General features: G+C 41.8%; 1 protein-coding gene across 2 annotated transcripts; it reads left to right on the forward strand.

Moving 5' to 3' along the window:
• Positions 1-41,175: 41,175 nt before the first annotated feature.
• NRP1 (neuropilin 1) lies at positions 41,176-198,837 on the forward strand. 2 transcript variants are annotated; one of them, XM_030798131.1, is made up of 17 exons: positions 41,176-41,761; positions 45,184-45,358; positions 105,605-105,786; positions 112,556-112,783; positions 119,966-120,121; positions 122,157-122,323; positions 150,158-150,313; positions 154,590-154,734; positions 162,863-163,194; positions 168,840-168,984; positions 173,261-173,344; positions 178,571-178,630; positions 183,857-183,994; positions 189,827-190,098; positions 190,591-190,687; positions 193,584-193,634; positions 195,981-198,837. In XM_030798131.1, exons 1-17 carry the CDS (start codon positions 41,689-41,691, stop codon positions 196,268-196,270), a joined length of 2,751 nt encoding a protein of 916 aa, XP_030653991.1. In that variant the 5' UTR covers positions 41,176-41,688; the 3' UTR covers positions 196,271-198,837. The 2 variants fall into 2 exon arrangements, with proteins under 2 accessions (XP_030653991.1, XP_030653990.1); XM_030798130.1 differs by having other exon boundaries at positions 173,261-173,365; positions 195,981-198,835.
• The last annotated feature ends 89,521 nt before the right edge of the window (positions 198,838-288,358 follow it).

Raw genomic sequence — 288,358 nt, forward strand, 5'->3', positions numbered from 1 at the left:
TGCCATGACCCTCGCCCTACCTCTCAGCACCAAAAGCAGCAAAGCTAGGCCACCAGAAGGGCTACATCATCATCAACAGTAATTTAGACCCTTAGCAACAACCAATTTAGACCTTAATGACTGTCATTCTGCACTTTTTCACTCTGCAGAATATAGATAAAATAACAAGCACATCAGAAATGAGGTAAGTGAGAAATTGAAATTGTAAACTTGGACTTGAAGTCTGTACTTTAGTGCAACTTTTAAACTTCAGTCTTAGAGATTGTCTGTTCATAATATGAAACTAAGACCCAAGTAAACCTTTTAAAAATCTGGATCAGCCTGTAATCCCAGCACTTTGGGAGGCCAAGGTGGGCAGATCACGAGGTCAGGAAATCAAGACCATCCTGGCCAACATGGTGAAACCTCATCTCCATTAAGATACAAAAATTAGCCAGGCATGGTGTTATGTGCCTGTAATCCCAGCTACTTGAGAGGCTGAGGCAGAATTGCTTGAACATGGGAGACAGAGGTTGCAGTGAGCTGAGATCATGCCATTGCACTCCAGCCTGAGTGAAAGAGCAAGACTCCGTCTCAAAAAAAAAAAAAATCTGGATCAAAAAGAATTTTTTTTTTGTTCAGTAGAACTGGCAGATTTGAAACAGAATCTATGACAGTATTTACCTGAAAACCCTTGAATTACTTGAAAAAAGAATCTCACAGAACCACGGAAACTCAAATTGGAGAGAACTTGGAGAGTAATCTCCAAAACCAAGGAATAGATTTTCCAGGGAATTCTCTACTTGGAAGTACCCAAGGTATTGGAAGTTCTGTACTGGAAGCTACTAGGGTTTGAATGTTTGTCTCCTCCAAAACTCATGCTGAAACTTAATCCCTAATGTGTCAGTATTGAGAGGTGGGGCCTTCAAGACATGATTGGATCATGAGGGCTCTTCCCTCTTGAATGGATTAATCCATTCGTGGATTCACGGTTATCATGGGAGGGGAACTGGTGGCTTTACAGGAAGAGGAAGAGAGACCTGAGCTAGCCCATCAACACACTTAGCCCCCTTGCCATGCTATACCTTGAGCTGACATGGACCTCTGCAGAGTCCCTACCATGAAGAAGGCTCTCACCAGATGCAGCTCTTCGACCTTGAACTCTCGGCCTCCATAACTGTAAGAAATACCTTCCTTTTCTTGTAAATTACCGAGTTTCAGGTATTCTGTTATAAGCTACAGAAAACAGGCTAACACAGAAACTAAGGAATACTTACCCTTCAATATTCCTCCCACATCATCCTTGACAATGTCTGTCTATGTGAGAAGCTATGCTACTCACATTTCTGAAACTAATTGGTAAATAAGACTATATGCTTGCCTCCAAAAACAGGACAAAGTAATTTTAACAACTACAACAAAATAATTTGAACTAGGAAACACATAAGGGAATCTTGCCATTCAAAGCAGTAAAACGAGGCCAGGCATGGTGGCTCATGCCTGTAATTCCAGCACTTTGGGAGGCTGAGGTGGGTGGATCACCTGAGGTCAGGAGTTTGAGACCAGCCTGGCCAACATGGCAAAACTCCATCTCTACTAGAAATACAAGTTAGCCAGGCATGGTGGCAGGTGTCTATAATCCCAGCTACTCAGGAGTCTGAGGCAAGAGAATCGCTTGAACCTGGGTGGGGCAGAGGTTCCAGTAAGCCGAGATTGTGCCACTTCATTCCTGGCTGGGCAAAAGAGTGAAACTCCATCTCAAAAATAAATAAATAAATAAAATCAGCAGTAAAAAGAGTGAGGGAAAGGAAGACTTCTCATTCCCTCACTTTTTTTCTCAAAAACTCGAACTTCTAGAAGGACCTGTTCATTTTTTCATTTTTCAAAGTCCTTTTCCCTTGATGCCCTCATCTCCTTAGATAAAGCCAAACATGGAATTATTTTTAAGGCATAACTTTTAAAGAGAAATAAAATTTGAAGGGTAGTATACACAAAAATCCATCCTGCATTTTATAAATTATGAGGCATAAGGAACTTAATGACTTGCTGAAGGTCGTATAGTGAATATATCAAAAAACCAGGGCCCTAACTTCTAGGAAGATTAGAGTCAGATAAGCATTGACTCTAGGGACAAAATAATAATAAGGTAATGCTTATAAAGCACTTAGCTACAAACCTACAATATGGTAAACACCTAATAAAGGTCATCATAATAGGTTTCTGTCTTCAGCAATCTCTGGATGGTAAATATGATGAAGGAAATAGGTGGGGGAGGACGTGCTGAGTAATCAAGAACTGCTAATTTCATACAAGGGGAATCCTATTTAAATTTGTAGTAACCATACCTCCTGCCCCCTTGAGATAGCCTCCTTTTAGCCTGGCTCTTTGATTTAAGATAATTTTCAGCCTATTTCTTTTGCCTTCTCTACCTCTCTGAACACTAACCTTTGAGTGTCCATTAACATTAAAAATACCAGGCTGATACACATCAATTTGTATTGGAAAATAAAGAAAGCTTAAAAACAACAACCAAAAATACCAGCGGTGTACTCAATAAAGTGGGAAATGAATGACAGGACTACAAAAATTTACTTCAACAGACTTCAGAGAATGTAACTTAATTTTTGTCAAATGCAAAAGGCATGAATATTTTCAAGCTTCAACAAGAAAACCTAAGTATTCAAAATGCCTAAACTTTGTTGAAGATTCATAAACAAATGCTCACAGATCTTTCATTTGTCTGGGCAGACCTCTTGATGGTAAAATCTATCCAAACCAGCTATGGTCCTTCTATGATTTGGATATGGTTTGTATGACTCAGCCAAGTCTCATATTGAAATATGATCCCCAGTGTTGGAGGCAGGGCCTGGTGGGAGGTGTTTGGACCCTGGGGGAGATCTATTCATGGCCAAGGCTAAGGGGTGCCAGCATGTGCAGATCATATGTGCAACAGAGGAAACAAGAGAGGGGAGGGAGATGCCCTGCTCTTTTTAACAACCGGTTCACATGCTGGTTCCCCTTCCCCTTCCACCATGAGTGGAAGCAGCCTGAAACCCTTACCAGATGCACATGCTGGCTCCATGCTTCTTATACAGCTTGTAGAATGGTTAGCAAAATAAACCTCTATTCTTTATAAATTATGCAGCCTTAGGTATTCCTTTATAACAACACAAAAGGACTAAGACAGGTCCCTGCAACTATACTTTCAAAGAAGCAACTCCACCAAACCTAAAATGGCTTGACTGTGTTCCCACCCTAATCTCATCTTGAATTGTAGCTCCCATAATTCCCAAATGTCATGGGTGGGACCAGGTGGAGGTAACTGAATCATGAGGGTGGTTTCCCCCATGCTGTTTTCATGATAATGAGCAAGTCTCACAAGATCTGATGGTTTTATAAGCATCTGGCATTTCTCCTGCTGGCACTCATTTTCTCTCTATTGCCGCCCTGTGAAGGGGTGCCTTCACTATAATTGTAAGTTCCCTGAGGCTCTCCAGCTATGTGGAACTGTGAGTAAATTAAACTCTTTTCTTTATAAATTACCCAGTCTCAGGTATTTCTTCAAAACAGGGTGAGAACAGACGAATACAAAACCCTTCTGCCGGTGCCTCATCCCTCTATCTTATTCTGTTGAGTGTTTATCGAATGTGATCCTCCCCCCACAAAAAAATTAGAGTCAGAGTATCTAAATAACTTTCTCTGAAGTCTTAAAGCACTGGGCATTTATCATCAAACTAATTTCACCTGTTGGATGAAACGAATAAAGTGCAGTACCTCCCCCTCCTTCTCTCTCTCTCTCTTTTTTTTCAGATTAAAATTTTAATTTTATTTTTTATTTTATTTTTTTTTATTATTATACTTTAGGTTTTAGGGTACATGTGCACAATGTGCAGGTTTGTTACATATGTATCCATGTGCCATATTGCTTTGCTACACCCATTAACTCGTCATTTAGCATTAGGTATACCTCCTAATGCTGTCCCTCCCCCCTCCCCCCAACCCACAACAGTCCCCGGAGTGTGATGTTCCCCTTCCTGTGTCCATGAGTTCTCATTGTTCAATTCCCACCTATGAGTGAGAACATGAGGTGTTTGGTTGTTTGTCCTTGCGATAGTTTACTGAGAATGATGTTTTCCAGTTTCATCCATGTCCCTACAAAGGACATGAACTCATCATTTTTTATGGCTGCATAGTATTCCATGGTGTATATGTGCTACATTTTCTTAATCCAGTCTATCGTTGTTGGACATTTGGGTTGGTTCCAAGTCTTTGCTATTGTGAATAGTGCCGCAATAAACATACATGTGCATGTGTCTTTATAGCAGCATGATTTATAGTCCTTTGGGTATATACCCAGTAATGGGATGGCTGGGTCAAATGGTATTTCTAGTTCTAGATCCCTGAGGAATTGCCACACTGACTTCCACAATGGTTGAACTAGTTTACAGTCCCACCAACAGTGTAAAAGTGTTCCTATTTCTCCACATCCTCTCCAGCACCTGTTGTTTCCTGACTTTTTAATGATGGCCATTCTAGCTGGTGTGAGATGGTATCTCACTGTGGTTTTGATTTGCATTTCTCTGATGGCCAGTGATGATGAGCATTTTTTCATGTGTTTTTTGGCTGCATAAATGTCTTCTTTTGAGAAGTGTCTGTTCTTGCCCCTGCTTTCGCCATGTGAACTGCCTGCTACCACTTTGCCTTCTGCCATAAATAAAAGTTTCTTGAGGCCTCCCCAGAAGCAGATGCTGGCACCATGCTTCCTGTAAAGCCTGCAGAACCATGAGTCAATTAAGCCTGTTTTCTTATAAATTATCCAGTCCCAGTATTCCTTTATAGCAATGCAAAAATGGCCTAATAAAAGCCTTTTTTTTTTTTTTTTTTTGAGATGGAGTCTCGCTCTGTTGCCCAGGCTGGAGTGCAATGGTGCTATCTCAGCTCACTGCAAGCTCCGCCTCCCAGGTTCATGCCATTCTCCTGCCTCAGCCTCCAGAGTAGCTGAGACTACAGGCGCCTGCCACTGCGCCTGGCTAATTTTTTGTATTTTTAGTAGAGATGGGGTTTCACCGTGTTAGCCAGGATGGTCTCAATCTCCTGACCTCATGATCCGCCCACCTCAGCCTCCCAAAGTGCTGGGATTACAGAAAGTGTTTTTTAAAAAAGAAATTCCTTCATTTTCCCAGATCCCAATTTCTTTGTCTACAAAATGATGGGATTATGTCAGTTGCCCGGATTTTCAGCTTTAGAATTTTGTGAGGCATTGTCACTGATTTCATTTTCTAAATATGTCCACTATCTTCTATGTTGCACTCCACCCTGACCCAGCCAATGCGATCTCTCTCATAATAGAAACACCACTCACCAAGGTGGTCAGACAATAACCTAGAAGGCATCCTTCATGCCTTTCTCTTATAACCCACATTCAATCCGTTTTAAGTACCGTGAGCCCTGATTTCAAAACATATGCTGAGTTTGTCTCTTTCTCACCATCTGCGCTGTTATAATTGCATTCCAAGCCACCTCACTCTCTCTTTTCTCCTAACTTCTTTTCCTGCTTCCACTTTTGCTCTTATAAGGTTTATTCTCTACACAGAAGCCAGAGTGATCCTTTTAAAACATAAATCAAATTCTGCCCTTTTCTACAACAGAGCCATGTGCAGATTTCCTTCCATCTTAGAACACCTTGTGAAGTCCTTACCGTGGTCTGCAAGAGCCTACAAGGTTCCGCCACTATGATAACATTCTCCCTTGGCTTACTGCTCTCCAGCCACACTGGCCCCCTGTTGTTCCCACTCAGGGCATTTGCACATGCTAACCCTCTGGCTGGAACACTCTCTTGGTACCTCCACTTGACCCCCTACCCTACTTCACGGGTCTCTGTTTCAATGTTCTGTCCTCAAAGAGAGTCATCCTGATCTCCTTATCTAAAATAACTGCCCCATCACTCTCCATTGATTCCCTCATCCTTTAGTTTTCTTCCTGCCTCTTATTACCAATGTGTTAGATGTTTCTCTACTGGTCGGTAATGAGTCATGCGTTCTCATATCCATGCACCTAGCTTTGTGACTTTCTCTGGCCTAGGGGGAATTAGCAAACATGACACACACAGAAACTCAATAAGCACTTGCTCTTTGGTACTTGTTCCCATGGAACCCTAAGACCACCCAGAGACAAAACATCATGTGGTCAGAAGGGCCTGGCCACCCAGTGCACCCAGCCAAGCCCAGCCAAGCCCAGCCACCAACTGACCTTCCAGTTCAAAGGAGCCACAAGTGTGAGTCCAGGTGAGGGCAGCAGATCACCCACACTCTTGCCCACAAAATAGTGGGAAATCATGAACAACTGTCGCTTTAAGATACTTAGCTTGAGGGTTTTTTTTCAACAAACTAAAATATAACCAATGCAGCTCTCATGACTTATTATGTTTTCTTATTATTATATTATTATTCTTCTTCCATTGGAATGTAAACTCCATGAGTAAAGGGACTTGGTTTGCCATTATTGTTAATTCCACCACATAGAGCAACTCATTGAGTATATATTCAGTGGTGTTGAGGATACTCTTAATAAATATGTATCAACTGAATGACTGTATGGATGAATGAATGGGCAATTTCATAGTTTACAGACAAATATGCTACTTAGCCAAAGCAAATTTTCTCAGGACCATTCTGTATTTTTAGGTGATAAGAAGAGGCATAAAGGTGGCATTTCAGGTTGTTTCTCATAATTCACCCTGTTTGAAAATGGAAGTTTTCTTCCCAAAATCATTTGAAACCTGTAATTTAAACCTCCCAACCTCAGTCCTGATGTTTGCACTACACTCTGCTGTCCATCAGTGACTCCTGTAGGAGAAGTCACTTCAAAGTGTGTGGCTGCCAATATCTGGTTAACACCAAAGTGCAACAAGCACTTTGCTGGAAAACTCTTCACCATGCACCCTAAGTGATGGAGAAGTACCAGAGAGAATAGGAAAGGTATCTGACAAGATGAACCTAACCTGAACAAGTGCAGGGCAATTTGAAATGTCTTACAATGTTTCTGTTCCTTTACACAGTAGGTGCCCATGGCCCAAACCACTACAGTGCCTACCCCGTCTTTCTGGTAAATCTGAATCCCTGTGAGCTTGTGATGCATGAGCTGAATGTTTGGCTGACTACTTTATTGATTTGTAAATGTACCCATCGCTGAGCCTTCAGACCCATGTACAAAGAACAATACACCTTTTAAGTAACAGTTATTTTTTGGAGGGTATAATTATAGTTATAAACCTGCCATTCCTCCTACCATGTTAGAAAAAATGCCTCCCTGCTCACCAGCAGCCTCTGGCCCTGATGAATGAAGAAGGACCTGTACGTGCGGAAGCTCAATAAATTCTATGGGTGACAGAGGAATGCAGAGCAAGAGGCCAGATCTAACATCCCATCCCCTTCATGGTACACTGGCTCTGCTTCTTCCCAGTCAGACCAAGACTGGGAAACCAAATTGAAAAATGAGGCACCAAAAAATAGAACCTTAAATGGAGCCACGAAGCCAATTGAATATAAGCAGACTGTAGACTGCAGAGATCAAGTTGTCTAGGGCCATTAGCCTTAGGGACTGCCTGGTGTCACAGAAGGCAGACAGACCTATGAACTGAGTGCTGGCCTGCTTGGGACTGTGTCCCACTGGTTTCATAGCCTGGAGTCTCTTCAGCTGTCTGGAATGCAGTGTTTTTATCTGCAAAATGAGAAAATTGTACTAGATGAGCTCTAAGGCCTTTTAGGCTTAGAATGTTATGGACCTAAATCCGCAATATCAAAAACATGCTGTTTTACCCTATCTCAAGAGGTGAGCCATGAAATCAATATTTTTAGCAATTGCTAAGCACAAATTAATAACCCTACAAAGCAAATTGTTTTTATAAAGCTGCCTCCTTGATGTTGCATTATATTTGTCTCTAAAGCAAACAACACGAATTGATTTATTCTGCAAGTATGTATTGAATGCTACTGTTACAGAAGCAGCAAGTTCATATGCCCACTGTGCAGTAAGAGACCAATACAATGAAACAGCAGGACTTGCAGCAGAGAAAGAATTCAATGATCACAAGGCAGCAGAGTGAGGAGATGGGAGGAGCCCCTTCAAAACCATCTGCCCTAGGAATTCTGGGCTGGAGTTTTTAAGGGAGACATGGAGGGTGAGGGGCTGGAAAATTGGAGTTATTTTTCAGGGTAAGGGGGATGAAATCATCAGGATGTGGAAACTGTATTCTTTGGTGAATCACCTCCTGTGGGGTTCTTCAGACCAGCTGATTCAGTAGTAGTTTTATTGGTATGCAGGACCTGAGAGAATATCTCAAAGGGAAAACAATTCTTTGTAATGTTCAAGTTATCTGTAGATCAGTAAAGGGGAACTTTTATCTTGTAACAGGGTCTACATGATTCTGAGGCAACAGGCAGCAAACCACTATGAGGAAGCAGGCTGACCTCATGACTAATGCAGAGTGTGCTTCAAGCTTGGCTTATTTTCATTTCTCCCCCTTCCTTCTCCCCTGATTAACTCTACAGTTTATACACTTTATAGTTTTAATCAGGGGAGAAGGAAGGGGGATGGTTTCACTACTGTATTTTGGATTTTCTAGCACAGAGGACAAGATAGATGAGGACTCTGCCCTCAATACCCCACGGAAGGCTGTGGACATGTTTTAAAGGATCTTCCATTCCAGGCCAAAGAGTCTGGATCTGAATCTATAGGGAATGAGTTTCTGAAGACTTTAAAGGAGGGAGTTACAGATCAGTGTGGTTCAGAGTGGGATTATTCTGGCAGCAGAGCTTCTGAAAGGAGAAGGAGCAGGAGTTAGAGAGGCCAACAAGAAGGCTGCTCTCATAGTGTGAGTAAAAAATGATGGGGCCTCTCTGCTTCTGCTACTGAAGTCTAACTGTTATAACAAATAGACCCAATCATGTCATAGCTCAACACAAGAGGCATTTCTCTGGGCAGTCACTCAGGACTGTGGGGTAGCTGTCCTCTGGCATGTTCACTCAGAGACCCAGGCTCTGCCATGTGCAGCTCCACCTCCCACAGGGCCTTGCGACTGGCAACATTCAGCCAGTAGAAGATGAAATGGCAGGAAGAATGTGAATGGCAGCTTCCTAGGGGCCAAGCCTGCAAGGGGCATGTGCCATTTTATTTATCTTTCCATTGGCATGGCCAGGTAGATACCAGGGAGCCTTAGAAAACCATGTCCTCTCTTAAGTGCCCAGGACGACAAGGACAATGGATTGTGGATAACTTTTGGAAGTTTCTTCTATAAGACATGAAAGAAGAGAAACTGGCTGGAAGGATGAAGATGTGGGGATGAAATGAGGAGATCCTTTCCGCAGTATGATCACAGGATATGGTGACAATTTGGAAGGAAGCTAGAAAATGAAAGGGAGAGGGTTGGTGATGACCCAGAAGTTTCTAGCTTGGAAAACTGAAATGAAAAATATTGCAAATAAGATGTAATCTTTTTAGGAGGGCAATATGGTGTTATCCATCAAAATTTCAAATGGAGCATACCTTTCACACAAACATTCTACTTTAAGAACTTATCCTACGGAAAAATTAACACAATCTATATGCAAAGACATTCACTGAAGTATTACTTGAATTAGCCAAAAAAAGGAAAATTATGTAAATGTCCACAAAGAGGATGAGTTAAAATAAATTATAGGCATATAACTATGCAACTATTAAAAATAGCAAGATTAATCTATATGTATTGATATAAAAAGATGTCTGAATTGCACTGTCACATTTAAGAAGCAAGTTGCAGAACGACATATACAACTGTGTTTTGGGATAAAAATATATGTATGTATATTCATTGAAGAAAAACTCTAAGAATATACCAAAACCATTAGTGTTTATTTTGAGAGTGGTATATTGTTTAAATGTATTTTTTCTACAGACTGCCTGTTTTCACTTGCATAATAAAAAACATATATAATTTTGGTTTTCAAAGTTATTATTATCATTTTATAGATTAGATAAAGCCATGCATGCATAGGCTTAAAGAAAGGAGCAGGAGGTGAGTTCCGGGTATGTATGTGTGCACGTGTGGATATGTGTGCTGTTGTTTTTGTTGTTCCTCCAAAGCACTTTGTAACATCAGCAGTTTTCTTATTTTAGAAAAGAGAAAACAGAGGCTCAAAGAAACTAATGGCTTCCTGAAGATCACACACATCTGAAGGATCTTTACTCAGGCATCATGTAAAAGATTGTCAAGCCCTTCTCTGCCAGGGCTCTACTCTACACAAGCCCCCAGCAGGCAGACACGAGTGGTGGCCTGATGGGCCCACAAGGGTGAGCAGAGAGAGCAGAGAGACAAAGGCAATGAGCAAAATAACATGGGATATGCCTTTTATTGGAAGAACAAGTGAAATGCCAACTAATATAACCCCTTTGTCTATTTTCACCTTGCCCAATTCCTCTTATTTCTCTTTCCTCTTCTTGCTCCTTCCCTCTTTTTGGATTCTGCCACTTTTTCTTTTCTTTCCTCTCTCTACTAAAAAGAAAAAAAAACTGAGATGAGGAGACAGGGGAGGAAGAAGGGAGATACAGAGCTTTCCATTGTTTTCTGTATTGTCCACATGTAGCCATAGGGCTTTTCGTTTGTTTGTATTGTATATGTTCTTATTTTAGTTTGTAATCATAGGCACTTGAAAGACACGGGCAGTGTAGTTCGGGATATTTGGTATTCTGCCTTCTACAGGGAAACGGTCCTATCCATAAACCTCTATTATTAACCTCTTGATCATAGGTACCATTGAAGAAATAAGTGGCAATTGTTGATTTGCTAAAATTATACGTTGATCTTAGCAATTAAGTTCTGTGTGTCTATCCTTTCTTAATCGATCTAGTCATCTTTATCAAATGAGTTCCATGAAACAAACAACAAGGGCATACATTTAGTTTTAAATTCTTTGTGTTGTTTTTGATGAATCATAAATGAATGTATAGTAAAGATTATAAAAGAGATTTTATCTGTAAGACCTTTCATAGTGAACCTAACCATCACACATACTTGTATGAGCTCACGGAAGCCTATTTCCACATAATAAGACACTCCATAATCTACACTTGAAATCTGATTATTAGCTTTACAGTCACTACATACAGGGAGAGAGAGAGAGAGAGAGAGAGAAACTTGGCTTAGCAAATATCACTAATAGCCAATACTGTTGCAACTTCATCTCTATTGCTTTACTCATAAAAATGATAAGCAAAAGAGGGGTTCTTGCATTTAATGTAACAATGCGATTGTTATTGTATGGATAATCCTAAAATGCAGATGGTGATATCTAAATAAATTTAGTAACAATTACTGAAAATAGTTTGTTATATTCTTTTTCAATAAATGAAAATAATAAGCTTCACCATGAAGATTTGCTTTGAATATAAGAATTCAGACAACTTCAAAGTTATTGCAGTATATTCAGATGAAACAAAAGGTGCAATATTTTTATTTGTAATAAAAATTCACATAATATGCTTTTCAAAAAATATGATTGTGTGTGAATGTCTTAAATGGTTATCATTTCTAGAAATCTTCTTCAGCTTTCTCTGCTCTCAAGAAAATCAAATAAATTAGATGAGACTGAGCATTAATTGGTTGCCGAGATTCATTTTTGTCAAAATCATTTTGGAGTTGTAGATGTTCATAAAAAGACTAATTGCAAAGTGGTTTAACTTATTTTTATTACAATTTAATTGTTCAAAACAATTTTCCCTTAGGATTATTTTTTCCAAGTCATTTATTTCACTTTATCAAATGCCCTTTTAAGAAGTTCTATAATCAGCATACGTTGTCAAGACAAAATAGAAAATATGCAGATACACTGGCACTGTCAGCTTTCTTTTCTTCTCTTCTTTCCTCTCTCTTCTCTCTTTCTTTCTGAAAGCCAGGTATCTTCTTACTAAAATAATTCAAACAAGAAAGACACATATAAGTAAAAAATCAAAAAGCCCTGCCTAAATTTAATCAGCCTAATTTAGCTTTTGTGAAAAGTGAAAATATTTTAAAATAGTATACTCAATATTTAATATGAAAAAGAATATGAAAACATTCAAACAGATATTAATTATAATATTATATTAGTCCATTCTCACACCACTGTAAAGAAATACCTGAGATGGGGTAATTTATAAAGAAAAGAGGTTTAATTAGCTCATGGTTCTGCAGACTGTGCAAGAAGCATAGTGGCTTCTGCTTTTGGGGAGGCCTCAGGAAGCTTACAATCATGGCGGATGGTGAAGGGGAAGCAGGCATGTCTTATGTGGCTGGAACAGGAAGCCTAGAGAAAAGGGAGGTGCTACACACATTTAAACAACCAGGTCACATGAAAACTCACTCACTGTCATGAGAAGAGCACTGAGGGGATGGTGCTGACCCATTCATAATTAACCAGCCCCATGATCCAATCACCCCCTACCAGGCCCCACCTCCAAAACTGGGGATTACAATTCAACATGAGATTTGGTAGGGACACAGATCCAAACCATATCAAATATTAATGTATCATCTAGAATATATAATAAAAATATAATACAAATACATATATCTTTGTTTCTTTTTCACATATCTGAATTTTCAATTAAGTGTTGCATTTTGTCTTTAAAGCTTTTTGTATGGGAATCTTTGAAAACCCTAAAAGTTGTTTCTTTCCTGGAGTACAATCTTGTACATTTTCCTTTCTGTGTGCTGACCGATACCAAAGTGTGTCAGTCATCAAAATACATACAGATAAAGAAATACAACCTAGTGTATTTGCATTTGCCTAATATGAAAGCTATATTATTTGACATCTGTGTCCCCAAGATAGAGAGGAAGCTTGGAGACTGACAGTCTAACTGATGGTCCCCTTTCTATTCATACATTGAGCAAGTCTCCATGGGGTCGATATGAAGATTTGGACTGTCTGCCCTTCCAGTCTTGTGACGACACAAGGAAAGTAATAAAGGTGAAAAACAGTATGGGATTCATCTACAAATGATCAAACAAACACAACATTCTTTAATGGCTAAAAGCTGGGTGTATTTAATATATAATTTATTCTCAATAACAATGTCAGTCTCATCTATGTGTACTTTTCTATATGATGGCACTTGGAGATGGGGCATTTGGGAGGTAATTAGGTCACAGGGTGGAGGCTTCGTGATGGGATTAGTGACCTTATAAGAAGAGATAAGAAAGAGCTTGCTTTCTCTCTCTTCTCCCTCTACCAGGTAAAGTATACAATGAGAAAATGGTAGTCTGCAAACCAGGAAGAGGGCCTTCAACAAGAACCCAACCATGCTGCCACCCTGATCTCACAGTTCCAGCCTCCAGAACTGTGAAAAATAAGTATTTGTTGTTTAAGCTACTCAGTCTATAGAATTTATTGTATCAACACAAGCTGACTAAGACACATGCATTAATATGTGGCCATGGGGAGAATATGGAAAAAAACAAAAAGTGGAAACATACACAGATTAAAGAGTTTTGTTGTGGATTGAATTGTATACCCCTCAAATTCACATTTTGATGCTGTAACCCATAATGTGACTTTATTTGGAGACAGGGCCTTTAGGGAGATAATTAAGGTTAAATGATGCCGGGCCCAGTGGCTCACACTTGTTATCCCAGCACTTTGGGAGGCCAAGGCAAGCGGATCACCTAAGGTCAGGAGGTCCAGACCAGCCTGGCCAATATGATGAAACACCCTCTCTACTAAAAATACAAAAATTAGCCAGGTATGATGATGCACACCCATAATCCCAGCTACCAAGGAGGCTGAGGCAGGAGAATTGCTTGGACCTGGAAGGCGGAGGTTGCAGTGAGCCGAGATCGCTCCACTGCACTCCAGCCTGGGCAAGAGAGAGACTCTGACTCAAAAAAAAAAAAAAGGTTAAATGAGGTCTTAAGGGTGGGGCCCTAACATATCCTTATAAGAAGAGGAAAGGACATTGGCTATCTCTCTCATCTGGACCCTCACATGTGAGGCCATGTGAGGACTCAGCAAGAAGGCTTCAGTCTACAAGACAGGAAGTGAGGCCTTGCTAGACACAAACCCTAACGGCATCTTAATCTTAGCCTTCTAGTCCTCAGAATGGAGAGAAAATAAATGTATGTTATTGCAGCCACTCAGCCTATGATATTTTGTTACGGTTGCCTGAGCAAACCCATTTTAATAGGGGTTTAAAATGTGTGTTCATCCATTTGCTAATGAAAGGTGAATGGAAAAGGAAAGATGGAAGACATAGGAGAGGTGCAATAACTGGTGGAGCAATGTACCAGAGGAGACTTGAGGTGATGGCATCCAGAACACAGGCAACTTTCATTGAATAGAGCAATTGTTCCAGAATTTTCTAGATAGGGACTTTGAGAACTTCATGAACATTCTGACTTCTGGCACGTACAGTATTTTAAAAAACGTTTCAAAGTTGTACCCATTCCCCTTTAGCTCAGAGGAAATGATCCCTCTTCCCAAACTAAGCCTTCGCCTATGCCTAGGGTTTCAAAACTTCCCACAACCTGGAGTTCTCTTGGACTGGTTTCTTCCTCACCTTTCTGCAGTTCCTCTCCTTGACCTCTATCTCCTGATATGGTTTGGCTGTGTCCCCACCCAAATCTCATCTTGAATTGTAGCTCCATAATTCCCACATGCTGTGGGAGGGACCTGGTAGAAGATAATTGAATCATGGGGGCAGGTCTTTCCCATGCTGTTCTCATGATAGGGAATAAGTCTCAAGAGATCTGATGGTTTTATAAGGGGGAGTTCCCCCGCACAAGCTCTCTTCTCTTGTCTGCCACTATATGAGACATGTCTTTCACCTTCTGCCACGATTGTGAGGCCTCCCCAGCCATGTGGAACTGTGAGTCCGTTAAACCTCTTTTTCCTTATAAATTACTCATTCACAGGTATGTCTTTATCAGCAGCATGAAAACAGGCTGATACACTCCCCCACTACCCAGACCCAGGCACCCAGTGCACTAGTCCAGCATTTTCCTCTCTCTGTGACTCATGAACCCTTTTCATAATAATTTACCAACAATTTCCTTCAAAATTTTCCATGGTATGAAACAAAGTAATTTTAAGTTGAAAAAGCTTTTAAATTTCTTCAGATCAGTGCATTATTTAAGACCATATTACAAAATTCATTTAATAAAAATTTCTATAATATCTATTCCATGTGTTAAAAATCATAGCTTTTTCCCATTTATTATATGACACATACTGTTTGATTTACTTTAATTATGTAAGAAAAAAGGATGGTTGAGTTATAAATTTTAAAATGACACTGTACGTGATTTAATATACTATTGTATATTAAAAATGTAGATTAAAATTTAATTACATGTTACATCATCAAGATATGACTACTTTAGTAGCTGATATTTAGAATGTCTGCATTTTGTAATGTAAAAATCAACTGGCTCATTTTTATAATTGTTAAGTTCTAAAGATGATATGAAAGAAGTTTTTAGGCTATTTGCAGGCACTTTCCAAATAACACATTTTTATTAGATGAAAGCCAAACTAGATATTATTATTACTATATTTTTCTCTTTTTTCTGTTTATTTTTTAAGCATTTGAGCATCTTGATAAGCTTTATAAGAATTTTGCCATCTGACTTGTGGATCTGACTTGTGAAAATTATCTTGAGCTAAATTTGCAGAAATATAACTATCATTTGCTTCTCAATAGCTTATATTCTAACACTAGTTTTCCTTACATTGTGTTTTTAAAAATTCCCACTTTTCAGCCCCAATATGTAGCTGAAAAAAAAAATCAATTAAAAACTCCAGGAGTCTGAGACCAGCCTGGCTAACATGGTGAGATCCCACCTCTACAAAATAAGTAAAAAAGTTAGCCAGGCATGGTGGCTCTCATCTGTAGCCCCAGCTATTCAGAAAGCTGAGGTGGGAGGATTGCTTGAGCCCAGGGGTCCATGGCTGCAGTGAGCCATGATCGTGCCACTGCACTCCAACCTGAGTGACAGAGTGAAACCCTGTCTCAAAAAACCAAACCAAACCACAACAACAATAACAAAACAACAACAAAAAGCCAGCAAAATTCTATGAAGGTTGAAACCAGTGGTGTTCCACCAAGTCACAACAGCACTGACTCTGACCCCACACAAGGTTGCCCTTTCCTATTGGGTGAGGGGCAGTAGTGGGGGAGTTGACTCTTGACTTGCTCTGTCATTGTCACCACATGGATCCTTCTGCAACTCTCTGGAGGTATCTGGGTCCCCAGTGAAAACACAGTGCCCTAGCCCAGTGGTTCTCAAACTTGGGTGAGCAATAGAATCAACCAGAAGATTGTTAAGACAGAGATTACTAGGATTTTATGATTCAGTAAATCTGGTCAGGGGTCCAAAGATTTGCATCTCTAACAATCATCAGGTCAGATGCTGATGCTGCTGGGCCCATGACCATGCTTTGAGAACCACTGCTCCACCATCAGACGGTTCATGCTCTCCATTCATTTTCCTGGCTTCTTGCCTTTACTTGTTTCCTTCCTGGAATGCCTCCTACCTCTCCATTTCCTGAATTGTACCTGCTGAAATCCTACTGGCCCTTCAAGGCAAAATTCATTGCCACTTCCTCAGGCTGCTTTCTGTTCTCGCAAGTGTGCCCCTTCTTTCCTCTAGGAGACAGCTAGGCAGGTCACGGTTTGGCATGTACACATTGTGCACAAGCTATGGGGTAGGCTCTGTATTAGTTCATTTTCTCGCTGCTCATAGAGACATACCAAAGACCGGGTAATGGACTCACAGTTCCACGTGGCTTGGGAGGCCTCAAAATCATGGCAGAAGGCAAGGAAGAAAAAGTCACATCACTGGGCATGGTGGCTCATGCCTGTAATCCCGGCACTTTGGGAGCCTGAGGCAGGCAGATTGCCTGAGCTCAGGAGTTGGAGACCAGCCTGGGCAATATGGTGAAACCCTGTCTCTGCTAAAAATACAAAAAAAAATTAGCCAGACATAATGGGGCGCACCTATAATCCCAGCTACTCGGGAGGCTGAGGCACAAGAATCACTTAAACTGGGGAGCAGTGAGCCGAGATTGTGCCACTGCACTTCAGCCAGGGTGACACAGTGAGACTCTGTCAAAAAAAAAAACAACCCTCACATCTTACATGGCGACAGGGAGGAGAGAATGAGAACCAAGTGAAAGGGGTTTCCCCTTATAAAACCATCAGATCTCGTGAGACATTCTCTACCATGAGAACAGTATGGAGGAAACTGCCCCGATGATTCAATTATATCCCACCAGGTCCCTCCCACAACACGTGGAAATTATGGGAGCTACAATTCAAGATGAGATTTGGGTGGGGACACAGCCAAACCATATCAGGCTCCTAGGAAAATGCCCAGGGCACAAAGATGTGTAACTACACCATTTGAGGAGACCCCATTTATGTATCTCACTCTTATTCACTGAGTTAAAAACTCCTTGATTATGAAAACGATGTTTTATTAATTTTGATATCCCCTAGCCTAGCGTACATCTAGGCATTTAATAACGTTACTTCTAACTTTAATTGGCTCATGAAAAATATTGTTTGTGTATTCAACAAATACTTATTGGATGTGCCACGATGAATGAGACAGATGCAATCCCAGAGCTTATAAGAGTAATGACAATCATGATGATTTATTGAGTGTTTATTATTTGCCAGGCACTGTATTAGATGCTTTATGTTTATTAACTCATTTAAACCTCAAAACAAATCTATATGGTAGTTACCATAATTACCTTAATTTTACATCAAGAAAGCCTAAATAAGGTCATACAGCTATGTAAGAAAAAAGGAATCAGGGTTTAGAACCTGGGCAATCTGGTCCCAGCGCCATTAACCATGACATTACAGCTGATGAAACATTCTAGCGAGGAAGAGGGCATTAAAGATGAATGAATTAAATACCATCCTGAAATGTACTGTGAACGAGCAGTACAGAATGCTATGATGTTATGTGGCAGAAGGGGAAAATCCAGATGTTTTGAAGTGGTCAGGATGGGTTTCCTTGAGAAAATGATTCCTTAGCTGAGACTTGAAGGATGGGCATGAGTTAAGAAGACAAAAGGGAGCAGGTAAAGTGGTATTACCAGTTAAGGAAAAAGCATGTGCTTAGTTGAAATGGGCTGTGAATCATTTAAGGAACCGAACGAATGCTTATGTATTCTGGTGCAGCTAAAGAGAAACATCAGAGCCAGACCATTCAGAGAATTAGAGTCCTGTTAAGGATTCAAAAATTCACCCTAGGCCAGGTGCAGTGGCTCACACCTGTAATCCCAGCACTTTGGGAGGCCAAGGCGGGTAGATCATGAGGTCAAGAAATCGAGATCATCCTGGCTAACATGGTGAAACCTGTCACTACTAAAAATACAAAAATTAGCTGGGCTTGGTGGCACACGCCTGTAGAGCCAGCTACTCGGGAGGCTGAGGCAGGAGAATCACTTGAACCCAGGAGGAGGATGTTGCAGTGAGCCAAGTTCACGCCACTGCACTCCAGCCTGGCGACAGAGTGACAGTCCGTCTTGGAAAATAAAAATAAAAATAAAAATTCACCTTGAGAGCAATGAGAAGTCACAGCAGTCATCTAAGTAAGGCAGCTGTGTTACTAAGTGTCAGGTTAGGAGGGAACAAGTACAAATGTGGGGAGATGGCTGAGGGGCTACTACTACAGTCCAGACAAGTGAGGAAGGTGGCTTCTATTAGGGTGTTGGCAGTAGGAAAAGAGAGGAATGGAGAAAAAACAAAACTTGTTGACTAACTGAGTGAGCACTGAGGGAGAAGTGCCAACAAGAACTCTAATTGCTGTCACACAGAGGGATGTGACAGAGGGTGACTGCAGGGGTGACTTAATTCGAAACTTGAGTGCCAAAGGGGAACTAGTCTTGTAGAGATCTACGAGGGGGGAGGTAAGAGGAAGTTCCAAAGCCCTGAGGTGGCAATGCGCTTGGTCGGTATAAAGAAGAGGAAGAAGACAGCATGGCTGGGAGGTAGTGGGAGAGAGGATGCCAAGGAGGGCAGGAAAGGGAGACGGGGAGATGGGGTTTGGATCATGAGAGCCCTGTGAGCCAATACGAAGAGTCCAAAATTATCCTAAGTGAAATAGGACATAGAAGTACATGTGCATGATTAAATACAGTATTTGTTGTTATGTAGAGTCAATTATAAAAAATCAAGAGAGTACAGAGGAAGACGTGCAGGACGGTACCATAATAGTTCAGGTGGGAGATACTGGTGGCTTAAACTAGGAAAACAGAGAGAAAGGAATAAACTTAGGGTGTATTTTACACGTGGCAATGGTGAGACCTATTGCTGGATTATATGTGGCAGTTAAGGGAAGGAGGGAGTTAGATTCTTCCTTGAATGACTTGATGGTTGTGCTCACCAAGATGGAGGGTACTAGAGGGGGAACAGTTTAGGAGGTGAGTGTCAAGAGTTCTGTGTTTGGTGTGCTAAGTTTGAAGTGCCTACTAGTCTTTCAAGCGGAGAGTTACACTGGCAATTAGATAGATGAATCCACACTGGCAATTAGATATATGAATCCCCAGCTCAAGCCCAAGGCTGGGAGTGTGCTTTTGGAGCCTTACTTAGAGTCATGGCACTGAGTAAGATCACCTAGTGAAATAAGGAGTAGAAAGGGGTATAGCACTGAGCTTTGGGACACCCCAACTAATAAAGGTTGGACAGGCAGCAAAGGATGTGAGAAGGAGGTCAGGAAAAAAAAGCATCAGGAGATTGTGTTGTCACAGAAGCCAAGAGAAGAAAATGGTTCTAAAAGACAGAGGTCAAATGTGGGACAAATAAAGGGCTTGGATGAGGCCAGAGAAGTGACCACTGCCAATGGCCACCTGCCGGTCTCTGGGGACCTTAACAAGACTAACATCAGTGATAAGGTGGCAGCGATCACCTGATGGAACTGGGTAAGGAGAGAAAGTGGAGGGAGCAATGCTAACTTATTTCCTAAGTTGTATCGTGATAAAAACCAGAGAAAAACACGAGAGCTGGAGGGGATACAGAGAATACTACAGCATGTTTGTTTGTTTTAGAGACAGGGTCTCACTCTTGTCACCCAGGCTGGTGTGCAGTGGAACCATCATAGCTCACGGCAGCCTTGAACTCCTGGGCTCTAGAGATCCTTTCTCCTCAGCCTTCTGTGTAGCTGAGACTACAGGTATGCACCACTATACCCCGCTAACGTTGTTTTGTTTTGTTTTTAAAGATGAGGTCTCGCTATGTTGCCCAGGCTGGTCGCAAACTCCAGGCCTCCGGGAATCCTCCTGCCTCAGCCTTCCAAAGTGCTGGAATTGCAGGTATGAATCACTGCACCTGGCCACTACTGCCTATTTGGGTGCAGATAAAAAGGAGTCAGTGAGTAAACTGATAATGTGGGAAGGAAAGAGAGAGAGAGAAAGAAAAAATGTAGCACTGTAGTTCTTGAGAAAGGCAGAGGAGGTGACAAAAGTGGAGAGGCTGGCTTAGCTAGGACCAGGGATATTTTGTCTATTAAAATAAGAGAGAAGGAATACTATATGGGTACAGATGCAATTAGGTCGGTCGATTTGGTGAAAGAAAGATTAGTTAATTCATTTTCACTTTCTGCTTATATTTTTTCAGTGAAGTATGAGTTGAAAAACTCATGACTGGGCAAGATAGATCAGTCAATACAGACGTTTGAAAAGGTCATAAGAAGGTGTGACATTGTCACATAAGCATGCAACAACCCGGGAAATAAAGCAGGGCTGCACAACAACAGTGTCCAGTTCAGTTGTGGTTATGAATTTAAATGAGACCAGTCAGCAAAATTATGTGATTCTTCCCCATAACAATGTTCAGCTGCTTCAGTGACAGCACGGGATAGATGGATCATTGGTGGAAACAGAGATGGAGATATGCCAGGAGTGTGCAATGAAGAATAAGAGGGGTAAGAAAATGAAAGAAGCGATTGTAATGATGGGTGGAGAATAAGGAGGGAAGAAAGTGTGGACAATCAAGATGTTTAGATTTGAGATCTTGATAACAAGAATTGCTGCTGTGGCATACCAGAGTATATGAGTGGGGGAATATGATAGGGTATAAAGAGAGAGGGATGTTGAAAATCAAGATTCTGTTTTGATTTTGCCAGATTTTGTTTATCTTGCATTATAGGTCATAATCAGTTATTCAAAATCCCTTTGACCAGGCACATTCACCATTCAGAAATTTTCCAATGTCACAAAAAAATAGGATATACATGCCCTATGTTACATAACCCCTGTGAGATTCAAGGCAGCAACCTCTAATCAAACACATTAATATTTCTGTAGCAACACAGATTTTCACACTTACTGGGATAAGGAAAGGCTATTCATAGGCTTGCAATAAGTAAGGTCAAGTCATCTTGCCAAGGAAGTTCAGATCTCGTCAGGTTTGGTCTCCAAATGAGTGGCCAATAAATAAATAAATGCAGATGTCAGTTGTATTTGAATTTTAAGATTGCAGATAAGAGATTGTGGGCACAATAACCCTCTGTGCCCTGAGGCATTTGATTTTTTAAATATTTCTCTTCTTTCTCCTAGGAAAGTTCACACACCTCCACAGGAAGAGAGCCACACCACACAAACAACAGGTGTAATTCTAAGGTGCTATTTCTCCGAATGCCACATGTTTACCATTGCTCATCTCAAGGAATCAAAACCCAGTTTCAACTTTTATACACAACCCATGAAAGACTTAACCTTCTATAAAAATATGTGAACAAAAGTAGACTCGCTTCTGGGAGGATCGGGAGGGATGGAGGAAATTATCCCAGAGGGTGCCGGCTTGGGAGTCACTCTGAGGTCAGCCCCAGTCCTTTGGTTTGCATTTGTAGGGAGGATCCACCCAACAGCTGTGCTTTAGTCATCTTTAGAGACACTCTCTCCCACCCCCTACCCTAAAAAACACAGAGTTGAATGTGCTGAGAAGTATACATTATGCTGCATTGTGTGACTGTGTAATTACTGTCCTATACATGCTGGACCAGAGATTAACTGAAGACTGGAGAATTAAACAAAGTTGTGACTAATTCTGGACCAAATCCAATAGGCAGATGAATAGGGCAATCCTGATATTTTGCCAAAGCCAGGGCTGTAGATAACTGCAGTGGGCAGGAGGTAAGTGAAAGAATTAGTTGAGTGAAAGTTTTGATTAGGAGGTTGATGAGTCTGACACATTTGTTTAGAATGGTGTCTTAGGCTAGATTCTTTTATTAAAAAAAAAGCAAAACAACAACAAACTTTCTGTGTTCTTAAGTTTTAGCATTGTTTCCAAGGAATTAATGAAAGGTACTATACTTAAATTTTTTTAAAAAAAATTTACCAATATGAATATTTTTTCCTTTAAGAGAAATTTTTCTAGCCTGAGATTCCTGAACCACCAGAGAGCCATAGAGTTTGCAATGGTGGTCCACTTAGAATTTAATTTTTCCAAAAGCTTAAGAGAACCATGTATTTGATTATGATAAGGCTAAGTAAGCTAATTAATATTGCAAGTATATCCCTGACAAAGTGCATTCCAGGTGGGAGAAAGAGAGTGAGCAAAGGTAGAAAGGTAGAAAGGTAGAAAGCTGCAGATATCCAGAGAGTTCAGTCCAACTGGACAGAGCATCAAGTTAGAAGCAATGGGATTGAAGAACAGAAACGAATATCAAGGCTCTTAAGTGCCAGGCTGAAAAATTGGAATGTAGTTAGTTGGTTTGCAAAAACAATGCTCTTGAAGGGTTTTTGAATAAGAAAATGGCATTATCATATTTATATAGGTTTTTTCCATAGAAGTCAAACCACTTCATGTACTTCGGCGTCATTAAATATGTCTATGGCTTTAGGGTAACATCAAGTAAATTTGAGTCCTCCTTCTAGTTTTCATTGACTTTCAAGACCTGGAATTTATAAATTATACTCTGCAAGTGCCTCAAACTATCTGAACTTCATTTTACGCATATATAAGTGGGGATAATAATACTAATCTTATAAAGTCCCTGCAAAGATCAAATGAGATAATTTATAAACCACATTGAGTAGGATATGGCACCAAGTGGATGTTCATTAGAAATCAGTTCTCCTCCCAGACCCTCCATGTCTTCTAATAATTAGGATGATAACATCAGAAAGAAAATACACCCCCATGTGAACCTTTTCATTATTTCTTTTTTAAAAATTATTTCTTTATTCAGCTGAACAAATTTTATATGGCCACTTGCTGGGCCCTAGGATACAAAGATGAATAAGATAAAGCTCTTCTTCTCGAGTATTCTACAGCCCCATAAAGGAAGCAGAAGCTACATCAATAACCAAAATGCCAACTGAGAAGGAGAATTAAGAAAATGCTGGGGAGCAGAGAGAGGATAGGGGACAAATCCTGGCCAGGGGATCTGGGAAGACTTCACAGAAGAGAAGATATTTCAGCTGGGCTTTGAAAAATGAGGAGGTTGGTGTGTAAGTAACTTAGAAGAATAAATGTGAGAGTTCCTAAAGCAAGAGGGTGGCCAGGGTAGGCTGGCACAGTAAGACTCCAGGAGGAATATCAGACCAGGTTATTAAGGAATATATTTATCCTACTATAAGTGTGAATTTTATCCTCTACACAAGCAGAAGTCACAAAAAGTGGTCCAGGACATTGGATTATTTAGACACTGGTACAATAATGCGGGTTGGAGGTGGGAGGCCAGAGGGAAATCTACGTGGGCCTCCATGTTCTCAGCTTTGGTAGAGTTTTGATGGAAATCATAACCAAGATAAAGCGTCCAAGAAGAAGAACCTTAGGGGAAGCAGATGGAGGCTTGAGGTGAGATTAATTGGGACCCTTTAGATTTGAATGGACTGTGGCCCATCCAGATGAAAGTATAGACCTGAAGTTCAGTAGAGTGATCATGATGGATTCAAAGAACCACAGGGTATCAGTAAGCACTTAAGCCCAGGATGTGGCCACAATCAACCAGGAAAATATGGAGGGTGAAAGAAAGTGGGCTAAGGGTGGAATTATGGAGATCACAGTGTATAACACAGTATATAAAAAAAGGAAAGGAGTGATACCAGTCACACAGAGGGAAAAAGAACAAGGGAAAAGAGAGTCTGGGAAGACAATAAAGAAATCCAGAAAACATCAGCTGTACTTCAAGCAGAAAGAAAGCCAAAACATACTTAGGAGTTTAACAAATCTTTTTATAGCAATTTAAAAAACAAGGTGAGATGCTTTTCTGACTCTTTTTTTCTTCCTGTCTTATTATGTAATGGCCCCAAATAGAAAAAAAGAAAAAATCGTAAAGAGAATACTAGTCTTTCTCATTTTAGATGATTTCAGTAGCCCCATTTAGTCTTCTTGTATCTACTCATTTTATAACACAACAAACCTCATTTAATGACAAAAGATATATTTTCCTGAAGCTCTACCAAACGTGCTATTTTCCTCCTCAAAAAACCCTAGATTACTCCCCATTGCTTACAGGATAAAGTGTAACAGTCTATTACTCTCTTACGTGAATCTTTTTTCTCTTGTCTACTCACTGTCATCAAACATATTTTACACATTTATGCCTCTTATAGTTTGTTGATACTTCATATAATTCCCTCTACAAATATAAGCAAATATTAGGCTGGTGCAAGTAATCGCGGTTTTCAGCGTTAAAAGTAATTGGCGACAACCGCAATTACTTTTGGACCAACCTAGTAGAAAACTTGCTATGTCATTTCTAGACATCCTTGAATGCTCACCCCAAATCCTTTACTAACTAAAGTCTACTTTGCCTTTCTGCACCTTCCGTAGTTTTTGTTTGGCATTTATCAGGCCAGAGGCCATTAGACCCGAGCTGGACTCCTAAATGACCATGTGACCTCTGGAAACGTCTCTGGGCCCCAGGTTTTTCATCAATTAGTTAACTTCTCAGGTTCTCAAACTCCAAAATCCTTTTATCATATATGGTGCAGTAAGTGCATAGCTAAAGAGATGAGAATCTCTAAAACAGAGCAGAACAAAAGCATGATACTGTACACACGTGTACACATGTGCGTGCATGCACACACACGCACACACACGAACACTCTCCCAGCAAAGAACTAAACTGAATATCTGCCAAAGGAATTAATATAAAACACTAGGACTTCACCAATATCCATGGATTTGAGAAAGAACAACACACAGGACAGAATGACGGTAACATAGTCTTGGGTCAATTCAAGCATTTCGCACAATTGGAAGCTAAAGTCCGGAAAAAACTCAAGCTTCTGAAAAACACAATCAGTAAAATAGACTTAAGGCCTCCACTATCTGACTCGGGTGGCCTCCTGAGACTCATCTCCTGTCACTCCCTGTCTTGTGCACATTGCCCTGTCATGAGGCATGATATCTTCTCAAGCCTCTTGGAATATACCATAGTTTTCCCAGGAAGGCCACTTTTCCTCCTTGAATTACTGCTCTTTCCTTGAGAGTCAGTTTTCCTTTCTGGCATCTCTCTTTCATGCTGAAGGCTTTTCTCGAATGGCTCTTCACACTTAAATAAGGCAATAAGAAAATCATGTATGCACCTGCCTTTCCTACTGGACAGTTAGATCTTTGAGGGAGAGGGCTGTGTTTGGTTCACCTTTTTTGCTGAAACATTCTTGCAAGCTTGGGATGCAGTGTTAGTAGTATACTATTTAGAACATAATCATTGGCCCACTTTTTTTGCTGTTCATACCATATTTGTAGTAAGGGTGGCATTAAAAACCAACAAGGAGGACCGAGTCAGTTATGAAATCATATTCTGTGACCGCAGTAGAATAGTTTTATCGTTAATCACACAGATGAAGAGGTTTTACCTTTAAAAAAAAAAAAAGCAGCTAGATGGAGTGGGGAAAACAGAACATTAAAAGTTGAGTCAAATATTTGAATGACAGTTGTACAAATACCATTTAATGTGATGTGGACTTACCCTCTATCAGGGGCTATTCTGAAAATTCAACACCTAACTCTCCCAACGCTATGAGGAAGATACTAGCATTTTTCCCCACTTTACGAATATGAAATTGAAAGGCAAAAACATTAAGTAACTTGCCTGAGGCCACACTATTAATGATTGGTAAAGCCAAAATTTCTATCCAGGCTGACAATTTCTAGAACGGTCATTTAACTTCTATAGACCTGTCATGCATTAAAGCCTTTAGAAGTTAGAAGTGGATAGAATTTATTTGCAATTAAAATTTCCCAGTGATGAACTGATAGGATCAAATGGCAGGATGTCAAGAGTGCATATTTACAACAGTCGGAAAGTTAGATCTTCAAGACCTATTCCAAATTCAGAAGCTTTGATGGTGGTTTTTGTGTACATACAGGTATCTATTCTTTCCAAATGAAGTGCAAGATTCTTGGGGGTATGAATAATGTCTAATAGTTTTCCATATTCTTTTTTCCATACTGTTCCATGTACACAGTAAGCAAAAATACTCGTTGGCTGATTTTGAAATCCTTTCCACTGGCTAGCCTTTTAGAACAGGGTTGATCATCCCTCCTCTGTGATATTGAGCATGAAGGCAACAGAACAGATTTGTGACTTCTAAAGCTCCCTTCCAGGGCTGTGATTTGGTAGGGGACAAAAATAGACAGGAAAAAGCACCAACATCCTTATGTCCTTCTGTGGCACAGTTGGAGAGTGCTATGCCAGAGTTTCTGATTTTAAAGGTTGTTTGAGAAAAAAAAAAAAAGATAAAATGAAGTTCTGAGCAATTCTCAAAATCACTTATTGATCATGTCACCCAGCTCTTCTAAATTCCAACCTGGATATATAAGAAATATCAAATTGGTGTTGGGAAAAAGAGCTAGGCTTTCTGACGGTCTCAAGGATATATCAGCAATAACAGCAAGCAGTCTAAATAATTCCAGACTTACGACATTCAAAGACAAGAGGACCAATCAAGATTTTACAAAACAATTGTCAGCAATAGAAACATATCAGAAAAATTACACTAGAATTGTAGCTAATATTTCTAAATATTTCTCTAGATTGTTACAAGGATTTTGAAATGATCATTTTGCCTCTAGACAGTGGCAATTTGATATTATAAGTAGCACAATAAAATAGTTTTGAAGCAAAAACTACAGGGGTCACTTTGCAATTGACCTTATACTTGGATGCATTATTGTTCTATTTTTTAGGGCTAAATGAAAGTGCAAAAAATATTATTGAGTCTTGAAAGGAAGAGTATAGGATATTGAAAATAACCTTCCAAATCTACTCTTGACAATTTAAAAATAGCACATTGTACATAGCCATTTTCACCTAATAGCTAAAACATAAAAACATGATTTGAGAAACAAGAAATGCATGCACTTGTTGCAATTATTTTGTAAAATCTTTAAGATTGGTCTTCTTGCCTTATCTTTGAATGTTGTAGTCTGGAAATATTTAGACAGCTTGCTGTTATCTCTAATATATCCTCGAGGCCAACAGGAAGTCTAGCTCTTTATACCAAAACCACTTTGGTATTTCTTTATTTTTTTTGAGACAGTCTTGCTCTATTGCCAGGCTGGAGTGCAGTGGCACGATCTCGGCTTACTGCAATCTCCGCCTCCTGGATTCAAGCAATTCCCCTGCCTCAGCCTCCCGAGTAGCTAGGACTACATGTGTGTACCACCAAGCCTGGCTAATTTTTTGTATTTTCAGTAGAGATGAGGTTTCACCATATTGGCCAGGATGGTCTTGATCTCCTGACCTCGTGATCCGCCCAACTTAGCAATTTGATATTTCTTATGCATCCAGATTGGAATTTAGGAGAACTGGTGAGAAGATCAATAGGGTGCAAGCACATGGAGACTTTGAAAGCATCAAATAATGATACTCTAGTAGTGAAATATGGTTTGTTTTCAAGTCATAATTTTACCTTCATTAATAAGACGAGCTCCAACTCCCAAATAAGCTGTGTACAAATAGGAAGCAATTGCTGTCCACCTTTACCCCTCAATGCCATCCTGGTCCCATTAAGGACACCCAACTCTCTGTGAGCCTCTCCTTCAAATTGATGTGCTCAGCTCTTACAGCACCTCCTGCCAGGAGCCTCATGCATGGTCAGGACCTGAATCCATTCACCACTTTCAATTCCTGCTACCTGGAATATGGCCCCTTGTAATCCCGTGAGAGCAGCCCAGCTGCCAAAGCCTGGCTTTTTCTAGCCTACTTCTATCACCACCCTCTTGATTTACCTTTCTTGCCCCTCTTAAAAATAACCAGGGCCAGTGTCACAAGAGACCTCACAACTCAGAGCTGCCAATGATGAAAGTTCAGCTATGTGGGAGTTTAAAATGGCTTGGTGGATTTTCTTGTGGCCCATCTTTTATGACATTTTTCCTGTGGGGAACCAGGCAGAATTCTAACTAATTTAAAAACTGGTATCTACAGCAGAATTCATTCCTAGGCTAGGGACCACATATAATAATAATCACCCCAAATAAGCAGCAGGAGCTGAAATTACATAACTGAAAATATTCCACCAGGGAAAGAAGAGGAGCTAAAATATTGGGGATGCATATTTAATACAGTTGCAGCTATAGAAGGAGAAAGTCTACTGGCCGAAAAATAAAAAGACCTTTAGGTGAAACTGCTCACTAATAATCCTGTCATGGGAACCTCTATAAAATGCTTACATTGAAGTCTAACAGATCCCAGAATTCTCCAGTGCTTTAGGGAATCAAGTTATCGAAAGCGTCCTATCTTTTGTATTTAGAAGGTCCTCTCTCTGTTTTAGGCTAAAATGTGTGTCAACACAACATGTTGACAATAAACCAAAAAAAGAAAAGAAAAGTAAGCAAACAGTTAAAAAAAAAATCACTCTTATAGTTCTTCTTTTAAAGGAAAAGCACTGGAAAACAAAACAAAAAATATCAAGGCCAGAGCACAGGACTAATTTAGCTGGAACTGAAAGGGACATATTAAAGGTCACCAGTGTGTAGGGCACACGAACTCAACGCCAAGAGGATTTGGGAGGCATTCGGCTTTGACTTAATACAGTAAAAGTGTTTGTGCTTAATTATGGGAGCACTTGGGGGCCCTTCCTTGCCCCCTTCCCATGTGGGGCATCATCAGTAATGGAAATCACTTGGTTGTGAGATTAACAAAGACAACACTCGAGATGCCAACCAGGGGCCACCGTTGTTCTAACAAATGACAACCGAGCCTCTATTTCAGGGCAGCAGGATGTCACTCTGGGGGATTTTTCCATCAGCCAAAGTACACCTACCTGGACCTTTGTAGATGTGACCTTCAATTAAGGCAACGATTTCCTCATTACCCATTTTCCACAGGCTTGTTTTACAGAGATGCTCCCAGGGAGCATGAAATGGGAAAACTCAGAAGGAATAAGAAAAGAGATTTTAAAACCAGGATAGTCATTATAGCCTCAGGGAGAAAGGAAGAACGTTTGGGAGCCTTTATGAAACTTTATTTTATTTATATTGTTTTTCAAGTGCATCTTTTACTAAGGGATGTGGTTGTCAACACGGCAACAAATATATGCTTTTTTGATGGATGAAGAAGTTCCTCTCCAACTTCCCCCTCCTGCTTTGGGCCAGCGTGGAGCTGAAGAATATTTTTATGTTAGCGACAAAATCTACCTCCTGGGCTTCATGATATTGAGCATGTTTGCTGGAGCCACAGCTTAATCAGTATGAGCCTATCCAATACCTCTATGAAAAACCGAAAACTGCCCAGAAACCTTCTCTATCAAAAGCATGGTACACAGTAGGTAGAGCTTCCAACCTCACAAGCAAGTCAGCAATTAAGCTCAGAACTGATCTGAAAAAGACTCTGAAAAATAACATACCACTGGTCCAGAAGCTAGAGACGACATAAAAGAGAATCCACAACAAAAATGTGGCATCATTTGTCTTCCACTTGACCTAGCACCAGCGGTGCTCCGCTCCTGCTTCTGGAACTGGGGGAATGATGGAGCAGGAACCCAGGCTAGGCTTATCTGTTCCCATTTGCAAGAGTATCCAGAGAGGCAGAACATTTCCAGTAGCAAAATAGCACGAAATCGGAGAAACATAAGAAGGAACAGCCACATTTTGACCCATGTTTTCTTGATAAGCCTTTTTCCTTAAATTTTTAATTTAGTTAACTCTCAAAGATCTTCCATGAAGTAAACACTCTTGTTCTCAGCTGAACAGGAATATTGACTTGCCTTGTGTTTTAGAGCAATCAGGCAGAGAAGAGTTTTGGTGAGGGGTGTCTGTGTTTGCATTTTGCTGTTTCCTTGCTTTGTTTTCTTTGTGGTTTGGTCATCCCATGCCACTCCTCTGATAGAACTTCATTTTATCATCATATTTCTTATTGCAAGCTGACAATATGTACAGATAGACATAGGACATGGTATCTATGTCCACTGCAGAGATTCATGGCCCATGTTAGGAACACAAACAATTCAGAAAGAAAATATACCAAGAGCGTTTCAAATATCAGCTGTGCAAAGGAGTCAATGTCAGCATAAGTCACGTCATGTGCCATCCTAGTACAGCACTCCACACTTTCAAGGCCTCCCAAAGTATTGGGTAATGACAAGCCTGCACTAATGTTTTATCACAGCTGCTGAAATAAAAACAGTAGAATGATTCAGTTTGGCAACTGATAAGGTCCTGATGGATCACTTAATTCAATACTTGTCTCTTACAGATGGAAACACTGGAAACCCAGCTGCGTGAAGCATGTAGTGAGTTCTATAGTTTTACGTTGCTCTGGCATTGGTCTTGAATCTAGGCTTGACTTTCTCATGCCAGGAGCAGGGCTTAGTCACCTTTGACATAGTCTTCTGCTCTCTGCTTCCTCCCAGTAACTCAAGGTGGTTGACAACCACTTCCTGGTGACCACGTCCCTAAGGGAGAGCTGGATACAACTTACTTGACTGGCCCCACTGACTCCCCCAACAACTCCCCCACCAACATAGAACACACAGATATGCTGCAGTGACCCCCTCTCAGTCACAGTGTCCACAGAGTTCACCCACTGATTAAAACTTCCCACAGGAAGCCTCCTTGGGCAATGCCCTGGACCCCAGTAAAGGCTTTGGCCCACAGGTTCCCCCTACAACTCTCTCTCTTGCTCCCCACTCACTGGTTGCATGTGTGTGTCTCAGACAGTTCCCCACTTCCAGCTGGCCCTGTGAGTCCTGCTCCTCTCCTCTCTGGGACCTGTGAGTAATACACGTCCTCTGCTGTTTCATGTGCTTTGTTGAGTTGCTTCCTCTGTGTCTCCCCTGCCTGACACACCTGAACCCAACCTCCTTCCGGGGTCTCCTAGACAGGAAACCGATCAAGGCTTTCCTAGAGAGTAGCTATCTTGGTAGGAATAAACTGAACACAGATCAAACAAGAGCCACAAGAGTGTCTGCTCGTAGAAATGGATCCCTGTGAAAGAAACACCTGCTCACAGGTGGTCACTTAGACATTAGGCCTTCCCCCAGGATGAGGAAGTATCCCAAGAAAGTCACACTGTAGACAGCCATGCCCACTTACTCCACAGCCCCTTCAGGGCAGGGGTTGAGTTTGTAGCCGCTCTCCAGAGAGAGAACTTGGGAACAAATTAGCGGAAAATATGACAAAGTGCTGTGTTCAGAATTGCTCTGAGAGTTGTGGAGAGTGGAGACTGTACTCCCGGTGCAGTGCCCTGAAATTAAGCTGTGCTTTTTGCTTTCATAGGTGAGACTCTCCCTGACAGTGCTCCCATCCCCATTTAAGTGTGTATTTAAATTTTTTTTTAAAGGTAACATTTTGTAAAAGAATAAACTGGCACCACAGACGTGTGTGGGCCTGTTCCAAATACATCTCAATGTAGTCAAGTAATTCTTTTGTTCCAAGACTCTTAACATACCTCGAAAAAAACACACCACACAAGATATGCTTTGCAGAAGAACAGTCTGCTCCAAGCTTTTCCTTTTATGATGCTATTGCTGTTATACTGCACTCTTTTCACACCTGTAGTCCACCAATCATAGCCCCTTAAAAATGTTTCATTTGTTGAGGAAAACTTCGTATTTTAAAAGTGCTTCTCAGGCTCTGTCTTCATGGCAATCTCCCCAGAGTAAATATAATCTCATTTCCTTTACAAAGGCAGCTTTAAATGTCTGAACACAGCAGTACACTCCAACTCCAAGTATGCATAGGTTCCTTACATCCTTATGAAGATATTTTGGAAGGTTCCTTGCCTCCAGAAACCTTCCTCACTTGGCTAACAGTGGTGCCTGCAATCTCACCATTCTATGAGTTAAGTATTGTGTTCTGCCACTGCTCTATTTCTTTGGAAGTCCTTGTGAGAGGACAGGGAAGAGCGAATTAAATTAGGGACATACACCCAAAAGGAGATGGAGTTAAAAATGAACTCCTCTTGGCCGGGTACAGCAGTTCACGCCTGTAATCCTAGCACTGGGAGGCTAAGGCAGGCAGGTCACTTGAGGTCAGGAGTTCGAAACTAGCCTGGCCAACATGGTGAGCCTCCATCTCTACTAAAAATACAAAAATTAGCTGGGCATGGTGGCAGGAACCTGTAATCTCAGCTACTCTGGAGGCTGAGGCATGAGAATCGCTTGAACTCGGGAGGTGGAGGTTGCAGTGACCTGAGATTGCACCACTCCACTCCAGCTTGGGCGACAGACTGAGACTCTGTCTCAAAAAATGAACAAAATCTCTTCCTGCTTTATAATTTTACCGACAGCTGACCCTGCATAAAGTACTGGCCTCAGATTTTGAAGTAAAAACTATAGATTCATGCTGTCTGCCACAGCTGGATATTCAAATAAAAAACTGAAAGCAAAGTGAAATAAAACAAATACGACACTAACACCAATCAAAACAAAAACTAAGAACATGTACAGTTGACCCTTGAACAACACAGGTTAGAACTCTGCAAGTTCACTTCTGTACAGATTTTCTTCTGCCTCTGCCACTCCTGAGACAGCAAGACCAACCCCTCCTCTTCCTCCTCCTCCTCAATCTACTCCTCATGCAGATGATGAGGATGAAGACCTTTACGATAATCCACTTCCACTTCATGAATAGTAAACGTACTTTCTCCTCCGTCTGATTTTCTTAATAACATTTTCTTTTCTCTAGCTTACTTCATTGTAAGAACACAGCATATAATACATGTACACGATATGTGTTAGTTGACTATGAAGGCTTCTGGCCAACAGTAGGCTATTACTAGCTAAGTTTTAGGGGAGTCAAAAATTATATGTGAACTTTCAACTGTGCAGGGGAGAGGTCGGGACCCCTAGCCCCCACATTGTTCAAGAGTCAACTGTACTCTCACTTGAAAACAACTAACTGTAACCAAAAGAATGGGCTGCCGAGTGGTGGGCACCTGTTCCCACTGACTGCCTGGCGTCCTTTTCCCTTTATTTGTGTCACAGAATCCAGAGACTCCCTTTTCGTTTTGGAGATGGCCTGTCTGCATTCTGTCTACACGTGTTCTCATGCCCACAGCCAGGGTGGGCTTAAGAGTAACCCATCTCCCTTGACAACTAACTGGCCCAGGGTTGGGCACATCATCCAACTGGAGTGAATCGGAATTGTATTAATGATAATTACATACTCTGAGGGAGAAAGCACCCTCTCTGCCTGAACCCTTTCTCAATGATCATGACCTGAAAGACCCCTTAACTATGGAGCTGTCATTACTACCTTTGACACTGCCTGGAGAGTGCTTGCTTGAGAAAGAAGCCAGCTCAGATGAAAATACAGAAGACACCCTGCTGATTGACATCCACTGAACCGTTGGTTCCAGCTATGCCTGAAGCCAAGTTCACTCCAAAGTTTCCCTGTTATGACCACTAATCTCTTTTTTCATTAAGCTCATCCAGGTTGTGTTTCTTGACATGCAACTGAAAAACCAGGATCACCACTCACTCATGCACCCGGGACCTTAAGAGATGCTTCCTCTTTTATGTAACATGCAAGTTGTTGTCTTTTATCTACATAATAAAAGATACGCACTTGACATGATCAGAACTAGTATCAAATATGTAGATGTCAGAGTTGATCTATCTAAGACGGATAACTGTTTTGAAACCCAAAGCACACATTCTCAAACCAAGGTCCAGAGAATTTTAAAAATCAATGAGACAGAAGTTTGCTTTGGCAGACAACATTAAATTTGAATGTTTGAGTACATTTGAATGTGAGTCAAATCTGAGTATGTTTAGCTACATCCAGTCCACGCCCCAACATCCCAACATAATTACTAACTCTGTGAAATCACAAAGGGGTTTAAAAATTCAGAAAAAGAACTACAGTAGAGAAACGTGCCAGGCTAGACACAATAGCACAGTATGAATTTAAAGAAGCCATTTGACCTTGTAAAATACAAACTAATGGAAATTCCTGTTAATTTTCAAAAGGATACACCAATTGTGTATGACTTAGCCTTATTTTATTACAAAGTTTTACTTTCACTTTCTTTAAGATACAGACTCAATTTCAAAACATCCATTTCCCACGTTTTATTCTGTCACAGAATTGCTGCAGAGTTTTGCCAAATTTGAACTCTCAATATGCCTCATTTCTGCTACCTGTGGCTTGTTAGGGAGAGAAGCAAGAGAATGGTAATACTCAAGTTCCACTTTGAACTTTGTGAATGCAAATTATACTAGAGAGCCTCAATGTGTGCTTGCTTTATTGCTTTACATTTTGAGTACAAACTGATATGTTTTGTTGTATCACCTGTCACTTTATAATTTTGCTGTTTCAACTTTTACATTTCTGTTTTTTCCAGTTTCTGCATCTAAAACTTACAAGAGAAACATCAAAAAGGGAAAGTGCAGGAGTATCTTTTAGCAAATATTTTCCCTTGCTGTCTACATTGCTATTTATCGTCCCTGCTGGGGTGTTTATAGCATTGGAGCAGGAGGAAAATGTGCCTGCCAAAAGGTAACCTGTTGTACTAACAGGCTGAAGACTTCTTAAAATATAAAAGTTCCAGAAAGGCCTGTTCTGTTCTGCACGACTTCCTCATGTCATATAAGCTTTAGTGTGGATTAAAGCAAGTCCATCAAGGCAGTGCATTCTGTAGCTGAAAATCAATCCAAAAAGTATTAATGTACCACCCCTTATATAGAAGTCATGATTCTTTGGCAGTCTGATGCTTTAACAAAATAAATTGAAGGAAAAAGGCTTTGTTGAAAACAACGCCCTCTGATAACCTTCCCAATACATTTGACTGAAATATCAAGGCAGGAAATTGTATAACAATTCAAAAAACATCACATATATGTCTGAAAAATGTGTGCAATATTGATGTTGAGTCTAGACTTCGCAAAACTAAAGAAACATCTTGGTTGTATTTCACTTGAATTATCCAAATAAGCCAGTCTGTGGAGGTCTGGTACAGGATATAAATGATAACTTTAAATTCTTCTTTGGCTATCTCTAGGAGGATAAAGCACAAAGAAGAAAATAAGGGGCAGGGAGGAAGTGAAGACATTATTACAAAGAATTATTTGATTGGGGGGAAACTTTTCCTGCACATCAATAGACACTTTCCTTAATGTGCTGTAAATAATGGTTGGAAAATTTTCTTTTTAAAAAAGAACATTTATAGAACACCTACTTTGAGTCACTAAAGCTGAAATAATACCATTCATATTATATTACTACTTCCTTATGAGTTAAGCAGATTTTTTTGAGTTTCATGAAAAACTAGCCAATTTTTCTAGGAGAATGCTTTCTATAGAAAATGTGCTCCCAGCTCAAATTTTTAACTTATGAAATTATCAAAACAATAACAATGATAACAACAGCTTCTCTGGTCAGCTTGGTCGTCCTCTTCCATTTTTTTCTGCTCTCCAGGCACTTTCAGCTCCTCTCCTCCACTGTCATTCTTACTCAAAGGTACGACTTACTTCACAGAGAAAACCAGAGTGAGAGAAATTGCCCCCCACACCCACCCACTGAAATGACAAACCTTCTTGTAATCACACCCATCAGCTCCTCTTTCCCCACTGCTATAACAGAGGAGCTATCCCTCTTCCAACTTATGGTAAATCTGTCCATCTGGGCTGTAGATTGTATCCCTTCCTGCCTTCCCAGGCAATTAACACCCGGATTATCTTTTCAGTAGTTTAATCTCAACATATCCCCCAATACTGGATTCTATCCATTGGCATTCAAGAATGCTCATAAGTACCCTATCTTAAAAGCAAACATAAAATAAAATAAAAACTCAACCTCCCTCCACGCCTCTTCCTTCCAGAGCTATTGTCTGTCTCCTCCCCTTTAGTAGAAACTTCCAGAGAGAATTTTATCTTTACTTGTCTCTCTTTCTTTACCTTCTATTGACTCTTCAGCCCATTGCAATCTGACCTCTAGTCCTGTTGCTCCATCGCTCCACTGAATGATTCTTGGAAGAGTCAACTCTCAGTAACCATCATGCCACTAAGTCCAATTGCATTCCAGTCCTCATCGGAGTGGAACTCTTGATGGTGTTCCACTCTTGTCCAGAGCTACCTTTTAGAAATTCCCCCCTCCTTGGCTTTTATGACAATAGGCTCTCCTGGTGTTCCACCTACCACCCCAGCTGCTCATTCTCAAGGTCTTTTGTCAGCTCATTGTGACAATCCAGGCTTTCAAGGGTCCTTAACATCCTATCCTGGGTCTCCTGAAATTTCCTCAGCAATTTTACCCATTCCTTCCACTTTGATTGCCATCATCTACATGTCAGTGATTCACAAACTTAAAATCTCCAATCCAAACATCTCCTCTGAATTCCTAACTCATTTGATTGTCTCAAAGAGAGTGGAAACTGAACCTAACCCCAATCAAATTCTGATCTTTCATCCAAATTAGCCTTTTGCTAGAGTCCCTTTGCTTACATGAAGGCAATTTCACCCATCAGTGATGAGGGCCTGAATCTTTGGTAACACCCTCTCCTTCATTGGCTTATCCACCACCATCTGCCCTGTTAGACTTTCTCAGTACATCTGGAATGCATCCTTTTCCAATCTCCACTGCCAGGTCCTTGTTGAAGTTCTCCTTTAGATTCTACTATGGTTACTTCAAAACTGGTCTCTTCATTTCTTCCCTTGCTCCACCCATAACCCATTCTACAGGCAACTGCCAGAGTCATCTAATAAAAATACAAAATGAAATTACATTCTTTGAAAATAAATTCAACAATTCTTAACTGTTGTGGCCATTGTTTGATATTTTTAAAATTATTTTTTGTTGATTTCTTTTAAAATTTTAGCCATTTACATAAAACTGTGATTAAATATTAAGAGGCAGACACTTTTCTATGTTGGTTGTTCAAATTATATTTTAAAGATTGCCCTATTTAGAACAGTCCTTTCAAATTTTGAATATGTTCTCTCTAATGATGTCTCTCTTGATTTGATGAGTGTTTCTGTTGGTTATAATTATTTTAATTTTCCCAATTTAAAAGTAATCCAATGAAGGCAAAATCATTTAATATTATTATCTGAGACAAATAATATAGTTTTCAAATACGGCTGTAACCTCTACTCTAGCAAATGTTTTGAATCTAGTGTGATTCAAAATTTAGCATTATCTTTCTTCACCTTGTTGGTTAGTAAATATACTGTATTACAAAAACTTCACATTGTAACTTTAACATTTTAGTTGGTAGTCCTTTCTCCAATATTTGAGGAATTTTCGAAGTAATTTTTAAAAGGCTAAAAAGATGGAATCAGAAAGTGAAGATTCATTTGTTTATTTCCTTCCTTCTCTGTCAGTACAAATCAAGGAGATGGCCAAAAATGAGGCCCAGATGACACCTCTTGCATGACAGAGTCACTTGACAGAATAACCACTTTTAATAGGCTTATTTTAAACACCAGTTAATTAAAATTCCAACTTTTAATATTTTTCCAGTTTCACTTCATCTATTCATACATTTCAAAACTAGGTTAGCTCCTACTAAAAATATGGTGTTGTATTGCTTTTCTGAAATATATAGGTTTGATGTTTTCAAAAAACTTGACTAGATGTGATGCAGTTTTGAACTACCAACCCGAATCTCCATATTGCATGAATCTGAAGTACTTAGAGGGAGTTAGTGGCTCAAATGGCCTTCTGGGAGCAGTCGATTTCATCTATTTCTGACAAAGGGATGAGAGCTTAATGAAAGGAATCGAGCAGTTACCATCCAGTCTACTCTTACTAATGGGCTACGGTTCCAATCCGACTCAGGGAGCCCCAGCTGAAGGCCTTATTTCTGCAGCACCCCCTAAGTGGGAGTCCAGGAAACTGGGCATTGCCCACTCACAGCCTCTGCAGGGCGTTCTGGGAGTGCAGTAGAGGACTCTTCCCTTCCCTGGAACTGGGTCCTACCAAGTCCAGGGATTTGTTCTCTCAGGAAGAATAATGTGTTCAAGAGACCAAAATAAAATCAACCCGGGAACACTGCCAAATTCTTCCTCTGTCTATCACTTATTCTCGTATAGAGCCGGCCTGTCTCCACGCTGGGGAACTGCAAAAATCTAAAACTGACCCCTCTCACCACTTAGTGGAATCCAACAGCAAAGGAAAAAGGTTGTTAGCAAGGACAATTTGCTCTGTACCAACCCACTGGCCGGCAATTCTCAATCAGTGCGGTAGGGCTCCATTACCCAGCACTGTATGTGGAAACTAAGGAGTCTAGAAAAACCTCAGATCAGCTAAGAGCAGGGAAATCAGAAGCAGAACTTAAATATGACATTTCCTTCTGAGTCCATAGTGCATCCCTTATTCGCTGGTTGGAGAAAGCTGGCAAAAGCGCTCAGCTGGAGGCAGGCGTTTTCTGTGCGTTGAGGCGCCGGAGGAGCCATTCCCCTCGGGAAAGGCAGGAGGGAGCGGTGGGGACAAGGTCGGGGTGGGGGCAGTCGCTCCGGAGTGCACGATCCAGTGGCTTTATTTGCTGGCCTGGCGGGTCTAGGCTGGGAAATGCACACTCAGCAGGGAAAGGGGAAGAGAGATTGGCGGCAGTTTTCTAAAAACAACACAGCTCAAGTCTCCCGCGTGTGCCCCCTCGCTCACCCCGCCGAGGCGCAGAGCGATCCAAAGGGCGCCCCGGAGCAAGCGCGGAGGCCGGGTCCCCCCAGGACGCAGGCGGGCCTCGGAGACTCCAGGCCGCCCCGGGCCGCCGCTCCCTCCCTGTTCCCCTTCCCTGTCAACCTGCCAGGTCCTGAGAGGCGCCGCTCCCTCCGAGCCTGGACCGAGGTCGCTCCGGGTCACCCTAAATCTGATGATGCCGCTCGCCCGGCGCAGCTGGGGGCTGGGACTGGCGGGGGGCTGTACCTGGGGAGGCGGCGACGCGCGCAGGTAGTAGCCGAGAGCCAGGGCTGCCTCTGCAGCGCTCACTCCCCCGGGGTCTGCGCTGGGCGCGGTCGGCGCCCCCGCCTCGCCTCCCGCCTGCCCGCCTGCCGGGGCGCAGGGCTGTCCACGGCTTCGACACTGCTCCTTCCTCTCAACTTAGGCATTTAACTCCCAGCCCTTCAGTGCCCACTTCCCACCCCGCGCCTCCCAGGGGTCCGACAGCTGAGAAGAAGGAAGAAACTGGCAGAGGAAGGAGGCTCCCGGGGGGGCCGAGTCTCCAGCTTGGAGACCGGGAATCCCGGAGAGCGTGGGGAGGAGAAGACAGGCTTGACCCGGGGCGAGAGAGTGGCGAGTGAGTGGCGAGTGCGGGCTCCGTGGGTGCACCTCCGACTGGCCCGGGAATCTCCTGCACCCCGAGGGGCGCATGTCACTGCCCCCAGCCGGAGCCGCGAGCGCGCAGTCCTGGCCCAGGGCCCGCGCGCCTTGGGCTTTCTCCCTGCCCGCCCCTTTTTCTTCCGCCAAAACCTTTGACCAGAGTCTCCTTGCCAGCATTCCTACCTCCCTTTGGCCAGCTATTTGTGCCAGGTAGGAATCAGGCTGTACTTTGGCTGTGTGTGTGGACGCCAATCCCCAGGAGGCGTGTGACCTTTTCACCTTACCCACAAACTCCCTGGGAGGTGGCCCATGGGCACTGACCCTTCTCCGGGGCCTGATCAGTGACTGCAACCTGTTTGTTCCCAGAAATGTCCTTGCTTTTCGCGTCTGCATACGCTTCCTGCAGCAGTTCTCGGAAAACCCTCGGGGATGGGCCTGGGGGGCATCCAGCGGGCTGGGGGCACGCGCCGCTGTGGGAAGTGGGGGTGGCAGGAGCTCCAGGGCCGGCGTGCACGTTGCCTGTGGCCGGGAGCGGGCACTGTGAGGGCGCAGCCAAGAGCACCCCTCCCCCGCCACTCTTTCCCTCCCTCCGGATGCACAGAGAAACGGGGGCCGCCCGACCCCTGATTTCCACACCCCTCCCTAGCACCTGGGCTCTCAGACAAGGTTGGACGGGGTCGGGCGGCGATTGCCCCCCAGCTTGGAAGGCGCAGCACCTCCCACCCTCCGGTGTTCCCTCTGCCCCAGAGGAACGGGCACCAAATCTCGGGAAACAATGAAGCCTCCGCGGCGCGCAGAGGGCACCCGGCAGCTATCGGCACCCAGCCGCTCGCCCTGATGCGGGCCAAGGAGGCCGCGTGGGGCTGCAGCCCGGCCTCGCCCGCCCAGGCAGTCTGACTTAGCTTCACACCACAGCGACACTGCCGCCCCTCGCCCGGCTTCGCGATGCGGCTCCCACTCCAGCCCGGCTTTCCCCTCCTGGCCCTCCAGCTCTGGGCAGGGGCGTCCAGGGGTGCCCCGCTGGTCCCCGCCACAGGTCTCAGGCTGGCGCGATGAGGAGTGGCAGGGGGGTGACCCTGCGCTCCTCGCCGCCGCGGGTGCGGGCCCCGGGATTTGAAGTTGCGAGAAGCAGCCGCCACCTCCCGGGCGCTCCGCACTGCGCGGCGGCGGGATCTGCGCCTGCAGGAGCTGCCCAGCTCTCCCTCTAGGGGTGCAGAGCGAGCACGCGAGGTGGGCTGGCCAGACCCCGCGGCTGGCACGGACCTCCGCGCCCCTTCCTCCGACGCCCGCACCCACGAGCCCGGGGCGCAGACTCCCAGCGCCTTCCTTCCCCCGGAGATCCCTGCAGGGTCTCGGGGAAAGACACAGACGGACGGGGAGAGCACTCGGAGGGAAAGTTGTTCCTCCCAGTCTCCTGTCAGGCAATTACAGGCGAGCCCAAGCGGGGAGAGGGGCGGGAGGAAGCGAGGGAAGGGCTCCGGAGTGGGGGGAGGCCGCAGGAGGGGAGGCGGGGGTGCAGTTGGTGAAACTCCTCTGTCTCCCGCTCATCTTTTCATTGCTCGTTTCTCTCCTTCCCGCAGACACCCGGACCTCCCCTGGGCGCCAGCTCCGCGGCTCCAACGGGTCCAGAAACAAGCCGGATTTTTTTTTCTTCCTGGAAATTGGCTTTGGTGTGTGTTGCCCTACCTCCCTCCTCCCCCTCCCACCCTCAGCCCCCCCCCCTTTTTTTTTTTTTTTTTTTTGAGACATGGCCCGGGCAGTGGCTCCTGGAAGAGGAACAAGTGTGGGAAAAGGGAGAGGAAGCCGGAGCTAAATGACAGGATGCAGGCGACTTGAGACACAAAAAGAGAAGCGTTCCTCTCGGATCCAGGCATTGCCTCGCCGCTTTCCTTTCTCCAAGACGGGCTGAGGATTGTACAGCTCTAGGCGGAGTTGGGGCTCTTCGGATCGCTTAGATTCCCCTCTTTGCTGCATTTCGCCCCACGTCCTCGTTCTCCCGCGTCTGCCTGCGGACCCGGCGAAGGGAGAATGGAGAGGGGGCTGCCGCTCTTCTGCGCCGCGCTCGCCCTCGCCCTCGCCCCGGCCGGCGCTTTTCGCAACGGTAAGTGACAGGCGGAGGCGCGGGTGACAGCGGCGCCCCAGCTCCCAGCTGCCTGCTCCGGACCGGGGCTCAGGCAGGGCTTCCCGGGATCAGCCGGGAACAACCGACTCCAGGGCGAAGGAAAGTTTTATCTGGGAGGAGAGAAGAAGAAATGAGATCAGGCGGTTTAGAGCAGGAGGATTTCAGGTCTTTGGGCTCCCTCCTGACGTTGATCGTTGGGCTGTGGGGCTTTTCCTTACCTCTGTTACAAGACAGAGCTGCCTACCTTCCCAGATCAGCATGCCAATTATCTTAATAATGTTTCCTCCCAATGGCAATTAGAAGAGACTCCCTTTCAAAAATCTGATGGCTGTTGAAAGTTAATGAACACTTTACCAGGAGATCTTACTTCCTGGTTCCTTTGCTGCGCCCCTAAGCCGTTTTCTCTGGTGGGTGACGGCCAGAGATATCGGTTTGTGGGTTGATGAAACTCTCTCCCCCGCCTTTGCACATCTTCCGTAATCTGTCTGGAGTATGACTGAAAGTTACATAGTATCAATACAGGAATCTGATATATACAGTGTAAGGCACCAGGATTATCTGAAAATCCCTAAGCTAGTTGCAGCTTCCACTTAGCTTTTAAAACCACTCACTGTTAAGTAAATGAAAAACTATACTGGGGTCCAAACAGTACCATGTAACCTAAATAATGCGTTTTAAAATGGGATCTGGTTGTAGGCATGTTTGACTTCACACTGTAAAGTAAGTGCAGGCAAGGGTATGCCTTTACAGTAAGTCGTCAGCAATTGTTATTAACTAATGATCAAATATTTACTTTTGTCTGGCTTAGATTTCAATCACAGTAATTAGAAGAAAAGAACATCCACTACTTACTGTGGTATATTGTTTTAATAACAGACCGCAAGTGGAGGGCCTCATACCAACAGGAATTTAAATCACATCTTTATGATGGAAGTTAATCTCTCTAATATGCTTTTTCAAGGTTTTATGATTTCAGCAATGGATTTCCCTCAGCAGCTACCAAGCCGTATTCTTAAGAGATGCTTAAAGCAAAACACATGCAAAAAAAAAATTATGAACATGGAGTTCAACTTATTAATGAACCCAAGTTGACGGCATTTTTCTATAATCTGGCAGGAAAGCAAGACGCAAAAAATTATGAATGTAGAATTCAATTTATTAATGAACCTGAGCTGGTAGCATCTTTCTATACTCTGGCAGGGAATGAAATAGCATTCTCTTCCAACTGAAAGAGCTCAAATGGTTGGACTAGAAATTATAGTAACCCTGTCCTCCACAACTCTTGAGACTAAATCCATAGTGGGGGTGTTCACAAGACAGATTTGAAGCTCAATGCAAAGAGCTATCAGACTTTAGGTTGTGAACTACACAAATATATATGCAGTACACACACACACACACACACATTCTTAATTTTCTTAGCAGAAATCTGGGGAATGCTGAAAATCTGGCTTTAGTTGGTGAGCTTTACCAGCAAAAGCCATGTTGCTATGCTTGAAGTGACCAGAGCCAGAAAATGCCTCTGTAACTCAGCAGACCTCTTAAAGCCATGTCCACCTCCTCCGAGTAACCAGTGTCTGCTAAATTAATTCATTAACCTTATTTAGGACTAATGGTCCAGAGTCATTAGAAACTGCTCTTTCTTAATCAACTGCTAGAGAGATTGAACAGAGCCAGGGAGTCTAGCAGTCCACATTATCTTATTACACTGTCACTTTCTCAGAAGTCACAGATTAAAGAGCTCTGGTGTGGTACCAAGTCCACCTAAATGTCTTCTGAAGTGACTCTGTCGAGTGACTAGAACCAGTGCTGTTTTATTTCACTCCTGTAACAGATGCCAGACACTACCATGATGTTTGTCAAGAGCTGGAGGAAACTTAATGAGACGAGGTCACTTTCCAAGTTTTCTGCACATTCAAAATAATGCAAGAGTCTCAGTAGAATCACATAACAGAATCCAACATGATCATTAGCTGAGATTTTGAACTCCAGTTGCAACATCATTTCTTCCTGGCAAAGCTTAACGCTTTTACAAGCCAATGCAAAGGAAACCAGCGTAAGACTACCTCCAGTCTAAGGAACAAAGTCAGAAGCACCTAGCGATTGAGAAAAACAATATAACTTATATTGTCTTCTTTTTTTAATTTATGGGAAATGATTTCTGTAATGCATGTAGCTGTATGCATTTTTGATGTGCACTTCATCTTTCATTTCCATTTGACCTGGTTTTCTTGTAATAAAATTCTGTAGATTTATAAATTCATGCTGAGAGCAAAGAATGCTATTCTCTTTCCACAGGGAATCTATTAGATGCAGTGTTAAAATCTATATATACTATTACTGAAAATTTGTGATTGATAGGCTTATATATTTCACTGCTTTCATACTGTTTCTCTTATATAGTTTATGCACCGAATTTTTACTGCTCAAAATTAAGCATCAATAAATGTGGCAGCATTTCAGGCTGAGGTGCTCCATTATGAAATCCATCATAAAATGTGACAATGAGAATCTATGCTGAACAATATAGGCAGCCCAGAGACTGGTTTATTTGGTTTATTTGGCTTCACTTGAGCATTTTTGAAATGAAGGCTCGAAACTAGTTAGCTCCCTTTCCCAGAATGTGAGAATGTGGGTTACAATATGTGATACCCAGACCTGTGTGGTGGGTTATTTTTCACCCAACATTTAGGTAATTAGAATTAATGCCATGTGGCTATTTACTTTTCCTTCTGCCCTGTTGCTTTGATCTGATCTCCAAGCTTGAACAACTTTACTTGGAGAAGTAAAGCAGAATTATTTCTGCTTCACCAAATATACTTTGTTCTCTGTTGATTTGGATCTCAAGAGCAGAGATAACTCAAAATCACTTAGATTTATGGGCAGATAAAACAACAACAACAAAAGGTTTGGCTTTAAGCCAATCAAAGACAATCCCCACTGATCAATGACATAGACCAGGCTTATCATCAAAAAACAACACAAGGGGTCGAACAGCATCTTTCACTCACTTTCCACTTAGAACTTGCTACTTAATGTGATTACACTTCTTGGGGGATAATTAAGTCTAGCAGAAGCTCCCAGGGGACCATGTTAACATCAATTGAGGGGATTTAATGTTTTTAATGCTAGAAGACCTTTTCCTTAGGAAGAAACTTCGGGGCTGGGGGAAGAGTCCTCTCAGATCTCAGTTGGCTTTCTGCCTGAGTCAACCTTCCTGAGATCAAAGAGTGTTTTTTCCTGGAGTGTTGCACTCAGGGCCACACGAAGGACTTACGGGGACCTTTTAGAGTTCCCCTTAAAAAGTTAGGGAGTGCTTAATAACCAGTAATTTACATATAAAGCTAGATTACCTAACAGGTTGTCAGGAAAGATCTGCTAAAATCTTACTTTTATTGCAGATAAATGTGGCGATACTATAAAAATTGAAAGCCCCGGGTACCTTACATCTCCTGGTTATCCTCATTCTTATCACCCAAGTGAAAAATGTGAATGGCTGATTCAGGCTCCGGACCCATACCAGAGAATTATGATCAACTTCAACCCTCACTTCGATTTGGAGGACAGAGACTGCAAGTAAGTGGGAATGTTTTTGAACAGGGCACCACAGCACCATCTAGTGGTCACGCCTGTCTACGGGGGCGGGGAAGTCGGTGTGTACAATGTAGATTATAAATGGATCCAGGAGAGATTCCAATCTCAGCCAGATTATATGTCAATGGTATGGAAATTGAAGTACGTTAAGTGATTTCTGAGTTCCCCAAACCAGGAAGGTTATAGTTAAATGTGTAATCTCTTATACTCCTTCCTGTTAGCACTTTTGGTTTGGGAACTCTTTTGTTAAGAATGTATACAGTATGTATGTTTCTTTTTACTTTCTTTTTTTTTTTTCCTGGAGAGGGGAAGAACTAGAAACTCAAAAATCTCACTTGCATTTTTACGAAATACAGTTGATCACTAATATACATCCCATCCACAGATAGTGGGATTGAAGATCTCACTATTTGAGATATATTGAACATCTTACGATTTAAGAACTGCATTCATCTTACTAAGTTTGACATGGGAAAAGCAAATTGTCGTTGAATAAAAATAAGGCCTACAGGATAAGCCAGATGAGGGGTTTTGTAAATCGTGGGTTACTGATTAAAATACTTTTATGGAAAATGCTAGAAAATAATTGTTAAGACACGATGAATACAATGGGAACTCAAATACACATCAGTATTTCATCCATCGGCTTAGTCTTACTATCTTTTTCTGTTGTTAAGTTTCGAAACATCAACTTATGCCAGATTTTGTTATTATGAAGACATTCTCACTATAGAGAGAGTCGAAATTATATTTTCTCACTTTATGTGAAAGAACTGGTATGTGGATATTGCTTTCCACAGTATCGAAAGTATGTTTTTACCTTGCACATAGCAGTTCACTCAGATATGTGTTTGCTCATCTCTCTTGACACCCAACAGACCCCCTGTCTCTGTCTTGTCCACATTATCCCATTCTGACCCACTGAAAGTGGTGTAGTCTCCAGAGACTTGAACCTGAATATCCATCTTTTATTAAGTTTGTACATATATAGATAGTTTTATCAAAGAAAAATAATCGATTTAAATCTCAATTCTAAAGTGTTTCTCAAGGACTGAGAGGTTTTTGCAAGTTTTTAAGTGGGTCACTTAGGTGTAACCGTATATGATATCTATAGACTACTGCTATCGCTGGACCTAAATATTATTTTGCAAGTATATTCATTGTTAAAGACAGTCTATTTGAACACACATTTCTTTTGGGAAAAACAGAGTAATATCAAAATCTTCCTACCTGTAGGAAGTGCTCGACAACCTGTTCAGTTGGTGTAGTAAACTAGCTTTTCATGGTCAGAGAGATGAGGTCATCTGGTTCATTCAACATTTTGGTACCTAGAGAATTCGCATAAATCCACAGGCTGATGTTCAGTTTCCAAATGATCAGTGTATACTACAGTGCAATAAAATTATACCAACTCCAATTTAATCTTTGCTTTGTGATTCAGAAGTGCTTCAGGGCATTATATTGACTTTTTAATTGTGTATGGAAGTTACCATTAATAGTGTTCCACTGACTGCTTGGAAACAAGGAGTTCATTGTATTGATTTATTTATTTTTGCTAATATTCTTTATGGTGGTTTTTATAGTGTCAATCACTTAGACAATCTGGAGACTTGTTTTCTATTATATTTGATTCACTTCATTAGTAGTAGTAGTATTTGCTTTTTGACCACGTTTAAACTGCTATAGGAGAAACTCCGGTAAAACATACTCAAGTAATAACATCATTCCAAAAAATAAAGTGGTGTTAGAATTCAATAAACTGACGTTTACTAATTTCGAATCTGGAAATCATGACCATCAGTGCGTGTAATATAATACTTAAAGAATTCAGAATAATCACTAGTTATTGGCAGTGGTGTGGTGGTAAATGTTTAACAGCTGGCTCTTTGGAGAAGACGAGTCAAGTCCTGATTTGTATGTAGCACATGCCAATTTCTGTGGTGTAAATACTCTCATCATAGCCAATTTCAAACTAACCATGTGATGTCACTGTGCCCAGACTAGCAAAGAAATGTGCACAGTTGGTTCTTATGAGCTGGTGGGCGCCAGATCCAGCACACAACTGGAGCAGAAATTTAAGAAGGGAAGCCAGTTGAATCACTTAATATATGTAAAGGGCTTACAATTCTATTTGCACATACATTTCTTCTGGGAAAGAACAGAGTAATATAAAAAAATCTTCCTACCTGTAGAAAGCGCTCAACAACCTGTTGAGTTGGTGTAGTAAACTAGCTTTTCATGGTCGGGGAAATGAGGTCATCTGGTTCATTCAACATTTTGGTGCCTAGAGAATTAGCATAAATCCACAGGCTGATGACCAGTTTCCAAATAATCAGCGTATACTAATTATTACAACAGCATCTCACAGTATTACGATAGTGTCTAGCTTACAATCGTGTCTAGCTCACAGTAAACCTTAAATAATGATTTGTCATATCATGGTGTCAGGTGGGGTATAATGGGGTTAAAGGTGCACCTTTTTGGTTAGTTTTCTTTTTAAAAAGTACAATAAAGGATGATTGTAATTCAAAGAAAATGACAATTTTAGTGATATCAGCAAAGTATTTGAGAAACTGACATGACCAAGAAGATGTTACATAACAATCTTATGATGGTGACTTTGTTTTTTTAATGCTACAGAGTAAGGTGATTTCTTAATTGTCCCAACTGACATTTTGCTCTCTGTGAAGGTGCCATCTCCTGGTCAAAGTTGAAAGGCTGTTATATTTAGCCTGATGAAGTCAATGGAGATTAGATCCATGGAAAATATCTTCGCGTTATGTTTTGAAGTGTTGTAATGTGATCTTTTTATCAATGAGAAACTGCAGAAAGATATAGGAAGACCAGCATAAGGCATTCCTTTCACTATCTTTCTAAGCTGATTCATATGAATGACTAGTGCTCAGTGTTGAAGGGTGCATTTGTGATTCTACAAATGTGGCAAAATACTTACCTCCTTTTGTGAAGGCTTTGAGAAGAATCCACAGTTTTAAATTTTACAGGGGATTGGAATGCCCCAGGAAAAAAAAAAAAAAAACCTGGGAACACCAGAAATTCTTTGAAGAGCAAATTCATAGACTTCAAAGTTTAGATTAGAGTCCTACAAACATAGTTTTGTTATTAGGGTTTTTTTGTACTTTATATCAGGCTATTTACAAAAGTGGATTGGAGGTGGCACAAAACTAGGCACAGTTAAAACCACATTCAGAAAGCTGGTGAGCTTTTAGTTATCACTCTTGTTAAGAACAAACTATTCACCTTATTTAAGACATGTAATATTTTTCCTTGTTCCAGCTACATTATATGTCTATTGGCAGTAAAAAACATCTGCTATGCTGATGTCATAGGGTTACTAGTAGGATCAAGTAGTAGATGGCAAAGCCCTTTTAAAAGGTAAAAGTGACCCTCAAAATAAGTTATCATTATTATGATATCTTTAACAAGTTGGTGATTTTTAGAACATTTGGAAATACGAAACTAAACATACGTCAAACTAAATCTGTTGACCCAGTAATGAGATGATTTGCACATGATACACCCTGCATTTTCTCTTGAAATGGTCAGTATTTGTACAGTCAACTTTCACCCTGAGAAAGCTTAAGAAATTGATGTCTTAGCACATTTGCTTATTGTGAAACATCTTTGAAACCCAAGTAAACAGTTTTGTTTTGTAGAGTATACGGATGGTTAAGTCATTAGACCGGCCACATAGTCCTGGTAGGAAAAAAAAATATTTTTTATTTAGATTTTTATTGTTTTATATATAATTAGGTAAAAAAACATCATTTCATAATCTTAACAATACAGTATACAGTCACAACTTCTCATGTGAATAGCACCAAGACTGACCTAGTTCATGAGTAAATTCTGGACCATACTTTGCGAAATGGTTAAGTTTTTGCAGTGGCTGTCAAAGGTGGATATTTCGTTAGGAAAATTAAATGTGTAAGTTGTGCCCCCATAGTTTTAACATGCAACATTCTGTGTCTATGCCAGCACTGAATGAGGTTTCATTACAAATAAGCATTAGAACCATAATACTATAACCCCTTAATTCTTTTATTGAACAAGATGTGGTGTAAATCAGTCAATCAACAGACCAGTGGAGCGTCTGTCTGCAGGGCTAACACAGGCCTAGGATTTCTAGCTAGATATATGCATGATTTTATTATTAGATTAAGAGGATTCTAGAAAATGCTCTGACCGAAGAAGGTGTTGAGGGAGAGGAAGGAATGTTGATTTCTTTTTTGCCAGCAAAATCCTGCACACTTGTGAAGTGTCAAAGCATAATTACAAATAGAAAAGAAATAAAGAAGTGACCAGTGGAGAGTTTTCGGAAAGACATGTTCATTGCACATTGAAAATGGCTTTCAGTATTTACATGGAACTGGTTAGATCTTACTCCACTAAAGTTTTCTTCAGTGGTAAGGCAGACATCTTGAATCTCATAAAAGTTTATATCTGTATAATAAACAAGAATGTCATTGATACGGTAGTTAGAATTTATGAAACTTCTCCAGTTTCCCAGCAATGCACACAATCAGCATGATAATTTATAATGGTTTGTGACAAATACTGCTGAGCAAAGAGGTGTGTGGTTACATTCAGATCAGATGTCACCATCCAGGGAGCAATAAAAATTTCACAGACATTGGGTTAAAAACATTAAGGAAATGAATGCAAAGCTCTAACAAAGTCTAAAAAGGTGGTAGCATTGGGGGAATCAAACCCAGTAGTGCTTTTCCTACTGACAAGAAGAAAATCTTACTTACCGACTTCAGTGTCTGATTTGACAGTGCTGTTTCATATCATGGCACAGTTGCTTTTTTCATCTATGATTTAGATTTGTAATCTCTCCTATGTGTAACCAATAATAGGTATGTTTTTCCTAACTCAGTGCATTCAAAGGAAGATGGCATACTTGTAACTTCGTAAGAAGTTTAATCATAGTGAAATTATAAGCAAATAGAGATGATATTCATTTCAGAATTTTGTTGGGATAATTCACATATTGTTTCTTTAATGCTACTTTTTAAATTACCTAAATTATTAAAAACTTTGAAACAGTGCTAATGTCTTTTATTTTCAGAGAATATAAACCTATGGAATGTAAAATAATCTGCCCTTGGTTTCTCAAATCTGATTATTCCCACCCGTTTACATTTATTCCTGCACATTTACACTTATTGGCATTTTTTGGAGTATTAAGTTCCATTTTCTGTTTTCCTGAGTAATATTTTCTGTTTTAATCTTTCCTTATTATTATTAGCATGGATTTTTTAGGATTAATTTGGATTTTTTAAAAATGTTACATTAAAATACTATTTATCTCAGTCACTGAGTTGTTGGCTTTTTGTATCCAAGGGAAGTGCCTCACTCTAGTCTTGTATTTTAGAGCATCACTTAGACTAAAACAAAATCCTTGTTTTATGGGAAACTGAGTTTTTTAAGCCAAAATATCTCTATTTTCCATATGAAATAGAGAAGAATATATACCTTTAGTAAAGTATAATATATATTTAGAAAAATACACAACCCAAGTATAAGATTTGATAAAATTTTGCAAGGTGGATACATCCACAAAACCAATCTAGAGGCCAACATTTCCAGCGTCCTAGAAGCCCTCTCATGTCAGTTTTAGTGACCAACCTTTGCCCTCAAGGGCACCTGCTGTCCTAACTTACGTGACTTCATTTTCATACATTTCAAAATCAGGTAAAACTGAACTAGAGTCTTAGAAGTCTGCATGTACAGGCCAGGCACGGTGGCTCACTCCCAAACTTTGGGAGCCAGAGGCAGGTGCATCACTTGAGGTCAGGAGTTCGACTGAAACCAGCCTGGCCAACGTGGTGAAATCCCGTCTCTACTAAAAATACAAAAATTAGCCGGGCAATTTTTTAGTGGTGCACACCTGTAGTCCAAGCTACTCAGGAGGCTGAGGCAAGAGAATGGCTTGAACCCGGGAAGCGGAGGTTGCAGTGAGCCAAGATCCACACCATTGCACTCCAGCTTGGGCAACAGGAGCAAAACTCCGTCTCAAAAAAAAGAAGCCTGTGGGTACTATCCTTGAATATAGACAGTGAAAGTCTTTGGAGTGGATATAGAAAAAATAGGTACTATTTCTAATCAAAAAGCAGAATACTACTGATGCATTTTCTAATTTTTTTCAGTGGCTACTGAAGGAAATATCTTGTCTTTGTTTCAAAGTTTTCAATCTGGAGCCTGCTTTATTATGCAGATTTTATGTGCAAGCAAATTCAGAAACATTCTCCTTTGCCGTATTTTTCTTCATCTTTTTATTTCTGGTTTTGATCTCTGGTGACTTCTCAATGTGAGAGGCACCACCGCCAAGCTCAATTCAATTAAAAAACTATTGCTGGAAGAATGAACCCTCCTCAGAAGAACTGCTGGTCAAAGTTGTTACTACCACTTGCAGCATCCTTGGTTATTACTCAGGCAGATAATTATCTGCTTTCTTCCTTTTGATTTTTTTCCCCATTAGCACCAAACTTAATTTGAACAGAGCCTCGTGTGTTTAATAAAATTAATTTTCTTTATTATTCCTTAGTATCAGCAATCACATTTGCTCATAATGAATTTTGAGTATTACGAGGTTGTTTCGTGTTAGGCATTTCTGTAATTTAAAGGAAGCAACTTTTGCGAGCTAAAGGAGAAGGTTGGTTGAAATCTTATCAAACTGAATCAACATGTGCATGGCATTTCCAACGAGATTTCACTTTAGGGAGCAGGCACTTAACTGATCCAAGTAAGACATATGCCTTCAGCCGGCATGCACGTTCTCAGCTCCTTTCTTTCCAGCATAAAACTTGATACTCGCATGCCTGCTGACATGGCTCCGCAGAAGCACACACACAAACACATATATGTGTGTAAAGGAAGCTAAAAAATAAACGTAACTAATTGCAGTGGTAGTATTCATCCAGGCTGATCATTAAGCCTAAAGAAGAACAAGAAACAAAAATTTGTTTGGATCAGGTTCCAAATGCCTCTTGCCTGGGTGTTTGTCATCCACCCTGATTGTAAGAGGCAGTTTGTTGCACCTGGAGAGGAGGGTTCTCCTGCTCTTCTCTGGTTGATTGGCCTGTATCTGGTATCTAGGAGAGTTAGTAGTGTCTTATGGTTGAAACAATTCAGAACCTTCACAGATAGCTTAGGAAGTGAAGCACATTCATTCAGAGCTCTACTAAGTTCTGCAGAGGAGCAGAGGAAGAAAAAAAAAAAACCAATATTTTGGCTTCCGTCTACTCAATTCCTTTATAGAGTTCAAGTTCATGGAGAACTTTTGCCTTATAACATGGTCTTCCTCCTCATCAAGCCCAGGTCTTTATTGCTAGATCTTCTTTGGTCAATATGTTGTTTTTTTCTTCTTTAACTTAAATAATCATAGAGTGGGAAGGAATAATTATGACTGTTTTTTTTTTTGAAAAACATATTTATTTATTTAAAACATAGAAAGATGGGGGGGGATTCTCACTACGTTGCCCAGGCTGGTCTCGAACTCCTGAGCTAAGCCATTCTCTGCCTCAGCTTCCCAAAGTAATGAGATTACAGGCGTGAGCCACCGTGTCCAACCTATGCCTGGCTCTTGCTGTTGAGTCTTCAATATGTGCCCACTATGGGGATGAGCACTCACTTTTCTCTCATCCTCATTTGACAGCTGAGATCCCTGAAGCTGGGAAAAGTCATATGAACAGAACCCAAATAAACAGTTGCTGCATCACAAGCCTTTCTGTCTTTGTGATCAAAGTCACACATGGATGTGCCTTTTGAATGAGGAAATTCTTATGAAACGTTACCCGCTTATTTTTTCTTCAAGCAGCTCTTTTCTTTTATTAACAAGTTCTCAAGAAAGTTTAAGTATAAACCAAGTAATTCTAAGGAAGGACTTAATTTTTAAACTTCAAGTTCAGATTAAATAGGCACTTGTGAAAACTGTGCACAGAAGCTTTCAACCAATTGGTGGTTTTCCACTCAATTGAAACTTGGCTGGAGTGGTGGCTCAGATCTGTAATCCCAGCATTTTGGGAGACAGAGGTGGGAGGATTGCTTGAGGCCAGGAGTTCGAGGCTAGCCTGAGCAACATAGCAAGACCCTCTCTCTACAAAAAATAAAAAATTAGTGAAGTGTGGTGGTGCACACCTGTAATCCCAGTGCTTTTGGGGGCCAAGGCAGGAGGATCACTTAGGCCAGGAGTTTGGAGTTTGAGGTAACAGTGAGCTATGATCTTGCCACTGCACTCCAGCTTGGGCAATAGAGTAAGACTCTATCCTTAAATTTTTTAAAAAACAAATAAATAAATAAAAACTTGCCTTAACTTAAGAATGGAAATCCTGGGGAGTAAATATCTAAATTCTAGTCCTTTTGGTTGATGGAGTTTAAAAGCACAAAGCGCATATAAATACAATGTTTATTTAAAGCCTGACAACCAGGCCACACATGGGTTTGATCTGTTCAATTGGTAAAAGGGCATATTAGATACCACTGTGTCCCATGCTTGTTCTCAGGCCCAGAGGTAAGAAGGCCGCATTCCCTTCCAAGCGCTGGTCATCTACTTAATCTCAGGTAAATAGCAGGGAAGTGTTCTCCCACAGCGCCCTCATTCATACAATTTCGATCCTTACATTTGCCACGGTGGCTCTATAAGGGTTAAAGGGAGACTGTTTGCTCAGGCACTGGGTTCCTAGGAGAAATGAAAGAGTGTTTTCTGAGAAGAAACAGATGCTCTAGTGTATTTCGTTTTATCTGGGTGGATACTTTGTACAAGCAGCCAGCCAGGTTGGAGGTGATGGCCTGCTGCTTCTATGATAGACTGCTATGTCATGGAGAGGGCTTCCAGTCCCAGGCTGAAAGAGGATGCTAACTTTCTCTCAATTCAAGTTCTCATATTTCTCCAGAATAGCCGAAGATAGCAAAGGCCAGTCAGTATAGTCATGATTCCAAGTCCTTGGCTGACTCTCTAACTGTTGGACGCTACCAGCAGAGCAGCTATTATGCAAGATACAAGCAACCCAGGAAGTGGCATGGAAAGAATTAAGGCGGGGTCAAAATCATAATCTTACATAGATCACTTCAAAATATTTAAAGGCATACATTCTTACATTTAAAGAAAAAAGGAACACACTCTTGACTCAAAGATTAAAAAACAGACACAAGTCTCTACGAACCTGGAGGAGCTGAGGCTGACTTGGTCTGATAAGAGATTAGGTTGTTTTAGATGTGGTAACCCCTGGCTAACTAAGATCACTGTTTTATCTTTTAAAAAAAATCTCAGTTCATAGTTGTCTGTCCTTTTTATTCTCAAATAAAGTGAAAAAGTGGGCATTTGTTTGTGAACACATTTGGTCACAGAAAATGATGGTAAAAATAAAATAAAATGTAAATTTCTAGCCAGGCGTGGCGGCTCACCTATAATCCCAGCATTTTGCGAGGCCAAGGCAAGCGGATCACGTGAGGTCAGGAGTTCGAGACCAGCCTGGCCAATATGGTGAAACCCTGTCTCTACTAAAAATGCAAAAATTAGCCGGATGTGGTGGCACACACCTGTAATCCCAGCTACTCAGGAGGCTGAGGCAGGAGAATCGCTTGAACCCGGGAAGCAGAAATCGCAGTGAGCCAAGATCAGGCCATTGCACTCTAGCTGGGATGTCACAGTGAGACTCTGTCTCAAAAATAAATAAAATGTAAATTTCTAGATCAACTGTTTTGGAAAGATGGCAGCCAGTCAAATTGACAAATTCCAGTTAATGTGACAGTCTGACCGCAGCACTCTATTTTGCCTTCCAACACCCATCTCTGTAGAGTCCTCATTCTGACTATACAGGTGTTCATCTCCCGTTTGGGCGGCAGACTCCAGCAAGACAAAAACCATGTCTTACTTACATTTCTACCTTTCGCTGTCCCACAGAATGCTTTGCACATGTAAACACTAGTTTAAACAGCTGACACTTGTATTGAACTCAAAATGAGGTATATGAAGAGTCGAGGTGAAAAACCGCAATGTGTCCCTGAGAAGCGTCTGTGACCCACAGTAGGTCATATGGAGAAGAGATCAGCAAAAATTCAGCAAAGAGAGAGCAAAAGGGGCAATTTAAATAACTGCTGAAGTGGATGGTTTGTCTGGATGACAACCTTTCAGAAAGCACTTAAGACAGCCACTCCCTGGACGGTGTAGTGGGTGGCTGCATGTCCACATTCAGAGAATCTGGCCACATGCGCTCCTCCTCACTCCCTCTAGCTTCATCAGAAGCGTCTGATTTTGAATTTTGGGGCCTCTGGTTCCCAGCAGCACAGGTAAGAGCTACGGATCTTCTGAAGAGGGACTGGGTCCTGGTGCAGGCTTTTTTTTTTTTTTTTGAAGACAGAGTATTACTCCATCTCCAGGATGGAGTGCAGTGGCGCAATGTCGGCTGCAACCTCCGCCTCCTGGGTTCAAGCGATTTTCCTGCCTCAGCCTCCCGAGTAGCTGGGACCACAGGCACACGCCACCACGCCCAGCTAATTTTTTGTATTTTAGTAGAGATGGGGTTTCCCCATGTTGGTCAGGCTGGTCTCAAACTCCTGACCACAGGTGATCCGCCCATCTCGGCCTCCCAAAGTGCTGGGATTATAGGCGTTGAGCCACCGCGCCCGGCCCCAGAGCAGGCTTTTACGCATGCCCCGCGCGCCCCCTTGTGTCCGGAATTTGTTCCTTCTGGTGGGTTCGCGGTCTAGCTGATCAAGAACGGAGCTGCAGACTTTCGCAGTGAGAGTTACAGCTCTTAAAGATGGCTCTTAAATTAGCCGGGCGTCGTGGCGGGCACCTGTAGTCCCAGCTACTCGGGAGGCGGAGCCAGGAGAATGGCATGAACCCGGGAGGCAGAGCTTGCAGTGAGCGGAGATGGTGCCAATGCACTCCAGCCTGGGCAACAGAGGGAGACATTGTCTCAAAAAAAAAAAAAAAAGAAAAGAAAAAAAAAGAAAGAAAGAAAAGAAAAAAAAAGATGGCACCGACCCAAAGAGTGAGCAGCAGCAAGATTTATTGTGAGGAGCAAAAGAACAAAGCTTCCACAGCCTGGAAGGGGACCTGAATAGGGATGGGGGGGCCAGCTTTTATTCCCTTGTTTGTCCCCGCCCATGTCCTGTTCATTGGTCCATTTTACAAACCTCTAGCTAGCTACAGAGCACTGATTGGTGCATTTTTACAGAGCACTGATTGGTGCATTTTATAAACCTCTCGTAGAAAAGGTTTCTAAGTCTCAGGGCGAGGTGACTCACGCCTGTAATCCCAGCACTTTGGGAGGTTGAGGCAGGTGGATCACGAGGTCAGGAGATAAAGACCATCCTGACTAACGCAATGAAACCCCCGTCTCTACTAAAAATACAAAAAAATTAGCCTGGCGTGGTGGTGGGCACCTGTAGTCCCAGCTACTGGGGAGGCTGAGGCAGGAGAATGGCGTGAACCCGGGAGGCAGAGCTTGCAGTGAGCCGATATCGCGCCACTGCACTCCAGCTTGGGTGACAGAGCGAGACTCCGTCTCAAAAAAAAAAAGAAAAGAAAAGAAAAAAGAAAAGAAAAGAAAAAGAAAAGTTCTCTAAGTCCCCACTCGACCCCGGAAGTCCAGCTGGCTTCACCTCTCACTCTCTTCCGTGATCAGTTACACTGGGAACAGGCTGCCAAGCCTAACGCAGATGTTTGGAACATATTTCAGCCCTGGCTCTATTAGAGTTCCTTATATTACCAGAGCTGTGCTAGCACCTTCCTCACTGCTATTAGGTTGGCGCAGAAGTTATCGTGGTTTTGGCCATTGCAAGTAATGGCCAAAACCACGATAACTTTTGCGCCAACCTAATACAAAGGGTAGCCCATAATTTTATTTTTCAACGAGGAGTGGCACTAAGCTAAGGAAACAGTGAGGGATTTTGTTTGTGTGTGTGTTTACTACTGATTGGAATTGTCGTTTCTTTTTTCCTTAGGAAACAGCTTTGCATTCTTCTTCCCGTTTCTCCCAATGCCAATTTCTTTGTTCGTGTCTGGGGACACTACTGAGTAACTATTAGAATACATAGGTTCAGTCCTTCCAGACATCACCATTTCCCTCTTCAGCTGTTCTAGCAAACTGATGTGTGTGTTAGTTCATTCACGCAAGCTGGGGATTTTGGATTGTCAGGGGATCCTGTTAGCAGCTCCCTGTGAAAAAGAGTTCTGGTGAATTAGGGATGTGCGTTATAATTGCACCTCTGCCATTCATTCCTGTCTGTGAGACAGGAGATGGGTCATATGGGCTGGGTCCCGATACGTGAAGGGCTCACTATGGCACCATTAACACCACGGATTTGACAATGTTAACCAGTACAGCCCAGGAAGATGTGACAGTGACCAGGTTGCCTACATCAGAGTCTGCCTGAGTAATGCCACCTAGACACAGCTTTAATTCCGAAACAAACGTGCTTTCCTTCCTCTACCTATCTCAGTAACACAGTGTTGATGAGCTAATGTAGATGGAAGTGTCTTATGAATACAAGAGACACACACATATTTATAAATAATAAGACCTAGGTATTACTATAACAGGAAGTGCATCCGCAGGTTTTGTTCCTTAAATAAGTTCAGACTGTAAACAATAACGTCTGCATCCTTAGGAGGAGACACTTATAAATATTTCAAAAGCACCGAGGCACTGCACATACACACAATAGAGATAGTATCTATGCTCAGTCTGCATTCAGCCAATAAGAATTTCTGAGTGTTCTAGTAAGTTGACCAGTTAAGTTTGTTATAATGGCAGCCTTCTGAAGATCTAGATGGATGGAGTTTCTGGAAAACCTCATGGAAGATGCTATTTCAATGTCATAAACTTGATGATAATAGCATCAAAGACTTTAAAAATTATTATTTTTTCATGTGTGCTTGAGGACTTGTAAATATGTTCAGTGCATTCAGACCATAAGCCAACCCATACGTAAATAGCAGTATTTAAGCCAATAGCTTTGTGGTTATTACACAGGGTTGCCGGTCCTTGACAATCCATTCAACCAAATAGTGTCATTATGTTCCTTTCCAAGAAAGAGAAAATGACATGGATTTTGTAGCATAAACCCACAGGGAAAGGCAGCTGGGAAATAAATGTTTTTAAACTGATGGTCCATTCACATCATTTTCCCTCTATTTCTAGTATCCCCGTCCTTTGACCTTGCCATCTCCTTCCCGCATTTCTGGTTATGACAGATTTTCCAGTAGTAGGGAGGGGAGTTGGTTCTTAGTGGCAACACCAAAGAGCATGTTTGCAGGAAACAGCCTGGGATCATGGCAGAGAAGAGGTTACTATTCTAGCTCCTTATCCCCACCTCACCCTCATGAACGGCCTTATATGATACACATTATATCTGCAACTCTTCAAAAGCACTCTCAACCCTTCTTCATTTCAAATGGCTACAGATGTGGCTGGGAGACCCATCAGAAGGGATTGGCTTTCTTTTTTGTGGGACTGTTATGGGCCTCTATGGGTCAAATGGATTCTGTAGGATCTACCTCTTTGTGAGTAGCAAAATCCTTCTTGGACCTTGTTACCTTGCAAGCAAACATTTCATATCTCTCTCTCTCTCATCCTCTGTCTCACTCTTTCTCTCCCTCTCTCTTTCTTATTACTGTCAAGGTATTGAAAGTGGTGACTGCAGTTCAGAACGCCACTTTCTTACTTAGCTGTCTTCAGCATGACAGCATAACTTCAGCATAACATTCCCTCCAGTGGACTGAAAATGTTTGCTCAAATCAAATACTCCAGTGGCTCTTCTAATGCTTCAAAACATTGGCCATTTCTTGGCCCTAATTTCTCCAACCTTTGTGCAACCCTATACATAATTGGCAACTCCCTAGTCTTGGGGCCTTCTTCTCTCCTGCATCTCATGGTGCTGTGCCATCTTGGTTTTCTCCCCACTTCTCTGACCTCTTCTCTTTTTTGCCTCTATTTCTCCTCCAACACTGAAAGGTAGGCAGTGGTCGAGGTTTTGCCTTTGCCCTGAATTTTTGCTCTCTGAATAACCTTTTTGATCTTAGCCACTAGGCTCAGATAATGCCTAGCTTCCTGGATCTGACGTGAGCGTTGGCCTCAAACTTACAAATTCTTTCTGGAGGATGTTGACCACCTGGAGAACTGACCATTTCCTAAAATTAAAAACAAAAACAAACTTTGCATCTTCCTATGCAAATGACTTCTCTTCTGCCTTGTCTCTGTTTTACTGATTCCTTCATTTCCTACTTATCCAAATTTGAAATTCTGGAATGTCTCCTGATTCCTGTTTGTCCCCCAAATATAGTCAGTTTAAAGGCCTCTCAATTATCTATCTACGGTGTCTCTCCTATCTCTTCTGTTACATTTCTGCAGCTATTTGCCAAACGCAAACACTGTTTAACCTATCCCTGGAGCAATTGCATCAGCCTCCAAAAGAGGCTTTCCTCCTTCTTGCCCTCTGCTCGGAAGCATTTAGAGTTCCCCATTTCCTCCCTGCCTCGGTCTGTGCTTCTTGGCTTTCCCCAAGGAAGTAACCATTTTTAGCTAGAATAGGTAGGGGAGCCACAGGTAGGCCAAATAAGGAGATAAGGCCAGATAAGGCCTTCTCTCTGGCCTTATCCCCTGTGGCTCTCTTATCTATTCTAGCCAAAAATGGTCACTTTCTAGTTCTTGAAGCTCACTCCTCCTTTTGCCAACCCCATGCCTGTGCCATAGGATGTTTCTTTCACAGGTATGGTGAGGGTAAATGCCCTTTACACACCTGAGACTCCCTGTCAAAATGTTACTCGTCATCCTAGTTCTACCTGAAATGATGCTTCCTTCATGAAGCCATTTTTGATAACCAGCTACCAAGTAAATGTGGTCTTTCTTTCTCCGTCCTCTGACACTTCTCAGAACCGTGTTTATACTTCATTCATGTTCCTTATGCTATTCTGTATTGTGTTGTACTCATTAATGTTATTCCACTATTCTCCCAAGATCATACAGTAGTTACAAACAGAGACTGGTATTGTTTTTCTACTGCTCAGAGCCTAGTTTAGTGTTTTGCATATAGTAGGTGCTGTTAGTACTTGCCAAATTGAATTGGCCAATGGACATCCAGTGAGTCTTCTCCAATTGGCCAATGGACAACCAATGAATCTTCTCCAGTTAGCCAATGGACATCCAATTAGACTTCTCCAGTGTGTTCCTCTAGCACAGGAAGACCAAGTCAGCTCTCTGGACAAAGGCTTAACTTAATCATACTGTAAAATGCTCACTTATTCTTCTCGTTTACATGGTAAACCCTTCATTTTCCTGGGTAGTGGAGTCAGACTTACATGTTCCCCCTAAAATCCTCTATTTTTAAAAGCTTGAATTTTTACATTTGAGTAGCTTTAGCTACATCTCAAAAAATCTGCAGAGATAGTGCTTGGCTGAAAGCTTTTCTTTCTGTCTCACAGTCATCTCCATAATCTGTTTTGGAGTTGAACACATAAAATGTATTAATGTTGTAGGCATACGTCCTGATTGCTGAGTGTTTTCTGACATCCCCACAACTCTTGGGATTTTGTGTCACAATTCTGTAAACTTGGTCTATTGTATATTCACATCTGGGCTCAGGTCCAAACCACCTTTACATAAATTAAACACAAATAATTTAGAGCCTGCTTCCGTTCCAGCTGGCAACCCCAGTAAATGCACATGTTAACTTCACAGCAGGCTTGCCAGGGAAGAGGCAGAAAGTGAACTTCTTCGTTAGAGAAGTTAACATGGGATGCATTTCTTAAAGAATGGTGTAAATATGTTAGTCCATACCACCAGAAAAATAACAAGCTTCCTGTCCTAGACAAAGATGCTACTTGGAGGAACTACCCCAGGCCTGCTTGTTTCTGGAGGGGGCAATGAGAGGATTCCACTGCTGCCTGGGCTCTCCCCTCTCCCTCCATACCAGTGTTTCCTAAGTGTTTCTTAAGGCGTGTGGCACAATATGTTCATGCCAGCCTAAGAGGAAGACGCAAAGTAGTAGATGTATGATGATACCTACAACAGGCAACCCCAGCCTCCACAGCTGGTTTTATCTTTCTTACTAGCTCTTCAATGTTACTCTCTTACACGTAGTTTTCCGCAATATTTCCAGTTGTTTCTGTTATCTGTCTATTCTAGAAACAAACAGAAAGCACTCCCTCCTTCTCACCTCTCTAGTTTGTCTGCAACCATAGAAAAGAATGATTTACATGACGCTGGAAACAGTGGCTTATGCCTGTAATTCCAATACTTTGGGAGACCAAAATGGGAGGATGGCGTGAGGCCAGGAGTTTGAGAACAGCCTGGGCAATACAGCCAGACCCCATCTCTATAAAAACTTTTAAAAAATTAGCCAAGCATGGTGCCATGCACCTGTAGTCTTAGTTACTGGGGAGGCTGTGGAGGCAGAATCATGGGAACCCCAGGAGTTCAAGGCTGCAGTGAGCCATGATCACACCACTGCACTCTAACCTGGGCCACAGTGCAACAGTCTACCTCTGAAAATAGAGAGAGAGAGAGAGGAGGGAGGGAGGGAGGGAGGAATAGAAAGAAAGAAAAAAGAAAGAAAGAAAGAAAGAAAGAAAAGAAAGAAAGAAAGAGAGAGAAAGAAACAAAGAAAGAAGGAAGGAAGGAAGGAAGGAAGGAAGGAAGGAAGGAAGGAAGGAAGGAAGGAAGGAAAAAAGGAAGGAAGGAAGGGAAGGAAGGAAGGTGAAAAAAGGGAGGGAGGGAGGGAAAGAGAGAGAAAAAGGAGGGAGAGAGGGAAGGAAGGAAGGAAAGAAGGAGGGAAGGAAGGAAGGAAGGAACTTACATAATAAACTAATAAACGTTTGAGTTTCGGTTTCCATGGGATGAAAGACTAAAGACTGTCTGGGGCAGAGGCAGAAGTTTCTCTTGATTGTGCCCTCAGCTTTGTCTCCTTGGTGCCCGTCCTGTGTGGACCATGTCCGTAGCTCTCTCAAGAAACTTGCTCAGTTAATGGTGTGGTCTTCATGTGTGATGCCCGCAGGTACTCATTGTGATCCTGAGTTCTAGGAATCACTTAAGCTCTAATTAGCTGTGAGCTCAAGTGTTGAGACTTCCTGGGCCTTTGTCTCTTCATCTGTGAAATGAGAATGAAGCTCTTCTCTTTAAGCACTTTTGTCTCTAAAGTAACAGGATTCTAATTCTCCAGAAAAAATCCTCCTGCCATAGAGCATATTACAAAGATGTCTTTTTTTTTTAACTTTTAATTTTTGGGTATGTAGCAGATGTATACATTACTGGGGTACATGAGATATTTTGATACAGGCATACAATGTGTAATAATCAGAGATGTCTTTTCTGACAGCTGAGGCTGGTCTCGATCCCTGGGCTTTTCTTTGGTCTTTGCAAGACCCTCCCTACTTTTTGCTTTCTTCTTCCCTAGATCTAAGCTGCTGTTCCAGCCCAGCCCAGATCCTCCTTGACTTTTGCAACACAGCCTTCTCTTCCTTCCTACTCATATTTCACTGAGACACATGTTTTATATCAGTTTTCAACCCCTAAGTGGTATCAGACATTTTAGATCCTATTTTGGCAAAATTTATTCTAAGGAATCATCTACTTTTTCACTTAGACCTTAGTCTTACCCATGAACAGATGCATTTTATCTAATCAGTTATTTAGAAGAACTGAGAATGTGGTCTTCTGAAATACATACATATTGTTCTGCTGTTGTTGAATATAACATTTCCAGTCAGTAGAAATTCCACAGTGAATAATTGGTTTGGTCTTGAAACTGCAGGAGCCGCAAACCAAGTTTGAGGTGTGCTTTAAGTGCAATTGATAACCTGAGCGTTAACCCAAACTCGGATTTGATCACTAACACAAAAGTAGCTTTTACCTGATCTTTTTGTTCAACATAGCTCGTTAACATTAGCTTGTAAAGAAGAGAAATTACTTTAAAAAAAACACACACACAAAGGAATGACAACAGCGATTTTGTTAATGAATCCCACCTCACTCTTTGTGTCTCAAAGGCAGCGTAAGCAATGTAATAAGCTATGTATCTATTTGGAAAACAGTCTCAAATTAAGGAGCTTATTCAGATGCCATTGTAAAAATAATTTTCCGAAATTGTGGTCTATCAACAGGAGATAAGATGGCACTTTGTTGTTGCCTGCAGAGGCCCATTAGAAATATTCTATTTCAGAAGCAAATCACACTGTAAATACCACATTCAGATTCATTTATTCCTACAATAGCATTTTTGCAAAGGTGCAATTTCATAATTTGACTTAGCACTGATAGCGCATCATCATTTCAAAGCTCTTTGTAACCACTGCTTAATTCACACATCCTTGGGAAATGGTTTACTTGTACCAGACCCATTTTTAAAGGAAATACCCAAAATGTATAATGATAAAGTAGTTGTCGAAGGCTAAACAAGGACACAGATGTGTTTTAAACTTGTTTTCTTTCTGAATGTGTCCTTAGCACATCTGACTAGAAACTTCTGAGCAATTTAAACATAGATGTGTTTGTCACCAATAAAGATTAAACAGCCCTATTAATGATTCTATTACATACAGGAAACTTGATTTAAAAAATAATTAAAATAATAAATGCAATTCCTTCAAGATGCAAATGTAAACAGGACCTAAGATGAGTGAATATATTAATTGCACTTTTCTCCTCCATTTGGTCCTCCTGAGCCATATTTTTGTTAAAGCAAGTGCTCAACAGAGGACTAAAATCTAAAGTTATTGAGCTAATTCCCAGCATTCATTGGAAAATGTCTAGTATTTCTAAACACTGGTATGAAAAAAAAAGGATTTGAACTGTCAACTCACATATTTTTGTCATTACACCTTTCCTGAGACTGGCCTTGCGATTTAAATTGTTCCTGTTTCTTATCAATGTTGTTTTAGGGTTTGGTTTATATGTGGAATATTATACAAGTCCTGAGATTGATGTTGAACATGAGGTCATGGTTAAACATTCATCACAATATGTGCTTAAAAATATATATACGTGGTAATAAATTCAGAACTCACAAACTCAGAAACTGAGGGAGATTCAGGCACTTTCCCAAGCATTGTTTCTCAGGACACCAGAATTCTTCTGAAAACTTCATTTGTTGCTTACTACCACATTCGTTCATTAATTCATTCAGTAAGTATTTATTGACCAACCAGTATGTACCAATCACTGTGACAGCTGATAGCGATAGTGATAGAGACAGTGATAGATCAGTGAACAAAACAGGCATCATTCTCTGCCCTTGTGATATTTCTTCTCTAGAAAGACACTGACAAGTAGAAGAGACCTGCTACTCAGGGGCTGTTCTCCGAGTGGCCTCCATGCCCTTCCAGCTTGCAGAACCTCATTATCTTCATCTGCAGCCTCCAAGGCAGGCCCACCTGGGACCTAGATCTCGCTCTAAACAAGATGCATATAAAAAACATCTGGGGCCGGGCGCGGTGGCTCACGCTTGTAATCCCAGCACTTTGGGAGGCCGAGGTGGGCGGATCACGAGGTCAGGAGATCGAGACCACGGTGAAACCCCGTCTCTACTAAAAAATACAAAAAATTAGCCGGGCATGGTGGCGGGCGCCTGTAGTCCCAGCTACTCGGAGAGGCTGAGGCAGGAGAATGGCGTGAACCCGGGAGGCGGAGCTTGCAGTGAGCCGAGATTGCGCCACTGCACTCCAGCCTGGGCGACAGAGTGAAACTCCGTCTCAAAAAAAAAACAAACATCTAGCTGAGGCAATTGTTGGCTAAGGATCAGGTTTGTTCCTGGTTGCTGGTGCTGTCTACTTGTAGCCCTCTGCTGGGGTCCTAGACCCTCTGAGATTCAGCCATCAGCTGGAATACTCTTGTTTCCCAAGGTCACTCAATCCCCCCACCCTGGACAGTTGACTAGCATATGCCTATTCTCTATGTAAGACACTCTCTGCTAGCTCTAACTTAGATGTTTGTCTTCTTTGCCTATAATTCTAGGTCCCAATCAACCCTTTTACACTCACCAGCCTGCTGTGCCTCATACTCCAGAATGACAGGCCTTATCTCTTCAAAGGGGACTGAACCAAGTCAGCTCTGACTTTTTGGAGTTGGTTTATGGTCTTGGCGTCATTTTACTGGCTCTTCAAGTGGCATAAATTGAACAGAAACAATAAAAAGAAACTGTAGGTCGTCTTTTCTTCCCCACATCCCAAACTGGGGTCTAAAAATAATAATTATTCAATAAATGTTAAAAACTAAATACATTAGAAGAATGCTTTGTCTTTCCATTTCACGCTCATTTCTTCCCGCAAAAGAACCCCAGCCACTCTCTGAAGGTGACTGGCAGCAGTAAAATTAGAAAGAAAGGTACATCCTCAAGGAAACATGGAAAGGACTTGACCAGTGATAGAATTGGAGAGGAGATGGGGCCAGGGTGTTAATGATGATACAAATGTTTCCATCTTTGGGTCCGAAAGAACAGTGGTACTAGTAACAATAAGAGTAAATAAAGCAGCTGGACACGGTGGCTCACTCCTGTAATCCTAGCACTTTGGGAGGCCAAGTGGAGTGAATCACTTGAGGTCAGGAGTTCAAAATCAGCCTGGCCATCATGGTGAAATCTCGTCTCTACTAAAAGTACAAAAATTAGCTAGGCGTGGTGGTGCACACCTGTAATCCCAGCTACTCGGGAGGCTGAGGCAGAAGAATTGCTTGAACCTGGGAGGTGGAGGTTGCAGTGAGCCGAGATGGCGCCATTGCACACTAGCCTGGGCGACAGAGCAAGACCCTGTCTCGAAAAAAAAAAAAAAAAAAAAAAGGCCCGGCGCGGTGGCTCACGCCTATAATCCCAGCACTTTCAGAGGCTGAGGCGGGCAGATCACGAGGTCAGGAGATCAAGACCATCCTGGCTAAAACGATGAAACCCCATCTCTACTAAAAATACAAAAAAAAAATTAGCTGGGTGTGGTGGCAGGCACCTGTAGTCCCAGCTACTCAGGAGGCTGAGGCAGGAGAATGGCATGAACCCGGGAGATGGAGCTTGCAGTGAGCAGAGATCGCGCCACTGCACTCCAGCCTGGGCGACAGAGCGAGACTCCATCTCAAAAAAAAAGGCAAATACAGCAAGAGAGTAGGTCCCATTTCGAACATTTTGAGAGGCTTTTAAACATTGCAGGTAGAGATGTGCAAAAAAGAACTTGAGAAACGGGAAACTGGGCAAAGCTGGACATAGAAATGTGGGAATGATTTGTTGGCTAAAGCTGTAGAAATTGACTTTTCGTAGAAAGGCAAGGAGAAAAAGAAAAGAAATAAATGTCTCAAGAAAAAGCCCCCTTGATGGGATGGATTAAGGTTAGAGGGTGTTCCAAGGACAATGGGAAGGCATTATGAGAGAGGTACCAGTTAGAATAGTGTCTTGCTACAGAAAGCTGCTGATGTGAGCATTTCAAAAACGGAAGCATTGTTCACAGTGTCAGGTGCTAGAAAGAAATACAAGAAATTGTGGACATGGGCGATACAGTAACTAGGCTCACCAGGACGCTTGAGGCAGCAGCTTCACCCAGCCCTTGGGGCAGTACAGACATTCAGCATTGAATGCATATGAAGAGACACCGCGCGTTTCTTTGGATTTGAAAGAAATACACGCAGAACATTCTAAGACAATCAAGGCAAAATGATCAAGATCGATGGTGATAAAAATTTATTTCACCATGTAGTCTTAAGAGGAGGAAGGGCAGAATTAACTTGGAAAACTTATGTAGCCCTGTCACAGAGGGCAAATATGTTTGATATCACTTAATACCTCTGACTGATTAGCAGTGGCCATCTGTAGTACATTTGAGAAACTTCTTAGAAAGAAATGGCTTAATAGGTTGCAGTGTTCACTGTGGGCAAGAGGAAAAAGTGGCAGCACAAGTGCCCCAAATCTGCCATCTCTGCTCCATCTATGAAAAGATAAGGTGATTTATAAAAATAATATTTTAGAAAATATTTAATTTTTATTACATTAAAAAGTGGACTGTTTTGGAAATGGGTTAACACTCATTTTTAAATGGGTACTAACCTTATTTGGGGCTAACATTTCTATAAATTAAGAACTTTATTTGGGACTAACATTTTCATAAATTAAAGAAAAAGGCATGTATATTTATTTTTCTTCAGCATAAAATTATCTGAAATGAATTTTAAAATATATATTTTTGGCATATATTCTTTCAGCTTATTTTCTTTGCATTTAGAAATATGCATTTTTTTAAAAAATTGAGGCCAGGCATGGTGGCTCACACCTGTAATCCCAGCACTTTGGGAGGCCAAGGCAGGCGGATCATTTGAGGTCAGGAGTTCAAGACCAGCCAGGCCAACATAGTGAGACCCCATCTCTACTAAAAATACAAAAATAGCCGGAAGTAGTGATGCATGCCTATAATCCCAGCTACTCCAGAGGCTGAGGCAGGAGACTCACTTGAACCCGGGAGGCAGAGGCTGCAGTGAGCCAAGATCACGCCACTAAACTCCAGCGTGGGCGACAGAGTGAGACTCCATTTCAAAAAAAAATGGGGGAGGGTTATTCTCTATAGACAGCTTTTATCCTACAATTTTCTCTTGAAATTACATGTAAAGCATTACATTAGGCTCTTAAATATATATATTATATACATATATATGTATATATATAAAACTTTTGTTTTATATATAAACCTGTACATGTACAGGCTTGTTGTATTGGTAAATTGCGTGTCACAGGGGTTTAGTGTACAGATTATTTTGTCACTTGGGTAATAAGCACAGTACACAATAGGTAGTTTTTTTATCCTTTCCCTCCTCCCACCCTCCATCCTCAAGTAGACCCTGCTATCTGTTGTTCTTTGTGCCCATATGTACTCAATGTTTAGCTCCCACTCATAAATGAGAACATGCACTATTTTATTTTCTGTTCCTGCACTAGTTCCTTTAGAATGATGGCCTCCAGCCGTGTCCATGTTCCCGAAAAGGACATGATCTCATTCTTTTTTATGGCTGAGTAGTATTCCATGGTGTATATGCACCACATTTTCTTTATTCAGTCTGCCATTGATGGGCTTGTAGATTGATTCCATGTATTTGCTATTGTTAATAGTGCTATAAAGAACATATGTGTGCATGTGTCTTTATGGTAGAATGATTTCTATTCCTTTGGGTATATACCCAGTAATGAGATTATTGGGTCAAATGGTAATTCTTTAAATATTTTTAAAAACAAGCATTTGGTAAATCACATCTTTCTAAAATAATTTTATCTAAATGGCCTAGAATATTTAGGACATTTTCAATTTTTCAAGATTATAAATAACTATAAATTATGATGGAATGAACATCTGTATGCATAAATCTTGATGTATGCTTAAGGATTTCTTTAGAAGAGATTTCTAGAAGTGTGGTTGCTGAACTAAAGAATAAAAACAGTATTAAGACTCTTGATATACACTCCAATTTGCTTCAGAAGATAATTCATGGAGGTAGGGGAGGTTGGGGAGGTTTACTTTAAAACTATATCTACATTTTCAAAGAAATTGATTTTTTTTATGGCACAAATTGATATTTTAAATCAGGAATTGGCACACTTTCTGAAAACGGCCAGATAGGAAATATTTTAGCCTTTGCATGCAAGACAGCCTCAAGCTCAGCTGTTCAGCTCCTCCCTCATACTGTGAAAGTAGCCATAGACAATAGGCAAATGAATGAGCATGGTTGTGTTCCAATAAAGCTTTATTTACAAAAACAAGCATTCAGACAGGTTTGATCCACAGGCCATAGTTTGCTGACCTCTGTCTTAATTGAGAGTCCTGTTGTTTTGTGAAAATATTTGAATTGTGACTGTCAAGAATTGGGAGGCATGCTTTGCAAAATTCCCTTTATGAATATTTGAGCCTGTGGGATCATGAATCCTAGTTATAGTCTTGGGAAGGGACTAAATCTACTTTTGTTGCAAAGCGATTTGGAAACTAAGCAAGGAAGCTATGAATCAGCCTGTCGTTTCAACATATGCAGAGTATGGAAAAGTCCATAAAGTTAGGCTTCTGTTTGCCTCTGTCAGGCAGCTGTAGCTGTGCCCTGAGTCTTTTCTTTGTGTACTTTCTTGAGAAATTCAGTCCAACTCCCACGAAAGTAATCACAACCATGTTTACAAGCTAATTTCACCCAATATTGATTCAATCAAAGTCTCTATCACTCATTAATTCCAGCATTTCTACACAATTCCTAGGAAGACAAAGCTTGAAGCTGCAAGGAAAGAGTCATCTGAGTAATAAGTTTGTTCTCATGAAACCTACCCAGTTGGGAATATTTTTCCCAGATGTTAGGCGTGCAATCGCTTTTCCTTAGGTGACCCTTTACTGAGCAGCTAAAAGACATTGACTACCTTTAATAAAAGTGTAAAGAACAGAGGAAATAAACCAAGCATAATTTCTGAAATAATATGTCATAATTAGCAGATATCTGTCAAGGAAAATTGTAAACTGACCACAAGGATAAGATATGTTTTACCATATTATTTTAGTCGTTGCCTGGCCTGTCTTAATCTCTTGTTGCTTCTGAAGGTGCTTTGAATTCAGAATCTTTATGTCAAAATGGAGGCTGAAGGAAGCTGCTTTCAGTGATTGTCAGATCTTACATAGATTCAGGAGTGTGCACACACACACAAATACACACACACACACACACACACACACACCCTTCTGACCTGCAGAATGCAAAAGCAGCTGCCTTCGTAAACACTACATCAGAGTCCAGCAGTGGTTTAACACTCATTGTCCTGCCTCTTTTATTTAAGCTAGAGAAACAATGTCAGCTGGATGCAGACAGCTCTCTGCCATGAACAGAAGTGTTTTTGCAGGCTAGCCCAAGCAAGTCACAAAGAGTTGGGGGGAAAAATGGATTTAGCCTTTGCAAATTAATATAAACAATCACTTCCCTGCATGCGTGCACATACCCTACATGTATGACAGCTGAAGTGAAAATTTTGGTTAGAAATATTTTTTACTGGCCTGGCGCGGTGGCTCACGCATGTAATCCCAGCACTTTGGGAGGCTGAGGCAGGCAGATCACGAGGTCAGGAGTTCGAGACCAGCCTGGCCAACATGGTGAAACCCCATCTCTACTAAAACTACAAAAATTAGCCGGGCGTGGTGGCACACGCCTGTAGTCCCAGCTACTTGGGAGGCTCAGGCAGAAGAATCTCTTGAACCCGGGAGGCAGAAGTTGCAGTGAGTTGAGATCATGCCACTGCACTCCAGCCTGGGCAACACAATGAGACTCTATCTCAAAGAAAAAAGAAAAAAAAGAAAAGAATTTTTTTTTTTTTTACAAAGAGATCCCAAAATTGTGTTCCCATTATCATAGACTTTTAGTCATGGTACATGTTTTTTTAAACCTATAGAATTTTACCCATGTACTGTTTGGCAGCTAACGGAGAGTCTGACCTCTCTAGTTGATGGGTGGAGAAAGTGGAGTTTAGGCAGGAAGTAACTTGCCCAGTGAGTGGGTCCACGGTGAGAACTTGGTTCCCAGGATTCCCAAGACAACAGTCCCTTCACTGACACTTGTCTTCAGCCATATTGCTTTCCCTACTTCTTACTTTTCCAGGTAATGCATAATCACAATTTGGTGTTTGGGGGTACATGCACCCCTTTTGCAGCTAGACCTTCAGGGGGTTTATAACTTATGCTGTGTCATCCTTAAGGGCAGAACAGGGACCAATGGGTAGAAATTATATCCCTAATATACCATGAAAAGGTTTCCAACATGCATCAATTATTACTTTCCTAGGATGCCCACATTCTATCTTGAGCTATTTTGACTTGAAAGGTGCACAAAAATTTTTTTAAATCATTTTAGTGGATTATATATGTTTGTAAAGTGCAATCCAGCACATCAGAATAATTATTCACCTAAATACATGATAGCAGATCTTCAGCACTGAGTTACCAATGAGATCACACTAAATCATTGATTCACATTCTCCTCCCCATGTGCTATGGAGTAGTTTATTGTACTACCACAGAATGCTCATGAGTAGCCTGGCAGAACACACCATCATGGTGCACAATGCTCTACAGCAAGTCATTCTTCAATTTCAAAGAATCGATTGGACTGTTTACATTACTTTAAGCCAATCTGGTTGCATGGATGCTTCTGCTTTTTGAATGTCGTTGCTTAGACTCAAGACATATGGTTTTCTACACTATTTCTACTCGGGTGACAGACTGCCTCGAAAAGCAGCGAGCTCCCCTTCCACCAGAAGCTTTCAAGGGCTGGCCAGACGCCATCTGTGAGGAGTGCCATGCATTTCTGTAAAGCCTCAGACCTAGACTGAATTGGATCCATGAATAAATGGGGAGGAGTCGATTGTTGAATGCCAACCATGTGGCCTTTGGTTTAGATGGGGTCATTCTCATTTCATCCCCCAGAGCACGTAAGGAAAGACACAGCTTATCGCAAAGCTCTGTTTGAGTTGGATAATGTCATTGGAATGGCTGCTAGGGGACCATCATCATACACTGGGACTCTGGTGCCTTAGTGCTAAAGAGTGGGAAGGCCAGTGAGGTCATAACTGGTATTAAGTAAATAAATAGGCTTTCCTTTTTGAAAACCCTTGAAAGAGGGGTCTATGAAAAGGGTCTTATAGAACAGGACAGGGTTGACTGACAGAGAACTCACAGAAAGCAAAATTCTCCGAGGTTTCCTTTTGGTAGTATCGGTTTTCCTCCCCATTGTCTTCTTAGCTTTCTCAATTTTTTGCTGTGGTGAAATAGTCCATCTGGGGGAGGGAATTTCATTCAAAGAAAGAAAAGTCAATCAGTGAAAGAAGGCGGAATGGAGACCAGAAATAGAAAGAATTTTAATGAGAACATGTCTTGGGTCAACTCCTAACCTAATTACCATGATGTCTTTCCGTTATTTTCAACTATTTGGCCTGGGTGTGTGTGTTAACCAAATGACATTGAGTTATTTCCCAGAACAGCTAAGTGCCACACAGGAAATACTTGCTGCTTCATGTGATTTGGTTGAATCCCCAATTTATAGCTTGAAGGAAAAACAGATTCTCAAGATTTGGGAAAAAATCAGAATCTACATTTCTTATTTCTCATTGTCATGACAATATTATTTGATGTTAATCAGAGAAAACACTGGAGCGTATATCAGTGTATATCATATGCCAGTATCACAGTGAGTACTACATGGGTATCGAAAGATGGATAATGACTTGTTTATTGTCCTTGAAGGGGTCACGGTCAAATGGGGAGTCGGGACTTGCAAACAGATATGTTATAGCTTAAGATGGTGAATGCTATAACTAAAGTGTAAACAAAATGTTTTCTAAGTTGGTTCTCAGTTTGTTTGCTAAATGTGCAAAAGCACATTTAACATTTACTTTCTTATCATTAACCACCAACCTCTGACTTCGAGACACTGAAACAGACAGAACAGCCATCTGCAAGTTCTGGCTTCATCATTTTGTTTCCTTATTACAATGAAATAAGGCCCAGGTCATTGTCAATTAGAAATGAAATAAAGTAGAGTTTAAATACAAAACTGTTTACCGATGCTCGTACCTAAAAAGTATGGAAGGAAAGGGCAAAGAACTATGCTGTAATCTCCTGGGATTGAAAAGTTTATAATCTATTTCAAAAGATGAAGTTTATCCAAATAATGAGATCGTAAATGGAAGAAGACAATTTATTAAGTGCCCTCTGAGTGGTGCAGAGAAATCTACGATAAGAATTCAAAGTACCCTTTCTTCTTGTCAGGTAATTAACAAAGAAGGATGCGTTCCAAGATAAGAGGCATTCAGGAAAGAAGGTCTTTTGAAAATGTTTGTTTGTTTGTTTTGGTACACTTTGATCTACTCACCCAGTTTAGAAAGAAGGTAGAGGATAAGCTTTGTTCTCTCCCTGTCACTTCACTCTTCCATGGCAAGGTTCAGAGACAGGTGTGATTAACTAGAAATAAATGCAAAATTATTGAGTGACTCTTGAGGGACAGCTTTTTGCCTGAACTGGTTAGCTCATAATGAAATCACAGGGGAAAGTTTCGCTGCCTTGGACAAAGATGTACCCAACTTTGAAATTATGAGCTGTGACTATAAAGTTGACCCTAAAAACAGACCTAAGCAGTCCTTTTACATGGAATGATGTCTCCAACTAGGAAGTCACTGACCAGCCTCCCATTTCTCAAAAACAGGCCACTTACCAACCATGGGGATAAAACTAACCTTTTTTGGTGGAGGTCATTATTCTTATTTCCAACCTCTGAGACCCTCAAGGTTGCTGGGGCTCTTCATGCAGTCCTTCTGTCCCTCTTTCATATTCTGAACTGATGTTTGCTTCGCTCACCGTCCCTGGCTGCTAACTAGGAGGGGACCCCCGCCAGGGCCATTGCTCAGAGGAATCTTTGTGTTTCTCCAAGCCCTACCTCCTCATTAACAGCAGAGCAGCTGCAACTTACTTCTCCTGCAACTTCATGGAGTCCTGGCAAATTGCCTGTCACCTCTACCATAGGTACCTAGTAATGTGCCCTCCAAGAGAGGATGTCATCTGGAAAATGAGAGTGGCTGGCAATTTAGGGGAAGTTCTTATCCAATAGCCATCTTTTGATCAAGGAGGAGCCCACAGCCTCAGAGGAAATCTTTCCTGTTTACAGACTTCTGGGGCTTTGAAAGCCCTGGTAGGCTGTGGGCCAGCCATCCTTAGCTTTTACGCAAAGGGGCCAAACAGGATGAGACCAGGATGGAAACTGCATATCATAGGAACCCAGAAGGGCAGGAAGTAACAACATAAGAAGGAATTCTTGATTAAAAGCACAATTAGAAGGTTGGTGTTGGGTGGGGTAGGGGATAATGACATTAAAATGCGTCTAGTTTGTATGTGTGTTTGTTATAATAAAGCCATTAGCCCATCTCCTTCAGTTGTGTTTCCGTTGTTACATTATTCTCCACTTTGGAGAAATTGGAAATTTTTTTTATATACAGAGACTCTGTACTGAGTAGTCTATTTGGAGGAAAATCAAAACTCCTTTCTCTCTCTCTCTCTCTCTGTCTCTTGCTCTCTTTTTTTCTTTTTATAAATTCTCTATGTGAAACAGAACCTAGGAAAGACCTTGTTATCCTTTGCAGAATTCATTATTCTAGAACTAATTATTGGGATATTGAAAATAAGCAATGTTGATAAAGGGTAAAGTTGCTATCCATATGTTCTTTCTACACTTACTCCCCATGAATGACACAGATGTTTAAAGTGAACTTTTTAAAAAACAAATCGCTCAAAAAGTGGCATTATTATGAAAGGAAGAATTTTTCTTCAAAAACTTTTTTTCTTGGCATTGTTTGCTGTTGAAATCCCGCTTGTGGAGTAGGGATGTCCAAAAAACACCCCTTTAATTTTTTAATTCCTCTCCTGACACCACCACAGGGCATATGACTGGCTGAGAGTCACGCGCACCAGCCCCATGTCCACACAACACAGTGAACCGTGATCGTCTGTTTCCAGGCAGCAGTCAGTAGTAACATGTTTTACCATTGTAGTCCTATGCCAACTAGAGAATAAATTGTCGTTACCAGATGGTTCAGTGTTGCAGAAAATGTGTTCGTACAGAATTCTGCATCAGGCTCCTTGACTTCCACCCTGCAGGTGATATTTATGGACTGTTTACAAGTTGCTCACATATGGCATTCTAAAGAGGTTTGTAACTTTTATACGCTGTCATCCAGTTTATTTTATGAAAATTCCACTCCAAAGGTCACCCTTGTTCCACCTACATCCCTAACTTCAGGCTGAAGAGAAAATCCTGAATGTAATCTCAGGACAGAGGAGCCAACTGAACAGGCTGTCAAGCCCTCCACATTCAGTTCTCCCCATGCACCAAACTCTGCTCCTCTGGACTGCAGGCATAACCCAAATGAGGACAGCACGGAGCCTCTCTCCTATTTGAATAATACAACATTTGTGTTGTTTTGTGTGGCAATGTCCTCCTGATTTGGACTTTGTTCGGCTCCCATGGAGGAGAGAATGGGGCAGCAACCCCATGGAAAGGGGTGCAGCCGGTGTGAACCTCAAAAATCTGAGACAGGTCTCAGTTAATTTAGAAAGTTTATTTTGCCAGTGTTGAGGACACACGCCCATGACACAGGTCCTGATGACATGTGCCCAAGGTGGTCAGGGCACAGTTTGGTTTAATACATTTTAGGGAGACATGAGACATCAATCAACATATGTAAGATGAACATTGGTTCGGTTTGGAAAGGGCGGGACAACTCGAAGCAAAGGCAGGACAACTCAAAGCAGGGAAGGGGCTTTCAGGTCAAAGGTAGATAAGAGACAAATGGTTGCATTGTTTTCAGTTTCTGACTAGCCTCTCCAAAGGAGACAATCTGATAAGCAGTTATCTCCGTGAGCAGAGGGGTGACTCTGAATACAATGGGAGGCAGGTTTGCCCTAAGCAGTTCCCAGCTTCACCTTTCCCTTTAGCTTAGTGATTTGGGGGCCCCAAGATTTATTTTCCTTTCCCACCAGCATTGGGCGTTGAGACGTGCACACACTCAGGAACCACTGCAGCATCCTCCTGTCAGATAATCCTGCCTGAGTCTGTCCAGACCGGGCGGGAGGAACTCGAACTCTTTGGAAATCCTCTCCTGGCTGCTGTCCAAAGTGGAGCCTTAGAGCTCCCACCTAGGGCAGTGACAGATTTGTACCTGAGTTCTTTCTGACACAGATGCACTTTGTTGGTGGACATTTGCATCCTTCACTATGTTTCTCCTTCCAGGTGGACACTCTTGAAGTGTGTAGACATTTTATCGCTGTTAGAAGACCAATGAAAATAGGAGAGAAGGAACTTTCTTGTCCCCTTGAAAGCTAATGTAAACAAAGGACATTATTTGGTCATTGGAAACACTTCGACTCCAAGGTTAGAAGAAAACTCTAGGCCTAAATGTACCCAGGGTGTCCCCGTGATAGCAAAGAAAAGAGAAGGAGCAGGTTGTACAAGAATACAGAGGATTGTGAAGATGCTAGACATTGTGAAAGTCAAGCAAAGTGTTCATCTTGATTTGGTAGGAAATGGGAGTTAGCAGGCGGTTCAGAGCGTGAACTTTTTCAAGTGGCTTTCCAAGTCACTTCTTTTACAGCCTTCTCTTCAGAGAAGTAGAGAGCAGTCAATAACACAAAGTTCAGATGGAGTTCAGGGTCCCCCTAAGGTCCCCAGCTTCTATCAAGGCAGCGAGGATCTCTCCAGGATTCCCAAGCAAGCATCATCCTCAGGATCAATTGCCTGTAGCAATTGGTTTAATTTTTTTAGAGACGGGGTCTCTCTCTGTCATGCAGGCTGGAGAGCAGTGATGCAATCATAGCTCACTGCAGCCTGAAACTCCTGGGCTCAAGGGATCCTCCTGCTTCAGACTCTTCAGTAGCTGGGACCACAAGTGCATGCCACTAAAACCAGCCCATTTTTATTTTTTATTTTTTTTTTGTAGAGACTAGCATCTCACTATGTTGTCCAGGCTGGTCTTGACCTCCTGGCCGCAAGCAATCCTCCCACCTCAGCCTCTCAAAGTGCTGGGATTACAGATGTGAACCACCATGCCCTTTCGCCTGTAGCAAATTTTTCCAAAAAATACCTAGAAGTGGGCCTGCCTCAGACATCTTGATCTGAAATCCTGGGATGGTTCTCAGTCAAGGATCAGAGGCAATTTTGGGAAGTAAAACAGATTGAAGAGCCTGTTTCAGCAGCTGGTGTCCCATCCAAAAGCTGGTATGTTGTGCTCAGCCTGCAGTGCTGATGGACTCCTGCTTGGAAGAGCTATGAATACAAAGAAGATAGGTAGTTCTAAGGATTGGGGTGGGGTCAGGGGGGCAGGGACAGCTTTGTGGGGTGGGGTGCACATTTGGCTCATTTTCTAGAAAAGGTGTGGCATCGTTTTCAAACCAGTAACTTTGGGTCAGACAGAACCAGGGTTAGTCACTTCCTCTGTGACCTTGAGCAATGTAACCTCATCATGCCTCATTTATCTCAGTTACAAAGTGGGGCTAAAAACAGTGCCTACCTTGTGGGTTCCTTAAAGTCGAAAACAAACCAAGGTTATGCAGCAAAGTACCTAGTAAAGTTCCTAGCACAAGTGAGTGCTCAATGCATGGTAGGTAGAAGTAGTAATAGCAGTAGTGGTGGCGGTGAGAGTATTTTGATTAGTGGGAAGAATATGAAACTTACATTCTGACAACATTCTAGCCTAGGCCTGGGATATGACAGCTAGAATTCGTGTGGTGTCTACAGTGTGCCTGGTGGTATGCGTGTAAATATAACCTTTAGTCGCCACAAGTACACTGCAAGATATTATCTTTCTCATCTTACAAAGGAGGAAACTAAGTATAAAAAGATGAAAAGATCTGCCTAAGAATACGTAACTTGAAATGGCAGAACAAGGGCTTGGAGGCAGCTGCCTCTGATGCCAAAACCAACACGCAGCCAAGGACAATGCCTGGCCAGATACAGAATTATGAGACCTCCTGCTCCCCAGCCAGCAAAGAGGAGATTTGCGGAGTTCTTGTCTTCATAACGGATGCTACTGTGGTTCTTTCCAGGGTAGTAAGTGAAAAGCAGTTGGAGATCTTGGGAATTCAGGCACTCTATATGGTTAGAACATTAAATGGGCCCATCGTCTTCCAGGCTGAAAATTCATGAGGCGTTTCTCAGTGTAAAGAGTGGCCGTGAAGAATAGCCCAGCGCCAGAACAGGAGGGTGGGAGCTGTCTGTGTGTACAGCCCATTCTTCCGATCCATGAGATGAGACTCTCTCCGCCCTGGCAGTAAACCCCAGTGAAGCAGAGACGACAGAGGTCTACCTGCATCTCTGATTACCCAGGAGGGAGTCCCTGGTCACTCAGTGTAGAAATAAGTTTAATGTCACTTTCACACACTGTTCCTGGGACAAGTGCTGAAAATATATGCTTTCTTGCAAGTTCCTTTTCAACAACTGAAAAAATATTTCCAGAGGATCCTGAGATCTCAAAAACTTGCTTGGCTCCTTACAAACATGTGTATTTTCGTGCCTGCCAAAATGAGCAAGATTAACAGGATAACTGAATTTTGACTGTGAACTGAAGTTGATGAGTACAGTATCAACGGGAAAATGTGGCACTAGTTTTCAGAAGATAATATGATTCCAGGGGATTTTTTTTTTTTTTTCTTAGAATAGCATCCTAGAATCTGATTTTCCTAGGGCAGGAGACCATACCCCATCTAACTGTAGGATCCCAGAAAATCATCAAGGCATTACAGCCTCTGTTCCTTCCTCTCCTCCTTCTCCCTCTGCCTTCAGGACAGAGGGTAGTAAATCCTGCCTTTAAACATCAAAGTGTTTGAAGGAAAAGTAGGTTTCTTGGAACAAGATGTACTTTTTTTTTTTTTTTTTTTTTTTTGAGACAAAGTCTCGCTCTGTCTCCCAGACTGGAGTGCATGCAGTGGCACAGTCTCAGCTCACTGCAACCTCTGCCTCCTGGGTTCAAGCAATTCTCCTGCCTCAGCCTTCCAAGTAGACTGGGACTACAGGCACATGCCACCAAACACAGCTAATTTTTGTATTTTTAATAGAGACAGGGTTTCACCATGTTGGCCAGGCTGGCGTTGGACTCCTGACTTCAGGTGATCCACCCACCTTGGCCTCCCAAAGCTCTGGGATGAGAGGCATGAGCCACCGCTCCCAGCCATATACTTTGGCCACGTAAGATATAAGGTAGGAAATACAATTTTCAGAGGCCCCAGTAATGTTCCAGAATCCTTATATTCCATCCAAATCTAAAGAAACTGACAAATTCATTGCAAATGGCTTTTAAGAACATCCTTGGAGAAAAACTACCAACTCATAGGTTCCAAATGCAATATTTATCCCTCAGAAGTATGCTGCTTCCTGCAATAAGGCATACAACCCCAACCCACAGCCTTAACTAGATTTACCATAACTTATGTGGCATCAGGTAGAGAGATGTTAAGTGCTTGCTTTGCATTACAGCTTGTGTTGGCTTCCAATTTGTGATTTATAGTCAATTCTTAGGATATTTAAAGAGCTCAATGAAAGGTTTTTCTTTGTTTAAATTGGTTTTTTATTCTTTTTTTTTTTTTGGCGTGATCTTGGCTGACTGCAAACTCCGCCTCCTGGGTTCAAGTGATTCTCCTGCCTAAGCCTCTCAAGTAGCTGGGACTACAGGCATGCACCACCATGCTCGGCTAATTTTTGCATTTTTAGTAGAGACGGGATTTTGCCATGTTGGCCATACTGGTCTTGAACTCCTGGCCCCAGATGATCTGCCTACCTCAGCCTCCCAAATTGCTGGGATTACAGGCATGAGCCACCGTGCCCAGCCTAAATTGGATTATTAAGACTGAAATGCTAGCCTTGATGTCTGGGCTCTGCTGGCCCAGTGCCTTCCCAGGGACTCACTGACTCTTGCCTAAACCAATCTAGGGGTGAAGCCTTGGAGCACGAAGCTGCCAAATTACCTTTTCCCATCGCCTCTGAAGCTTGGAGGTCAGAAGGGACCCCTCATGCCTCCAGCTGAGCAGTTACTGCTGGGGATCAACCCTCCCCAGGGCCCTGTCTGTATCCAGACCTCCTGCAAGGGTCCAAAAACATCTTGTCCTTCTTCTCTTCAAAGAATAGGTCTGTTCTGAGGATCCCAGATGGCTCTGGGCTGGCTTGGGTGTAAGGAGCAGGATTAAGATGAAAAGAGTTCTTTTTCCTAAAACAACTTAAAGTAACTAAAAGAAAAGGAGACCAGAGGCTCCAGAACAAACTTACTAGGGAGGCAACCTGGCTTCAAACATGCCTTCCTGTCTGGCCGTGGGTTCCTGTCCTCACTGAAAGGCCCGAGGATGGAGCTGAAAGAAAACACAGTATTTCTCCAACTTAAGGAATGTATGACCCTCTTAAAAGGAAACATTTCCAAGGATCTTTGGTGTTGAAGATCATTTTCATTCTAATCTTACTTATTATATACATACAAAAAATTCACTCACACATTTTTTTACCCTTAGTATTCCCATACAACAAATGAGTCCAAGCAACACGCTAATCCCAACATAACTACAAAACCCAAACACTCAGATGACAACATTAATTTGGTGTGATGACTGATGGCATTTTGTAGAAGCAAAATTCCTGTTATCGGGTAATATAATGGTGGAATGTACTTGCGCTTTAGGCTTTGCTAGTTAACTTAATTTCCTTGAGTTTTAGCATAATAGGCAGCCCTTTTAGCCATCATTGTTGCTTTTGCTGTTTATTTTTACTTATTTGCTTTTTATCATTTAATTTGTTTTAGCTACTAACAGGTCAAATGATCTAATGGTGTACCCCCAAAATATAATATAGGGAGAAAAATCTTGTGTTTTTTTCAGACTGGTTTCACTTTACTGCTCACACTGAGTGCAATGACATGATCATGGCTCACTGCAGCCTCAACCTCCTGGGCTCAAGTGATCCTCACACCTCAGCCTCCCAAGTAGCTGGGACTACAGGTGTGCATTACCATGCCTGACTAACTTAAAAAGTTTTTTGTAGAGACAGGGTCTGGCTCTTGTGCCCAGGCTGGTCTGGAACTCCTGTACTCAAGCAATCCTCCCACCTCAGCCTCCCAAGATGCTGAGATTACAGGCGTGAGCCACTGCACCTGGTCTGGGAAGAAAATCTTCTAATGGAAAGTTCTTCACTGCCTATTTATGTCTAGACTGACCACGAATGAACTGTTGCTTATCAATTGTCCAAAGACTTGAACATGCTGCCAAAGGCCAGGATGTGGGGTCTTTCGAGTTCAGATCCATGTTACTCCTGTGTTCCCAAGTGATGGCTCACCTCTTCCACCACTGTTTTATTTTTGAACAACTGGAAAACCTTGGTTATATAGGGATTCATGCTTTGCTATCACTGCACTTGGCAGTCATTCAATCATCCACACAAACATACGTGTTGCTACAAAAAGACATGGCAATACTTCTCACATGGTACCTGTCTAGGTGCTCCACAGTGGGTATAATTGCCATTTTTAGAAGATAATCACGAAAACGAAAATCTAAGATTTTTAAATTCTTTGATAACTGTGGTGCACTTGAAGAATGCTTTGCTTGAGACTCATGGCCTAAACTTGATGTAGTATATAGGTGGCATCAGGACAAGTCAGAGACCCTGGGCTCTGATGAAACCCAAACACAACATAACTGTTTTTGAATCATGATGTGTTTGTCGTTAATCGAAAGGGCCTTAGAGATCTTCTAGGGTAATCCCCTTAGGTTGCAGATGAGGAAACAAAGGCCCAGAGAGGTGAAGTTCTGTCTCAGTTTCCCTTACGCCTGGCGAACCCTTCAGAGTTTCACAAAAATGGCATTTTCCTTCTTATCCTCCTCATTAACTTTCAGATACTTACTCTTCTGGTCCCCCTTGGCTCTCTTAGCACAGTTATTAAGACACAGTTTGTTTTTTTTTTTTTTTTTTTTTTTTTGAGACGGAGTTGTGCTCTTGTTGTCCAGGCTGAACTGCAGTGGCGGATCTCAACTCACCACAACCTCTGCCTCCCGGGTTCAAGTGATTCTCCTGCCTCAGCTTCCCCAGGAGCTGGGATTACAGGCATGTGCCACCAATGACCGGCTAATTTTGTATTTTTAGTAGAGACGGGGTTTCTCCATGTTGGTCAGGCTGGTCTCGAACTCCTGACCTCAGGAGATCCACCCGCTTCAGCCTCCCAAAAGTGCTGGGATTATAGGCGTGAGCCACTGCGCCTATCCAGGACATAGATTTTGATAAAGCATTACTCTGAAAAGACATCAACTCCTTGAAGAACAGTGGTGCACATTTGCAGGAAGCTAATGCCAGGTTACCTCTCTGGCTACATTCTCACATTCTAAGAACTCATCTCCAAATCCCACACTCACTGAAGCGTTTGAGATATGTAGGACCCCCACCATGACATAAAACTGCACATGCACATAAAAATTACTAAGCGATCAACATGTTATTTGGAAGGAATCACACTGATTTTGACTCGAGGTTGCAAAGCCCACAGATTCTACTTAGATCCATTTGCTCACACACCAGCAATGTTCAATGGCAATGTAAAATGAAGAGTATATTTTAGTTGGTATTAGCAACCTCTTTGGGTTGCCCTGAGGTTAATTCTGAAGAAAGCACATTATCCATACTATGACTGTGGCAGACAAAGGAATTCACATTGAGTATGGATGAGTGAAAGCCATTCATTCACGTGGATATTCAAAAACTGATAAAGTCCATCATGTGGTAATAGTGCCACATCTTTCTTACGCAAATCAGCTATGTTTTAAAGGATTTTATTGGGTTTTGAGCACGTGTGTGTGTGCACGCGTGCACGCTTTTAGCAGATGGCAAGCATTCTTCCTTCAAAAATAATGAACATGTTTTCTGTTTTCTCTCCCCTCTTTGCTGAATGCTGAGTGAGTGTGTTTTAATAGAAAAAGCAGAGAATCCAGAATCCAGTGCTGACTTTGCTGTGGACGGTTGGTCGTGTGACCTTTAGCAGCCCACATAACTTACTGGGGGGCTCTGTTTCCTTATCGGTAGCATTTAGGGGTCAGAGAAGATGCCCTCCAAATTCTCCTCTGTAATTCTGGTCCACGACAGTTTTCCTTGTTTCTAGCACAATGAAATTAATTGTATGTGATTGAATTCATGAAAAGAAAGTTGCCATCCCCATTATAAAGATGCAACTGTCCAAACAGGTTGTAAAATTCTAAGGAGGCCCCTGTTTCTATTTTCCTCTGCACTGGCTGCCAAGATATATACTAAAGAAGTTAAAGTTTGTCAGGCCAAAAATATTCCAGGGAAGGAAAAGCCTGGGAAAAAAGCTCGTGTCTGGACCATTGTGTTCAAGTTAATATTTTATAAATGTTTCTTACCTCATCTGAAAACATAAGGAATTTAAGTATTCCAGATAAAAATAGATTTTATTATTTTAGTATTCGTGATCTCAAACAGAAACAAGACAAATTGGAAGTCTGTCTTCTAAAATTTTCTTGAAGGTAGGGGTTATGGACTACAGAAATGAGTTCATAGGGAAGCTGTGGAATTACTTTGGTTGGCGGGCCTTTTTTTTGTTTTTTTTTTTGTTTTTTTTGAGATGGAGTCTCACTCTGTTGCCCAGGCCAGAGTGCAATGGCACGATCTCGGCTCACTGCAACCTCTGCCTCCTGAGTTCAAGCAATTCTCCAGGCTCAGCCCTGAGTAGGTGAGATTACAGGCGTGTGCCACCACACCCAGCTAATTTTTGTATTTTTAGTAGAGACAGGGTTTCACCATGTTGGCCAGGCTGGTCTTGAACTTCTAACCTCAGGTAACCCACCCATCTCCGCCTCCCAAAGTGCTGGGATTACAGGCATGAGCCACCGTTGTTGGCGGGTTTTAAAAACAGGACAGATATAAATCTGCTTACCTGCTGGAACTGGATTAGTTTGGACAAATGAACTCTTCAGGGCCTTTCAAGCCCTACGTTAAGATTGCCACCAAAATTCTCAGATGCCCTCTTTCACCTGCTGGGCTTCAGTGTCAAGGTCAGCATGTGGTCTATGCATAGACAACTTACTTTCCTCTCTACTTGTATTTGAAATTAAACATGAACCAAGACCATCAGAACCCTTCAAAATGCGTATATATTTTTTTGAATGAAGATTTTAAAAATCACTTTGTTTACTGTAAAAAAAAATGCTAGAAAGTAAGAGGGCCTACAATCAAGAGTTTGATATTGTAGAATTTTGCTCTCCAAGAACAATTGGGAAAGAAGTAAATTAGCAGAGAGGATTTGCATTCTTAACCGATACAAGTGGGAAAACCTCTTTGAGAAGTTTGTGGGAAACTGCAAGATGGGAGTCAGAAGACCTGGGTTTTTTGACTTCACAACTAAATCTGTGGGCTGGGCACAGTGACTCATGCCTGTAATCCCAGCACTTTGGGAGGCTGAGGTGGGTGGATTACTTGAGCCAGAGAGTTCAAAACCAGTATGGACAACATGGCAAAACCTGTCTCTACAAAAAATACAAAAAATTAGCCATGTGTGGTGGCATGCACCTGTAGTTATAGCTACTCTGGAGGCTAAGGTGGGAGGATCACCTGAGCCCAGGATATCGAGGCTACAGTGAGCCGAGATTACACCACTGCACTCCAGCCTGGGTGACAGATTGAGGCCCTGCCTCAAAAAACGAAATGAAAAACAAAACAAACAAAAAAACCTAACTGTGATCTTGGCCAACCCAATCTCTTAGAGCCTCAGCTTCCATATTTGAAAATAAGGATATTTTGAAACAGATAATTTTCTAGTTTATTTTCAGGTCTATGACTCTTCTAAATTTTCCTTCATTTAATTGATTTTCTGCTTCCAAAAAACATTTCGCAATCTGTGTTTTAAATGTTCATTTACAAACAAGTTTCCAATCCCTTTGAGTTTACATCTAGAATTCATGCCAACACCATATCTATCAAAAATTGTGTATTTGCATCTGTTTGATATGCTCCTACTAATTTCTTACTGAGGCCCAGGTTTCCACAACACATTTCTGTTTAGTATTGGTCTGTGGTTGCTGTTGTTCATAGTTGTCTGGAAAAGTCTTGTCTCCAAATTATAGTGGCTTTCTTTTTCTTGCCCTGAAGCAGCAAATGATGGGAGAAATATGTGTTTGTTTCTGTTCTTCAGAGTCAGTGCTGCTTCAGGCATAAAATTCTTAGCCCTCTGGTTTCATTCAAATGCAATGAGTCACAAAGTAAATGTGAACTCCGGGCTGTGTATCGTGGGGACTGGGCAAGTTAAATTAATTTTTAGAGCCAGATTTCATTAGTTAAACCTAGGATCCTAATTTGCGCTGACAAAAATCGTCAAATCAGCCTGCAGAAGTGCCTGAAACTTACTGCCCAGATAATAGCTGACAATTTGAACTTGGTAGTTTTATGGATTGGTTTGTATCTAAAAAGCAGGCAGCTTTTAAAAGCCCTGAGTAAAGGTTGCTTTCTGTGGACACCTACGGCGTGACTATTATAAAAGCACCCAATGATTTTTCCCCTCCTAAAAGTGCTATTGGCAGAATAAGGCTTGGTATTTAATCCATAACCCGCTATGCACTGCCCCCTACAGTGGCAAAGAACACGCAGGGCTAGAAGAAAGAGATCAAGGAAGCATTAAAAATGTCAGGCCACGAGACCATGTTTAAATTATTAGGTGAGATGCCGCCTTGCATTTAACAATGGCCCCACGCACCTTGAGGCCCAACTTCCTCTCTCCTTGGATGTTTTGACGGGTTATTGCAATCTTTTCTGAAATTGAATTTCAGTTTGTTTCAATAGCATTTCCCAGTAAATAGGAGTGACTCTGGTATCTCGTTTGTGAATCTTGATGTAATAATCAGAGGTAATTGAAGCGTGCAAAAACCACAGAGACTTATGACATGTTTTTAAACAAGGATTGACTGATATGAAACTAATTGAACAAAAGCTGGAAATCAGATTCCTCCAAGAAACCTTGCACAGAGTACAGGGTCTTTCATAATGGCACTGAGTTTGACTTTAAAAGTGGCGTGTTCAAGTTTCCTTATTTTCCAGAAAGAGTTTAGGAGTGAGTTACTGACAGGCAAGGTTGTGACCCAATGACCAGAGTTAATCATCTGGCGACTGGAATTAATCCTTTGTCTGTCCTGTGGTTTGGATTAACCAGGGTCTGTTATCCCCTCGTGACTTGGTGGCCCCATGAATTAAAAAAAAAAAAAAAAATCTCTTGGTAACAAAGGCACACAAAATGAGCTTCCAATGACAGCATTTTGCATAAACTAGCACAGATTTGGAAACTTTTTATTTTGTAAATTAGTCTTCTGTAGGCAGATAAGATTGTAATATTTTATATTAATGCTCAAGCATACACAAATATATGCACATATAGACGTATTCCATATAGGCGTTCTGTACATCCTCAGGTTGCAAAGTGGCTGCAGGACTTATATTCCATTTCAATGGAAGTTAGATACTAAAAGGGAGAAATAAAAGAACAAAACCTGTAATTTACATATCCAAGCCATACAAGAGACCAAGATTATTAAAGCAGGGCGCACAATGCTCCTTAGCCCCTGGATTTAAAGTGGGGGTGAAAAGCATTTATAGATAAGAATTTGAAATTCAAATGAAGGAACAAGTAGTCTGTCTAAAATGTTGGCCTCCGCAGATACTGACCTTCCGTACAAAAGGTGGCGGATTTTTATTTTCAGGCACTAAAGAAAAGAGAATGAATGGTGTGTCGCGCACTCAGATTAGTGATAACGATAAAACGTAGCAAACCTTTTGATGCTTGGCGCCTAATTGAAGGAAATAGAGGAGAGTGGTAAAGGAGTGAACATAGCCAGGAGAATAATTAACAGCTTCATTAGGCAAAACTTACCATTCGTATGTGTATCTAACACACGCTAATGTCAGTTGGATTGAGACTTGATGTGGAGCAAATTTCTTTAAAAGATAATGAATTGCCGCTCTTCAAGGAACAATTTGAAATGCGTAAATGTCACCCTTATTTATAACACCACTAGGGAATGGCAGGAAAGTTGAGATCTAAACATTTTATTTCTCTAAACAGGAATCATGACGACGTGGACCTCGTTAGAGCTAGCACTCCACCTGTGGAAACTAAAACAGATAGGATTGATATAAGCACCTAGGGATTTATAGACGTAATACCTATCATCACTAATAGGCGTTAGGTGACGAAATCCCAGACGTCTTGGTGAGACTAAGCCCCCTAAGTATTTGGCATGCCCTTCTGAAGAGATGTTGTTGTCATTATGGCTATTTTTATAAGGTTTAATGTAATTGGAACAAAAGCAGTACACCCCGCCATGCTTTGAGTTTTCCCAGAAGTGATTTATGTGATTTGTAGAAAAAAATGTCTGAAAGTATAAGGTGTTCTCTTCCAGAGCTAGTTCCTAAACGATTTAGAAGACTCTGTTTAAGTGTTGTTAAAAGTATGAATATAAAATAATTTGACTACCTGGGCTATGCGGTGGTTGTTCTAGTTTCTCTTGCAGGTTCATTTTCTCAGTAGCATGAACTTAATCCCAGGGAAACAGTACTGTTATTGATTCTCAGAAAAATTTAGGGTAAGTAGGAAGATATTTCCTACCTAAAAGTATACATTTTATCAGAGAAATAAATAAGGCACACAAGACCCCCTAAAAATAGTTGTAGTGCAACATTTGGCAAACTTTTATGCCTTGGCTCGTACTCCCTAATTAAGGGTTTTATACATTCAAGTAGAGGAACATTTACAGGTGATTAAGTAAAAGAAAAACTTCACAGAATAAATGAACCTTGGGTGGGCTTTGAAAGAGTGGAATTTGAATCAGCAGCAATAAGAAAAAGAAACTTCTAGGAAAGGGATGCCACAAAAATTCTCTAGTTATCTTTAGATGAGCGACATCAGGCTCTTGCCTTTGTCCTTCAAAAGAACTAACATGCCAGGCAAGGTGGTGTGCCTGTAGTCCCAGCTACTCAGGAGGCTAAGGTGGGAGGATCACTTGAGCCTAGGCGTTCTGGGCTGTAGTGCACTGTGCTGATGAGATGTTCGCACTAAGTTCAGCATCGATAATGGTGACCTCCTTGGAACAGGGGACCAACAGCTTGCCTAACGAGGGGTGAACCAGCCCAGGTTGGAAACAAAGCAGCTCAAAACTCCCAGGTTGATCAGTAGTGGGATTGTGCCTATGAATAGCCACTGCACTCCAGCCAAGGCAACATAGTGAGACTCCATCTCTAAGAAATGAAAAAAAGAACTAACACTATCCCAAGAATAGTAACTCAGTAGGGACTTGGGGCAGAAATGCACCCACAGGATTAGCCAAGGCATGCCTCTTTCTGTTTGAGCTTTAAAATGAAAACCCTGTGGCCAATACCTGGACATACATTTGACCTCCAAATCACCCGTTCTAATTTTCATTTTACCCTGACATTTATCTACTAGGATATATATTTTATTTTTTAAGACCATCATCAAAGTTCACTTTAACCAAATTTAGACACCATTGTTTACCAAGTCTGTGTTAGAGTTAGAAGGAAAGGCACCATGTTGTTTGTAACCCAGAAAAGCTCGGGCTCACACTCTATCTTGAGACAGCTCTGATGTTGTGAATGGGCTAAGCATGCTCAAGAGACCATAGCAGACAAGCTGCTATTGAAATGTCCTCAAATGATCTTCAGCAGACACAGCTTCCCTTTCTCTTACCTTCTTCACAGCACCTATGCTATTGATTGATATCCTAGTCACAGGCAGCAAGGTCCAGACCCAAGGATGAGGCATCGACTCTGTCTATGCCATTCCTTCCACTCCAGACACCTCTATGGGCCTCTGGGTGAAGAATGCAGGAGTTAATTCAGCAGACTCACTAGTCAGGCTAAAGAATTGCCTGTGAAACCCATGGTCTTATCAAGTCAACTAGCCATCCCAACAGTGATGGGGACATAGCTGCAGTAAAGATATTCTCATGTGTAACCGGACACCACCTGTTCATTCTTTCTCTCCAAGCTTCTAAAATAATGACAAGCATAAAACCTCTTTCAGCTTTTCAGAAAAATGGGCTATGTAAATATAAGCTATTACTAGTTTTTTCACCAAAAATTATGTATGCCGTACATGCTAAGAATCCTTTCCTGCTTAATTGCAAAGCATCATGAGAGTAGAAATCAGAGCTTTTGCTAGTAGTCTTCTACCATTTGTATGGAAAATTGCCATGGAAGAAATCAATATTATTACTGTTCAAATATTTGCACAGCTTGTGTTTAACGTGCCTGTCACACATTAATGAGAAAGTATTTTTGAAGACATTGTATTTAAAGAAGAAAACTTAGAAAAACATCAAGTTGAAGTTATTATTTTCAATGACTGCCAAATTTGATGTTACTTCTGCTCCAGTAGTATTTGAGCTGTTAACCTGTGTTTCTGAGTGTATGTTCATTGGTGAATAATTAGGGAGGAATTCCTTAGTAAGTCATTGATATAAAGGCCATTTGACTTTGAAATTTACAAAAGCCTATTTTAAATTTAAAATTTATGAAGGTTATGTGTGTGTTTAATTAGTGAAAATGGGTATTTTGCCTATGTCTGCGAAGGGGGATTATTGCAATCTGAGTCATTAAGAAAGGTCCCCTGAATCAATGACATTTTTACAGTGCAGCAATAATCTTATTATATTACACACACGCAAAAATGTTAAATGGACTATAAGATTTGTCATGAAATTGCCTAGTTGCATTGGGGGGGGGAGAGAAAATTCAGCATAGCAATTAAACAGTTATAAAAATAGGCATGTTCTCTGTCCAGAATTTGGAGTCCTTGGCTGGCATGCCGAGTTTGTAAAAGAAAAGTCAGCAGAATAAGTTAAGTTTGTTCTGTGGCATCAGAAAGCCAACCCTCAAAATAGATGTGGAAAATGCTTGTGTTAAATGGTCATCCAGGCATTTCTTTGGCTCTCTGGTGCTTGGGGCCATCTATGGGAGACATGGATCAGCCCTTCCTTCTGCCCTGGACCTCTCTCCATTTCCTGGATCCTTGCTCCAAAGAATGATGGGAATATCTTCATTCTCATCACAAGACTCTACCTCTAGATTGCCTGGTCCCAGATTAGCAAGAAGGGCAGAGGCTGGAGGATGTAGGAATGGAGGGAAAAGCAAGGCATTCAAGGGATAAGAACACAGAGGGGTAGTCTAGTCATCCATCCTTCCCTCTGTGACACAGGCTTCCCACACGTATTGCATAGCCTGTGAAATACATACATACACACTTTTCAAAGTGCTTGCCATCCCTGTCTTGCTAAAATAATAACATCTCAACAACCTTTATGCAATTAGAGAAGCTGTTTCTTTGCTTATCTGTGTTAGGGCCTGTTTCTTAGGTGTCAGTCTAATAAACGAGTTCTTTAAATTTTTGTCTTCTCATAATACCATAAAACTAGAAACTCATCATGGGGAAGTGAAATCGCGGTGCAGATAACCGCAAGGCTGTCATGTAGAAGAGGAATTAAATGCAGTCTTAGGATCAATGGGTGGGAATTACATTAAATACTGAAGAAACAATAGTTGAGGGAACAGATTGAAGGCAAAGTAAGGAAGACTTGGAATAATCACCCGGGGGTCAAAGATGGGATGAGCTTCCTGTCTGGATTTGGAATTTCCCCTTCCTGTAGGTTTTCTTTGTTGTTGTTGCTTGTTTTGTTTTGTTTTGTTTTGTTTTTGAGATGGAGTCTCCCTCCCTCACCCAGGCTGGAGTGCAGTGGCTCAATCTTGGCTCACTGCAGCCTCAGCCTCTCAGGTTCAAGCAGTTCTCCTGCCTCAGCCTCCAGAGTAGAGTAGCTGGGATTTCAGGCATGCCCCACCATGCCTGGCTAATTTTGTATTTTTAGTAGATACAGGGTTTCACCGTGTTGGCCAGTCTGGTCTCAAACTCCTGACCTCAGGTGATCATCCCACCTCAACTCCCAAAGTGCTGCTGGGATTACAGCACTGCACCCAGCCCCCTTCCTGTAGGGTTTTGAGCAAGGATGAGAAATCCCGTGGTAGGAATCTTAAATTAGAAGTGGATCCTAATGATCACAAAAAAAATCTCTCATCATCGCCTAAAAAATGAAATGTCATGATTTGTCTTTCATCAGAATACTGTGCTAAGTTCTGATTCTTCTATTATAACTGGATCTGGAATATTGTTCCACTCCATTGAGTGCTCTGGGCTCCAGTTTTTCCATCTATAAAATGCAACCTTGGTCTATTATGTCTTCCCACTGTAAAATATTGCCTAGTTCTATTCATGGCGGTCACCTTAACTCTAAGTAGTAAAACCAGGGCATTCTTGATTCCTGCTGTCAAGGAGACAAACTAGAGGAAAACAAGCTAAGTGCCTTGGTTGAGTTCTTTTTACCAAGTATAGGCACAGTCTTAGGTATCAGCATTGTACTTGTTTAGCCAAAAACAGTTGCTAAAACAGTCTTTCAAAGCACTGAGTCAAATTAAATCCTTAATATTGAAGGCAGAATAGGAGAAAGAACTAGATTGCCAAATTTATCTTTGTCTTCTCAAATGTATGTTTTCATCTACAAAGTTGATTCTCTCCCTGAATTTTTTTATTGCTTCTGATCTATGCTTGTGCAAAGTAAATGACTTTTCAAAATAGCACATAGCAAGCCCTTCATGACGGCACTGGTTCCATAGGTATTATGTCATAAAAAAGTCATGTAATCAATGAGATTGGCATATGTTGGATTTAACCAAGTTAATTCAGGGTTTCATAACTCTCAGAGCCTTTAATTTACTGATATAAATAGTGAATATTCAGGAAAAGAACATTATTTGCAGCATTTCCCTAATGACTATCAAAAAAGATTTCTCCTGAAGCATTTTATAAGACAAGTAAGAAAAAGGGAGTAAACACAATAGATTAGAAAGTGATGAAAACAATAATATGATCTAAGGAATTTGCCATAAAGGAAAAAAAAAGAATTAATGAAATATCTGAAATATGGGGTATTTTTAAATATGACAATTTCAGGAACCTGTAATGTTTTTAATAAGTTTCAGCTGGAAGGATTTCCAAAAGGCCTGTTTTATTGTACATTTTTAAATGAGCACTTACATGCCCCCAAATAATTCAAGAACTAAAATGCTGAAAAGTAAGCTTGTTCCTATCTCTTCCTGTGACTTTATCTACATTATCAGTCCTCTTAATAAATTTTATGCATGAAGTGCAGTCAACTGCAGCTGTCTACATTAAATGCATTCAAAGACATTAAGCTGCTTAAATGTAATAAAAAGCTAAGTTATTTTACATATTCTGGTTTTTAGTAAAAACAAATCCGCTTTTTGCTGGAATAATAATCTGTCAAAGAAGGTAAAGAACAACATTCTCTCTCCCTTTGCCTACCTGTCTTGTTGTCACAGCCGAGTCTTAAGTATTATCGGGGGAATTTTTTATACCCTTCTCTAGCTTCTATTGTGTTAAGAGAAGAGTACATTTGGACATGTTTGCTTTATGCCATGTTTTATTTTAGTGAACTTGACCCTATTCCATTTTTTTCTGTTAGGATTGCCATAAGGTTATCTTGGGATTGAGGAGCACTTTAGATGGTAGGGTGGGGGCCGTATGTTCCCCTTGTTTAGTTTAAAACATGTTCAACCACAGGGCCCTGAAATGGGCTGCACCTTGCTGAAATGCAGGCTGCACCTTTGTGTGGTCACATGGTTAAACTTAGCTGAGATGGTGCTCCTGGTCTTAGGTAACGTTTATGGTCATTGCTTTCCTTTCTTCTAAACACACAATTACTCCTTAAGATCCATATAAATCATGAGGTTACCTAGATCATTACAATCCTTTCTTCTCTCCATGAGCTTGTTCCTAATGTAGAGATAGTTAAAGGTTTGCTGTACACCAATTCATTAGTCTGTAAGGCAAATCAGTGAGAAGAAACAAAATAATGTCAACTACTGGCTAGACAATAAACAAAGATTCTCTGAATCTTTTATTTTTACATGTTGTCAGATAGAAAAAAGCTCTAGTTGATATCTGAAGTATTATTGTACATCTGTAGATATATTTCTCATTATATAAATTATTCACTGCTTTACAAATGGATTTTGGGCATATAGAGGATATTTGGCAGAATAGTAAGACTACTAGAAGTTCAGTAGTATGGAGCTGATATACCCACCTTCTGACTTAAAAGAATTTCAAATAATGAAAAAAAGAAAACGGACAAATACTCTAAGCATGAATGTATCAGAATCTAAAAATGATTTATAGCAAATAGTATGCTGCTTTCAGTAAACACTGGAGATTAAACAAAAGGAAACTCTCTAACACATGATCTGTTTTTCTTGTGTACATTTCATTCTAACATAAATATTATTAGGTACATCTCTAAAAGATTCATATTTCTTGGTTGTGGTTATCTTAGCAGTTTGTACTTTAAGGAAACTGGAAGGGTCTGTTGAACAAAATTGCACAATTTTGACTTAGGTCAGTGCCCACTGCATCTTCTTCAAGTTCATGTGAGGTGGCTCACGCCTGTAATCCCAGCACTTTGGGAGGCCGAGGCAGGTGGATCACGAGGTCAAGAGTTCAAGATCAGCCTGGCCAACATAGTGAAACCCTGTCTCTACTAAAAATACAAAACTCAGCTGGGTGTGGTGGTGGGCACCTGTGGTCCCAGCTACAAGGGAGGCTGAGGCAGGAGAATTGCTTGAACCCAAGAGGCAAAGGTTTCAGTGAGCCAAGATCATGCCACTGTACTCCACCCTGGGCGACAGAGCAAGACTCTGCCTCAAAAAAAAAAAAAAAAAAAAAAAAGAAAAGTTCAGCTCAACCTTTCTTTTAATATTAGTGCCACTAAAAGGAAGAAGCATTTAACCGGTGTCAATAGACCCATTTTTCTTCAACATTTTTTTGCCTTTTTTCAGAAAAGGTGACTGGTCATTTTAAGGTAAAGGACTTCCCTGCTCCAGAATAAATAATCTCCCCTAGTTGATGCTGAAAATGTTCTATGGTAGTTACTAGGGGAGTGAAAAAAAAAAAAAACTTTAAAAAATAAGAATTTGCCAACTTTCATTCCTGTAGCTTTGATCAGCAAACTACCTAGATCCCCACTGAATAATTACTAATTAATCAGGAGGATTTTAAAAATATCTTTAAATTAGCACATTAGGTCCTATAATATAAAACAGAATTATTGCTTCATTTCTTGTTTCCAAAGAATTAAAAAGGAAATTTGAGGATCATGATTTTGTGATGCAGTAAGCCAGACGCATTGCCTTTCCAGAACTGGAAATTGCACCCTAGTGCCTCCACCATACCAATTAAGGGGGCTTTTTGAGCAAATTCAGCGCTGCACGCTAATAGCACTAATCCAACTGTACTTCATTAAATTGGTTGGGTACATCAATGGAAACACGTAACGGATTTCATGGTTTAAAAAAAAAAAAACATACTATGGTATATATAAATCGCTTTATTTAACTCCATTACTGACAATGGCTTTAATTGATTGAACTTTGAGAGCAATGCTAGGGCAAAACTTACTGTCATTCCAAATAGTATTTTTCAGAATATCAGGCTACGGTCATATTCTGAGAGTTGGTGATCTTCTAAGTGATAGAGTCCCCTGGGAGATAACAATAGCTAAATTTCCTGGACTACCTACACTATAGCCTGTTTTGACCCAGTAGTACACCCTTCTCTCCATATTCCAACCTCACTTGGAAAGGGACCATCGAACCCTTACAAGCATCATGACATGTATGATTTCATTTATTTCTCCCTGGGATTCTGCAAGATAATCATCATTTTGTCCATTTTACAGATGAGCCACTGAGACTCACAGAAGTCTGTTAGTGACCTATCCAGGGCACAAGTCAGTGGCAGTGTGAGGACAGATTGACTGAGATCACAGCCATCCAGTTTTGGCTGACTTCACTGCCAGATGTCAGGCAGATGTCACCTCCTTTCCTCATTGTCCCCTGTGACACTTTGTGAGGTGTCAAAGATGGTGATCCTTCTTAATAGAGGAGCTGCCTTTTGGATCAAAGGTGTAGGAATGGCTCCTGAGCCTAGGAACAAAGAACAGAATCCATTTCTTATGGCCTCAACCTTCTCTCTGCATGACTGTGATGAAAAAAACAGTCAGTTCACTTAAAAAAAAAATTACTTTGGAGGCCGGGAGTGGTGGCTCACACCTGTAATCTCAGCACTTTGGGAGGCCGAGATGGGTGTATTGCTTGAAGCCAAGAGTATAAGACCAGCCTGGCCAACGTGGTGAAGCCCTGTCTCTACTAAAGTACAAAAATTAGCTGGGTGTGGTGGTGCATGCCTATAATCTCAGCTACTTGGGAGGCTGAGGCAGGAGAATCGCTTGAACCTTGTAGGCAGAGGTTGCAGTAAGCCAAGATTGTGCCACTGCACTCCAGCCTGGGTGACAAAGTGAGACTCTGTCTCAAAAAAAAAAAAATTTGGAAGGCTGCAGGGGGTGGAGCAGAGAGAGGAGAATATTCTTTTTTTCTTTTTCTTTTCTTTTTTTTTTTTTCTTTTGAGACAAGGTCTTACTTTGTCACCCAGGCTGAAGTTCAGTGGTGCCATCTCGGTTCAACCTCTCAGGTTCAAGTGATCTTCCTGCCTCAGCCCCCCAAGCAGCTAGGACTACAGGCTTGTGCCACCATGTCCAGCTAATTTTTGTATTTTTGGTAGAGGTGGGGTTTCACCATATTGCTCCGGCTGGTCTCAAACTCCTGAACTCAAGCAGTCTGCCCACCTTGACCTCCCAAAGTGCTGGGATTACAGGGGTGAGCCACAGCGCCTGTCGGAGAATATTCTTTATAGGGAAAAAACCTTCGAAGTAAGGATATAAGGACTTAAAGCAATAAGAAGGAAGTAAATATGTACAAAATGCCTCCTTTATCACTTCTTGATGGCTGGACTTGCTATATGAACTCTTCTAGAGACAATCCATGAAAGTAATTTTATTTTTTTTTCCCTGAAGAACAGTGGAAAGTTGGCAAGGAGTAAAAATTTTCTATGAAATAGGGAGGTGAACAAGTTATAAATGATGTTAATATCTTCCAGATGGCACAGTTTTACATGGGAATTGAGTTTATTGTAATTAAAGGCATGTGAATTTTCTACAAATACTGAACTTTGCAAGTCTGACACTAGAAGATTCCATCACTTCTAGAGCAGAGTTGTTTTAAGGGAGGTGTTCCTTCCCTTCCGTTTAAAATGAATCCTTGGGTTTTGTAATCTGAGCTAAATCAGAGAAATATTTTCCCATGTGAAGGGTGGTTTTTTTAAAAACAAAATCTTCCTGGACAATAAATCTTAATTATGAAATAAAACTCCTCAGAAACAAGAAATTTAGATTCCAAATATTTTTCCATTAACATTATATATTTTGGTCATTATTTAACACCATATGTCTTGAATTCTTTGATACATTTATTTCTGAGTTAAGCTGTTATCACTTTTCTCTCTCTAGACGTGTGTTGGGCAATCTTGGAGCTTCTGGTTTTGCTTCAATCAGGAGAGTGTGGCTCAATCCATTATCCTGCTTTCCTATTCATTGTGAGCAATGCCTATAGGCTCCGAGTTCCCAAACCAACAGTCACTATGATGAGAGGACATTGAAGCAGCCTCTGCCATCGCTTGCTTCCCAGTCCTGCCCTTGGCTTTACCCTGGACCCGACTGCCCTTTGCTCTATCAGGAGATGAAGCAGATGATCCCTCCTGCTCTCAGTACCCATCACAGCTTTCAATCTCCACGTGTCCTAGCAGAGTGTGGTCTTAGTGGTAGGCAGAATTCCAAGAGGGTCCCCAAGATCCGCAGTCCCTCATATCCACACACTGTCTCCCAGTTATTCAGTCAAACTCGAATCTAGGAGCTGCTGCAAAAGGCTTTGGCAGATCTAATTAAGGTACCAAATCATGAGTCAACCTCAAGAAAGGGAGATTATCCTGGGTGAGATGACTTCATCTGGTGAAGGGATGAGCTTTTCCAGAAGCCTGTGGAAATGTGAGAAGAATGTGATGCTAGGGAGATTATCAACTGCTGGCTCTGAAGATGGAGAGGATCTGGGAGCACCCCCAGCTGGCAGCCAGAAAGAGGGCAGAGGCTTCAGCCCTGCAGCTGCAAGAACCTGAACTCTGCCACAGTGGTGTGAGCTTCTAGGAGGATCCCCCGCTTCGGAGGAGAATGCAGCCCAGCCAATACCTCGATTTCTGCCCCGTCATGCCCTGAGCAGAGAATCCAGCAAGGTCATCCCAGACTTCTGACCTGTAGACCTGTGAGCTAAGAACTGTGTGTTGTTTCAAGTCACTAAGTTGGTGATAATTTGTTACTTTGCAATAGGAAACCAGTAGTCCACTATCTGCTAGACATACATTGCCTTGGTTTCTCTCCTTCCAAGTCGGCCTTGACTAACCATCACCCATGACAGCTCTCATAGTCCAATGCACAATCAATTATTATTCCTTTGCATTACTACAGTGAAAGCCATTTTAGATCTCTTTTAATGTTTCTTATAAATTTTTTCTTTGATATTTTATTTTTTCTTCACTTTTGTAATACCTTGTTTCCTGGGACTATAAACTCTCATACCTGACGTGATTACCTATCTCATTAATTAATCATCAGTTTTCTTAGTGACAATAAAATTATTGATAGTCATTATTATGACCCCTGAGACATTACAAAAGCTTAAAGGTTACATTTTTAATGTGTGAGATTAGCTTTGTGAGCTTTACTGTACTTTGATTATTTGAGAACTGGTCATCTCTGTATGATATATATGGAAAACTTTCCTAAACTGAATCAGAGTAAGATGTTAGGTGGACTATATGCGATTGGAATTTCTCGTAGGAGAATATCCTGGAAGCCTTTAGACAAGCTCAAGGGTAACACTATGTGGAATTTTGAGGAAGACAATGACATAAGAAAAGACAAATGTTTCTGAAAACATTTTTATATTTTTTTCTGCAAGAGAGGTGAGGACTTGGTGTCCCATTTACAGTCAGTGAAGTTGGTTGCAGGAGAGAGGGTTTAGCTTAAGTACATCCAGCAGCCACTGATGGATGTCACGTTGCTGCTCTGGTCTCCTTAGCACCACGTTCTTCCCAGCTCTGTGGCTTGTGTCCAAGCAGCCCAGGAGACCATCCCTGAAATTTGGAACTTGTGCTTATTTTGGAGCTATGCAGATAGCAAAAGCCTTGAGTCCTCCCACGTAGTAATAGATGGAATCTGAGTTTGGGTGATAAGATTGGCAAAGGAGTTCAATGGTAGGGAAATGGAAAGGCTACTAAATAATCACTCTCCTACCCAAATGAATGGGATTACTAATAAGTCATAAGTGCTCGCCCCAACAGAAAAAAAAGTCACCTTACACCCTGACAGTATCGACAGCATATTACTTGATGCAAATATGCATAAACACATCGCAAAATACAGAAGTAGTAATGCTATGGTTTAGAAGTTAGATTTGTGGGGTGTATTGAAAGGACTACAAGAAGTAAGAAAAACGGAGTTTTAGGAAGTATCATAAAAAGTAAAAATAAGCCCTGGATCAAAGACACATGTCCCACAATCCTGCTGTGGGATGCATGTCCCACAGAGAGCAAATTGGAAGACAGATGCATAAATGAATGAATGATTGAATAAATAAATATGTGTGAAAAAAATATATAGGAAAGATATGTTATTTTTAAATAAGAAAGAATATAGACTTAAAAACAAACTTCAAAAGAAACTAGGACAATATAATAAAGCAATATTCTTTATTATCATTCTTTATTTAATATTCCATAGCATGCAATTTTATATTTTATACACATTTAGAATGACTTTCATAGAAATTTGGCATTTGACCACATGCTAGGAGCTGGGAGGACAGCAGCCAGGTCGTGGCCCAGCCTCTCTGTTTCTCATAGAAAGGTCTAGGGATACTCTGGCAATGCCCTGAGGCTCAGGCCTCATAGCTCCTCTGAAGCTGGGCATTGCCACTAAGGCTGGTGGCAGCGCTGGTGGTGGTCAGGCCTTCCCTGGGGCTGCCTGTGATCAGGCATACAGTGCTGGTGTGAGGAAGGAAACAAAATTAGAGCTACCATGCAGCCCCCTCCAGGAGCCAACCTTGTTTCATCTCAGTCTTGCAGGCTGGGCTTTGTTTCCAGTAGTCATGAGGTCCCCGAGCAGGAGGACCAGGACAGCTCCGGCACGAAGCCCATTCAGTGGAACTCACCAGACACCAAGACTGCTGTCTGTGTCTGTCTCTCTCTGTCACATACACTCACACACGCACTGATTATATCATAAGCATTTTTCACTGATTATATCATAAGCATTTTTCCTGTTATTTAAAAACTTTATTTGAGCAATTTTTTTCTTTTTTTTTTTTTTAATTTTAGAGACAGGGTCTTGCTCTGTTGCCCAGGCTGGACTGCAGTGACACAATCACAGCTCACTGCAGCCTCAGACTCCCGGACTTAAGTGATCCTCCCACCTCAGCATCCCAAGTAGCTGGGACTACAGCACAAGCCACCATACCCTGCTAATGTTTTTAAAAAATTTTTTTAGAGAAGGGGTTGGGGGTTCTTGCTTTGTGGTCCAAGCTGGTCTCGAATTATGGGACATATGTCTTTGATCCAGGGCTTATTTTGTCTTATTTCTTATAGTCCTTTCAATAAATCTTTGTCCACACCAAGATGCTCTAAGCACACAGAAAAATCAGTGAGGTATTAGTTGATGAGATGATTGTCTGGCAACAATAACCGGTGGAACAATGAATCGCCGAGAGTTAATGGCTAATCCTAAAGTAAGGCCACACCCATCCCCCCACAAAAAATATGAAAGGGAGTAACAAGTGCAGATATCAGAATCAAGCTTGCCCCAAAGTAGGCAATATTAAAAGCATAAAAAGTACCTCATTCCTGGGTCTCTCATGCTGGGCTCCCTCAGCTCAGGGCTCTTTCTAGGATATCACCTGCTACCTGCCTTCCTGGGATCATTGTGAAGACTAAATTAGATAATACATGTGAGAACATGCTGACACAGAAATTCCTGTGCAATGTCAAGAATTCTTGCCAGCCTTTCAGAAAATAAGAGATAAAATCCAATTTATTTTAACCTTCTGGTCCTAAAAATAAATATCACACAGAGCATCTCATTGATCCAGTGGGGGGGGCCGGGGGGAAAGCAAAGCCAGTCTTTGATTCACTTCCAAGATAGTGTTGTTGTTTTTTTTTTTTTTTTGCCAAAAAATGGAAAATAAGGCAAACAGATATTGATTTGTTTATTTATATATAGGTAGTTAGTGCTTTTCAAAATAACTTTTACCTGATTATAAAGGACTACTTGTCCATTGTAAAAATTTTGAAAAATACAGAAATGAATAAGGAACATAATGTCACTACCCAGAGATAACCACCTAATGGCTTGGCCTAGTTAGTTCCTTCTAGATTTTTTCTGCATATGAATAAGAGTTGAGAATATACTGTATATAGGGTTTTATGTTCTGATTTTTCACTGATTGTATCATAAGCATTTTTCCTGTTATTTAAGAAACTTTTGTTGAGTTTTGTTTTGTTTTGTTTTGTTTTGTTTTGTTTTTAATTTTAGAGACAGAGTCTTGCTCTGTTGACCAGGCTGGAGTGCAGTGACACAATCACAGCTCACTGTAGTCTCAGACTCCTGGGCTCAAGTGATCTTCCCACCTCAGCCTCCTAAGTAGGTGGGACTACAGGCATGAGCCACCATACCTTGCTAATTAAAAAAAAAAAAAAAAATTGTAGAGAAGGGGTTGGGGGTTCTTGCTTTGTTGTTCAGGCTCTTCTCAAACTCCTGGCCAAAAGCAATCCTTTCGCCCCAGCCTCCCAAAGCACTGGAATTACAGGTGTGAGCCACCACGCCTGGCCTGAACACGTTTTTTTTTGTTGGTGTTGTTTTTGTTTGTTTGTTTGTTTGAGACAAAGTCTCGCTCTTGCCCAGGCTAGAGTGCGGTGGCGCCATCTCGGCTCACTGCAGCCTCCACCTCCTAGGTTCAAGCGATTCTCCTGCCTCAGCCTCCCGAGTAGCTGGGACTACAAGTGCATGCCACCATGCCCGGCTAATTTTTTGTATTTTTAGTAGAGACGGTTTTTCACCGTGTTAGCCAGGATGGTCTCGATCTCCTGACCTCGTGATCCATCTGCCTTGGCCTCCCAAAGTGCTGGGATTGCAGGCATGAGCTGAACACACTTTTTAGTGGCTGAATAATATTCCATAGTATTTGACATTATTTTGGGTTTTTCGCTTAGAACAGATTTCTAAAACATGCTTTTGTTAAATAAGAGGCTATGACTCTTTTAAGACTTTTCCTACACCATGATTAGAATATTGCAAACAAGCCAGAACCATTAGGGGACGACTCTCATGTAAAAACACTCAGAAACACAGGTGCAGACTAATTGGCTCCTCCTAGCTCCACCATTGTATATTTTTATTTCCAAATCCTCTTTCTAATACTCTGGAAGAAAAATCTGTTCTCTTTTGGGGGATACGTAAGTTAATTCTTGGACGGCAGCACAGCAATCGTTTATAGGTTGTTCAGTTTGAATAGCTATTAATGCCTCGTGCAAAATAAACCAAAGAGCCACAGAAACACATTTTTGCAGGTGAAAATTGTGTTCGCCAACACGATTTCTCACTCCAGCTTATGATGTCAGGCATCATATTTCTCCATTATTAATGTACTATGCCAGTGGGGGGAGATCCTCTTGGAAGGAGATTAAAAAGACACCACTGCCTCAAATCCCCCTTCCTAATAATGTGAGAATATCCAGAAGCCTGGGGGGTTGGGACAGTAGCTCACAGTGCCAGACAACACCCTGTGGAGGAATAGCTTCCTTTCCGTTAACCATCTCCACCGTAGAGAGTCAGGGGTCACTTGTACTCACCAGAGAAAACCTGACTTAGGCAAAGTCACTATTCATCTGTTCAGCACCGCATACCTATAAAGCCTCAGACACCGCTGTTTAGTGACTGAATACATTTCTCACCTTCCCATCACTTTTCCCCTTACTTGGCCATTTTCCTAAAGCCGTAATTCAAACTTTCCCAAAGAAAAAAAAATCTCTAGGTAATCCTTTTAAGAATTCTTAGAAAGAAATCTTTATTCTTTGAGCACTCTTCTGGGAAACCTAACCTGTGATTACCGTTAGGATTCAAAATGTTTCACCACCAGCTTCTATGTAGATAGGGTAAGCCTGGGGAAATATGGAGCCAATAGGCTTTTAGCTTGAGGAGCGTGGATTCTAGAGCCAGGGACACTCAGGAAAACAACCACCTGGTGGGATTACACCCTAACATTGAAACTGTGGCAAAGTACCTTTTAATTGCAAAAGGGTTTAGGCAGAGATCTATCTTTGAGTTACTTGGCAGTAAATGTTCACCTACTTTACCACTGTTACTATAGAATGGGGAAGGTTTAAGGTAGAAAATCTAAGAAAAATAATGGGAAGATGCCTTAATGAGAAGGGACGGGTTGGTTGTCTTCTGAATATTTAAAAAATCCACATCATGTTTACATTCCGAGGGTGGTAAGTGGGGAGGGTGAGGTCTGGGGAGGGACCTTCCCCAGATGGGAGCCCTGTCTGTATGTGAGCAGAGAGAAAAAGACCCTGCATAGAACGGTGGTGCCCTTTGGACCCATTCATAGCCTCCTTGTGAACTGGAGCTTTCTTTTTCCAGAGCAGGGACCCAGACAGACAGACGGGTCAACTCTCTGACCCCTCCTCTAGCTTTTATGAATTAAATTCCTCGGACGTAATTCCCAGCTCTCATCCAGCGGCTGGAACACGGGGAGTGAATGAGAGCCAAACAGATGCCTTCGTTCTCACCTTTGCCGGGCTGCTGTGCTGTCCTGACTGGGGATCTTGACATCCGGAGCAATGTCGTGTTTGCCACACTGGCAACAGTAACAGAGCAATGTGCAGCCGGCTTCGGGATCGAAATTTGCAAACTCAGGATCTTGGGCCTCAGGCCAATACAGGCTGGGTGCGTTGCAGTGGTGACACGTTTAGTCTCTAGGGAGGGATACTGGCACACCAGCTGCATTCCTGGCAGCACGCTTGCCAGTGCGAAACTTAGCGAGCGGAGCTGGTATCAACTCCAGAGGGAGACGCAAGCTGCTTCCTTAACTTCTTTGGCAATACTCCCCTCTGCAACTTGTGCGCAGTACACTCTCCTGAATATTTACAAGAGCTGCTGTTTGTGATACTATTTGGGGCCCTGTTGGATAGTACTTTGAAGGGAAGTGCTAAAACGATAGCAGCCTTCCAGTTTACAAATGTAACTACAGTATTCCTGAATAATTCAATTTCCTAAAATTGGCACTTAACTGTGCAATGACTTATTTCTTTCTGGGAAGGGATTCTAATCCCACCCCCCGACCCCCCACTCACCACCCCACACATACTTTTAAAAATATCTTCTACTTTTGCCAAGAGGAGCGCCTAGTATTTACTATTGGAGGATATGTGAATTAAAATCCTAGCTTCTTTCCCTGTTGCAATCCACCAGCACTATATTAGCTGAGTTCTCTGCTACCTGAGAGGAACCTATCCTCAATAGAAATGCCCTTAGTTTTTCAGAATGCCTCACCCACCTCTCTTATTTGTGCTTGGAAGGCAACATGAGCTAGAATTTGACCACTTAGTATTCAGACCATGTCAGGATTCAAGTAAAAAGCCTATATTGCAGAGCTGGATGCACCGTCGCCAGGCCAAACACAGTCAAAAGTTCAAATCACAGTTAAATTATAAGAGAGCGTGGGGCGAAACATGCAAACCTGCCTTGTCAACGAAGCAGTAGAGATAAAAGGAATTACTCCATAAATGCTAGCTTGTGGGGCTTTAATGAATACAGAGATGGTGTTATTTCCAGCTACATCCCATTGATTATAAAGGCTAGTTAGGATTTTAAACATAATGCTTTCTTCTTCCTCCTCCTCTTCCTCCTTTTCCTCCTTCCCTCCCCTCCTCCTCCTCTTTCTCCTTCTCTTCCTTCTCCTTTGTCTTCTTTTAATATGCAAAGCATTTCCCAAAGTATGGAGAAATGAACAATACCTCTGTGTATTTCCACAGTTTTGCAAAGGGACGGTGGTGTTAGCAGGCCAAGTATCTACTACTGGAAGCATCATATGTAGCAGAGGAAATGCAGTTAATACAATAATTCACATATGTTAATGCTTAGTTCCATCAATGTCAGCTTTATTTTCTTCTTGATATACACAAAGCTGGCACACAGTTTTAACTGATGAGGTAATGTCATTTTTAATTTAGAGAGCCTTAAGCTGTCCACTTTAACTAGTGATATCATCGTTGCAGTTGTCTCCTGAGACTTTATGTAAACATAAGTCATGCGTCCCAGGCAGTTTGAGAAGAGATTGTTAAAGATGACATTGGGCATCATGAAGATTTCCCCCACTTTGATCTCTTTTAAATTGCCAGATACAGTTTATGTTACTGCCATATTTTAGCCATTCCTGAAATTAATATATCCCAGGACTTTTGAACCGAGTTAAGCACAGAAATAAAATAAAGGTTGGAAATGAATGCCTTGTAATGTTTTCATGTCATTTCAAGAAGAAAAATGGAAGATGAATCAGATTCTCTTGCTCCTAGGTGACTTGGTAAATAAAAAGAGAAGAAAGAGCAAGCTGCGAAGAAATATATAACACCAAATAAACAAAAGCTTTCTTATTTTCCTAGGGGACACTAGTGTATTGGTGATGGCTTTGTACATTTTAAAGATAAATAAGATCCAACTATCTCTTATCTCTGTGTTAACTTTCTAGAAATATTTTATTGTCACTTTCCTTACGATTTTTATCCTTAGTGTCATTATTAAGCCTGAATTTTAAATCTCATCACTTATGTGGTATCAAGCGTTTCTTTCTCAAACAACAAGATTTCTTTAAAGACTCAAACAATGATATTCCGTTAAATATTCAGACTAGTGGGTATAAACAAAGTTATTTTCCATCTTTAACTAAACTTTTTCTTGGGAGAAATTACGCTCTAGGATGCAAGTGTCTTTTGGGGGAAGATAATCTGTGTTTTAACTATTGGATGTGGCTACTGAGAGACTATTTTCAAAGAAGTCTGGAGTTTGGTGGAATGCAGTTAAATAGTAAAGAATCTGTTTATTATTCTGTGGCCATATGTTTAGAGGGTCGCTCACAGAAATCAAAGTATTGTTCATAGAAAGCTCCAGCCAAGGAGACATTTTGAATTCATAAAAGAACTTCACAGTTTGAAAAGAATGCATAGCATTATGTATTGACACCCCACCACCATAGACAAAGGAACACAATTTAATAATAGAGGATTGTGCTCATGAGATTTTTCTTTTTCTTTTTAATTGGTTACTTTAACTGACATTGTCTGCAAGTATAATGGACACCATTATTCTTAATAGTTGTGTGTTGCCAGATGTATACAGACATGATGTAGTCCATTTTAATTATTTCGTTTTGCTAGATTTTTTTTTCCTCCATTTAATGCAGTGATGAATGCAGATAGAACTTTTTTTTTTCCTGGCACACCATGCTGGATGATGCTGGTGTCTAAATTACTGAAATTAAAAGGGCATTTCTCACCAACCTAATGTTTTCTTCCATGTTTGTGTATTAGGTATGACTACGTGGAAGTCTTCGATGGAGAAAATGAAAATGGACATTTTAGGGGAAAGTTCTGTGGAAAGATAGCCCCTCCTCCTGTTGTGTCTTCAGGACAATTTCTTTTTATCAAATTTGTCTCTGACTACGAAACACATGGTGCAGGATTTTCCATACGTTATGAAATTTTCAAGAGAGGTGAGTGAATAGCTTACGGTATAACAAGGATGACTAAAAGTTCATTTAGGTCAAGTGTGGTGGCTCACACCTGTAATCCAAGCACTTTGGGAGGCCGAGGCAGGTGGATCACTTGAGCTCAGGAGTTCAAGACCAGCCTGGCCAACATGGTGAAACCCAGTCTCTACTAAAAATACAAAAATTAGCCAGGCATGATGGTGTATGCCAGTAATCCCAGCTACTCAGGAGGCTGAGGCAGGAGAATCACTTGAACCTGGGAGGTGGAGGTTGCAGTGAGCCGAGCACAGGCCATTGCACTCCAGTCTGGGTGACAGAGCGAGACTCTGTCTCAAAAAAAAAAACAAAAATTTATTTAACATTGTTTGATTTCACAAAAGACAAAGTGAAAAGGGAGACGGGAGTAATGCTTTTATCCTTTTGTAAAACATATATCCTCATTATAAAAATGTTGGGAAGTACTTTAAATAAAGGTAAATTACCCATTGTATGGAGGAAGTGTATTTAAAATTGAAAAAAAATGTATTTCAGCAATCAAAATTGTACCCATCTAAAGTGTTGGCCAGTGTTATAAGGCAGCAGTCTCCAACCTTTTTGGCACCAGGGACCAGCTTCATGGAAGAAAATTTTTCCACTGACAGGGTTTGGGGGATGGTTTCAGAATGATTCAAGTGCATTACATTTATTGTGCACTTCATTCCTATCATCATTACTTGGTAATATATAATGAAATAATTATACAACTCACCATAATGTAGAATCAGTGGGAGCCCTTAGCTTGTTTTTTTGCAACTAGACTGTCCCATATACAGGTGATGGGAGGCAGTGACAGATCCTTAGGCATTAGATTCTCGTATAAGGAGTGCACAACCTGGATTTTTTGCACACACATTTCACAATAGGGTTTGTGCCCCTATGAGAATTTAATGCTGCTGCTGATCTGACAGGAGGAGGAGTTCAGGTGGTAGTGCCAGTGATGGGGAGCGGCTGTAAATACAGACAAAACTTTGCTCACCTGCCACTTGCTTCCTGCTGTGTGGCTAAGTTCCTAACAGACCACAAACTGGTACCGGTCTGCAGTCCGAGGGTTGGGGACCTCAGTTATAAGGTATACACTCCATAAGCTTTTTAAAAAGCATTTATTCTTATCTGTCTTCTTCAAAAATAAATTTGATCTATCCTTGAAGTTTGATTTCTTTCATTAAAAATACATTAGCCAGCCATGGTGGCGCATGCATGTAATCAGTTCCAGCTACTTGGGAGATTAAAGTGGGAGGATTGCCTGAGCCCAGGAGTTGGAGGCTGCAGTTGAGCCTTGATCGTGCCACTGCACTCCAGTCTGGGTGATAGAGCAAGACCCTGTCTCTAAATATAAATTTAAAAATAATTTAAAAGTAATAAACAAATTAACAAACATGTAACTTTATCTGGTTGTCACTGTTTTTAGCAACAGCCTATAAATTCCTTTTATGTGTGAAATTCAGCCTTCCTATTATTTACATTTTTAAGTTGGCATTAATGTATAGAAAGCCAATCCAGGGACAGAGGATCGAGATTTGAATGTATTGTCTTGGAATACAGAAGAAAAAGCTTTTTTCGATAGACAAAAAATCTAACCACATCAATTTCAAAAGCCTTTGGTCTTCTGGGTTCGTGATAACTGAGAAAAATGTAAAGGGGAGTTGTTAGGGGCTCCAGGAAACGTTGCAACAACTTCTTTACATTTCAAAGATGTTTGGCTCTGACACCACATAAATAGGGAATAGATGGAGAGAAATTCATCTAAGCACGTAAGTACTTAGAACACCTTTCATATAGATAATAGTATACATATGACATCAGCATAAACAGATGATGGATGTACATATTTTTAGTGATGAAAACTGTTTGACTTGTTATAGAAGTCATATTATATGTGTCTGTATATGTACACACACACATCTACACCTGCTTGCTTACCTGTATATGGCACTATCAAAGACAAAGGTGTCAGAAAAGGGGCTAGGAATAGCCTTTTATTTTCAGTTTTCTTAGAGATCTGAAGACAGTTGAAGGAGAAAAGACAGATCTGCCACTAACTCATGAAGAATTCTTTGTGTTCCTTCCAAAGGAACTCAGCTGCCTACGTATCTGTTAGTCTCAGATGTAGCAAAGCTTCCTGTCCTGCTCTCCAAGCCCATCCTTCAGACTTGAAGTCTTCTTTTGTTCTTTCTCTTCTTGACTTCCCACATCCAATATGGCATCCACTGCTTTTTAATTTTCATCCAAAGGTCTCAAAGACTCTCAGCTTCTTTTCCATGTCACTGCCATTAACCAAATAGGCCGAAATTGTGGCCCTCCCATGTGACTCTATCCTGCTCACAGCTTCTCAAACAGGCAGGAAGCCACTGTCCTCAAAACGTCCACAGTGGGTTTCTGTCACCCCACTGGGCAAGATTGAGGTCCTGCTCAAAACTTAGCATCATCTGCATAAAAATCATTAATATAATTCATTTATGAAAACATATATATATATGTATACACACACACACACACACACACACACACAAAAGCACAGGTCATGAATGTTTTTTCCTCAAAAGCCGTTTAATGATATTATAGAATTCATGGATCATTATTCTTTTGAAAATATAGCACTTCTTTCAGGATGCAGCAATTTCAAGTTTCCTGAAAACATATGAATTACACTAATCATAGTTTAATGCAACCAGAATGGCCTTGAGGTTTCCGGTGTGAGGTCACAGTTCTAAGAGACATTTAGGCCATTCCAGAGTCCCTGGGTTGCATTGCTCCAGGTTCATCTTTGCCTGACAGTCAACAAGGCCAGCCCCGCTTCTTCCTGCCCTCCTGGAGCCATGCTGGACTGCCCTAATTCTCCTCCTAAGAGCCCCTGTTTTCCTTCTACATGCTCTTCCCAGATGCTGAAACTTTGGGCCACCAGCCCTACATTTATTTCCAATTGCCTAAAGAGATTTCTCTAGGAAACCCAAGCCTCCCCACTGATCTCTGTTCCCATCCTTCCCTTGGTCTTCAGGCCCAGATGCTGGAAGAAGCTGCTGCTGTTTCCTATGGGTCTCAGTGCAAGGGGGCCTGGGGGCGGGGGCGGGTGCCATTTACAGAGAGCAGACTTGGTCACTTGATATATGTTATGTGATTGAGAGTTTGTTCATTTAATAATAATTCCGAAGAGAGTATCTTGACTGTTATTTCTCTCCATCCTTATTGTCCTTGGCAACTAAATGGTGGCATTCCTTATAGCTATACAAGTTACTCCTGTTCTTACAGGTAAAGAGGAAAGCTCATGTTCACTAACTCCAAATGCCTGTGTGAGTGCCACTTACTCCTAGGCACCCAGGGCTGCTGGCCTCACTCCTGCTCATCTCCTGTATTCTCAAAGTGCTGTAAAGAAATACCTGAGATTGGGTAATTTATAAAGAAAAGAGGTTTAATTGGCTCACAGTTCTGCAGGCTTAACAGGAAGCTGATGTTCACACCTGCTCAGCTTCTGGGGAGGCCTCAGGAAACTGACAATCATGGCAGAAGGCGAAGGGGAAGCACATGTCACAATGGCCAGAGCAGGAGCAAGACAGAGAGAGAGGGGAGGTGCTACACGTTTTTTTGTTTTTTATTTTGAGACAGAGTCTCACTCTGTTGCTCAGGCTGGAGTGCAGTGGCATGATCTCGGCTCACTACAAGCTCCGCCTTCCGGGTTCACGCCATTCTCCTGCCTCAGCCTCCTGAGTAGCTGGGACTACAGGTGCCCGCCACTACGCCCGGCTAATTTTTTGTATTTTTAGTAGAGACGCGGTTTCACCGTGTTGGCCAGGATAGTACACGTTTTTAAACAACCAGCTCTCATGAGAACTCACTTACTATTGCAAGGACAAGGCCAAGATGGGATGGTGCTAAACTATTTATGAGAAATCCACCCCCATGATTCAATCACCTCCCACCAGACCCCACCTCCAACATTGGGGATTACAATTCGACATGAGATTTGGTGGGGATACAGATCCAAACACTATCATGTGTAGTCACCGTGGACTTTCTTAACCCCTTTTCTGCCATTGTCCTTTTGGGAGAAAGTGCTTCTTCAACTACGGTAAACTGAAACAACAGTGAATAAGGAAAATATTAAAACGAATTTTGGTGTATAGTGGAGAAAATATGAAGTTACAGAATCTTTAAATTGGAAGAGATTTTATTTTTCAAATTCTAAAGTCCAACTCCCATTTGTCATGTGCAGAACTTGAGAACCAGAAAGGTTGAGAGGCCACCCAAGTTTACACAGCGGGTGAGTGAATCTCAGGACTGGGATTCAGGTCTCCTGGGGCTCCATCCAGTTCTCGTCCATTACCCCATGGAATGTCCCCATGTTTTGTCGAAATACACAAGAAAACCTGGGATCATTTCCATAGCATGACAAGGGCAAAGTGAAAGCACCAAAATTCACTTGCTTTTGAAAGTATGACCTTAATTCCTGTCATTTTTTCTCAATAAATCTTAATCTGAACCAAAACCTTTGATCTTTTTAAGAAGGAGAAAATATTAGTATCTGCATAAAACCTTGCTGTTTCATGTAGATACTAATAAACCTTATAAGAATGTAGCCAAAGCGTTTTTTTCCCCAGGGAGGAGTTTGGAGGTCTCCAGGGTAACTGTTTCTACACTGTGGATATAAAATCCTAAAGGGTCCCCAATATCATGTGTGTATATATATTTTTTTTCTTTGTGGATAAATGACTCAAATGAGCATAGTCGCTGTCATCTCAGAGGCCACCAGAGTAATTTAGAAACTAAGATTATAAACCATACAGCATATGTCATAATCTCTACCTGGAACTGACCTGGCGAATTGCCACGTGTTACTAACTTTTGAACCAGAATCAAATAGATAAGCATTGGCAGCTCTCATGGTGAAGGGTGAGCCATGGCCAAGAAGGTTTGAGAGGTATTTCAAATAAGACAGACCTCTGCAGACCAGGTTTACTGGGCCCATCTAAGAATTCTTCTGCATCTGCAATGCCATGGATCCATGGATAGCCAATATGTGCATGAGGAGGAAAGGATTGATTTGTTTTCTCAACAGGCTGCCAGATGCACTCCGTCAGTATTCAGCCTCCTGACCTGAATCACTAAACCTAGAGACCTGCTAGTTAACTTTAATCTCTATTGATGTCTAATAAGTTGCCTCTAGTTGCCTGGCACTTTGGGAGAATGTTTAGTTAAGAACAATCTCAACAAATCACCTTATTTAGAATTGAATCCTTGCATGTTGTTGCCGGGGCCCCATCACATCTGCCTTCAAGCCACTGTGAGAAAATGGTGCAGGAAAAGAGTTGTTGAACTGAACACCCCAGATTTGATCCTGAAATTCAAAAGGATAAAGACTTCTCTGATTCACAAGAGTCTTAAGTGTAGCTATTTGAAGATCATAGCAGCAGGTGGTATTGAGGGACTGAGCTGATGTGCTCATGTTGGTAGAGAAGGCAGTTTTGGGTTTTGTTTTGTTTTGTTTTGTTTTTTGAGGCAGAGTCTAGCTGGCTCTGTCACCCAGGCTGGAGTGCAGTGGTGTGATCTCAGCTCACTGCAACCTCTGCCTCCCGGGTTCAAGTGATTCTCCTGTCTCAGCCTCTTGGGTAGCTGGGATTACGGGTGCACACGACCACGCCCAGCTAATTTTTCTATTTTTAGTAGAGACTGGGGTTTCCCTATGTTGGCCAGGCTGGTCTCGAACTCCTGACCTCAGGTGATCCGCCCACCTCAGCCTCCCAAAGTGCTGGGATTACAGGCATGAGCCATAGTGCACACCCGGCCGAAAAGGGCAGTTTTTGAATTGTGTAGCGAATACCAACCACCCTATGCTGGTTACCATGAATTGAAATTGGAGTCATTCATACAGGCATAAGGTCAACCTGCACTATATGCATGGATGCTCTTGACCAATTTCAATGACAAATCACCATAATTTGTAAAGTCCTGGTGGTAGTGAACAGTCATTAAAATTACACATTATAAATATATGCATTACACACACACACACACATCTATTAACATGCAATTTTAGAATGGCATACTATACTGTGTCTGATACTTCGGGGAAGGTTAGGATGTCAGCATTGATATCAGGTGACTTCCGGCATCATGGCCTGTAATCACAGTTTATCGTGCCCTCACTAACAGCCACACTTTACCAGCCCACCTGTGTCAACACCACTCAGAATGAGTCACTCACCCTTGGTACATGTACGAATTACCTTTCACATTTTGTTTGTCAAAGAGGCATAGGTCACATCTGGCAGAGTTACTGAGTCACTGGTGTAGGAATCTGAAACCCAAACTGCCTCCACTGAATTCTCTCCCTCGCCTTTATAAATGTTCTATTTCACCAATAAAGGGCTGTCAGCCTCAAGATTTAAAGATTTAAGCTTGAAGGGGCTATAATTATTTCTCTAGGGCTCTGTTGAGATTTCTGCAGCTTACTCATTCATTGTTCCCACATGATTTTATATTTGTCATTTTTTTCCCTGCAACAGCAGAAGTCTTTAAATTGCTCCATACAAATGGAAAGCTAAGGTTAACACAATAAATCTGAACTTGACTTTGCATGCCCATTTTACTAATATGAAAAGGCTGACTAATACATGATTAGAACAGTGGTTATACTGGCGGGCTTTTATTAGAAAGATGTTCTGTCTTTACCCAGGTTATTTCTTGGGGAAGTTGTTTAAGTGGGATTTTCACTTTACTCCTTTTTCTCTTCTACTCATAGGTCCTGAATGTTCCCAGAACTACACAACACCTAGTGGAGTGATAAAGTCCCCCGGATTCCCTGAAAAATATCCCAACAGCCTTGAATGCACTTATATTGTCTTTGCGCCAAAGATGTCAGAGATTATCCTGGAATTTGAAAGCTTTGACCTGGAGCCTGACTCAAATCCTCCAGGGGGGATGTTCTGTCGCTATGACCGGCTAGAAATCTGGGATGGATTCCCTGATGGTAAGAATGACAGGAAGCACCCCAAAAAGGGAAGGTTCTTTTACAAGTGTCATGATACATGAATCATAAAAAAAAAAAAAAACCTCAAAAGGACACTGGAAAACAAAGCAAAACTCCCTTTATTCAGAGCAGTGATGAAATATTTGAGCTCAAGAAGATCTTAGTAATTATCTAGTCCAATTCCTTCATGTTAAAGATAAGAAGCTGAGGCCATGAAAGATTACAAAAGTTCTTTTAGCTATTTTTGTGATATAATTGAGATGAACACATAGATTTTCTCACTAAACTATTTTGCTCATCCACTGACCTGGCTACTCATCATTAATTCACAGATTGTCAGAGGATGGGCTCTTAGTAATTCCGTTACATCAAACCACTCATTTTATAAATGCAGAGACCAAGGACCTGACAGGTTGAGTACTTAATAAAATTTTAAGGCTAAACTATGCATCTGTTATGCTACAAAATAAAAATTTGGAAAAGGAGTGAGAATGTTTGGGCATTCCTAATTTAGACAGGTTCCCTGTACACTCTCTACAGATTTTTCATCTTAGGGAATTTGAGTCACCTCAATACATCATTTATAGTCATTGACCTATCATCTAAATGCATTCATATACCTAAAAAGTGTTTCCTGAGCATCTGTCATCTACCAGGCACCATCCTAGCCACAGAGTAAGCAAAACAATGAAAGATGCTGCCCTTTGGAGTTTCTCTTCTGCCAGGTAGAAGGAGACAATAAACAAAGCACATTAGAAATAAATGAATTATGCACGTGAAATGTTAGAAGGTGAGAAGTGCTATAAACAAATATCCCCAAATGAAAGCAAGAAAAAGTAGAGCAGAGTCAAGGGATGAGAAGTTAGGAGGGGGAAGGTATAGGTTGAAATTTTAAATAGGGTGGTGAGGTTAGACTTTTTTTTTTTTTTTGAGATACAGTTTTGCTCTTGTCACCCAAGCGGGAGTGCAGTGGAGCAATCTCGGCTCACTGCAACCTCCGCCTCCCAGGTTCAAGCAATTCTCCTGCCTCAGCCTCCCAAGTAGCTGGGATTACAGGTGCACACCACCACACCCAGCTAATTTTTGCATTTTTGGTAGAGACGGGTTTTCACCATGTTGGCCAGGCTGGTCTTGAACTCCTGACCTCAAGAGATCCTCCCGCCTCGACCTCCCAAAGTGCTGGGATTACAGGCATGAGCCTCCGTGCCTGGCCAAGGTTAGACCTTATTAAAGAAAATGACATTTGAGCCAAGATTTGAAGGAGGTGGAGGAAATAGCCATATGGACATCTAAATGAAAGTTTTCCATTCCACTCTTGTGAATTAGAAGGTGAATGGCAAAAATACACAGTGAAATTCTGAACAGAGGGGGATAATATCCAATAATTTGTTACAGCTGCATTGCTTGTCTTGTGTTTAGTCTGGTTTAATGTTAAGATTTCTCTAGAGAACACACATTACACAGATCAGAGAGGATGGCTTGGAAGTTCTTCACCATCATGGAGTTAGGAGATGTATAACTATCTGTAAAACAGAGTTAGATACTATTCTCAAAAGAATATTTAAATACATTGTACATGAAGAATAAGTAAAATGTAGACCAGGTGCTGTGGCTGATACCTGTAATCCCAACACTTTGAGGCCAAGGCAGGTGGATCATCTGAGGTCATGAGTTCGAGACCAGACTGGCCAACATAGTGAAACCCTGTCTCTAAGAAAAATACAAAAATTAGCCGGGCGTGGTGGTGTGTGCCTGTAATTCAGCTACTCAGGAGGCTGAGGCAGGAGAATCACTTGCACCTGGGAGGCAGAGGTTGCAGTGAGCCGAGATCATGGCCACTGCACTCCAGCCTGGGGAACAGAGCGAGAATCTGTTTTAAAAAAAGGAATAAGTAAAATGTAAAGGAGATCGCCTTAGTCTTTGAAATGACATTATTATTAGTGTGATTCAATTTAGCTATGTTCCTCAGTAGTAAACAGCATTAGAGAAAAACCAGGTTTAGAGAAGCCTTATATTGCCATTGGAATAAATGGGTGAGTTAACATTAGTTTAATATCTCCTTTGCTCTTTTACCATATAAACAGGGTTATGATAATCTTATCAAAACTCCTTTATTAAATAATGAGATTTTCCCAAACAGAGTTCTGACTGATTTCCAAGTATTCAATCTGATAATTAGGAAAGCAGTATTATAATAATATTGTAACAATAGTTGGAACATTTTACAATAGATTTATTTGTTCACAACCCAAATTTGCAGCTTTCCTTTCTAGAACTTTCATTTAAATTGACATCTGAAGAAGAGGTCCAATCAACCAACTTATTTAGAAGACTTTCACAAAGAAGGCACATTGTTATTAGTGTCAAGGGTTTTTCAAAGTAGTAATTTTCTGGCTCTAGAAAATCACTGAGTTGAATCGAGGAACAATTAACAATAAGAGTTATCAGCCTTGCAATTTACGCATGTTTTAAACTATGGTGCCTTTCACTTGTTCCCAGAGAAAACTGGCTTTGGAATGTGAAGAACGCATTTGTATATTTGTTAATATTTACCTGGCCTCATTCAGCCTGCACCTGCATAACAGTTTTCATTTTTAGGCAAAATAAAACTGCATCCTCCTGAAATTTTTTTTTTTTTTGTCAATGGCACTAGAAACATTTTTGTCATAGTAGTTCAACACACACAGTTCCTCTGCCAACAAAATTGCTTTTAGTCTTTAATATCCTTTCCAAAAACAACAACCAGAAGGCGGGGAAGGCTTTTAACCATCAAGTGATTTTATGTTGGATTTTATCATAAACATTGAATTAAATGACTAGGTAATTGAAAGCTACCCATTGATTCAAATTGACTTTGAAGAAAAGCAGTTTACTCCAGAACTCAAAATTCAAGGCATGCGTGTTGTGAATCACACATCTCCATCTATCACTGTGTTTGAAGCTGTACGGATTCACAAGTAGCAACTTAGAAAAAATTGGTGGAGGTTTGCATATGGGCTAAGATCAAAAGTGCAGCATCATTGCCCGGGTAGATGCTGGAAGTGTTGGTGATGGATGATGGGGCCGGAAGTGAATGCTTAGCTCACATCACATCGGTGCTGATGACGTCAGCCCTCTGCCTCAGCTGGCGAAAGGGACTGGAACTGCAATTTTACCTACGTTCCAAAAATTATCAACCATTTCAGGAATACATTTCATAAAAGCTAGATTGAGTTCTGCTTGTTTTTTATTTACTTTAACATTTAATTAACCTTCTAAAGATTAATTTAGAAGAGACAGATATAAATATGCCAGATTTTTTTTCTGGGGAAAAGCTACAAAATGTATTTTTGGTATTCCAGATATTCTACACCAAAAAGTCTATTAATTTCAGAAAAGTATAGACGGCCTATCTTGTACCTTTGAAACGAATCCCTTTTTCATTTATTATTCAAAATACTTCATTTTAAAAGGACACCTTTAGGCCAGGTGTGGTGGCTCACACCTGTAATCCCATCACTTTGGGAGGCCTAGGTGGGAGGGACTGCTTGAGGCCAGGAGTTCAAGACCATCCTGGGCAACATCAAGAGATGAGACCCTGTCTCTACAAAAAAAATTTAAAAATTAGCTGGTCAGAGTGGCATGAGCCTAGAGTCCCAGCCCTTCAGGAGACTGAAGTGGGGGGATCACTTGAGCCCAGGAGTTCTAGGTTACAGTGAGCTATGATTGCGCCACTGCACTGCAGCCTGGGCAACAGACTGAGACACCCATCTCTAAAAAAGAAAAAAAAAATTTTTAAGTACCTCTTTCTAGTAGATCAGCACTTTTATTTTTTCACATAAAAAGTGGCAAAAAGCCAAATCATCTGATTCTAAGATAAAGTTATAATTATTGGAGAGATTAATGGGAAAATGCAAAGGATGTGGGATCACCATTGCCCATTGTAGGCATATCTTTAAACAGCACAAATACTATATTCCTTTCACATCTGATATGATATGATCATTATAGCTCTCCTCTCCCTGAAGCTTGGCACATGGTGCTTGCTGAAATTCTGCAATAATTCAATTTTTGAATTATACTTCTGTTTTTGTGACCATTTTCATTCATCTCCTCAGCGCTTGGGTCCACAATAACAGAAATACGAAATCCAATAGCTGTGTTCATGTAAATACACAAATGAGCACACACACGAGACGGATAAGAGTACTTCATCCATTCTCGCTCAGATCAATATTGCATTAGCTTGCTAGGCTAAGGTCTTGCTGTTGTTCAGGAAAATTCAATACTTCTTTGTATTATAGTCGAAAAAGCCTTTCACTCTCGTATCTTGAGGGCTCCTAAAGAGAGTGGCACGCTGTTGTCCGGGGGCAATGTTCTAGGGACAGAAGGCAGATTTACCCAGCATGTCTTAAACATTATAAACCAGTGAGTCATGGAGACTCTCTAAATTGCAAGTCTGCATCAGACAAGTTCTCTTCTGTTTTCTCTTTCAAAGAGATTCCCCTTCCGCCCTCCCCAAAGGAATTGGGTGATAGTGGTGGGGAGGATCAGCTGCCTGAGCTTCCACAGGGCGATCACAGCTTTGCTTGCGAGCTTGTATTCTGGGGGAGGTCAGCGGCTGTGCCGATCAGAGAACGACCCCAAGGATTAGGGCTGTAAACATTTGCCCACAAACTAAAGAAAAAACATCATGAAGCCACCCTAATGGAATTTAAATGAGGGAAAAAATAGTGAGGAAGTCTGAATGGACTCTAAGCCTTTTTTTTTAATATTGCAGACCAGAAACGAGATTCTTTTTTAGGAAAGTAAAGACTTAAGTGTATGGTTCTAGCAAGGTATTTTCATGTATATGTTATGGACAACTTCGTGCTCCAGAGATAAGAAAAAAAAGTGTTGTATTACTACTAGGGCCACATCCAGAATGAAGAAAATCTATTAAATAGCAAAGAACCACTACCTGTAGAAGAGTCAGAAGCCAGGATTAAAGCTGAAGAGAGACAGAAAACAGCAAGAGTTTCATCTTCTGAGATGCTTTCTTCTCCCAACTGAGAAACCTAATATAACAAAATTTGCTTCCATAATACAAAGCTATTGTCCTTGACAGCGTGATGCCCTGTGGATAATCTGTATCAGTCCTCCTCACTGGGTCATCCTCCTCATTTTCTTCATGATAAAGCAGTCTATGCACACAAACTGTGTGGTGCCCGGAGTAAGAGTGAGGGATTGCAATAGAGAGAAAACTCTGAATTCAGTCAACTCCATTATTTTCAACACATCGAGAAATTATCAGGTATTATTCAAAGCAACCCATTGTGCTAACTCAAATAGGTGAACCATTTTGGTTTACTTTAGTTATTTTATTTTGTTTGGGTTTGGGTTTTTTTTTTCTTTTTTAAAGAGAATTGGCCAAGAGCTGAAAACCTGTCAGCCAAGGATCTGTGCAATCCACACAATGGGGGCTCAGATTTGCTGCCTACTAGGAATGCAGCTGGTACTTGAGGCTTCAGGGAGACCAGTTCTTGTGGGGTTCACTTTGGCAACCACACTTGAAGTCTCTACTGGCCTTCATCAGCCACATCCTGCATCCAAACTGCACACACTGGCCTTGAAACACCACGTCCCTGTTGAAGACCTCTCCCTCCAGGGACATGTCCACCTAATGTGCTTCTTTAAACAAAGCAATAATTCTTAGTTGAAATGCACAGAACCATGGGTTTCTTGGAGGGGAAAACAGTCCACACCATATTGTCCTTCTAAACCCAAACCATCTGGTATGTTTTTACCATATGTGCAATGAAAAAACCTAGAGAAAAAAAAGGGACTTTTTTTGTGTGTGACTTGTCAATGATCAGGACAGGGAAATGATTCACCATCCAGGGGGATTCTACACTCTTCCCAAGGCAATTTCCAGTTTACTCATTGCCAGGGTTTGCTTAAAGCACTTCAACAAAGGTGTGGCCAGTTTAAGTCAAACAGCAAATTGTTGTGTTGTTTTTTGTGTTTTTCTAATACAGAGTCTCGCTCCGTCATCCAGGCTGGAGTGCAGTGGTGCGATCCTGGCTCACTGCAACCTCCACCTCCTGGGTCTTGCTGCAGCCTCCCCAGTAGCTGGGATTACAGGCACTGCCCACCACGCCTGGCTAATCTTTGTAGTTTTAGTAGAAACGGGGTTTCGCCAAGTTGGCCAGGCTGGTCTCGAACTCCTGACCTCAAGTGATCCACCCACCTCAGCTTCCCAAAGTGCTAGGATTACAAGAGTGAGCCACCGCAGCTTCCCAAAGTGCTGGGATTACAAGAGTGAGCCACCGCACCCAGCCATCAAACAATTTGACTTTAACATAAATTAGTGGGTGTTCCCAATCATTCGCCTCCTCAAGTCCACTTTTTTTCCTAGTATGCACAATCAAATGGTTGCTTTTGATGATTTCTTGGTCACTGGAAACAAGTCACCTCTCAGATTTAGGAGAGAAAAAACTATGACAGAAGTCAGACAGATTCATTTTTATTTCATTTAGATTGTAAGTTGTCATTATGTATAAATTATTGGTATATGTAGTCTCCAACTTTTTACATGGTTACAATGATTCATCTTCACATAAAGCCCTGAGCAGGACATAATCCATTGTCCTTTGTCCAAGCCTGTAATGTTTATCATAATAAGAATCCAGGGCTAAAAGATAGCATGAGGAAGCCAATTGCAGGTCAATCGTGGATCAGACCCCTGGGACTGATCAGACCAGAGGGTTCCCTGGACATCAGCCTCCCCTGAATCTCCCCCTAGGGCAAGAGAGGCAAGGACAGGTAACTCAGAAACCTCAGTGACCACAGCTTAGCAGGAATCTTTTGGCGCTGGGCTGTGTATACAGATTTGCCCTGCCAATGGGTACCAAGGTGCCACTTCAATAGCCTAAATCTCATTCTTTGCAATTGAAGCAAGCATTTTGATTCTGTTCCTGAAAATAATTTTGCTCACTGGGGAATGCGGTTATGCCTGTTACTGCCCTTCTGAGTACACTTTAAAATCTTCTCCGCAAACCCAATCCAATACGTTCACAGCAAACCAATTAACTTAGGGAAGCCTTGCTTTGGGTTAGAAAACACTTCTAGGTTCTGCTGGGGCCCGTGTTTGTAAATGGTAATTCTTGCATCTGCTGCAGGAGAAAAGACATTTTGACATCGTCTGTATTCCTCCCTTTCCAGTTGGCCCTCACATTGGGCGTTACTGTGGACAGAAAACACCAGGTCGAATCCGATCCTCATCAGGCATTCTCTCCATGGTTTTTTACACCGACAGCGCAATAGCAAAAGAAGGTTTCTCAGCAAACTACAGTGTCTTGCAGAGCAGTATCTCAGAAGGTCAGTGGTTATTCATTTTGCAAAGCCCTGTGGTAAATACTCAATGTTATTCCTGCTCACACACCTGCGTCCACATGAAGCACTAAAGAAATGTTTTGTGAACTGGGGTGCCAGGTGTCTGTTTTTCTCTTTTAAATGGTTTTTTTTATGAATATCAATAGGAAGAACTGTTTGGTGTGCTTTCTTCATAAAATTGTGGGTGAGAAGCCTGCTTGGGAGCCTCTGAAATTATGGGAGAAAGTGGGAAATGGCAAAATAGTGCCTTGAAACAATGAAATGTGACTAGAGCATCTACCTGGCATCCTCAAATGCATACAAGGCTGAGCATCATAAGAGGACAGGCATCTATCCCAGATGATAAGAACAAATCTGCAGTAGTTCACCAACAGAGCAGTCACAACGTGTGGATAATGCACAGTGGTTTGGTTGTGGAAGATGCTGGGGGAAGCCATTATGTTTTTTGTATACTATTAAAAAACTCAGTTAACTCAACCCTTCCTCAAAGTTTTTGTGGTCTCTAGCTCTTTTAAAGGCCCAAGAAAAAATCTGAAAGAACAAAGAATAAGGCCAGGACTGGTGGCTCATTCTGTAATCCCAGTGCTTTGGGAGAACGAGGCAGGAGGATTGCTTGAGGCCAGGAGTTGGAGCCCAGCCTTGGCAATATAATGAGAACCTGACTCTACTAAAAACTGAAAAGTTAGCTGGGCATGGTGGATTGTGCCTGTAGTCCCAGCTACTTGGGAAGCTATGGGAAGACTGCTTGAGCCCAGAAGTTTAAGGCTGCAGTGAGCTATAATCATGCCACTGCACTCCAGCCTGGTTGACAGAGTGAGACCCAGTCTCAAGAACAACAACAAAAAAAGAACAAAGAATAAATTGTTTGTGCAATTATCAGCTCTAACTGCCAGGCTGTAAAGTAACATAGGGAGAGGACAAGGGGTGTTTGGAGAGGTATCCTACAGATATGCTCATATCTTCTACACCATATCTCACTGGAAAATAAAGAGGCCAGTGAAATTTCAAAATCTTATTTGTATTTTATTTATTTGATTAATTGATTTATGTATTTCTGTGCCTGTAAATAATCGTTATATTACAAATAACAAACCTAAGCTTAAAAATATGAAGCCACTGCAAGAAAACCTTGTATGCCCTAAAACCTTATCTGTTATTGATAGAAAATTCAGAAAATGGGGAATTTTGGTTAGTTGAGATTTTCTGGATGGTTGAGAATCTTCCCTTTAATCTCTAAAGCTTTTTTTCACTTGTGTACTTTGGATTAACATTTTCCTAAAACTGAACGCTCATTTTCCCAGTATCATCAAACTGAGGATGTTAGGCCTAAGTGAATATAGATTTTGATGTTTCATGGTCACTGTTGTGAGCATTATGATTTTATGCTCTAAAACTGTGGTGCTTTGGGGTCATGTGACAGTGCAGTTTACCCCCAGTGCATAATTGTGTGTTTTAATAAACTAATTATGTTAATAGTCATGATCAGGCCAGAGGCGAGGCATAAGAACAAAGGAAGTCAGGAAGAGGTGGTCTGGGTGCCAACAGTAGAATCTGAAAGACAGGGAGTTAAGATCTACCGTCCATTAAGTATGAATTGTAACTAGACACAGAGTCTTTTTTCAGTTCTCTTCGATATTAAAAGAAATAATTTAATACAAAACTTTTATTTTAAATACAACTTTTTGTGTGTACCCATATGACAGGTAGAGTCATAGATGAACACACACACTCAACTGTGAAAATAAATCAGAATTTTCATCGTTTCCTGGTAAATTTCAAATAGTCTTTTTGTAGTAATCGCTGTAATAATCATTTGTAATAATCACTGTATGATCTTCATAATATTTTTAAATATTGCCATGAAAATCCAAGTATCAGTGCTATATTCTAATAAGTCCCTTACTACCTTTTTTTAAAGAATTTTGAATGAAAGAACTCTTTGGTTTATCAAGTTAAAAAAGAAAAATGCATCTTAAATCCCCTATGTTTTGATGACTTTGGGCCCTGTTTTTCCCTTCAGATTTCAAATGTATGGAAGCTCTGGGCATGGAATCAGGAGAAATTCATTCTGACCAGATCACAGCTTCTTCCCAGTATAGCACCAACTGGTCTGCAGAGCGCTCCCGCCTGAACTACCCTGAGAACGGGTGGACTCCCGGAGAAGATTCCTACCGAGAGTGGATACAGGTATGCAGCATAAGATCAAGCCTATCTAGGATTGAATAAGTTTTTGACCGTCTAGAGAGGTTGTTGAAAGAAAGTGGTACTGTGCCAAATGGCCTCCAGTGAGAAGATAGGTTAACAGCCATCAGGTATAAATCACTACAAAATGAGCCCCTCACTACACGATCAGAGAAAAGCAGGCCCAAGATGACATCCCTGAAAACGCATTTATCTTCTCAGATACTTATATACCACTCTTCCAAGAATGTGACTACAGGTGTCTCACTTTGATAACAGCTCCAAGATCTGATTTTTCCCAACTACACACTGTCTGTTAATGGGCTTCCTATTTTGACATGTTTTTATTTCCTGGATGAAATATATGAATCCTGTTTATAGACGTGTATGAAATAATTGTTTCCAGGAATAGGTTTCTGTTTGTTCAGGGTAGGAGAAGGGAAGGGAAGGAAAGGTTGGAGTGTGTTTTTCCATGTAGGTCTATATAGCACACATCCAAGAAGGGGTTTGATTGAAGGCACTCTCCATTGACGAGATATCCATGTTTAGGCATGAAATGTACATATCTGTGTCCTCATTAGTGATGCTACCTCTACTTTCCTCGCTTTGTTCTGGCATTCCCTTCCTGCTGTCACTTACATATCCCCACAGACACCTCGTCAGCCCCACATCCCCACTGCTGACCCCATTTTCCAGCCATCTAATCTACCGCCTCTCATCCCCGGCACCACTCCTGATGCCCACTTGCCCAACCTTGATATCTGGGTATTCCCACCCAAAGGCCTGATGCCGACAGTCCTGAGTTTTTCACTCACTGTTAAATGAAACATCCATAGCTGGATCTGTGGGTTAAACTGTGGGCAAATTATACAAAAGATTATTTGCTGAAGGATCCAGGCTTCCTTTTCAGGAGAATAGTCAGAGCCTGTCTTACGTTTATTGCTAGATATAAAATGGCTAATTCCCAGAGAGAGTTTCTAAGCAAGAAAAAAAAAAAAAACCACAAGATGATTAATCCTCTACTTTCCACATCTATTGCTGCTTCAGTCTTTTGAGCACAAATACCAGATTTTGTTTTACTTTGGAAAGGTCAATATTAGTTTAACATACACTTAAAGTGAAATGGCCTATTACAGGAGACTGAACTCACGCTAACCTCCAACACCGAGAAATATGTAGAGGGTGAGAAAAGATGAGACGTCTACCTTGGGATTGCTGAATCCATCTCTAGATTAAGTCAGAAACGAAATGAATTTGCCAGTGTCAAAATAGTTCTTGGTAACTTGTTTTCCCACATCCCCAAACCAACAAGCAGTTCAGTATGATTGACAGATGTGCCTCTCGGGGGAAGCTTACATTTTGCAGCACTAAGCATGTTTGCATGGTAATGAAACAGGAAAGGTCTCCTTGTGTCCCTCACAGGGCGTGCGGTAGGGGTGTGGCTCGCTTCTTCAGTGCCCTGCTGCTGAAACCTCTAGGGGAGCATACAGATGGGCAGGCTGTGGGGCTTCGACCCACGGCAGTGTCTAAGGCTGAATGTTTACAGCCGCAGCCCCAGTGGGCGCGTGTTACAGGTGCTCTTTTGGTTTGCCGTCTATAGGCAGCTTGTGTTCACCAGCTCAATTAGACCCCTTTCCTTATCACAAGGACAGAGGGATTTCTGTATCCCAGGGTTTCTTGCCTTGGTGTACGGGAAGATTCGGATCACACGTGGTCTTGGAGAATGAGTGCAAGGTTTTATTGATGGGGGAGCCGGAAGGGAGATGGTTTTCTCCTGGACTCTTCTCCAACAGCTCGGGTCAAACTCCACGTCGTTGTGCCGGTACCTGTTGGTGTGCTCTTCCACCGGTGGGCTCTCGACGATCAGCCACTTGTGCCTTCTTCCCCCAATGTGTTCCTCACAACGTCCAGCCGCTTGTATATCTGCCCGCTAGGGTCTCGGGTTATTAAAGGCCCAGGATGGGGGCGTGGTGGGCCATGGTGGTCTTGGAAAATGCAACATTTGGGCGGGAAAGCAGGAGTACCTGTCTTCACTTTGGTCCGTGGGGTGGAGCCCTAGCCAGGGACTCTCCTTTCTCTACCCTGCGCTTCCTTTCCCCCTTCTGTACCATTTAAAGGGACCACGCTCTTGCCTTCCCAGCACTCCCGTATCAGTAATGTAGTCCCATTCTTGGTAATGTGGGGAGCTCTCACTAAGGTAGAAATGGTGGTCTTCCAGGAGCTCTGAAACTGCAACTGTAGCAATTCTTCTGCGCAAGGCAATTCTCTTGTCAGTGAAAACACTGAGACTACATGGCTTCTCAGAAAGCGTTTGTCAACAGAACAGATTTACATCATTCTTTGGAGTTAGACACAATCTGAGATTGTCCCAAAAGAAAAAAAAATCTCAAATCATCCATCTCTTTTTGCCAATGAGAAAACTTGATCAGGAGAAGCAAAGTAACTCAAACCCCCAAAACTACAGGGTTTTCTTCTTGCTCATGCCATGTTCTATGGCTGGGCCAGCTGGGGTCTGCTATGTATCTTCTCACGCCAGGACCCAGACTTGGGGGACAGCGTCCTCTGAAATGTTGCCTGCCCCAAGGCAGAGTGTATTAGTCTGTTCTCACACCGCTATAAAGAACTACCCAAGACTGGGTTAATTTATAAAGGAAAAAGGTTTAATTGACTCAGTTCTGCATGGCTCGGGAGGAAACTTAGAATCATGGCAGAAGGGGAAGCAGGAAAGTTAGAATCATGGCAGAAGGGGAAGCAGGCATGTCTTACATGGCAGCAGGTGAGAGAGGCGAGTGAAGGAGGAACTTCCAAACCATCTTATAAAACCATCAGATCTCATGAGAACTCACCCACTATCATTGGAAGAGCACGGGGAAAACCGCCCCCATGATCAAATCACCTCCCACCAGGCCCCTCCCTCAATGCTGGGGATTAAAAATCAAGATGAGATTTGGGTGGGGACACAAAGCCTGACCATATCACAGAGGAAGGAAGATTGCAGCTCATCATGATGGTTCTTGGATCTCCCTGCTGGATCACTTCCACCCACCTTCACTGCCAAAGCATATCACAGAGCCACACTTAACTTCTGAGGGGCAACAGGAAGCCGTGGCCCCACCTGGCTAGAGGGAGGAGAGCTTAAATGATAATTATCCTACTCATAGGACACTGATCCTTTATCAAGTCCACAGAATGTGGCCCGATCTGTCCTAAGTACTTGACATACTTTTTATCTGATCCTCACTGCAATCCTGGGAAGGAGGTATAATCATCCCCATTTTAAAAATGAGGATGCTGAAGTTCAGAGAAATGAGTAAACACTCAAGGTCACAGTTAGTGACTGGGCTTGGAAACAGGGTCTATCAGACTCTAACACCCACTTGTTTATATTACAGTGTGCGGGACTTTTACCGTTTATTCCCATTCATATACTTTCAAGTGTATTTTATGAAATGTCCATCACCTCCCTGCCGAATCACGTTGAGATGGGTTGGGTGCTTCCTATTTCTAAGCCTACAATGCAGGGACTTTGCTGCTCCATCCCTCTGAAAGGTGAAAGTCACAAAAGCTTAGCTTCAGGTTCACCTTGAGGTAAAATTACCGTTTTTCCCCTTCCGAGCTCAGCAGGCTCATTTACATGCTTGTTGTGTCTGTGTACAGGGTGGGTGCTGTTATCATCCACTGATCACCTAATTATGAATAATTTCATGTGTTTCCAGCTTTTCTGAAACTCTTTGGAAGTGGTTGGCTTGTTGTTTTCATTAGATAGATGTTTTGTAAATTAACCAACAAGTACAGCATAATTTATACTGAGGGCAAGAGGCACGCACCTCTAATCACAAGAACCTTAGCGCACATACATTTCTATTTATGTGCACATAAGTATGCAGATGACATTTGTTTTCTTTTTCAGCTTTTTCACATTTTGCATGAAATATGCCCTCACAAAACAAGTTGCTGTAGCAACAACAAGTACACAAATACTTGCATGTGTTAAATTAATAAGGCGATATTGGAAGCTGACTTTCCATCAAGACAGGAACAAGCTTTGGTTCCCATTGTTTTCCCTAGGAAATTACTGAGTGGCATTAAAAAAAAAAAACAATGCATCATTAACTGTCGATATGAACGTCCACATTGGAGCTTCCTGTGAGATCTGTTGTCTGCCAGAAAGCTTAAAAACAAGTCAAGGAGCCTGTTAGTGAGAAGGAGCATGAAGGAAGTCCCAATGTGAAGGTTTGCACACAGCCATATCCTGCTCAAAAAGCCACTTCATATCCTGAGCTGCTAAAATTTCCTCATTGTCAATGGCAGAGTTAATCACACTATGAAATTTGCCTCCCCTGCCTTTTTTTCCAGATTATTCCATTCTTTATTCTGTGTCCCAGAGCTGCTGATCTTATTATTAATTTTACCTTTTTCCTTTCTTTGTTTCTGGTTAATCATTCTAGGATGCAAAATACAGACTCCGTGTATCAGTGGTGGGATCAAAAGTCTTCCTTTTCAAGCACATCATTAGAACCCAGGCCATTAAGCTCATTGAAACTGAGTTTCTTTTCCTATAAAATAAAAATAACGTAGCCTTCACTCCATTCAGGCTCTCTCAGTCTATGATCTATGAATCTCAGAGAAATGCAGTTTCAGTTTTTCCTTTTCATTTCTGCAAACTAAGTACACAGCGTACTGCATCTTCTAGGGAGACGTTCTCAAAGATCCTGAACGTAGCCATTGACACGCAAAGCAGAATTTAATTCGTTAATTATTTCAATGTTTTATTAATGATAGTGTTCACCACACTGTAAACAGATTTATCCTTCCAGCTTTAATTAAAGCTCTTGGGAGTGCTTTCCTCAAAATAACTGTGACTTTTCTCTGATTAAAATGCCAGGAGACAAAAAACAAAAAACAAAAAAACACAAACCCAGAGACATAATACCTGGGTGGGATATGAACTTTGTTGTTGGAAGAAACAAAAATAGCACCAGGATTACCACACCCTCTGGTGACTTTAGAAATTAAATTACTTGACAAACCAACTCGGGCTGAAACTATTCTTCTCCAAATTTGGGGGCTTTTTCTCTTGTGGAAAAAATTGTGGTACTAGAGTATTTATGCCTTCACTTATTCCGGAGGAGCAGAGAGCGGTTGACTTCTAAACCACATCCTGTTTGGGTTGGTAAATCAGCCCTCTTATGGATTAGTCACACAGAAGGAAACCTCCAGGAAGACAGTCTGTACCTATAAGACCACATCAGCAAACCCTTGAGGCAAGAGCCTCTTCTTTCTCCACTCCATTTTCTAGTGCAGATGTTAATTCTCAGGTACGAGAAGAAGGAAAGTTCCAGAAGAGAAGGACTGGAGCCAACCTGCTGAAGAAGCTTGTTTTCATGTTTTCCTTTTGCCTTATATGTATTTCTCAAATAATATTAACGTCTTCCCCATTTTCTCTCTGAAGGAACTTTGAAAGCAGATACCATTAATGAAAACCCTTAGTGTGGTAGGGAGATGGGCTGAATGGAATTGAAACACACACAGTCATGTTTAGTCCTTCGAGACAATAGTGTCAAAAGAAAGTAAATGCCCTTCTTCTAAGTTCAACATGAGAAACTGCTCCAATCTAAGTGGGCTTTATGGTCGCTTGAAAGATTTTTAAATTAATTGTGACACATATTCTAACAACGAAATCTTATGTTTCCATAGCGCTCTTCCCTTATAAAAGCACTTTTTTTTTTGAGACAGAATCTCGCTCTGTTGCCCAGGCTGGAGTGCAGTGGCGCGATCTTGGCTCACTGCAACCTCCACCTCCTGGGTTCAAGCAATTCTCCTGCCTTAGCCTCCCTAGTAGCTGGGATTACAGGCGTGTGCCACCATGCCAAGGTAATTTTTGTATTTTTAGTAGAGATGGGGTGTCATCCCATGTTGGCCAGGCTGGTCTTGAACTCATGGCCTCGAGTGATCTGCTTGCCTCGGCCTCCCAAAGTGCTGGGATTACAGACATGAGCCACCACGCCTGGCCAAAAGCACTTTTTATATACGTCCTATTTTAGTCTTACGAAGTGAGGTCAGTTGACCAGAGATTTTTATCCCCATCTTCACATGAGAAAACTGAGGCCCAGTGAGGTTAAATGGTTCACCAAGGTCCTGACTCTGGAGAAAGATATAACTTGTGAGAAATCACGGTCTTACACAATGGACGTGGATATCCTTCCTCAGACTCAGGAAGCAAGACAGCAGGCACAGAAGGAGTCAAACCGTGGCCAGTGCTTGCATTGCCACTTGCCTCTGGATCTGACACCCAGCCAGGGTGCAGCTGAGGCTTGCAAAGCTCTCTGGCCACTCTGATTATGTTTTTCACTGCAAGCTCTTGCGACTGAGGTATGCTGGAGAGATACTCTCACGCCAGCTATTCAGAGAAACATAACTAATCCTGGCATCAGGCCTGATGGGCCACAGACGAGGCTGTCAGACACAGTCAGGTTTGCCACCCTCAGCCCCAGGGTCCTTCCTTCAGTCCTCCAAGGTTTCCCATCCATACACTTCACCAACATCCCATCCAGAGTGGTGAGTTGTTGCTTCTGGCAGCTTCCAAAATGGCTCTGTCATGATTCAAAACTTGAATTGCCTGTTACAACTTGCTGAGAATGGACATGAAAAATAACACAATGGCGTAGACCTGATTTCAGGAGCTGTGAAGGGCCTGCCTGGACTCCTTTAAGACCAAATGGAGTGAAATAACTTATGAGCCCTTGGAAATATTTCCTCTGAAAAATGGTAGTATGATATATTTTTATCACATTTCAGGTGGGATGAGTGAGTGCTGATATATTCAATTTGAAGAATTTGTTACTTGAAACCCTTGTTTTATCTTTAAAGTTAGAATCTCCCCACATTGAAAGTAGAAACTGAAGTAATTTACCTTAAAGCTTTAGAATGTCATTTGTTTTAACAAGTTTCAATACAATTTTCTTTTCTCCTAAACTTTCTGGACAAACCTTTTTATTCTCCAGTATTAATGGTTGAGTGTGGAACAGGTATCGCCTGTGAAATCATTTTTGATTTTTTTCACAAAATTGCTGGTTTCTCACAGGTTTTGTCCATAGTGTTGTATTCAAAATTGGTTCCATCTGCTAAATTGACTGATCCAGAGGATAGATGGGACCAGGTTATCCTGATTGTAAACACTCTGTGCCTATAAACCAGACACTTTAGGGGGTGTATTAACTCATTCAGATCATTAGTAAATTGCCAAAATTACATTAAAATGATACTTTATAAATCTGTAAGTAGAGAACTGACAAAAATAGCTCACTGGGTTACCCAAACGTGGAATGATGCATGTAAAACACAGTGTTGGCAAAACTAGGGAAAATACAGCTGTTCAAATGAATGTGGATTCCCCAGGTGTGCTGTGTGTGTGTGTGTGTGTGTGTGTGTGTGTGTGTGTGTGTGTATGTGTGTTTATTGCAACTAATACTAATACGCTGTTTCAACTAAAACATTCATTTGGAAGGAAGACAATTTGCTTTAAAAAAAATTCCCCAAGGTGAGCTTTTGGTGCTTACCCTGATTCTGCATTGACTTCTACTTCCTCCATAAAATAAATGCTTTACATACTACCCATTAGTGAAGCAGAGGTCTGTTACCTATGACTGAGTTTCCACCCAGGAAGTCTCTTCCATAATCTACAGTGTCCTGAGGAACTTTTCCTAATGTCATCCTGGGACCATGGCTTTTTACATCACAGGAAGTCATTTGAAGGGAATATGTAGGTAGAGATGGATTAAATTCTAAGGTTTTTTTTTTAAGGAGGGTATGATCTGGGGAAAACAAGTGCACACATTAGAGATGATTATTTGGATATTTTTAACCGATTTTTTTTTGTAGAAATTACCAAAAAAAAAAAAAAAGAAATTGCCAAGGTGATTTTAACCATTTTGATCAAGTTGACTAATTCAGCTTAAAAAATCAGTCCAATGATTATACTAATTTCATGTCAACACACCTTAAAGAAAATGTATGATATTTGAAAAGGCCTCTTAGATTTTGATGATGAAGCATCACCAAAAAGACAATTCTTCAAGAACCACCACTGTACTGTTCAGATAGAATTACAGTTACAAATAAATTACCTGTGTAGCATCAACTTTCCATTTTACTCACAGTTTTGGTTTCTTATTGTTTGATGCCAGTGTCTACTTGAAACAAACACTCATAGTTATAGTCTAGAGAAGAATTTTTTTTCTTTCAGGGATATCTCAACCTTAAGTTTAAGACTAAAAGGGATACAGGCATCCTTTTGTCTAAATTCCTTATTTTGTATAAATTCAGAGGTTAAGTGATTTGAAAGACCACAGAGGAAGTTAATGACAGAACCTGGACTAGAATCTTACCATCCCTGCTCCTACTCCATTGTAACAAGAAGAAAATGGATTTGAGTCTCTGTTGAGGCTGGTGTCCTGAAGACCAAGCAAGCATGTTTAAACCCCAGCCTACCCCTACTTATCTGCTGACTGGCAAATGATGCCTATGAAATTGAACAATCACTGCAGAAGCTTTAACTTACATGGTTGGACTACATCTAGAGCAGGGTTTCTCGGTCTGAGCAATACTGACATTTTGATTTGCATAATCTTTTTCTTTTGGAGGGATTGACCTGTGCAAGATAGGATGTTGAACAGTGTCCCAGGCCTCTGTTCACTAGAAGCACACAGCATACATACACACGTAAGTCATAAAACCCAAAAACTGTCTCCAGACATTGCTAGATATCCTACTGAGGGAACAATCACCCCCACTTGAAAACCACTGGCGTAAAAGATTCTAAAATTCTAATCAAGTCTTTTTTTTCCACATAATCAGCCTTTTGAAAGAAAAAGTTCATTGTTGTTTGGCTGGCTTTTATCACTTCTTGACTGCTTGTAGATATTATTTGAACAGAACCGTAGTTCTTTTGTTTTCCAAAAATACAGATGTGTTTGTTTGCCTTATGCAGGAAAATAGCTTCATAAACCTTCCTGCTTATTTATCTTAGGCTTCCCTATTTTTAGCTTTTAAAAGTGAACTGTTTTTAGCTAAATAAATACAGATGTTATTTTAGAAGCCTGTACAATTGGGTCTCAAAATGCACTGATAAGGATGGGATTAAGAAAAGGAAGCACAGGATAAAATTGCAAATTATCATTGACAAGATTTAGGCAAAATAAGACTGAAATTAGCTCTTTGACACATGAACATTGTATGTCACTGACCTTTGCCTACCTAGTTTTGTTTCTATGTGGTATGTAAATCAGAGAGTTCTTGGGTTATTTTTTTTTAATTCAAATATAATCAAGAGTAAAGAATTGTGGTTGAAAATGCTGTCTATTGGTTAATAACTTATCTTTTCATAGGAAAGATAATATTAAGTTTCCACTTCTGTAACTTAAATAGCAACACATTAAAAGCTATCAATTACCAACCAGTTTCATATCTGTGGACCAATAAGGAGGCAAAGTTGATGGTTTCACATCTGTTTTGGGTGAAAGGCTGTTCCTGTCTGTGGTATTTAAAATTTAAAGAACTTCTATTATTATACAATTGGGAATCCTTAGGGAGTAAAATGTTAATGAAATCCATAACATGCACAGATTTTATGATAGCAGTTTTAAGAAATTCCTTTGGTGGAGTTTGTTGATTTCTGTCCCAGCGGTAATAATTGCACCTTTTACAGAGTGCATTAATGTTCACATTTAGGAGCAATGGCTACATTTATGTCGCGTGTAAGGTAACACACCAACTCCTAAGCTTTAAATAACTTTCATATCGTAATTTGAAAGCACCAGAGCAAAAAAATGTGTGTTCTTCAGAATTGGCAGAACCCACACTTTAAAACTTTCCTAGCACATCCACAGCCACCTTCTCCAAAGGTGAGAGAGAGCTGAACCCTGTAAATTCCAAAGCCCTGGGGTGGATGAGGATTTTGTACCCTTGTATAGTTCTCATTTTATGCACCATTTGAAAGCACCACATCAAAATGGCAATTTCGATCCACGTCAGAATAGCAATTTTGGATGCTGATCTGAAACACAGACAGACACAAGCATGCAGGCACACACACACACACACACACACACACAGAGACACACAAACCTCTACCCTCCTTCTCCACTCTCCTTCTCCTTCCCTCCCTCCCTCCCTTAGCCATCTAATCTCATTCAATTCTAGATTCAAATAAAGAGAGGAAAGTAGATTAAATTTAAAAATGCTCTATAAATCCCAATAGTAATAAAATACATTATGCTTTTATATTTCCAACTATTGAACACAGTAAGTGTTTGAGACTAATTGCACATGTTAGGATTGAGGATGATCACATATGCACTTGTGCATGCGACTTGGGCATTTTTTTTCCCAGCTCTGTTTACCCCAAGGGGTTAAAAATGCACTTATGGCATTATTCTAATTGCCTTCTTTCAGGAGAATGAGATGTCTCAATTCTACCAAAGGTTTATTCTTCCTACAATTCTAATGCTTTAAACTTCTAACTACATATTTTGGATCTAGAAAAATAAATAAATAAGCTCCTTAATTCTTTTAGCCAGCCTGAAAAGCCGATCGATGAAATTCTCCAGGGGATGGGTGATCGGACCAGACAGGTGCTTGGGTTGTTTCAAGCATTTAAAATTCTGTGATTCTATTAAAAATAAATATACTCAATCAGCTAGTGCCCTGAGCTTGCCTAAGATGAAAATATAAATATATGGAGTATAGCTGGAATTTGTCTTAAACACTATTGATAATTATGTGAGGCAGCACATAGCAAATTTTTTTAATTAACAAGATTTTTTTTCTTAGATCAAATAATCGTTCAGGCTGGCTTCATCGTGAAGCTTCTCTGGGGATTTCACATAGAAACCTCACTCGCGGGGCCTTTTTCCTTGGTGCTTTTGTGCTATCTTGTAAGAAAGTGCAGCCCACAGGGGGAGATAAGATGAAGCCCAGACGGTTCATCTTTCATGTCTCTCCAGTCTTTGAAGGAAATATCTGTAAGGCATGGGCTTACCCACCATTACAGACTGTTCACACCTTAAAGTCTTGCCAAAATCTGCTATTTTTTCCTTCCTTAAGAAGACAAATACCATGTTCCATTCTGAGTAGTTTGTAGGCCATAATACTAACCTAGAAGAAAAAGAAAAGGCAGCACCAGGGATCCAGCTGTATGAAGAAACTCATTATACTTGTCTTATCTGTCTAGCCTTGGGGTGTTTACCTAGGGCTAAAGCTGATGCAGGTAGATCCCATCTCAGAACAAAAGACCAAGACCCAGGTAGACCCAAAGGCGAATGGCTACAGGTGCAAGAAATTTCACAGAGCCTTAAGTTTGAGGATCTGGAAATGAAACACACATTTCCAGTGGGAAATACTCATGATAATGAAAAGAAGTTAGAAAATCATATGAAATGTGAAATACTGAAGAAAAATTTTTTGATATTTCTGGAGGTACACAGAGTTTAGGGGGGAGAAGAGAAAAGAACTTTTTGAAGTTTTCCACCTTAAAAAATGAGGGTGTAACATGCAGAATTTTACTAGCCTAGTTATTTAAACATACCTTTAAAAATCAAAGCTAATCATTGCCGGTCTCAATCAGCAACATTTTATAGCACATACATTATATAACTTCTTTAGTTTTAATGTAGTTTCTAAATATTGTATGTATTTATAAGGATGCTGTTATTTATTTGGAAAGCTCCAATACAAAATGGCAAGAATTCATTTATTTAACAATCGTTTACCACGTAAAGAAAAATCAGACAATACTTTTGTTCATTTAACATGATATTTCCTCTAAAATCAACCACTTGTAAATAGATGAATTCATTTATTGAGCATCTTACATGACCTTCATCCGTGTCTTCCAGAGCAGAGTAAAAGGAGGCAGGAAGAGGTGATTTGGGATTCAACTTCTATATGCTGAAATTCAGCTCCGACTATCAACTTCTGTAATACAGTAATCCAGTTTCCTTAGTGGAAGAATGTTGCTGTTCTTCCAGAAGGGTTTAATACAAACATCTATTTATCTACTTATCTTTCTTTAAAGTGTCTAGATTTAGAGTATTTATGTTTCTCATATAAGATTCATCTGAATTAAAATCTTCATATCAAAAATAATTCAAACAGATTAAGAATCAGTTCATTTCTTTTTCAATACTGGCAATGTATTAAAATCATTCAAAGTGATATGTTTTAATCCTTAACTTTGCATCTAAAACTATAGTGGCAATGTGAGAGGATGTCTATTGCTCTGAAAACCTGGAAGATTGAATGAAAGGAATGTCTTTTTTTTTTAGCCTTTCCAAACATGTGCCTTAGCCCTATTTTTTCTGTCAAAGATTTCCCTCATGCACCCCACACACACCACCACCACCACCTCCACACGCATACAACACAGTCATGTTCACCAAAAAGGCATTTCACCTCTTGTCGCCTCCAAGTATGTGGTTGAAATAGAGGTATCCAACCATGTGTTCAGAATGGTTCCAGTGAATAGATGTGAGCCACAGCTTCCACTACATTAAGGACTTCAGGCAGTGCTAGGAGAGGAATAACACGATGTAGCTAGTGTGACATCTGTGTTTGTCCTCCTATGGCTTAAAGTTGTTGTACAGATGCATTTTTTCCATTGTGTGACCCTGGCTGAAATGCATGAAATTAGTATCGATAGATTTTTTTTTTCTGGAACATGAAAAGAATTTGAGTCCTGTCCACTGACTGCATTTGGATGGCAAAGGGAGCACATGTCTTCAGAGCACAGAATAATGCTATGCCTTGCCCCTTTCTCCCAAGAGGAGCACAGAAACCACAGATAACTGGGTAACATTTTTTCCTCCCTCATTTTCATTTTCTACCTCCACACATGGCGTTTCTATTTTGACTGCCTTTCTCCTGCCCTAGGCTGGCCTTTGCTCAGTTCCAAACAACTGCTGTGAATTCTAATTACACAAGATTTTCTTGGAGAGTCATTCTTTGAAGATTCATTTTTGCAAGGCTTCCCCATCCCCTTAATGTGAGCTTCAAAAACAAATCAGCATATACAGTTCCTGGCTGAATGATAAGCTTCCAACAGGGAAATGCAGTTGACCAAATATTAAATTGAGAAGTTCATTTCATCTGTTCTCAGGAATGATTGGCATTCCTTCAGAGACTAACTGTTTACCCACAATTTCTGACAACCAGCTGTACCTAGGCAGCCTGTTCTTTCTCTTCGTTCTTGTCTCCAGGGTAGCATTCGTTATAACCTTAGGCTGGCAGCCGACTTTAATCTCAATAATCCCATCAGCTCCTTGCAGGATTTTTAATGCCAAGGAGAGTTTTTTTGGACACCTGCACTTCCAAGTTCCCCATCAGCACAGGAAACTCTCATTACCAGGAGAGGCCCACCTAGATCACTGGGAAATACATGGAAAATTGGTGTAAAAAGATGCTGTCAAACTTTATAGGCCAAGAGACTGATTTAGACCATCACCCTCATCTGCAAGTCTTTAGTTTCCAGAAATTCATCCTTGTGTTTGTTTTTGAAACCAAGCTTAAAGGGGAAGGTAGAAAAATTAAAGGCATGAGTAACTGCAAAACCAATGATCAACAAGGCATTTGTTTGTGCTGGAATAGACAGATGTTGTTTGAGTAAAAGTGTGTGTTTATCTTGAGCCACTCAGAAATCACCCCAATCGTGCAGATAAAACTTTATGGGTAGCATAGAATAACAGCTTTTAAAAGAAAAATACACCTTACCTGTACATGCTATCTAATACTTTCCTGGTCTTTTAGGTTTGAAAATGTCTTTAAACCGCTAAAAACCTGGAGGGGTGTGTGTGTGTGTGTGTGTGTGTGTGTGTGTGAATAACTTCTCCTTGGAAAGGTGTCAGACATCCTTGCCTCACTGCACAGCCACCTCCAAGACTTCTTCCATGAGGCTTTTTTTTTGTGAGGCTGCTTCTCAGAGACCATGAGACAAAGAAACACACAGATTGCAAAAGGCCTGAAGTCTACCTTCATTTCCTATCCACAGAAAGCTACAATTCCAACAACTTATAAAAGATCATATGTTAATTTGGTAAAACCATGGTGATGCAGTCACTCTAGTGATGCAGTCAAATTCTGATGTTGTTGTATTTTCAAACATACAGGAAGGGTATGGGAGAAGTCTGAGATACCAGGTAGGTAAACATCTGATACATAAACATCCTGCGGACATCATGCTTGCAAATAACCTTAGCTCTAAAATAAGAAGGTTGAGAGGAGGTCTGAGTGAGGTATTTGAGAGCATAATAGATATAGTGAAAAATTTATTTAATCCCTGATGCCTTTGGGGGTAACTCCAGGAAGAGAACCACTATTAAGTTAGGGAGAGGTCATTTGAGACATAAATAAAAAGGAGTACTTCACACAGTGTGGACCTACCCAGTGAAATTCATCAGTTAGCAGACTCTAGTTTTAAGTGGGGGACTCGTCAAAGGACTAGAAAGTTCACGATTCATTACAATATTTGCAGTTAGAAATGCTAAGATAAGAGTAGTCACATTCCTAGCTTAAGGATACAAGTCAGTTGCTCAAACACCTTAACACTGACTTTAATGACAGGCAGTTCGGAGGAAAGGAGTTTCAGATCTTGCTGGCAATGCCAGACTTACATAACATCGAATTTAAATTCAACAAACGTTTATTGAGCATCTGTTAAGAATTAGGCACCATATGTGAAAATAGATGAATTTGAAGTGAAGAAGACCCCCATTTTTTTTTGAGACAGGGTCTTCCTCTGTTGCCCAGGCTGGAGTACAGTGGCACGATTGCAGCTCACTGCAGCATCGACCTCCTGGGCTCAAGTGATCCTCTCCTCAGCCTCCCAAGTAGCTGGACTACAGGATCATGCCACTACACCTGGCTAATTTTCTTATATTTTGTAGAGACAGGGTCTCACCAGGTTGCCCAAGCTGGTCTTGAACTCCTGAGCTCAAGTGATCCACCTGCTTCAGACTCCCAAAGTGCTGGGATTATAGGCATGAGCCACCGTGCCTGGCCTAAAGTGAAGGAGACTCTGTCTCTCCTTCAAAGGAATTATAATCTAGGTACTACTGGCAAAACTATGCGCGCGCGCGCGCACACACACACACACACACACACACACACACACAGGCACCCACTCCAATTACCCAAAAGACTAAGTAAAAAAATATTAGGTCACATTCTTATGGTTAATATGTGTACATATGCATCATCGTGATCTTCATAGTAGCCATGCAGAATGACTAAATGAGGTAAGCATTGGCGTTTCTGTTCGAGAGTAGAGGAAACTAAGACTTGAATGGGCTAAGTAACTTGCTTAACATTATCCAGGTCACTCCTCCAGGTCAAAGCTACAAAGCTACTTCTGGGGTCTGTGCTTTTTTCCACCATATGCTGCCTGCATCACCCCAGTTTTCTCTCTGTTGTACCAGACTGCATTGATTCATTTTAATGCAGTCTGTTCACTCTGTATTGCGATTTACTGTTTACTTGACTCTTTCCCTCACTATCTAGAGGGCAGGAATCTTATCACCTTCACTCCCTTTCACCCAAGCACCTAGCACTTATTTGTGTTATGAATGAATAATCGCCACCCATCAAGTTCTCTCCAGGCTGGGCTGGATATTAGAAACAAAACTGCTCATCATTAGAAGATCATGCTCTGAACTCATGAACTTCTCCTTAAATGTTTGAGGCGAGAACAGTGTGATTTCAACAGAAGCGTGAATCTCTAAAGAAAGCATCCGCAGTTTCTGTGCCATTTCATTGACAGGTTTTATTTTAAATGTAGACATCCACAGAGGATAGGAGCTACAGCGTGTGCTGCTGGACTCAAGAGAGAAGTCTCGCTGACTCATGCAGATTGAGGTTTTGTCTCATTCCCAGGAATGCTTGGACTCCCAGAGGCAGTGAAGCCACACATTTTAGCAGAATTACCTCAGCAGTGTAGTGCATGATCACGAACTTCAAGTGTACCTACAAAGAAGATTTCATTGTCCTTCTGTCACTAGCCAAACACTTTACAGCCTAGACTCCTGGACTACATAAAGTCCCATGCAAAAGTGTTTGTGTGCATTTGCGTGTGTGTGTGTGTGTATGCAGTGGGGGAGGACACTTACCTTTGCTCTCCAAAGGAATTTTTCTGTGAGATACTAGATAGAAGGAAAATATTCATCGGGCCGGGCATGGTGGCTCATGCCTGTAATCCCAGTGGGGAGGCCAAGGTGGGCAGATCACTTGAGGTCAGGAGACCTGCCTGGCCAACAGGACACAACCCTATCTCCATTAAAAATACACAAATTAACTGGGCATGGTGGCACACCCCTGTAGTCCCAGCAACTATAATCACTTGAACTCAAGAGGTGGAGGTTGCAGTGAGCTGAGATCCACCATTGCACTCCAGCCTGGGCAACAGAGCCAGACTCCATCTCAAAAAAAAAAAAAAAAAAAGAAGGAAAATATTCATCATAGCAAATATTTTCAAATGTAGGCAATTGGGGGGGATTTGTGTGTGTGTTTGTGTGTGTGTGTGTGTTTCTTCTGCCGTTAGTTCATCAACACTGGCCGCTTCTGCTTCCCCAGCAAAAGTCCAATGCCCTATCCTATGAGGTCCACTTTGAATGGTTCGAATGACCTGTTTTCTATCAAGCCCTTTCTAGACCCTTCCACAAGTAATTTTCCCTTCTTCTGAATCCCATAATGCCCCACTTATCACTAGGCTGACACTTTTTACTTTCAGTCTCATAACATCATTACCTCCACATAGGCTTGTGTGCTTCCAGATCCTGGCATACAGTAAATGTGTGTTGGATTTAATGGACTAAATGCTTTTATCTGGATACTTGGCATTCTTCACTTTACTGTAATTTCACACTTTTAGTTTGAGTGGCTACGATGTGTGAAGCTCCGTGATTGGGCTTTGGGATGCAGCTGTGTGAGCAGACACTCTGGGCTCCACAGTTTATCTGTTGCTAGGCTCTGAGCAGAGGTAATAATTGCTCAGAAAGACCAGGGGTGTGAAAAAAGAAGAAAAAAAAAAGGTCTTAATTGCGCTACGTCTCAGCTTCATTATCTATAAAATCTGTCTGCAGGACAGTTGAGAAAATGGAAGATGAGGTACAGGAAGTTAGCACTTAGTACAATACCCGACACATAATAGTTGCCCCAGAGAAGTTTTTACTAGTAACAGAAACAATAATCATCAGCAATACGTTATCAACACAATACAGTCCTACTGAATTATGTGCAGAGATCACCAATTCTGCTACCAAGTCTTAAAGTGGCTGAAATCCAAACCAGCCGTTAACTCATTCTTCTATTACTGTTACCCTCTTTGTTTCAGGGCTGACAAATATTAGGAAAGAGAGACCTGTATACACACTCTACTTAATCTTACAGGATATCTAGAGCTGTATCCTTGCAGTCAACCAGATCAGCAGCACTGAACCCAAACGTTTCTCTTGCCTACCTAACCCTCTCGGTCTTCTACTAGACGAATACTTTCCTAGCTTTCATGGATATTACACATAAACAATCAGATGGAATCAAGACTTACATTAGGAGAGCACGATACCCGCCCGTGCCCTCTATGTAGTACGTGCTCCCTAACTCTTTATTAAGTAAACCCATCCAGCAAGAGCACATGTGCTGATTCTCCTATGAAGTTCTTGACTGGAAGATTTTCATCCCATGTATACATATTTGAGACTGATTACCATTGTTTTAAAACAGTAGCATACTTATTTTTTCTCTATTAAGAAATTTCAGTTAGGCAATTTCTATCAGAAAGTTTTTAAGTTAAAATCTTAGCCAAATTCCTAGGGATTACATTTGGTCTGTTCTGACAGCGTGTCCTCTTTCCAAATCAAAGGATTAGGCTCAGGTTTCAAATTAAATGTAATTTACCAATAAGCATTCAAAAAATATTAATTAAAAGTATTAAGTCCCTGAATCTTTTACTGCCTGGAAAGAACTCCTAAGTCTCTTTGTAGGAAGGAGGGGACATTAAAATGTCATCTTTTTCACCAAGCTGTTAAAGGTTTCCCAGGTATTCATCTTCAAGTTAACATGCAATTGAAGGAAAATACTTTATTTTAAAGGAGAAAAGATTTCACAGGTCGGCGTATGTCTTAAAAATGTAAAACAATCTTTTCTAAAGCATGGAGATGTGATCAGCCATTCTCTTTGACTCTACATAAGAGTTTCAAATTGCATTAGATGTTGATTACTTGTATTTCAGAGTGTGTAGAAACCCCAGCACCATTTCATTTTCTCCCTCTTTGTTATCAGGATGTAGTGTGTCCTGGCATCCAGATTTTTACGGGTTTATCAAGTAAGAGAGGAATGTAAATGGAATATTTGTCTGGTTTTGGTGAATACAATTATATCCGCTCTAGATAATACAGAAGAGGAAAAAAACCCTCAGGTTTTGCGTCCAATGCATGAAGACTGTCTTCTCGTATTTGTCTTAAATGTGTTTCATAAAATAAGCTGAGTGTTTTCTGGTAGCTTGCCACAGTTCCATGCATTGCTCTCGAACAAAGGCCTTGCAGAGCCTGATGCTGTTTACATCACACTAAGAAAATGTAGAGCGATGGTAGTGACTCCACCCGAAAATGGCATTCTTCACCTTCACATTTGATCTTTATGGTTTCCAGATTGGAGTGATTTGGGTAGCTGGATTCTGGAAGAGTCTCTAGCTGAAATGCTGGAGTATTAACCTGCTGCATCGAGTCCCTTTTGTTTCTTATGGACAATGTGACTTGCCAATTTTAACAACTACAGCAGATTTTACTATTCAAACAGAACCAGATGGGACTCCAGTTCAAAGAACATGTCAGAATTAAATATTTCTTTTTTAATTAGTTGCTCCTGATTTATGCAAAAAGAAAAATTCACATGAGAGTGGGAGAATGTGCTATAAATCCAGACGTGACAGAGCCCATGTAAGCACTATCTCCTTTCATCTGCCAGAAAAGACGGAGGTCAGCCCTTGTGTGGGGCCTTCATTTTTCTTACTCATTTTCTTGTTGTTCTTTTGCTGTGACTGCAGTGGCAGTCAGGGAAGCCAGCCCTTCCACTGCCTCTGTGCTGTTGCAGCCTTATCTCATGTTATTCTAACCGGCTGGATCAAGTCTTCTGGTAGGAAAATTCCTCTGTTCATTCACTTGGGACTGTTTTACTATGAGCAAAGGTTTTGTTTCCACCTAGGAAAATGCTCTCCTTTAATTTAACTATGGAAAAAGGCATTAATTCAGGCAAGTAAGACTAAAAGAAAATTCATGAGATTTTTCCTGCCTTGCACTGTTCTTCTACTTGGGTATTTTTATTCTTTGCCCGAATTTTAAAGTGTTTAATTGTTATCCTTTGCTCAAAATGTTTCATTGCTACCATTTTGTTTTCGACAGCGTGAATAAATTATTTGCAAAGTTTTTCTTTTCAGTGGCCAGTTCTAACTTTAAACTGATAGTCAACACAATCAGAAATGATTTCATATTCCTTATAATTATATAAAATAATGAATCTCCCAAAAGAAAAGCTATTGGATTTAATTATTATAACTGAGAAATTATAAACTATCTTTCTAATCATTATGGTTACAAAATATGAATTGGAGAATAGCATGGGTGCAGCGGCTCATACATGGGCCACCAGTCTTATCTGGGGTATAAGTCCTGGGTCAAACACTGGTAAGTTATGTGACTCTGAGAAAGGTACATATCACTTTGTTCCTCTCTTTCTTTGTCCATAAAACATCCCTTGTATGATTGTTGTAAGAATTGAAAGAGACACTGTATATAAATTTAACCCTTCATAAAATGCCTAAGACGTAGAGGTTGCACCATGAATTTCTGATTATTAGTGGTAATTTTAGCCTTAGCCATCAGCATTTTTTCTAGGTAATACCACCATAGGGACACAACACAGAAAGAGATAGGGAGCTATGTCACTAACTCTAAAGCGACTGCATTCAGATTCATAACAGTAAGAAGTCCAGGATCCTAAGTTAATGAGCACAATGGTCAGGTACTGTGAGTTAAGCCCACAGAACCTAGAATAGCATTGATGTTCACAGGCCCAGGCTCTGTCAAAAAACATGTGTTTTATCTAAGGAAATGAGACAATTGCTTAAAAATATTTTCTTTAGCTTGTAGTGTCAAGTGATGAATTAAACAGCTCTTTGAGTCATCAGAGATGCCCCAAAGAAAATCCGACAGTCTCCCCCTCAAAAAATATTTTCCTGTTTTTAATCAGACCTCAGCTCTTTGTCCTCTATTTTTTCAGGCCCTTGTATTGACCTGCCTTGGGAGTGTTAAAAGCTGGTAAACGCTCCCTGTCCAATGCTAGCTCAATGGGCAGTATTTTATTGAGTAAGACAGATTTTCATTTTAGAAATGAGGCTTTCCACGTTATGACATTACCAATATTGGTTGGTTATGTATTATTATAGAAAGCAGTGATATTCATTTCATGGCTGGAAGGCTGTGTGCTGGTGTTTAACCAGCAGTTTGCAAAGATTTGCTACATGATTTATTACACATGCTGCTTTGTCCTCAAGTGATTCCTGGTAAAATGTGTGCTTCTCCTCGCTTCTCTTTGTCTGGGGAATGTGTTTCCTGTCGTTATTAAGACAATACCATGGCCATATGGTGCATGTGGTTGGTTCCTGTAGATATCTTACAACAAAGAGTAAGTTGGGAGCATGGTAGAACCCAATGCTGTGGGGAGGTGGGGGTTCGCCACCCAGGAACTTCTACAACATTGCCCCTTCACCCCTAGAAGTGGTGAGGAAAACTGTTTTCTTCTACTCACACACTTTTCCCCACCCAAAAGGAAAGGCTTGGGGTTTCCTCTTCTGTATCTGCTAACAAAGTCTTCTCATTGTGAGTGGAGCACACTGTGAAAGTAAGTTGTGAGTAGACTTTCCACCACCAGTGTTAGAATTTCATATCCATATTGGAAACAGGGTATTGTGTTGGGTCACATTTCTAATCATTATAGTGCCGACAGTGCTATGTATTGTAACTTAGAAAGTGGCCACCAGCTGGGCGCGGTGGCTCATGCCTGTAATCCCAGCACTTTGGGAGGCCAAGGCGGGCAGATCACTTGAGGTCAGGAGTTCAAGACCAGTCTGGCCAACATGATGAAACCCCGTCTCTACTAAAAAAACAAATACAAAAATTAGCTGGGCGTGATGGCGGGGGCATACAATCCCAACTACTCTGAAGGCTGAGGCAAGAGAATCGTTTGAACCCGGGAGGTGGAGGTTGCCGTTAGCTGAGATCTCGCCATTGCACTCTAGCCAGGGGACAGAGTGAGACTCTGTCTCGAAAAAAAAAAAAAGAAAGAAAGAAAAGAAAAAGGAAGCGGCTACTAGAACTCAAAAGGAGTTTGATAAACTTCTGTAAAATAGTCTACACACCATCGATAAATACCAGATGTTTATGTTTGTCACACACACAGAGGGAAACGTTCAACAATTTCAGTGAATGCATTTGATGTTCCATTCCATCCCTGCCCACCGCCGTCATCACACCCCCTCACCATCACCCTTAATGTTAAACAGAAGTATATCCAACTCAGATGTGAAATCACATCCATCTTCTAATTAAAAATAAAGCAGCTGTGAAATAATGATATTCTTTCAAAATAAGAAAATGGTGATTAGAGCAGAGCTGATTGGGTTGAGGGAAAGCAGGTTACTTAATTATGGTTATTGTGTGTCTGAATTTTTATGGAAAGAAAGGAAGTATTGTTTAGGACGATGAACCCTCCAAAACATAGAGGGGTGGCATTGTGTAGAAGTACTCTGGGTTGTGTCTTTGTCTTTCCAGCTGCTTGTCTTGGGTCGCCAGTCTTGCCTATTAACATGTGACGTTGATGAGAACTTAGCATGATTCAAAAAGCTAAACCACCAAGACGATGGGTAGTGTTTGATTTGGAGTGGGTTTTATGACTACTAATTATTTCAACTTCAAAACAACCAGAGCTCATATTCTTCAGAGAGCAATACATTTTTTTGACAAATAACGTCAATAGTGGTGAGGGAAACATAATAGGTTGTTTAGTGTCCATGATTTCATTCATTTATTTCTTCCTGCTTATCTCTGCAATTCCTGCTCCTCCTTGTCCCTGGAACAGTCTTTTCCTTTGTGTCCACTCACAAGCTCCTACTGTTTATCCCTCTATAGCCATCTTGAGCATAGAAGTCAGCTACGAAAGTCTCCAATCCCCCCTACCTCCAGTTATCTGTTAAGTTGTTTACCTTTTCCTTGATGCTGCATGATACCTGTCTGTACAGTAATCATGGGTTTGAGTTTTGCACACTCTTACTGCTCTTTATGTCCTGACAACTTAATATAGAACTTAGCAGATAAGCAGTGTTAAGTGCCCACTGAATAAGGTCAATCCAGTTGAGTAAGATCCAATACCTAAATATTCACAGCCACTAAAAATTATGATGTAGAAAAAATAGTAGTGGCACTAGAACATCTATAAAACTCCGTTATAAAGCCAGTTATCAGGCATAGAGGTAATATGACCTTATTTTTCAAAGTAAAAGCATGCACACAAATATTCACATGTACTTTGCATGGGAAAAGAAACTCTGGAAGGCTATGATTGGTAATTATTTCCTAATGATGGTCTTAGGGGGATTTAATTTTCTTCTATCGTCTTTACTGCATTTTATGAATTTTCAGTAGGCATTTATTACTTTTCTGCATGGAGAAATAGATGCTTTTCAAAGGAAATCCACACAACAATCTAGAAGGAGGTACAGCAAAAACAGAATGATGAATTCAGTGATGGGGACATGAGCTATAAAGGGATTTAGCCTACTAGGCCAAAAAGAGGAAAAAGTCATTTCTGGTCAAAAAACAGACAGAGGTTGTTTTAGGGCAAAGGAACTTTGTATGTCAAGACATGTGGATAGAAAAGGCTTATATTCTGTTACAAGCAACAAATATTATAATATGGCTGGGTGATACAGTTGGAGAGAGAGGTGTAGCAGGAGAGGCTAAAAAGGTAGATTGAAGCCAATGTCATAACTAGCAGAGACAGCTACACCAGTAAGAAAGGCTTGTAAGGGAAGGAGAAAACTTTTCATCTACTCTTTTAGGTGTTGCAACTGGGGCCTGCAAATTAAACTGACAAATGACAGATTAACAGGAAAAAAAGGCATTAGTATTTTAAATTTTACGTGCACAGAAGCCTTACAGAAAAGAAATGAAAAACCCAAAGAAATAGATTCAGATGCTTATACACCATTTTAACAATGGGTGATAAGTTGTGGATAAGAGACTTGAGAAAAGAAAGAGGGTTTGGGCTTCTAGGGCGGATAAGTTGTAGGAAAGTGACTAGGAGATACATATATACACACACACACACACACACACACACACACACACATATGGGAAGCTAATGGAAAATAGGAGTTATTTTAGTAAGATGTGTTTATGCAAATTTTATCTCAGTCTCTACTGATAAATGTTGCTCTCTTCATCCTGGTACAGTAGAGGGGGAAAATTTATGCCACCTTCCCAAAGGGAAATGTATCTCCTGCTTTTAGGCAGAGAAGGGGAGGGCATAGAATTCTTGCATCTGTTGATTCTCGATTGCCTTCAACTCAAAATAATCTTCATGCCAAAGTGGCAAATTTTGGGGGTCATGTCTTCCAGAACTCTTCAGATATGAACACCAAGGCATGAAGTCTTTCTAGGTCTCCTGACACAGACACCAGCAGTGTGAGCAGTGGTGCTTATGAGGCAGGACTTTATCTGTCTCCCCTCAAACTCTCTCAGGCACTTGAGAGTGGCAGCAGATCCTTGTTAGAGAATTCCCCTAAGGCATTAAGAGAAAGGACTTGTGGAAAGAACTTCCCTGGTCTTAGCAGTGAGGGTTGCACAGTTGTTAGAGTTCTGGGTACTATCCGGTTTTAATTGCAGTGGTTCAAGCCCCAATCCTAATCACTTTGTGAGGTTGTCATCCATCCTTACTAAACCCAATGGCAATAATCTTAGGGAGAAAAATGAAATGAAATTTCAAATATCCCCGTGTGGTAAATAAGAGAATCTGCAGAGTTTTAAAGCACAGCAGGAAACTATGCAATTACAAGAGGAGGTTGCCAATGCATTTCATTGCTGTGGAGAAAAGAAAATATCTTTCTGTTTTAATGAGTGATTGATGCATATGCTTTGGGGGCCTTTGTATCTTCAGCCTTGGGCGTTTTCCTGTGTTGGATACTAGTTAATTCCAGTCAGTTGCTCCTTCCTCTGATGTCAGCTGTTCCTAATACCTAGGAATCTTCTGTTTGATCACCAGTTAACTTCTTTCCTACTTAATAATTAAATCTTACTCCAAAAACCAAAATTTAAAAAATAGAAAAAAGGACAAGCAGGGAATGAAGTTCTAGGGTTATTTCAAATCAGCCCAAGCTGAGTACACACTCTTGGGAATTTAATCATTTCCAAACTAAAGAGCCATCTGTAAGTTTGACAGGAAGAGTTTATTTAAATAGCTGTGCTTCATGCTTCCTTGGACTTCAAGATTTTAAGGACCCTTCAGCTTGTAAGTAGCTGTGGCATTGGGCATGACTTTAATGGACAGTCAGAAAAGCACTAAGTGTTCTGAGAGCGTTTGAAAACAGTTAAAATTGTTCACAGCAACCATTTTTAGAGTACCCATTAACTTTTAGATTGCAGCATTGTGAAATTAGAGAGTTTCTGCAGCAACTTGAAATCACCTGTTTGTCTGGAATATAGTGAGATTTAGGGTTGTCAGATAATATAGATACAGAAAATCCATTTAAATTTGAATTTTATGTAAGCAATGAATCAGTTGTTAGTGTAAGTACAGCCCAAATATTGCATAGAACATACTTATACTAAAAAAAAAATTGGTTTTGACTGACATTCAAATTTAACTGATGTTTTGTACTTTTATTTGCTAAATCTGGCAACCATCAATCACCTCCCCTTTTTGAAATGTGTACATGAGGGAGATAGGAAGTTTAAAACATTCGTCAAAGTACCATGGTTCACTTTTGAAAAACAAATGCAAATTTTGGTAAACAAGTATAGGCACTTGATAAGAATATGTTAGTAAAATATTTATTTGTTAAATTAAAATTATAAAATCTATTGTTATTATTCTAAAATATTAAATTCTTGTTCCTTTTTCTCTTAAATCTGGTGAAAGCACACAGAGCCTAGAGTTTATATCTTTAAAACTAGGGAAATGGAATAAAGATTATTTTGCGTTGAATGATAGCCCCATCCTTTCCAGATGAAATCTACTACTGTTGCATTCTATAACTTCAAATTGGCTTCTATGTGCTGTTTTTTCCTGGATGTAGACAACATGTTGATTCAACTACTCCAAGCGCCTTCAGGAAAAAAGCAATTCATGAAAGACAATATGCCTCCATGAGGCAGGCTGTGCATAAAATGGAAATTCTTTAAGTGATTGTGGCCTATGGGCACTGGAGAATTAATTGAAATATTATATTCTGAAAATTGAGTTCTAATATGGCAACTGGAAAGCAAAATTCAAAAGTTGGGAGAGGGGTATGGTTTTTTATTTGTTTTGTTTTATTTTATTTTTTGAGTCAGAGTTTCTCTCTGTCACCCAGGCTGGAGTGCAGTGGCGAGATCTCAGCTCACTGCAACCTCTGCCTCCCGGGTTCAAAGATTCTACTGCCTCAGCCTCCCGAGTAGCTGGGATTACAGGCATGTGCCACTATGCCGGGCTCATTTTTGTATTTTTAGTAGAGACGGAGTTTCACTATGTTAGCCAGGCTGGTCTTGAACTCCTGACTTCAAGTTACCCGCCCGCCTCGACCTCCTAATGATCAATGTACTGTTGCAATATCTTGTTAATGCTAGTAGTTGTAATGTGTAACTATTTTCTGAGTCCTTTAAAAAAAATTTGCCATATATTTGTGGGCTTTTTTTTTTTTTAAGCTTCTGTATAAAGCTGGCCATACAATTGATGGAGCAAATAATTTTATAGGAATAATCAAATGTATTAAAATAAATTGAAAATATCACTATTATATAGAAACTAATAAGGAGTTTTCTTTCAAGATTATTCTTAGTTATTAATGCTGGTAATAAGGAGAGTTAAAGAAAAAAAAATCTACTCTACTGGAAACATCTAACACATATGAAAGAAGGAATTATAGGAAGTCAGAGTGGAAAAGAGTCTTCCAAGTTATCTAATCCCACTCCTTCATTTTACAAATGAGAGCCCAGAAGCCTAAAGGTGATGGCAGAGCCTGGACTAGAACATGGAGAGCTTGTTGCTTAAATCCGTTGCTTCCCACTCATATCACGGGGCCCCGGGATGAAATCACAGACCCTCGAGGTTTCAGTCACCCTCTGGTCATCACTACTCTGATGCCCCCTAAGAGCCCCACCCCTCAGGATATGAGATAGGCTAGTGAGAGATGAAGGCGAGGCTGTCGTGTTGAGGAGCTTTTCCACTGGAAACTTACCAGGAGAAGGTTGCAAGCCCAAGCAGTTGTTTCCTGGAGACATCAGTCTCCCCCACATGATGACTTGGAATCCACCTGCCTCTCAAACTGAGCTGCAAGGAGAGAGGCCACAGGAAGATGTGAGGAGGGAAGAAATCTAAAGCTGAAACAGAAATCTTTACCCTCTTCCTCTTTACTACAACACAAGTTATAAATCTATGGCCCCTCTCCCAAACCACAACACCCTTAGAGCTTTCAGGTCAGTATGGTTTCAGTCTGCATTTAATGTGGAAGGAGGTAGGATGCCAAAGACAGAGGGGAAACGGGATTATGTTAGACAGGAATTCAAGTCTGGGCCTCTCCATTATCCATTGTGTGAGTTTATCTTGTTTGTCTTCATTTTCTCTTTGCAAGATGACATATACGAATGTGCAGTTTGGAAAGTATGATATTGAATCCAGTTTTCTCTTTTGCACCGGGGATCAAGCACTCCTGGTTGCAACAGTGAGAAAGGTCTTTTCCTGGCCTTCCTAACAATGAGAACCAAATTAGGGGCATGCTGTCTTTTGTTGACAAAAAGAGTCAAACTCTATAAAATATTTGAAGAGATTTATTCTGAGATGAATATGAGTGAGGAGTGGCTGGTGACACAGAACCTCAGGAGGTCCTGAGGACATGAACCCAAGGTGGTTTGGGTACAGCTTGGTTTTATATATTTTAGGGAGACATGAGACATCAATCAGATACATAGAAGATGTACATTGGTTTGGTCCAGAAAGGTGGGACATCTGAAAACGGGGGCTCCCAAGTCGTAGGTGGATTCAAAGATTTTCGGACTGGCAATTGGTTGAAAGAGTTAAGTTACTGTCTAAAGACTTAGAAATGTCTGGGTTAAGATAACATACAGGTAAAGACCAGGTAGCAGGCTTCAGAGAGAATATATTGTAGATGTTTCTTATCAGACTTAAAGAGCTGTTCTATCATTAATTCCAACAGAGATGAGGGTATAATAATGAGGCTTGTTTGACCCCCACACTGTCCTATCATGGCCTGAACTAGTTTTTCAGGTTAGCTTTGGAATGCCCTTGCTGGGACGAGGTGTCCATTTAGTCAGGGGACTTAGAATTTTATTTTTGGTTTACGTTGATCATGCCTTTGCCTTTCTTTAGAAGGAATGGAAGGGAGGAGTCAGGGACTGTGGATACCCAGTGGAATTAGGCCCTGTTGATGCAGGTGGATGAAAGCCACAATGTGGAGCCCACTGGAAAAGATGCTTTGGGTTACTGTGCTGCAGGAATGGTGCACTGACCACGCTTGTACTTGTCTTGCAGGTAGACTTGGGCCTTCTGCGCTTTGTCACGGCTGTCGGGACACAGGGCGCCATTTCAAAAGAAACCAAGAAGAAATATTATGTCAAGACTTACAAGATCGACGTTAGCTCCAACGGGGAAGACTGGATCACCATAAAAGAAGGAAACAAACCTGTTGTGAGTTAGGCTGCCACCACGGCGACCAATTTGGTCTTTTAAATGGATGATCAATTTTTACTTGTTTGGTAGCTTTCTGTCTGGCCTGGTTTATTTTTGAATTGATTTGAAATGAAAAGTGCAATTAGAGGTTTAAATCTGACCAAGGGGTCTCATGTTCCCAGATCCAGAAGCCAGGAGGAAATTATATGAATGTTTCCAAGAAAAGTCAATACAGGCCAAATTAAGTGTCAGACTCAAGAATTGCTGTAAGCCTCCCATGGGGACACAGATTCTGCGTGGGTTAAACACTGTCCTCTTAGAATGTTAGGAATTTGGGGTTTTGTTGTTTTTCCCCGCTCGATTTCTTCATCCTTTCACAGATTCTTTCTTTCTGTAATGGGCTAGTTTTAGAAAACATCTTTTCGTCTATCTACTGCGGCTCACAAACTAATTTACAAGTCATTTGATTGCTTCTTGTAAGAACGCATGGAACCAAAGGTATTTCATTGTGTTCCCTCAGATCACACAAATAACACACTACCTCCGTACTGCTTTCAACCAAGGAGGCAGCACAGACCATACTATGTCCCTGGGCGCTCTGCCCTAGCTCATTTGGAACTGAGATGTTTTTCTCAGCCTGCCTGTTTATTTGAAGTTACACTTGCTCTGATTTTCTAATCAAAAGATTTTGGAGAATTCGTGCTCACCGTCTCCCAGAAATTAAAAGCTTGCCCTGGAGGCCGAGCAAAACACAGGAAATTGATGAGGATAGGAGCAAAGATCCAGGTAGCCTGCAATGATGGGCTTGGGAAGAGGCCAATTAACCTGTCCTTGTCTCTCTTTTGAGCATTCGTGTACTTGATTTTCTCCTTGTGGATCTGGAACTGAGAAAAGCCTCCTGGGTGTGAAGTGAGAAAACCTATTAATTCCCTTTGATTAGCAGTGAAACCTCTACTCTCGGACAGGGCAGGCAAGAGGGAAGCAGCTACAGATAGGCAGCTGTTCTGTAGGAGGAAAATGCTATGGGCAGGCAAGTTCAAGGCCATTGTCTAGTCCTGGAGGACATGGAACCAGTTTGTCTGGGGTACAAGAACCGTCCTAGTCAATGCTCATGGAGATGAAGCAAGTAAATTTTAACCCCAAGTTTCATGACTGATTCTTGTTTGGGAATAAATTTCTGAAGACATACTTTAGGGTCAAGGAAATAAAAAATCACTAACTCTAATGAGTCACCTACCGGCCAAAGAACCCAGAGAGAGCCGGGAGAGCTGACCTTAGACTGTCAGGCCATTTCTTTTTAAAATAAGCGCTACCTCAGGAGCAGAAAACCAAACAATGCATGTTCTTACTTATAAGTGGGAGCTGAATGATGAGAACACATGGACGCATTGCAGGGAACAACACACACTGTGGGACCTGTCAGTAGCGGGGTATGTGGGAGGACGGAGAGCATCAGGAAAAATAGCTAATGGATGCTGGGCTTAATACCAAGGTGATGGGATGATCTGTGCAGCAAACCACCTTGGCACACAGTTACCTGTGTAACAAACCTGTACATCCTGCACAGGTAACCTGAAACTTAAAGGTTGAAGAAAAAAAAAAAGAACAAAATAGAACCATGAGGTAAAAGTCTAAAATAATGTTAAGTGATAAACTTAATTGGTATTTCATTATCTTTATACTGGAATGCATGCAGATAAGAGGGATGAAAGGAAATAGCAACATGACCATTTTTTGTTAAGGAAAAAAAAAACCATACGGGCTATTTCACCAACACGTTTTCTTCAACTGTTGTCCACTGGTTGTTTCCATGGCCCAGAAGAGGGAGGCTGTCGGAGAGCACCCACAGATTCCGGGGGTGTTTGACAGTGCACGCAGCTTGCCCTGGGAACCCCCTGGCACACAGAAGGGCTTCAGGGGGAGAGGCAGAAGGAGTAAGGAAGGAATCAGCAGAGAGCTTGGCATCTGTTCTGAGCACTTTAGCTGAATCTAATGAAATCAGAATCTAATGAAATCAGAACATCCACCTAGAGCCTCATGATTGTTGCCCACCCCAATTTTCTCTGTACTTTGGGGGCTTTCAGCCACTCCCCTCTACCCTCATTCCCACTTTGCTCCAGGAGTGCAGCTTTAGACCAACAACAACTCCAGCAACCCTTCTTCATGTTGGAGAGAATGTGTATAAAACATGATTTTCAGCAAACAAAAAACTCCCTCAGTGGGAGTAAAATGCACCTCCCCTCTGCCTGCACCAGGGCACACAGCTCTCCTGCCAGACTTCTGGTCTCCCTCGGACAAGGACTCTTTGCCCCCATAAGGAGAGCACCATCGTTGGTGGCCCCCATTCCCTGGCAGCTGCCTGTTACTCTTTGTCACACAAAAATGCTCCCACACAGATTGATTTCCAGGGAGAGATGCTGATTTAGGGCAGAAATCAAATGGCCATCACAGGCTGGGATAAATTAGGATATCAGATAGTCTCGAGAGAGAGATCAGGCTAAAAACTGACTTATTTAAACAAAAATAGAGACCGGGTCTTGCTCTGTCACCCATGCTGGAGTGCAGTGGTGCAATCAGAACTCACTGCAGCCTTAAATTCCTGGGCTCAAGCCATCCTCCCAGCTAAATCTCCCAAGTAGCTGGGACCACAGGCATGCACCACCACCATGCCTGGCTAATATTTTTTTTTTTTTTTTGGAGAGATGGAGTCTCACTATGTTGCCCAGGCTGGTCTCAAACTCCTGGCCTCAAGCAATCCTCCTGCCTCAGCCTCCTAAAGTTCTGGAATTACTGGCATGAGCCACCACACCCAGCCACAACCAACTCCGTAAAGCATTAGACCACCTTTAGTTGTGCAGGCCACTTAAATTCAATAAAGTAAAAACACAAGCCCGACTTTCACAAGCCCTTTCTTCCAGGTGGAAGAGCAGGACTTGGGAAACCACAGACCTCCTTCATGTCCTCACCTGGAAAGGTGGGGAGGAAGCTGCATGCCTCAAGTGAGCCCCGTGATGCTCCAGTTATGCAGCCTAAAAGGAGGGGTCTGACCCGGCTGTGCTGAGAAGCATAGTGCTGAATGCACGAGGCATGGGACTGAGAAATGTCACCGTCCCACGGGCTGTTCCCAATCCAAAGCAGAAGTAAAATCTAGGAAAGGGGAGGCAGAGTATTCTGTGATGGTAAGCTCTCTAGTCCTCAGAGATCTTACTGGAGAATGCTGCTGCAGCCCCCCGCCCAGGCAGAGTGGCCCCCACGAGTCCTTGTGAGAAACATCCATTCGTGCCTGGCATGCATTACATTTGCAGTCACATGCCTCATCTTTCTTAGAATAAAATGACTCAATTTAAAACTAGAAGCAGAATCTCAGCACTTTGAGAGACGGAGGCAGGTGGATGACTTGAGGTAAGGAATTCAACACCAGCCTGGCCAACCAACATGGTGAAACCCCATCTCTACTAAAAATACAAAAATTAGCTGGGCATGGTGGCAGGCACCTGTAATCCCAGCTGCTCAGGAGGCTGAGGCAGGAGAATTGCTTGAACCCGGGAGGCGGAGGCTGCAGTGAGCCAAGATCACACCACTGCACTCCAGCCTGGCTGACAGAGCGAGACTCTGTCTTAAATAAATAAATAAATAAATAAATAAATAAATAAATAAATCTTGAAGCACAAGCCCTGGAAAAGCTGATTTTTAGTTAAAAATAATTTATAGCTCAATTTTGACTTTGACCACTAAAACATAATTTTACCAATAATCAAAAAAGGATTAAAGTCTGGCATTAGTGTGAGGGACAAGATCTTCCATCAAGGAATGAAGTCAAAGGGGAGAACGCTATTTGACCTAGTACCGTAACTGCAAACACAACCTAGAATTTCAAAAAGCCAGGCCCTACACTTTACTTAAAAAGCATCCCTTCTGGGGATTCTTGGGAAAGTCAAACAGTGAGAGTTCCCATGACACGTCTACAGTATTATTTTGGTCCTCTGGTAAAGTTAATAGTTTCACACTTTTTAGATAATAGCATGCATTCTTTAATCAATATTATCCATATAATAGTGCTTTTAAAGGCTCTAGCCTCTCAGAAAATTGAATTGATGATTGGGACAGTATTCTACATTAGACATCATTCCGATTGCTAATTGAAAAAATTAACATGGCAAGTTATTAACGCCATCTCATCCTTGATCGACAATGCTGAAATTGTAAATAATTTTTACAACCATTTGTGAAAACACATTTTTGGATTTAAGTCCAAAACCTCTGCTAAAGAAAGGCACTTCTTTTCTCCATACAGCTCTTTCAGGGAAACACCAACCCCACAGATGTTGTGGTTGCAGTATTCCCCAAACCACTGATAACTCGATTTGTCCGAATCAAACCTGCAACTTGGGAAACTGGCATATCTATGAGATTTGAAGTATATGGTTGCAAGATAACAGGTAAGCTGTGGAAGATTGAAGACCGAGTCTTCTAAGTCGAAGATTGTCTTGTTTTGATTTATGCAAATCTTTAAATACAGGGTGAATAAGTTTGTAAATGTAATCATTTTTATTTGATAATTAAAAGCATCTACTTTGGATTTAGACAAATCCGAGTTCAAATCCTGCCTTACTACTCACTAGCAGATTTTTTTGGTCAATATACTTAACTTTTAAAGCCTTAGTTATCTCACTTGGGAAATAGTCATAATAATTTATGCCATACAGCCTAGTTGTGATGATGCATTATTAATAGATAATGGATATAAAGCACATAGCACAGCCTGGCATGTGGCAGGTGCTTGTTTACTGGTACCTCTTCCACTAGACTGTAAGCTCCATGAAGGCAAGTATCATGCCTTTCATCTCTGCTTCCTGGATACTGACTACTACTTAGTAGATTTACAATAAGTAACTGTTGCGTGAAAGACTCTCCAGCAGTTTTATTTATTTATTTATTTATTTATTTATTTATTTATTTTGAGACAAGGTCTTGCTCTGTCACTCAGGCTGCAGTGCAGTGGCATGATCATAGCTCACTGCACCCTCAACCTTCCAGGTTCAAGTGATCCTCCTACTTCAGCCTCTTGAATACATGTGGGACAACATGAGGGCACCAGTGTAGACAACTAATTGTAACCCCTATGTTGCTTGGGCTGGTCTCAAACTCCTGGGCTCAAGCTATCCTCCCACCTCGGCCTCCCAAAGTGCTGGTGTGAGCTACTGCCCCTGGCCAGCTTTATCTTTTTATTTGTTTTTCTTTCTTTCTTTTTTTTTTGAGACCGAGTCTCGCTCTGTCACCCAGGTTGGAGTGCAGTGACATGATCTTGGCTCATGGCAACCTCCACCTCCCAGGTTCCAGCGATTCTCCTGCTTCAGCCTCCTGAGTAGCTGGTACTACTACAGGAGTGCACCACCACACCTGGCTAATTTTTGTATTTTTAGTAGAGATGGGTTTTCACCATGTTGGCCAGGCTGGTCTTGAACTCCTGACCTCAGGTGATCCGTGTGCCTCAGCCTCCCCAAAGTCCTGGGATTACAGGCATGAGCCACCGTCCCGGCCTGTCCATTTATTTCCTTGCATGACTATGTTATATTCTGCAGTATATAGCAGTCATATTAGAATTCCTTTCCGTTTTAGTAAATACATTGTGAAACTTTCATTGAAACAACCACCACCAACAAAAAACCAGTACAATGTGCTCTTCATAGTAAGCTTGAAAGTTCAAAGACAGAATCAGTTGACCCACTCACTAAAAAGTAACTAAAAGCAAGCAATGTCTAAAAGTCTTTGGACTACCTTTTAATGTTATGTTATATATGTATTTAGGGTATTTAATTTTTTATTCCATTTTTCTGTTTATCCTCTTTAGTTTAACTATTTTTAGAGGAGAATAATACTGACTTTGGAAGGAAAAAAAATCACTTTGACAATGTTCCATGAAATTACAAGCAATTTTGAGAAGAGCTAATGAACAGGAAAAACTACACTCGTTTATAGTAGAGTTCAGCTTGGAAAGTAAAAACCAACATCTGATTTTTTAATGAAAAATTTATTTATTCCCATCCCATAGACAGACTTGTTTATTATTTTAGGACCTAAGATTTAGAAAGTTCAAGGCCTTAGAGGCAGGAATTGGGTGGAGAGGGGTTTGAAAGAAGAAAGGACATTGAAAAGTTAGATATAACCTTGGCTTTATTTTCGATCAGCAGTTAGATGACAGAAAGTTCTAGGTCATTTTCAGAGCATTACAAATTTGTGCTGTTATTCATAAATTTGTAGAAACAAGGCCATTTGAGGTTTGGGTGGAAATTTCTGGCCCATTTCTTCAACCTTATCTCATGTCATTGTATTTAAAAAAAATGAGGTAAACTTCATAAAGACTCCAAACATGTTAGTCAAAAATTCTGAATTTCCAGGCTCTTAGAGATTTATGTCACATCATTTTAGTTGAATACAATTTTTTTATACTTAAATTGTCCTTTTTAATTTTCACAAGGATTTCCCTAAGAGGTGATTCTAGGAATGTGAGCAAAGAAGGTAAATAATTTGTTCGATTTTTAAAAATAGTTAAATGATCTAGTTATGTAAACTTAGATGTCTAAAATAGCATATCCTAATATTTTCATACATAAGTAGCTATTTTTCAAATAAGGTGCTTCCTTTCAGTTCCTAGTGCTAGTCTCTTAATCATGGTCTCCACTATACTTTTAAATATTTTCTCTCTAGTAAAATGGCTCTAGTCTCCAAATAATTGCCACAGGCAGGTTTTTGGAGAGGCTAACACGTTACGATAGTCACATGGACAGAAGGTAGGCAGACATATCCAGGCTTGACTGTGGACTGTCCACTTAGTGTATACCTGACCAACCATGGGTAAGACATTGAGACTCACTCTGATCTCTGTTTTCTGGTCTGTGAGGCTCACTTTAATGCAACTATACTGAGGATTAAGTGAAAGAAAATTTGGAACACCCCTGGCTTAAAGTAAGTGCTCACTAAATGGTACCTGTTAGACTAAAATAGTACATGGCACTCAATATATTGAACCTAGCATATGCCCCAGCAAGCAGAGCCTCTAATAAGACAGTAATTTCAAGTTTTTCTTCTTGATTATCAGAAGCAGATAATTTTCATTTTCTTGAGGCTACGGTCCCCTTGAGTGGAGATTAATGAAAGGAGGACTACAGTATCCCTGCTGGACTAGATGGTCCAGGAGAGCAGGGGACCTGTTTGCCTCATTTTCTGTTGTGCCTATATGCCTGGAACATTACAAATGCTTGGTGGTTACTTTTGAATAAAAGAAGTGCAGTTCTATCCATGCTGTCTGAGAAACAAGTGGCTGGACCTCAAATTTTCACCCTATTGAGTAGTCATAATTCAATCTGGATTTTGTTTAAGCCTACCTAATTAAAAGTTACTGCTTGAACACATCACTTGGCTTCCAAGGCCACTAGAGCCCCAAGTTTTACCCTAATTTTTTTATTCAGAAATTATTTTTGAAATATAGTAATCCTGGGCTAGGTGCGGTGGCTCATGCCTGTAATCCCAGCACTTTGGGAGGCCGAGGCAGGCAGATCACGAGGTCAGGGGATCAAGACCATCCTGACTAACACAGTGAAACCCCATCTCTACTACAAATACAAAAAATTAGCCAGGTGTGGTGGCATGCACTTGTAGTCCCAGCTACTCGGGAGGCTGAGGCAGGAGAATGGTGTGAACCCGGGAGGCAGAGCTTGCAGTGAGCTGAGATTGTGCCACCGGCCACTGCACTCCAGCCTGGGCAACAGAGTAAGACTCCATCTCAAAAAAAAAAGAAAAAAGAAATATAGTAATCCTGGAAAATTCAGTTTGTCACCGTATAGAGATATAAAGAAAATAAGACTGGAACAAACCATTCTGCTTTATAGGTGATTGATGAAGGGCATTTTCATTATTTTAACAAAGTAGGCTTCATCATTTTGGCAGAGATGGAAATCATGCTGGACGATGGCTGCTTAACACACTCTGAACTCTGCTATCTTTCTGTTATTAACCAGAAGTCTGTTACCCAGCGCTTCAACACATATTCATATGCTCCTAAGTCAATCAGAATTCACAATGATGATCTCAGACACCGTAATATCCAGAGGTACTTTCTGAGTCATCAAGGAAAGATTAAATTATGCTCATTCAGGGTCTCCCATCGAATGCAGTTATTACTTTCTCATTCTTTGGAAATTGGTTAACTGGATATTTGATTTACCAGTATACCTCAGTTTTTCCATTACAGCTGAGTACAGAGATTTACTGTAAAATAATATCACTGAAAATAACCGCCTCAATCCTCCATTACAAAACTCATTTCTCCCTTCCATCCTGAAGTGGTCTTAAGCTTTCCAAACAAGGTTGCCAAGTGAAATACAAAATGTCCAGTTAAATTTGATGCAGACAAACAAGACATAATTTTTCAGAATAAGTATGTCCCATGCAATATTTGAGACATACGTATACTAAAAAATTATTCGTTATTTCTCTGAATTCTAATTTCACTGGGCATCTTGTTTCTTGTTTTGTTGTTTCCAAAGGGTTTGAGCTCTACCAGGCTGACCTGTACCAGCCTGCTATGAAGGGACAGTTAAACACTAGCATCTCATTCAAACCTTGAATTAATTGTTAATGTAATTTTTCTGCAAATTATTGTTAAAAGTGAGTCACATAGTTTTCAGTCAAAGGTAAATCAAGTTGCCTCTTCATTTTTTTTTTAATGAGGCAGCTATATGGAAGGAATAACAGTCTCATTTTGCACCATGGATATATGTTGGCTAAATGGGGGCAGGGCATCACTAAGTCTGTGAATACAGAAACTGTGCCCCAGCCGAGTCTGCATTAGAAAAAGGGCATCAATCTGGTGACGGTTCTGCTCTCCTTACAGTATTCAAGTTAATTATGTTTTCCTCCAAATGGTAACATCTGGTCCCCATTACCAGCTAAACATTGCCTTTCTAAAAGCTTGTTTGGAATCAGGCAGGTATGAACACCGTGGCCAAAAAATGGCACTCTATTTTTAACACTATAGTTTCATAGTCCCTTAGTAAAATTGTTTTTGTAAATCTTTTTTTAATCCCAACTGAGTATATTCTTGGTTTCCAGATCCCAGCCTGGAGCAAATACTGTGGTTAAGTTACAGGAAAGGGCACTTGAGAAAATGACAGCTGCCTTTTATTGTATTAAGTTGATTCATTCAACAAACATTTGTTGAGCAAATACTATGTATAAAACAGGGCATGAAGAGTCACAGAAAACAGAAAAATATGACTTAGTTCATGTCCTCAAAGCAGTTAAAATCTGGGGAGGCAGAAAGCAGCATTCCAAACAACTAAATGTGCTCATCAGCGTTTGAGGGCTGGGTATGGTGGCTCAAGCCTGTGACCCCAGCACTTTGGGAGGCCAAAGTGGTAAGATCTCTTGAGCCCCGTAGTTTGAGAGCAGCCTGGGAAACATAGCGAGACCAAAAAAAAAAAAAAAAAAATTAGCCAATCATGGTAGCATCCGCATGTAGTCCTAGCTACTCAGGAGACTGAAGTGGGAGGATTGCTTGAGGCCAAGAGTTCAAGGCTGCAGTGAGCCATGATCACACCAATCCACTCCAGCCTGGGTGACAGAGTGAGACCCTGTCTCTAAAAAAAAAAAAAAAAAAAAAAGGCAGGGGGAAGTGGGGGCCAGCCACGGTGGCTCACACCTGTAATCCCAGCACTTTGGGAGGCCGAGGCAGGCATCATGATGAGGTCAGGAGATCAAGACCATCCTGGCTAACACTGTGAAATCCCCTCTCTACTAACAATACAAAAAATAAGCCAGGCGTGGTGGCAGGCGCCTGTAGTCTCAGCTACTCAGGAGGCTGAGGCAGGAGAATGGCAGGAATCCGGGAGGCGGAGCTTGCAGTGAGCCAAGATCGTCCCACTGTACTCCAGCCTGGGAGACAGAGGGAGACTCCTTCAAAAAAAAAGAAAGAAAGAAAGAAAAGAAAGAAAGAAAGAGAAGAAAGAAAGAAAGAAAGAAAGAAAGAAAGAAAGAAAGAAAGAAAGAAAGAAAGAAAGAAGGAAAGAGAGAGAGAGAGAGAGAAAGAAAAGAAAAGAAAGAAAGAAAGAAAAGAAAGAAAGAAAGAAAGAAAGAAAGAAAGAAAGAAAGAAAGAAAGAAAATGCAGATAAAGTGGTGTGAAGAGGCCCAGAAATGGAAAACTGTGTCCAGTTGCAGAGAATAGAAAAACTGAGTAAGTGATGTGGCATTTGAAAACAGGTCAGGATTTTAAGCAGTTCAGATAATGGAAAAGGGTAAGATGACGGGGAATTCCTTGTGGAGGGAATAGAAAGAAAGCTCCCAAACTCCCAGAAGTAAGGAAGTTCTTCATGTCAGTTGGCACTGGTTAAAGGAGTGAATAGGCAGAGGCCTTGCAAGGACGTGATATGGAAGACCTGCATGCCTGATTGAAAATGACATGCGTAATTTCTAGACAAGAAGGCACTGAATGTCTGAGTAAAGAAACGACATGATCTGGACCGTAGAACTCATGTGGAAAGTATCTGAGTAATTAATTCTTAAGGTTCAGCTGATAACGTGGACTTAGTTTAATTGCATTAGATGTTTGCCTCTCACTTAGGGGTAGTTATATTTTTAGGCTAACTTTTTATTATACTACACAGAATTGAGTTGCTTGAAAGAAAAATAGGTTATCGTTCTTGCACATGTTCTTGACTTGGATGTACAGTTTCTAAAGGAAAATAATTGAAGTGTTGGACATTTTGTCATTAAGCCACTGTTGAATTCATCAACGACTGATACTCTCCTCGTGCTCAGAAGCTCCTTGGGCTGCTTTAGAAGACATAAAAAGGTCTATGATGCTGTTCATTACCTTCGAAGATCTTATATTCTAGCTGTGGGTACATGACTAACAGTCTTAAAGCCTTAGAGAGCAGTGGAATGCTGAGCTCTGTGCTATTTACATCATATTTCTGAGAAGGGAGAGCTCAGAATAAAAGCTGGAGTAGCTTGAAAAGTTCTCTTCATGAGTCTTAAGCTGGCTTTTGAGCAAAGGTAATGATGAGGATGACATCTATACTGTATGAGAAGAGAATTGCTTAACTGAGATGTATTGTCAGTAATAGAAAATCAAATTAGGCAAATGGGATGAAGTCAAAATAAGGGTCTTGAACGCCAGATCGAGTTTTGATATCTTCCTATCAATAATGGAAAACCATGGTACGTTTTCAAAAGATATCTCTTTTCTATTGTCAGGGTAAAATATACATAACATAAAATTTACCACTTTAACAATTTTCAACCACTTTTAACCATTTTAATTTTATCATTGTACATTTTTAAGTGTACAATTCTGTCGCATTAAGTACAGTCACATTGCTGTGCAAGCATCACCACTATTTCCAGAATTTTATAATCGTCTCAGACTGAAATTCTGCACCCATGAAACACTAACTCTCCCAATCTCCATTTCCCCCAAGCCCTGGCAACCACCATTTTGCTTTCTTTCTCTACGAATCTGGCTGATCTAGTGATAGGCTACTTATATCCGTGGAATCAGACCATATTTGTCCTTTTTTTGTTGGGCTTCTTTTACTTAGCAGTGGAGACTTTTGAGGATGAGAATGACATGGTTAAAACAACATTTTCTGAAAAGTTAAATAGCAGTTGGTGTAATGGAGATTCAGAGTGGGGTCTGGGAGGCCAACCAAAGAGCTCATGTAGCACCCTGGCCGGAGCACTCGGATCAGGATAAATCCAGAAGAAAGGAAAGTAGCAACAAGAGTTTTGTTGCCTTCTTGTACTTAATAAAAACCTAACAGGATCTGGCAGCAAAATGGAAATGACAAGATGACTAGGCAGGAAGTGGATGATTGGTGATGCCACCAACTCAAAGACAGGGTTCAGTGAAAGGATGCAGTATCCAGGGGAAAGGACTGTCTTAGTCTGCTTGTGGTACATTTGAGATGACAATGAGACATTCATGTGGAAAGTCCCCAATGCAATTAGAAATAGGGGTGGGGAGAACAGTTGTGGGGGATCATGGTCACTATTCTTCCACACTCAATTCAAATGTCACCTCCCCTGGGAGGTCCTCTATTACCTCTGCAGGCTGAGTCATGCATTCGTTCTCTTTACCTCTGCATCACTGTCTCTTTACCTTTGTTTTAGCAACTTTCCTGCTGTTGGATTGACTTCTATGCATATCTCCAATCCATCATAAACTATGAACTTCTCTCAGGGAGGGCCAGTACTTGATCCCGGGATGAATTCTGGATACCAAAGAGACTGAAATATGAATGCTAAACTTAGAAGATGTCAAAGCGGGGGAAATGTATGTTCTTATTGAACATTTGCCTTACTGGGATGTGAGTTTAGAGATGGGAATTCTGACAGAGCAGGAGGAAGGTTTGAGGGAGGAAAGATTTACTGTAAACTAATCCAGAGATTGAAAATTGTATATGATTGGGTACAAAATCATGTCTTTATTCCATATGTTGTATTTTATTTCTTAGCGTGGAGTCACCGAGAAAATCATTTTACATTATCTGTTTCATTTCACCTCCCAGATTATCCTTGCTCTGGAATGTTGGGTATGGTGTCTGGACTTATTTCTGACTCCCAGATCACATCGTCCAACCAAGGGGACAGAAACTGGATGCCTGAAAACATCCGCCTGGTAACCAGTCGCTCTGGCTGGGCACTGCCACCCGCACCTCATTCCTACGTCAATGAGTGGCTCCAAATAGACCTGGGGGAGGAGAAGATCGTGAGGGGCATCATCATTCAGGGTGGGAAGCACCGAGAGAACAAGGTGTTCATGAGGAAGTTCAAGATCGGGTACAGCAACAACGGCTCGGACTGGAAGATGATCATGGACGACAGCAAACGCAAGGCGAAGGTGAGGGCTGGGGACTGGGAGGAAGTCATCCCTCACGTCCTTGACTTCAATCAAGGGCCTCTGGCATTCTCCCCAGTAAGGGCTTCTTATTTCCCTCCAGCCGTGACATTAGAGGAGGTGTGTGATGGGGTCAGTAAGACCCTTGATTCTAGGAAGACGGGAATATGGCATGAAAAGCGATGTCTGAGATAACATGCAAAAGAATTGCATTGCTGGTCCCATTCCCTGCCTGTAGGGATGGACAGACAGCTCAACATGCAGACAGGAGACAGGAAGCCCGAGGCTGACAGCAGCCATCCAGCCAGTGCTCAGTCAACCCTTGCAGACACCACTCAGTCATTTGGGTCTGCCCTTCCCCCATCTCAAATCTACCCCTAGTTTAAATACTTTGTTTCTTTTATAAATTTTTATTGTGGGCCAAGTGCAGTGGCTCACACCTGTAATCCCAGCACTTTGGGAGGCCGAGTCGGGCTGATTGTCTGAGCTCAGGAGTTCGAGACCAGCCTGGACAGCACGGTGAAACCCTGTCTCTACTAAAATACAAAAAATTAGCAGGGCGTGGCAGCGTGTGCCTGTAGTCCTAGCTATTCTGGAGGCTGAAGCAGGAGAATTGCTTAAACCCGGGAGGCAGAGGTTGCAGTGAGCCGAGATTGCACCACTGCTCTCTAGTCTGGGCAACAGAGTGAGACTCCGTCTCAAAAAAAAAAAAATTAATTGTGATAAAATACACATAATATACAATTTCCCATCTTAACCTTTCTAGTGTGCAGTTCAACAGTGCTAAGTATGTGTATATTGTGCAACCAATCTCTAGAACTTTCTCATCTTGCAAAACTGAAACTCTACACCCATTAAGCAACAACTCCCAGTCTCCCTGCCTCTAGCCTCTGGTGACCACCTCCACTTTCTGTCTGTGTGAATTCAACCATTTTAGGGACCTCATACTGTATTTGTCTTTTTGTGATTGGCTTATGTCACTTAGGATAATGTCTTCAAGGGCCATCGGTGTTGTAGCATTGTGTCAGAATTTCCATCCTTCGTAAGGCTGGATAATATTCATTGTGTGTTTATATCACACTTTGTTTATCCATTCACCCACTGATGGACGTTTGAATTGCTGCCACCTTTAGCTATTGTGAATAATGCTTAAGTATATTTCTTTACCCATTGAAACCTTTTAAGATGCAGTAGGCTCTTGATAATCCAGTGAAAAGAAAAGGAAATCTCGACACAAAAATATTCCGTTCCAACATCCACCAAAACTCATGGTATAATTTTTTTCAGCCAACAGATCTACCTCAGTCATTACGTTTTACTTAGAGTGATGGCTAAATTTATTTGCGAGCATGCGACAGCAACTTGGAAAGGATACCCTGGAGTGTGCTGGGTGGCCCGGAAGCTGGTTTAGGATTCAAATATGGACCAACCTACAGACAACTAGCAGTTTAAGTTCTGTGTGCAGTGTGGGAATTATATTCAGCGATGATATTTCTCACACCAGTACAATTGGCCTTTTGATCTTAGCCTTTCCATCCCTGCTTTGGCCAGGTCCTACTCGTCTTGTGAAAAACAGATTTTAGCTTATTGAAGGGAATATTACCCTCACTCCCACTCTAAGCAAGTGTGGGAATATGGCTTAATATAGTGACTCAGGCCAGAGGCATTGCAGGCAGCAAAGAAGCCAGGCTGTGCCGCCAGCTCCCACTCCCTCCAGATGTGAAGGCTCCAAGGAAACCTCCCTGTCCCCGACAGGCCGCTGGCTACCACTAGCGCAGCAGGCCACCGACAGGGCTGGGTGCCATCAGAAATATCTGAATCTCTCTCCCATCTCTCCCTTCCTTAACTTGTGGTTTCTAAAATATTTTCAGTGTTATATTTATCTCTCTGTGCAGCTACCTGCAAGAAGAAATCTTGCGTCCAGTTCATTTTCCCCTTTTGTGCCTTGTTTGGGGGGAAGAAAAAGTAAAATAAACATCAGAAATTGGAGTTCCCTTCTGAATGGATCTTTTCTGAGAAGCAGTGAGTTCTGACTGCATCAGAAAGTGTGAATATGCTGCAAATCAACAACTTCCTGCTGCTGGCGACGGCGGCGTGTGCTGGTGTGACATGTTCTTCAACACTAGGGCTCTGAGAGAGAAAGAAAACAAGTCACCATATGCTTTTGATAGGATGCATCACATGCTTCCCTGTCTCTATATAATTCATGCGTCTGCAACCAGATCTAAAGCTATCACTCTTCTGTAGTAAATCCAGCACTGAATTCCACAAGAAGCCAACATTCAACTTTCACCAAACACTCAGTTCAAGACTGGATGAACGTGTTAGGGTTTATTTCTAAAATATGATTCTATCCATCATTATCATCTTCTATGATATTGAAAACCATAAAAGCTTCTTCGTTGTTTATATACAGCCTAATCTATGATTCCTTAACACAACCTTCCAGTGAAATAGAATCTCCAAGACGAAAAAAGAAATGAGTAAAAATCTTCCATGGTTTTTAATTATATCAAGATTTTAAAAACATGCTATATTTAATTTTACAACTGAAGGCTACCTCTTAAGATGCCAAGTACCTTTTATGTAAAAGTAAAATGAGCACTCTGTTTTGTGAAATCCCCAGCACTTGGATGGATTTAAATTTTCAATGCCCTTTCCTCACTCTCTACCCCAAAAATAGTGGGTAATGGGTAAGCTATATCAGAATCTTTGAATTAACTAGACTTTTTAGCAACAGAGAAAAGGTCCAAACACTCAAAGTCCTCATCTTCTAAAACATAATTAGCAACAGAACACAAATAATTCATAAGTAAGTTTATTATATCAGTTAACCTAGTTCCATATGGGTTTTCATTGCTAATATTCTTCCCAGCTCAGCACTGACAGCTTTTATAATGTATTTACATTGTGTTAATTCTTTGCTCAAGTTAAAATGAAGGGATGAGCCTGGGATTCCATAGATATAAATGCTTTTATCCTGTGATCTTTGGAGGTATGTTAACATAGACAGAACTTGCATATGTAGTAATGGTATTTTCATTATAATTAGTATCTTACTGACAATAACTTCATTGGGCCTAACAATAATATGTGTCAGAGTCTCAATTACTGGCAGCAATTGCAGTTCTATAAAAGTGCAGAACCCCAATAGTGAATTTACTCTTGATAAAAAAAAAAAAGAAATTTTAATTGGAAGAGGCAGGCCTATATTAGCAATGCATTTTTAAACTCCTGGAGGCTTTTCTGAGTTGGAAAAGGCCAATTAATTTACTTCTAGAACTCAGAAACCTGCTGATTCTGTTGCAACCTACCCAATCTGTCTTCACTGACATGCTTCCACTGTTTTGTTATGACATTTCCACCACCGAACAAGCACATATTACGCTGGTTTATGATGTCTTGACACAGCTACTGGGCATGGCTCCCACTCCTGACTGGCATGGCCTGGGGCCGGCCAGCCACTCCATCTGATCTACCAGGTCTACTAGCCCAATTTGCATCATATTAAAGACAAATTAATGAAACTAAATGTGTGGCCTTGGGCATAGATGTTTCTTGGACCGTGGTGTTTTCACCTATTAAAATCAGGAGACTGGGCTGGCTCGAAGGCTCATGCCTATAATCCCAGCACTTTGGGGGGCCGAAGTGGGCATATCACCTGAGGTCAGGAGTTCGAGACCAGCCTGGCCAACATGGTGAAACCCCGTCTCTACTGAAAATACAAAAATCAGCCAGGCGTGTTGGTGGGCACCTGCAGTCCCAGCTAGTCTGGAGGCTGAGGCAAGACAATCACTTGAACCTAGGAGGCAGAGGTTGCAGTGAGCTGAGATCGCACCATTGCACTCCAGGCTTGGTGACAGAGCGAGACTCCATCTCTAAAAAAATAAATAAATAAATAAATAAATGAGGAGACTGGACCAGATGGTTTGTAAGGGCAGAAGCGGCATCGTGATGTGGTTAAGGGCGCCAGTTAAGGCCACCTAGGTTTGAGTCCTGGCCCTGCCACTTGCTGTGTGTATGGCCATGGGCAAGTGACTTGACCACTGTGTGCCTCAGTTTCCTTGTCTGTAAAAGGACCATAATATAGAATTTACCTCATGGAGAATTTACCTTCATTTGTAAAATTAAATGTAACATGTTTTTAAAATCTCTGAATAGTTAAAAAAATACATGGCCAGGGATGGGGGTTCACGCCTATAATCCCAGCACTTTGGGAGGCCAAGGCAGGCAGATCACTTGAGGTCAGGAATTCAAGACCAGCCTGGCCAACATGGTGAAACCCCATCTCTACTAAAAATACAAAAATTAGCTGGACATATTGGTGTGCACCTGCAATCCCAGCTACTCAGGAGGCTGAGACAGGAGAATCACTTGAGCCTGAGAGGCGCAGGTTGCAGTGAGTCAAGATCATGCCACTGCACTCCAGCCTGGGTGACAGAGCAAGACTCTGTCTCAAAAAAAAGGGCTGCTCTAAAATGGACCATTTTATCAGTTTTCTTTTTCATGTTAGAGATTTTTTTCAGTGGAAAGGTGTGTTAGGAATTGTAGATTAGGTTCTATATAAACAATTGAGGAACTTTTATGGTTTTTCAATATTATAGGAAGATGACAAAATGAGTTGTTCTGAGGATTAAATGAGTTAATAGATTTAAGCAGTTAGAACAATGCCTTACTCTATCAAATATCATGCAATGTTTGATATCTAAAAGGACATTCCTTATGATGAGACAACTGTCTTTTCCTCCTCCCCCTCCGCCTTCTCCCATTTGGAATGGGGTTAAGAACGATGCTGGAGAAGGAGGTATAAAGAGGCTCATCCATTTCTTGAAAAGGAAAACTGGCCTAGTCATTGCTCCATCTTCTCAGAATTCCAGCAAGGATTTTGATCTTTCCGTGCATGTGAAAAGGAAACTAAGCCACCAGCAGCACTGGCAGTGGGTGGCCAAGCTTCTGAAAACTGTCACAGGGACTTCAAGCTAGGAACACACTTCAAAAGAGGTGCCAACTCATGCCAGGCACAGTGGCTCACACCTGTGATCCCAGCACTTGGAGAGGCTAAAGGCAAGAGAATCACTTGCAGCCAGGTGCTTGAGACTAGCCTGGGTGACATCATGAGACCCTGTCTCCACAAAAAATTAGCTGGGCGTGGTGGCGCATGCCTGTAATCCCAGCACTTTGGGAGGCCGAGGCAAGAAGATCACTTGAGCCCCTAAATTCGAGACCAGCCTGGGCAACATGGTGAAACCCCGTCTCTGCAAAAAATACAAAAGTTAGCTAGGCATGGTGGCGGGTGCCTGTAGTCCCAGCTACTCAGGAGGCTGAGGTGGGAGGATCACTGAGCCCGGGGAGGGTGAGACTGAAGTGAGGTGCAATCGCACCATTGCACTCCACCCTGGGCGACAGAGTGGGACCCCCTCTCAAAAAATAATGATAATGAATAAATAAATAAATGCCATCTGTCACTTCTTAGAGAAGCTTTAATTGTTTTTTTCCTTTCTTGTTTATGAAAGAGATGTACCACAAAGTGGTAGAATGAAACCTATTTCTCTGCCCTATTCAGAGTCCTGAAGGAGAGAAGAAACAGTTGCTAAAAGGGAGCTCTGTTTCTTTTTCTCTTAATGCCCTGTGTTTTTCATGCTTCACAGTCTTTTGAGGGCAACAACAACTATGATACACCTGAGCTGCGGACTTTTCCAGCTCTCTCCACGCGATTCATCAGGATCTACCCCGAGAGAGCCACTCATGGCGGACTGGGGCTCAGAATGGAGCTGCTGGGCTGTGAAGTGGAAGGTAATTATGATCTCCAGAGTTACTTCTCATCCCCTTTTAAATTTCCTCTTCCATGCATTGATGCCCCTGATGGTGCCTTTGCAAACCTTTTCCCTTGGGAGGCCCCTTATCTCGGTGCCTGCCCATCAGTGAGACTCGAAGCTCTGACACAGGTCACAAGGCAGCACCTTCACAGTCCTACTTTTGTCTTGGGTTGTTTGCATGACTTTCCTCGGATTATATGAGATTGTCTCTCTTTACTTAAAAAAAAGACAATTTATAGAGTTGAAATTCACAGAACATAAATTTCACCTCTTGAAGGGGAACAACTCAGTGGCATTTAGCACATTTACAATTCAGTTGTACCAACTACCCTCTTTCTAGTTCCAAAATATTTCCATCACTCCAAAGTAAAACCCCTCACCCAGTAAGCAGGCAACTTCCCTCAACCCCTGGCAACCACTTTTGCCTTTTAAATATTATTTAGCGTCTATGTCTGATCTAGTTTCTGTCCACAGTGTCGATCACCAGCACATAGAAACAGAAAGCAGCGTTTGACAGACTAAGACATCAAGACATTATTCTGGATGAATATCTTAGGCTGCTGCAGAGAAACAGAACTTTACATGAGACAACATGTCTGAAAGTAGAGTGACGTTACTGCCTACACTTATATTATTATAGGAAGGTCATATCACGTACAAATTCAGTCCACACAGTGACCCCATGGCTGCACTCTCTTTGAACATATAATGAATGAAATGAATGTTTTGAGTTGGTTATTGTACCATTTAATACATTTATGCACTAGAATCCCCATCTGCCTTAGATTTGGGCATAAATGAGTAACCTACACCAGTTTTTCTATCCCCATAGAGGTCTTGCTCCAGCCTAGCTTCAAGAATGACTATTGTTGGTTGGCATCCAGATGTTAATCAACTGAGCATATATGCTCACAGTTGTTTTGAAGAATGCTTTTTAATGTCACCTTCCTGCAATTTTAAAATTATTTGTGTCTTGAGCCACCAAATATAATTACATTCCTGAGCACATTAAATACCATAAAACTTTTCTTATGAATGACAGAATCTTCAGCTATCAATCACCATACCCCTGAATAATTCATAGCTACTTTTCAGTGTGTTTATTTAAAAGCAGGCCATTTTCTCCCATTCTGTACTGTGTGGTTGTTTCCATATCTGTAGTCATGCCCCAGACCCCTAAATTATCCAGGCACTATCAACACAGACCAAGAATGTCCATGTGCCAGGGCTTTGGCAAAGGATGCCAAGAAAAAGAAGGGATGGGAAGACTCCACTCACTGCAGATGCGTTCATTCAATTCACGGAGAAATGTGATCATCTGGAAAGGGAGTCTGCTCCCGGGAGGCAAATCTGTAGCCTGGATCCTGGAAGGCGATGCTGATTTAGGAGGTGGAGTGAATGGAGGGTTGAAAAGACAGCCTGGTGGCAGTTTTGAAAGCACCCTTGCAAAAATTGTAATGAGAACATGATGACAGTGAAAGAGATCTGACCTAACTGACTCCATCTTGCTTCTAACTTCCAAACTGTCCTTGTTCATTCCTGGGCGTAGGCCAAACTAACTTTAGGAGGAACTTATAGTTTAACTTTGAAGCAAAGACAGTAACAGCTGTTTCCTGAAACAAACCCCCTTCCTGCCTGGGGACTAGATTGCCTTTGCAAGACTAACAAATTAGCTACAAAATTAGAAATTATGGTTTAGGGGGAAAAAAAGTGAAATTATGGTTTAGGGGTCATGCAGCTGGAGGCTGCAAGATTCTGAACCTCCCCAAATTGCTTCTGGGAATAATGTCACTGTTGTAAAACCTAAGATCAGTGCTTCAGATATTTTGCAGACCCTGTACTTGATGGATCAGCTGGCACTACCCAGATCGGTAAACTGGCTCATCCTGTCTTGTGTCCCCCACCAGAAATTGACTCAGCACAAGAGGACACCTTCGACTCCCTGTGACTTCATCTCAGACCTGACCAAGGAGCACTTGCCACTTTTCAACCCCTGCTCACCAAATTATCCTTCAAAATCTCAACCCCCAAGTAATAATAGAACCCCCCCATCTCCCATACAGTTGTCTCTGCATGAATTAAACTCTTTCTCTATTGCAATTCTCCTGTCTTGATAAATCGGCCTTGTCTAGGCAGCAGGCAATGAGGATTCGTTGGGAAGTTAGAGTTTCTACTCTCTAGTGTCACCTCTGTAGCGAGGTAGAAATTATCGGTGAAGGGATTTGCCTACAGATGTTTCCAAGCTTGCCCTGGGCCGTATGTGAAACAAACATCTGGGGAAAGTAACGTCAAAGCTTTTTGATATGATTGGTGAAAAGGAATGCTTTTCTTCTCCCTTCAATCAGTCAACAGGCCCTTATTAAATATCTACTCTGTACCTTGTTCTACGGGAGACACCTAAGGGAATGCAGGAGAAAGATGCAGTCCACTCCAGCCTCCCAGGAGTGTCTGTCCTATTTTGTGCTAGCAGTTACATTTAAGAAATAAAGAACCACAAGCCAGGTGCGGTGGCTCACGCCTGTAATCCCAGCACTTTGGGAGGCCGAGATGGGCCAGATCACTTGAGCTCAGGAGTTTGAGACCAGCCTGGCCAAAATGGTGAAACCCTGTCTCTATTAAAAATACAAAAATCAGCTGGGCGTGGTGGTGGGCGCCTGTAATCCCAGCTACTTGTGAGGCTGAGACAGGAGAATCTCTTGAATCAGGGAGGCGGAGGTTGCAGTGAGCTGAGATCATGCCATTGTACTCCAGCCTGGGTGACAAGAGTGAAACTCCATCTCAAAAAAAGAAAAAAGAAATAAAGAACCATAGAAGATAATATATTTTCAAATAGTAAAACTGGAACATACATATCATTCGCTTCCTCCTTTTTTTTTCCATTGAATCTAGTGAATCTAGCCACTACCTCAGGCCATTTACAATGCGAAACTCCCCTTTAGAAACAGCTTGATAAATGCAGAAAAATCAGCAAAATGAATAGAGTTTTAAATACTTAAAGGTAGCACATTATCTGGAGCAAGGAGAGCTTAGAGAAGAAAGACAAATATCTGGCTTGCCAGAGGAGATGCTACTGATTCAGCGAGAGCAATAAATAGAGGCCAGAATTCGGGTGTATGTGTTTTACAAAAAAGTCTGGATTGCAGGCCTGAATGGCATGTATGTTATTTGCACATGGTGACTTCTTAGTTATTACTGGTGTGTGTCTTTGGGCTGTTGAAAAAGTTGAAACTTGGCTCTGTTTCTCCATGTGCCGTAACTCTGCTTGGTGTTTCAGCACCATTCAGTGTCAAATTTTTACTAAGAAAGCAGCGGTTACTGACACATTCCTACTGGTGAGAAGAGAACAGCCCCCAGCCACCAACATCTTGTATGGTTCTCAGCCATCACGAGAACTATCCATTATCTCAAGTCTTGTAAAGTGAAACGTAATGCCAAAAACTGTAAAATATTAAACAGATTGCAAAAATGAGTAACAGGCTGAAAAAAATAGCTGAACGAAATTTAAAGGACTTCAAAAGCAGTCTTTGATTAATGTCGGATACCTTTCAACTGCAAATTCAAAGATATGGGAATACCTGTGAACAGTGGAATGCAGTCCTATGAGAGTTCATGTAAAATGACCCCGGGATATCTGAGACAACTTCTCTCACACACCTGCCCTGGAGAGAGGGCTCACAGTTTGAGAAGCTACTTAAAGAGAAATGGAATCACTGTTTTTTGTGTTTGTTTGTTTATTTTTAAAAAAAAAAAAAAAACACTATTGCACTAAATGTGAGTGTTGACTCCCTTTGGGGAAGAATTATAATATAAACTTAGCAAACGTAGTCAATACTAAGAATATAAAAGAATTTATGACAAGTGAGTGCTCTAACACCTTGAAAATGAAAGGGAAAACATTTCAAGCAAAATCTCTATCTTCAAAGTTCTCAACTCCAGGGTCCTGAATAAATAACCAGTGAGAATTCAAGAGCTTTTCAGAAGAAGGAAGTTTATGTAGATAACAATGTATAAAATGCTAAGGCAGCCAACTCTATTCAGCAGATATGAATCAAATACCAAAACAAAGCAGCCTCTGCTATTATACATTCTGCAGAATCCAAGTATATCTAGCTCCTGAAAGAGAGGCAAACCATGCCCCTGGCCTTTTTACTGCAGATTAAAGTTTTCTGCCTAAGTGTTAGCAGATCCAACAGCCGAAGGCTTGAGAATACATTTCCAAGGTGTGAGATAATAATCCTTGGATCTCGTTTCAGCCCCTACAGCTGGACCGACCACTCCCAACGGGAACCTGGTGGATGAATGTGATGACGACCAGGCCAACTGCCACAGTGGAACAGGTGATGACTTCCAGCTCACAGGTGCAGAAACCATCTTCATCCCATTGCTGTACCATTTCAGTTCATGTCGTAGTTGGGACCAGCTAATGCCTGTGTGTGTGCTTGTAACTCCGCGTGGCAGAGAACTGCCCAGGAATAGAAGCTGCCTTGCCAGAACACGTGCATCTTCATTTCTTCATGTCATCTGGATAGATGAGTCGTTCTTAATAGCCACAACCATTTGAAACAATAATTTGAGCCATTTTCAGAGCCGAAGGCTAGGATTATCTTAATTGAATAAGAATTTCTCCATGGCTAAATGTGCTAAACTGATCCTTATTTTCAGACCCCCCTCCCCCATAACACGCGCACTGCCCCTACATAACCACACACTTCAGAATGTTTGCTTTCATTTCCTAATGAGGACAAGTTTTTTTGAGTGGATCCTTTATCCAACAAACGGATAAAGTTAGGCTTATATTTGAAGTGTGGCTTTTAAGTTGGGATTTTGTAAATCATTGTACATTAACATTTACAAAAGCAGAATTAGCTGCTATTTCACATCACCACCGACCAGCAAATACATCAGAGATGTTGTGTGCCAAATGTCTCACTAATTAATCTAGAGTATTACTCTCTAATCTCCTAAAACCCTAAAAGCTAGGAAGTGACCTTCTCTTCCACTTGGAATGACAGAGGAAATATTAGGCAGGTGGAGAAATGGGATTATACCATTTGGAAATTGTCCAAGGCACTAGGGTTTTCACCCTGTGGTTGCAAAAGGTATCATGGGACTTTTACTGCTCCCTGGGTCAAAATGCAGTTTCAATAGCATCTGACTCTCATTTTAGATTAAACGTGAGCTTTTGAATGCAGGTCTGCATTTTTAACCAGAAGGGACTCGGAGAGTCCACATAATTAATTTCCATGGGCAAAACTGAAGGCGTTACAATGTAACTTCATAATAAGGCCATGTTATTGGCTAATGCATTCATGCAAAATCTGGAAGGAAATGTCCTACAGTACGTTTCCAATTATTTCAAAAGCTCTCCTCTGAAGGAGCGAGAGAGCTCCGCACTCTGAGATGGAATAAAGAGTAAAAGAGAGAAAAAAAAAATCGAAAATCTATTCCAGAAATTTAGTATTGTGAACTGGGTTTACATTTAAATCCCACCTCCTAAAGCTGTCTCTCTCCAAATTTCCAGGGTAATCATTTACATTCATATGGCCAATAAATGTCACATTGCTATGAGCTTTTGAATGCAAATCTTGTATACAAGCAGCCACAAGCCACAAAACTTAGATTAATTAATGCAGAGACATTTTCTGTGTAAGATGTCAAGTTCAAGTTGAAAACTCAACTGCTGATATAAAAAACAGAGTATTATTCCATGAACCAAGTCCTCTGGAAGCTTCCCGGGGTTGCCTGTAAACACTCTGCCACAAACCTCAGGCTTTTTACAGACCCTGTCACACATCCATAGTGAAATTTCTCATAAAAAAGGAATGATTGCAGGATCCCAGTGTACCCTTTCAATTGCCCTCTTGTGGAAGGGGTTCTTTTCTTCATAAACCCTAAAGTGGTCAGTTAATATTGATTAGAAACAAAGCCTCAGATTTACTCCTCATATCAGAACAACCAGCCTTCTCATTTTTGCATTAGTTCATGACTGAATCAATTGAAACTGAAGCCTTTGAATGAAATACGGCGAGTATGTTAGCCTGGAGCAAATTGTGTATGGCAGCGAGTTACAAACCACAGAAAATGGGTCATTTATAGTGGAAACACTGACAACCTTTCAAAACTATGAGGTTTTGCTTTACCTACAGTGTTTAAATTATTTCTTTGGTAGATACAAGAAAGTTCATTCTGATTTTTTCTTTTTACATATTACCATGGCGAAAAAAAGAGTTATTCCCAGATCAGCACGTTTGCCTCAATAATGCTATAAATACTCTCATATATTAAGAACTGCTGAGGATGTTGATAAGGCCTGTCCCACACCTCCATCAGGAAGAAGCCATTTTGGAAGACATTCCCATGCTTCATATCCATTATTGCAAGAAGGCAATCTTTTTCTTTTTAAAACATATTTTACTTTACAAAACTATTTGCTATTCTTTCCTGAAAATGGACGTGCTCACACGCCATTGTTTGCAAGGGGCAAAAACCTCACCTAACCCAGACACCTTTTTATATGGGAACTACACATCTCCTATGCTCGCGAGCAATTTTGCATCCTTTTTGCTAATTCTGGCACAGCCTTTGCTGTCAGGACTACAAACGTTGGATGTTTAGTGTGATGAAACCAAACCAAGAGGGTTATTGCTTTAACCCTGATAGGTAGAACATGAAAATTGGGATCAATGCTGTCTTTAGGGGTTGTCTGTTCCTTAGCACAGGTGGTGTGGATTTAATTTCTTCTCCTGGGGTGACCTACTTGTATCTAGAGGGGAGAAATAGTGTAATGAAATGCTCATTACTTACAAACCACACCAAATTCCAGGTGTACTGTACCAAATGCATGGAAATGAGTAGAATGTGCTCTCCCAGATCTGCTAGCCAAGGTGAAAATTCTTCTCTAAAGTTACTCATTTGCAAATGCCTTTGAAGTCATTAGATAATACACTTGGCCTCGAAGGCACCAGGCAGCCAAATTTTACATTGGAGCTGTGTGTACCCAACAGTGGAATTTGCCTCCCAAACTGTAGCAAAACCGATAATGCATATTAGTTTTAAAAAGCGAATTTTCACCTTGAATCTTTCTCCTATAGGACCACTGGGAACAGAATGCTAATGTATTCTGGCCTCCCTCCAATTCTGCCATTATAGATTCACCTTCTTAACCCATAATACATATAATTCCTTCTTCCTAGTGCCTGTCTTATTGAGGCCACGCACACATGTGACCACTCATCCAGCATATTTGCTGAGAGAACTGAGGTACCATGACTTGGTGCTGCAGTTGATTAGCCTAGAAATATTAAGACCATTCCAAGAGCATGATTTTATGGCTCTCTGATCCATGCTATTGATATGTAACATGATTTTTGATCTGTGGGAGCTGCCAGGTAGGCCCAGCCCAAATAAATATCATCACAAATCTTTATTGAATAATATTATTGGGAAGTGCACAATTATGACACCCTGTAACCACCTCCAGAGCTTTCCATGGTAGTCATGGGCCCACCCCATTCCCTTACCCTGAATTGGTTCAATACTGTATCTGGAGATAACAGGTTATTTCCAACCACAATCTGCATCATGGATAGACATAAGGAGAAACAGCTTTCTCAAGCACCTATGTAATAACAGCAAACCACTATTTCCCAGACTCAGTGGGTTGTAAGACTCATCTGAGAAGCTTTCAAAAATACAGATTTTGGCTGGGCATGGTGGCTCACATCTGTAACACCAGCACTTTGGGAGGCCAAAGTGAGAAGATCGCTTGAGGTCAGAAGTTTGAGACCAGCCTGGGCCAGATAGTGGGATCCCTGTCTCCACCAAAAAAAAAAAAAATATATATATATATATGTTTTATATATATATGTTCTATATAAAAACATAAATATGTTTATATATATATAAATATATATATAACAGCCAGGCATGGTGGCACACACCTGTAGTCCTGGCTACTCAGGAGGCTGAGGCGGGAGAATCCCTTGAGCCCAGAAGTTTGAGGCTATAGTGAGTCATGATGGCGCCACTGCACTCCAGCCTGGGTGACAGCAAGACTCTGTCTCAAAAAAATAAAGATTTCAAAGCCTTACAGCTAGAGATTCCAATTCTCATTTAGGTCTGGAGAGGACAGGTGGATGGGAGACTGCAATTTCAACAAGCGTTCTGGGGATTCTTATGGTTGGGCAAGTTTAAGAACACTACTTTAAAACAGAAGGATAATGATGAACAGTGAGAAATGGGTGAGTAAAGAGGTGGAAGAGAGGGTAAAGCTAAGTCTCAATAGATAAGGTTACAGCCTGTCCCCTGACCAGTGAGAGACAGTAGGCCCGCACTAGTTGGAAGCTCACAGCGCTCAGGGTGTTATTTGTTCAGCCTTCCAATTCCTTGGGACTATGAAATGTTTCTCCTGATCCTTTTCCTGCTGCTTCCTGCAGCTTCTCCAAACCACGTACAGGGCAGGGTATTTGTCCTTGAGAAAAGAAAACAGCTCCAGTAGCCAAACAGAGGAGGAACACATAGCGTCTTACTTTAAACCCTCAGTTTTCTAGCTTTTAAAATAGATTGTGGGGACTAGCCTTGCAACTTCCCTGAAGGCACACACCTGAAACCTTGGAAAACGATTTGAAGCTTAGAGGTTGAGGTCAAGTTTAATACCCAAGTCACCGAGGAGGTGACTTTGCTTTTTCAGAGGCCTTTACTTTTCACTGTTGCAATTGTGTGCCGTGCTTCGTCTGGGAATCAGTGAGTGCCCGTGAAGCGAAGTCGCAATTTCTGGGTGCCTTCTGGATGCTTTGTAAAGAAAGGTGTTAGGATACGTTGTCTACTTGAAAATTGCAGGCTGGGCACGGTGGCTCACACCCGTAATCCTAGCACTTTGGGAGGCTGAGGTGGACGGATCACTTGGGGTCAGGAGTTCGAGACCAGCCTGGCCAATATGGTGAAACCCTGTCTCTACTAAAAATACAAAAATTATCTGGGCATGGTGGTGCACGCCTGTAATCCCAGCTACTTGGGAGGCTGAGGCAGGAGAATCGCTTGAACCTGGAAGGCAGAGATTGTAGTGAGCCGAGATTGTGCCACTGCATTCCAGCCTGGGCAACAGAGCGAGACTCCATCTCAAAAAAAAAAAAAAAAAAAAGATTAAAGAAAAAAAGAAAGAAAATTGCTAAGAGATTAGATTTTAAGTGGTCTCACACACAAAAAAAAGCCCAAACTAGGTTTATGAAGTAATGCATATGTGAATTAGCTTGATTTAGCCATTCCACTAGGTGTACCAAAACATCACGTTGCATGCCATAAATATATACAACTTCCATTTGTTAATTTAGACAATTATTTTACTTACAAATTTTTAAAAGAAATACATTAGGAAAAGAAATGGTTTATTTGAATTTGATATTGTGGTGAGCAAAATTGAAGGGAAACAATTGCTATCACTGAAATTAAAAGGATTTTTCTATGGAAAATATTTGCCTCTGATAGACATTTGTAAGCGTACATTTTTCTCCTGCATATTCGCTACTGTTTTCTTATTTTTGCATGTTCCTGTTTTTGTTTTTCAGGTGGCACCACTGTGCTGGCCACAGAAAAGCCCACGGTCATGGACAGCACCATACAATCAGGTATCAAATAAATATGAAATGTGGCAGATTCCACGTACCTCTCTTCTCTCCGTGGCTGCGCTCCTCGCTTTCACTTTCCCTGAAAGTCCTAGAAGGAGAGATGCCACACAGCATCTGGTCTCCAAGCACGAGCCATAAATATTGCTTTCCTTTCATCCACATGTATATGCAGCAGGGAGTGAGATTTCCTTCTCCATCAGTAATTGCCAAATGGTGACAATCCCAGCTCTCCACTGAAGGAACGGAGTAACATACTTTGTTTAAACGCAGCACATCTAGGACATGGATTGTGTTTGCAAACTACAGGAGAAGGAAATCTCACAGGCAGCACAGCCCGACTATTTATTTTCATCGCAATCCTGCAAAACCCAGACAGGCGAAGTTTGTCAGTTTTGCCTGCCATGGAGTTGGCAGTTTTACAACAGCATTTCCAGTGGGCGTGCCACGAAACGGGGTTCAGGAAACCACAGTTTATAATTGTGCACGGAGAGAAGCACACCCTTGGGAACAGCACCTCCTCATCCTTTTATTAATAGAAAAGCGTAACGACTTTTAAAGCCCTCGGTTTGCTGTCAATCGGGGGCCAGTCATGGTTAAATGGTGGCCTTCCTCTCTCTGGCCTTTGTGTTTTGTTAGTATCCTGTGAAATTCTTCCCGGCAGACGTACACGAAGGGAAACAGTCAGTATAAGCAATCAGAGGTTTTAAATACTTTAAAGTTAATCATTAGAGTAAGGTGAACAGGTCAGTTTTCCAGCTTTCTCCCATTTCCTCTATTGAAGCTCGCTCAGCCTTGGCTTCTGCAGTCATTTATTAATGGGGCGTGTGGTGTATATCAATGTTTCCTCTACGGTATGACACTACCCAGCTAGGCAGAAAGTAGAAAGGGTCGCCCTAATTAGTATGCTTCCTTAAAGGACGCTGTCACTGTTGACCTGATTAAACTGCAAAACAAACTTCTCTTTGGTCAAACTTAACCCCCAGCTGCCCTGTAGCATGTTCAGGTTTGACAAAATTCCTGCTACCACACAGCCCAGACACCCCCTACAAAACCAAGAGATGAAACAGAAGAGTCACTGCCTAAATTCAGAAAATGGTGTAGTCCTACACAGATCTTAAGTTGTAAAATGTGGCTTTCAAAGACTGCGCAGGCACTCCCGTAGCTGAAGGTACCTCATGAAAAAAGCCGTGCTTTTCCTTTTCTTTGTACCTTTCCTGAAAGTTCTCAGCCCTCAGGAAGATTTTCTGTGGATAAAGGATAGTGACCGCCAGTTGGTTCTCTATGTCCTTTCTGGGACAGGGAAGAGAGGTGAGGTGAATAAATGAAGTTCTGATCATATAACAAACATTTTAGCTGTTGTTGCAGTTTCTTCTCTTGCCAGAGAGGTAATTAAAGCCACTATGAAGTCGCCAGCTAATTTGTTTCATCTCATCTCTCTTCTCCTTGACTAAGAAAGGGGGTAGGGATCATTAAAAAAAAAAAAGTGAACAACAGCTGTGTAGAAAATGAAAGTTCTATCAGATTCCAAATCTAGGTAATCTTCCCTGAATGTTGAAGGTCAATATTGTCAGAGTAGAAGTGGTTTTGTTAACACATTTGATTTGTGCACAATCTCAAGGTCACTCGAGGGATCGCTTCTCAGAGGGGCCAGTCGGTCCTGTCACAGAGTCTACTGTGGTCAGAGGGCAGGTGTGCAAATTACAAACAGTAGGACCCATTGCTATCACCATCTGAACAAGTTCAGTTCAAACCACACGGGTCTACTGATCAGGGGTGGTCTGGTCCGGTTTGAATTTCACAGTCAGTGCAGAGTCCTTTGCAAACTGACTTGCTTTCCTGTTTCTCCATTGTCTGAGTCATGAATCTGGACTCCAAGTGCTCTGTTTGTGGGTAATGGACTGTCTGACCTTCCTGGAAGGAGTTCTGTTGATTGTCACCTTCTGGCTAAGTCAATGCCCAGAATATTGCTCGGGGACTTGAGCAGGCTTCAAGCCGGGGGTCAGGTCTAACTCTGAAGAGTTGACCCAGTGGCCCGAGTCACCTGATACTTTGATCCACACTGTTCTGCAGGTTTCAGATTCTTCAAGCATCATCACAAGCAGCAGTCAATGAGACCTCAAAATCTTCATCATAATTCCATTTTGCCATTATAGACTCAACTCAGAGTCTCACTATTTCATCTTGCTGATTCTCATCAATATAATAAACTCCATGGGCATATAATATTTATATACTTTTATGTAATCAGATGCATAAAAGCTGGTTAATGCTCTGCCAGCAAGTGATGGGATCCTTACATTTTTAAGCCAGCTCTCTCTGGCGAGAGCTCTAATCCTCTGAGGCTCCTCCAGCATTCCTGCAGCAGTTCAGAGTACATTCATCACCTATGATTGTATGGGCCTGAGCACCTCTGCTTGTTTAGACTGAAGACTAGTCTATGAATAAGTGAGTTAACCTGCTCTATAGAGTTTGGAATACCAGATTTAAAAATTAAATCCTTATGCATACATATGGCGCTAATGATCCAACTTCAGGCAAGATGGGTTCGGCAAGCGCAGCTGGTACTTGCTCTCAGAGGCTATAAATTTGTTTTAAGTTCAGAACATTGTTTCCTGCTATTTTTAAGAGTCAAGAAGGGATTTAGCTGGATTACCCCCATTGAATTTAATGAGAGTTGTGTGCCCCTCCATGGCTTGGGTAATATTTTGAAAACGTAAACGTCAGTAGTCCTATATGTTTGTTTCATTCATTCATTTGCTTTTTTTCTCTTCTTTTCTCTCTCCCTTTCTCCTTTCCTCTGTCCTTTTCTCTTTTCTTTTTCCTTTCTATAAATGTTTATGGGTAGTTTGTGTGTTTGTCTTTCTAGCCAGGCTGGAAGTTTCCACATTGAACCTCTCACTCCATAACCCTCCCCAACAAAAGGCGTTGATCTAAAAACATATCCTTTAAATAACCAAATTGCCACAAGTTACATGATCAAGACAAGAAGATAAAAGGGCAGTAAAATACAAAAAGTTAGAGCAATTCACCTTGTTAAATGTACAGGATGCGGACAGACATTGGAAGGTAAAGGCAGACTGTCATTCTCTGAAGCGAAAGGAAGTGCCTGAAACATTTTTTCAGGCAAAGCGGTTCCATGTCCTGGTCATTTCAAAAATATCCAAGTTCCTACATTTCACGGTATCATCAGAATATGAAGAGCCACAAGAATGGATGATGTCATTTTCTGTTCTATAGACAATAAATGTAATGTATTAGCAAGGTAAATATAGGCAGAACTGTGTGTGCTGGGGTGGCTTTCTTTATCCTGAATGTGCATGTTTTATAAAGTACATTTGAGGAGAAAAATCAAAGCCACACACACATTAACATGTTCCAGTATTAACATTTTCTAACATGAGATTATGCAACAATACATTTCAGGGTCGTGGGCGTTGGCATCCAAGGTTGCTCAATCATTCAGTCACCGTTCAGTCGACTGTACTTCATCTACATAATTCAATCTTGCTGCAGAAAAGAGTGGTGAATTTTGGAGAGGGTTTCCCATGCCTTAAGAAGTCCTATTTCATGGCTATGATAGACTAGACATGAAATATATCTCTCCGATGACACTACAGCTGTGAAATATAGCCTTTTTGCACTAAACGAAAGTACTCACATTATACACATCACATAGCTTACTAGTTTACTTTCCCAAACTGGCTCTGTCTACCCTTTGGGAGGTCACATTATCATTGGGAGAATCCAAACTGCTCCATTTGGACAGTTTTTATGGTGGATTCCTTCCAAAATTTGACATTAGCTCTAGAAAAGGGTTCCTTATAAGCTAAAAATGCAAAGTAAATCATTCTTATCTATTTAGTAAATCTTGCCATTAAAATCCCTCCTGCCATTGCGGGAGGGGCCATGGAGACCAGGCTCAGAGCAGAAGGCGAGATACTTTGTTTAAACACAAGCAAGTTAAAGAGAAGCTCAAAATGAGATAAGGTCTTGGCCTGACCCTAATACAGCATCTAATACCAGACTTCCCTTATTGTTCATAGGGATTCTTTTGAGGCTTATTTTTAAGTTCAACAGGCCAGATGCCCCAGGCGCCTTCCTGTTTGTTTCAATGCTGCCACCTCGTGGACTGCCTAAACTCAGTGACAAGCCTGAAGGCCCTTCCTCACTGGAGAAAACAGCTGCGTCTGTGGGCTTCGTTCTTTATAGGGAGGACGAAAAGAGGGGGCAGAAGCCTGAGAATTTCATCTTTAGAATTTTTTTTTATTGTTAGCTTATGTTTACCAAAACAACAGTCATACTTGGGATAAGTAGCAATGATTTCATTTTTCCCATACTTAAAAGTTAAGCTCCTTTCAAAAAGAGGCTGCATAAAAAGTCAGGCTGGGGGTTTTAAAAACACCATAGTCCAACAGCACCTTGGAGGGCATACACAAGGCAAGTCATTCCCGTGAATTCATTCACTCTGTCTTTTCAGATTCCTAAGGAAGCCTTTTGAACATTAAAAAAAAGAAAACAGAAGTAAAAGCGAGTAGCGATTGAAATGGGCTTCGGATTTAGATGACCTTACACTGAGGTTTTAAGCCGGGTGAACAATTTATATGTAAATTTAGAAATTAAAAAAGCAGAAATTTATACTTAATCGACCTTATAGAAAGCATGGAAGAAAAAAATAATCTTAAAATGCTTAAGAGATTCTAACCCTGACATTGAAGACTTGAAGCATGAACTGGTGAGGTAGAAATAGAGAAAACCTCCCGGGTGAGGCATTTCGCCAAGTTACTTTCCACTTTTGAGGCTTCATGGGTCAATCTCTAATTAAGATTCTTTTCATTGGTGGGTATCAACTTATATGATTTATCCTCAAGAACAGAATGACTTTCATATCAAATACTGTGGAAATGGGGAGAGTGCTGCAAATGTAATACACATACTTTAGAAAATAGCCTTCCTGGAAATTTTATGTAAACCCAATTTGACAGGCAGTCCATAATCCTTTTAAAGCTGGATTTTTAAAGAAATTACTAAATGTGGTTTTGCAAACATTTTGACATGTCCATGCGTCTTTTGGTTTCTTGGTAATCCTGGCTTTCCCAGAATTTTCAAACAGATATAAAGTTGTATAAATCGTGCTTTCCATGAGTGAACGAAGGGCCTTTGTGACGCTAAATGATCAAATTTGTCTTTCTCTGCTCGTCTCTTATTTTTACTTCCCACCCGCTGAAGAGTTTCCAACATATGGTTTTAACTGTGAATTTGGCTGGGGCTCTCACAAGACCTTCTGCCACTGGGAACATGACAATCACGTGCAGCTCAAGTGGAGTGTGTTGACCAGCAAGACGGGACCCATTCAGGATCACACAGGTATCACAGAGTTCACTTCGGCTGCATGGCTTTGCAGATTCTCTTTGATTCCAAGGCTGTGTTACTGGGAGGGTTGCTAATGTCTGTGAATTTAGCGGGTTAGGAATTACTACAGGCATTCACACGTGCTCTTATTTTCTAGAATTAACAATGTCTCTTTCCCTAGTAGAGAGAAGCATAGGGCAAATCATAGTAATGCCCCTTGAAGTTGGCCACTGATTGGCCTCCTTGAAAACAGCAAATTGGGCAAGGATGTATGAATTAGCATTCATCTTATACTTTTTTTTTTTTTTTTTTTTTTTTTAAATAGAGTCTCACACTGTTGCCCGGGCTGGAATGCAATGGCGCTATCAGGCTGGAATGCAATGGCGCTAGCTCCGCTCACTGCAACCTCCGCCTCCCGGGTTCATGTGATTCTCCTGCCTCAGCCTCCCAAGTACCTGGGATTACAGGCATACACCACCACACCCGGCTAATTTTTTGTATTTTCAGTAGAGACGGGATTTCACCATGTTGGCCAGGCTGGTCTCCAACTCCTGACCTTGTGATCCACCTGCCTCAGCTTCCCAAAGTGCTGAGATTATAGGTGTGAGGCACGGTGACTGGCCTCATCTTATACTTTTTCTGAACTTTTTATTTTGGGCAATTTCAAACATATTCGCAAATGGAAAAGGAAAAGTAGAATGAATTCTCTATGTGCACGACCCTGCTTCAACAATTATCAGATCATAGGAAACTTAATTTATGTCTGTCATCCTTGACTCTGAATTATTTTCAAACAAGTCCAAGCATATATTATGTCCCCTCATTTATTTTACAACTAAAGAAACAATTCACAATGCTTGCTCTCTCCAGACCCTTGAAGGGGAGGTGGGGCAAGGTGGTGTGGGATTCTTACTCACTGGGGAAAGATTTAAAGTGTAGTGTATTTCCTTTGAGCAGGTAGAAACCTCACCATGCTCTAGCTCACAACCCTCCCACCACCTCCTGCCTTACTTTCTTCCTAAGATTAATTGGTGGGGGAGGAATGGGTTGGGGGACAGAAAAAGCTGGCAGCTTCTCCAGTGAACTCTATTATCTGCCCCCTTCCTGCTACCCACCTAGTCATTTCACTGCCCAACTTGAGGTACAGTATAAAGGACCAGCAGGCTGGACGTGGTGGCTCACACCTGAAATCCCAGCACTCTGGGAGGCCAGAGCAGGAGAATCAGTTGAGTCAGAGAGTTAGAGACCAGCCTGGGCAACATAGCAAGACACTGACACTACAAAATAAAAACATTTTTTAAATCGGCCAGGCATAAGGGTGCACGCTTCTAGTCCCAGCTACTCAGAGTCTGTTTTAGGATCCTTTGAGCCTAGGAGTTCAAGGTTGCAGTGACCTATGATCACACTATTGCACTGCAGCTTGGGTGACAGAATTAGAACCTGTCTCTAAAGGAAAAAAATAAAAATTAAAAATAAAGAAATAAACAACCAGCCATGTCTGGCCCAACACACACGCACACACACACACATACACACACACACGTATACACACTCACAGCAAACGCCCAATCCATGAACTTCTGCACCCACTCAGAAATATTTACAGAGCACTGCTTGCTCAAGTGGTGGCTTCCCAAAAGGTACCCCAGGGGGGCATTTGCTGATGCTAGGAAATCTCATTAAGTTCTCCCCATCTTGGCTCTTTGGGTGAGTGAGTCAGCGGACTGATGGCTGGGCCAAGGGTACTTCATGCCTTTCCCATTTTGTGGTTCACTTTCCTCCCAGTGAATATAACCATTAAATAGGTTGAATAGGCCTCCTTCCACCACGGCTACCTCCTTGCCTAATGAGAATGACAAGGAAATTGGATAAAATTGGACTCCTTCAAATCTGAGACACTTTCAATTGAATCTTAAGACAGGCAGTTTTAGAAAACTTAAAATACTTTGACTGTAAATGGCACTGTACATATAAATGGCATCAAATTAACTAAATGCAATTAGCCAAAATGAAGGCAGTAATGGTGGAAAAATTGATGCAAAGTGAAGCAAAATGGCTCAGTAGGATCTGACATTCAAAGGAGGTTAAAAGCTATGTTAGCCAGAGACAAAAGCTAAAAGGCTTGCAGAAGTAAAGTGCTAATTGAGAAAATGAAGACAGAGTTCCTGACCCAGAACTGTGATAAAACCCTTGAAAGGGAAAATATCAGTGTTTTATGTGTTAGAGTATCAGAGAAGGAGAGCTTGTCTTAGATTAACAGCTGAGAAGTGCGATTCCTTCAGAAGGGTTTGACTCTTTTGTTCTCTCAGCCACCCAGATTTACTTGGCAGTTGTGCCAGGTCAGCTCCGACTAGAAAGAGCCCCTGCAGCTCTAGAAACACAATCATTTGTATAGAGAGATGGGTGAGCCCGACATCTGAAAGGCAGGGACTACTTGTTAAGGGGAAAAAGATCTAGATGAAAAGAGCCCTCCACGAAGCTCCCGCACATAGACTGACATTAGAGAGTAGATGGTGCTTTTTTTGTAATATTATTTGGTGAAACTTTGCAAACCAGACACTGGGTTGTTTAAAAAGAAAATTAACACTAGCTAGGTAAAATATCCTGCTGCTTAATTTTGAATATATCGAAAGGCATCCCATTTGCTTGGTTTTCTGCATTTGACCTCTAAGAATGGAACTAGGTACCTCCTTTCAGAGGATTCCTGAAGTCTGGCATTTCTCCCTGGTTCACTGAACAAGTGGTATCTGAGAAGCTCTGTTACAGGGCAGATGCTGACTTGGGCACTGGAGATACACGTGTAAAGGAAGAGGTCCCTACGCTTGAGGAACTCGCAGTCTGATCATGGTTGGGAAGCGACCACAGTGCGGTTCAGTGAGGGCTTCCAATGGCAGAGGCCAGTGACAATGGACCATGTGAAAGATGATGGAAGAGGGGTCAGGGAAAGCAGCCCTGTCTCAGACACCGGCTGAGCTAGGCTTATTTTACTGGCTCGTGTTTGGTGTGCTTTGCACGGGTTTTTGTATGGGAAGCAGTTAGATAGAAGCAGAGTATGCATGACTTTGAGAGCTCCCTCCTTGCCTAATGAGACTGACAAGGAAATTGATGAAATTGGACTCCTTCCATTTTCACTGAGTAGAGCAGAAGTTTGTGGATTGGGTGTTTATTGTGAGTGTGCATGTGTGTGTGTATGTGTGTGTGTGTGTGTGTGTGTTTGGCAGGACGCTGCTGGTTGTTTATACTATACCTTTAGTTGGTGATGCAGTGACCAGGAGGAAAACAGGAAGGGGATGGATAAAAGGTCCATTGGAGGGGCTGTCAGTGCTCCCTCTTTGTGAAGAAGTGTGGATAGGCTGCAGGCAGTGAGCAGCCTCTGAAGAATTCTAAGCAGAGGAGCAACACGAGCACTTTGAATTTATTTATTTATATGTATATATATATATATTTATTTATTTGTTTAAGACAGGGTCTCTGTTGCCTAGGTTGGAGTGCAGTGGTGTGATCTTGGCTCACTGCATCCTCTGCCTCCCAGGTTCAAGCGATTCTCCTGTCCTACAGCTATGTAGGAGCTACTACAGATGCCCGCCACCACGCCTGGCTAATTTTTGTATTTTTGGTAGAGACATGGTTTCGTCGTGTTGGCCAGGCTGGTCTCAAACTCCTGACATCAGGTGATCCAGCCACCTCGGCTTCCCAAAGTGCTAGGATTACAGGCGTGGACCACCGCGCCTGGCCACACAAGCATATTTAAAGACCACAGTGTGAGAGGGCAGGGACCATAAGAACTTTCTCAGGCAGAGGATTCTTGAAATCTGGCATCTCTCTTAGTGCGCTGAACAGGCATCATTTGAGAAGCCCTGTTACATGGCAGATGCTGTGTTGGGCACTGGAAATACAGGTATGAAGGAGGGGGTCTCTGTGCTTGAGGAACTCGCTGTCTGGTTGTGGGTGGGAAGTGATTATGGTGCAGTTGAGTGAGGATGTCCAATGGGAGAGCATCCCTCTACCTACGTCCACTTCTCTCCTTCTTTCTAACACCCATTCTCTGACTAGCCTCAATAAACTTCAAGCAACGAGCTCAATAAGTGGCATTAAGACATGGCAGCAGCATTGCCAGTTTCAGTCTGTTTTCCATAAAACTGAGGGGACAGAGGCACGATGGGTGTATTATTTTCCCATCGTGGTGGATTCGTCACAGTGAAATGGCACCATCCCACAGACAACTAATCACATCTTGATAAATTAGCGGGCAAAACAAATCCTAAGTGTGAATGGATCAGCTCAGTCACAGAGGACACCTGCAAGGTCGGAGAGCGAGAGGGACATTCATCCTGCAGTATCAAACCTACTGCTAGAGTTGCCACTTGTGAACACCCTTCCTTTATGATTCCACCCATTGGTTTGAAGAAGGGTGGGCTCTCACATAAGCAGCCAGGTAAGGAAAGGAAGCTGCCCGCGAACCCATCCACATCCACCTGGACACCATTGACACAGGCGAGCAGGGAGGAGTATGTGCCCACGTGTGCACAGTGAGAAAGCACCTTGCAAACACACAAGCCTCTTGGGCAACAAACACAACCTCCTGCTGCCCACTGAGGCCCGAGCAGCAGATTCACACTTAATCAGGTGAGGCGTTAGAGATGATTTCTGTTTGCAGAGCCAACAGTGAAACATGAATTGTGTGTTTAGACCAGGTGGTGGCAGGAGGAAATATTCCCAGTGGGGGTCATTAAAAGCGAAGCCAAGAGAAAGTCCTCACAGTTCAGCAAGTGTCTACGTTGGCAAAATGGCACGTTCTAATGAACCTCAACAAGGCAACCTTGCCTCTCCTTGAGCCAGAAGCCCACATCAAATAGAAGCAGGGCTCACAGTTGAGATTCAAGCTCTCAGGTGTGTTTAAGGAATTCAAAAACCATGAAAACAAACTATGGGAAAAATAATCTGAACTTGAAAAATTAAAAAAAAAAGATTACTACATTATTAGGAAAAACTGCAGGTTTATGATTATCAAGCAGTCATAGTTGCAGAAATTTCATTAATCAGAAGTACTGCTGCTCAAATAGTAAAAAAAAAATATATATATCAGTGATTTCATTTAATGCATGTGTTCACATGGATGCTGCCGTGCGATCTTAAAGTCACATAAAAACAGGGTTTCTTAGGCCCAGCGTGGTGGATCATGCCTGTGATCCCAGCATTTTGGGAAGCCAAGGTGGGAGGATTGCTTGAGGCCAGGAGTTTGAGACTAGCCTGGGCAACATAGCAAGATTCTATCTCTACTTAAAAAAAAATTAATCTTTTTCAGAACTAGCTGAGCGTGGTGGCATGGGCCCATAGTCATAGCTACTCAGAATGCTGAGGCAGGATGGAAATATTCCCAGTTGAACCAAGGAGTTTGAGGCTGCAATGAGCTATGATCGCACCACTGCATCCCAGCCTGGGCAACAGGAGTGTCTAAACATAATAAATAAATAATATTTCTTCTTAGAGAGCCAGGCGTTTTCAGTCCAGTTTATGCACAGACTTTGCTTTCAGTTTGCTTGTGATGGTGCAAATGCCAGCTTGAGCCATAGCCTGTGTCCATATGAAAATACATTCCATTATAAGTAGTATTCTAATTAGTGCCACTCAGCCTTCCCCTAATCAAATGTCCATTTTGCAAGAGCTGAGAGCAGGGCCTTAGGTGCCCACGAGGTCCCCAAGTATGCACACTTCTCCCTTTCCACCACGTATTTGGGTTCTTGGTGCTCAGCGCAGGAAGCTTTTGATTAGTGAGACTTGAAAGAAGAGAGATAAAAGTGTTGTAATCCTGGCCACTCTCCCTAACACAGTTCTTTGTCACAGCAGGAGATGGCAACTTCATCTATTCCCAAGCTGACGAAAATCAGAAGGGCAAAGTGGCTCGCCTGGTGAGCCCTGTGGTTTATTCCCAGAACTCCGCCCACTGCATGACCTTCTGGTATCACATGTCTGGGTCCCACGTCGGCACACTCAGGGTCAAACTGCGCTACCAGAAGCCAGAGGAGTACGATCAGCTGGTCTGGATGGCCATTGGACACCAAGGTGACCACTGGAAGGAAGGGCGTGTCTTGCTCCATAAGTCTCTGAAACTTTATCAGGTATGACCTCTTCCCAAGGCTGGGGAGGGCAGTGGCTGCAGGAATGCTGAGATGATATGTTGGAGGTTGTGCAAATGAGACGTGGGAATTATTCAGAAATTATTTCCAGTGTTTCCCAACCCTGAGATATTGCTGCAATGATAACCACCTTCATAGCAGATTTCACAGTCTCCTAGATTGCAGGAATAGAACCAATTTGCTGAGAAAGAACACAAAGGGCTTCCGTGTCATCTATTTCTGTGCTTTCACAATGTATCGTTCCTTTTGTTTGCTGCTTTCTCCCGTTTTAAAGTTTGTATTATAAAAAGGGAGTGTGAGGAGAAGGTGCATGCCATCACCAGGCAGCTAATGTGGATTGATGAGTGAAGTGTGTGCTTACGCTGAATCTGATGAATTTAATTTATGTGCCATAGATGGAGCTGAACAAGCATTTATAAACACTGCCATGTGAGATGAGCATTTCATACTGTGAAAATGATCTTATTTTGTTAGGTGATTTTCGAGGGCGAAATCGGAAAAGGAAACCTTGGTGGGATTGCTGTGGATGACATTAGTATTAATAACCACATTTCACAAGAAGATTGTGCAAGTAAGTATGAGCTGCTGTAGAAATCAATGGAGTACTTGCCCAGGGCAAGACTCTTGCCAATGTGATGGTCTTTGTTTTGCTCATTTCTACCTAGAATTTCAGTGTGGCCTCTCGGCACATCATAGGAAATGCGTATGCTGGTGCAACAGGGCATAAAATCAGCCCGATTTACCTGTGTCTGCCCCGTCACCTACCCTAGGTCCTTCATGATGTCTGCTTGATACCTACAAAACTCCACAAATAATGCAGAATCCAAAGATGATAGCTAAGAAGACCCAGCTTACAAGCTATAGATGCCATACCGAAACATTTTGATGAACAGCGGAGAGTCAGACATCTGGATAATTCCAAATATCTGGGTGTATAAACAAAACAGCAGGCCTCTGAAAACTTTGATCAGAATGACTTTAATTAAGAATACATTGTTAATGAACCATAGAAGCCATAATTCTTTGCTTTATCACAAGTAGATATTTCTGACTTTTAAAATATCTGAAATGACTTAAAGGACTTCAATGAGATTCAGAGACTTGGCCTAGTATTTCAGAGTTGGTCTTTATGGGTCTTGTACTAGGTAGATGTAAGACATAGAAAACCAATTCATATTCCCTAGTTCTTGATATATAATTACAAATAGCATTGCTAATGGCAGTGTAATAGCACAGTAATTAGTCTTAAGCTCCATTTGCTACATTGAAACTTTTGTTATACATTATTATATAATAGGATGTTAATTATAACAATATGGGATAAGCCTATTGGGCAAATGTAAGACAAAGGAGGTCTGCTGCCTGTAATGGGGGTTTTGGTCATTTCAGCAACTTACAAAGCTTTTATTATATAATATATTGAATATATATAATCCCTAAAGTGGCAATAATTTGATAGGATCCATTGAAGAAATTGGGCAAAACGAAAGGAGCAATGAATAAAGGCTTGATTCTTCATACTATTAAAGGGATCTGCTTAGTGCCACACTACTTAGCAAATCCTCACAAGAATGATAAGGCTTAATAGTTTAGTTGCAACTCCTTTACAAATTACCCACATCCATATCTACACTGCTGTACAAATGTGTATTTCATGTAGTAACACAGTGTCTGTGATTTCTTCACTTCTCCATTCCAAAGTGAGAGTGATGATGGTGATGTTTTGGGATGTGAGAACAAACTCCACAGACTAAGACAAAGAAACGAAATTCAGTTCAGTTCAACAAGTTCTAACGGAATTCAGTTCAGTTCAACAAGTTCTAACTGACCACATACCATATGCAAAGCAGCATGTGGATGCTCCAGTGAAAGTACATGGCTGAGCCGGGTGCAGTTTCTCACGTCCGTCATCCCAGCACTTTGGGAGGCCGAGGCAGGAGGATCATTTGAGGTCAGGAGTTTAGGACTAGCCTGGCCAACATGGCAAAACTCCATCTCTACTAAAAAATACAAAAATTAACTGGGCGTGGTGGCCCTCAGCTGTAGTAATCCCAGCTACTCGGGAGGCTGAGGCAAGAGAATTGCTTGAACCCAGGAGGCAGAAGTTGCAGTGAGCCAAGGTTGTACCATTGCACTCCAGCCTAGGCGACAGAGCAAGACCCCATTTCAAAAAAAAAGAAAAAGATGGAAGGAAGGAAGGAAGGAAGGAAGGAAGGAAGGGAGAAAAGAAAAGAAAAGGAAGGACATAGCTGAGACAATTCTATGGGACTTTTTCTTTTCTTGTGATTTGTCCATTTAGCTGTAGTTGCTGCCAGACATTGTATTGGGAAAGTCACAACTACAGCTCCATTAAACCACTTTGTTTATTTGCTTATGTTGCTACCAATAAAAATAGTTGTAAGACAATTGTACAATGATTCATCAAATATGCATCTTTGAACATCTGGGTGTGGATGCTATGAGATTATCAACTATTTGTTAATCTTTCGTTCATTCATACATAAAACAAATATCTATTAAAGCACCTATGATGTGCTAGACACTGTTGTAAATGCTGGAATACAGCAGTGGACAAGGCACTCAAAAATTCCTGCTTTGTACTTAGTACCACAGGGATACTGGAACTCTACTTCTTCGATAGCTATTTTATGTATTTATCTATTTTTGTAATACACAGGACACAGTCTCTTGCCTCAAACAGTTGGCATACTATTCGAGAGGCCAAACTAACCCACACCAAATTTAGGAAGCAGTTATCTGCAAACTATAGGATAGTCGCCACATGTGCAAATCTACTTCAGTAGAACCTATATTCACCAGATTTTTTTCCACATTTCAGATGCCAAAACCATGTCTCTTCCCCCTTCTCTCTTTTTTTTTTAAATTTGTTGTTGTTATTGTTGTTTTTGCTTTTTTGAGACAGGGTCTCGCTTCCGTCACCCAGGGTGGAGTGCAGTGGCACCGTCATGGCTCACTGTAAACTCCATCTCCTGGGCACAAGCTCTCCTTCCACCTCAGCCTCCTAACCAGCTGGAAAGCTAATTTTTTTTATTTTTGTAGTGATGGGGTCTCACTATGTTGCCCAGGCTGGTCCTAAACTCCTAGCCTAATGTGGTTCTCCTGCCTTGGCCTCTCAAAGTGCTGGAATTATAGGCACGAGCCAGCACACCCAGTTCACCCTTGTCTCCTAAAACAACAGACTCTGCTAGCAGCAGTGCTACCTGGATTTAGATATGGCACCTTAAAGGCAGTGTTGTGACATCACATTACCAATTTCCTGGTCATTTAACATTGCCTCTTTCTTGATCTATTTGGTGATTTCTGATTGAACTAAAAAATCCAAAAGGAGCCCAGTAGAGACGTGTGTGTGTGTGTGTGTGTGCATGTACCTAAAGGTTTGTGTAGTTTGGTGCATTATATTTTGATGGCAGTTCAAATATCTCTTTCAATTTTGTTTGACTTGTCAGAACCAGCAGACCTGGATAAAAAGAACCCAGAAATTAAAATTGATGAAACAGGTAAATTTGTCTTGCTGAGCAATTTTTTAAAAATTTTACTATGGCTTTCATTGTGTTTATGAAGAAACTTTGTGGAACTCTAATATACTGGTATGTCAAAAAGTTCAAATAAAAAACATCTATGCCCATGGCCCTGGGTTGGTGCTGTAGGTCGGATTGTACTCACAGAGTACCCACTTCCGAGCTGCCCATGAGACTTGGAGAGCCTCGGTGACAGGTCCTGCTTGTACACCTGGTTGAGCCTGGGAAGTGTGCCCACCCTGGCCCTTCCCTGCCCAGTCTAGAGGTGGAACATAAAGGATAGTCAGCTCAAATACACTCAGTTTATCACTACAAAGACAGAAAATTAATGAAGACTATTTCCATACACAGTTATTTGAAACCAACCCAAATTCTTGTGTCTGTTGATATCCAGCTAGGATCTTTAAGAGACCAGAGTCCAATTTCTGAGATAATCCATTGTGTTTGATTCATGTTTTCCCATCTTCCTGTACTGGAACCTTGGTTTTGTGATGACAGTGATGATGATAAGAAGGATTTATTGAACAGTTAGTATGTTCTGAGCACTTTACATACCTGATCTTTTTCTTTTCTTTTCTTTTCTTTTCTTTTTTTCTTGAGACAGAGTCTGTCTCTGTCACCCAGGCTTGGAGTACAGTGGCATGATCTCAGCTCACTGCAGCCTCCACCTGCCAGGTTCAAGCGATTTTCCTGCCTCAACCTTCCGAGCAGACTACAGGCCCACACCACCACACCCAACTTATTTTTTTGTCTTTTGTAAGATAGAGTTTCACCATGTTGCCCAGGCTGGTCTCGAATTCCTTAGCTTAAGCGATTCCCTGGCCTCAGCCTCCCAAAGTGTTGGGATTACAGGCATGAGCCACTGCACCCGTCCTACATACCTTATCTTATTTAATCCTCACAGCAGCTCTAGGGGTTGTATTTATCCCCATTTTACAGATAGTGAGACTGAAACTTAAGTAGCATAGCTAATTAGGTGGTAGCCTCACACTTTAGCCTGGTGAACTATAAATGTGTGTTTTTGCTGAATGCTGCTTTGTGATCAAATGCAAGACCTTTGATCAGAGTTAGGCCTTGCCTGGTATTAGTCCATTCTCAGAAGTTTCCATATCTCCCAGCCAGCATTGTGGGCTGTTGGACACTTGCTCCAGCGTCACTCACAGCTGCTGTGGGTGGTGCTGCACCTTGATCACCAATGCACGTCAGCATCTGTTGCCGTTAGAAATGGGATCCTACTCTATGGCCAGTCGTGGACTTCATAGAGACAAATAAATATTGCACCATGCTGTTAGTAATATGAACACATTACCAAGTCCACACAGAGATGTAAACTGTATTAGAAGTTGTTTCAAAACAATATTTCATCAAGGGAGAAAATATTAATATGCCCTAAGGCTTGTTTTCTCTTGGTTAGGGACTTGCATCTCATATTTTTAGTTTTCTTTGATTGGAATCTTTGTTGATCAGAACACCATTAAGTAAACCCCAGGCATATTGTGCTTTAACATTTTCATCCCTTTTCTAGTACCAGGTAATTAGGCTCAAAGCTCCCATGTTAACAGTTTCTCCTGTTCCACTCTAAAGAAAACAAGTCCCCAGTGACTGAGCTGCAGAGCAGTGCAACTGTCTCTAGTTAAACTGCCAGGGCTGCAAAGATGCTGATTATTAGTAAATGTCTTCTATTCGGCATGACAGGCATGGTTTCTCAATTTGAGCCACACTCTGTTTACATGTCAGCAGCAAGCATTCTCTTGTTCTAAAAAAATCACTCCTTCTTTATTGAAACTACTGTAGACTTTGGGCAAAATTTGTTTGACTTGAAGATTTTCCATATGGGAGAACAAACACATGCATAAACCATGCCAGATCCGGGAAACAGCACCACGTGGAAGGGCAGCCATGAAGGTTTTTCTCGTGCCTGTTTTGGGATTAGGTACATGCACTGGGAATGGTAAAATCCCCTTGCTAAACTAATGTGTGACTCAGCATTTTGCAAAACTTAATGATCACGTATCTAGCCAAGGACTGTAAACACAGATTACAATCTAGGACAGATGGGGCTGCATGAAATCTGAATTAGATGAGCATGGAACCTCCCAGTTTATCCAGAATGGGTTGTTTCCACGTGCTAAGCAGTCTGTCAGAAGCCCCAGCGCCCACTCCCCACTACCACCTCCCACATTTCTGTTCCCAACAGTGAGTCAGACATGACAGGCAAAACTGGGGTGTGTGATTTGCTCCCGTTTCGTTCCTTTCTATTTTTCTGTCTGCTTTCATCTGGTCCGTTGGTGGTGCTCATGGAGACAATATTGTTTTTTTCCATAGGGAGCACGCCAGGATACGAAGGTGAAGGAGAAGGTGACAAGAACATCTCCAGGAAGCCAGGCAATGTGTTGAAGACCTTAGACCCCATCCTCATCACCATCATAGCCATGAGCGCCCTGGGGGTCCTCCTGGGGGCTGTCTGTGGGGTTGTGCTGTACTGTGCCTGTTGGCATAATGGGATGTCAGAAAGAAACTTGTCTGCCCTGGAGAACTATAACTTTGAACTTGTGGATGGTGTGAAGTTGAAAAAAGACAAACTGAATACACAGAGTACTTATTCGGAGGCATGAAGGCGGACAGAGGTGAAAAGACAGTCAGAGGATGGAAATGGAAGCATGGGAGTGAGCTGGGGAGCTGTTGATCTTTCACTATACAGGCTGGGAAGTGTGTTGATGACCACTGAGCCAGGCTTTTCTCAGGAGCTTCAATGATTATGGCCGACAGACATGGACAAGGAGCTGTGTTCACCATCGGACTCATGTGCAGTCAGCTTTTTTCCTGTTGGTTTCATTTGAATAATCAGATGCTGGTGTTGAGACCAAGTATGATTGACATAATCATTCATTTCGACCCCTCCTGCCCCCCTCTCTATCTCTCCTCTCCCCTCTATGGATTCTTTTTGGAAACTGTGCGAAATCCAAGATGCTGGCACCAAGCGTATTCCGTGTGGCCCTTTGGATGGACATGCTACCTGAAACCCAGTGCCCAGAATATACTAGAATCACCGCATTTCAGTGGACTCCTGAAGTTGTACTTGTGTATAATTGCCCGCGTCGTGCATAGGCAAAGAAGGATTAGGCTGTTTTCTTTTTAAAGTACTGTAGCCTCAGTACCAGTATAGTGTGTCAGTTCTGTTTACGAAGCAATACTGTCCGATTTTCTTGCTGTTTTTCCAGTGTTGTATAAACCTCGTGCTTGTGAACTCCATACAGAAAACAGTGCCATCCCTGAACACGGCTGGCCACTGGGTATACTGCTGACCACCGCAACAACAAAAACACACATCCTTGGCACTGGCTAGTCTATGTCCTCTCAAGTGCCTTTTTGTTTGTACTGGTTCATTGTGTTACATTAACGACCCACTCTGTTTCTTGCTGGTGAAAGCCCTTCTCTTTAATCAAACCCTGGTGGCCCACTGACTAAGAAGAAAGTTTATTTTCGTGTGAGACATCAGCCCCTATGGGCAGGCAAGGGCTCTGAAGATTTGGCAACGTGGCTTAATTGTTCTGCTTTTTCTGTAGTTCAATTTCATGTTTCTTGACCCTTTTGTATAAAGCTGCAATATTCTCTCTTACTGTTCTTTCATATGGAATGTATTTTCAAACGTAAACTCTTTTCTCTTTCTCTCTCCTATCTCTCTTAGAATTGGAGGATTTGCCATTGTCCAGAAAAGAAACTTGCAGCTTTAACCTGCTGGGAATGGCAAACGATTTTACTAGACTTTATGTTTAAAAATAAATAAATAAGGGAAATTCCTAACTTTGCCCTCCAAAGTCTAACTTTGGTTTTCTTGTTAACTGGTTAAAGTGACAGTATCTTTTTTCCTTATCTATTCTGTTCAAAATGACCTTTGATAGAAATGTTGGCATTTAGTAGAAATAGTGATAAGTTGAGGAAAGAAATAATACAAATTGGCTTTCAAGTGAGACCCAAAGGAAGAACTGGATAAAATCTTCCAAATATCCAAAAGCATGAGATTTTTCTATCCAAATATGCAAAAATGACCCAAGAGAACCTTCTTGTTTTGCTACTGAGTCACACAAGGGAAGTGGAAGGGAGAACAGTTAATTTAAGAATGAAACTATAAATCCTGATGCCTGAGGGTCAAGTATTTTAAGATAAGAGGGGGAGAAACACATAAAGTCAAAACAACTGTTTTAAAAATTCATAACCGCAACCTTGAAAAAATAGACTTAAATGAATGCTTCTAGAAACTTCCAGTGGCTCACAAAGAATAAGCCTGCCTTAGGGCTGGCAACATCTAAGCCTCTAACAGCACAGGAAAGCAAATATCTTACCAGGCAGCCTATGAATTAACCCAAAGAAGCTTTGGTTGTTTTTGGTGGATTTTTATCATGCCATGTTGGACATGAGATATGTAAGATCTTCCTTTCCACACTGCTAGACGTCTCACTCAAAGACATTTGTTGGGAGTCACATTTGCATCATAGATGAGACCGTCCATTCATCTTAGTTAAATTGGATTGAGAATGCCTTTTGTTTCCAGGAAAGTATTGATCACCATGGAAGAAGAATAGTTTTTTGTCCCCAGAGGCATTCATTTAGTTGATATAATCCTACCAGAAGGAAAGCACTAAGAAACACTTGTTTTTTGTTTTTAAAGGCAACAGACTTAAAGTTGTCCTCAGCCAAGGAAAAATGATACTGCAACTTTAAAATTTAAAGTATCTTGCACTGATAAATATATTTAAAAATTATATGTTTATAAAGTTATTAATTTGTAAAGGCAGTGTTACAAAATGTTCAGTTTATATTGTTTTAGATTGTTTTGTAATTTTTAAAAGTGTAAAATAACATATTTTTTCTTTATGGAAATCTATAAAACTTTCTGTAGTAAAATGTTTTCATTTTACTGGTATATTATTGCTTCATGTTTTGTACCATCATAAGATTTTGTGCAGATTTTTTTTACAGAAATTATTATTTTCTATGACAATATGACACTTGTAAATTGTTGTTTCAAAATGAACAGCGAAGCCTTAACTTTAAATGACATTTGTATTCTCAGACACTGAGTAGCATAAAAACCACATAGAACTGAACTGTAACTTAAATTCCAAACTATGACTACTACATTCCAAAGAAACAGTTGAATTAAACATTTTCATAAAATATCACACACCTGATGGCTTTTATTATATCAGCACTGTTCTAGTTAAAGAAGTTGGTGACATGCCACCATCCAATAACTTTCAAGATTTTTAAAAGTTCTCTTTTTTAAAATATCCTGATAAGGAGAGAAGATTAAGAAGACATTTTCCGAAAGTAGAATCTCAGCTCAAATTGGACTCTGTCATGATAAGGAATACAGAATTCGATGTTAGGAATGGAAATGATCCTAAAATGTGTGTCAAATGTTCTATATGTCATTTGGTAAAGTTTCTTTTATCATATTCACTCATAACTTGGTAAGTTTTGTTCTTGCAGAAAATAGTAATGAACCTGGCAGTATTTATTCAGGTACCCATGCTACATTTAGGTAATGGGAAAAGTTGGGTATGACATTACAACTGGCTGTTTGCTAATTCTTAGGAAAGTTTTTATTCCATCTGGGACCAGAATAATAGGAAAAATAATAACAAAACAAAGACAACAGAAGTGTCAAGTCAAAGGGGCCCTTTTCACAACGAAACTGGCCTAGCTTACTTTCTATTACTCACAGACCAGTAAGTCTTCCTCTACTTCCGTCCTCTGACTGTAGGAAAACTTATTCCTGGAAGCACAGGAGCTCCCTGAGGAGTGGGCTGCTTTGGACAGCCATGCTCCATCAATCAGTATTTCCTCCACTTCCTGCTTTTCTCTGGACACTTATGCCTTTTTGCATTTTCCAAGATTAACGAAGAATAGAAAATTTTCCCTAATGCATGGGTTTTTAGGTCTCTGTACTCACAGAAAAGAGTCAGAGACAGAGAATGGCTTTACTAAAGTTACATTCTACCTAAATTCATGGATGTTTCCAGGAAAATATGATGACTTCCAAGGAGTCTATTAGAATGAATCCACACATACTTTCTGAAAAATGCTAAGGGCCATGCACTAATATTATCTCTGTTTCATTGTTTGAGAAGAACTTCAACATGAATGCTGTTCACTCTTTTCCCTAGTTAGAGACTAAGCTAGGCTTTTCGTACTAGGTTTAACAAGCTAAATTGCTGTATAATACTTCCCAGATTCAGGACTGAAACATTTAACTTAAAACATAAAAATGGTTTATTGTTGTGTCTCCTTTCTTCCCTGATAACTTATTAATTGCCACTTGCGCTGAATTGCACTGTATTTTTATGCAAATCAAATCAGCATTCCATAATGTTTCTGCTTCCCAATGGTAATTATAACAGTTTGTGTTGCATTAAAAAACAGTTTTGCCAAGAATTAGCTCTATTTCCCTAAACTATATCCACTAAGGGATCTTAAGCAGAATTTCAACTTGGGGATTGAGAAACCTAGATGAAGGGACTATCACATTGAGTAGAACTTAGCACCAAGAAGCATGGAAGACAACGATGAGAACTGACTTTTTCCTCGCAATGTTCCAAAGAAACATTGAAAGATGATTCAGAGGAGAACATCACATTATCACACACATACAGGAAAGGTCCTAGGAGCTCATCCTATCATTTTAGGAGAGAAAGAGTATGGGGATTGTCTATGGTGATGGCATCGCACTGCTATTTGTTGAAAACTAGCTATTTTCACGGCAGCTCTGTGAAAGGTAAGTAAGGTAAGTTTTGTAATTATTCATGCCACTTTATAAATGAGGAATCCAAAGTTCAGAGAGGTTGAGTGATGAGTCCAGGATGTATCTGGTCTCATCTCTCCTCCATTCCTCCCACCATTCCATAGTTCTGCATTAACTTGGGAGAGGTTCACATGGGGCCCAGCTGCCCAAAATGTGTCCCAAGAGGCAGCAATAGCAGCAGCATCACTGGAAGCCTGTTAGAAATGCAGAGTCTCGGGCTGTGCCCCAGACCTGCTGAGTCATTTTAATAAGATCCCCAGACCACCTGTCATCACATTCGGGTTTAAGAAGTCCCTGCGTTGTCTGCTGCCACCCGAGCCAGGTGTGTAGAAGTTTGCATTGCTTCAGATGGTGGTGTCTGAACACAAAGCACTTTTCAGAAGCGTCTAAACACAATGCAGCCTGGACTAACAATGGTAAATTTAAAATCTCACTTAACCCAGAAGTGCGCTTTGTGGTCATTCTGCCTGATTACTTGTGAGGGGCCTAAAAGTGGGCTTTTCTGATAGAGAATAGAGGCTGCTGATGTGGTAATTTGCTGGATTAAAAACTTTAAAGTGTGGCAGAAGCATAGCAAGTGCTCTTTTCCTTATCACAGTGCTGTCAGTGGAGAAAGGGGAATGCACACCAATATGTGAATACCCAATTCCTTCTATTCAAAAGACGTTGCCTTACATAGCACACACAGCTTAATACCTTCCAAAGATATTAAATTCCTGAATGGTAAAACTCGATGGAACTCTATTTAATCTTTTGTATTAAAGAAAGTATCAGATAATAGGGCTTTGTTGTCAATAGTGGCTCCCAAGAGAGGGTTTTTCTATGCAGAAAAATTGTCTCATCTCCACATCTAAATGGAATTGTCCTGTAATGATGCAGGCGTTCACAAGTGTATAATGTTCATAGCAAATAATCTAATTTTATCACTGCCCTGTGAATGGACTTGGAAAGTCACTTGCTCTGGCAGAATGTTGGGCTGGAAATGGACTCACTGTCCTGGAAGGGGCTTCTGAGTCTTGCCTTTGTGCAGCTTGGACAAGACAATGACTCACCCGGATGGAGAGCAGGTCTCTGTTCCTCATAATGCTCCTTCCAGTGATCTGGGCATCTCTGCCCCATCATTTCTGACATGAGCCAATTCCACACCCTTTTCTTAAGGCCTCATTATCATTTTTTCAGATAGATGGTGCTGGCAGTGCTCATGATCTTGATGTCATCTTGCCAGGAAACCATTCCATCACCTATCAGGATTATCATTGCTTTAATTTTGTCCAACTTCTGAAATTTTTCAATGTTGATTAAATTGCTCCTTGACTTTGGATACATGATATATTCAAAGCAGACTCAATTATTATACTCTGATCTTTTGCAATTCTGCTGGAATTCAAGCCCTCCGACTATAAGAAACTTATTTTTAGAGTCTTAAACATGATTTCTGTTGGGTCAACTTTTAATTTCACTTATATTTAAGTCACCCAAATTCTCTTTACTTGTAAGAAGAAATATTCTTTCTGTTATGCAAATAACAAATTATCCCTTCTATTTAATTTTACCAACACATTAGAAAGTTTAGGTGGCTGGAGAGGTCCATGCAGTGGCAACAGTGTGATCTCTCCCTTGTACCCTAACACACAGAGTCACTACAGTAGATATTTATGTTCCAACTACTCAGGAAGCACATTGTCAAATCCACCCTGCATAAATTTCTTAACTCCTTAATATCATAACCACTACAATTTCCTAAAGGTTTGCTTTGTACCAGACTTTGCTAGATACCTCAATTAATCCTTCAAGCTACCTTGTGATTTGGGGATATAAAAATAGGTTCAGAGAGACTAAGAAAAGTAACTAATGTCACACAGCTAGTTGGTAAGGTGCATTTGCAAGATTTAAACCCAGGTGTGTCTAACATGAAGCTTACAATCCTGATAGCTACCCTACGCTGCTTCCTCAGTGTAAAGACATAGTCTTGTCACTGCATGTCAGTTGCTACAGAAATGCTTTGCAGTGTTAAGCTATGATCTCACTTTACTATTAGGCCTGGTATTAGTCAGGTTAGGTTAGGCTATAAGGTAAGAAATAAACTCCCAAACATTAGTGGATTAATCTATAAAGGTGTATTTGTTGCTCACACAAATTCTACTGTGGGTCTGGTGGCTCTGCAAGGCAGCTCTGTTCCACGCAGTGATTCAAGCATCCAGGCTGGTTACCTCTTGCTGCCATACTAACAAGAACATATGACTTCTAGTCTCTGTGCAAGAGAGAACTAGAAAGATGCTTACTGTCTCAGATGCCTTAGCCTGGAGTTGGCACAGACCCTACCACATTTCAAGGGTTCTGAGAAAAGAGGGAGAGCACTTGTATATTCAGTGAGCTGTTGGCATCTCTACCACAGCTTTCTTTTTTTTTTTTTTAATGAGTCAGGGTCTTGCTATGTTGCCCAGCTTGGTCTCAAACTCCTGGGCTTAAGCGATCCCCCCTCCTTGGCCTCCCAAAGTGCCGAGATTGCAGGTATGACCCACTGCGCCCAGCCTCTGCCACAACTTTCAAGGGCAAAGCCACACTTCTGCCATAGAAGGGTAGATGAGATAATTCACTATGCTTGTCATGTAGGGAAGTGAGGTTCTTCTCCGACTGGAAACCAACCATAATTTAGATGGGGCAGTCAAACAAGATGTCAAATGAGATGAGATGGCTCATGTCAAAGATGAGCCTCCTGAGTGTGGGACTGTGAGGGGTATCCTCCATGTGCAAGCAGGTCAGGAGACAGGAAGTGAGGAATCTGCACTAAGAGCCTTTAGAATTATTTAAGCCCTTTGGGTCCAAAGAAAAAGGCTCTTAGGAGGCACCATGTGAAACAAGACAGGCTCTGAGTCCTGGGAGCCAATGTTTACATTTCTCATGTGTGCTCGTGTATTTCCACTTGAGTTTCCCTTCATATTTAGTCATTTAGTATTCAGTAACTTCAGTAATATGCAGTGATTTTAAAGTCGCCATGCATCTCAGCTTTCCAAATGAGAGGGGAAGGATTTGTGTTTATATTCGGGCCAAAACCCAAGGAAGGAAGTCAAACAATATCTGGAGCCCAATATCCACAATATTTGTGAATATTCCCATCCACAAGACTTCCTGTCTCCACTACCTATTTTATTTCTTTCCCTAGAATTTATCACCTGTTAGTACAATATATACTTTACTGATTTATTTTATTATCTGTCTATACTATTAAAATACAGATTCCATGAGTGCACTGATTGTCATCCATTTAGTTTAGTGTAGTATCTATAACACATGGAATAAACAGTATCTGGTACATGAGAGATGTTTAATCAGAATTTGTTGAATACTGGAACCATGGTTTGAAACCAGCCTAGGTAATATAGCAAGATGCCACTCTACAAAAATTTTTATTAAGTTAGCCAGATGTGGTAGTGTGTACCTGTAGTCTCAGCTAATTGGAAGACTGAGGTGGGAAGATCACTCGAGCCCAGGAGTTCAAGGCTGCGTGAGCCATGATTACGCTACAGCACTCCAACCTGGTGACAGAGCAAAACGCTGTCTTAAGGGAGAAAAAAAAGAAAGAAAGAAATGAGACATCAGGAGACTTTTAAAGTTGGGTGCAGGTTTAACCTACCTGGAGATCCTTCTTTTTCAGCAAGATCTTGGAGGATTACAGTCTCCATGTTTTCGATTTTTGTTTTGTTTTGTTTTCTTAAAAGAGATTTCTTTCACACCCTGCTTGTTCTGGAATTACTCTATACCAGGATGACACCTCCTCCACTACTTATCTCTTCTACAGAGACAAGCAATCCTCCTGCCTAAATTTCTCCTTTTCTTATCTCTACCCATCCTCACCACACAAAACTTAGTGAGTGCAAAATCACTCATGGCTTCATCGCAGCTCCTCTCCCAGCAACTGGGCGAAGACCAACCTTTTGGATATTGTGTTGAACATGGCATAAAAGGTTAGCTCTGTTAAGATGCCAGCATTAAGGATAGGTTTTAGAAACACAACCAGGCCACCTGCAGGATCAGTTAGGGAGGCAGACAGCTTCCTGAGTGGCATTATTTGAGGATTACTGAAAGGTCTCCAAACACCTAGCTCTAAGCCTGCCTCTCATTCAAAGACAGATTAAGCATAAACTACTACTTTCCCTGCTCCCTAGATTTTATTTTATATATAAAAACAATACTTTAAACATAATAAAAGTGTAATGAAGCTTAAAAAATAAATAAGTACAATAGCAGAATGGAAACAAAAAATTACAGGCAGAAAACAAGTAAGATAGACTATGAAACTTTTGAGTTAATAGCTCAAATAGTAAACTAAAACTATATCCTGTACAAGCAAGGAAGAAAATTAAGCAGACGGATCTGGGTGCAGTGGCTTAGGCCTGTAATCCCAGCACTGTGGGAGGCCTGGGTGGGTGGATTGCTTGAGTCTAGGAGTTAGGGACCAGCCTAGGCAACATGGTGAGAGCCTGTCTTTATTAAAAATACAAAAAAAAAAAAAGAAATAGCCAAGCGCGGTGGTGTGCACCTCTGCTCCCAGCTACTCGGGAGGCTGAGGCAGAAGAATCGCTTGAACCTGGGAGGCTGAGTTTGCAGTGAGCTGAGACAGAACGAGACTCCATCTCAATAATAATAATAATAATAATAATAATAATAATGAAAATTAAACAGACAGGGAGATAGAGAATGCTTAAGGATGGGTTATAAATGGTAAAAGAGAAAACATTGAAAAACAGAAATTGGGGGAAAAAAAGCCCTGCATCACAAAATTTTCCTCTACTAACTATGAAAATGAGACTAAAATAGCAAAACCCAGCAAAAATTATCACTTAAAGCAATTGAAACAGATAATGGCTACAATCAATTTCAATGCACTTTCAAGCCTAAAATCCAAGAAACAGAAAACTCTTGAGCAGGCAGGGAAGTGCCACACGGCCTGGCTTCTCACCTGATTCTGTCCCTCTGAGGGACACATACAGCTGGGTCAAAAAAGTCCCAAGTCCCCATTGACAGTCAGCACCAAATCTTGAGTTACTCTGACTGAAAGGATGCCCTCATCCTTTTGCTTTCCTGACTGAGGAGAGCTGGAAGACTGCTGGGAAAAACTGGTGGGACCTGGGGGGAGGCGGGCACCATAAAGCTCTCTCTGAATTGGGGAAGCCCTCTGAAGCCCAGGGGTTTCCTCATCCTGAGAATGAGCTACACCCCACCATTAGGTGAAGGGTAACATGGTGAGGCAGACCCGTCTGGTTCTCTGATTTCTTCCTTTAATAATTGCATCCCATGGCCGGGCACGGTGGCTCATGCCTATAAATCCCAGGACTTTGGGAAGCCAAGGTGAGAGCTCAAGGTTGGGCGAGGAGTTCAAGGGTACAAGGAGCTATGATCACACCACTGCACTCCAGCATGGGCGACAGAGTGAGACCTTGTCTCTACAAACAAACAAACAAACTATATATATATATATATATATATATATATATATATATATCCTAAACTTTCACCTGCACAAATGGCTGCCTAGAACAAAGACAACATTTCCCAATCCCCTAGGTGCTGTGTGGCCATGTGATTGTGTTTTAACAAATCGTGGGAGAAATGATGCTTGAACACCCATTCCTGTCTCTAAAAAGTGAGATCATGCCCTTTCCTTCCCCTTTTTCCTTCTGCACTGAATAACTGTGGATGTGTCGGTAGGAGCTGAGCGTCATTGTAATGTATAGAAAGTTTAACAGACAACCAGATAGAGGAATTTGAGATTCCTGACACCACAGAACTGCCTGGTACCACGTCTGTGCTGCCAACCTGGGCTGTTTTATGTTCAGTTATAGAGGAGAAACATAAATTTCTCTGTCATGTAAATCATTGTTTTGTCCTTTGTAGCTAAACCAGTATCACATCTAAGAACTGATTAGATATCAAATTTAGGACATTTAATAAAATCTTACAAGAGAAAACTGAGTCCAGATAGTCTAACAAAGACTGAGCACCAACCACGATGATCTTGTCTCCTTCCTTTCTTGTTTTCTCACACAATAAGTCAGAAATGGTGGGATGAGAGTCGAGAATTACCCACTCCCAATCAGAGCAAAGAGAAAGTCCAGGCAGAGTTATTTAAGAGTAAGTAAGATTATTAAAAAAGCATCTTGGCACCAGGCAAACAAATAACAGCAAACACAAAAACATCATGAAAAAAACAAATAGCACAATCTAGTAGAAAACATAAATCAAGAAACAGGAATTTACTGATAATTGCTTGATGCTACATATAGAACATGAATATAATAAACAAAAACTTATAATCAGATAATAAAATAACAGGATATGACAAAAATAGGGCTCGCAAACAAGACAAATATGAGGACCAAAATAGCATTATTAGGCCGGGCGCAGTGGCTCATGCCTGTAATCCCAGCACTTTGGGAAGCCGAGGCAGGTGGATCACCTGAGGTCAGAAGTTCAAGACCAGCCTGGCCAACATGGTGAAACCCCGTCTCTACTAAAAATTAAAAATAAATAAAAAATAAAAAAATTAGCCTGGCGTGGTGGTGCGCACCTGTAATCCCAGCTACTTGGGAGGCTGAGGCAAGAGAATCGCTTGAACCCAGGAGGTGGAGGTTGCAGTGAGCTGAGGTCATACCATTGCACTCCAGCCTGGGCAACAAGAGTGAAAATCTGTCTCAAAAAAATAAAAAATAGCATTATTATAGATTTAATAAATAACAATCAAAATACTGCTTAAAATAGAATTACTGACATAAGAGGAGGGATTTTGAGATAATTATGATAATTGCAGATAAAAAATATATTAGAGCAATTAGATTAACACTATTACAAAGGGAAGATAAAAAAGCAATCTAATATAAAGATACTTTGTGTCCCTAAGTTAAAGAACCTACCTAAGGAGAGACAATATATTAAGAGATGTGACACAAGAAAATTGTCTTGAAATAAAGCTGATACTTAAACTGCTGATTGAAAAGAATATTATGTTTCAGGAAAATGTGACATAGAGTATTCAGCACTGAGCTATATGCCAGTTCTTAGAGCTGTTGAGCTCTAAGAACATTGAACCGAAGAATGTTTCAGACATCCATGCAATAAAAACAAATTACTAAGAAAGAAGGGAAAAAAAATCAGTCCATCCTCAGTCTTGCCTAGAGTAACATACAAGACTCCATCCAAAACAGTGGAGTAAAATCTACAAAATTCCAAAGAAAAGAAAGTATGATACTAAGAAAACTCTGCTAATCTAGGATGTTATTCAACAATAAAGGTAATAGGCAGACACTCTTTTTAAAAAAGGTCAAGGAGTATAGAATTCTTTAGATGCTATTGAAAGAGCTATTGTCAAATTCAGACGATCCAGATATAAATTGAAAACAAGGAAGGCTGAGGATGCAGAAAGGGGCAAAAGGATGACTACTAAGCTATCTATGTGAGAATCACATTACACTACAGAATGTGAATGCTATAAATCTGAATAATGTAAAAATACTAGCGTATTTCAAATAAACATGTATTGGTCAGGATGTGAGAAGAATGAGGCCAAGGGAGGTGAGATTGCTGGCATTCTCTTTCCAATGCCCTCTTCTTTAAGAGCAAGAATTCAGTCTATATTATCTTAAAGTGAAACAATTGTTTGTTTTTCTAATAACTCTAAGGTCTGAAAATTTATCCTAACTCCTTTGTTGAGCATGAAGTGGTCTTTTAGTAAGTAATATTACTAAGAGTAAAGAATCATTTTTGCAGTTCAACATTTCTTTCATTTTAATTTAGTGTTTTGCTATCAACTTTCAGTAAAATTAAAGTGGATAATTTTCATTAAAATTGGATCTATAAGCCGGGCGCGGTGGTGCTCGCCTGTAATCCCTGCACTTCGGGAGGTGAGGCAGGCAGGTCGCTTGAGCCCAGGAGTTCGAGACCAGCCTGGGCAACATGGCAAAACCCCCAACTCTATAAAACATACAAAAAGAAAATAGCTAGGCACGGCGCCATGTGCCTGTAGTCCTGACTACCCAGGAGGCTGAGGTGGGAGAATCACCTAAGCCCAGGAGTTCCAGGCTGCAGGGAGCCGCGATCTCATCACTGCATTGCAGCCTGGGTGACAGAGTGACACCCTGTCTCAAAAAATTTTTTAAAAAAGGTATCTATAATAAAATCCCATTTATATAAATGTAACTATCCAGCCAGGCGCGGTAGCTCATGCCTGTAATCCCAGCACTTCGGGAGGCCAAAGCAGGCAGATCACAAGGTCAGGAGTTCAAGACCAGCCTGGCCAACATAGTGAAACCCTGTCTCTAATAAAAATACAAAAAATTACCTGGGTGTGGTGGTGAGCACCTGTAATCCCAGCTACCCAGGAGGCTGAGGCAGGAGAATGGCTTGAACCCAGGAGGTGGAGGTTGCAGTGAGACAAGATTGTGCCATTGCTCTCCAGCCTGGGCGACAGAGCGAGACTCTGTCTCAAAAAATAAATAAATAAGTAAATAACTATCCATCCACTCATCCATTTATCAATATAAATTATACCTTTAAATTATTGCTTTAATAGTAGGAATATTGATGTATGTTGATTTTTACCTGTCTTTTTCTGTACTTTTAAAAATCTACAATAACATAAGAAAGAAACTAGTATCCGACTGATAAAAAAAAAAAACAGAAGTGCCAATGCAATTTACTGAAGAGTATTGTGTGCCTGCTTTATTATACATTTTTCCTTTTCCCTTCATTTTAAGCAGGCAGCCAGCTTTGTAATTCCTTGCCTCCAGCATTTTTGCTAGATGACAAGCAGCTGAAGTCAACTTTGTAAAAACATAAATCCATTGAAAAATTAATGTTAAGTATCTCATAGCAAGTGAGGAGAGAAGAATGATTTGGGAGGCAAAGAACGACGGGACTGAAATTCACTCAGAATGAAAATGGAAGGAAGGTCTCTGGGTTCCCTACGTCCCCATGGCAGCACCTAAGAACAGGAGTGAGCTCCACTGATGTACCCCTCCCCATCTGCCTAAAACTCCTCATGCCCTGGGAGTGGAAAAATAAGAGAATTTTAAAACAAAATTCAAAGTTATATTTATTGCTTTCTAAATAAACTTTATTTTAAAAATAACTAAAATCACTTTCCTACGTTTCATTTCCACATGTCAGCTATCCTGTTAAGGCATTTGCATTACAAAGAAGGAGCTGCATTTGCTGAGCAAAACATTGACAGGAACAGGTTTATCTCATTATCCTTGTCCCACTCATTACCACTGAAAGAGAGTGTGGCTATTAGAGGAGGAAATGTCATTCCAGGAAGACACACAGGAAAGGGAGGAGCCCAGGAGCAGGCTGTGGTATGTTATCCCAGCCGGGAAGAGAAATCAACTCTGGAGTTAAGGAAACCTGGGTACCTGGAGAAAGTATCAAGAAAAGGAGACGCCACAAAGGGAAAGGAGACATGAAAACCAAAAACAAATTGCCTGTTTACTCACTCCTGAAAAAGGTCCCACTAGGAAGATGAGTTTTTTTGAACCAATAAGTTGTCAATCCACAATCAGATTACACGGCGAGGCAAGTGTCGGAATGACCTGGCCGAAAGTAGAGGCTCGGTGAGTTGAGGAATTAACTAGGGGTGAGTGATTGGAAAATGGCACATTCTAGAGAGTATAAGGCACCATGAATTGGGTCTAGGTGGTTATATTTGGCTGACCAACACTATGGATCCGTGTCTGTCAGAAGAAAGCAACAACTGCTCATAAACAAACCCGAATGTGAGGAGCACTTGAGGACAGGAGTTTGAGACCAGCCTGGGCAACATGGTGAGACCCTATCTCTGCAAAAAGTTTTTTAATTAGCCAGAGCCAGTTGCAGAGGCTCCCATCTATAATCCCAGCACTTTGGGAAGCTGAGGCGAGAGAGACACTTGAGCCTAGGATTGCAAGACTAGTCTGGGCAACATGGCAAAACTGATTCTCTACAAAAAATACGAAAATTAACTGGGTGTGGTGGCACATACCCATAGTTCCAGTTACTTGGGAGGTTGAGGCAGGAGGATGGCTTGAGCCCAGGAATTCCAGGCTGCAGTAAGCTATGATCTCATCACTGCACTCCAGCCTGAGTAGCAGAACAAGACCCTGTCTCAAAAAAAGGGAAAAGAAAAACAAAAAAAACAACACCCAAATGCTAAGAGCCTCAATAACATCTCTGTTTTAGAAACTACCCTCAAAGCAACTCACTCTAGAAAATAAATATTTGCATCAGTAAGTCAGGCACAAGCCTATCTTTCTCTATTGAGGGTCCAGAAATGTCACACTTACTCTGTCTTGGTATATACCTGACAGCCTCTGGCTGGCTGACCCTTTAGGTTCTCTTGCAAGTCAAAGAGGGCATCGCTCAGTCAATCTCACTCCATGATCTCAACACCATTGTCAAATCGCTGGCAGCATTTTGGGCTGTCAAGGTCATCTTGATAATGGCATTATTTGTACCATCACCTGACAATGGTACCCCAGGAAATCATTCTAGTCTGTAACCCCTGCTTGTAAGCTCCTGCATTTACATGCATTTTGGCTTAAGGGAATATATAATAGGCAAAGCACTTTTCAGTGAAGCACCTTAGAAAAGGAGCTTTTCAAAAAGAAATATTCTTATTAGGTCCAATTTTCCCATCATGCTCTGAGTTCCCTTTGAAGTCAGCGGAAACCCTCCTTGGTGGTGGCACAGCCCTAGCACAGTGATGCATCAATGTGGAACTTGTCTGCTTATCTCCAGAGCCATTCCTCTGTCCCCGGGGTACAGGAAGATGCAGCAAACATTTTAAAAATACAGATCCACAAATTGACATCTGCAAGTGCAAAGTATTCTTGTTACGAAATTGCAAGGTAAAGTGCACCTCCTAATGCACAACAGCCAATTTTTCAGGCTGTGTTACAGTCACTTGAGGCTGTTACTCTGAGCTCTGGGGAACACACTCCACAAAGCACATGTCACACATTACCATTAAGCCCCTCTAACCCAGTCTTGGCAGGAAGGTGAACGGAAACTATAAGTGGAAAAAAGCTCCAAACACAATGATCTATTATTTAAATGAACTAGAGTGCTATAGATCATGAAAGACAAGCTATTCCATTTCCCTTCTGAATTAAATGATCTCTAAATGAAGTAAAACAATGCAAAATGTTAATATTTGTATAGTGAAACTTCAGCCGATTCAGCTACTTCTCACATCTAGTTAGTCACAGGGCTCTTGAATGATCTGCATTGTACAAACCTTATTTCTAAGTCCATTCACTTCTATTTGAGCAGTGGAGATAAACATCTTTATTAAACTTTGCATTAACTCTTCATAACTTATGCTAACTTGCAAGCCAACCCACACTATTCTTAATCAATATATTCATATTCATATTTCCTCATACAAAAGGAGGATGGAAACCAGAAATGTATCAAGATAATTTACTGTGGGCCCATTCTTTGCATTTGTTCTGATCAATAATATTCAAGATACCATTTGTTAGAGTGGAAAGGACAACGGCTCTGGCCTCAGGAGGCCTTGGTATTTATCTAATTCCTCCTTTCCCTCCTTTCTTTCTTCCTTCTTTCCTTCTTTCCTTTTTTCCTGCTATTATTCTTCCATTTCCCTATATATATTCATTAAGTACCTGTCTGCACAAGGTGTTACCTGATATAAAAAGGGATGTGAGATCTAGATTAGGCCCCCAAGTGATTTGTAGATTTGTGTGGGAAATATGAGTGACAGGAAGAAGAAGCTATAACATGGGCTTTGAAACTTAGCAGCCCTTTGTGTAAATAACCAATCTGATTGTTCACTCTTCATGCAATTTTGTTCAAGTTACTTAATTTTGCTGAGTTTTGGTTAACGCATCAATAAAAATGAAGATAATACCGTGGGAACCAAAAACTGATTGTGAAAACTAAATTGACAATATGTCTAAAACACTCAGAAATTTACACAATAATATTTTTCTTAAAAAATTCTACATGTGGCTGGGTGCAGCAGGTCATGCCTGTAATCCCAGTGCTTTGGGAGGCCAAGGCAGGCGGGTCACCTGAGGTCAGGAGTTTGAGACCAGCCTGGCCAACATGGCGAAACCCCGTCTCTACTAAAAATACAAAAATTTGCTGGTCGTGGTGGCACAGGCCTCTAATCCCAGCTACTCGGGAGGCTGAGGCAGGAGAATCTCTTGAACCCAGGAGGCGGAGGTTGCGGTGAGCCAAGACTGCGCCACTGCACTCCAGCCTGGGTGACAGAGTGAGACTCCGTCTCAAAAAAATATATATATAGACTTGAAGTCAGAAGGGCTGCGTTCCAGTCAGGCACAGTGGCTCACACCTGTAATCTCAATGATTTAGGATGCCAAAGAAGAAGGATCTCTTGAGGCCAAGAGTTCAAGACCAGCCTGGGGAACACAGTGAGACCTTGTAAAAAGATTATCCAGGCGTGAGGATGTGTGTCTACGGTCCCAGCTAGTCAGGAGGAGTTCACGGCTGCAGTGAGCTATGATGGTGCCACTGCACTCAAGCCTGGGCAACAGAGCAAGACCCTGTCTCAAAAAAAAAAAAACTGGGTACAAATTCTGACTCTGCTACAGGTGCAACATTGGAGCAGTCATGCAACTTCTGCAGGTCCTAAAACCTCCCTCAAATAAAGGCAGAATTGAATTAGCCTATCATGAACACCTCCTTCTTGCCTAAAAAGTACTGTCATCTATTCCAATGGAAATACAGTGAGATGTTGGCAGAGGAATTACTTGGGTTGATTAGAAAGATTACATTGGTAGTAGTTTAATAGGGGTGGATGTAGAGCTAGGAGAAAAAGACAAGGGTGTCTATTAGGAAAAAGTTTGGAAACTGATTGGTGACCACGAGAAATGAAAGAGTAGATGCAGGGAGATCTGCAAGTGCAAAGTATTCTTGTTACGAAATCACAAGGTAAAGTCCACCTCCTAATGCACAACAGCCAATTTGTCTGTGTTACATCACTTGAGATTGTTATTCTGAGCTCCAGGGAGTACAGATGGAGGTGAAACATAAAGACATTCGATGGCAATGGAGGCAAGAAGACTTCAAGATGATGCTTACTTCTCAGTTTGGTTGGACAGAAGTATGGCAGCATCAGCCATTCTAAAAAGAACAACAAAAGCAGTAGCTAGCTGGGTGCAGTGGCTCACTTCTGTAATTCCAGCCACTCAGGAGGCTGAGGTGGGAGGATCACTTGAGGCCAGGAGTTCGAGGTTAACCTGGCCAACATAGTGAGACCCTGTCTCTAAAAAAATTTTTAAAAGAGAAAAGCTAATTTGGGGAAAAAGAAAACAAGGGCAATTTTAGGCATACTGAATGTGGGATAACAATAAAATATTCTTTCATTTCACTTTTTACTTTTTAAAATGTGAATTGAATCATCATCCCTCTGCTTTAAAATATTCAGATTTCCCATTGCTTTTAGAATAAAACCTGGTCACCGTACCCTGATCTAGTAGTCCCCAGTGAGCCACACCTCCTGGTCTCTGTGCCCTTGTGTGTTCTCTTCCCGTGTTGACTCTGGGCTTGGCCAACTACATGAAGTGGCTGCTTAACAACATTTTACACATGGGCACTGTCCTTTGGATGGCAGTCACCATGCTGTAAAGAAGCTCCAGCAAGGCCAGGAGTGGTGGTTCACACCTGTAATCCCAGCACTTTGGGAGGCCAAGGCAGGTGGATCACTTGAGCTCAGGAGTTCAAGAGCAGCCTGGCCAACATAGTGAAACCCTATCTCTACTAAAAATACAAAAATGTGTCAAGCGTGATGGCGCACCCCCGTAATCCCAGCTACTCAGGAGGCTGAGGCAGGAGAATCAATTGAATCTGGGAGACGGAGGTTGCAGTGAGCCGAGATCGCACCACTGCCTTCCAGCCTGGGCGACAGAGTGAGATTCTGTCTCAAAAAAAAAAAAAAGAAGCCCCAGCAAGATGAATGGACAGTGAGAAGTCATGCAGCCAGGGACCCTAGAAGACAAGAGACCAGCTTGAACCTTATAGCCCCAAGGGAGATCTCAGATAAACGAAGCCACATGAGTGATGTCAGCTACCCTACATGGAGAAGAACTAGCCCGTGGGTGCAGTCAACCTATTCAATTGCTATAAATAATACATCATTCTTGTGTTAATCCACTAAGTTTGGGGATAGTTTGTTACACAGCCATAGGTAACTGAAACCTGTGGTCTATAAGTTCTGCACGACCTGAGGACTTACAGATACTACAGTATACCTACATTAATAAATAATAACAGGGCTCCCTGTCTGTTTCATTTCACCTCCTGCCATTTTACACCATGCTTGCTGAGGTCCAGATACACTGATCTTTCAATGCCTTAAAAAAGTCAAATCATTGCCTATGCTTTCCTTTCTTAGTTAGCTCTCCCGTGTGTCCCATTCACCCAATTGTCCCCTATTAATTGTCCAGGTTGCAATTTAAATATCCTTTCCTCTTAGAGGTCTTCACTGACCCCTCAACTTAAACTTGGTCCCCTGTTACTCACTTTAAAAGGCCCTGTTCTTGAGGCCGGGTGCAGTGGCTCACGCCTGTAATCCCAGCACTTTGGGAGGCCAAGGCAGATGGATCACTTGAGGTCAGGAGCTCAAGACCAGCCTGGCCAACATGGTGAAACCCCATCTCTACTAAAAATTCAAAAATCAGCTGAGTGTGGTGATGGGTGCCTGTAATCCCAGCTACTCGGGAGGCTGAGGCAGGAGAATCTCTTGAACCCAGGAGGTGGAGGCTGCAGTAAGTTGAGATCACACCACTGCCCTCCAGCCTGGGCGACAGAGCGATGAGACTCCATCTCAAAAAAAAAAAAAAAAAAAAGAGGCCCTGTTCTTTTGCCACACCGTACTGATTAAGATATTAATGATATGCTGGTTTAAGTAACTGTTTGCGTCTGTCTCCTGCTGAGCTGTGAGAGTGGCGCAGGCAGCGAGAATGTGGGGAATGTGGGTCTCGAGCTCCAGGGGAGGTTGATGTGGAGAAACAGGTCAAGCAGGGAGGCATTTCCAGGTGGAACTGACAGATAGGTGTAGTGCTGGTAGCAGATGGGCCATGAGACTGGGGTCCGAGAACAGGCAGGAGCAATAGTCAACTTTGAAGGAGCAAGTTGACTAAGAGGCAGGAATGTCCATGAAGTATGACAGCCACTAGTGAGAGGACCTAGCCTCACGGCTGGGCTAAGAACCAGGAACGCAGTTCCCAGGAAGAAGCTAGAACCGGTGTCAGCCAAATCCCCACTTTTAAAGAATCTCCCCTCCTTGTGGCTCTCATTAGAAGTTCCAAGAGCCCCCATCACACGTACAGTGAAATTCTCAGCATCCTCCACCCCGAAGTCTCTCCTGAGTTTCTCTGAGATGCCTCTCTTTGTGATGTTGCTTCCTCTGAATTCTCCATCTCTCTGGACCCTCATGTCCAGTACCTGATCTCTTCTTACCCCATCACAACTAAACAGGAAACACCACCTGGATAGAGAACACAACACCTTTTGTTTAATTTCCTGCAAGTAGCCATGCACACAGGTCATCGTTTAAAGCAGAGTTTTATTTAAAGTCTGTAAGTAAAAATACGTGTGTTGTGGAATAGGGCAGTAGGGAGTTGACAGAGGAGTTATTAAAAGCCACATCATTATCAAATAACTGAAAGCAGAACTGCATGATCCAACCCCTCACCTTATGCAGCTATTTCCAACATGGGGGACACCTCCATGGGCTTCTCAAGAAAGCCCCGGCACCACAAGACACTCCAAGCTACTCCTCTGCTAAGGTGCTTAGAACATTTTCTCTTCTTTCTTGCATTTTCCACCCTTCACTCCTTCCCGCTCCAAACCCTGGAGTCTGAGAGCAGGCAGGATATTTATTTAGTATTGATAATATTATATCTAGCCCTAAAATAGCTGATATTTATTTAGTATTGATAATACAATTGCTATTTAAGACCTTGCCATGTGCCTGCTACTATTTTAAGCACTTCACATGCATGTATTATTTCATCCTTACAATAAGCCCACTGGCTAGATATAATCATCATTATCACCACTTGCAAAGTATGAAACGGTGGCACAAGGAGGTTAAGGAATATGAAGGAGACGGCCCAGCCAGCATGTGGCAGAGGCAGGATTGAGGAATTGGCAGTATGACTCCTAGTTCATGCTCTCTGCCTCCCCTAATCAGCTATACCAGGGACTCTTACTTTCTCTTTTTCTGACCTTCCATTCCCCAAACTAAAAACTCCTCCCATTTTTTGGTACCCAGCAATTCACCTTTTTTTAAATGAGTATTTTTATGTATTCATTTATTTGCTTGTTTGTTTCTTTAATTTCTATTGGTTTTGGGGAGAACAGGTGTTTGGTTACATGAGTAAGTTCTTTAGTGGTGATTTCTCATTTTGGTGCACCCGTCACCTGAGCAGTGTACACTGTACCCAATGTGTAGTCTTTTATCCCTCACCCCCCACCCACCCTCTCCCCCGAGTCCCCAAAGTCCATTGTATCATTCTATTTTTTTTTTTTTTTTTTTTTTTTTTGAGACGGAGTCTCACTATTTCGCTCAGGCTGGAGTGCAGTGGCGCGATCTCCGCTCACTGCAAGCTCCGCCTCCCGGGTTCACGCCATTCTCCTGCTTCAGCCTCTTGAGTAGCTGGGACTACAGGCGCCTGCCACCGCGTCCGGCTAATTTTTTGTATTTTTAGTAGAGACGGGGTTTCACCGTGTTAGCCAGGATGGTCTCGATCTCCTGACCTCGTGATCCGCCCGCCTCGGCCTCCCAAAGTGCTGGGATTACAGGCGTGAGCCACCGCGCCCGGCCAGTCCATTGTATCATTCTTATGCCTTTGCGTCCTCATAGCTTAGCTCCCACTTACTAGTGAGAACATACTATGCTTGGCTTTCCATTTCTGAGTTACCTCACTTAGAATAATAGTCTCCAATCCCATCCAGGTTGCTGCGAATGCCATCATTTCATTCCTCTTTATGTCTGAGTAGTATTCTATGGTATATCTATTTGTATATCTATATGTATCTAACTACCACATTTTCTGTATCCACTCATTGATTGATGGGCATTAATGACTTCGTTTCTTCTGGGTAGATACCCAGTAGTGGGATCAGCTTCTTTTTTTTTTTTTTTTTTTTTTTTTTGTCTTGTCCTAAGCCGAACCCATAGGCTTATTTAAGGCAAAGCAAGATTACAGATCTTTGATAATCTTCGTTGATCTCTTCTCTGTGGCTCTTCCATGGAAGAATCGTTTTGAGATAATTCTTACTGTCCCTCGGCAGGACAGGCTCCTTCCTAAGCCAAGGTCAAGCAAACACTTACCAAGACTCAAGGAAAAGGTAAAGGTGCCTTGGTGCTCCCTCTCTCCGTAAGTGCAATTAGACAGTTGCCCATTTCAATCTGAATATATGCAACTTGACTGACTGACTCACAGCCATGCCGTCCATTCATTTCCACTTCCATCCCCTGAAGTCTATTATAAAAAAATTGACCTGTACTAGGTTTTTCACTATCAGAGAAAGAATCAATGCAGTAACCTTGAAACAAAATTTTAAAAAGTTATGAGTGTCTGTGGCAGTCATTTTTCACCATTTTGTGGCCTTACATTTTTGTGGCTTTTGCTCATTTTAATGTGCTACTTGGGTGCCATGATCCCTTTTTGACAGAGAAAAAACAAAGGTGGTAACCACCTGACTAAGTTCACCCAAATAAACACTTAATGGCCAAGGCAAGAATGAAACCTGGCTCCTTGCAGAGAAACCTGACTCCTGAAATTCACTGCCACTTGTTTCAACTCTTTTTTGTACTCAGCCTTGTCTCAAAGACTAATGGTCTCTATTTCTGTGCAGCTCCAGGAGGAGTTGTTAGTGAGACACAGAGTGGAGGGAAGAATAGGATTTCAGAGGAGACAAGAAGGAAAATGCAGGAATCTTGCAATATCAAATCATGGAAATGGAGTTCCCGTAATCTTAGAGGTTCACATATCATTAGCTCTTCAAGAAATAGTATCAGAATATAATGCAATCCCAGTGGGACTGAAAATGTGTCATTTCCTGTTGAGGAGCAATGACTTTTATGTATTTGGTGCCAATGTGTCTGCATGCTGTTGTAATAGGAAAGAGAACAAGACATTGGTGGGGATCATTGCTGTCAGAGAAGACTCAGGAGTATATGGTCCTTCCTAGCACACTCAAGGGTAGGGTCTCTGGATGATACTACCCAGCATTTTCACCTCCTCTCATATGAAGATGTTCAGAAAACCAGCTGGTGACCATCTCACTCCATACATGAAGGAAGCGTGGGCAAGATGGTGTAGAGGAAACCCAGCAATGGACTGGACTGATTGAATAAAAGAATCAGTAAAGAAAAGCCGTTCCTCAAGAGCCTCCTAAGGAATCTTGGTTATTTAAGATATTTCTATAGAGACAATGGTATAGGCTAATGTTTATGGAAAATGCCATATACAACTACATTCCTCTTGTAGAATCTCAGTGTATCTCACCACGCTAAAGCCATTTTGATATGCTAAAGTACACTTTAATCCAGAATTCCCCAAATTTACTTACTCATGGAAAAATTTGCATACTCAATACTTTGATAATGTCCCCATTCTAAGAAATGGTTGAATAGCAATAGACTAAGAAACATATTTGTGCAAATGAATATCAGGGCACATTATGGTTAGAAACTTTACCCCAAGACGTAAAAAAGTGATTCTTGAGACATTTGGTCTCATTGAGCAAATAAAGGACCAAAAAAAAAAAAAAAAAGGCTTAGAACAGTCTCAATATGCAAGACTGCGATGTACAGGAATCTTTTAAGGAGGAATTCTTGGCCAGAATTTACAACTTGTTCCCTATCCGTTTCTATTAACAAATGCTTCATGCTAATGAGTCTGGCATTATCACTCGTCATCATCTCCTTGTTAATCACCATGATTGCCTCAGTTGTGTGTTTATAACAGTAAGTTAAACAGTGCAGACCACCCTTCTTCTTCCCTGACTGTGACAGTGTATCATAATTGAGTCATTTCTGCCTCCCTGGTCACCTTGGTATTCTCGGCAGTGCATTTTCTGTATGTTAATCCTCTAGTTAAATATTGATAGCAAGCCTCTGCCTTCATATTTACTTTGTTGCTCCATTATTGCTACATACATGGTGATTATTTGTTTTTGTCTTTTCAGCCTGTTTAATCAGGACTGAGTCAACGTTCTCTATGTTTAACCTACTTGTCCAATCATTGTTGGAGAGTGTTTTGGAGAATATTCTGAAATCAGCTTGGAAAGAATGCTCTGCGCTCGGCGTATGCCCCATCACAGCCAGTAGGGGTCAGAAGGGCATTTCTCTCTGGGGTCAGGTGGTTGGTGGTGAGAAAGCAAAGTCCTGGAGGCATTGTCTTAGGTTGAACATCTCTCCTTACACATTGTCTCCGAAAAGTAGATGAGAGAGAGAGAGAGAGAGAGAGAGAAATGTCACAGGGCCAACCTGACAGCTTTTGTGTTTTTAATGCAGCGTTGGCCCTGGAACTCTTACAGAGTATGAATTTGCAACAAAAGTGGCTATCCCAACAAGGGCTATGGAGTGGCAGAAAATGTCCCTTCCAAAAATAGAGACCTGGGTGCAATTCCTGGTCTTGATGAGCATCTATTGGAGATTTCTGGGCAAGTAACTGAACTCTTTCCATTTGTGCCAGCTGATCACAGTCTTATGAGAGCATTAAGTGATACATTAGCAGGGAGCATCTTTGAAAATACACCATTCTCTGCTACTACAGAAAGATGCGTTAAAGCATAGAAATGGAAATATCATCCTTGAAGTCATTCTGCTTTAATGAGAATGGTGCGTGTGGTGGCAGTCTTCAGCTCCAAACTGAAAGCTGTGTACCGCCCCCAGAGCAGAAAGACCACCATTGCTTCCCATATGTGTGTATTTTAGGAAGGGGTGATGATTAAGTCTTAGACACCATTTGTGTCACTACCAAAAGAAAAAGACTAAAAGATGTTCTCTGGGCCCTTTCCAAGCCCTGGTTTATTTTGTTCATCAGTGACTTCAGAAGTCTCTTCCCAACCCTTCACTCTTGCATAACAGAGGCAAGTAAGAAGTGAATCTTCCAGAAGATGACAATCTGATTTCCAACAATAGACTGTCTTGCAGTTTAAAGACTTTAAATAAGTATCATATGTAAATACATTGTTTGAAGTTTCCCTGGAGATTGCTAGTAAGGCAAATAGCCCTTTGCATTGGTTGAGAAGGAGGACAGAGTCCTAAGTTTTCCAGCGATTTTCAGGTGATCCCTTCCATTCTCCAAGTCCAGGGGAATTTGAGGCTTCTGTGGCATTAGTGATGCCGACAGGCATAAAAACTGAAATCTGAATATCTAAGCTCTGAGTAGTCTACTTGTTTTGTGTTTGACCCATTATTCAAGGGTTGGTGAGTATTTGCCATTCCTCTGAAACTTCATATTTTGTCACATTGCCATACTTCTGGCAAATGCCTGGAATACTCCTTCCTCATCCCCTTGGGATTTTCTACTCATTCTTGGAGCTGCAGCTCAAATTTTCCATTCAATTTGAGAGTCTTCTTTGTCCCCGCAAGTGAGAGAGAGATACAGCCACCATCTGTGTCTCCAGAGGGCCTTGTACAGGCGCTATTTATAGCAGCATCATATTACATTTAAATTATTTATTTGTTTTCTGTATTTGTCAGGCTATGGTCAATAAAATAAAGCCCTTTCCAGGTAGTTCAACAGGAGGAATTTAATGCAATAAGCCAGTTACAAACGTGTTGAGAGACTGAATAAACCAAAGAAGAGATAAGGGGGCATCTCAGATTTTAGTTACACTAGGAAGCTGCTAGCAGTTACAGGGCTAAAAGAACAAAGGTAACGCATAAGCTGTTACCAGAGCCCAGCAGTCAAGGCTCCCTGGCTAGATCTGGTCCAGTGGAACTAGGACCACTGGAACACCACCTGAAGCAAAGAGAGATGGGGATGATTCTCCCACCATCTACCCAATACCCATCCTCCAATCTCATGCCAGTGTCCCCACGGCCTTAAACAGAGACCAATGCCAGTTGCTAAGGCTATCTGGGAAATGTAGATTTCAGAGAAAGGCCAAGGACTGAATGTGACAGCAAGGAAGTGAGTAACTGCCTCCCATACCCATCTCCCTCAGTAGACAGAGAGTTTCATTCTGATTTCTCCAGCACAAGAAAGATACTACACGAGTTTGCTGAGTAAAGTGCTGAACTGAAAGTAAGATCCATTTCCTTTGTATTCTTGTCAAAGGAGCTTATGCCTCTTTAGAAAAATAATACCAACCCTCTTAGCCTAGCTTAAACCATTTTCTTTTTTCCTCCCTTCAGTTACAGTGTTTTCCATCTTTGTCTGTTGGCTTTGTACAGTCCACACATTCTCAAACTTCCAAGAGGATGAGAAGCCACTGGTAATCCTGTCTGAAATTTGCATTGAATTTAGTTCTCTGCTCCCAAGGGCCCTGCTCTGTAGGCCAGTCAGGCTAAGAAAGCAGCTGCTTTGCTCTCAGAAACTTTTTAAGTCTTTTCATTACCAATTTGCCAGCGTGAGCACATAATGAGGTCTTGGAGCAGCAGATAGGGAATTCGTTTCTCAGCCGAGTGGCTGAACTTGTAGCCATCAGATCGTGGACCGTTATGTATAATTACTTCACAGATATTCCACAAAGATAATTTTCTTTGTATGATAAAAAGAAAAAAAGAAAAAAAAAAAGCCAGGTCTTTCTGAAGGCTTTCATTAAGCCCGGGCCAAAGCTAGATGAGCCCATGTTGATACCTAAGAGGGTGTGTATCTCTTCTCTAGGATGAAACCATGAGGCTTCAGCCCTAGCTGTGAAGCCACCTTCCAAGAAGCAACCAATGGTAACTATATGAATGGGCGTTTACTAGTCTCTGAATCTCTGGGCTGTTTCCCATTCGTCAATTTTTACATGCAGGATCTGAGTCAGTGATGTTTATTTGTCATGACATTCCTCAGAACCTGCTTATACATCAGCTTAGCACCAGATTCCTTGCTCAGATTCAAGGGGATACAAGATCATAAGCTACTCTGTGGAGAAACAAATCTGGAAAACTCAATGAGAAAAAAAAGTTCTTGTTTGAGAAAGATGGGTAAGGTGGGGACAGTGGTTTGCTGAAGCCAACTTGTGAAGACCCCCAAAAGCTGATTGAGAGTGCATCTCTTCCCAACTCTGTGGTCAAAATGGCATCATGCTGGTAGCTTGAAATTGACCAGAATGTTGAGTAGTTACACCGCAAAGGCTGGCCAGCACTGCAACTCGGGGCTTGTTACTATTAAGTCTTCTCAGAAATCTGGTTGCAAAACATATACCTCTTGAAGGAGAAGAATCCCATCTTTGCCAACCTCTACCCTTTTATAAAGTCCATCAAATAAGGATTACTAAGAATGTACTTGTGGCCAAAAAATAAAAATAGTTTTGTTAACCAGCTACGACAAGCTTGATGGAACACTGTGGGAATTGTGGGGCATCTCATTAAGATGAGGTTGCAAGGGGGCTTGTTATGGATTTTGGGCTTGTGCAGAATGATTTTTAAGAGGGGCTAGGGAAGACGGAACGCTCTATATTGGATGCTGCCATGAAGAACAGGCAGTTTAGAAACTAGATATGCAGCAATCATTATTCAGGAGGAAGAAGAGTGAAGTGGGGCTGAGGGAGCCACTGGGAAAGAAGTCACCATCAGGTAGGAAAGCAATAATTGCTCAGAAGGACAGAGGTTGCCCATCCCTCTGCAGCTGTGGGATGGCCTGGGAGGCACACTGCAAATTTATGTGGCCTTGGCCACGTCCCATCACAAACTTTTTTTTTCTTTTTAGATTCTATTGGGAACATCACAGTCTGATAACCAGCAGGTCTAAGACTTGGACTCAGGGTCCTGTTTCCTTGGAAACAGCAAAGTTAAGATAACTGTGGAATGTTGTGTTCAAACTTCTTATCGCCTGATTTGGAAATCAAGGCTGCTTCCCTATGTCAAAGTGACCCATGAGGCTCGGCCCCTCCACAAGAGCAGGCTGCCCTTTCCCATCGAAGCGAACCAAACAGCAAAGTTTCTCAGAGCGTGGGATCTTAGAAAACATGGGTTCTCCACACAGTTTCACTGAGGTTGGTTAACAAAAGCAGTTTTTTCAGGTTCACACCTTCTACTACCCTTCATCCACTCACCATTGCTGACTTCATGCTCACTGGTCTTGCTACCAGATTCACAGGGAACATGGTTGCATTTTTGCCCAAAGAAAGTACAAATGGGATAAAAGATTTTAAAAACCTTTATATCTTTTTCTTATTTTTTATTTTTTAGAGACAGGATCTCATTATGTTGCCCAGGCTGGCCTCGAACTCCTGGGCTCAAGTGATCCTCCAGGCTTAGCTTCCCAAGTAGCTAGAACTAGAGGTGTGCACCACCCTGCCTGGCTCAAGACTTCTATTTGTGAAACACCTGTTGTCTCCAGAACTGAACACAGTGCCTGGCACAAAGTAAGTACCTAATAAATGCCTGTGGGATGAAATGCTATAGGATGAGACATATTTGGGAGTGAAATAGGAGTTCGGCACATCTCAGCCCACATTGTTTGGATAGCTCACCCTGTGTATTTACAGGTCGTTTGTTGCAATAGTGGGCAAGTTCCTTTTTCAGTAGCAAGTTCTCTCCAATATCATGTGGATAGGAAGGCAAATGTGGTATCTGCAGCTGTGTCCTGTAGGTGTGGCCCTTGCTGGGAGTAAACATAAATCATGGTCTTTTTCTACCATTCACATCCCTAAGGCAACACGCCACAAGTGAACAGCACTTTCAGCATTGTTTCTCTTAATGTGGTCCCCACACCACCTGCACCAGAATTACCTGAGATGTTTGTTTTTAAAAATGCAAATTCTCCTCTCCACCCAGGATAGACGGAATTGGAAACTTCGACACTGGAAACCAAGGCCTGCAGTTTTCACAATCTTCCCCACGCGATGCTTGTGCAGGCTCAAGTTTGAGAACAACTGATCCATATGATGTGACTTTTTTTTTCCTTATGGTCTCCTCATCTAACAAATCAACAGGAATGTATTGATGCTGGACAGTCATTCACTTGTCCACTCAAGCAACATTGACTGAGTGTCAGGTACAAAGGTAACTGCACTAAAGAAAATACTCAAGGTGCCTACAGTTGCCCAGGAAACCCATCTGTCAAGGTTGTTTGCCCTGAAGAGAGAGAGGTTTTGTTTGACTTTGTTTAGATGAAAAAGATAAAAATGGCATCATGCTTCCTGACCAACAATCAGAGATGTTAATATTTCCAAGCTTGGCCGGGCGCGGTGGCTCACGCTTGTAATCCCAGCACTTTGGGAGGCCGAGGCAGGCGGATCACGAGGTCAGGAGATCGAGACCACGGTGAAACCCCGTCTCTACTAAAAATACAAAAAATTAGCCGGGCGTGGTGGCGGGCGCCTGTAGTCCCAGCTACTCGGAGAGGCTGAGGCAGGAGAATGGCGTGAACCCGGGAGGCGGAGCTTGCAGTGAGCCGAGATCGCGCCACCGCACTCCAGCCTGGGTGACAGAGCGAGACTCCGTCTCAAAAAAAAAAAAAAAAAATATTTCCAAGCTAAGCTGTTGAACAGGGTTACCTCTCAGAGGATGGGTTTGGTTGGGAGGGGGAAGTGTAATAAACTTGATTGCACCACCCCAGTTTTTGTTGTACCCTCTCTCCCATCCACTCTCCACCCCCGAGGCCCTCAGCGGAGAGTTCAGTGCACAGCCTAGTACCCTAGCCATTGCTTCCTCTCCAGTGGACTCAGCTTCTCTTCTGGCACCTGCCGTGGTGGGAGCTGAAGCATGAAGAACTATAGATCTCATGCCCTGGCCCCACATGACCAGATCCCTTGGAGGGTCTGCTTCTCCCATCCCTCCCAGACTTCAGTGATGTTCAAGGATCTTGCTTGCTCAAAGCCTACAGGCCCTGGGATGCCCGCATGCGGCAAACTGGCCAATAAAGAACAAGACAGGCACGGCTGTCATTCTTGGGCTCCTCTGCTTTGGGATCCTATGTTTCTTAATGTACTGTCAAATTTAATTATAGACTAAAGACATTTGCTGATGTGTAGGTACTCATATTTTCCATATCTCTACAGCTGTTGGAGGATATGATCTTGCCAAATGAGAGATTAAACCAATAAACAAGAAGTCACAGGATCTAGAACACACAGGCTCAAAAATAAGACAATGGCAAAAGGAAGTCGAGCCAGTTTCTCTGAATTCCTTCTCTGCTACTACACGACCTCTCTAAGGCCTGAACGAAAGAACAGACGAACTAAAAATGCTTTGAAAAAGTGTTTGATCGCAAACATCCTTACACTGACTGGACTGCAGAGCAGAGCCTTAAAGAACAAATAATCTTACATGAATTTTGTGCTAACTGCAACAAGATTACCAGCATTTTCTTGTCAATCTTTCAGCTAAGCATAGAATTTTAGGTTGGGGCCAGTCACGGTGGCTCACGCCTGTAATCCCAGCACTTTGGGAGGCCCAGGTCGGCGGATCACCTGAGGTCACGAGTTTGAGACCAGACTGACCAACATGGAAAAACCCTGTCTCTACTAAAAACACAAAATCAGCCAGGCATGGTGTCGCACGCCTGTAATCCCAGCTACTCGGGAGGCTGAGGCAAAAGACTCGCTTGAACTCAGGAGGTGGAGGTTGTGGTGAGCTGAGATCACACCATTGCTCTCCAACCTGGGCAACAAGAGTGAAATTCCATCTCAAAAATAATAATAATAATAATTTTAGGTTGGAAATCATTTTCCCTTTGCATATGGAAGGCTTTGGTCCATTGCCTTGTGGCTCATGGTATTGCTGTTGGAAAATCCAGTACTATTCTTGATCCTAATCCTTCATATAAGGCTGATTTCTGGAATCTTTTAGGGTCTTTTCATGACCACAGGTTTCATGATGCCATGTCTCTACGTAGGCATATTTTCAGTCTTTGATATGTTCTCAGCACATTATGGGCCATTTCAATCTAGACACTTGTGTCCATCACCTCTGGGAAGTTTTCTTGTATTAATCTTTTAATAATTCTGTGCACTCTATTTTCTTATTTCCTGTTTCTGGAATTCCTGTCCATCAGATCTTGGATTTCCTCATTCGACTTCTCATTTTCCAGTTTTTCATTTTCTATTTTCCATTTCTATTTTTTTAAAAAAATCCATTTCCCTCTTCTAACCTTTGTAATAAAATGCTGTAAGAGGAGATATTCTAGTTTTGGGTTTTTTGTTTGTTTGTTTGTTTGTGACAGAGTCTCACTCTGTCGCCCAGGCTGGAGTGGAGTGACAAAATCTCGGCTCACTGCAACCTCCACCTCCTGGGTTCAAGGGATTCTCTTGCCTCAGCCTCCCAAGTAGCTGGGATTACAGTTACACACCACCACGCCCAGCTAAATTTTTTTTGTATTTTTCGTAGAGACGGGGTTTCACCATGTTGGCCAGGCTGGTCTCAAACTCTTGATCTCAAGTGATCTGCCTGCCTTGGCCTCCCAAAGCGCTGGGATTACAGGAGTGAGCCACCATGCTAGTTTTAATCTCCATAACTTCATTCTTATTCTCTAATTATTCCTTTTTCTTTTCTTTTTTTAAATTATGGAAAAACACACATCACACAAACTTTGCCGCTTTAAACATTTTTAAGTGCACGATTTAATGGCATTAAGTACATTCACAATATTGTACAACCACTTCACAAGCCAGTTCCATAACTTTTTCATCCAGTATGGAAACTCTACCCATTAAACAACTTTCCATTCCTCCCTCATCCCAGTGCCTGTAAATCACCATTCTACTTTCTGTCTCTATGAATTTGATGACTCTAGGCACCTCGTATAAGTGGAATCACATGATATTTATCCTTTTGTGTCTGGTATATTTAGATAAGCATGTTTTTGAGATTCATCCATGTTGCACATGTATCAGAATTTCATTCCTTTGTAAGACTAAAAAATATTCCACTGTACATATATACCATCTTTTATTTATTCATTCATTCATCAATGAACATTTGTTTCTAACTTTTGACTATTGTGAATCATGTAGCTGTAAATATGGGTGTACAGTATCTGCTTAAGTCCCTGCTTTTAATTCTTTTCTTTGTGATTGCTGTGGTTCAGCATTTCCCAAATGATGTTTTGAGGAATGGTGATTACAAGGGTGTTAATAAAAATATATAAAGAAAGGATTCCTTGGCCAAATAAAACAAGGGAATTGTTAGGTCACAAGCATCTTCCGGCAATGGCAGTATCTTTTGAACAAGTTGAGTAGCACTCTTCAAGAAATGCCTTCTGAGCCAACTTAAAATCCACATAAACTTATTGACATTAATGATATAATTCATTGCATTGTGGCACATCTCTTATTATTACAAACACACACATATGGAAAACACACACACAGTGTTCGTCCATTTTGCATTGCTATAAAAGAATACCTGAGACTGGGCAGTTTATAAGGAAAAGAGGTTTATTTGGATCATGGTTCTGCAGGCTGTATAAGCATGGCACCAGATGGCACCAGCATCTGCTCAGCTTCTGGTGAGGCCTCAGGAAGCTTTTACTCATGGCAGAAGGTGAAGGGGGAGCAGGCAGGTCACATGGCAAGAAAGGGAATAAGGGAGAGGGGAGGAGATGCCAGGATCTTTTAAACAACCAGCTCTCGAGTGAACTAACAGAGCCAGAACTCACTCATTAGTCCAGGGAAGGCACCAGGCCATTCATGAGGGATCTGCCCCCACAACCAAAACACCTCCCACCAGGCCCCACCTCCAACTCTGGGGATCACATTTCAACATGAGGTTTGGAGGGAACAAACATCCAAACGATCACACACCTGTATTAGATTCAGCTTGCATATCTATCCTATTCCTCAGATGTGGTTCTAAATTATTTTAGAGCTAAAATACTAAAAAAAAAAAAAAAAAAAAAAAAAGCCTTCGTGTCTATGGAGGAATTCCAAGCAATGCTTTGAGAAATGACAGTCAAGGTAAGCCTAGAACCATCCAAGATAAGTCCTTCAAAAGGGACAGCATATAGTTGAACACAGAAGCCCTGTGTATGAATAATTTTTTAGTCTTTTTGTTCTATGGCCCCAACTTATACACTTAAATGAGGCACGTCCTATAGGGTGGCTTCCAACTTCCTGAAAAACAAGGATTCATCATGGCCAAAATGGCCAATGAAGTCTTCTCCCTTGACAGCCATCAAAACCATCAAGGGTTTGGGCTTCTGTTTTCTTTATTCTTTCTGTTAAGCTCTTCCTATGAAGTTGTCCCACATTTGATGTGTCCTTTGTTCAAATACCACTCATTCCCTGCCAATTTAGAAAAACATGCTTTCGTTCTACTGCTACAGCTGAAAGGAAGGATAAAAGAGGGTCTGGGATTTTTTTTCAAGGGTAGGTGGGGAGAAGTATTTTCCAAAAGCACCCAGCAATTTTCTCTGTTCCCAATTTTGACATTTCTTTCATGGTTCATCCCTTTTTTGAAGAAAGACGATTCTTGTATGCCAAAATGCCACTTGTTACAAATGCAGTTGGCATCCCTGAAACACTCATAGGGTAACTTTGTGATCTGCTGAAGTGTCTGGGTGACACAGTGTGCAGCTCAGCTGCCAGGACCCTAAATGAATGCCGATTACAATTAAATGCAAATTAGTTGCAGCAGTACATGCATAATTTCTTCAGCTGCCTCCGTATTGCAAGGCACAAATGCCATTCCAGACTGTTATAATTAATTGCCCTGAGATAAGTGTATGAAGAATATCTCCATCATTTCATCTTTCATCATTGATGATTTATCCATCTGACACAAGGAGCATGAGTTTACCAGTTAGGCAGTTTAATTAGGTTAATTGCTGCAGCCACCAGTATACTGTGGAAGTCACTAGACTGTCTGTTGCCTAGCCACTTTGTCTTTATGCATTACAGCATACCCCGTGCTGAACTGCAGGTGAAACCAGGCACAGCTCCTACGGCATGGTAACACTGTCCTTCTGGTCAAATTCGCAGTGTCTCTCTAGTGCCCAGCACTGTGCCTGGCACATAGTAAGTGCTCATTAAATTTGTTAACTAAATGGATGAATGAATGTTCTAGAGTGTTACTTTTATCACTGAAATGCTTTACTGCCACAGGAAGTCAGAGAAGCTCTATAAATGAGAGGATCAGAGGATGTGACGAGAAAATGGCTGGTGAGGCCAGAGCCCATGGCAGAGTGTCTGTCTGCCTTGCTACATTTCTGCGGCTGTCAAGCTGAGCCTAAGGTCGGCCTGGCCTGGTCCACTTCCACTGGGATGTGTTAAAACTGGAGAGTGTCGGAACATCAGAACACTGTCTGGGAACCATGTGGTCACACTTTCCCTTCAAACGGAGACTCAAGAGCTCACAGCGTGGTGCTGGTATCTCTGCCAGCACCCTGCAAAGTGTCTTTGCAGATGTCTCCATTTGACCAGTGAGCCTTACAATGGACCCATTCATGAAGTGAAAAAGCTCCTTATCGCATGAGTCAGAGGTCACTCGCTACAACCAAAATAGGTTTTCCTGCCATCATTGCTACTCTGAAGTGGCTGCCCAGCTACAGCTATATGGTCTAACTCATCTTGCATCTGGGTGGTCTCATATGACTAGTTCTCACCAAAGGAATTGTGGCAGATTCCCTATAGTCGACCACACCAGTAACTCCTACTTCATATTGCTTTATAATATGACGTTGCACTCCTGTAATAAGCCATGGTCTCTATGTTCTCTCCCTTTCAATCTGGGTAAGCTTGTGAGGCTTATCAGGCCAAGTCACAAAAGGTGATACAGCTTCCGTCCAGGCCTGTCGGGACACTCTTGGAACACAGCCACCAAGGTGTGAGGCAGACCAGCAGCCACATGGAAAGTCCAAGTGTGGGTGTTCTGGCTATGGCCACAGTTGACGCACACAGAGACTCCAGCCTTTGAGGTGAAGGGGAGGGGGTGGTGAGTTGTCCAATACCTTCACCCCTGCCTTTGAGCAATCCTAGAAGACACCAAGTGGAACAGAAGCAAGCAGTCCCCACCAAGCTGTGCCCAAATTGCAAATTCATGGGGAAAACAAATGTTGTCATTGCTGTAATGCACCAAGTTTGGGGTGATTTGTTAAACATCAATAAAGAACTGGAATGGGAATGTGAGTGGCAATGATCTATGTCACTTCCAGTCCAGGCATTCAGGAACTGGGGATGCCTTCTTCACACCTTCTCCTTCTCCAAGGCCCTCGGACCACAAGATGAAAAGAACCAAGTATCCCAGCCAGGTGCAGTGGCTCACGCCTATAACCCCAGCACTTTGGGAGGCCAAGGCAGGCAGATCACAAGGTCAGGAGATGGAGACCATCCTGGCTAATACAGTGAAACCCCATTTCTACTAAAAATACAAAAAGTTAGCTGGGCGTGGTGGTAGACGCCTGTAGTCCCAGCTATTCAGGAGGCTGAAGCAGGAGAATCGCTTGAACCTGGGAGGAGGAGGCTCCAATGAGCCAAGATCACGCCACTGCACTCCAGCCTAGACAACAGAACAAGACTCCCTCTCAAAAAAAAAAAAAGAGAGAGAACCAGGTATCCCGATTGCTACACTGTGGCAAGTCTTGGGTCAACCAAAAATACCTGCATCAAACTACTCAACAGCTAGAAATAAATTTCTATTGTGTGAAGCCATTAAAATTTAACAGTTTATATTTTTATAGCATCTAAAATTACCCTAACTAATTCAATTCATTTTTTCTACTCTGTCCCAAACCTTCCACTTTCACCAGTATTTTCTTCTCTGTTCGTTTCCCAATTTTCTGAGTAATACTAACCATTGCGTTTCTGTTCAATTAGCCTCACACCAGGAGATGAACAGTGTGTATTCTCAGAAGGACAACACTCACAAACTTTGAACCCCTTTGGGTGGTAGTTAGCCTGAGGGCAAAGGAAGAGCAGGAACTGCCCCCAACCTTTTTTTTTTGAGACGGAGTTTCACTCTTGTCACCTAGGCTGGAGTGCAGTGGTGCGATCTCGGCTCACTGCAACCTCCACCTCCCGGGTTTAAGCGATTCTACTACCTCAGCCACTCCCTCCCCCCAGTAGCTGGGATTACAGGCGCCCACCACCACGCCTGGCTACTTTTTGTACCTTTTAGTAAAGACAGGGTTTACCATGTTGGCCAGGCTGGTCTCAAACTCCTGACCCCAAGTGATCCGCCTGCCTTGGCCTCCCAAAGTGCTGAGATTACAGGCATGAGCCACTGCACCCGGCCAGGAACTCCGCCTTCTTATCCCTCCTCCTCAACACCTCAGTGACAAGGGCAGCACTCGTGAAAGACAAGAGGGAAGGAAGAAACATAAGGCAGCAGCCTGGATCTCTGCGCTTCACTCCAGAGGGGATCTCTTACAGTGAAGCTGGAGCATCATCAAGTGGACCTCTTGGGGTAGATGATGTTGATGTCCTGGCCCTTTCGTAACCAATTTAGAGAGAGCAGACAGATGTCTGACCCCCAGGGGCTCCAGTACCAGATGAAGGGCTAAGAAAATGTGAGTTTCAGGGGAGCACCTGCTCTTGGCCTCCTGTTTCCCAGTGCCCAGTCCCTTCCCCACAGCCCTGAGGGATCTGGGTCCAGAACTTGTTTCTTGAGCTCTCCATTGATAAGAATCTTCCCACCTCCCTGGTTCTGACGGGCCCCATGCCACCAAATCCTCCCAGGTAATAATGCCACATCTTACAGCGTCATTTCTGACACTTGAGAACATGAAAGCAGAGCACACGTGCTCATGTTAACACGTAAATATGAGTCGCTGCTGCAGGGGGTGGATGATGAAATTCCGTGGGTGGCTTTTCAGCATTTCAGGATTCTGAGAGAGCCCTAAAAGGCCTCAGTATTAAAATTCACTTTCTAACTGAAAACATATTTGGGAAAAAATTGAAGCATTCTTCTGGGGAGCTCAGATTGTGTTCATAATGCCCTGGTTGGGGAACCTTGGTGTGAACCGTGGTGTTCCAGGGAGTGATTTTTTGAATGTTCAGCATAAAGTATAAGTGCCCCCGACCCAGTCCTTGACCCATGCATCCCCTAACAGCAAGGAATCTGCCCTGTGTCCACCCACATCTTCCTTTCTGATAGTATTACTTTTACTCCACTACTTATAGTTGCCTCAAGCTTTCTTTGCTTAATTTTTAATTTCTTTTTTTCCCGCAAGGCTGGATGGCAGCTTCCCAATGAAAAAGTGGGATCCAATTCAAGATGAAAAGACTTTACCAGTAAAGGGAAAAGTACAATAAAAACACCCCTCGTTCATGTTTACTTTCAGAATTCTAATAAGAACTCATTTTATCGGTGGATTACAAATCTCCTGAACTCACAACTCCGGTGCAATCACAAGCAAATGCAGGTCTGTGGGGTCTGCTGTGTAGCCAGCCCTGGAGCAGTAGAGAGTGGGTTCATGTGCCATTTCCACCAAATGGGCTGTGGAAGAATTTTTTGGCTTTTTATGCTTCATCAGAGACCCCAGAGTAGAATTCAGCATTTCACAGTTCATTCCTGAGTTGAACAAGCCCCTTTTCTGTGGGGAACTCAAGAATGTTAGCGAGTTCCTCATCTTCACATGGTTTTGAGCGTGGTCTAATCCCTTATCTCTTCATGAGCTGTTTGGCTCATGCTGTTTTGATTTCACCGGAACGGCTGAGCCTTCAAGATCCCTGGCTCTGGCCTTGTCTCTTCAATGGGTCCCTTTGGGCCTCTGGGCTTCATGTCTTCACTGGAGATCTTGTGGGATATGGGATAACGTTTCCAAATTTGTTTTCCAGAGCCTCTGCCCCTGGGAGCAGCCTAGTCCGGGTTTTGTCAGTGTCCCCCAGCCCCTCCTTCCTTTCCTCTTTCTCCCCCTCCCATCCCTCTCCCTCCTCCATCAGCAGCTCCCTCCCTGTTGGCTTCATCACTCAAGGCTGACCTGGGAGAAACCATAAGGGTGTTTGGTGGCTGGGCTCAGCTGGAGAGACTCAGAGGTGCCAAAAGCCAATTTCTAGTTTCCAGCCTCTCCATCTTTCACTAGTTCTGAACAGATTTGGGGATTTTAAAGGCTTTCATCAATGCACAAAACCTCTTTTCACTCGTCCTTGTCCCTGGAGATCTCCATTAAAGGGACAGCCACTCTACACCCCATGAAGAGATTCGGTTTGTGTGTGTGTGTGTGTGTGAGACAGAGAGACAAAGTCTCGCTCTGTCACCCAGGCTAGAGTGCAATGGTGCTATCTTGGCTCTACAACCTCTGCCTCCTGGTTTCAAGCAATCCTTTCACCTCAGCCTCCCAAGTAATTGGAATTACAGGAGGCTGCCACCATGCCTGGCTAATTTTTGTATTTTTTTAGTAGAGATGGGGTTTCACCAGGTTGGCCAGGCTGGTCTCGAACTCCTGAGCTCAAGTGATCCACATGCTTCAGCGTCCCAAATTGCTGGGATTACAGGCATGAGCCACCATGCCTGGCCAAGATTTTTTTTTCTTTTTATTAAGGGATCCAGGACTGATGTATTTTTGTGGTGCATGGTGCTACTGAGTGCACAGTGGCCTCAAAAAACCCCCAGGATAGGTGAAACCATTACTCCCGTTGACTTGAAAAATCAGTGGGGATGGGAGGAGCTGTCTTCCTAGGTAGCCCACCCTCCAGTGCTGGGCCCCTCATCTCCTACTGACCCAGGCTCTGTAACCACTGCTGGATTGCTGAGAAACTAAGAGCATCTGCCTGAGGAAAATAAGTTGAGATCCTTAACAAATCCAGATTCTCCGGCAAATCAGATGAAGAGGAATGTAAATGCAGGGTGAATTGCATTATGCTTTAGGCCAATACCGCTCAGGGCCCAGGCACACAAGCTGTGTGATTAGATGAGGCCTTCAAGTTGCGATCAGATTTCAAATCTGATGCTCCACTCTTCACATATAGGAGCTGATGGAGTCCTAGAGTCACAAAGGAAACCAAAGACAGAGCGTTCTAACAACATATTTCACAGATACAAACACTTACACCCAGAGTATAAGACATGCCCAAAGCCACGCTGGACTCATTATGCCCTCGATCCAGGAAGCATTTCTGGAATAGGTGCTGGGAGCCAGGAGGTAAGAACTCCCAGAGGCGCAGTCCCTGTCTTCAAGGAATTCCCAGTCTAATCCGGGACACGAGCTTGTAAACCTGGCATCTCCTACACCTGGCCCTCAGCCCAGATCTGAGTGAGAACCTCTGGGGCTGGACCTCAGGGCGCACTTATTTAGACACTGCAGATGGTCCTGACATGGGGTCCGGGCTGGGGACTCCTGCAGACACACAGAATGGGATAAGAGAACCAGAAGAAGCAGCTCACCCATACAGAGGGAAGAAGAGAAGAGTGGGGAGAACCCAGGGAGGGAAATAATGAATGTATGCCTTCATTCCACACTTTTGTTTTGTTTTGTTTTGTTTTGTTTGAGACAGTGTCCAGGCCAGGCTAGAGTGCAGTGGTGCAATCTCGGCTCACTGCAATCTCCACCTCCCTGGTTCAAGAGATTCTCCTGCCTTAGCCTCCCAAATAGCTGGGATTACAGGCATGCACCACCACACCTGGCTAATTTTTGTATTTTTAGTAGAGACAAGGTTTCCCAATATTGGCCAGGCTGGTCTCAAACACCCAACCACAGGTGATCCGCCCACCTCAGTCTCCCAAAGTTCTGGGATTACAGGCGTGAGCCACCATGCCCAGAGATGCTTATTGAGAGCCTGGAATGTCTCCTGGGTGCTGGGACTATGGCAGTGAGCAAAACAGATTTAAAAATCCCCATTCTTGTGGAGATGATGGGCCTTGATCTCTCTGTATATCTTCACAATTGCTAGAGAAGTGAAGGAAGAGAAGTGCTACGATTCGAATGTCTGTCCCTGTCTGAACCCCATGTTGAAATTTGATCCCCAGTGTGGCAGAGTTGAGAGGAGGGGCCTTTAAGAGATAACTGGGTCATGAGGACTCTGCCCTCATCAGTGGATTAATCCATTCATGGGTTAATAGGTTGATGGATTAGTAAATTATCATTGGAATGGGGCTGCTGGCTTTACAAGAAGAGGAAAAGGCCGGGCGCGGTGGCTCACGCCTGTAATCCCAGCACTTTGGGAGGCTGAGGTGGGCAGATCATGAGGTCAGGAGATCGAGATCATCCTGGCCAACATGGTGAAACCCCATCTCTACTAAAACAGAAAAAAAAATTAGCCAGGCATGGTGGCGGGCGCCTATAGTCCCAGCTACTCGGGAGGCTGAGGCAGGGGAATCTCTTGAACCCAGGAGGTGGAGGTTGCAGTGAGCCGAGATTGCACCACTGCACTCCAGCCTGGTGACAGAGTGAGACTCCACCTAAAAAAAAAAAAAAGGAAAACAGACCTGAGCCAGGACACTCAGCCTCTCACCATGAGACACCCCGTGCCACCTCAGTCCCCACCAGCTATGACCCACCAATCTTGGACTTCTCAGACTCCATAAGTGTAAAAAATACACTTCTTTTCTTTACATATTACCCAGTTTCAGGTATTCTGTTACAAGCAACAGAAAATGGACTAAGACAGGAAAGGGTAACTAAGGGCAAGGAACAGCAATGGAGTAAAATGAGAGAGGCAGAAGAGGCAGATGGAGAATGGCTGCACCGAACACGGATGGAGGGGAAAAGATGCGTGAGGGGAGCATGAGGAAGCTGGAGACGGGGGCTTGTGCTGAAGGTGCTGGAGGGAATATTGCCAAGAAGAGGAGGAAGAGCTGAAGGGATAGGGAGTTTAAGATGTGGGCTCCAAAACACGATGTAGATGATGACGAGTTCCAGGTTGTGACCCTGGGATGCTGCGTTGGAGTGGAGGTCAAGCTCTGGGGGGGCAGCAGCAGCTTTCAGACTGCGAGAGTCCATGACCTGCCCATCCACTGAAAAGGAAGTAACGGCCTCCTGTACAGCCTTGTTTTTGTGCCTTCTACCTATGTTACCAGCTGTGAAATAAAACTAACCGTTGTTACCACTTCAAGCATTTGGGGTTTGTTTTGTTTCTTTTTGAACGGAAGTAACCACGGGTACCTGGTAACCATGGATAGATAAGTGTGTATCTCAGTTTCCCTCTGAAAACCGAGCTGTTGATGGATTTCCTTGACAAAGTGTATTCTTTCCTGTAACTAATATCAAATCTAAAAAAAAGTGAAATTGCTGGAAAAGTACCCATTTATGTTATGCTTTATTCCTCTGGTTAACTGATAGGGTGATTTTTTTTTTTTTTTTTTTTTTTTTGAAACAGAGTTTCGCTCCTGTTGCCCAGGCTGGAGTACAATGGCGCCATCTCAGCTCACCACAACCTCCACCTCATGGGTTCAAGCAATTCTCCTGACTCAGTGTCCTGAGTAGCTGGGATTACAGGCATGCACCACCATGCCCAGCTAATTTTGTATTTTTACTAGAGACTGGGTTTCTCCAGGTTGGTCAGGCTGGTCTCGAACTCCCAACCTCAGATGATCTGCCCATCTCGGCCTCCCAAAGTGCTGGGATTACAGGTGTGAGCCACCAGGCCTGGAGCTGATTTTTTTTTAATGCAGGAATTTCAGGCTTGGTCTGGGGAAAATGTATAAACAAAAATTCCCTGAAATATGCAAGTTTACTATTATGATTTGCCCTGAAAATAATATGCTGATCAACTCTATGCTTTTTTTCTTGTATATTTGTTAAATTCTGGTTCTTAATTACAGCTTTGCATCACAAACAATGGTTACATAAGTATTTTGTTGTGTTTTGCTTTGCTTTGCCTTATTTTACAAATTTGATTGTGGTTTCTGAAATGCCTCGAATTATTTCAAGGAGTTATTTATTCGTGTAGATGAATATCTCTATCCAATAGACCTGGAAGCTGATACTAAAATGGCTGACTGAAAGATAGATGCATTTGTGACCCTTGTCTCCCCAGAAACTACTGGAAGGACCAAATTTATGAACACAACAACCTTTGGTGCCAGCCTTTGTGCAATTTCCTTGCTAGGGCTGTGTGGCCTCTCTTGTAGAGACCCAGCTAGGGGGAGGGTCCCTATGTGTGTGGGCAGCAGCACATAGCAGAATTGAGAGACTTGTGTTTGCATCTTGGGGCTGCCACTTTGTAAGTTGAAAGGCTTCGGTTTCCTCAATTTCACAATGGATTAGAATACCCTTTTCCTCCCTCACTTCTCCAATAATCTGGATGCTATGCAAAGAGATCAAGTCCCATCACCTCCATCATAACAGGGACTTTTTATTTAAATTTGTGTTGTTCCCTACCATAGTCCCAGCACCCAGGAGAGTGATGGACACAGGACAGGCTCTCCTAAACAGCTGCTGAGTGAATGCATGCATTCATTACTTCACTCTTCTGGTTCTCCCCACTCTTCTCTCCTTCCCTCTGCATGAACGAGTGGCTCCTCCTCTTCTCCCACCCATACTGTGGACTTCCAGGACCTCCAATCCTGAGTGAGCATCAGGATGACTCAGGGTTGGGCTGAGGTCCGGGTGTGGGAGGAGCCAGGTTTACAAGCTCATGTCCCTGATTAGACTGGGAATTCCTTGAGGGCAGGGACTGAGTCTCTGGGATTTCTCACCTCCTGGCTCCCAGCACCTGTTCCATAAATGGAAAGTGTCGCCCAGAGAGAGTATGCACTCAGCGTCTGTGGGTCTCCTCCTCAGACTGTCTGGCTCTGAGACTTGTTAGATCTTGCAGTCCACAGAAGCACTTCACCCAGGTTCCTTCAAAACATCTCCTATCAAGGAGTTTCACCCAGGCTTCTGAGGACCTGTCTTGAGGGAAGGAAGGGGGAATTCCTGACTTCAGCATTCCTCACTGCTCTGGACATAAGGGTTCACTTTTGGGGGCACAGACACGCCCAGCCTCCCCTCTGCCGATGCAGAAAGTGGAGCCGTATTTCACATTTTGTTCAGGCCCCTCACCCCCAGGGGCCCACAGCCTGGCAATCAATCCCAAAGCCTCTTGCACTGCTCCTCCTAGATGGCCCTAGGACCTCAAGTTTGGAGGTAACAAACATTCTGGTCCAGTACCCTAGAGAACCCGAGTCAATATGGTAACATGTATGTGGGCCCAACTAATCCTGGGAAACAAAGTTTGTCCCTATGATGAGCATAATTTTCAGAAGGAAGATGGTATATTTTGTAGGAAAGAGCATGGGGTTTGGAGGCCTGGACTGTGGTTTATGATCTTACGATCTGTCTCTTCTTGCTAGCTTTGTGACCTATGGTGACTCACTTAGCTTCTCTCACTTGTAGATCCGACATCTGCAAAGGAGCATATTAGGCATAGCCACCTCCAGAGTTTTTGTTAGATGAATCAGAGCACAGATCCGTCTCCCTGACTGGTTGCTAATTAACCTGTGTTGCTAATTAACCTTCCCTCCCCTGCAATCCACACTCCAAGCCCTTGGTCATATCACTGCATTGTCCAACAGAAAGCAAGTGTAAGAAATATGCATTCTTCTTTTAAAACCCTGATAAATTACTTAATGGAAGGTGGAGGAGGTTAGGTCTGTTTTGGGTTGAAATGGGTTTTCATGAGTGAGTTGCAGATCACTTAGTCCCCCATCCCTCCCTCAGTTTCCCTCGAGGAGGCTGCACTCCAAGCATATACCAGTCTCCTATCATGTGGAATCCAAGTCAGCTCTTCATTTCACATTAGCAGGCTTTCTCTTCAAAACACCCCACTTTGCTACTACTTGACCCCCTCTTGTGCAGAGGAGTTTGCCACAAATTACTCATCAACATGGGTCTGGGCACATAATTGCTTCATCTCCCAGGCTTGGCACATCTATGTAAATAGCTTTGATTAGTTTCAGTCTCACTTAATAGTAACAGTTGTGTGGGCCAAGGGAGGTTAGGCTTGATCTTAGACTAAACCAATTAGCAGTAAGACTCCCACTCCCCCGTCTTTCTGCCCCACCCCTGCATCAATGCCTGCATTTGTAGCAATGAACAATCTCTAAGGTGGCTGTGCCAAGTTCCAAGCCGGGACTTTCAAAGACTTGCCTGTGTGCTGCCGCCTCTGGACATAAACTTTGAGAGCACAGTCCAGTCTGGACTGAGCCTAGCTACCTCTGCTATAAGCCATCTTTTAATGTAAGTTGCTTCTGTAGGGGCTTCCATAGTTTAAATATGCCTCTAATGTGAGCTTAGCCTTGAAAGTTGGCCTCTAATGTGAGCTTCACCCAGTAGAGCCAAGTTGCATGGTTTATAAAAAATGTTACTTCAGTTACGTAATATCCTTTAAACACAGAAATGCACTGAAAATGGGCCTTGCATGGTGGCTTATGCCTGTAATCCCAGCACTTTGGGAGGTTGAGGCAGATGGATCACTTGAGATCAGGAGTTTGAGACCAGCCCAACCAACATGGCAAAACCCCACCTCTACTAAAAATACAAAAATTAGCTGGGCGTGGTGGCAGGTGCCTGTAATCCCAGCTACTTGGGAGGCCGAGGCAGGAGAATCACTTGAACCTGGGAGGTGGAGGTTGCGGTGAGCCAAGATCATGTCACTGCACTTCAGCCTGGGTGACAGAGTGAGATTCCATATCAAAAAAAAAAAAAGAAAAAGAAAGAAAGAAAAGAAAAGAAAAAAGAAACACACCAAATATGTAAAAGCTCCCAATTTTAGCTCAGTGCTGAGAAGTTGCACTCTTACCACATAATAGATAGGATTGGTTACTTGGCAGATATCAACCCAATGACCACAACCAAGGAGGATTTATTTATTTATTTATTCTTTTAGATTCAGGAGGTACATACGTTTGTTTGTTACATGGGTATATTACATGCTTGTGGGGATTGGGCTTCCAATGTACCCAATATACAAATAGTGAACATTGTACCCAACAGATAAGTTTTCAACCCTTGACCTTCTTCCATCCTCTCTGTTTTGGAGTCCCCTGTGTCTATTATTTCCATCTTTATGATCATTCATACCCATTGTTTAGCTCCCACTTATAAGTGAGAACATGTGGTATTTGGTTTTCTGTTTTTCACTTAGTTCACTCAGGATGATGGCCTCCAGCTCCATCCACATTGCCGCAAGAATGGTGTATATAAACCATGGAATACTATACAACCATACAAAAGAATGAAATCATTATTTTCATTAGTATTCCACGGTGTATATAGACCACATTTTTTCTTTATCCAGTCAACCACTGATGGGCACTTAGCTTGGTTCTGTGACTTTGCTATTGTGAATAGTGCTGCAATAAACAGGTATTTTTTTTATATGGTTTCTTTTCCTTTGGGTAGATACCCACTCATGCACTCCTAGGATTGCTAGGTTGAGTGGTAGTTCTATTTTTAGTTCTTTGAAAACTCTCCATACTGTTTATCACAGAGTTGAGCTAATTTACATCCTCACCAACAATGCATAAGTGTTCCCTTCTCTCCACATCCACGCCAACATCTGCACAACCAAGGAAGATTTAGCAAGAGGATTTTATTCCTTGCAATTAGTAATGAGAACACCTGGTATAACTCCCAAAGCAGTGCCTCCTCGAGCTGGGGCTAGGTCCGGTTTTATAAGGATAGGGTAATGGGGTGTGATCTGATTGGATCTCACAATGAAGTGATGCCAAAAGCCATGATCTGACTAGATCCCACCATGAGGTGATGCCAGGGCTCGATCTGATTGGATCCTGATCCTGCCATGCAGTGTCCGCTTCTTATTTCAGTCCCCACTCCTCAGTCCAAGCACTTAGGTTCCCCTGTGGTTGCATGCCTTGGCTTATCAGGGCATGCTCATGATCTTCAACCTGGGAGCCCCAGGCAACTGAAAAACAAATCACAACTTTGTTACATAAAAGTTGAACCAGATTGTTCTGGTGCAGCTACAGCACTGGCGATAGTGGAGCCATGGGCTGTGTGTCAGCTGGCAGATGAGCTGGCAGATGATCTGGAAATTAATGTGGCTGTTTTGCCACCCCATCTCTTTGAGCTGGTGGAGCCTCTAAGCTGGGACTCTGAGCAGAATCTAGAGATGACTGGTTATCTCCTGTTCACTGATGCTCGTTGACTGGAAAATATTACTGGGTATTGAACTGGCACAACTCTGCCTTGAAATGACTCAACCTGCATGAGTGGGGTGCCACCTTACAGCACAGGCCCCACGTGTTAGTTTTTATTACCCTGCATAAGGTCCAGGCCTCATTCAAGTAGGACTCCAAGGCTGCCTGTCCTCACTTCCTCCATTAGGAAGGAGGTGATGAAGGTGGATAACAATTTTACCACCTGGGGATGTGGATTTCTGCCTCCTATTCATCATTCCTGACATAGGTTTGGCAAGTCTGTGGGTGCCTTTGCTCCTTGCTCGCAGCTAGAACTGAGAATCCTAACAGCCAGAGAGGTTACTCTTTTTCTTATGTTGTCACTAGATTCCAGCTCTGAAATTGCAGGTAATTGTCTCTCAATGACCAGCATGCCATCTTTCTCCTCTCTATTTTACACCCAAGCAGGCAGGATGGTTGCTGTATGATGCATTTTTATTTAATTAACTAAAAGGCTTGGATCTGCTTCTGTTACCCATAAATTAATGCCCCTTGCAACATGCCATGTTTATTAGTCATGGTGTGGGATTAGATGTCAAGAACTAGAGCTTCATGTTCATCACTGGGCATTGTCCTGTCCAAAGAAAGCAAATGGTTGAATAGACCAAAAACAATCTGGAAATCCTGTAAGTAGCATCACATAAGCAAAGCAAAGTAGGCTTTGGCAAAGGGAACACATTCAGTCCCCTGCTAAGAAGATCCACTGCTGAGCTGAGGGCCCCCATAGCTCTGTTAAATGTGAGTTAAGGATCTAGAACCGGAAATACCATTTGACCCAGCAATCCTATTACTGGGTATATACCCAAAGGATTTTAAATCATTCTATTATAAAGATACATGCACACGTATGTTTACTGCAGCACTGTTCACAATAACAGAGACTTGGAACCAACCTAAATGCCCATCAATCATAGACTGGATAAATAAAATGTGACACATATACACCATGGAATAATAGACAGCCATAAAAAAGAATGAGTTCATGTCCTTTGCAGGGACATGGATGAAGCTGGAAAGCATCATTCTCAGCAAACCAAACACCGCATGTTCTCACTCATAAGTGGAAGCTGAACAATGAGAACACATGGACACAGGAAGGGGAGCATCACACACCGGAGTGGGAGGCTAGGGGAGGGACAGCATTAGGAGAAATGCCTAATGTAGATGACATTGATGGCTTCAGCAAACCACCATGGCACGTGTATACCTATGTAACAAACCTGCATGTTCTGCACATGTACCCCAGAACTTAAAGTATTAAAAAAAAAAAGTGAGTTAGAGCACTGTAGGAACTGGGCAGGACACCCAGCCCAGCCTGGTGGAGTGAACCATGAAGGTGATCCTTGAGTTGAAGCCCAAGGTTTAGTAGGAGTTGGCCAGGTGGAGGGTGTGAGCCTATCATTCAGAGGGAGTAGACACATGAACACAGGAGAGAGAAACTGCAGGTGGCACAGTAGAACTGCAGAGGGGAGAATGGCACCCTGGGTTCTAGAGGGCAAGGCAGCACTGGATCAGGAAGGTCTTGCACGATCTGCATGAAGGATTTTAAGCAGCAGAGCAGCATGATCAGAAGTGCAGTTTCTAAAGCTTATGCTGGTGGAAGAGAGGAAGAAGGCAAGAGTGGAAGTAGAGGACCCAGTAGAGAAGCCAGGAAACAAATGTGGACAATGGCTGGGCTCTGTGTCTCATGCCTATAATCTCAGCGCTTTGGGAGGTGGAGGCAGGAGGATTGCTTGAACCCAGGAGCTTGAGACCATCCTGGGCAACATATCAAGACATCATCTCTACAATAAATAAAATTTAAAAATAGCTGAACTGGTGGCACATGCCTGTTGTCCTAGCTACTAGGAAGGCTGAGGTGGGAGGATTGCTTTGAGGCTGCAGTGAGCTGTGATTGCACCACTGCACTTCATCCTAGGCAACAGAGTGAGATGCTTGCTTAAATAAAATAAAAAAAAAAGAAGAAATGTGGATAATTAGAAACCTAGGCAGTGGTGGTAACAATGGAAAGAGACAGAGCAGACAGATGTGGGGGACAGTGTGGGGCAGAGGATGTATTGGTCTTTGAGGTTGGTCATCTGGGAGAACATCAGAGCCACTCACTACAACCAGACACCCAGGAAGGGGAGCAGGTAGGCAGAAGAGGGCACAGGAAAGAAAGATGGAATGATGGCATGTTTCATTTAACCCAGGTTGAACTTGAAGCCTTCCTGTCATATATGGTGTGCACCCATGTGGACTAGTTGCACATGTTCAGGTAACTATAACGCCCTCTGTGCCCCACATGACCCTTTCTGCCACCCCTAGTGGGGACACAGAAGGAGAAACTGTAGTTAAGTGTAGTGTGAGACTGGGGAAACTGATAGCTGTGATCTAAAGCAGGGGTCCTCAACCCCCCAGGCCATGACAGGTACCAGTCTGTAGCCTGTTAGGAACTGAATCAAACAGAAGATGAGGGGTGGGCAACCAAGGGAAGCTGAGCTCCGCCTCCTGTCAGATCGGCAACAGCATTAGATTCTCATAGGAGGGTGAACCCTATTGTGAACTGTGCACATGACGGATCTACGTTGCATGACTCCTTATGAAAATGTAACGATAGACCAGGCATGGTGGCTCATGCCTGTAATCCCAGCACTTTGGGAGGCCGAGGCAGGCCGATCACAAAGTAAAGAGATCGAGACCATCCTGGCCAACATGGTGAGACTCTGTCTCTACTAAAAATACAAAAAATGGCTGGGCATGGTGGCACACACCTGTAGTCCTAGCTACTCGGGAGGCTGAGGCAGGAGAATCGCTTGAACCCGGGAGGCGAAGGTTGCAGTGAGCCGAGATCACGCTACTGCACTCCAGCCTGGTGACAAAGCGAGACTCCGTCTCAAAAAAAAAAAAGAAAGAAAGAAAATGTAATGATAAATAAAATGTGCTTGAATCATCCCAATACCATTTCCTGTCCCTCTCTGTGGAAAAATTGTCTTCCACAAAACTGATCTCTGGTGCCCAAAAGTTTGGGGACTGCTGATCTAAAGCATTCTCTGAATTCACATCAACACACACAAAATGCATTTGTGCTCATAGAAATGCCATATGGTTCATGAGAAGAAAAAGATAACAATCTTTTAACTCCAATTTAAAGGACTATAAGGAAAAACTATAGCCCCAAATTCTGAAAAGAGCCAACTGGTCATGATCCATTTTGCTACTGAGTAAAAGTATCAAGATTCAGGTAGTTAAGCAATAACAATGAAGAATGCCTACTCTGAAAAGGCACCGGGAGATACAGAGATATCTATGATGGCTCACATCCTCAAAGTATTTATCATTTTAAAGGGCATTCATGAACAGCAATAGCTATAACTAAAGGTATCTATTTCATAAGTAGTGTTAGCTAGCTATCGGCAATAAGCCAGGGTGAGGAAGACTAATTCTTATTTATTTATAAAAAGATAGGATCTCGCTGTGTTGCCCAGACTGGTCTTGAAGGCCTGGCCTCAAGCAATCCTCCTGCCTCAGCCTCCCAAAATGCTGAGAGTAAAGGAGTGAGCTGCCACGTCTGGCCTGGGGAGATTAGTTTTGATTGGGTTGTGAGAAACCATGAGTGGCTTCACGGGCCTAAAGTCATATTAGCCTAGGACGCTCTATGAATCCCCCAAGACCTGGCCTTGGAGGACGAGCAGGATTTCATCTAAATTCCACATGGGGTTTTCTTGCCATCATGAGATAAAAAGGTCACAGTCAAGTCTCAAGCATACACAGCATGTCAAACCATATGAAACAGCCATTTTTATAGGTAAAAGATGATTGAATATTGAACAATTTCATAGAGTTCAATCTAATAATCCAGCTTTATCTGAATTTAGAATTCCTAATATGAGCTGGGGCTCCCACAACCTCCTGCAGAGGCTTGGTTTGTGGTCACCATAAGCATCTTCACATCAGCTGCTGAAGGAGCAACATTCCACAGAGCCCACTCTTTTCCCAGACCAAATTTACATGGTTTGAAAACTAGACATTTTGCACAACGCATTGGTGCTGTCTGCCTCACTCCCGGGGCTCCCAGTCTGTGAACATTAAAAGAAAATCAATAGGATTAGGTCATGTTTTTGATGGCACATGCACCTGACAGGCCTCGCATCTTAAATTCTCGCTAAAATAAAAGCTCTTAACCCTCTGCAGCTTCTGGGGGATCCACATTAACTTCTCATTCAACCTTTCCTGGAGTAGATTAATCACAACAGCCGCATCATCATCCCAGCCCTACTTTGCTGAAACTTGCCCAGTGTTGAAAAACTCAGTTTGAACCCAGTCCCGCACCCCACGGGAGAATCCTCTAAGGCTGGGCTGAGTCAGTCTTTTTGAAGCACACATGCTCTTTGGAGCTGACTGATTGCTGGCACTGTCAAGTGATGAGGATGTCATGATTCCCCGAAGCTGGGGTCATGAACCCAGAGCATATTTTAAAAATGAATTAGAAAACCATTTCAATATCCGTGTGGACATGAGGAGAAAAATTTGTTGATAAATAATTTAAATGGTTACATGTTGGCCCTGCCCCAGGACTGTGGACACAACCACAGCGTGAGGATGGGATTATTGTGCAGAGTATATTAAAATTCACCCCACAAATAGCTTTCTATTTTTAAGGAAGAGCCTTATTCCAGAGTTAGAAAGAAGAATGCTTTGGAAACCCAAAGATCTCACAAGCATTTTCAGACGTTACTTCATTGACCTCTGCAGCCCCCTGAATGGCTGTAGTTTGGAGAGGTTTGAATGCTCCGGCAGAGGCCTCACCCCTGCATTGGCAGAGACATGCCTTGCAGAGGATGACACACACTCCATGACCACTTTAGAGAAAAAACTGCCTCAGCAGCTTGGCACGGGATAGCCAGCTTCTTTCTTTCTGTCCCCACACTGCCAAGTGTGAGCAGAAGAGAAAAAGAAAAATACTTATTACAGCTGACTCAGCAATCAGAGAGTTTGGTGGTGTGGAACCGCTGAGAAGTCCCTGGGACCCCATCAAAAAGAAAGCACCCTGGGTGGGCTGGCTAGAGCATTTGGAGGGAATTCCAAGCCCTCGGTCATCATTTCAACTAGATCAGCCCCCATCACATCTTCCTAAACTGTAATCCAACTTCCTTCCTCTCCTCAAGAGGAAAGAGAGCCCCAAGGGGGTGAAGGGACCTTTCTAAGGGCACAAAGAGAAACAGTAGAAAGCCAGATCTCTGGGTTTCAAAAACCTGGGGAGGGAAAATTGAGCTAGCAGGAGAAAGGAGAGAACCAGAGAAAAAAGGGAAGATGAAAGAAAAAAGGGCAGAAGGTGTAAATAAAGAGTTGCAAGTGTAGGATACTTTTGTGTCCCCACCCTCATGCACTTCCATATGGCCTGACTGGCCACCAGGTGGGGACTTGCATCTTGGAAGGTGCCTCAAGGAGAAGCCTAAAATTTGGTCACTGCTCTTGTAGAAAGGGAAATCTCAGGAACTGAGGACCACACGTGCCCCAGGCACTGTGCACACATGGTCTTATTCAATGAAACTCAGGCCACGCGGTGGCTCACGCCTGTAATCCCAGCACTTTGGGAGGCCTAGGCAGGCTGATCACTTGAGGTCAGGAGTTCCAGACCGTCCTGGCTAACATGGTGAAGCCCCGTCTCTACTAAAAATACAAAAAAATTAGCTGGGCGTGGTGGTGGGCACCTGTAGTCCCAGCTACTCGGGAGGCTGAGGCAGGAGAATGGCGTGAACCCGGGAGGCGGAGCTTGCAGTGAGCCCAGATCACGCCACTGCACTTGAGCCTGGGCGACAGAGAGAGACTCCATCTCAAAAAAAAAAAAAAAAAAAAATACAAAAATTAGCTGGGCTTGGTGGTACATGCCTGTAATCCCAGCTACTTGGGAGGCTGAGGCACCAGAATCGCTTGAACCTGGGAGGCAGAAGCTGCAGTGAACCGAGATCATGTGATTGCACTCCAGCCTGGGCAATAGCAAGAGAATCTGTCAGAAGGAAAGGAAAGGAAAGGAAAGGGAAGGAAAGGAAAGGAAAGGAAAGGAAAGGAAAGGAAAGGAAAGGAAAGGAAAGGAAAGGAAAGGAAGGAAAGGAAAGGAGTGGAAAGAAAGGGAAAGGGGGGAAAGGGAGGGGAAGAGGGCAGAGGGGAGAGAGTGGGAAAGGGGGGAAGGGGAGGACGGGAGAGGAGGGGAGAGGGAGGGGAGGGAAGGGAGAGGGAGGGGAGGGAAGGGAAGGGGGAGGGGAGGGAGGGGGAGGGGAGGAAAGGGATGGGAGAGGGGAGGAAAGGGGAGGGGAGGGAAGGGGAGGGGAGGGGAGGGGAGGGAAGGGGAGGGGAGGGGAGGGGAGGGGAGGGGAGGGGAGGAAAGGGGAGGGGAGGAAAGGGGAGGGAAGGGAAGGGAATCAGTCCCTATTTTGTAAACAACTGAACTGCTGCTGCCTTGTACTGGGTTTTTGAGGCAGAGACCGTCTCCCCTCCCAATGCTAATGCTCCCCTGCATTGTAAGTGCCCAAGATTCCTGCCCGCCAGTGCAGGGAGCACAGTGGAAGGGTTGTGGAGCAAAGTGGAGGATGCCTGTGTCCAGGTCCAAGTGGTGTTATTATTTTTTTGTGTGTGATTCTAAACAAGAATCTTCCATTTAGCTTAAAACAACCAAATAAGGCAGCTGAGAGGAAGGTAACATTATCTTTTTCAGTACCTTAACCCTAAATGTCCATTTATTTCCCTGGAATAGAGTGTGGATTTTTGGATTTGTTTTTAGCAGGGAAGGGAAAACATGGGGGTAATGTTGCTTTGTTTTCTTTCTCTCTCTCTCTTTTTTTTTTTTTTTTTTCCAGACAGAGTCTAGCTCTTTCATCCAGGCTGGAGTGGTGCAGTGGCGTGATCTCAGCTCCACCTCCCAGGTTCAAGCGATCCTCCCACCTTGGCCTCCTGAGTAGCTGGGTTTACAGGCACCATGTCCTGCTGATTTTTTTTTGTATTTTTAGCAGAGATGAGGTTTCACCATGTTGGTCAGGCTGGTCTTGAACTCCTTACCTCAAGAGATCTGCCCACCCCAGGCTCCCAAAGTGCTGGGATTACAGGCATGAGCCACCACACCTGGCCACGTTGTTTTGTTTTCAGTTGAGCTGTGGATGGTAAAGATTTCCTGGACTTACTGAACTTGAAGGAATGCACAGCACCGCCTAAAAGCCTGTGCCTGATTCAGAGGCACTAAAAGAGGCTGTGGGTGATGGAGTGGCATCAGCCAGTGGGGTGGGGTGGCAGAGGGCACATGGCACCAGTCCCCAGCAGAACCTCCCGTATCCTGCTGCTGCCCACCTCCTCTGGGGCCACAGACAGTATTTCCCCTGCAGGTAGGCGAGCAAAATGCATGGTTTAGAAATGAGGATGAATAGCAAAGAGAAAGTCCTTGAGCATCTAGCTGAGGGTGGCTGCCAGGGGTGAGGGTGTGGGAGATGGGCATCGTGGTTAAGAGGAACCCTGAAAGAAAACATCCCGTCTTGCTTTGCTTGCTAATTATTCCCCTCTGTGACTCCCAAACTAGTATGCTGTCCCTGAGGTCAAGAGTCATCTGACTGACGCTTGAGCCCAGGAGTTTGAGGCTGCAGTGAGCTATGATTGCACCACCACCACCACACTGCAGCCTGGATAACAGAGCTGAGACCTCATCTCTAATAAATAGGTGAATATTTTTTTAAAAAAATTATTTTAAAGAGTCATCTGATTGACAGTGCTCTTTTCTGGAGCTGCAAAGGGCAGGCCCAGGCAGCCCATCTTCCCCCAGGGTGAGCATGAGTTTACAGAGATCTGGGTGTAGCTTAAGAGCCCAGAGAGCAAGAGACAGAACTTGAAAGTCTTTAAGTCCCTAGCAGGCAGGAAATGTGAGCTTATCTTCTATTCCTCATGCGGCCTGGGCAGAACAGACACACAGGATGTGACCAACACAGATCTATGCACTCATTCTTGGGAACGGCTGAGCAGAAGAGCCATGTTTCCCGGAAGCCTGCTTTCAGCCCAGAGAAAACTCCAGAAGGGTCAGCTACACCCTACTCTCCTCCGGCTTGAGAAGGACTGGCTGACCCACCTCTTGCCCCGCCTGTAAATTCTGAACCAACTTCCTAAGAATATCTCAGATCTCAAGAGAGAAGTAGGGCACGGCGAAGTTGGAAGCATGACCACATTCTCCTTTCATAGAAATGAGCAGGAAATGGAGGCAGGGACACAGCTTTTGGAAATAGGTCAAGCAGAGGGAATGGCTTGGAAAATCACCTTCCATTTGCCTTCAGAGGCTATTAAACACGAAGGGAAATTCCCAAAGCAAGAAGTGAGATATCTGTGCCTGTCAATCTCAACAAATACCCTAGATACTCAGCACTCTGTAGTGATTCCAGGGGTGATGGGCCCTGGCCGAGGGCAGGGGAAGAGAGAAACCACCCCTCACAATTCCTCCGTTCGTAGCATTACAGGCTTAATGTCTGATTTCATTGTTAAAGCCATACTCACAAAGAGACACACTCTATTTGAGCATTATTATTCATATCATACAAGTAACTTAATAGGCATTCCCTGAATCTTCCTGGTGCTTTAAAAACAATGCCCACTAGTTTACACACTTTCTAGGAATGTGTAAAGGAAGACATGTCTGCTGATCAGCATGACCTCGTGGCGTTTAGCACGAAGCACCCCTCTCTGGACCTGGAGAGGGTTTTCATTTTTGTGCCTCCCAAACTTGGCCGTTCCTTTTTGGCATTGTCTTCAAGCTCTGACTACCTGGCAGTGTGCCTATTAATCTTGAATGAAATGAAGTCTCTGCCACTTTCATTTGAAAAAGAAATAGCTTTGCCTTTTCCATTTGATTCGACAGTATAAAATATTTATGATTCCTCTGGCACCTCCAACGCCCCCTCTCTCCCATCGATTCTCTCAGTCGGTACTAAGTGCTCACTTGGTGGCAAGTACTTCCTATCCATCAGGGACAGCCAGGGAATGACAACAGCCAGGAAGCCCAGCTGCTCCAGGACCATCGGGTCACCAGAAAATCTGCTGCTGCTCCCTTGGGGGGCTCTTGTGAGTTTCCAAGCCTCCACAGCCACCCTGCAGGGGATTTTGCTGCCGTAGGCTCTGAGGTCCAGCTTTTCCACCTTACTTTCTTCCACTGGTGTGTTCCTTCTATAGTCACACGCAAGCACAACTGATACCTTTGGATCTTCTGTGACATGTAGGGCCAAGCCAGGGCAATTGGGAGCAGGGTTGAGCTGTAGGGGCTATAGCCGAACCCCAGAGGGCTCTGACCTCGAGGCTGCTTGATTAACCCACATGCAGCAGTTAGATTTCCCAGAGGGGAAAGCACCCAATTGGTGTTCCTGAGGCTAACGAGAGGTTTTCCTCTTGCCTCTCAAAAGTGACTCCTAGGCTGGCTGAGGTGGCTCATGCCTGTAATCTCAATGTTTTGGGAGGCCGAGGCAGGAGAATCACTTGAGATCAGGAGTTTAAGACCAGCCAGGGCAACATAGCAAGATGCCATCTCTACAAAAAAAAATTTTTTTTAATTAGCTGAACATGGTGGCACACACCGATAGTTCCAGCTACTTGGGAGGCTGAGGCTGGAAGATCACTTGAACCCAGGAGTTTGAGGCTGCAGCGAGCTGTGATTTCATTAGCATACTCCAGTCTGTGCAACAGAGCAAAACCTCATCTCTTTAAAAAAACAATGACTTTTGTTCACTCCTTGCTGGTCCCCATACAATATCCCTGACCTCCTGATAGCAGTAACTCCTCCAGACTCACTCCCTGTTGTAGAAGTAGAAAATAGTGATGGGAATAATGGAAAACAGAATGATTTCAATTGAACAAAAGAAAGATACAGAGCTCTGTACATCTCTAAAACCTTCCATTCCTCAGTTCCCAGGCTATATAATGAGGATAGGGATGATAGCCACCATCCTGAGTTATTAGGAAGGTTATATGTTACAAAGCCTAAAACAGTGCCTGGCACTTAGAAAGTGCTAGTGAAGGCCGGGTGCGGTGGCTCACGCTTGTAATCCCAGCACTTTGGGAGGCCGAGGCGGGCGGATCACGAGGTCAGGAGATCGAGACCACAGTGAAACCCCGTCTCTACTAAAAAAAAAATACAAAAAATTAGCCGGGCGTGGTGGCGGGCGCCTGTAGTCCCAGCTACTCGGAGAGGCTGAGGCAGGAGAATGGCGTGAACCCGGGAGGCGGAGCTTGCAGTGAGCCGACATTGCGCCACTGCACTCCAGCCTGGGCGACAGAGCGAGACTCCGTCTCAAAAAAAAAAAAAAAAAAAAAAAAGTGCTAGTGAAGGCCAGGCATGGGGCTCATGCCTGTAATTCCAGCATTTTGGGAAGTCGAGGTGGGCCAAGGTGGTCAGGAATTTGAGACCAGCCTGACCAACATGGTGAAACCCCATCTCTACTAAAAATACAAAAATTAGCTGGGCGTGGTGGCAGGTGCCTGTAATCCCAGCTACTCAGGAGGCTAAGGCAGGAGAATCACTTGAACCCAGGAGGTGGAGGTTGCAGTGAGCCAAGATCGGGCCACTGCACTCCAGCCTGGACGACAGAGGGAGACTTCATCAAAAAAAAAAAAAAAAAAAAAAGCGCTTAGTAAATATGAGCTAGCATTGTTGGTGTAATAGTTGTTAGTTTTATTCAGCCAGGCAATATCAGTTCCAGCCATCAGTAGCAGGGCTGGCTCTGGCCGATGGCAGGAAAATGCAGTGAGCTGAAAGCCAGGAAACAAGGCAACTTCAATATGAAAGTAACTGCTGCCTCAGCCTGGAAGCTCCTTCTAGACTTCTTGCCATTAACCCAAAGACTAACCCTATGCTCCTAGACTGTGTATAATTCTCTATACACAGTAGGTGTTCAGTAAATGCTGAATGTATAGATTTATATCTCTCAATCCCTAAAACCCTATTTTCACATCTTCTCAGTGTCCTGAGTGTTCTCCATAAGAAAGACCTCTTTCTCTCCCCGCACGGAACCTGCCATCAAAACATAATTATCAGGGCTAGGCACCGTGGCTCACGACTATAATCCTAACACTTTGGGAGGCCGAGGTGGGTGGATCATTTGAGATCAGGAATTCAAGACCAGTCAGTGCAACATGGTAAAACTCCATCTTTACTAAGAATACAAAAATTAGCCAGACATGGTGGCAGGAACCTGTAGTCCCAGCTACTCAGGAGGCTGAGGCAGGAGAATCACTTGAACGCCAGAGGCAGAGGTTGCAGCGAGCTGAGATCATGCCACTGCACTCCAGCATGGGCGACAGAGCAAGACTCCATCTAAGAAAGAGAGAAAGAGAGAGAGAGAGAGAAAAGAAAAAAAAAGAAAAGAATTAATTGTCAGGTATCCCAAATTCCCAGTCCTGCAATTTGCCAACTGTATAACTGTACAGTGTTTTAACATAAAAATTTTGGAGTAAGATAGACTTGGGTTCAAATTCTGGCTCTGATCCATCCTTGCTGTGTACCTGGGGCAAGCTATTTAGCCTCCAGAAGCCGCAGTTTCCCTATGTATGAAACGAGGATAATAATAGTGACTGACTTGTAAAGTTGTAAGTCGTAAAGTAGGGCTTTTAGAAGACATTGCAAGAAAAGAGATCAGCAAAGTGGGTGGCACACACTAATTAATTGCCCAATAAATGTTGATTATTATGGTCATTATTATTCATGAGTTAAGACACTAAAGCAGAGAACATTCAAGTTTTACTGAACCTTCTAGAGATGATCAAAATGGCAATTGGTGCTGAGCATTCTGTTCAGGCCACAAGGGGAAGTATGGTTGGAGAAGTGATTTTCTAGGCACCTTCTCCAGTGCTCATGATGGGGTGCTACCTCCTCTAGCCCTGACCAAGAAAAGCAAAGGAAAGAAAACTTTGCTACTGGGCTGGAGGGTAGATTGAGCTCATTTGGCCCTTCATGGTGCCAAAGGAGGCAGGATGGGAGAGGCAGAACAAATAGAAGACTGGTTCTGAGTGAAATGTGGTCACCCTGGCAGCGGGGACTGTTTCACTCATGAAGTTATTTTAGGTGGTAGCAGCAGGAGGTTGGTTTAAAGTAGCTTAATTGTATTGTCTGCCCTGAGAAAAATTCAAAAGCTGGAGAAATGATTAAAAGTCACTGTTAGTCACCGCTAACCTGGTACATCCCCCCTGAAATCTCATAAACAAACAGGCTGCTCTTCCAACGTCTACTGAACTGAAATGGCACTGCCCAGCCTCTCCTGGGTGGACCGTGAGAGAGGCATTCGCTGTGCATCTCCCTGATGTGAAACTTCTGGGCCCTCCTGGAAAGGGTTGAGCAAACACAGTCGTTTAATGCGGCTGCATTTGCCCACAGTGTCAGCATGCTTCTGCATTAGAATGTATTACACTCGGCCACGCTGGCGCTTTCTCCATCTGTTTACATTTAGAATGGGACTCGCTGCCAAAGATTAGGAATCCCAGTGCCCACAATCCAGAAAGCGCAAGCCAAGGGGTAGAAATAAAAACAAATTGAAAAACCACTTGTTGCTAGCTGGTTTTGTTGAATTCAGAAGGACTAGGAATTTTTCCCTGGTGTGTTCAGTTCCAGAGAGAAGGACCTCAGTGGGCCGAAAATCTGAACGGGCTTCACAGGGTCTCTCTCCAGGTATGTGACCGTGACTCTGGCCTACATTCTCTGCGACACCAGACCATGAACCCTTCAAGGCAAGCAGGAGTATGCTGAATTCTTCTTGGTTTTCCCAGCGTAGAGCCTGGTACTCGTGTTTAATAAATGCTGGTTGGTGGAATGAATAAATGAGTTATACTCAGTTCTTTGTGGGGTTTTTTTAATGTGGCTGCAAATTCTTTTGATTTGCACTGAGAAGTAAGAGCAGCATCCCCTCCCTTTGAATCTGGAAACAGCTATGGCTGCTTCCATCATCTTAGCTGAGCAGAAGTGGCTCCATGTAATTCCAAAGCAAAGCGATCAAAACCCACGCAGCCAACACCTGTTATCTTTGGCTCTTTGATGCTAGCCATCCTAACAAGCATGAGGTGATAACTCATGGTAGTTTCGATTTGCATTTCTCTAATAATTAATCATATTGAACATCTTTTCATATGCCTGTTGGTCATTTGTATGTATGTGGAAAAATTGGAGCTGGTACACTGTTGGTGGGAATGTAAAATGGCATAGCCACTGTGGAAAACAGTATGAAGCTTCCTCAAAACATTAAAAATAGAGCTGCCAAATGATCCAGCATTTCCACTGCTTGGTATATACCCCAAAGAATAGAAATCAGTATATCAAAGAGATAGCTACACTTCTATGTTGATTGTAGCATTATTCAAAGTAGCCAGGATAATAGAAACTGCCCAAGGGCCCAATGACAGAGAAATGGATACAGAAAATGTGGTATATAGGTAGAGTGGAATAGCATTGAGTCTTTGAAAAGGAAGGAATTCTGCCATTTGTGAAAACATGGTGAACCCAGAGGACAATGAGTATTCTAAGTGAAATAAGCCAGTCACAGAAGGATGAATACTGCATGATTCCACTTACATGAGGTATCTAAAATAGTGAAACCCATAGAAACAGAGGATATAATTGTAGTTGCCAGAAGATAGAGGGTGGGGAAATGGGGAGTTGTTCAATGAGTATAAAGTTTCAGTTATGCTAAATGAATAAGTTCTAGAGATCTGCTGTACAACATAGTATCTGTAGTTCACAGTACGGTGTTACACATTTCAAGATTCATCAAGTGAATCTTGTTAAGTGTTCTTACCACAAAAAAAAAAAAAAAAAAAAAAAAGAGAAGAAACAGTGGTGGAACAAAAGAAAACTTTGGAAACTGTAAAACATATCTGTTTCCTTGCTTGTGGTGATGGTACCAAGGGTATTTGCATATGTTCAAACTCCTCAACTTGTACACATTTAATATATGCAGTTCTTTGTATATCAATGATGCCTCAATAAAACTCTTTAAAAAATAAGATAAAACAAAAGTAGCCATATGTTTTTTTGAAAATGATTTCTTTTTTAAGAAAAAGGCCATGTGGCTTTCACATTTGCTCTTGAGGCCTGAACCACCATGTACCATGTTTAGCTACTCTGAGCTGCCCTGTTTAAGAAATCATGTGCAGTGAGGTCTTGATGCTCCTTAGAGAGAGGTGCCTGATATGACCCCAGGTGTTTGACATGTGGGCAAAGAAACCTACAGCAGATGACTCTGGCCCCGTTATGTAAGTTACCCCTAGCCTTTTTGGTCTTCCCAGCTGAGGTCTCGCAGTCATTGTACAGCAGAGACAATCCATTCCTGCTGTATCCTGTCTGGACTCCTGACCTACAGAATCCAAGAGCAGAAGAAAATGGTGCTTGTTTTACACCATGACGTTCTGGGGTGGTCTGTACATGACAATAAGCAAATGTAACTTTCTTCAAGACTGCAGGCAGGAGACCATTGCAATGCTAGCCCCTTGTAGTTGGTAATAATTCCCACAGTCAGGAATTTGATCTTAAAAAAAACTTAAATTCCCTCTTCAGTTGAAGCCCATTACATCTTTATTTACATCTGGAGAGTTGGGTAACAGCTGATTCCCACTCTATGTTTTCCATAGGCCTTCACATATTTGAAGATGTTGAGTAAGTAGCTTTTCAGCTTCTTCTTCTTTGGGTCATATACTCTGAAATCTTTGTAGATCCTTTTATCTTCCTCTTACTTTGTATTTGTCACCCTCTAAAAACAGATGTCAACAGCTTTTGGAGAGACAGAAGATATAGTCGTGAAATAGGAGTCTTAGATCAAAATAACAATTATTTTGACATCTAGGGCACTTTACAGTATGCAAAATATTTTCACCTGCCTTATTTCTGAATCCCCACAACTACCCAACGGCATCAATGAGACAAACGCTTATTCCTATTTATTAAAGTTAAGCTCCTTTCTCAGGATCATACTTATTAATGGCTGAGCTGAAACTAGAAAACAAACCTCCTTGAATTGCAAGTATATGGACAAGGACAAAAAGAAAATTGAAAAGAATAAAATCAGCTGATGTGTCTGAATAGCGGATTATTTTCTCTCCAATGTTCCTTGATTGTAATTTTGCCTTTTCAGTAAACAAAATCAGAACTTTTTTTTAAAGCTGAGTCTTTATAAAGTGTTTGGGCAGGGTTGGAATATTTTGAAGTATGTAATTTTAAAATAAATAACTCAGATTGTAGGCACAACAGAAAACTACACAGTGAATGTTCTTCTCGCTACTTTTATTGACTGATTTTTCTGGTTCTAGAAAAATGGTAGAAAATTTGTTGTAGTCAGAATTAGAAATAAGAATATATTGAGTACCATTATGTTGAGGTAAAATATTTGCATGCATTTATACTTAAATGCCAAATACAAGTGCGTCACATTGTATGAATAATGGAAGTGTCAGACCCTAAAGATGCCACAAGATTTTATGAATATCACAGAATATCTTCATGGACCAGCCACTAGAATGAAAGTTCCACCTTTGTCCAGTTCTATGGTAGCAACAGAACATAGCAAGTTAAGGCATAATGGCCTCTGCTCTCTATAATAGGTATGGGCTCACGTTTATTTTCTATGTCAGGCCTTCTAGTGGGTATAATAAAGGTAGCCACGATCTTTATTCCTATGTGCTGAATAGAGGCAAGGAAGAAGTAGTGACCCAGAAAAGACGAGTGATGGGGGTGGAGTAGATGGTGAATAAGGTTTACAGTGATTCCTACTTAGTAAAGTTCAGTCACATTCTCAGGAATGCATCTGTCTACGGCTGAGCTGAAACTAGAAGGCAAACAGTGAATAGAACAAGGATCAGAGGCTGTGCCACTGACACAGCAAACACTCCCATTTGTCCCCACAGTGTTCCACAAAAAACAAACCTGAAAAACTGAATCCAAATCTCTGGTGGGGGCCAGGGGTCCAAAAATCTGCATATTTAACCAGTATCCCAGGCAATAGGGGGCACACTAAAATATCTGTGTTCCTTCATGTCACCTGCTCAACAACTCAGAAGGTTACAAAAAGTAATCCAAGACTTAGGGAGGTTCTATCAAACAGTGCCTGGGAGAATCAAACTTGAGCCCTTCTGATGCCAGAAATGGGTTGTGTTCTTCACTGCACATTGCCACAGCCTGGTGGCAAGTCTTTACACTTCTCTGAGCCTTGGCGTCCTCTTGTGTAAAGTGAGACGTTAGGATTTCTTTTGTGTTTGGCATTTGATGATGACCTGAGATGAAACAGTTGTCTGCATCCAAGACAGCTGGATACCAAGGTGCCATTTTGGATCAGAGAAACTTGCACAAATTCTGGGCCAAATGGTTTTATAGTGGTCTCTGACTCTCCCAGACTAATTTAAGATGTATCCCAGAACGATTAGCCTATGGTCCATTTATATCAAGATCCAGCTGAGTTCTAATTGGCACGAGCAACTGCTGGCGCAGTACACACAAGTGCTTGCAAAGGTGATTGCCAACAGCCACCCAGCTGCAGCGGAGAGGATGTGGGCACAAACCCTTCAGACTAGGGTGTGTCACTTGAGACCAGGCCAGAGCCATCAAAGCACCTTGTTTTCCTCCACCCTTTCCGACTGCCCCAAGACTGGCACAGGGTTTAGTAAGAGCGAAAGTAACACTTGCCCATCTGGGGGCCAACAGTCTTTTCTAGGTTGAGTTTTCTAACTTGAGTGAGGTGCCAGACAGAAAGATGCCACCAGAGAGATCTGGCTGCCCAATGTGCCATGCGATAGGGCCTGGCCATTATGGCCTGCCAGACAGCATTACAAGTGACAAGCGCACATTTACTGTCACGGCCTGACTGAAAATCCTTGTCATCTTAATTTGTCATTCCAAAATATATGAAAACACCTACTTAGGCCACAAAGCCTTCTTTTTTGCCTAATGGTGTTCTAGAAATAAACTGGCAGTGAAGGATACTGCATTGTTACGGGGATGTTGTCAGTTGGTTTCGTTTATCCATTTATCAATGCTATTTTGCAAGAAATAGTCTCTGCTTTAGAGATGACACTTCATACATAACAGGGAGGGTGTGAGTTTTCCTTAACTGCCAGAACATTACATAATATAACATGTCACCAGGCCTCAAAGGCAGCAGCAAAGACTCTGTATATAGGTGACTCCAGAGCCAACATGCGCTTAGCCAAAAAAAATGATTCAATGCCTTCAGAATGTGGGATGCAAAATGAGATTCTGCAGGAGTCAGGGGTCAATGGTGGGAGAGTGCAAGAAACAGATCTGACTGCTCCCAAGTTCAGGGCCATCTGTTCTCGGTTAACTAATAGTTGAGAGGGAACACTGAAGGATACAACATTGATACCCCAAAGCGCTCCAATCGGTTTCACTATTTGGCCTGATTTTATGTGTCTGTTTCCCATTCCTCCCTAACTCCTTCTTGGGCTGCAGAATGGGTCTCATTTGCAGGTTTGCTTATCAGTTATCAACTTCCACTGTGATAAAGGACAATTAGGATACAACATTGATACCCCAAAGCACTCCAATCAGTTTCACTATTTGGCCTGATTTTATGTGTCTGTTTCCTATCCCTCCCTAACTCCTTCTTGGGCTGCAGAATGGGCCTCACTTGCAGGTTTGGTTATCAGTTATCAACTTCCACTGGGATAAACGACAGTTAGGAGGTGGTGGGGACAGAAGTCCTGCCTGTGAAGTCCCAGTTAATCACCAAGCCATAAACCTCCCCTAAAGAATCAAGAGCAGATGCAGGCTGTTGATGTTTTTCATTCAGAGCTCGCAATGCACCGTTCTGAAAACTCCCCAGTGTAGAATTCAGGAACCCTGAGTTTTCTATCTCTGTCTAGTTCTGGACTGAATGGGCTCAAGTCATCTAGTTAACCTCTCTGGATCTCAGTCTTCTGAAAAGTGAAGCTAAGAGATCTAGCATTCTGCAGAAAAGTACTGGAGATGACTCAGGACTGAAAATGATCATGAAGCCCTTTGCAAATATCAAAGTGGTGATGAAGCAGTCATGAACTTTGACCAGAAGCCGTGTTTTGTGGGATTGCCGCTTTAATCGCTCCTGTTCATCATTAGGACTGCTGCTGGAGTGTGGAAGGAGGTGAGTGCTTTGGTGGTCTTGCTGGGCTGCGGAACGTGGGCTTTTGCAGATATGCAACAGTGCCCTCTATTGGCATCCGGCATATTTTAAGCCACTGAAGCTGATCAGTCCATTTTCCTCTGCCTTGTGTCTTTGTACTTCTCAGTGGAGGCCCAGAGAGCTTGTGTGTAAGGGGCTGTGACCGGACTGCTCAGCAAGGGCTTTTGCTTCGCAGAGTGCTGCGCGTACATTAGAAAGCTGCTGAGTGGAAATCTTATTCCCTAGGATTTTAAACAGCCACATTTCCTGGCGTTTGACATCAATGGGACATTTAGCAAATGGAGTGCCAGATGGAGCTCCTGGCTCTATTTTCTGTAAGACACTTGAGAGTCAGAACCCTCCCAATGTTTGCACTTGATAGGCTTGCCCACCGCAGGGCTGGCCACAGCTCAGTGGATGCGGGGCATTCTGCAGGCTAGCAATGCGGGGAGAGTGGGGACACACAGGATAGCACGTGGCAGCTCGGCCTGCATTGCTACACACAAAAGCATTTCAAGTTCCAGCATCCTTGGTAATTCACTTTAACACTCAGTCACCCACTTCTCTTATGTTATCTGACTTCCTTACAAGCCACATGCAAGAAAACAAATAGTAATTGACTCACACTTTCACAAGCACTGTCTATCCTGAACTTCTCAAGGCATTAAGCAAGGCAAACCTCAGTGCCACTGTTTTGGAGATCAAGAAATGGAAGCTTAGATTGTTGAGGGACTTGCCCACAGTTCCATGGTATCACCTCGTAACTTATAGAAAAAGCAATGCAATCTCAGATTTTTGTCTAATATCTAAGCAGTGCTCTCTTCCCCACCCCCAACCCCCTTTTTATTTTTGAGACGGAGTCTCACTCTGTCTCCCAGGCTGGAGTATAATAGCATGGTCTTGGCTCGCTGCAACCTCCACCTCCCAGGTTCAAGCGATTCTCCCACCTCAGCCTCCCTAGTAGCTGGGACTACAGACACAGGCCACCACACCCAGCTAATTTTTGTATTTTTAGTAGAGACATGGTTTCACTATGTTGGCCAGGCTGGTCTCAAACTCCTGACCTTGTGATCCACTTGCCTCAGCTTCCCAAAGTGCTGGGGTTACAGGCATGAGCCACCGCTCCCGGCCGCTCTTCCCCCTTTCTATGTGAACACATGTACTTTTATTAAATCATTTTGATTATTTTCTATTAATAATTCACATTTATATGAATCGCAGAATTCAAGAATACTATATAGTCCCTAGAAATTGCCTTATTACTCACTATATTTATGAAGGCTTCTAGTAAATCTCCATGGTGATATTTGGAGAGTCTCTGATATATTCAAAATTGTCCTGTTTTTATACTGAAGGCAGCTGACACTGATCCAGTCAATGAAATCATGATTCTCTCAGAATGAATATTTGGATTTTTTTTTTTCTTTTCATAAGGTTGCCGTGTCTTTGGTGTTCAGTCAGGTAGATGCCACATTGCTTTATTAAATTGGTGTAATGGAGCATGGATTTTTTTTAATTGTCATATGCAGTGATAATCTAAAATTCTAGGGCTATGATTCATCTCTGAGGATGTTTTACTTATATTGTACAATAACCCAAAAGTATTTAGACCTCAAACAGCGGGTTAACTGGGCATGGCCCTGTCCTTGTAAAGTTTGCATGCTGTTATTTTTACAGATGTTCTCCTCAGTTCCCACCTTAATTCAGGTCAGGGGAGTTAGTGGGAAATGAAACTGCATCTCCTCTACTTCCCTCCTTCCTGCATGGTTGACTTGAATTATAAACCAACAGCTGTGCTCTACCGGTTGATAACTGAGTTGTTTACCACCTCAACCAGGAGATGCAATGATTAGCTGTTTTTTTCTGGCTTTAGAAAAAGGTTACCTCGTAAATAGATGAGGAGACGATCTGCACATCTGCCCCATCTTACCTTTGACTTAGATACCTACTTCCCTACTGAAACAATAAACCAGTCTCTGGCTGTTGCTGCAGAAGAATCTGCTACAGAAATATCTGTCACACTTTAAAATTGTTTCCCACACACCAAACAAGCTCAACTGCTCTTCTCTTGTTCCAAAACAAAAGCCTTATCCTATAGGACTCTTTCAACAAAAATCAGTGAAGAACACCTTTACTTTTTCAAGTAAAACTAATAATAATGATCACAAAACAAAAACTTGCTCTTTATATTTATTCAACTTCCTCTGGCCCCCCCTACATTAAACCAAGTGTTTGAGAAGAGTTTCAAGAAATCTTAACTTCAGAAGGAGTTTTAGAAAGTTCCTATTGCAATCTCCAATTAACCTGGAAATCCATTCTCCTGATAAATACTTCCACTATCAAAGAGGCCTCTCTTAAAAAGATAGTCCATTCTTTTTCTGGAGAGTTCAAAAGAGGACAATCAAAAGGAAAGACCCTTCTTTCACTGGAATTTGTGTCTTAGTAAGTGTTCATTTCAGATATATTCACAAGTAAAAAGAGAGTAAACTCTAAGACTCAAAAATGGGCCATTTCTATGAAATAAGGACACAACAGACCAAAGCTGAAAGATTTGATCAACCTTATCAATTGTTGAAAGACAAGTCTTATAGAAGGAAGCTTGGCCATCTCCAAAACTGACTCCTTTCCAATGCTTAGTGATCATCTGGATACACTTGTGGAATGTGACATTTTGGTCTAACACAAGCACAGAATAACGTGTAGCATATACCCAAATGAAGTGAATCACTAGCGAACAGATCCTTAAGGTCTACAAAATCCAACCACAGGACTGTAATGAAAGAAAGTGATGACAGACAAGTTATAATATACAGCCAGCCAAATTCTGAACGCAGTATTTTGGCTGACTAGTCTTGGACATGGGAAGAATTATGCTGTTCAATTTACAACTTATTAAAGAGGGAAAGAAGTCATCTATACAGATGGCTGGTTCTATATCAAAGAAGACTAGGAAAGGTGATATTACAGAGCTTCTATAGAGCAAACTGTCAAGCAGTACTTAACTCACTTTCCCCCATAACTAATCATTAGAGAAGAATGAATTCTCAAAAGGTTAAAGAAATTGCAGTGTTCTCAGTAAGCCATGGCTTTGCTCACTTATCTGCAAAAGCCTGGACATGCTGATAGAGTCAGCTTCATTCCTTAGGCAAGGCAATAATTACTTTTTCACATGGTGCATGTTCTCTGCAAGCAGTTGCTCATGACATGTGGAATGGAATGCCTTTGTTAGGGGGTGGGGAGAGTTTATCATAATGTTTTATGCTAGTAGATGAAATCTGCCCCTAAATATAACATAAAAACTACTTTTGATTTACCAGAAGAAACACATGGTACCTTAAGTACAGTCTATGAATATTTTGAACAGTAAGCCTCAAATAGGTAACAGAAGTGTCAAGCATGAAACCAAGAGTCATCTGGGACTAAATGGACTTTGAAGTTGGTTTTATTACACCATAAATGAAGTAATGTTCACTGTTGCTTTCAGTTGCTGAAATAGAAGAGCCAGAAGTCTTGCGTTGTGGTCCCTATTTTGCTCTGAATCATGTGTGCCTGATTTTGGATAATCTTTCAGAGGCCTAAGCTGGCTTATCTATAGAAAGAAGAAAGCTGGATTAAAGTATCTCCAAGATTCGTTCAGCCCTTATATTCTATGATTTTTATCTTCTTGGATGGATAACATCACCACCCAGCAGTGGAGAAGAAAAGACATCAGGAACTCTCCTAAGCCTTTGGTCCATGGAGGTCTCCTGGATAATATATTTCAGAAGAGAAAGAGGATGTTAGTCCCCTGACACCCATGTGGGTGTGAATTAATCATCCCACCACTGAGCCATTTGTGACCTTAGAAAAGACTCTTAAATTCCTTTCACTTTTATCCATTTGTAAGTGGCAATAACCCATCCAACCAACCCGCAGCCCAAACAGACCTCATTTATCAAAATTAATTAGATAACATCTTAGGCTTCCTACTCCATGGAAGTAAATGTTCTAAAAATGTAACTATTAGGTTGGTGCAAAAGTAAATGCAGTGTTTGCGATTTAAAAGTAATGGCGAATTATCCTCAGCAAACTAACGCAGGAACAGAAAACCAAATACCACATGTCCTCCTTTATAAGTGGGAGCTGAACAATGAGAATACATGGACACAGGGAGGGGAACAACACTCACTGGGACCTGTTGGAGGAGGGCGGAGGTGGGAGAGCATTAGGGAAAAGAGCTCATGCATGTGGAGCTTAATACCTAGGTGACGGGTTGACAGGTGCAGCAAACCACCCTGGCACACGTTTACCTATGTAACAAACCTGCACAACCTGCACATGTACCCCAGAACTTTAAAAATTTATATAAATAAATAAATAAAAGTAATAGCAAAAACTGAGATTACTTTTGCACGAACCTAATAATGTTTATTTTTAAAAACAATACATGTAACTAGCAACCTCTTCTGCTGTCATATATAAGCTTTTAAAAGGAATATTTTGAGTGCACTTTGACGCATGATTTAATTACCACTTTTCTTTACAACCGTGAAGCTTCTCACTTTTGTTCTGAATGTACAAGCTGTTCACCAGAATAAGTTGCCGGCATGGGCTACTTCCTTTTCTCTACAGAAGGATTTCACATGGCGAGCTGGAATTTCCTTTATTTAAGATGCTTGAAAAATCTGGAATGGTCCCATTGATTTATTTCTGGAGTGGGAGTGTCCAACCTAAGGGGTCTCTTCAGCATGTCCGTAATTTCTATTTCACATATGAAAAGTTAATGTCAAGCAGTTGCTCAGCACATGCTAATCAAAATTTCACAGATATAAAGCCCTGAGTTAGGAACATCCAGATGTATTTCAAAACTGCATAAAGTGCCCCAGCACATCTCCAGGGGTAGCTACATATATGGTGGGTGGCCACTGGGCTTTAACTGGTGAGTAAAGACTAGCATGAAGGATTCTGTGGAAGACTCCATTGAACTTTGCAAGACTCTAGCGAACCATACGGTTTCCTTCCTTCTGTTTCAGTTGACTCATCAATCCATAAGGAGTACCCATTTATGTAGAATTTTAATATTTCAGAGTAACAAATTATGCCTCTCCTATTAACATAGCCAGGACAAGATATGAAGCCACTGCTGATTTTTTTATTCAATATTAATTCTACCATAGCTATTTTTCACCTTTAAAAATCCAACCATAACAGAGACCCGAAAATAGATGATTCAGGCCTCTTGTTTTTAATACATTCTGTGGGGGAATTTTTGGTTAATTTCCCAGAGATACACAAAACTAAAAAAATCCTTCCCCATACTAGTTTTAGGAGAAGCCAGCCCAAAAATGTCCTCATGACCCTGAGTTAACTGAGTTATTTCTGGATGTGAAAAATAAATCTGAACATTGTAGTAGAGGGAACCCTAGGGTGATCTTCCCTTAAGACTTTGGAGTTCTCTTCAGAAGTAAGGAGGCAAAAGTAGACGGGGTTGGGGGGCCAGGGTTGAGAGGCAAGTCACAAACGAGTTAAACCTAACACTCAAAAGGAGAAGTTAAAGAAAGTAAATTTCTGTTTTCACTCTGGAATAAGGAAGAGCGAGGAGTCATTGACTCTGAGTCTTCAAGTTTAGGAAGGACCTTGACACAGGGCGATCGGAAGGAGATGGACTGCACCTCCCTGAGGATGTGTCAGCAAGAAGGAGACACAAAATTACAATACTGGGGGCTTGCATTAGGCACCGAGAAGCGTATCCTCACAGTGAGGGCTGTTAAACACTGGAATGAGGTACCAAGGGACCTTGGGCAATCTCCATTCTTGGCAGGTTGAGAAATTAGATCCTTATCTGCTGGAATCAAAGCTGTGGGGAGAGAACTGGGCAACCTCAAGAGACCCCTTTCAAGCCTAGGAATCTCTACCCCGCCACGGTCGGAGGAAAGTCAATAATTTACAAATGAAGAAGGCTCTCCACTGACTTGCTTATACATTTCCTTTTTCTGTCAAAACGAGAAATTTTTTTTCGTTTCTGAGAGGATGTATATCCTGAGGAAATTATTATTTTTTATTTGCTTTTGATAAAAATAGTGCCAACCACTTCTGGGTTTTTTGCAGAACTCACAGGTGGGGGTGAAGAAAGCCTTTGGCAATGCCTGCAATAATAGCTCAATATGAGTCCTCCAAGAGGTCTTCATTAAGGGAGGCCTGAGAGGACAGAGCCACTCAGTGCTATAGTTTGCAAAAATCCTTAGGATGTTGGCCTGTGTGGCTCCTAAAAAAAAAAAAAAAACAGCTGCAGGGGGGATTTGTTTTCATAGGGCAGCTACTTGAGGGGTTTGGTCACTGCTGCTGAGCCACAGCATTCTGAGTATTGGGGAAAGGATACACTCACATTCAATACGAGTGCTTCTAAGAAAATTGCACTTTTCTTATAAGCTTCCGGATAAGAATTGTGTACAGTTGTATTGTATCAAAACATGTGGTTTTCACATGCATTGCTGTGCAGATCACAGGATTTTTGCACTTGACAAGAACATCTTGGGAGGAGGACCAAGAAAGAAATTTGAACCCCTCTGCAGACTTCTCATGATCCACCCCTTTCACTGTTCCCATACCTTTAGACCAACCGTGCTAGATTTTAAGTAAAAATGGAGACCTTGACTGCAGAAAGCGATACAGCCATTCCAGCAAGGAAGGACAGGAATCCATTTTGTCTCTTTTAAAATACAGAGTAAATAGTAACTTCAAGATTGTTTCTGCAGCCTTTTCTGAGAGAAGCTGAAGCAAGTGCCCTTAGGGAGTGATTATTATCTGTTCTCTCTTGATTGTTGTTTTGGGTACAATATGTAGTTTTCCCCTGGCAACTGGAAAATTATGTTGTGGCAGGAAGGACATCATTCTGCCTGTCTTGAAATGCTTTTCCCAAGAGATCTCAAGCTGAGGCTGTGTTGATAAAACTCACACATAGAGAAAAGAAAAGATCTTCCTTACTTCTCTCTTTCTTATCGTTGCACATCTTTGGAAGGGAATACACTAAATATAGAAATAAAGGACAAGAAAATTGAATGAACACCTAACTTGAGATAGTCAGCTTCTGTCCATGCAGTGAGTGGGCTAAATTATTGCAATTTCTATAAAACTGTTTCAGCACCAAATGGAAATTGGCCCATGTGCAGATTGGGGCAGCTTTCTGCAATTGAGCCAATTGAACTTTTTCGAAATTGTACATGTACGCACATCCGAAAGCTCAGTACAACTGACTGTGTTGTAGCTAAGGACTGGTGATATCCCCAAGGGAACCAGTTATACTCTTTCTAGGTCTTTCTAACTCTCAAAAGTTGTGTTCTAAACACTTTCTCACTTCTTCCTACGAATGACTTCACTGTTTTATTTGTTATGCTTACTGGTAACCAAAAGTTATTTCAAGGTTCTATCCCAAAGTCCCCTACATTTCTGTTGGCTTTGAAGTTACTCTAACGATTCTATATTCAGAAAGGCGGCTCCCACTATCTGTGATTAGAGCATTTTGTGAACAAACGAGGCTGTAGAAATGAGTGCAGTGACATAAATTCTTACACATGTTTTGGACAAATGAGTTTATCTGACATAAATTGTTCTCCTTTCCTCCTCTGAGACCCTGGAATAGGCAGAGGAAAGGGTCTAGGCATTGAACTCCGGTGCACCTGTGATTAAATTTCAACTTGCCATGTCTGAGCTGTGTAAATTTAAGCAAATTGCTTACCCTCTCTGAGCGTTAGGTTCCTCATCTGTCAAATGAAGGTTCAAGTCTCATCCTTACAAGGTTATTGTGAAGATTAACTGAGATGATACATATGATGCATGTGGTGTGGAATAGGTACCTGGTGCTATTGATGTTATCCTTTGGTCCATTAGTAAGAACATGTCCCAAACCCAAGCTTATATCAAGTCCCTTAGAAGAAATTGAAAAGAAGACTCACAAGAATACAAAGGGAAGGATAGATACTGATATTAACAAAATAGGCTCGAAAAAATCCTAAAAAGTGAGTTCCCTATTTTTCTATCTACCTTCCTGGTCTCTTTCTTTACTTCCTGAATAGTTTGCATGGGTTCCCAGATGCGGACACTGGTTTAACCTCAGCAAGTTGTAACTCTCATTAAAGTGATTCAACTGTTCTGCTCTTTCTTTCCAGAATAATTAAGAATAGCAATGTCCAGATGCTCTCCTAACCAGTTCCCACATTAGCGTCTTCCCCGTTCTCTAAAAAAAAGGTGACCTTTTGACCCGATTCATTGGGAAGGCTGTTGTGAACTTCCTGGGTCAGAGTCGCCTGGGGTCAGTTACATTAATAGCCATTCCCGCCTCTAAACCCTCCTGGGAATTGTAAAAACCTCCCAGATCCATGATAATAATGAGCTTTAAGCGTCCTTCTTCTCATTTCCAAAGGATTGAGGAATTTGGGCTCTACCCAGTAAGCCTGCATTGCACTTTGTCTTCTGACTCCATCAATTTATCATGCAGCATTGGATAATCCAAGAGTTTGTTAAATTCTCTATTTCTACAAAATATTTCCCATTGATTAAATTGCTCATTGAAACCAAGTCTGTCTTCAGAAAGAGTTCTACTGAGACTATATTGATTAGTCTCTAGAGTAATGAGTATATCTACTGAGCACATGCTTCATAGCTGACATGGTTCTAACAACATTCGCTAAATTCACCCTCCTAACGTTCTATGAAGCAAGTGCTTGTGATACAGATAAGGGAAACTGAGGAATTGAAAGTCACAGAGTCACCGAATGGTTGGGATGGGGAACAAACTCAGGCTGTCTGAACTCACTCTGATATCCTGCAAAGCAGTTACTAGCACAAACTCTTTCATTCAATTGCTTATGATGGACTGTGCACTGATGTTTTAGAGAAACTGAAATGAAATATGAAAAATATGGTTTTGGTTAATGTTTTTCCTAAGAAATGAGGATGAGGTTACTTCACTTTAGTATTACACTTACATTTAATTAGAATGAATGCAAAACTGATGAAAATTCTAGATTTTTCAGAAAGAAGCCTTTTTTTTTTTCTGTTTGAGCCAAATCACTATAATGTCTATTTCCAAAAGCCAGTAGTGAAAAAGTTCTCCCCAAAGTGAAGAGATCCTATAGAAATTTAAAACCATAATTAGGAACAAACCATAGCAGTCATTTCCATTTGCTGTGGCAGCTATTCAACTGTGGTACACAGATTTCATCTCCACCTAGAAAAAGTGAGTTCTAGTGTCTTACTGCTTTGAGGAAACCAGTGAGATGAGAGAGTTCCCTGACCCCCTTGTGGAACGTGCGACAGTGGGGTGGGGGGCGGCTCGTTTTGCTTGGCAGAGCTTAAACCCCTTGTGGGAGGGGGAGCATGCAGGTGAGTGAGTGAAGGAGCCAAGGTGAGTGTCTTTAGGCGCCAGCAGGAACGAACCCTGTACTGCTCCACAGCAGCCTCTAAGGGTTGCCCCCGACCCCTGGAGCCCCAGAGGGCATGTGTTACAAACAATTCTCTTTTAGTATTTGCCGTCCACAGATGGCTAAGTGTTAACCAGCTCAGTGGAGAATCACGGTGGCATATACCCTGCCCTCTTGGTACCCTGATTCTTGTCCAGAATCCAGGAAGAAACAGGTCACACGGACTTGAAGGATGGTGAATGCAGAGGTTTTATTGAGTGATGGAGGCAGCTCTTAGCGAAGGGGAGCTGGAAAGAAGATGGTGCCGAAAGAAGGTGATCTTTCCCTGAAGCACAGCTGGAGTCATGCCTTCTGAAGTTAAGCCACGTCTATCCATAGTCTCTGACACTCAGTTGCTCCTTCTCCTCTCCATGTTCAGCTGCTTGACTATGTGTCAGCTGAGGTCTGGGGTTTATATGGGCACAAGATGTGGGGGGAGGGACAAGGAGAGCCAAAAAGTAACATTTGGGCTGAAAAACAAAGATAACCGTCTCATTTAGGGCCAGGGTTTCCAGGCCTGAGGGTGGGGCCTTTGCCAGGGAACCACCGTCTTCTACCCAGTATTTCCCCACCTCCTGTCCATATCACTAGTATGGGAATTCTATGGAAAATTTTAAGCCTCTATTAAGTTGGCAAAGCGATTTAAAAATCAAGTCCTAAGCACTAAGTTTTCCCAGGCTTTGTCTCGTTCTGGCTGACCAACTAGCTGTGATCTAACAACCCTCCTTGTGAGCCACAGAAGCTCTCTATGACATTTTCAGTGCAGGTGCCTGAACCTCGGATGGATAACCAGTGCAACTAAAGCTTTAAGGGCATTTCTTTTTTGTCTGTTTGTTTGTTTTGAGACAGAGTCTCACTTTGTTTCCCAGGCTGGAGTGCAGTGGTGTGATCTCGGCTCACTGCAACCTCCGCCTCCCAGGGTCAAGGGATTCTCCTGCCTCAGCCTCCCGAGTAGCTGGGATTACAGGCATGTGCCACTACACCTGGCTAATTTTTGTATTTTTAGGAGACACGGGGTTTCACCATATTGGCCAGGCTGATCTCGAAGTCCTAGCCTCAAGCGAACACCTGCCTCAGCCTTCCAAAGGGCTGGAATTATGGGTGCTTCAAGGACATTTCTGATGTGCTGAATACTCCTATGGAAGAAGGCATTCCTGGATCCTAATCAATAATGAATATTTATTTTAAATGAATTACTCATCTGCAGTATTGAAGTTGAGCTTGAACAGTGCTAGCTATCAGTTTGTCTTCAGTAGGTTAAAAATCCCCCTCAAAATGTCCTGGTATCTTCAAGTGTGGCTATACTAGATCCATGCTTAAGGTCTGCCCTCTGTGTGCAGTCTAAGAGTGCGTTGTTTTTTCTCCTCTGCTTTTAAAAGTCATGTACATGCTTTTAAAAGTACATGTAGAAAGTATGTCAAATAACAAATATTTCAGCCATAAATTCCATTTTCAATATTTAACCCATGCTGGTGAATATAAATTTAGTATTTTTCATATATATCTTGTACCATATAGTACCAGTTGTTTAATAACAATTTGATATTGTTAAATAACAGCATATTGTGAATATTTTGTCATTATTAAATATTCTTCTATTTCATCATTCTAATGACTGACCTATGTCCTATCACATGAACATGCCATAATTTTATTTCACAAACCCACTATAAGTGGATGTATTTGTTATTTATTGTGTATAATAAATTAGCCCAAACTTAACAGCTTAAAGCAGCAAGCATTTATGATCTCACAGTTTCTGTGGGTCAGAAATCCAAGAACAGCTTAGTTGGGTCCTCTAGCTCAGGGTAGCTCACAAGGCTGCAGCGCAGGTGCTGGCTGGGGCTGTTGTCATCTGAAGGCTCAAACTGGGAAGGATCTGCTTCTGGGTTCACTCACGTTCTATTGGCAAGCTTCAAGTCTTCACTGTCTTTTGGCTAGAGACATCAAGTCCTTGTCATGTGGGCCACCCCATAAGGCTGTTTATGACATAGGATGTGCCTTTCCCCAGATGAGGATTCCAAGAGACAGAATGTGAGAGAAGATACCCCTAATGGAAGGTGCAGTCTTTTCATATCCTCATCTTGGAAATGGCATACCATGATTTTTGCCATATTCTAGCTGGTAGACATTAGTAACTAAGGTTTGTCCACATTCAAGTGAAGAGGACCATATACCAAGGCATAAATAATGGAGACAGGGATCACAGAGGACCATCTTAAAAACAGACCACCATAGTGGGCATTGAGGTAAAACACACATGCATGCACAGTTCGGACACTAATAACAGGGAAATATTTTTCTGAGTAGCTTAGAGGAAGTGACCAGTTGAAGTTTTCAAGACCTGATGTTTCAGCCATTAAATGAAAACAGCAGAAATCCCATGATAGCATTTTTCAAGTCAGCTTGGAACTTGAGCCAGAAAAATCACCTGTCAATGGACTACTTTGTGGACATTTTCCAGTGTGGTGGTGGATTTAAAGACATAAGTTCTGCACCACTTCACTTGTATCTTCCCCCTAAACAAAGCATTCATCACACCAGCCAGGGGGCTCATGTCTTCATTGGGCCATCTTCGCAATGGGAGAACAGCATGTGTAGCCTGGCAGTGAGCTTTCCCATGGCCCAAATGTAGTCCACTTTTCCAGTCTTCTCTCTACACAGTCTGTCTGGTCCACACCAGTGATAGAGGCAGGAGGCAGAGAACTCCCCTAGGCAGACAGGGGAAGGTCCCCGGAGAACCTCCGACCTGCCAAGGTCATTGTGCACAGGGAGCTTGCCTAAACATGCCCGTGGGGAAAAATTCCATCCCTTAACACATGTGCAGTAAGGGAAATACATCCACATGAAGTGGCTCAGACTAAGGTCCCACATGTGCACTGAAAGGACAGGGTGGAGCCTCCAGGAATTCATGCCTTATACACATAGGGAACCCAGCCCCGTCACCAGATACGTAAAAGCACTTGTAGTCAACTGTGAAGGGGCTACCAAGAACCTTCTTTCAGGACTCTCTCTTTGCTGAGAGCTTTCCTTTCACTTAATAATTCGATTCCACTCATTCTCCAGTGTCCACGTGCCCGATTCTTCCTGGTCGTGAGACAAGAACCCCAACCCAGCTGAGCTAAGGAGCAGAAAAACTTCATCACCAACACTAAAAACAATGTCTTAGTATTCTCTTTCTCTCCACCTATTTGTATCTTATCCATCCTCTGAGTTCATCCCAAATTAGCAAAAACCTCCATTCTACTTTCTTTCTGTCACAATCCCTAAAACTGTTCCAGCAATCACTCAAGTATGTGCTATGGTTAGAGGACTCTGGAACTCAGAGGACTGGAAGAGTAAGACTCCAGACAGTGAACAGAGTAACAGAAAGAAAAACAGTAATATCCACATAAACAAGAGTGGCTTATGTAGCAATGACAGCATGCCCAGTACCACCTGGGAGAGGCATTGAGCTGATAAAGCGCTTGAGAAGAGCTCATATTAAAACAACAGGAAACGCTCAGTGAGGCTCAGGAATGAGGAAAGCAAAATATCCAAGAACAAAATATTCATGGTCAAGATGAAACCCTAGACCTGGACTGAATCATTGATCACTAAGAGGAGCTGGCCCTGGTCGCAATGGAGAAATATTGAACTATTAGATGTAAAAGAACACATATCTGAACATAACATATGTAATCAACCACGTTTCTATGTTCTTTAATCAGATAAATGTTTGGCTCTTCTCAGAGCCAAACACTTCTTTTTCTAAATTGCTAAAGTGAAAAATCTCTGTTGAATCCAAAACACTGACTCTGTTAGAACTCATCTTCTAGGAGTCCAGGCACAGAGAAGTGAGTTACATAACTGGCCCCAGAACACCTCCATCAAGCTGTGACTCTCACTCTTCCCTGTCAGTTCCTCTGCAATGTAAATCCATCCATATGGAGGCACGACTGACTGTACATGACTGGGGAGAAGCAAACAAGGTAGCCTCTCGGTCCCTGAATTGCTTAGAAGAATAGCAACAGCTCAAGAGCTGATTGAGTGCAACTACTGCAAGCAATCATAGAAGTGTGTTGATTTCTCTTCAGTCCCTGGACGTGTAAGACCATCCAGATTTGCCTGAGGACTGCAGGATTTCTGAAGATGGTCCCCACATGTGGAAGGTCTTTCTCCTGAAGGCCTTTCAGAAACCCCCACAGCTATGGGACAGAGTTGTCCATCCTGCGTGTATTTCTTGTCTACCTTCTATTTTTATAGCAATATGTTGGGTACCATGAGAAAAGCAAAAAAGAATCAACTAGAGTCCTTGTCAGAGTGCTTATCATCCCGCTGACAAAACAAAACACATTAACCTTCAAAATGAAGTGGCCCAGCCTGAGCAATGTGATGAAAACCCGTCTCTACCAAAAAAATACAAAAATTAGCTGGGTATGGAGGTGTATGCCTGTAGTCCCAGCTACTTGGGAGGCTGAGGTTGGAGAATTGCTTGAGCCTGGGAGGCAGAGGTTATAGTGAGCTGAAATCGCACCACTGCACTCCAGCCTGGATGACAGAGTAAGACCCCACATTAAAAAAAAAATGATGTGGCATAGGCTGCAGTGTACAATTAAGTACTGAAAGAGTAGGTGATCCATCAATGGGGTGCCATGTTGTTAACCTGCACTCTGGTCTGCTGGCCACACCTCAGTGCACAGTGACATGAGTCAGGATGCAGGTACACTAGGGCTAAAATCAACCTGAGGCACTTATATGTGTATAATCAACTGAGAAAAGCAGCTAACAGAAAATGGAGGGGAGGCCAGGAATGAGGGGGACCACCCTACCCCCTTCTACCTCCCACTTGTAGGATACTAGTGCCTTGATTTCCCCAAAGTGCAGCCCTTTGTTGGGTAAGACCCTCTCATCTCTTTTCATCCCCCACCTCGTTACAGGAAAGAGTGGTATTTAAGTTCTTTTTATTTTTTTGTCAGTGCATTTCAGTTCTGCTTCTTGCCTTGTTCTAGCTCAAACTCATTAAACATAATCTAAAATATTTTACCTTACCTCTTTATTCATTTAGTTCTTCAAAGTTTCCCTTCCCCACTTGTGTTTTATTATCACCTCTGCATTCTAATCATGTTCCCAGCTGCAAATATCATCACACAACCTTGTTTTAGCGATAGGTTTCCTTTTCTTTTATCCTCTAATTGGAACTTACCTTCAAAATCTTCCAAGATTCCTTCCTGCAGGCCCCTAGTTTTATTACTAGCCAGCCTTCCCTTGGATTCACACCCTTTCATGTTAAATCTTTCTCCCTTCAGGAAGTCAAACACTGGCTTTTCCTTTAAGCTTCTCTCTCTGTTCCATTACTCATTTCTTAGAAAGACCTGTTTTAGAACCTGAGGTTTACTGTAAAATGTACAGCTAAGTTGTGATGAAAACCAGCTTGTTTCTATAGGATGAAATAATACAGAGTTCACCTTGACTCAACCATGTAGTTAGATACCTAGGAAAGAGGATTGAAAGCAAAAAGAACAAAGTTGCTGTTAAAAAAAAAAAAGAGAGAGAGAGAGAAAAGAAACTTACATTTGATTATAATGGTGCCCTATGTTATTTTTTTTCTAAATAAGAAATTAAAAATAGAAATGTGTTTGTTCCATGATTCTTTAGTGAGCAGTAGCTGGTTGGCAAGGAACAATCAGCTATTGAACTCTCCACATAAAGAAAGACAAGCGTGAGCATGTCAGCTCCAGACTCAAGGAAAGGCCATAAATGACTGTCTCCTGTGAGAGGCCATCTTGAGAACAATGAGGAACTTGTCCTGGTCTGGACGAGCTAAGTGCCTTCCAGTAGTAGTGACTGCCAGGATAGGCTGTAGGAACAACAAAGAGGGAGTCCATCTTCTCAGTTATTCTGTTGGAACTTCCTTATGCTGAGAAAATGAGCGGGGAATCTATCCTGAGGAGGCAACTTTGCTGCAGTTAGAATTAAATATTCAGAAAAGCAGAGAGGGGACGACTAGCCTATGACATGAATTCTAAGAAATTCCTGAACATGAGGAAGGAGTAGGCCTAAGTGCTAACTGATTTTGCAATTGCACTTACCCAGAGCCAGATATATTCTCACCATTTGAGATTTCAGAGTCTGAAAACTTGACACAAAATAATCATCGGGTATTTATTTATTTATTTATTTATATTTATTTAGAGATAGAGTCTGGCTCTGTGGCCCAGGCTAGAGTGCAGTGGCATATTCCTAGCTCACTGCAGCCTCAAACTTCTGAGCTCCAACAATGCTCCGGCTTCAGCCTTCCATGTAGCTGGGACTATAAGTGCATGCTACTATGCTCGGCTGATTTTTAAATTTTTTGTAGAGATGGGAGTCTTGCTGTGTTGCCCAGGCTGGTCTTGAACACCTGGGATGAAGTGATCCTTCCAGCTCAGCTTCCCAAAGCATTGGGATTCCAGGTGCAATCCGCCACTCCTAACTCGATATTCTTTAATCATTATAAACAATTTCCCTTTAATAATTGTGTGAACTCAGAAAGAAAATAGAGTGCTGAAAAGCTCGTAAGTCATAGAAAGAAATTCATCGGTAGTATTAATGGAGGTGCAAAAGCCCCAGATTAGTGGGAAATAGTGTGAGCTACTGAACTGTGATGCCAACCACCATAGAAAATTTTCTGAACTAAGTGGCAGGGCTTCCATATCTAAGGGTATCACCTGGATCCTTTCTAACCACACTAACCCAGACCCTGTTTCTGTCATGGAATTAGCATGCAGTGGTGGTCTTATGAAAGCCATAGTCAGCTTGTTTAGATTCTCTTTCTTGACCATTAGAATCACAGAAAAGTCACTTACACATAGTGGCTGTTTGATAAATAAGTATGAATGACTGGATTTTTCATCAGCACCATAAACTAGCCAGTGTTTTGTTTCGCGCCCAGATAGCTGTATTTTGTTAGACTGTACTAACAGTTCTAAAGAATGCAATAATTCCACCGAAGGCTGTGATTCTGTGAAGTGAAACTCCAAGAATGCATCACTCATTCCAGCATTCAACCAGGCATCGTTTCTGTTCTTACAGATGCTCACAGGGTGTCAGGGGTTTGGCCATCTAGAAGTAGAAGACCTCTGTCCTAAGACTGCAAGAAGATCCAGTCTAGGAAGCAGAGGAGATAGACAAAGAGCTCAGCAATGTGTCATGCTCTAGGCAAGCAGTTGGCAATGAGATTCAAGGCAAAGAGGGGAGACCAGGCATAGTTGTTAATGCCTGTAATCCCAGCACTTTGGGATGCTGGGGCCAGGAGTTTGAGATAAGCCTGGGCAACATAGCAAGACACCATCTCTACAAAAAAAATTAAAATTAGCAGGGCATGTTGGTGCACACCTGCAGTCTTGGGTACTTGGGAGACTGAGGCCAGAGGATCACTTGAGCCCAGAGTTCAAGGCTGCAGTGAGTTGTGACTGCAGCACCACACTCCAGCTTGGGGGACAGAGCAAGACCCTATCACTTAAAAAAATAATGGCAAAGAAGGAAGTGCCCCAAGAGTGAAAAACCTCAGGATGGAAATTTCTATGCATTACTGTCACAAACATAAAAAGGCAAGCCATAGACTGCGAGAAAATATTTGCAAAAAGTATCAAATAAAAGACATACCTAGAAAATAGAAACAATTCTCATTATTCAATAATGAGACCAAAGACTGAATTTTTTTAAATAAGCAAAAGATTTGAACAGATACTTTACCAAAGGGGATATACAGATGGCATTTTAGGTACATGAATACATAGTCTTTAGTCATCAGGGAAATGCAAATTAAAACCACAATGAGCTACCACACCACTCCCACCCATTGGAATGGCCAAAATTAAAAAGACTGGTCTATGAGGTAATAGCAAAAATGTGGAGAAACTGAAATTGTCATGTACTGCTAATGGGAATGTACAATGGTGAAACCACTTTGGAAAACAGTTCAACAGTTTCTTACACAGTTAAATATACACCCACCGAATGATAAGGCCTAACTAACAGTTAGAATCTTGAGTGGAGAAATGTAATTGTATAACCACATAAAGAATTGATTGACCAATGTTCATAGTAGCTTTATTTGTAATAGCCAAAACTAGAAACAATCCAATGTTCAGCAATAGGTCAATGGATAAACAATTGCAGAATATTCCTACAGTGGCATGCTATCCAATGAGAAAAAGAAATGGACTATGGATACACATAACTATATGAATCAATCTCAAAATAATTATATCAATGAAAGAAATCAGACAAAATAAAGAGTACATCTTGTATGATTCATTTATATGAAATTTTAGAAAATGCAAATTTACATACAATGATAAAAAATATTAGGTTGGTGCAAAAGTAATTGCATTTTTTTGCCTTTTTTTGGCAAAAACCGCAATTACTTTTGCACCAACCTAATAGATTAGTGGTTCCCTCAAGGGAGAGATCACAGGGGCACCAGGAAACTTGGGGAGGATGAAAATGTTCTTTATCTTGGTTGCACTGATGTCTTCATGAGTGTATACATATAAGGCCAAAATTTATCAAATTTTATACTTTATACATGTGCAGCTTTTTGTACTTCAATTGTACATCAATGTAGTATTTTTTGTTAAAGAAATGGAACATGTCTTCAGACTCTCCAATATTAAACCACAAAATCTAAAGTTGTTTTAATTCAAAAGTTCCAGTGTAAACTCACATGAAATATGAAATCATTATTGAGATCTTAAAAAATAGTTAAATGAATCTACTATGCCACAGAATATAGGAGCTCTGAGTCAATTTATATTTATAGGATGAATTAGATGAAAGGCGTGTTTGGATAGAGCAAGAGACAACAAATTAAAACTTGGTTCACAACAGTGAACCAGGCAAATGACCTAACCTGTGAAGACCTGGGTTAAGACTCCAGCACCACTGATTGATTGCAAGCTAAGGGAGCTTTACCAATTATCTCAACATCTATGGGGTCAAAGAGTTTTAATACAATTATAATATAATCTAAAAATGTCTACAACATAAGTGGTACTGAGGCTCAAATGAGAAAATACATGTGAAAGTTTTTATAAAACTTTAAAGCAGCTAGGTGGCTCATGCCTATAATCCCAGCATTTTGGGAGGCCGAGGTGGTTGGATTACTTGAGTTCAGGAGTTCAAGACCAGCCTGGGCTACATAGGCAGACAGAGCCCTCATTTCTACCAAAAATACAAAAAATTAGCCAGATATGGTGGTGCACACCTGTAGTCCCAGCTACTTGGGAGGCTAAGGCCAGGGGATCACTTTAGCCAGGGAGGCAGAGGTTGCAGTGAGCCAAGATCATGCCGCTGCATGCCAGCCTGGGCAATCTCAAAATAGAAGAAGAAGGAGGAGGAGGAGGAGGAGGAGGAAGAGGAAGAGCATATAAACTTTAAAGCATATAAGAATGTAAACCAAAAAAATTCTAAGCCCCCCAACCAACTGAATGGATCTCCCTCTTGGCAAAAAGGATTCCAAAGAAACCTGAAAAATTAGTTTAGACCATGATGGGAAGTGGGGGCGGTTGGACGTGGCTCATTATACTCTCCCCCTTTTAAAGATCTGAATGGCAAGCATTTGCCTTCTATTGTATCTAAGGGCCACAACCTATGAGACTTCATCTACATAATAAAAACCTTGGTCTCCACAGCCCCTTATCTTAACCCAGGCACTCTTTTCTATTGATTCCCAGTCATTAGATAATAACTTAACTCTTTAAACCAATTGCTAATCAGAAAATCTTTGAATCTACCTACGATCTGGAAGCCCTTTTCCTCACCACGTCCCCCACAGCTTCACATTATCTTGCCTTTCCAGACCAAACCAATATGTACCTCACATGTACTGACTGATATCTTATGTCTCCCTAAAACATATAAAACCAAGCTGTAACCCAACCACCTTGGACACATGTTCTCAGGACCACTTGAGGCTGTATCACAGATCATTGTCCTTACATTTAGCTCAGAATAAATCTCTTCAAATATTTTACAAAGTTTGGCTATTTTCATCAACAAGAATTAACAAACATATTCTGATTATAATAATTACTGTATGCCTGACAGCATCCTGAGAGCTTTTCCTCAAGTAATCTTTCCAACATCCTTCTTGAAAAAATTCCATGACTTCTCCTCCACTGTGGACCAGCACACAAGGGCTTCTGAGAGTTTCGGTAATTTGCTCATGGGCACAAATCTAATGCCTCGTGGAGCTGTGGCTTTCTGAGACCCAGGTCTTGCATACTTCCCAGGCCATAATTGTGAGCATTACATGAGTGTCTTCTCCTCTGATTTATGTATGAAGAGACTCCAAATATGTACGAAGATGCTACCACACCCTGGGAGATTTTATTCTCCACTGCGCTGGCTTTCTCAAGCTCTGTGGAATGTGATGTTGGCTGGAACTTATCATGAAGAGCTTTGCTGTAAAACAGATCTGGGGTAAAGTGGGTCTTAAAAACCCTTTCTCTATACATACATGTAGATAGAGACCATCTCCATTAACAGAAAAGGGAATTATGCCATTCTTATAAAGAAGCTGTACTGTGGGCACATTTATTCCTAAATCGATGGTAGCCATTTTAACTATGAAAAGGATCTGCCCAGATGAAAGAGGGGCTGCCTGTGGAGCACAGCCAGATGGGGGAAGCAAGGTTTTCTGCTGGGACACCTGGCTTTGTTTATCAGGTGCTTTATTGAGACTTCTCTGTTTCATCACCCCATTCATTTCCTACCCATTCTTCTATATCTCTGCTTTTCTTTTGCAAACGTTTTTCACCTCTCCTCTTCTGCGTCTTACTGTCACAATGATTGCTCACTGATAATTTAATTAAATGCATCTAATATCTTGAACTGACAAGTGAAATAGTCTCACAAAAATAAAATGGGGAAATGAAAGTGAATAGTAGCTTAAAATGATATCTAGCCAACTTTCAATTTCCCCATTACACTGACAGAAACAGAGAACACAGTAGCAAGGAGATACTCCAAAGAAATTACTTAAAATATCACTTTACCTCTCTCCCTAATCACTTGTTTTGCAAATGATAATACCTAATTTATTAAACTGTTACTTAATGAGTTTCAAAATGGGCAAATAATTAATATGAGGTAAAGGGAGAAATTAGGCAAAAGGAGAAATAAGACAATTTGTATGCTACACTATGCTATATATATATACTATGTTATGTGTATTATGTATAATTATACATGTTTAATATATAATTTTCATTATATACCACAGATAATGATATTTCATATGTTATATGCTAATACGTGACATATATTATGCTATAGAATAATTATATTATGTATCAAATGTGTGTGTGATATTTATTTATGTATCTTTAGTCTGAAAACCACATCATAAAGATTCTTACTGAATTTCGTTGATTTGGTAAAATCATGTATTCAAGTGCATGTATTCCAAAGTGCTGTTCTGTTGACATAATAGAAAAGAAAAACCCTATTATCACAAAGGAATTGTGCTCTGTGTACAGTTAACTCCAAATCATTATTTCACCCTATATAGCATTATTTTTGAGATTTGACACAATTTTCCAGAGGAAAAATTTTAAATGCAAGAATTAGATCTTACCCTTTAGGACAGCCTGCTTGCTGTCTCCTGGACAGTATATCTTATTTCACATGTGCCCTGTATATTATGGAATTGCCTCCCTTGGAAAAACAACCAGAAGGCCCCAGAAGCACGAGGTAGAGGTAGTCAGGTTCATCTCCAAGTAACAAAGGAAGCTGAGACCTGGGTTAATAAAACAAGCCCAATTTAGTCTGCTCTTGTTTGGGAATTTCACCTTCAAAGGTGTTTTCTGGCTTGAGTTAGATTTAAGTTTCTGAGTATAAGTAGTGGAAGTTGTTTAGATATCCAGAGTTTAGTAGACTCTTTTGTGTATTTGAGGAATTCCCTAATTAGGTCTTTGTATTAGTCTATTTTCATGCAGCTGATAAAGACAATTTACAAAAGAAAGAGAGGTTTAATCGACTTACAGTTCCACATGGCTGAGATAGCCTCACAATCTTGGCAGAAGGCAAGGAGGAGCAAGTCACATCTTACATGGATGGTGGCAGGCAAAGAGAGAGAGCTTGTGCAGGGGAACTTCTCTTTTTAAAACCATCAGATCTCATGAGACTTATTCACTATCATGTGAACAGTGCAGGAAAAACCCACCTCCATAATTAAATCACCTCCCACCGGGTTCCTCCCACCGACTCATGGGAATTGTGGGAGTTACAATTCAAGATGAGGTTTGGATGGGGACACAGCCAAACCATAACAGTCTTTGTGGGAGATGAGCGCTGCTCCCACTAGTGAAGCTAGAAGAAGCATATTACCCCCTTTCTCCACCTCCCAGTCATAAAGTAGGCATTGTGGCCTGGGCTCAGCCAGTTCGGTTTTAAAACTGAAGCTGGTGATCAGAATGGAGCAGGAGGCACCAACTCTGGCAGCTGCAAAGCCCACTGCCTGGCCTCAGGGGAAGCAGCACTGAGGTCAGCAGCAGCCAGCTGCAGCCTTCTTAGCATGTGCTGGGCCTGGCCTTGACTATGATTTCAGCTATCCAGCTTCTCTTGTTTTCTGCTTGTTCAGTTCCTGCATCTTTGCTCATCAGTATCATCCATTCAATTTCACTCTGGCTTAAGTCAAAGGGAGTTGGTTTCTCTTACTTAAAACCAAAAGCCTTGAAAGAATACTACAGATACATCTTTTTCTCAAACTTGTGTTTTGTCCCAATGCAACATTTGTTTCCATAGTCTTATTTATTCTATGTAGAACTAATCATAACTCAAACAGATTGTGGTCTGGGAGTAATATCTGAACTAATAAAAATACTGAATTACACATTTTTTCTATATGCAGTATTACTCCCTTCAAATGTATGAAATGATTGGAATGAGCTTATTCTAGTTCCTGGAGGAAAATTATGTTAAAAAATTCATTAAAATGAGCTCTGTTTAGCAAATAAATGACTTGTTAACAAAGAGAAGCTCCTGTGGTTTTAAGAGTATGTTGAAAGTTTGGTATCTCAGGAAATTGTAAATATCCAGTGGCCTATATTGTTTGTGATACTAACTGAGTAAACAGAACCTCAGACGCTGGGATTTACCTTCAAGGAAATCAATGGGAAAGAAATCAAGATCGCCCCCATTTTCAAACTCTTCTTCTGAGTTAAGACTTTGGTTCTTTTGCTGAGGATGTGGAGATGTAGGAGAAGTAGGGGGATTCTTGTTTAAAATGAAGATATTCCTGGATAATTGATGTATGAGTAAAGTGTTAGGGGATTAGGTTGCTATTCATTATTAAAGTAAGTTAGAGGAAATGGGACATAAGAGAGCCATGTTTTGAAAGTAGAGTCCTGGGTAATAGCCAAGACATAGTCCCAGCCTGGGGCCACAAAGGGACAGCGTGAAGACCCTGGACATAAAGGAGAGATGGGGAAGCTGGGAGGGCAAGAAGAGCTTCAAGTGGGGTGCAGAGAGGGGAACAAAAAGCTAACTATGACCTTCACTATTTTGTCCAGTTCAGTTCAGTTCCGTTGATGCCAGAATTCCTACCCATTCTGAAGCAGTGGAACTCAGTTAACAATAATTTGTTATGATGTGAAAAAGGCCCTATTCTGTATTTTAAGACAAGTTAATAAGGTGGGGTGCAATGACTCACACCTGTAATCCCAGCACTTTGGGAAGCTGAGGTGGGAGGATCGCTTGAGCCCAGGAGTTTATGACCAGCCTGAGCAACAGTGCAACACTCTATCTCTGCAAAAAATAAAAAATTAACTGGGTGTGGTGGTGCTTACTTGTAGTCCCAGCTACTCAGGAGGCTGAGGCAGGAGGATATCCCTTGAGCCCAGGAGTTAGAGCCTGCAGTGAGCCATGACCATGCCACTGCTTTCCTAGGACACAAAGCAAGACCCTATCTCTCTTAAAAAAAAAAAAAAAAAAAAGCTTATAGGAAGATTGGTCTATCCCCTCAGCTTTTTAAGGTAAGCTTTTTTTAATGCTCAACCTAAATATCCTTTTATTATCAATTTATTTTACCATTTAGGCCTCTAAATTGTGATTCAAATATGCTGGCATTTTGCCTCAGAAAAGAGCACGTTTAGTCCCTGGGCTGGCCAAGAAATAAATAGTTGAGGTCTAGCTTGTTTCTGTTTATTGCTGCTATTGTTGCTGCTGCTATTTTAAATTTTCGCCTCCTGAATCTATCCTTCCAGATCACTGATCATTTCTGAGACTCTTTCTGAAATTTGCTGCAATCTGTCAATATCTCCCCAGCCCTTAACAAATGTCTCTCGTTTGTTTTTTCCCTTGACTCACCTGTTTTGTAAGAAATAAAGGAAGCTTGCATATGAGTGCCTGTCAAGCACAGAGATGCAGCAAGACTCTAGACGCTAGAAACATAACAAGCCAGATTCTCCCAGGGACTAACTGTGCTCCCTGAAGTGAAGCTCATGTCGCCTTACCGGAGAATGCGTAGACTCTCTGGTGGGTCAATGTCAGGTAAACACTGGTAGGATGATGTGAGGCTCTGTACGGCGTCCCATTGGGAAGGGGAAGTGGGACGACTCAAAATCTCCATGGTTCTTGGAAACTGCAATTTTAAGCAAAACGACAAATAATGAAACCGATTTGACCATAGGCCAATTGATAAAACAAGAGTTAAGAGCCTATGGCTTATTTCTGATCACAATAACATGACCAAACTTCCAAAAAGACCCAAAACACTTCTAATATTAAACATTGAAATAAATGTGAGCCATACTTAACATTTTAAAAAGATGAATAAAAACAAGTAACACAACGAGTTCCCCATTTATTCCAGTTCAGAGTCACGGGCAGTGCAGACTGGAAGACAGGAACCTAGAGTTCAGTTACTCCTGCCTTGGCCTTTGCTGGGAATGAGACTATGAACCTTTCAGTGTTCTTATCCACCTCAGAGGGTGGCTGCAAAGATGCAAAAGATTATTTCAATATCTTTCTAAGCAAATATTGCCCAGCAGAAAGTGTAAGGGCTATGGCATCGACAGACTTGAGTTTGAATCCCAGGCATTCTGTAGCTAAATGGCTTCAGTCAAGATCTAAGCATCTACTTCTTTGTCTGTAGAATAGGGATAATACCAGCATCATAGGGTTTTGGTGAATATTAAATAAAATAATGTGTAAGGTACAAAATTTGAGGTACAAAATAAATGCTAGCTCTTTTTTAAATATAATTTCAACTTTTATTTTAGATTCAGAGGGTACATGTGCAGGTTTGTTACATGGGTATATTGTGCAATGCTGGGGTTTGGGGTTCAATTGATCCTGTCAACCAGGAACTAAGCATAGTACCCAATAGTTCGTTTGTCAACCCTTGTTCCCTTCTCCCTCCCCACCAAGTGGTCCCCAGTGTCTATTGCTATTTTTATGTCCATGAGTATCCAATGTTTAGCTCTCACTTATGACTGAGAATATGTGGTATTTTTTTTCTGATCCTGCTTTAATTCACTTAGGATAATGGCTCCAGCTGTATCCATGTTGTCCCAAAGGACGTGATTTCATTCTGTTTTATGGCTTTGTAGTATCCCATGGTGCATATGTACCACGTTTTCTTTATCCAATCCACTGTTGATGGGCACTTAGGTCCATTCCATGTCTTTGTTATTGTGAATAGCAATGCCAGCTCTTTAATCCTTCTGTTCTCTCCCAAGTTGAAGTATTAAGAATTGATCTTGAGAATTAATGTTGCAATTATTAAATGTTGTAATAAAATATTAAAATAATGCTTCCAAAAATGTTCTGTAGGCTATAAAGACCAATATAAATACAAAACATTTTGAAAGCTAACATACTAGTCGGGCACAGTGGCTCACACCTGTTATCCCAGCACTTTGGGAGGTTGAGGTAGGAGGATCACTTGAGGCCAGGAGTTCAAGACCAGCCTGGGCAACACAGTGAGACCCCATCCCTACAAAATCCTCCCACCAAAAAAATTAAACCAAAACAAAAACCACTGTATCCTTTTTCATCTACCATTCTATTTCCTAGCCTCCCTTCCACAGAAAACCTAAGGAACTGTCAACACTTACTGTCTATTTCCTCACTTCCCATTTAGTCCTCAAGTAGCTGCCACTTTCACTACTCCCTGAACACCATTCTCACCTTTTTCCACCAATGACCTCCTAATTGCTAAGTGCACTTGGTCTTTGACTTGATTTTAAGCCCTCTGCAGTGTTGATCAATGTTAGCCACCTCTCTTTTTTAAAGCATAATATTTTCTTTAGATAGACCATATTCTCTACATTTTTGTCCTACCTCCTTTGAGCTCTTAAAAATTCCCCTACTCTCCATTTCAATCTTAGTTGAAGGTTCCTCTTCCTCTTCCCATTCCTTCAATGTTGATTCTGACATTACTCTGCCATAGGCTCATTTCTCTTCTCACTCTCCACCTCTGTATCCTAGTGAGTATCCCATCTACTCACTAAGTTGCCCCGAGAAGCAGTGCCCATGTCTGTCTCAGGCACTGTTGCATCCGTAGACCCTTGAACTTCTGCTTAGTGAAGGTCTTGAGGGTGACTAGCTGGTAAAGGTAAAGAGAATTATGGGTCCGGGGGAACAAAGGTAGATGCTCAGCTCAGGAATGACCTGTGCTTCTGCAGCAGCGGGCACCCAGTGTGTTGGCTACTAAATGAACTAAACAGAAAGAATTACAATATGGGGAGCCCAAGTTCAGGGAGGCTTGCTGCAGCTTTGAGAAAAATGGGATCATGGTCCTGGAAGGTCCAGGGCCCCCTTTGTATTAGTCCGTTCTGATGCTGCTAATAAAAACATACCTGAGACTGGGTAATTTATAAAGGAAAGAGATTTAATTGACTCACAGTTAGCTGAACTGTGGGGAGGCCTCAGGAAACTTACAATCATGGTGGAAAGGGAAGCAAACGTGTCCTTCTTCACATGGTGGCAGGGAGGAGAAGAATGAGCAAAAGCGGAAAAATTCCCTTATAAAAAGTCAGATCTCTTGAGAACTCACTTACTATCATGAGAATAGCATGAGGGTAACTGCCCCCATGATTAAAAGACCTCCCACTGCGTCACTCCCACAACACATGGGGATTATGGTAACTACAATTCAAGATGAGATTTGAGTGAGGACACAGCCAAACCATATCAAGCTCTATAGAGATCTGGGCCACTAAGACATCATTGCAGGATGGACCAGCATCACCTGTCTGCAGAGGACAGGCTTTCAACGGCAAGTCTCTGTGGCAATGAGATTTCAAGGCAGTCTGTCCAAACCTCCCCAGAGATTTTGCACAATTTAGCCTCTGGAGGGTAAAACTCAAGAGGAAGGTACTAGTCTTCCTATTCATAAAGCACATGAGCAATTATGTCATTCGTTGAAAAACACAAAAGAAAGGAGATCTTATTTATACTTTAGTTGTGATGCCCAGTTCATAGCAGTCACCCTGGCTAAAATATCCTGATATTATATTTGTTTCTCAATAAATATAATACTTTTTATATTTATTTCTCTACACCCAGAAGCCTCAGCAGGAAAGGGAGCTAACAGGATATGCATTCTCAGTGACAGCCTTTAAAATGAGTAGCAAATTTACAACTTGCTTGTATTTCTCATCGAGGTGCTCTGGCAACTACGTGCTCCCTTGAGAGCCCTGAAGGCAGCCAACACTTTGACATGCTCAGTAAATAATGAGCAAGCCCCTTACAGAATGTCATGCCATGTGATGGCTCCAGACACGCTACTTGCTAGGACGTGATGGAAACAACTTGCTGAAAGACCAGAGGCATTCAGTCCTGCTTCTATGGAGCTCCTGGCATCAATGTCACTCCTGAGCCTGGCTGAGAGTGGAGCTAAAAGTGAAAGCAGACATCGTTCCTTCAAGAAATTGATGGAGCGTAGATGGATCCAATAGTTGGCATTCACATAGTAACATGTCTCTCAGGTAGAAGGTTCCCTAGTCTGTCTCAGGGGGCGCACATCTTCTTGCCTTCCTATTTCACTCAAAAGGCAACCTTACAATCAGTCACCATCTTTGGGACCCCAACAAAATGGGCAACTCTTGCTTTTCCCTTTTCTATCTCTCCTCCTTTTCTTAAATTGCCCCTTCTCAACCAAATAATTTGGAGGAGCCACTGCTTAGCCCCTCACCAACAAGGCTTATGTCTAGACTTGCCCTGACACTCACATCCCACCCCCAACCCCACCTGTCTACACCAAATGTCATTGTCCACTTAGGTGAGTTTTCTCAGGAAATGAGTGCTTTGCTGTGCTCACTGGTTAATATGTGTATTTTTAATTTTTAAAACATCTTTCATAGGCCAGATGCAGTGGCTCACACTTATAATCCCAGTATTTTGGGAGGCCAAGGGGGAAGAATTGCTGGAGGCCAGGAGTTTCAGACCAGCCTGGGCAACACAGCATCCCATCTCTAAAAGTAGAAAAAAAAAATTAGCCAAGCCCAGTGGTAAACACCTGTAGTCTTAACTATTCAGAAGGCTGAGGCAGGAGGATTACTTGAACCCAGAAGTCCAAGACTGCGGTGAGCTATGATGGCACCACTGAACTCCAGCCTGTGTGACAGAGTGAGACTCTGTCTCAAACAAACAAACAAAAAAACTTTCATAGACGTGTTTATACTAAAGTTTTGGGATATAAATCAGTGACCTACAAATGAGGGCTGAGTAGGTAGGGGGTAGAATAAACAGAAAAGGTCAATTATAAGAAACTTTCAATTTTCCCCTTCTATTACATGTTAATTTTCCACCTTATTTCAGAAAGAATTTTTTATATGTAAAATACAGGGTAATAGACATTAGAAGGGGGGAGAATAGAAGAAAGAAAACACAGAGAGTAACACAAATGGACACAAATGGAGAGTGCTGATGACAATGTGCATTTCATAATGAATTCTTCACTTACAACTCCTGAGCTACAAGGTAGGTTTATGTTTCCCAGCAGCTAATGATAAAAGTGTCCATGACATGAAAAACAAACCACTGCTTAGGAGAGGTGCGGCTTTCTCTTCAGGAAGTGGGAGGGTTCCTTCTAAGTAGGACAACGTTCTTATAACAGATTCATAACAATTTACATAGGACCATGTCTTACAGTAGCCTACTTCTTCTAATAC

The sequence above is a fragment of the Nomascus leucogenys genome, chromosome 18 (genome assembly GCF_006542625.1).
Source record: "Nomascus leucogenys isolate Asia chromosome 18, Asia_NLE_v1, whole genome shotgun sequence".
Taxonomy (NCBI): domain Eukaryota; kingdom Metazoa; phylum Chordata; class Mammalia; order Primates; family Hylobatidae; genus Nomascus; species Nomascus leucogenys.

Bases quoted from the DNA above. Each gene is read 5' to 3' on its own strand.
- NRP1 (XM_030798130.1), top strand. From the start codon at position 41,689: ATGGAGAGGGGGCTGCCGCTCTTCTGCGCCGCGCTCGCCCTCGCCCTC. The intron at 173,366-178,570 runs GTGCAGAAACCA...TTTGTTTTTCAG, and splicing joins TGATGACTTCCAGCTCACAG to GTGGCACCACTGTGCTGGCC. The intron at 190,099-190,590 runs GTATGACCTCTT...TTATTTTGTTAG, and splicing joins AGTCTCTGAAACTTTATCAG to GTGATTTTCGAGGGCGAAAT.